The sequence below is a fragment of the Schistocerca serialis genome, chromosome 5, assembly GCF_023864345.2.
Source record: "Schistocerca serialis cubense isolate TAMUIC-IGC-003099 chromosome 5, iqSchSeri2.2, whole genome shotgun sequence".
NCBI lineage: Eukaryota > Metazoa > Arthropoda > Insecta > Orthoptera > Acrididae > Schistocerca > Schistocerca serialis.
The window spans coordinates 401,487,782-401,776,139 of record NC_064642.1 but is presented as its reverse complement, the minus strand read 5'-3'; the positions used below and the strand labels follow the sequence as shown (position 1 = coordinate 401,776,139).

At 40.9% G+C, this 288,358-nt stretch overlaps 2 protein-coding genes across 4 annotated transcripts; one reads left to right on the top strand and one right to left on the bottom strand.

Annotated features, from left to right (window-relative positions):
* The first annotated feature begins 107,723 nt into the window (after positions 1–107,723).
* On the top strand, positions 107,724–238,467 carry LOC126482398 (mucosa-associated lymphoid tissue lymphoma translocation protein 1 homolog). Of its 2 annotated transcripts, XM_050106513.1 has the most exons (13): positions 107,726–108,328; positions 119,337–119,488; positions 144,234–144,417; positions 147,268–147,520; positions 163,572–163,664; positions 163,748–163,808; positions 175,647–175,895; positions 189,599–189,788; positions 199,627–199,832; positions 206,878–206,976; positions 223,982–224,175; positions 238,047–238,124; positions 238,209–238,467. In XM_050106513.1, the coding sequence occupies exons 1-13, from the start codon at positions 108,204–108,206 to the stop codon at positions 238,359–238,361; spliced, it is 2,037 nt and encodes a 678-aa protein (XP_049962470.1). In that variant the 5' UTR covers positions 107,726–108,203; the 3' UTR covers positions 238,362–238,467. The 2 variants fall into 2 exon arrangements, with proteins under 2 accessions (XP_049962468.1, XP_049962470.1); XM_050106511.1 differs by having other exon boundaries at positions 107,724–108,328; positions 238,047–238,467.
* Positions 237,934–287,327, bottom strand: LOC126482399 (uncharacterized). Of its 2 annotated transcripts, XM_050106515.1 has the most exons (4): positions 287,040–287,327; positions 286,783–286,963; positions 238,765–238,966; positions 237,934–238,687 (listed from the first exon to the last, which is right to left on the bottom strand). In XM_050106515.1, the coding sequence occupies exons 2-4, from the start codon at positions 286,912–286,914 to the stop codon at positions 238,455–238,457; spliced, it is 567 nt and encodes a 188-aa protein (XP_049962472.1). In that variant the 5' UTR covers positions 286,915–286,963; positions 287,040–287,327; the 3' UTR covers positions 237,934–238,454. The 2 variants fall into 2 exon arrangements, with proteins under 2 accessions (XP_049962472.1, XP_049962471.1); XM_050106514.1 differs by having other exon boundaries at positions 286,783–287,325.
* Positions 287,328–288,358: the final 1,031 nt, after the last annotated feature.

The window sequence follows — 288,358 nt, the reverse complement described above, 5'->3', positions numbered from 1 at the left end:
ACATGTCCACATAACATATTTTCTTTCTTTGTGTGTGAGAAATGTTTCCTGAAAGTTTGGCCGTACCTTTTTGTAACACCCTGTATATAAAGGTGGTGTCTGTTCTTTCGGACATGTCCGAAAGAACAGATACCATCTTAGTATATATACTGACATAGAGTTCTTGTGTTTTAAAAGATTAGAAAAAGGAAGTAAACTTAGGGCTTTACGTCTCGTCGAAGACGAAGGTCGTTAGAGACTGTTTACAATTCCTTTGTTTGCCTTACTATCAGCAGCACTCGGCACGGTTGAATGGTCATCCATCCAAGTACGCGCCGAGCGCGACACTGCTTAAGTTCGGTGAGCCAATGGGAATCGGTCGAAGATTTGTGTTACACATTAGAATCGAACGTGGGAGTACTAAATGTTATATTTGAAAATATTTCCTTCGTAGGATTCCGGCCAGCTGTGTATTTTCGCAAAGAAACGGTTTCATAGGCCTTAAGCTGAGCATGGATTAAAAAATCACAATGTTAATCGTAGACGCCCTCTATAGCTAAATTACTGCTCTTCGCGCATTTTCTCGCTGCTGTCTAAAGGCAGTCCTATCAAACTACTCTGTTTCGTGAAAGGTATTATACGTGAATTTTACGGTTCGAAAAAGAATTTGCCAGTAGTGAGATGTTTTCATATGAAGCACCGGTATATTCCATTCGCTTGTTCAGAAGGGGCGGCCATCTGTCAGGTGCCATATGTCCAGCAACGAGTTTGGTACTTCCCCTACCGCTCCCATGCACCGCAGTAAAAGGAAAAAAAAAAACAGGTCATCGTTCACTTTTTTCCAGCGAAAACAAATCAGTACATTGTGTAGCGACCGACGTGTTAAGTGTTACTGACGTTCTAAGTGCAAAATAAATTCTAGTTTCTGTGTGAGAATACTACGCCATGCCGAAAAGAGCTAGTTCAAAGTCCACTTATATAAGGCAGTGGCTGCAAGATTTTCCGCATTTTACAACAGATGGAAAAATTATTTTCTGCCAAGCATGCAACAAGGAGGTTAGTTGATGTTTTTCTTAGACTTCTTATTTTCCTGTCACTTAGGATTCTTTTTTATCGCTGTCCCTTAGTAATACGAAATACTCTTTATATGCGATTCTAAACTGCATTTCCCTTTTCTCTCGTATTAGGTTTCGAGTGTTAATAAATCTCACTTAACTCAGCAAGCAGATGGAATCGCACATAAAGCTAATGTTGAACGAAAGTCAAAATTGAAGCAAACTCTTTTAACCAATAAGTCTGATGAATCCTCCGAAAAAAAACAAGTTCTGCAGTGATTTGTGTCATGTACTTGTGGCAGCAAACATCCACTTTCGGAAACTAGAAAACCCTATTTTCAGAGGTTTTCTTGAGAAGTAATGCCATCAGTCTGTTCCTGCAGAGTCTACTTTACGTAAGAATTATGTGGATTCAGTTTACAATGCTGCATTGCACAGAATCCGAGAATCTTGTATATGGATTTCCGTGGATGAAACTACCGACAGTCTTGGCCGTTACATTGCAAACCTGATTATTGGCAAGCTAGATCCAGATGCTCCATCCAGGGCTCATTTGATTTACTCAAAACATCTTGCAAAAACTAACCAACAAACAATAGCACAGTTTGTGATCAATGGGCTTAAGGTGCTATACCCAAACGGAGTGGATGGGAATAAGGTGCTTCTGGCCGTCACTGATGCTGCTGCATATATGATAGCAGCGTTTCAACTATTAAAAGTATTCTACCCATTGATGCTGCACGTCACTTGTGTAGTGCATGGGATCAACCGCATAGCAGAGCAAGTAAGGCTACAATTTCCTAAAGTAAATAAAGTAATATCTATGGTGAAGAAAATTTTTGTTAAGGCACCATCAAGAATACAGGCATTCAAAAAACATCTTCCAGATGTCCCATTGCCGCCAGAGCCTGTTGTCACCCGCTGGGGCACGTGGCTGATAGCAGCAGAATACTATAATACGCATCTCTCAGCTGTCCAGAAGGTGGTTGAAAATATACCGGAGGAAGCTGCGTCCGTAACTGCAGCAATGGAGTTACTCAAAGATTCTTCTTTAAAACGGGACTTATCTTACATTAGGGCCCACTACACATTTATGGAAAGAATAATTTCACAATTAGAAGGCTCAGGGAGACCTATCTACGACAATACTTCTTTGCTTGAAGAAGTCAAAATGAAAATTAATGAAGCGCCAGGTGAAGTACGAGAGGGAAAAAAGTACGGGCAAAAATGCAAACGGTTTTGCAGAAGAATACTGGCCTGAAGGAGTTGTGTGCAGCTGCCGACATACTTCGTGGAAAATCAAGGACTCCGGACTGCAGCATTCCTGTCCAACATGTGCCGAAAATGAAGTACGCCCCTGTCACATCTGTTGATGTAGAACGTTCTTTTTCAGCGTATAAATTGATTCTGACTGACAAGCGCCACAGTTTTTCACTAGAAAACCTAGAAAAGATTTTGGTTATTTATTGTGAAGCCAACTATGGTCAGAATATGTGAAACTACGAATGTATTAATTAAACCACTGCCACATCTTTTTTACGGAGATCTTTATCTTGCAGGAACTCAAAAATATTTGGAGTTATGTTCAACATTAATGTTGTAGATTGCTGTGCTCTGTAACTGTGTAAATATTCATTCTCCTTGTTTTAATGACTAATAAGATGTTCATACTGTCAACGCTGTGTATTTTAATTTATTTTTATTTTTTCTGCATCATTTTTATTAGAGCCTATTTTAGGTTTTATATAGCCTAAATGAACTACTGAAGGAGATTATTTTAGGTGCCTAAAACACACTTTTTTACGACCTAAAGATCCGTAGTCTACTTATAACCGTCATTGGCTCAGGAGGCCTTTCTGCGCAGTTTTGATACTGCAGGCAGTATCTGTGCCAAGTTTAGAGATGCTCATTCTAAGGTACAGCAAAGCCCCGCCGACGGGTATGTACTCGTACTCCCGTTGAACAGATTCAGCCATTTGAATCAGGTCTCATTGCGGGAAGCTAGATGGAACTATTGACGGAATGCTGCACACGTGGGCGCAATGTATCGGTGACGTGTCGTGGAACATTCCTACATCTGTAACCAGGTTCTGGACGTCCGGTTCCCAGCTCATCCTGATGATACAACAGATGCAACATATTACTGATCTGCTCCAAATTCTAGTCACCCTGTCAGTTCCAATAGCATCGACAGAAAGACATTTTCGAATTTAAATCGTTAAAAACCTATCTAAGAAATAAAACAACTCAGAGTAGACTTAGCGATCTTGCTCTGTTCTCTGTGCATCACAGTGTTCCAGTTGGTCTAGAAGAAGTAGTGAATCACTTTTACAAGCTGCCACGACGGAAAACGGCTTGCTAAAGCCAAATTCCAGCAGCTATTCCGGGTCTGACTGTTGCTTAATATAGACCAAATTTTTGGGTTAAATTAAATAGTGAAAATTGTGTCTTTATAAAACGCCTTTCATTAATAGCGATACTTTTTTAAAATATAGAAAAAAATAGACCACTCAACATATCAAATTATATCATGCTTTATTTCGAAGCTTAGAGATTGCAACTATGTTCGGAACGTAATATCGTCCAAACGTCCACCACGGCTTTGAACACACTAAGGCACACATTGGCTTCAGTTGTTAACATCTGCAGCGTTATGTCTGCGATAGCCTGACGAATATTCACCTCCAAATGTTCCAAAAGTTGTCGGTTCTCAGCATAGACCTGGGCTTTGATGCAGACCCGCAAAAAAAAAAAAAAAAAAAAAAAAAAAAAAAAAAAAAAAAAAAAAAAAACCATGAGCGCTAAACCACCGTGGCAGCCAATTCATAGATCCACATCAGGTAATCCGGTCGCCGAATTTCGAATTTCTCCTTCAGTAAATCGAACGTAGCATTAGCTGTGTGGCACGTAACACGCCGTCCTACTGGAACCTCATGTTTTCGATATCTATGGTCTCAAGGTCTGGCCACAGCAAGCAGAGTAACGTAGATATGTCGCGGTTGCCATTGACGGTAACGGTTCTCCTCTCATCATCTGGAAAAATATAATATCCAATGGCGACACTACACCATAAACCGTACCACACAGTGAGTTTTTCTGAATGCAGTGGCCCTAGTTGGTTCTTCTCGTTCCAACAAGAACAATTTTGCGTATTGACGAAGCCACTAAGACAAAAATGCCCCTCGTCTGAGAAGATGATTGTTTCCACCGTACTGTTGTACGGCCCAGTCAGAAAACTCAATATGCGATCTGTGATTTTAGGAGTCTACTTTTGAGTCAGTACAACTTTGGGTGGATTAAGGCTCAAATCCTTTCGCAAAATTCGCCAAGTTGAGGTTCCAGATAGTCGTCTTGAAACTGACGTTTTCGGCTCTTCCTCAATACCGGCCGCTGCTGCTGTGATATTGGCCTTACTTCACGCCTTACGTTGTCTTCTTGGTTGCTTCTGGTCGTATAGAGTGAAATCCCGCTCAGACTTGGCCATACTGCGGAGTATAGCCTGAATAGATAAACGGTGATGGTGACCCAATTCTCTGGTGAACGGACGATGAGCACCCATAACTGATCTGCCACTTTGGTGATGATTTCTAAACGTTCAGAAAACTTGAGTCGCTGCCTGGTGAAACTGCAAGTTGTATTGGATATTTTCACATCCTGAAGCACATCGTAAATTAAAATTTTAAAAAGCCTCATACTTAATGAAAAACCATCTAAAATTTAAACAGAATCCCCTGAAGAAAAATGTGAATACTTTCATGAGTAAGGATCCCGTATTTTTGTGGTCTTCAGTGCAAAGACAGGTTTGATGCAGCTCTCCATAACTACTCTATCCTGTGCAAACCTCTAATCCCATATCTTCATGGGACCGGTTAGTTAATCTTGATTTGGCAATGTTAGTGATAGGGTGTGGTCGGAAACCATTTCTCTCGCTACCCCTCCCTCCCAGCACGGAATTTTTGTGTAGCTCATCTGCCTGTGTCTAGTGTCATCAGAAGTGAAACCGTAAGAACGTTTTTAGAAACGTTTGCGAATCGTGTAGCTGATGCGAGACATGGGTACCAACCCGTTATTCGCCTTGTCGTGTGTGGGAAACCACCTAAAAACAACATCCATTCTGGCAGGAACAATAGCCCCCGTAAATCCGCCGGGAGGATACGATCTCGCCCTGGCCGGAGCGTCTCACCAAATCGGGGAAGCGACGTGTAAACGCGCGCGGCTATCTGGGCTCGTCTACATCCATTTGAACCTGCTCACTGTATTCATCCCCTGATATCTGTCTACAATTTTTATCCCTCACACTTCCCTCCAGTGCCAAACTGACAAGTCCTTGATGCCTGATCCCTCACATTACTCAAGTTGTCCCATAAATTTCTTTTCTCTCCTGTGAGATTCGGCACATTCCTCATTAGTTACACGATCCATTCATCCAATCTTTAACATTCTTCTGTAGGACCACATTTCAAAAGCTTCTGTTCTCTTGTTGTCTGTACTGTTTATTGTCCACGTTTCACTTCCGTACTTGGATGGCTACACTCCATACAAATACCTTCAGAAAAGACTTCATAACACTGTTATTTGTGGCCTGTGTTAACAAAATCGTCTTTTTCTAGAAACGCTTTCGTTCCTAAAGCCAGTCTTCATTTCCTGTACTCTCTACTTCGGCCATCATCTGTTATTTGCTTTCCAAATACCGAAATCGTCTACTATATTCAGTGTCTCATTTCCTAATCTAATATCCTCAAGACCGCCTGATTTATATCGACTACATGCCATTGTACGTGTTTTACTTTTGTTAATATTCATCTTGTAACCTCTTTTCGAGACGCTATCCATTCTATTCGACCGCTCTTCCAAGTCCTCTGCTGTGTATGATACTCGTAGTATTACAATGTCATCGGCAAACCTCAGAGTTTTTATTTCTTCTCCCTGAAGTTTAAATCTTTTCCGAATTTCCTAATTCCTTTACAGCTTGTCCAGTGTACAAATAATAGTGAATGGCTTTCGATACCGCACAGCAATACTCCAGAAGAGGGAGGCCAAGCGTGCTGTATCCAGTCTCCTTAGAGGAGTGTTGTGCCAATAAAAGGAAGTCATGTTTTGCTTTTCTCACATTCCTTCTATGAAATGGATCCAATTTACGTTCTTTATAATAGTAATTGTCCGGAATTTAGTTGAAGCTAAAACCTTTAAATCTGTGTTATTTGTCGTGTAATCGAAATACCGTCAAATTCCGATTAATGGATTTTTTTTATTTTCTCTCATGTGGAGGGTCTCACACTTTTTATTTCTCAAGGTCAATTGCTTCTTTCCGTACCTTGCAGATATCTTATCTACATCATTCTGCAATTAGTTGTGATCTTCTGGTGATTTCACTAGACTGTAAACGACACCATCATCTGCAATCTAAGTTGTATTAAAAACTTAAATCATATTTCCGGTGTTGCAAAATCATGTTTATTTTTTTGTTCGTTGCCAACCGATCTTTGTCTCTGTAGGTCATCCACAGACAGCGTAAGGCTAAATAGATGGTCCACACAACATCAGCAAAAGTTTACGGCTGTACAAAGATTGTTTTTCGAAAAATATATCACCTTTTACAACCACATATCTATACAAAATCACACCCTTAATGAAATTCATAATGAAGCTACGAACAAATAAATCTCATATTACTTTGTACTCGGAGGCTAAAAGTATAAGAATGTACAGGCCAAAAATGATACACAAGTGAGTATTCGCACAGACTACAATATTATACGGGCAAAATAACTGGTGAATGTGATGAACAGGCTAAAGAAGGGAGACAGAGGGGAGGAGGGAACCAATGGTATGTGGGCGGGGAACATGATACTACACTATAAGACAAAAAAAGACGACCCATCACGAAGGAATTATCCGAATGGGGAGTAAATCAGTAGATATGATATACATGTAGAGACAAACAAAAGACTACAATTTCAGAAAAATCTGATGATTTATTCAAGAGAAAGAGCTTCACGAACTGAACAGGTCAATAACGCGTTGTCCTTATGCAAGCAGTTATTCGGTTTGGCATTGATTGACAAAGTTGTTCGATGTCTTCCTAAGGAATATCATGCCAGATTCTGTCCCACTGGCGCTTTAGATCGTCAAAATCCCGAGCTGGTTGGAGGGCTGTGCCCGTAATGTGCCAAACGCCCCCAACTGGTTAGAGATCCGGCGACCTTGCTGGCCAAGGTAGGGTCTGGCAAGCACGAAGACAAGCAGTAGAAATTCCCGCCGTGTGCAGGCGGTCATTTCCTAGCTGAAATGTAAGCCCAGGATGGCTTGCCATGAAGGGCATCAAAACGGAGCGTAGAATATCGTCGACGTACCGCTGTTCCGTTATGGTGCTTTGGTTGACAACCAAAGAGGTCTTGCTATGAAACAAAATAGCACCCGAGAGCATCACTCCTGGCTGTCGGACGGTCTGGCGGCGTCAGTCAGTTTGGTATCCCGCCGTTGCCTGGAATATCTCGAAGCACGTCTTTGCTGGTCATCACAGCTCGTTCGAAGTGGGACTCATCAATAAAGACAATTCTACTCCGATCATCCCAGACCATCACTCCTGGCTGTTGGACGGTCTGGCGGGCGTCAGTCGGGTTGGTATCCCAACACTGCCTGGGGTATCTCAAGGCACGTCTTTGCTGGTCATCACGGCTCAGTTCGAAGTGAGACTCATCAATGAAGGCAGTTCTACTCTGATCACCCCAGACCATCACTCCTAGCTGTCAGACAGTCTGGCGGCGTCAGTCAGTTTGGTATCCCACCGTTGCCTGGGGTATCTCAAAGCACGTCTTTGCTGGTCATCACAGCTCTGTTCGAAGTGGGACTCATCAATAAAGACAATTCTACTCCGATCATCCCAGACCATCACTCCTGGCTGTTGGATGGTCTGGCGGGCGTCAGTTGGGTTGGTATCCCAACACTGCCTGGGGTATCTCAAGGCACGTCTTTGCTGGTCATCATGGCTCAGTTCGAAATGAGACTCATCAATGAAGACAATTCTACTCTGATCACCCAGACCATCACTCCCAGCTGTTGGATGGTCTGGCTGCGTCAGTCAGGTTGGTATCCCACTGTTGCCTGGGGTATCTCAAGGCACATCTTTGCTGTTCATCACGTCTCAGTTCGAAGTGGGGCTCATCAATGAAGACAATTCTACTCTGATCACCCCAGACCATCACTCCCGGCTGTTGGATGGTCTGGCGGCGTCAGTCAGGTTGGTATCCCAACACTGCCTGGGGCATCTCAAGCACCTCTTCATTGGTCATCATGGCTCAGTTCAAAGTGGGACTCATCACCAAAGACCATTCTAAACTAATCAGTGAGATACCAGGCCGAATGTTCCCAACATCATTACGAACGCGCTTGTTCATGTACAATGGTAGTCGTCACAAGGGGCACCATGAGCTAAGCTCAAAAATAGCTCTGAGCACTGTGGGACTTAACTTCTGCGGTCATCAGTCCCCTAGAACTTAGAACTACTTAAACCCAAATAACCTAAGGACATTGTAGCGCCTAGAACTGCTCGGCCACTCCGGCCGGCGTGACCTAAGCCTACTTTCACTAAGTCGCCAATTAACTGTCCTTGTGGTCACCGAAGCTCCAGTTGCACGCCGAATCGGTGATAACGATGAATCCGAGGCTCTGAGTGCCTCTCTGGTGACTGCTCAGTCCTCACGTTCTGCCGTCTGGCTAGGTCGACCGCTTCTTTCTTGATGCTGTGTTCGGCCACCGTTCACCCATTCCTATCAACATCGTCGAATAGTGGCTTCGCTCCTATTCGAATGTCAAGCGAGTCGCCGATTACTCCAACCGGTTTCTTTGAGCCCAGTTACACGTCCTCTCTCTCAAATGCTGACATCTGCATGTATTATTCACGCACAAGCCGGCGAGGCTTAGTTACTGTCCAACTCAGTACCCGGAGTGAAACTCGCAAAGACTTTATGCCCTGGTATCGACATGTCCCCTGTTTATTATTCTTGCCATCTGCGCGGTGAAATTGCGCTGCCGCATCACACATTCATCCATAGACCGCCAAAGTTTACAGTTTGGCACATTTCGTCGATACCTGTATGAATATCAGTTTGTGACCAAGTTGCATAGCTCCTTCGTGGTGAGTCATTTTTTTTCTTTTTTCGCTATAAGATAATATACTTATTGCAAATAGTATAATTGTTCCCCACCCACATTCCATTGACTTCTTCCTCCCTTCTGCCCTCCGCCCCTTTTTTGCCTGTTCATCGCATTCAGCAGTTACCTTATCCATGTAACTTAGTAGTTTGTACCAGTGCTCACTTGTGTACCATTTTTGGTCTGCACATTCTTATACTTTTAGTCTCAGAGTATAAAATGATACGTGATTTATTTTTTCACATCTCTGTGAATTTCATGGTGCTTCTGTTTATATATACATACTGCGGCTGGTACTAACACACGGTGCTGAAACATCCGATGAAAAAAATTTTGGCGTATTTGAAAGAAAGATCTTGAGACAAATTCTTCGGTGAGCAGAAGTAAATGGTGCCTGGAAAAGCGACTCACTATGAATTACATACTCTACATAATGAGCCTGACATTGTTAGATACAATAATATTGAAACGCTGGAATGGGAAAGATATGTATTGAGAGCTAATGGCAGAATGACTAAGCAGATATTAAGCGCAGTGCCTGAAGGAACCAGGTGAGTTGGAAGACTAAAGCTCAGGTGTGAGGAAAATGTCAGAAAGAATATAAGAAAATTAGTATTCAGAACTGGCGCTCAGCAGTAAATAGAAAAGAAGGACTGTCGTGTCAATGATGACGATGATGATGATGATGATGATGATAATGATGTGGATGCAGTTGTAAAAGCTCACATATCTTTCGAAAAATAATATCTGTAAAGCGATAAACTCTCGCTAATGTTGTGTAGACTAATTGAGTAGCCTTAAGTTGTCTGACGATGGAGTGGAGAGCCGAAAGCCAGTTCATAACGAACTATAAAACAAATGTTGTTGTGCACAGGATCAATACAGAGTATCTGAGTTTCTAATACGCCTACGTTCCTCCAAATAACAGCGGAATATTTCATAAGTGTTAATCTAAGAGGGCTGCTCACATTGTCTCCCAAAGTGTTTATTTACACTGCTCTAAAGAATTAGGGGAACTTGGCTTTAGGCATCTGCCATACTCCATTGAGCAATAATTTTCGACTGGACATGTCACCAAATTATTTTTTTATCCTCCACAAATTGAGTACACAACAAAACATCATTAGATCCTCCATCGTTTACATTTGTAGAACTGTAATCTCCGACAGGTGCCGGAAACAAAGCGGATTCATCTCGGCATTGGACTTTGAGAGCTTCAGTGACATGTATGCCCTCCGTGAGCGTCATCACCGCGTGACACCCATGTGGCATGCATGCTCTGTATAAATCTGCGGAGGTCGCCCTGTGGTATACGTTCCCCTTCTTCAGCGAGAGCCTCCGAGAGTTCTTGGAGAACCTGTTGTGGAACAGGACGCCCACGAACACGTCTGTCAAGCATGTCCCACACATGCGCGATGGGGTTTAGGTCGGAGCTCAGTACCGGCCAGTCCATTACTTCAACGTCCAGGCTTTGCAAGACATCCCTGCTGACGCCAGCCACATGGGCCCTGGCATTAGAAGAAATTCTGGGCCACCACAGTATGCAGCAGTCACCATGTGATCAAACAGGATCTCTTCGATGTACCATCTGGCGGTAAGCAGACCGCGGACAACGACAAGATCAGTATGGCTGTCAACTCCGATGCCTCCCCACAACATCAAAAAACCTTGGAAATCTGTCGAATTCCTGTACAACGTTTCGCAGGGACCGATTCCAAGATGCTACTCCAGACGGGTCTAAAATGAATGTGCGCAACGGAAAATACTGGACGCTAAAATGAAGATTTGGCCCTGTCTGACTACCCCCTGAAGCAAATCTTAGAAACTCTGCCGGACGAAGTGGCCGAGTGGTTCTAGGCGCTACAGTCTGGAACCGCGCGACCGCTACGGTCACAGGTTCGAATCCTGCCTCGGGCATGGATGTGTGTGATCTCCTTAGGTTAGTTAAGTTTAAGTAGTTCTAAGTTCTAGGGGACTGATGACCTCAGCAGTTAAGTCCCATAGTGCTTAGAGCCATTTAGAACCTCTTCTTTGTGATATCACCCCTCTTGCTCTTTAACAAATAAATTACAACCTAAACATAAATGAATGACTAAGGGAAGTAGTACTACTAAATGATAAACGTTGTTTCTACTTATACATTTATTGTAGCTTAAAAACACTTTATATTACAAATATTTATATTTCCTAACTAAAATTGCTGATCAATTGCCCAGCTATGCCCCTTTTTATGGCTACGCGATGTAATATAAATAACGCGAAATGACTGACATCATCTATGTACCAAACACTGGAAGACACTACTTTCAAAGATGATCTACAGTGGTGTGCAACATCAATGGTAATAAAACTTACGTGATCACAGCTGTTTAGCCTTATAGCCTTAATAAGCCGAATCAGTTAGCAATATCATCGTATGTACTGCGTCCAGTGCGTCGGAGTGATGGTTCTCATACACATCTGCGACGGTGGAACAACTGCAACCACAAAATAAACTCTTTCAAACACTAGGACGGTAGAAGGCGGTCCTCTAACAAGTATACTCTAATACTGTCTTCTCCTCTCTGTGTTCTACAGGCGAGAAACGCGAACTCCCAGCCACAAAGACGGAGTTCAGATAACGTCTCAACGTAAGTGTGGGCAGAAGAAGTGCTCTCAGTTACTGAATGCTGCCTACTACTCAACGACGACTTCCAACCCGAAGGCGAAGTCCAGAATCGTGTAAGTTCGCAACAGTACAGTGCCCAACCGTTCTAAATATAAAATCTCCTGAGAGCAAAGACAGCAAGTCCGCCTGTACCAAAAAAAGCTGATGCTGAGCGACCGTCAAACCCAGGCGCTCAAAACGGAACACCTCTTATCTCCACCGCTGGCTTCCCAGCAAAGCTCGGCTCCCCTCCCTCTTAACTCAGAAGGCGAATCATATTCTCGAAACCACAGAATATTTTCCCTCTCTACAGATTCTTCCGAATGCCGACCAACCATATTGTAGTCTTTTGTCGTCCAGTGCGGAAAGTTTGCGAGGAAATGCCAATACTCATACAGTGGTACGCTTCTCAGAGTAAAAGTCCTCGCAAATAACTCAACCTACGATTTCCGAGGTAACGCTTCCTCGTTCCTCTCTGCTGCGTCCAAGATTTTCAGAGTTTCCGAAGTATTATCCGGTTATCCTTCCGGCCCCATTACAAAACCGGCCAGTCGCCGCTGTATTATGCTTCAGTGCTCAGGTGCCCAGACCGTCCGCCTTGGCATTTCCTGTGTGAAGCAGGACCAACACAACTGCGCGGGCTTTTCCACCCAGCGCTTGAGTTACGCCTGCCGTTTCATTTCCACTGGCGTTCCAACCTCTATTAGTATAGGCAATCATTCATTACTCCGTTTTGATAATAAAGACACTCCGTCACCTCTCATGAAATAAGATTTAACAACTATTTACAAGGTGTGCGTGACAATGTCAGTCTTCTTTAAATATTCAAGTACAACCTACGAAATGATACCTAACGTCGGTTGTAAATCACGGCAAAGTATGTAGATGAGTGCTTGTAAGGTTCGAAATTATAGCCACCTTACACCATCACAAAGGGTCTCCGCACACGGACATGGCCATCACCTTGCGTCAGAGGATATGTGGACTCGTCTGTGAATAACACATTTCGCCAATGACAAAGTTGTCAGTTGACATGGGAACGGCAGAACTGAAGGTGACCTGCGAGATGTTGTCATGCCAAGCGGGATGCTCGAACAAGACGTCTGGGTCGTAAGGTTCTTCTTCGTAACGTGTTCACAGTGACCTTTCTGAGATCGTCTTGCAGTGCTCTGGCGGTATCCATACGACGCCGCAATCCGGAGATGGCCAGTAAATCATCGACCTTCACAGGGATTTGTGAGGAGATGGCGATCTCGTCCAACTTGCCTTGTGTACTGACCTGTCTCCCTGTAGCGTGGCCACAACTTATGGATGACGGATGAAGAGGCATTGTCATCTGCAGTAACAAGACTGAAAGTCGATCCTTTTTTTCATCAGCCAGACCATCCTTGCAACATGCACTTCATCAAGATGTCGTATTGTACACTCATGCTCATAAATTAAGGATAATTGCAGAATGTGGTGCCACACAACGTGGCATTACACAAAACTGACGCTAATAGCATAGGCACGTAGGGAACACATACGACACAGAAGTGTAAGTCCACAGTATTGGTGATAAGTTGAGAATACCGTCCCGAAACACATGTACTATAAAACGCCACTGTTTCCTGCGCAAGCACCCCGTCATCAATATGGGATATGATCGCCATGCACACGAACACAGGCCACACAAAGGGTTGGCATACTCTGGATCAGGTGGTCGAGCAGCTGCTGGGGCACAGCCTCCCATTATTGCACCAGTGCCTGTCGGAGCTCCTGAAGCGTCGTAGGGGTTTGAAGACGTGCAGCGGTACGTCGACCGAGAGCATCCCAGAAGTGCCCGATGGCGGTTAGGTCTGGAGAACAGGCAGGCCATTCGCCTGATATCTTCTGTTTCAGGGTACTCCTCCCCGATGGCAGCTCGGTGGGGCGGTGCGTTATCATCCATCAGGAGGAAGGTGAGACCCACTGCACATCTGAAAAGGTGTACATACTGGTGCAAAATGACGTCCTGATACACCTGACCTGTTAGTTCCTCTGTCAAAGACATGCAGAGGTGTACGTGCACCAATCATAATCCCATCCCACACCATCATACCACGACCTCCACATAGGTCCCTTTCAAGGACGGTAAGGGGTTCGTATCTGGTTCCTGGTTCACACCAGATGAAAACCCAGCGAGAATCACTCTTCAGACTATACCTGGACTCGTCCGTGAACATAACCTGGGATCACGGTTCCAACGACCATGTGCTGTGTTCTTGACACCAGACTTCACGGGCTCTTCTGTGACCAGGGGTCAGTGGAATGCACCTTGCAGGTCTCCGAGCGAATAAACCATGTCCGTTCAGTCGTCTGTCGACTGTGTGTCTGGAGACAACTGTTCCAGTGGCTGCGGTAGGGTCCCGAACAAGGCTATCTGCAGCACTCCGTGGCCATCTGCGGGCACTGATGGTGAGATATCTGTCTTCTTGTGGTGTTGTGCACTGTGAACGTCCCGTACTGTAGCGCCTGAACACGTTTCCTGTCGGCTGGAATCGTTGCCATAATCTTGAGCTCAAACTTTGTGGCACACGGAGGGCCCGTGCTTCGACCTGCTGTGTTTGACCAGCCTCCAGTCGCACTAGTATTCCACCCCTCATAATGTCACCAATATGTGTTCTCTGAGCCATTTGCAACACACAGTCACCATTAGGACGTCTGAAAACGTCTGCACACTTACTCTCTACACCGTACTCTGACATGCACCAACATATCTCTGCGTATGTGGACTGCTGCCTGTACCACCGTGCGACGACCGCAAGTCAAGTGCACCGCATGGTCATACCCCGAGGTGATTTAAACCCGCAAACCGCCCAACTGAGCGTTGTTTCACCATGTATCAACATTATCCTTAATTTATGAGCATGAGTGTATGTTCCTGGTTGAATAGAACTTCCATAAATGACAACTGCCATCTGTGTACCTCACTTAAAAAAAAAATAAAACAGCCGTTAAGTGATGATTTATTAACGACCGGTTTGGATGCGTTGTGGTAGCATCCTCAGGTTGTTCGACATAGGAAAGAAAGCATTCTTGTAATCTATATATTAAAAAACAGATTGAATACACTCAATAAAACTAGCCTAAATAAAACTATTTACTGTAGTGTTCAAAATGGATCAAATGGCTCTGAGCACTATGGGACTCTACTGCTGAGGTCATTAGTCCCCTAGAACTTAGAACTAGTTAAACCTAACTAACCTAAGGACATCACAAACATCCATGCCCGAGGCAGGATTCGAACCTGCGACCGTAGCGGTCTTGCGGTTCCAGACTGCAGCGCCTTTAACCGCACGGCCACTTCGGCCGGCTTACTGTGGTGTCACTTAGATAAGGACACGGTGCGCCCCCTACGTTCGTTGTCACATAATGCAATCCCTGAAGAGGGGAAGTCGCCAACGTATAGTAAGTGGCAGATCACTGGGGCGAAGAGTGCAGGGGATAAGGCACTGTGGTAAAATAACCGTAAGTAGCGTAATAAACATTCTTAAAATGTAATATAAGTAGTATAATTTAAAAAGATGATTGGAGTGTCAGTCTGAGATTAGTAACCTATTAACCAGCCTCGCTACTACAAAGATAAAAATAAAAAAAGAAGAAGAATAAAATTATGTAAGATTAAAAATCGGGAAACAAGACTTTAGTTTTCGCCTGTTGCTATATTTGAATGTGAAGTATGCTAGGCGGTTCATTAATCTGTTCTTCTGGTTTCTAGGTTTCCCTTTATAAATGTGGTCCCCTGTTATCTAATGTTATTCTGGGTTCTTACTGGATTTTGGTACGTGTCTTAAATAAAGTTTATAACCTTGTAAGGTTTTTAATACGGTTAGTCCTTCATCATACATTCAACGTGTAGACCTAACAGCTTAATTAACATCTTGCTTCCAGATTTTTAATCGTGCATAATTATCCTTATGGGGGCTTTTATTTTTATCTTTATAGTAATGGGGCTGGCTATTGGGCTACGGTTCTCAGACAGACCCTCTACGTATCTTATTTATGCTTCTTTTCTTACACTCTAACCATATTTATTACGTTAACTGCGGTTATTTTTGCCATAGTGCCTCATTCTCTGCATTATTCGTCCCAATGCTCTTCCGCTTGTTACTTTCTGACAACTTCCTCTCTTCATGTGGTTGTATTATGTGACAATGAACGTCAAAGAAGTGTCATTGTCCTCATCTATATGACATTACTGTAGGTAGTTTTATTTAGGTTTACTTCTATTGGCTGTCCTTAATTTGTTTTTCAATACAAAGATTAAAAGGACAACCTGAGGATGCTGCTTTACCGCAACGAAACCGGTCGTTGACAGCTGTTTGCAGTTTATTCAAGTTGAATTTACAATCAATGTCAACGGTTGTGGCTGCTCATATTATACACTGAAGCGGCAAAAGCCATGTGGTAGTGAGGCGCGCATTTGCAGATGGCGGTAGTATCGCTTACACAGTGTATGAAAGGGCAGCGCAAGGCGGCGCTGCCATTTGTGCTCAGGTGATTCATGTGAAAAGGTGTCTAATGTGATTATGGCCGCACGGTGGGAATTAACAGACTGAGCGCGGAGTGGTGATAGAAGCTAGAAGCATGGGAAATTCCATTTCGGGAATCATTAGGGAATTTAATAATCCAAGATCCATAGCATCAAGAGTGTGCCGAAAACACCATAGTTCAGCCATTGCCTCTCTTCACACACAATATAGTGGCCGACGGCCTTCACTTAACGACCGAGAGCAGTGACGTTCGCTTAGAGTTGTCAGTGCTAACAGACAAGCAACACTGCGTGTAATAACCGCAGAAATCAATGTGGGACTGACGACGAACGTATCGTTATGACAATGCGGCGGAATTTGGCGTTAATGGGCCGTGGCAGCACACGACCGATGCAAGTGCCTTTGCTAACAGCATGACATCGCCTGCAATGTCTCTCTGGGGCTCTCGATCATTTCGGTTGGACTCTTGACGACTGGGAAATCGTATACTGATCAGATGAATCCAGATTTCAATTGGTTAAGAGCTGATGGCAGGGTTCGAGTGTGATACACAACCCACGAAGCCATGGACTGTGGTTGTCAACAAGGCACTGTGCAAGCTGGTGTGGATCCACAAGTGTGTGGGCTGTTTTTAAATGGAATGGGATGGTTCCTCCAGTCCATCTGAACCGATCACTGGCTGCAAATGGTTATGTTCAGCTATTTGTAGACCATTTACAGCCATTCATAGACTTCATGTTCCCAAACAAAGGTGGAAATTTTATGAACGACAATGCGCCTCTTCACCATTCCACAGTTGTCCGCACCTGGTTTGAAGAAAATTCTGGACAGTTCGACCCGACATGAATACTATCGAATATTTATGGAACATAATCGAGAGGTCAGTTCTTGCACAAAATCGTGCACCAGCAACACTTTGACAACTATGGACGGCTATAGAGGCAGCATGGCTCAACATTTCTGCACGGGACTTCCAACGAGTTGTTGAGTCCATGCACGTCGAGTTTCTTTACTATGCTGGGCGAAAGGAGATCCAACACGAAATTGGTATGCATCCCATGACTTTTTTCATGTTGTTGTTGTTATTGTGGTCTTCAGTCCTGAGACTGGTTTGATGCAGCTCTCCATGCTACTCCATGCTGTGCAAGCTTCTTCATCTCCCAGTACCTACTGCAGCCTACATCCTGAATCTGCTTAGTGTATTGATCTCTTGGTCTCCCTCTACGATTTTTACCCTTCACGCTGCCCTCCAGTACTAAATTGGTGATCCCTTGATGCCTCAGAATATGTCCTACCAAGCGATCCCTTCTTCTGGTCAAGTTGTGTCACAAACTCCTATTCTCCCCAATTCTATTCAATACCTCCTCATTAGTTATGTGCTCTACACATCTAATCTTCCGCATTCTTCTGTAGCACCACATTTCGAAAGCTTCTATTCTCTTCTTGTCTAAACTATTTATCGTCCATGTTTCACTTCCATACACTCCATACAAATACATTCGGAAACGACTTCCTGACACTTAAATCTATACTCGACGTTAACAAATTTCTCTTCTTCAGAAACGCTTTCCTTTCCATTGCCAGTCTACATTTTATATCCTCTCTACTTCGACCATAATCAATTATTTTGCTCCTCAAATAGCAAAACTCCTTCACTTTCAGTACGTGTCTCATTTCCTAATTAATTCCCTCAGCATCACCCGACTTAATTCGACTACATTCCATTATCCTCGTTTTGCTTTTGTTGATGTTCATCTTATACCCTCCTTTCAAGACACTGTCCATTCCGTTCAACTGCTCTTCCAAGTCCTTTGTTGGCTCTGACAGAATTACAATGTCATCGGCGAACCTCAAAGTTTTTATTTCTTCTCCATGGATTTTAATACCTACTCCGAACTTTTCTTCTGTTTCCTTTACTGCTTGCTCAATATACAGATTTAATAGCATCGGGGAGAGGCTACAACCCTGTCTCACTCCCTTCCCAACCACTGCTTCCCTTTCATGCCCCTCGACTCTTATAACTGCCATCTAGTTTCTGTACAAATTGTAAATAGCCTTTCGCTCCCTGTATTTTACCACTGCCATCTTCAGAATTTGAAAGAGAGTATTCCAGTCAACATTGTCAAAAGCTTTCTCTAAGTCTACAAATGCTAGAAACGTAGGTTTGCCTTTCCTTAATCTTTCTTCTAAAATAAGTCGTTGGGTCAGTATTGCCTCAGGTGTTCCAATATTTCTACGGAATCCAAACTGATCTTCCCCGAGGTCGGCTTCTACCAGTTTTTCCATTCGTGTGTAAAGAATTCGCTTTAGTATTTTGCAGCTGTGACTTATTAAACTGACAGTTCGGTAATTTTCACATCTGTCAACACCTGACACTTTTGTCATCTCAGTGTAATTATTGCCTACGGTGAAAACCTAGATCTCAAGTCACACAATGAGATCACAGGTACAGCCTGTGTCAAAATAGATTTAACATATCCGTCGTTGATACACGTGTTCTCCGAACAAGGGAACCTCTTCATCGCACCCCCCTCTGATTTAGTTAAAAGTTGGTACAGTGGATAGGCCTTGAAAAACTGAACACAGATCAATCGAGAAAACAGGAAGAAGTTGTGTGGAACTATGAAAAAATTAGCAAAATATACAAACTTAGTAGTCCATGCTCAACATAAGCAGCATTAAGGAGAATACCAACTCAGTAGCGCCGTGGTCCTGTGGTTAGCGTGAGCAGCTGTGTAAGAAGAGGTCTTTAGTTCAAGTCTTCCCTCGAGTGAAAATTTTTTGAAAACGTTAAAAACATATGTTTTGACAGAGCACAGGGAAAACTGTGCGACTGTGAAATTATTGCATTCATTTGTTGCAGTTTATGTGACAAACTCTTATGTTTTCATCACTTTTTTGGGAGTGATTATCACATCCACAAGAAAACCTAAATCGGGCAAGGTAGAAGAATCTTTTTACCCATTCGCCAAGTGTACAAGTTAGGTGGGTCGACAACATATTCCTGTAATGTGACGCACATGCCGTCACCATTGTCGTATAGAATATATCAGACGTGTTTTCCTGTGGAGAAATCGGTTGACCTATGACCTTGCGATCAAATGTTTTCGGTTCCCATTGGAGAGGCACGTCCTTTCATCTACTATTCGCACGGTTTTGCGGTGCGGTCGCAAAACAGAGACACTAAACTTATTACAGTGAACAGAGACGTCAATAAACGAACGGACACATCATAACTTTGCGACAATAAAGAAAGTAAAATTTTCACTTGACGGAAGACTTGAACCTAGGACCTCTCGTACCGCAGCTGCTCACGCTAACCATGGAACCACGGCGCTACTGACCTCGAACGAACTTTGATGTTGCCTATATTGCCCATGGACTACTCAGTTTGTATATTTCGCTTATTTTTTTCATAGTTCCACACAACTTCTTCCTGTTTTCTCGATTGATCTGTATTCCGTTTTTCAAGGCCTATCCACTGTACCAACTTATAACAAAATCTGAGGGGGGATGGCGATGGGGAGGTTCCCTTGTAAGAGTGTAGATAATGATAGCAGAGGACCTGTAATACTTCCTTGCGAAATCCCAGGTACCACTGCCACGACGGAGAGCGCGAGTATAGGGATTTGTGTGTGGCTCTAGTGACGCCGGCCGAGGTCCGGAGAGGAGCGGCATGCTCGCAACTCTTTGGGCGGAGTGCGCGGGGCCGGCCGAGCGCGGGTGGAGGGGCAGTAATGGCGGCCGTGCAGGGCGCAAACGGCGGGGCGATTGATTCGGCTGGCGTTGGCTGGCTGGCTGGCTTTATAACGTTTCGCGGGATTACGGCGCGCCGGGCCGCAGCCGGGCAGGGCGGCAGCCGGGCGGAGCTGCGCTGCGCCGCCTGACGCGGCCGCTATCGATCGATCGCAGCAGAGCCGCTGAGCAGCAGCTGCGCCCCGGGCCTCTGCAGGCGCCGCCGCGCACCTCTGACGCGCGACACGTGACCACGGGAGGCGCTCGCCACTAGCGCCGCGCTGGAGCACATTACTCACAGCCCGAGATAAATTTATGTTCATAACTTGAAAACATAGCATTGACGTTCGACAATAATACTTATTTACACTACTGGCCATTAAAATTGCTACACCACGAAGATGACGTGCTACAGACGCGAAATTTAACCGACAGGAAGAAGATGCTGTGATATGCAAATGATTAGCTTTTCAGAGCATTCACACAAGGCTGGCGCCGGTGGCGCCACCTTCAACGTGCTGACATGAGGAAAGTTTCCAACCGATTTCTCATACACAAACAGCAGTTGGCCGACGTTGCCTGGTGAAGCGTTGTTGTGATGCCTCGTGTAAGGAGGAGAAATGAGTACCATCACGTTTCCGACTTTGATAAAGGTCGGATTGTAGCCTATCGCAATTGCGGTTTATCGTATCGCGACATTGCTGCTCGCATTGGTCGAGATCCAATGACTACAGAAGAATATGGAGTCGGTGGGTTCAGGAGGGTAATACGGAACGCCGTGCTGGATCCCAACGACATCGTATCACTAGCAGTCGAGATGATAGGCATCTTATCCGCATGGCTGTAACGGATCGTGCACCCACGTCTCGATCTCTGAGCCAACAGATGGGGACGTTTGCAATACAACAACCATCTGCACGAACAGTTCGACGACGTTTGCAGCAGCGTGGACTATCAGCTCGGAGACCATGGCTGCGGTTACCCATGACGCTGCATCACAGACAGGAGCGCCTGCGATGGTGTACTCAACGACGAACATGGGTGCGCGAATGGCAAAACGTCATTTTTTCGGATGAATACAGGTTCTGTTTACAGCATCATGATGGTCGCATCCGTGTTTGGCGACATCGCGGTGAACGCACATTGGAAGCGTGTATTCGTCATCGCCATACTGGCGTATCACCCGGCGTGATGGTATGGGGTGCCATTCGTTACACGTCTCGGTCACCTCTTGCTCGCATTGACGGCACTTTAAACAGTGGACGTTACATTTCAGATGTGTTACGACCTGTGGCTCTACCCTTCATTCGATCCCTGCTACATTTCAGCAGGATAATGCACGACCGCATGTTGCAGGTCCTGTACGGGCTTTTCTGGATACAGAAATTGTTCGACTGTTGCCCTGCCCAGCACATTCTCCAGATCTCTCACCAATTGAAACGTCTGGTCAATGGTGCCCGAGCAACTGGCTCGTCACAAGACGCCAGTCACTACTCTTGATGAACTGTGGTATTGTGTTGAAGCTGCGTGGGCAGCTGTACCTGTATACGCCATCGAAGCTCTGTTTGACTCAATGTCCAGGCGTATTACAGCCGTTATTACGGCCAGAGGTGGTTGTTCTGGGTACTGATTTCTCAAGATCTATGCACCCAAATTGCGTGAAAATGTAATAGCGTGTCAGTTCTAGTATAATATATTTGTAAAATGAATACCCGTTTATCACCTGCATTTCTTCTTGGTGTAGCAATTTTAATGGCCAGTAGTGTAATTGTTCGTAATGAACAGGCTTTCGGCTTCTTAGACCATCGTCAGATAACTAAATGCTGAACAGACAGTCCACACAACTTTAGGGAGCATTAATAGCTCTACAAAGATTTTGTACGAAGATATATGACATTTTATATATAGAAACAGAACACAAGCATAATGTAATACCTAAAGAAGCTATGAACAAATAAATCTTTTATTACAGTATACTGAAACATTAAAACTATGTGAATGTATGAGCAAAATAACTTGTACAAATGAGTAATGACACAGGAAAACTGGGAAGAATTCACGAAGGAAGTCCCACAAGATTCAATTTTAGATTCATTCTATTCTTTATACGAGGGGTGATCAGAAAGCAACGGAAATTTTTTTATTTCCCAGAATGTATACATCTGATGGATAAACTGGTGAATGTAATGAATGAGCCAAAAAAAAGTTGGTTTAAAAGATGTCTACAGAATGAGGGTATGAAACAGTTATAACAAGATTATCATCTAATTGTGAGATAACAACTGTCTGTGGTTACTTAAGTAAGGATGAGTTCCAGTAGTCAGTTATTATTTCTCTCGCCATTGGATAGAGAGCTTATTATAACTGTTCCACACCCACAACCCATAGACTTCTTTCTCCGCTCTGTTTTTTCAGTCTGTTCATCACATATACCAGTTTTTCCGTATGACACTGTAGCCTGTGCCATTACTCCCTTATACAACAATGTTGGCTTATATATTCATATAGTTTTAATATTTGAATATACTGCAATATAAGATTTATTTGCTCAGAGTCTCTTTAGATATTACATTATGCTTGTCTTCTCTATCAATATACTCATAAAATTTCATATACCTTTGTACAACAATCTTTGGGCAGCTAAGAATTCTCACTGAACTTGTGTGGAATATCGGTTTAGTATCATCTGTTGATGGCATAACAAACCAAAAGTCGGTTCATAACCAACTATTAAATAAATGTTGTTGTGGAACATTACTGCTGTGTGTTGAAGTTATCAATATGTCAACGTTCCTCCAAGAACCTACAGAATATTCCATAAAAACTTATGTTCTATGGACACATACACATAAATGATTAAAATTACATTCAATGAACAGAATAAAAAAAAGGTGTTGAATAATTTAACTTTGGAAAAGAGAAAATTTTAGTGACTGGGGAGAGTTCATGAAGGAAGTTCCACAAGGTTCAGTTTTGGATCCAATTCTATTTTTTATGTGAGGTGTGATCAAAAAGTAAAGGGAATTTTTTAAAATCTTGTAGGCCTTATACATTCGATTTCCAATTTCTTTTATCTTGTCAGTACACATGTTCCTCGTGTATGTTCGCATTTTCAGCTGTTTTGAATATTTATTGCATTGTTGACAGTCCAAAAGGTTATAAATGTTTTCGAGCAGTCTGTGAATTTTTACTTCCGAAAAAGGTGGATCAAAGAATTTGCATGGAGTTTTGCTTGAAAAATAGAATAAAGTGCAGCATCGCATTCGAAATGTTGACTATGGCTTTTGATGAATCTACTATGAGTAAGACAAGAATTTATGAGTGGCATAAACGTTTCAGAGAGGGTCGAGAAGACGTTGAAGACGGTGCCGGCCGTGGACGCCGTAGCACATCAATTTCTGAGGGCAGTGTGGAAGAAGTAAAGAAAATGAGCCTGGAAAATTGCTGAATCACCACCAGAGAGGTTGTTGATGTGCTTTGGCTCATGCCATGCAATTTTTTGAGATGTTTTGGGCATGAAACATGCAGCAGCAAAGTTCGTTCCGAAATTTTTGAATTTCATCCAAAAACGACGTCGCAGAAACATCGAAATGCTTCTGATTTTTTGGCGAAAGACACAACTTTTATGTTCTCTCGGTCATCATATTAGCCGGGTATGGCCCCCTCCGACTTATTTCTATTCCAGAGGCTGTAAACCATGGAAGAACGTCGTTTTGCCACTATCAATGAGATAAAATCAGAATCACTAGAGGAGCTGAACGTCATAACGCAAAGTGAGTTTCAGAAGCGCTTCCAAGATTGCAAAAGGGGCTAGCACAAGTGCACTGTGTCTGAGGGGGATTACTTTGAAGGGGACAAAGCTGATGTTGAATAAGCAAAGATTCCCTAAGTAAAACAAAAATTCCCGTTGTTTTTCGATATACCTCGTATATATGAATGATTTTCCACTCAACATTCATCAAACACAATTGGTAATTCTTGCAGACAATACTAGAATTATAGTTAATCCCATCAGAAAGAAAGCAACAGAACAGATTCTTAGGCTGTTAATGATGTTTTTCAAGCAAACGTTAAACGGTTGTCTGAAAACGAACTCTCCCTATATTTTGAGAACACACAATATATTCAGTGCTATACAATAAACAGAGTCACAACAACAACTGATGTATCCCGTGATCAGAAGTCAGTAAACAAGGTGGTATCTTCTAAATTTTCGACTGTACATAATGATGAAAACTTGAACTAGAAGAATCATATTACTGAGCTGGTCAACCAGGTAAGTTCAATTACTTTTACTCTTTGTATAATTGTCAGTCTTGGAAGCAAACGAACGAACCTTCTGACATATTCTTCACATTTCCACTTAGTAATATCTAACGGATTAATTTTCTGGGCTAGCTTGTCACTTTCTAAGAAACTACTGATGGCACAATAGTGAGCTGTGTGTTGTTCATCCGCAGCTGTCATGCAGGTATCTCTTCAAGGAGTTAGACATTTTAACTGCACCATCACAGTACATATATTCATTAATGAAAGTCATCATAAGTTATCAATTGAGAAAAATGATTATGTCCACACATACAACAATAAAGAAAAAATTATCTTTATTACCCATTATTGAAGCTGTCAGTGGCTCAGAATGGAGCTCAATATTAAGTAATAAAAATTTTTGATCTTGCGATAATACAAAATGCCTGACAGATAGCAAAGCAAACTAATGTTAAATGAAATTGCTTGTGTGAAAAATAATAAGTTAATTAACGTTAGTGTTAATAATGCATACATATCCTATAAACTAAATATTTCTCCATAATTTCGATAAAAAAGTCGTTCAAATGGTCTATGAAATAATGTCACTAACTAACTACTCGTGCTTTCTCTACCCAGCGATCTAACTACAAGGATTCCAAAAACGTCGATCATGTGAAACATAAATTGCACTTTTCTCACATATATCACATATATCCTGAAAGCCATGGATCAAGGAACTCAAGTAAATGAAGTATTTCTTGTTTCCCGCACACAGATTGATTCAGTGCCATGCATGCGCTTATTACTGAAAGTGCAGTCTTATGCAGTATTAAGCGAAATTCGTGAATGGATTGAAAATTTCTTGGTAGGGAGGAGGCAGCACGTTTTCTTCGGTGGGGAACCATCCACAAATGTAGATGTAACTTCAGATGTGCCGCACTGAAGTGTGTTGGGATCCTTGCTGTTCATGTTGTACTCATATACGAGGTGCGACAATAAAGTAATGAGACTGATTTTCTTCGCAAAATGTGGCAACCCTGCAAGCTTGCATAGGCACAATATCAATGACCTTGGTCTATAAGCTGCTTCTAGTCCAAGCGGCACATCGATGCAACTGCTCAGTCGTAAGTTGTGCTGTAATAAGTTAACACATGTTTGTGTATCTCGTCACGCAAATGGAACCGCTTAATATTGCGCAACGGTATGCCATTTCTTTTTGCGTTAAATTGAGTGAAAACGCGACGGCAACTTACAGTAAGCTTAATAAGGCTTTTGGAGAGGAGGTTATGTCAAGAGCTCAAGTTTTTCGTTGGCATAATATGTTTAGTGAAGGCAGAACGAATGTTGAAGATGAAGACCGCAGCGTACGACCATCAACCTCACGGACGGGTGTCAACTTGGCCAGGGTGCGTGAACTAGTACGATCTGATCGAAGATTATCCGTGAAAATGATTGCAGAAGAACTGAACATCAATCGAGAAACTGTTCGTCTAATAATAACTGAAGATCTTCGTATTAGAAAGATTTGTGCAAAAATGGTCCCCAAAAATATCACACCACGACAGCGAGAAACACGGAAAAATGTGGCTGCCGATCTGTTAGAGCAGACGGAAATCAATCCAGAATTGTTGAGCCGTGTTATCACTGGTGATGAAAGTTGGTTTTTTCAGAGACAAAATGCCAAAGTTCGCAATGATGCTCAAAAGGATCACGCAGACCAAAAAAAGCTCGCATGTCCAAGTCAAAAGTTAAATGCATGCTTGTGTGCTTCTTTGATTCCAAGGGAACTGTTCATAAAGAGTGGGTGCCTCCTGGACAAACAGTTAACCAATATTACTACAAAGAAATTTTAGAAAGACTTCGTAAAAGAATTCTTAGAGTCCGTGCACCACGATAATGCGCCATCCCATACTGCTGTCAGTACAGAAATTTTTAACCTCAAAACAAATTTCAGTACTACCACAGCCGCCTTATTCACCAGATATCGCTCCGTGCGACTTTTTTCTATTTCCAAGAGTCAAAACGGCGGTCAAGGGACACCATTTTCAAACAACACAAGATGTCCAAAAAACTGTGACGAGGGTCTCGGAGGATATTGCAGAAGATGAGTTCCAGAAATGTTACCATCAATGTCAGAAGCTCTGGAAAAAGTGTGTGCAATCAGAAGGGAACTACTTTGAAGGAGACAACACTAAACTTGACTAAAACGGTAAGCAACTTTTTTTTTCACATCAGTCTCATTACTTTACTGACGCACCTCGTATGCCCAGTTTTAGACAATTTGGGATGTCTATCGACTTTCATGGTCGTGTCGAGAAGACACCATATTGGATTTCGTCGTTTTAGATGAAGCCTGTATTTGATGGGTCTTATATTGCAACCTACGTCCTATGATTATAATTATGCTGATTCAAATATTGAGGATTTCTCTTAACTCCATATTGATATGCCTTGTTACAATTTAATGTAAGGTATTGACAGATCAGCGGTTAAGATCCCTCAGTACGTGTAAGCAAAAGCGGAGCGACGGACATTATCTGTTCACAGTAGCGTAGTGGATAGAAGTGTAGAGCTGCAAAATGATAAATAAGTGATGCCCTAAAGGGAAATCAACAGAACAATGAAAAAAAGCATGAAGGAAGCAAATTTGGTGAGCAAGTTTTATTTATTATTGGTCACGCTATTGTTTTTGTTTATAAACTAAAATTTTAGTTTATATAACATAATTTCTTGATGTGAACGATAATTTTACGGTCCTGGACACGTAATTCCACCTCTCCAAGCTGCCAACACTGATAACAAATAACAGTACAAAGGGATTGGTAAGTTTAAGATATTTGGGGAAAGGCTGCCGTAATAGCATAATTTTGTGGAATTTTATTGTCTGCTATGGGGGAATTTCGAAAATTCAGTCTGAAACAATGAGCAACACAGCCGTCCAGTAAATTGTGAGTAATGTACGCTTTTGGCAAGCTCCGCAGTGTGTCTTAGAGCAAAGCTTTAATACTTCGGAATCAGCTTTAATTTTGGCAAGTTAGGTGACAAAACTGATCCGCCATGAATTGTTGGTCGGTCGAATCAATTTATTTGATCATTGCTGGAGTAAATTTTGCGAGGGAGTGCTAGTTGTAAACTCGGCTTTAATGATGATGTGAAGTTTCCAGCATTTAACTTGACTCTCTTTGTTAGGAGATGGTAGTAATCAAATTATTCGCATATTTAATTCAGATTTTAAAGGAGATTTATTTGTTTGAGTTACTGTATGAGCGTTGGGTCCATTCACCACGTGTTCATGGAATCTGTGTTAGATCGTTTCAGTTGTAGTATATACAGGGTGGTCCACTGATCGTGACCGGGCCAAATATCTCACGAAATAAGCATCAAACGAAATAACTACAAAGAACGAAACTCGTCTAGCTTGAAGGGGGAAACCAGATGGCGCTATTGTTGGCCTGTTAGATGGCGCTACCATAGGTCAAACAGTTATCAACTGCGTTTTTTTTAAATAGGCATCCACATTTTTATTACATATTCGTGTAGTACCTAAAGAAATATGAATGTTGTAGTTGGACCACTTTTTTCGCTTTTGATAGCTGGCTCTGTAATAGTCACAAACGTATAAGTACGTAGTATCACGTAACATTCCGCCAGTGCGGACGGTATTTGCTTCGTGACACATTACCCGTGTTAAAATGGACCGTTTACCAATTGCGGAAAAGGTCGATATCGTGTTGATGTGTGGCTACTGTGATCAAAATGTCCAACGGGCGTGTGCTATATATGCTGCTCGGTATCCTGGACGACATCATCCAAGTGTCCGGACCGTTCGCCCGATAGTTACGTTCTTTAAGGAAACAGGAAGTGTTCAGCCACATGCGAAACGTCAACCACCACCTGCAATAAATGATGATGCACAAGTAGGTGTTTCAGCTGCTGTTGCGGCTAATCCGCACATGAGTAGCAGACAAATTGCGCGAGAATCGGGAATCTCAAAAACGTCGGTGTTGAGAATGCTACATCAACATCGATTGCACCCGTACCATATTTCTAAGCACCAGGAATTGCATGCCGACGACCCTGAACGTCGTGTACAGTTCTGCCACTGGGCACAAGAGAAATTACGGGACGATGACAGATTTTTTGCACGCGTTCTATTTAGCGATGAAGCGTCATTCACCAACAGCGGTAACGTAAACCGGCATAAAATGCACTATTGGGCAACGGAAAATCCACGATGGCTGCGACAAAGGGAACATCAGCGACCCTGGCGAGTTAATGTATGGTGCGGCATTGTGGGAGGAAGGATAATTGACCCCCATTTTATCGATGGCACTCTAAACGATGCAATGTAGGCTCATTTCCTACGTAATTTTCCACCGATGTTTCTACAAGATGCTTCACTGCATGACAGAATGGCGATGTACTTCCAACATGAAGGATGTCCGGCACATAGCTCGCGTGTGGTTGAAACGCTATTGAATAGCATATTTCCTGACAGGTGGACTGGTCGTCGAAGCACCATACCATGGCCCGCACGTTCACCGGATCTGACGTCCCCGGATTGCTTTCTGTGGGGAAAGTTGAAGGATATTTGCTATCTCGATCCACCGACAACCCCTGACAACATGCGTCAGTGCATTGTCAATGCAGGTGCGAACGAACATTACGGCAGGCGAACTACTCACTTTGAGAGGAATATCGTTACACGTATTGCCAAATGCATTGAGGTTGACGGACATCATTTTGAGCATTTATTGCATTGATGTGGTATTCACAGGTAACCACGCTGTAATAGCATGCGTTGTCAGAAGTGATAAGTTCACAAAGGTACATGTATCACATTGGAATAACCTAAATAAAATGTTCAAACGTACCTACGTTCTGTATTTGAATTTAAAAAACCGTTACCAACTGTTCGTCTAAAATCGTGAGTCATATGTTTGTGACTAATACAGCGCCATCTATTCCAAAGCGAAAAAAGGGGTCCAACTACAACATTCATATTTCTTTACGTACTACATGAATATGTAATAAAAATGGGGGTTCCTATTTAAACACCACAGTTGATATCCGTTTGATCTATGGCAGCGCCGTCTAGCGGGCCAACCGTAGCGCCATCTGGTTGCCCCCTTCAGGCTCGACAAGCTTCGTTCTTTGTAGTTTTTTCGTTTGACGCTTATTTCGTGAAATATTTGGCCAGTTCACGATCAATGGACCAACCTGCATATAATAAATTACTTGTTCGCTAAGCACTCTGACGCATAGAGAATGGATTGGTCACGTGAATTCTGATAAATTACGATCAGTAGGAAGCATCTTACCACCACATATTTATGAATTTAATGTGGATACATTTAACCAAGATAAGTACGGAGATCGTTCGAGACAGATTCCAATAATATCATGCGGGACTGTATAGGTCAAATACTTCTGATTTTGTAAGGTGTCGACTGACAGAATGTAACCCATTGTGTCCATGCGCCTGCATCAGCAGCGTGACCGAAGTTTACGTAAGCGAAGTTGGCAACTGGGGTCACAGTAGGTAACTGTATCCTCCAGAGTATTGGATTACTCAGCCGTAAATGTACACTCCTGGAAATGGAAAAAAGAACACATTGACACCGGTGTGTCAGACCCACCATACTTGCTCCGGACACTGTGAGAGGGCTGTACAAGCAATGATCACACGCACGGCACAGCGGACACACCAGGAACCGCGGTGTTGGCCGTCGAATGGCGCTAGCTGCGCAGCATTTGTGCACCGCCGCCGTCAGTGTCAGCCAGTTTGCCGTGGCATACGGAGCTCCATCGCAGTCTTTAACACTGGTAGCATGCCGCGACAGCGTGGACGTGAACCGTATGTGCAGTTGACGGACTTTGAGCGAGGGCGTATAGTGGGCATGCGGGAGGCCAGGTGGACGTACCGCCGAATTGCTCAACACGTGGGGCGTGAGGTCTCCACAGTACATCGATGTTGTCGCCAGTGGTCGGCGGAAGGTGCACGTGCCCGTCGACCTGGGACCGGACCGCAGCGACGCACGGATGCACGCCAAGACCGTAGGATCCTACGCAGTGCCGTAGGGGACCGCACCGCCACTTCCCAGCAAATTAGGGACACTGTTGCTCCTGGGGTATCGGCGAGGACCATTCGCAACTGTCTCCATGAAGCTGGGCTACGGTCCCGCACACCGTTAGGCCGTCATCCGCTCACGCCCCAACATCGTGCAGCCCGCCTCCAGTGGTGTCGCGACAGGCGTGAATGGAGGGACGAATGGAGACGTGTCGTCTTCAGCGATGATAGTCGCTTCTGCCTTGGTGCCAATGATGGTCGTATGCGTGTTTGGCGCCGTGCAGGTGAGCGCCACAATCAGGACTGCATACGACCGAGGCACACAGGGCCAACACCCGGCATCTTGGTGTGGGGAGCGATCTCCTACACTGGCCGTACACCACTGGTGATCGTCGAGGGGACACTGAATAGTGCACGGTACATCCAAACCGTCATCGAACCCATCGTTCTACCATTCCTAGACCGGCAAGGGAACTTGCTGTTCCAACAGGACAATGCACGTCCGCATGTATCCCGTGCCACCCAACGTGCTCTAGAAGGTGTAAGTCAACTACCCTGGCCAGCAAGATCTCCGGATCTGTCCCCCATTGAGCATGTTTGGGACTGGATGAAGCGTCGTCTCACGCGGTCTGCACGTCCAGCACGAACACTGGTCCAACTGAGGCGCCAGGTGGAAATGGCATGGCAAGCCGTTCCACAGGACTACATCCAGCATCTCTACGATCGTCTCCATGGGAGAATAGCAGCCTGCATTGCTGCGAAAGGTGGATATACACTGTACTAGTGCCGACATTGTGCATGCTCTGTTGCCTGTGTGTATGTGCCTGTGGTTCTGTCAGTGTGATCATGTGATGTATCTGACCCCAGGAATGTGTCAATAAAGTTTCCCCTTCCTGGGACAATGAATTCACGGTGTTCTTATTTCAATTTCCAGGAGTGTACAATGTGATCATAAAGTCTCGGTCCATTTCTAAGAAAAAATACATAAGTATAATCCATTTCTGTAATTACGACTTAGACGCGCCAAAATCGACGATTTTAATAGGTTTACACATTACTCAAAGGAAAAAGGGGTACCACATTCAAATGCTTTACATATTAGACCACAAAAATTACGCGTCTCGTCAAGCTGCGTGTTAACATTTGATAGAAGCTGCACGCAACGAACACCTCATGGGTCACATTTTGTTATTGTTGAGGCCACATTCTACATCTGCGGAAAAATTAACAAACACAGCTGCTACGTACGGGGTGACGAGCCATCTCACTTTAACGCGGAGTGGCTTCTCACGCTATCACTGAGTTTCAAAGAGGGACACCAGAAGTGTATGTGTGGCTTGGATCTGCAAAGATTACCTTTTGTGCAGAAGAGACCAGTGCAGGAAACATTTATCTCTATGCGATGGATCAATTCCTGAAACCACAGCTTCAGCAAGACGGCATTGGTGAGACTGTTGTGTTCTAACAGGCTGGAGCATTCTATAATTTTGCTCTCATAGGAAGGGAGTACCTAAATCGAAGATTCGCTAAAGGACGGACAGGCAGACGTTCAGCCAGGCTGTAGCTCTCACGTTCTCCTGATTTGGCACCATTGGATTTCGTCGCTTGGGTATACATGAAGTCAAGGGCGTTCAAAATAAAGACAACAGAGTATCAGGGTCTGAGATGTCGATGCTGGGATGCAGTGTCGTATACTGCGCAAGATATGTTTCAGAATATATCGAGGTCTACTCTTCAGCGATGGGATCAATACCGCCAAATGGTCGGAGGCCATGTTAAAGTGCGATGAAAGGTACACAGAGACTTCAATAAACATATATGTGTATTACGTAAAGGTCGCCATACTTTGTAGAAGTGGATCGAGACTTTATTAACAATCTGTATTTCAAACTTATATGTTACCCCCATCTTATGATAGTGACAATTTAGTACAGCCACATGGCCATCTGCATAGCGCAGTCTAATTCTCTCTCTGAACCTCCTCAAGGCGCAGTTGCGATAATATTCCTAGAATGGATTAAATTTGTGGAATGTTTATGAGTGGAACCGAGTATTATGTCCCTCAAACCCTCTTTTTCCAATGAGCTGACAAGGGAAATTCCCCATCGCACGCCCCTCAGATTTAGCGGTAAGAGGCTCCAGTAGATAACCCGTCAAAAACTGAACACAGATCAAGCATGAAAACAGCAAAAAGGTGTGCTGAATTGTGAAAAAATAAGCAAAATAGAAACCGTAAACGGTCCAGTTTTAACAAGTGGAATGTTGAGAATAGACGAACGGCCGCCGCGGTGTTGGACGAGCCGTTTTCAAAACTTCCTCGTGCCATTACGTTTTTCTTCACAACTTTTTGAACTGTCCGACCTGTCATTGAAATGTTTGTTCTCTTTCGGTAGTCTTCGCAGTTATCACACTATACATTGGTTATAGTCTATGAGTCATGTCGTAAGAATACGTTACCGTCGCAAACAAACGTGATGAATAGTGAGAGCAGGCGATATACTCTATAGGCGTCTCACACAAATGAAAACAACAAATGTACGGGTATGAACTATGTCACAACAAAGGAATTCAAGCGTCAAAACCTCCAAAACGGAACGCAACTTCAAAAATGTTAAGACCGTATCTTTTGACAGAGAGCAGAGAAACTGCCTGAGTGTGACTGCTGCGTTCATTTGTTGCAGCTTATGTGACGAATATTATGTTCTCATCATTTCCTTGGGAGTGATCAGATTCACATACATACGAACACTTAAATCATGCAAGGAGACATATCTCACTCACTCACCAGGCGTACAAATTAGGTGTGTTGGTAAGAGATTCCTGCCATATAGTACAAGTACTGTCACTAATGCCGTGTATGACACACCAGACGTGTTTTCCGTTGGACGATTCGGTTGTCTCATCACCTTGCCATCAAACGTTTGCGGTTCCCATTCGACAGCCATTTCCTTTCGCTTCCTAATAGAGTAGTTGTGCGGAATCAGCTGCCATTATAGGTCCCTTCCTTACACCTGCCAACGGCCTTGCCGCAGTGGTAACACCGGTTCCCGCAGATCACCGAAGTTTAGCGCCGTCGGGCTGGGCTAGCACTTGGATGAGTGACCATCCGGTCTGCCGAGCGCTGTTGGCAAGTGGGGTGCACTCAGCTCTTGTGAGGCAAACTGAGGAGCTACTTGACTGAGAAGTAGCGACTCCGGTCTCGTAAACTGACAGACAACCGGGAGAGTGGTGTGCTGACCACATGTCCCTCCGTATCCGCATCTAGTGACGCCTGTGGGCTGAGGATGACACGGCTGCTGGTCGGTACCGTTGGGCCTTCGTGGTCTTTTCGGACGGAGTTTAGTTTTTTAGTTCCTTACACTTGGCTGCGGCAAACGAACATTATGCCACGACACAGACACAAATTTAAATACAGAAGAAACAACTGGAGCGAGGTAGGTTTGAAGACGGCTCGCACGCTTTTCATTCCAACACCGTGACCACTTAACCACGAGGCCATTGCTTTGTCACGCTACTCAATATTGCACTTCTGGTCCTTACACCGCTCACTGTTTCTATTTTGCTTTTTTTTTTTCAGGACACCTTCTTCCTGTTTTCGTGCTTGATCTGTATTCAGTTTTTGACGGGCTGTCCACTGGGCCCTCTTACCATTAAATCTGAGGGGGATACGCTTGGGAGTTTCCCTTATTAGGAAAATTATCATCTGATTGTTTCTTGAAGGCGTAGGGTGTGAAGTTAATGGCTCTGAGCACTATGGGACTTAACATCTGAGGTCATCAGTCCCCTAGAACTTAGAACTACTTAAACCTAATTAACCTAACGACATCACATACATCCATGCCCGAGGCAGGATTCGAACCTGCGACCGTAGCGGTCGCGCGGTTCCGGACTGAAGCGCCTAGAATCGCTCGGCCACCGGGACCGGCGTGAAGTTAATCAAAAATCGGTTAATAACGAATTTGTTTCGTGTTAAGAAAGTTAAGAAGATCACTCAAAATTTTGTAATAAAACAGAATTTAGAAGTCAGATATTACAATAATTCACACCCATTAACCGTCTATTCCCAATCCTCGTCATGTATATGATTTCAGAAAATGTCTTAATTATGAGAGTATCAAGCTCACTTAATTATCGGATTAGTTTAGTCCCTTGCGCAAGTAATAATTTAATATTTTTGCACTGCTCACGACGTTAACTTGGGGATCCACTCACAAGCCGTTGATGTTAGATACTTGCAGCCGAAAGATGTTAGCCGTTGCGCTACATTTATTTTTCTTCGTTAATTCTCGGGTCATTGTCGACAAGCTTGTGTATGATGAAACGAACGGCATACTGTTATTTGACCCGCTGAAGCAACTGAACTGGCAGTCTTGAAGATAGACGTACACTACTCCGAGAAAGCCTACTTACAGAGTTTCCAGAACTAGCTTTAAGGGACGTATTTAAGAATTCCGCAGTGATCACGAAGACAATATTAGAGTAATCGCAATACGCACAACCGCGTTATAACAGTCATTTTTCCCACGCTGTTTACGTGAATGGAACAGTAAGAAGCACTAATAGCTGGTACAAATGGGAAGTGCCCTCTGCCATGCACTTGATAGTCGTTTGCAGAGTATGGGTGTAGATGCAGAGACATCTTCGCAACGTGCCTGAGGTTTATGGATGCACCATGGATCATAACAATAAAAACAAGTTCGAAACACGGATGCAATATCTTCTATATAGTAGGTCATATGTAAAAACGGCAACCATTGAATAAACATTATATCGCAGTCACGATTCAGTCCAACGCTTGAGATTTCGTTCAACACGCGACCCAGTGACGTCTGTTGGTACTATTTATGCGACAAGTCTTTTAGATAAAAGCGTGACGTCTATTCTTTCGGACATGTCCGAAAGAACAGACACCAACATTCTTATATGAGCGGTGCTGCGGCTCGCGTTGGTACTGTTGTAGGTTTCCGTCCTCCGTTGGAGGCCAGAAAAATGTTCAACTGTGTGTGAAATCTTATGGGACTTAACTACTAAGGTCATCAGTCCCTAAGCTTACACACTACTTAACCTAAATTATCCTAAGGACAAACACACACACCCATGCCCGAGGGAGGACTCGAACCTACGCCGGGACCAGCCGCACAGTCCATGACTGCAGCGGCCGAGACCGCTCGGCTAATCCCGCGCGGCTGGAGGCCAGACTGTATCGTTTAGTTGACATGGTTGCGGGTGTTTGTATTCTTCTTGTGTTGAATGGCGCCACTTGGTTTCGCAAGCTTTGCCTGTCCGCTAGTGGCAGCAGCGGCGTTATCGATATGTAGTAACTGTGGCCCTATCTTTGGGGTGACGTCGTTGTTCTCCCGGGACGTGGGAGTGAGCAGTTCGGTTGGGGAGTCCGGAGGAGCCAAGAGGGCAGTGCCAGAATACGCCGGGACACCTGGCGACACGCATGCACTGCCGGATGGAAGGGCTGTGATCGCGAGGGTGCACGACCTGGTCGTCAACCGGATCCAACAAGCTTCAAGTTGAGTGGATCTTAATCCTAGCCATGAAACCTCCACCATTGTGAGATTTCGCGATTCTCTAGTGACTTGGGTTCGTGTTGCTGCTTGCAGTGTTCAAAAATGGTTCAAATGTCCCTGAACACTATGGGACTTAACATCTGAGGTCATCAGTCACCTAGAACTTAGAACTACTTAAACCTAACTAACCTAAGGACACCACACACATCCATGCCCGAGGCAGGATTCGAACCTGCCACCGTAGCGGTCGCACGGTTCCAGACTGAAGCGCCTAGAACCTCTCGGCCACCTCGGGCGGCGCTTGCAGTGTCACCGAGACGAAGAGCAGCGAGTGGAGTGCTTGGAGAAGGCAGATCTAATTAGCTTTCCTCGATCTCTTGTTACTAACTGCTGCATTCTATGTGTTACTATTTGTCAAGTTCAACCAGCGGTATTTTTCCTGCCTGGTGGCCGCTAACGCCCCAGTGACCTGCCCTGGAGGTTAGTGTTGTAACGGCAGTATACGTTTCCTCACCTTGCCGCTGCTGTCCGGTATGGCGTGTAGTTTTGACAGTTTCCTTGATTTGTGGGTCGGTTGGTGTTTCTTCTACTCGGGTAGTAGTGGTTCCTTTCTCCTTTCGGACGCTCTAAGCACAGCATTCTGAGGAAGTAGTGCTGACCGCCGGTTCCAGCTTTGGCGTAGTGTTCCATAGTTGCATTGGTTATCGGACGTTAGGTAGCTTCAGCAGATTATCATTAGTCATTCATTAGTCTGAGTTACCATCTTGTGAAGTGAATGCAACTCTTGGCTATCTTTCTCATCACTCGCGAAGGTGTTTTTGGCCTGACCTACTCAGAGGTCGATTCCTGGAGCACTGTCTGTGACTTGCCCTTGTGTTTTACTGTTGTGTTGTTATTTTGTTGTTGTATTACCAAGTTACGATCATTTGTCTCACCTATTTGGTGATCAGTTGCTCATCCTTTAGAATTAACCTTGTTATTATATTTGCTGTTTTATTGTATGTTACTAAATTTTTTTCAAATATAATTGCCATTCTTGGCGCTACAGCAAGTTTAAACGGTTGTGCTACCAAGTTTACTATCATTTTGTCACACCTGTTTGGTGATCAGTTGCCTGTCTTTTAAATTAACTTTTGCTATTGCCTTGCTGTTTGACAGTATGCTTGTTAAATTTTTTTTAGTAACCGCCTTTCTTGGCGTTAAAAGCCTTCAGCCGTGACTGTCGCTACTTGTCTTAAAATTCTGATGTGGCAATTGTATTTTAGCAGTTAACCTTTAAAACTTTGGTGATTTGTTTTCAATATTTTAATAACTGTAGTTTGTAAGTTGGCCGGCCGGTGTGGCCGAGCGGAAGCCGCGCGGGATTAGCCGAGCGGTCTCGGCCGCTGCAGTCATGGACTGTGCTGCTGGTCCCGGCGGAGGTTCGAGTCCTCCCTCGGGCATGGGTGAGTGTGTTTGCCCTTAGGATAATTTAGGTTAAGTAGTGTGTAAGCTTAGGGACTGATGACCTTAACAGTTAAGTCCCATAAGATTTCACACACATTTGAACATTTTTAGGGGACTGGGTGTGGTGTTATTCCCCGTGAACGAGGTGGGATAGGTCTGTTTCACGTGCCGGATAGAGCTCGCGCCCTGTTTGTCAGCTCCCAGATGACGGTATGGACTCGCTGCCCAACGAGCCTCACTGGTCTCCTCCTGTCGGCATATACGCCGGTCTCACTGTCAGCCCCAGTGATGATCTCTGATGTTCCGGCCCAGTTCCATTATACACGATACTTCTTTCTTGAACTCAATTATCTACGCCTCACCTTACCAAGACAGCTTTTACTCAAGACAAAGGTAGTATACAATGTCCTCCAATTAGGTCGTCCACCTAACCCAATCGGACACAAGTTCCACCAGGTTGACTGGCGTCATGTATGGCGCGCGGTGTTCGCCTGTTACTTTGACACGAATGTTCAATCTGTCTGGTACATAACTGTCAATGGTAAGCAAATCAACGAATCTCGCCTTCATCGTATCCACCTCACCCAATCACCTCTATGTTCCACGTGTAGAGTGCCAGACAATGACGAACATCGGTTTGTTTGCGGACCGGCGGCGGAGGTTTGGCAATTGATTCGTCGTATTGTGGCTTTTCTAACGCGGATCCGGATCGGATTACTCCCCTTTCAGTATCACTTCCGGAACGTGACTATTTTCCTCAGACAAAGACCAATGCTGTGAATTGGATTGGCGGACATGCCATTCACTACCTATTTGGACAAACTGTAGACTCTGTACTCGATTTTTGGACATACCTCAATGACCGTCATTATGTCGTCGTCCGTCACCCAAAATACAGACAACTTTTCTCGAACTTTCTTGGGAGTGCTTTCCACGACCCGCCTCGCAGCTGGAATGTGTTAAGCCAAGAGAGAAGACTGTTTCCTGTTTGAACCAATGAACATTTCTGAACAATTGGACGGAACACATCAATTTCGAGAAGACGTGACTCAACTTATTACCAGTGGGGCGCAGAAGGCCTCTGATCAATTACACAACAAAAATAAACAAAAAAAAATAGAAATAAAAATAAACTTTAGAAAAAGGAAGACTCTGTTTTTTTGCTGGATAGCCCTAACCGTGAATTTCTATATTTCCCCTGGTATACAGGGTGAGTCACCGCTGGGTATATTTCGTAAACCACATCAAATACTGACGAATCGATTCCACAGGCCGAACGTGAGGAGAGGGGCTAGTGTAATTGGTTAATACAAACCATACAAAAATGCACGGAAGTATGTTTTTTAACACAAACCTACGTTTTTTTAAGTGGAACCCCGTTAGTTTTGTTAGCACATCCGAACATATAAACAAATACGTAATCAGTGCCGTTTGTTGCATTGTAAAATGTTAATTACATCCGGACATATTGTAACCTAAAGTTGACGCTTGAGTACCACTCCTCGCTGTTCGATCGTGTGTATCGGACAGCACCGAATTACGTAGGGATCCAAAGGGAACGGTGATGGACCTTAGGTACAGAAGAGACTGGAACAGCACATTACGTCCACATGCTAACACCTTTTTATTGGTCTTTTTCACTGACGGCACATGTACATTACCATGAGGGGTGAGGTACACGTACACACGTTGTTTCCGTTTTCAATTACGGAGTGGAATAGAGTGTGTCCCAACATGTCAGGCCAATAGATGTTCAATGTGGTGGCCATCATTTGCTGCACACAATTGCAATCTCTGGCGTAATGAATGTCGTACACGCCGCAGTACATCTGGTGTAATGTCGCTGCAGGCTGCCACAATACGTTGTTTCATATCGTCTAGGGTTGTAGGCACATCACGGTACACATTCTCCCTTAACGTACCCCACAGAAAGAAGTCCAGAGGTGTAAGATCAGGAGAACAGGCTGGCCAATTTATGCATCCTCCACGTCCTATGAAACGCCCGTCGAACATCCAGTCAAGGGTCAGCCTAGCGTTAATTGCGGAATGTGCAGGTGCACCATCATGCTGATACCACATACGTCGACGCGGTTCCAGTGGGACATTTTCGAACAACGTTGGCAGATCATTCTGTAGAAACGCGATGTATGTTGCAGCTGTTTGGGCTCCTGCAATGAAGTGAGGACCAATGAAGTGGTCGCCAATGATTCCGCACCATACATTTACAGTCCACGGTCGCTGTCGCTCTACCTGTCTGAGCCAGCGAGGATTGTCCGCGGACCAGTAATGCATGTTCCGTAGATTCACTGCTCCGTGGTTTGTGAAACCCGCTTCATCGGTAAACAGGTAGAACTGCAACGCATTCTCTGTTAATGCCCATTGACAGAATTGCACTCGATGATTAAAGTCATCACCATGTAATTGCTGATGTAGCGACACATGAAACGAGTGAAAGCGGTGACGATGCAGTATGTGCATGACACTACTTTGACTCAGTCCACCGGCTCTCGCAATGTCCCGTGAACTCATGTGTGGGTTCATGGGCAACGGCAGCTAACACAGCAACTGCACCCGCTTCTCCTGTGACGGGCCTGTTACGGACCCGTTTACGTGCTACGACCATACCTGTTGCATACAGTTGGCGGTAGATGTTTTGCAACGTGCGGCACGTTGGATGCTCTCTGTCCGAGTACCGTTCTGCATACACCCTGCAGGCTTCAGCTGCATTTCGTCGACACTCGCCATAGATGAGTATCATCTCCGCCTTTTCAGAGTTCAAATACACCATGGTCACAGCTCCTACAACACTATACTATCACAGACGTCTGGTAACACGGTATGCTACAGTTGGTCTGCGTGCGGAGACGAATGCAGAATAACAATAGCAGCAAGCGCTACATGCGGACACTGCGACAGCTAGACCAAACCACAACAGTGCACTACAGCCACACTCGTAAACACGGTCGTCATCATAAACATGTCCCTGCAGATGCTGCTCGCCGACCGTGGCCCGTGTTTGTTACAACACGCAACTGGTCCGCCCTGGTAGCTGAGTGGTCAGCGTGACAGACTGTCAATCCTCACGGCCCGGGTTCGATTCCCGACTGGGTCGGAGATTTTCTCTGCTCAGGGACTGGGTGTTGTGTTGTCCTAATCATCATCATTTCATCCCCATCGACACGGAGGTCACCGAAGTGGCGTCAAATCGAAAGACCTGCACCAGGCGAACGGTCTACCCGACGGGAGGCCCTAGCCACACGACATTTCCATTTCCACAACACGCAACTGAACGTCGCAGGTTTCAAGCGTCAACTTTAGGTTAAAATATCTGCGGATTTAATTAACATTTTACAATGCAACAAACGGCACTGATTACGTATTTGTTTATATGTTCAGATGTGCTAACAAAACTAACGGGGTTCCATTTAAAAAAAACGTAGGTTTGTGTTAAAAAACATACTTCCGTGCATTTTTGTATGGTTTGTATTAAACAATTACACTAGCCCCTTTCCTCACGTTCGGTCTGTGGAATCGGTTCGTCAGTATTTGATGTGGCTTACGAAATATATCCAGCAGTAACGTTAGGTGACTCACCCTATATAGGCAGCTCTCTGGGGTAGGTTTAGTCAGGAGCCAACGTCTGAAGTGGACCAGATTTTTTTGTTATAGGATGAAAAGTGGCGGTGGCACTTAGTTTCTTTTTTTTTAGTTCCATTTTCCTAAGGGGTTTTAAAATAAGAGAGGGAAAAAAGTGGTAATCGTCAAAAAAAAAAAAAAAAGCGGTTGTAGGCGCTCCAGTCTGGACCCACGCGACCGCTACGGTCGCAGGTTCGAATCCTGCCTCGGGCATGGATGTATGTGATGTCCTTAGGTTAGTTAGGTTTAAGTAGTTCTAAGTTCTAGGGGACTGATGACCTCAGATGTTAAGTCCCATAGCGCTCAGAGCCATTTGAACCATTTTTGTAAGTTGCAAAATGTTAAACAATTCGTAATTTATTGCCATTAAGGCCTTCGGCCGTGAAACAATTCTTAAATTATTGCCATTATTTTAATTTGTTGTTTGTGGTGTCACCGCCAGACACCACACTTGCTAGGTGGTAGCCTTTAAATCGGCCGCAGTCCGTTAGTATACGTCGGACCCGCGTGTCGCCACTATCAGTGATTGCAGACCGAGCGCCGCCACACGGCAGGTCTAGAGAGACTTCCTAGCACTCGCTCCAGTTGTACAGCCGACTTTGCTAGCGATGGTTCACTGACAAAATACGCTCTCATTTGCCGAGACGATAGTTAGCATAGCCTTCAGCTACGTCAATTGCTACGACCTAGCAAGGCGCCATTACCAGTTACTATTGATACTGAATCATGTACCGTCAAGAGCGATGTTCACCATTTATGGATTGAAGTTAAGTATTCCACAGCTACGTCCTTTTTTGCTAGTCTAATTTCGTTGACCTGTTCCAGACCTCACGCCAGCCTGCGTGAGATAAAACACGTGCCTTTCGGCTTCCTCTCAAAAACGGGTTGGCTCTCTTGCCAACCCACAACATTGTTGATTTTAAATAAATTGTGTGTGATTAAAAGAAAAGCCAACCAACAGTACCTGATTACGGCCCCGTCCACAATCGTAACCGAATCCTGCCTTCCTTGACCACCAGGTCTCAATATAATTGATTCGTCTAGATGGGCAACAAATCCACCTTTTTCTGTGCGGATACACAGTTACGTCCGACCTCCTGCGGGAATCTCTGAATAGCGAGCATGGAGGACACGGAAACTTGGCTGTGGGTGGGAGCGTGGGTCGCTCGAGAGGCGTGTCGAGGTAGCCCGTGCAGCTGCGATAAGCACGGTGTGCGGGTGGCGCAGTGGCTGACGCAACTGGCTCAGTAAGCAGGCGGTCCCTGTCCGGAGGACACATTTTCTCTCGTCCCTGCTGACTCCGTGTAAAGTCCCAGAGCAGCTGACTTCAACAGCCCATTTCTTTCCTCCCCCCTCCACCTTCAATTTACGTACAGCGACGAGTCTTGTTACTGTAATTTATTCTCGCGATCGCAATTTGGGTCTGTTCAATATGATTTGCTTCGTTTATTAGGAGGTTCCTTGTCTCATCTGAATGTTTGTTTTCGAGCTGCTTAAAAGCTGGTAACATTTTACCCATTATTCTAAGGAGTGGACACTGATCCGAACTCTCGTTTGCCATCAGTTTGATAAACCATTAGTGTGTGACAAAAAAATAAAGCAATTTACTAGGTTCAGATTCAAGTAAAATTTTACTGGCTTCCGTTTAGGTAACTTTTTTTTAGCTTTTCTCTTAGCGTCACGCTAATTGTGAAAAAAATGTTTATATAATCATCCATACTGTGCGAGAAGTCTTATTTCAAATTTGTCCAAATATAGCAGTAGTCTGTGCTGTGGTAGAATTTAATACTATTTCGTCCTTTTTGTCACGAAACTGTCAGATTTTAACCTGAGCTAGAAATTGTTGTTACATCTGGTTCGTAGTTTTTCATGTTATAGCTTGCACTCGAGTGTCGAATGTTCGAGCAGGCTCGATAACGTTTCGAACTTTGCGCGACTCGAGAAATCAGCTTTGCAGTGAATCGGGAAATCTCGAGTCCATTCGATCGTGAGTTTCGTTTCCTCAACCGTACCCACCAGCAGTTACACCATCGTCTGTAGAGACTGCAACACCGAAAGCACGAATCGCATAAAATACGAACCCCTCTTATTTCTTGCGCAATTCAAGATATAGTCACGAGATTTTGTTGCGTTTTTAATCCTCCTAATTCTTGTATTAGACGAGACAATTAAGCAAGTCTGGTATTTCTTAAATGGAAAGGTATGAGTTTTGATGCCATTAAAAGCTTTTGCCAATATAACGCTCTGTGATACTGGTATTCAAACTATCCGTTAAAGAACCGTTGAAACTTGATAAAGCTGAAAAGCTGGGCGGCGGGGATCTTTTTTCTAGTGTGAATTCTCTCAAGCGGACGTATCATGCCCAGCTCAGACGTTATATACAGCGAGAAGACAGGACTGTGCTACTAAGATAAAATGTACGAGTGTTTGCTCTTTACGCTGTTTCAAACGACATAGGTACAGGGTCAGTTACAATAGTTGTAAACGGAACTACAATGTGCCAAAGAATCCGAACACCCCTATGTAACGAGGAAGTGCCTACTAGACGTCAAGAAAGGCGAAACAGCCAATATACTCGTAAATGAGGCGGGAGGTGTCGTGCTGTCAGTAGAGACGCAGTAACAGCACAATGATTCGGTCAGGAGAACTCAAGGACGTCGAACGTGCAGTGGTCGTTGGATGTCACCTGAGTGACAGATCCACCAGGGACATTTCAGTCCTTCCAAAGCTGCGCAACCCGACTGTTGGTGATGTGATAGTGAAGTGGAAACGCGAACCTCATGTGCTGACGGACAGCGACCACCGAGCATTGCGCATGAAATCAGCCGAAGGAATCACTCTTGAGTTCCAAAGTGCTACTAGCAGCCCATCTAGCAAAATGACTGTGCGTAGGGAACTACAAAGAATGGGATACATTGGTCGAGCGACGCCACTGGTCAGTGGGTGGCTGGCAATGAGTGGTTTAGAGTGACGAGTCACGATATACCACGGGGAAATCCGAAGAAAGGCTTGGGTTTGGCGATTGCTTACCTGCAGTCATGTGTGGTGTCAACAGTGAAGTATAGAGGAGTGGCGTTGCGGTATGGGAGTATTTTTCAGTACAGCAGAGGAACAGTTTCGAGACGATGATTATATCAGCTTGACTATACAACCTGTCATAGAGCAGCATCTGTAAAAGAATGGTTTGTGGACAGTCACAAGCCTGAAATGGGCCGCCCTACCCACAGTCCCACTCTGAACCCAATGGAACATCTTTGGGATGAGTTAGAACGTCTCTTCGCTCTAAACCCCAGAGTCTAACATAACTCCTTTTCTGGTTTCAGCTCTTGAGGAAGAATGACTGCCATTCCTCTACAGACGTTCAGACACCTCAATGAAATATTTTCCAGCAGAGTTCAAGACGTCGCAAAGGCGAAGGGTGAACACATCCCATACAAATGTCGACTAATAGCTGCCCAGATACTTTTGATCAGATAGTGTATGTAATACCTTCTAGCGTATCAGAAGAGGCTTAGCAAATCTGTTTCAAATTAATGTATGTACTCTTGTATAAGTGAACAGCTTTTCTGGCAACAAGTGTATAATTGAAAGGCTTCGTATAACGACGGAGCCTGGCTCGAGAGGCCGAGCGAGGTGGTGCAGTGGTTAGCACACTGGACTCGCATTCGGAAGGACGACGGTTCAATCCCGCGTTCGGCCATCCTGATTTAGGTTTTCCGTGATTTCCCTAAATCGCTCCGGGCAACTGCCGGGATGGTTCCTTTGAAAGGGCACGGCCGACTTCCTTTCCCGTACTTCCCTAATCCGATGAGACCGATGACCTCGCTGTCTGGTTTCCTCTCCCCAAAAACAACCCAACCAACCCCAACCTGGCTCGAGAGACTTCTCTTGGAGGCATTTACATCGCAGTACCGATTATGGCTGGCTCGCCCTTTAGTTTTAGCACATTTCTCGATATTTTTAAACGTTTTAACGCCAGTGCTATCGAGAGTTATATCACTGTACTCGTCCTTACAAGAGCTTTCTAATGATATTAAAAAGAATACCATTTTAGAAAACTATAGGCCTACTTGCTCCAGTATTTTGGTTGATCTGAGAGCTGAGAGTATTAAACAAGTAACAAAATTAAGTCCCCCACTGCCTACTATCATCTACCAAAAATCTCTTTTCGATATCTTCAACGGTTGACGAAATTTCACCTCTGAGATGATCCCAGGCAGAAAAATCCAAAGTGGTAAACTCAGGTAACCTTGGAGGCCGAGGCACAGGTCTTGTTCTATCTATCCCTCTTTGGCCATATTGGTGTGCTGGATGTGTTACATCAAAAGCCAAATGCGCCCCTACCCAATTAAGCATGCACCATATTCCCAACATTCTGCGACGGAAACGCTCTCCAGTAATCTCGAAAGGTCCCACTGCAGGAAACGAGAGTGAACACATCCATCTGGTTTTCATAGGAGAATATACAGCCCAACGTGACGGTCATCTAGTACCACTAACCACACAGTCGTTGAGAAATGTTGCTGATGTGGTGGGTGAATCATGCGTAGTATGTGGATTTACGTCAGATGTGAACCCAATTAGTGGGGGCTTAATCGAAAACATAACGAAGATACTATTTCATATTGAAATTGGCAGTGGGTTTTTTGTTGGTTTTTGCTTTTATCAACTTACTAGCTAAGTATCAGTATGTCCTTATTCCAGTTCTATTAGTCCATCTTATCCTTCCTCCTCTAGCCCATCTCCTTTTCTCACCGCCCTGTCCACCTCCTCAACCCCTTTTTCTGTCCATCTCCTTCTCCACTTCTCCCTGCGAATCTTCTCCTTGCCTTTTTCACTATCCATTTCCTCCTCCCCCTCTCTCTGTCCCTCTCTCCTCTCTTCACTTTCTCTGTTCACTTCTCCCTCCCCCTCTCTCTCTCTCTCCTCCTCTCTCATGTGTCCATCTCCTCCTTCCTCCTCTCTGACTGTCCATCTCGTCCTCTCACTTCTCTCTCCAAGTTGTCACCCCCACCGCAATAGGAGACTCCTCGTTCTTACCTTCACAGTATTTCTCTCCAGACAGTAGATAATATGTGTGCCAACTTTGGTTGAAATCTATCCAGGGGTTTACAAGGAGCTTTTTACCTGTGACTTTTCCGCATAGGATCATTTCACATATATTTCACACGTATTTAACACATTTCACAAGTATTTGGTTCACCTGTATCACTAGCGAATTTGCTCCGGATGATGTTGTTATTTTTGCTTACAGAGCATGTGTGTTCCTAGAGTGCACTGCGACTTGTTAGTCAGTTAGTGTGTGACAGTCCAAGTAGAAGGTCGTAAGTGTACAACAGGATTTACTTACGCAGAAAAAACCGACATGCTCATGGTGTATGGAGAGTGTATGAAGAAGCAGTTCATTCTTGTACGGTGTATGCGCAAAGATATCTGAAGAGACATCAACCATCTCGGCAGTTATTTAGCAACCTCTTCAACCAGTTGCGTGAAAGTGGTAGTGTAACACACAGACAACGCAACAGACGGAAAAGAGTGACAACGGAATAGAGAGGAAATTACTGTCTTCGCCGGCGTTGCAGCTGGTCTGCACATTAGCTCCCATGCAATCGCAGAGGAAGTGCCATGAACAGGCAAGTGCCCTACGCATTCTCCATCGACATAGGTTCCATCCCTATCACATCTTTCTCCATCAAGAGATGCATGGAAACGATTATGAGAATCATGTTAACTTCTGTACATGTGTATCAATACATATTAATGGTTCAAATGGCTCTGAGCACTATGGGACTTAACTGCTGCGGTCATCAGTCCCCTAGAACTTAGAACTACTTAAACCTAACTAACCTAAGGACATCACATACACCCATTCCCGAGGCAGGATTCGAACCTGCGGCCGTTGCGGTCGCGCGGTTCCAGACTGTAGCGCCTAGAACCGCTCGGCCACCTCGGCCGGCTCAATACATATTACTCCAGATGTTTAATGTATCTTGTCTGGTGATGAAGCCACATATACCAGTCGTGGCTAGGTACATTACCGTAAGATGCACTATTGGTCTGTTGACAAGCCACATTGGCTTCATCTAGTGGAACATCAGTGTGCATGAACAGTAAACATGTGGTGTGGGATAGTGAAACTTATATGCCCTAGCTTCATAGACAGGACACTGAATGCGCACAAGTATTGCAGACTTCTAACAGACCATCTTCCATGGACGCTAGAGGACTTTCCTCTGCAGGCTACGAGGAACCTGTGGTACCATATGATGACTGTCCAGCCAACAGCACACGAAGTACTACAGCATGTCTTCATGAATTGTTTCCAAATTTTGGATTGGACACAGAGGCCTTGACTGGCCCATTCCCTAGATTAGACACCAGTAAACATTTTTCTGTGGGAAAGCTGAAAGGCGCTGTCTACAAGCACATACCAATTATACCCGATTATATGCAACGATACATTGCTACAGCCTGCTTGGACATCTCCGCTGAAATGCTAGCATGTGGGCAGCGGTGGTTCCATACCAGACTGAAAGCACGTATTGCCGATGCCAGTGGTCATTTGTACACAACCTGTGATGGTCAATTGTGTCGTTACTGGTTAGGCTCCACATAACTAGTGTATGCACCTGTTGTTCTTTACCGTGTGCTACCACACATATTGTACAAGTGCCGGTGCAGAAACTTTTCAAAATACCATATCTCGTAAACGACTCGCACTAGAATCTTGGAACAAACACCACTGACACTCTAATTTACCCTACGTTTATTCTGTTAATGTCAATAGGCCATGCTCCACTTAAATGTGTGTGTGTGTGTGTGTGTGTGTGTGTGTGTGTGTACAATAAAATACAATTTACAAATATTATTACTATCTGTTGATTGGCTAACAATACGAGCCCCTGACTACCAATCCATTCCATTCCTGAATGGAAATAAAGGAAAAAAGGTCCTATCTATGGACATGTATCTGGAAATGGACAGTGTGTGTTAAATGACAACAAATCGTCTTGGAATGCAGTACAGAGATGCATCGCATCCACGTCACCCTGTTGTTCGCAGTAACCTCAATGGGATGCAGTGAATGTGTTAATGAGTCGCATCATGCATTGCTGCACTCTTTTGGACATTCCAACATCTCTCTGAATAGAATCACAGGCGTCATGAACAAGCTGTTGAAGGGTCTGCACATCAGGAACTGGTTCAGCGTACATAGCGCTTTTCAGATGCCCCCAGAGCTAAGGATCCAGGGGGTTTACGTCTGTTGATCTACAAGGCCGCGCTACAGGGCCGCTACGTTCTATCCAACATCTGGGGAAAATGTTTTTGAAGTGTCGGTAAACTGTAATGAGGAAATGGGATGGTGCTTCATCATGCAGAAACCACATAACATGTCGTATTGCCAAAGCCACATTCGCAAGTAGCCCAGGCAGAGTATTCTGCAGGAAGTCCAGGTACATTCCTCTGTCGAGGCGTTGTGGTATGATAACGGGTCCAAGTATGTGGTTGCCAAGGATCCCTACCCACACTCTGATGCTGAACCGAGGACTGTCTGTGGCCCACAGACGACGATTATGCAGATTAATGATGCCAGTTTTTGTAAAGACTGCTTCGTCGGCAAAAAGGACAGCAATCCCATATTGTGATGGCGTGGTCCAAAAACTATCGACAAAATCCTTCCCATAGAGAAAATTCCGCTGCTAATAATCCTTGTACTTGTTGCAGGTTGTAAGGATAGTTGCGGTTGTCATGCAATATACACATAATCTTACTTTGGCTTACACCATGTTAGCAGGCCACTTGCCTGGAGTTTGTACTAGGATTCGTTTCCATTTTCTGTAGAACTCAGTTCTCCAAATCTGGTGCACGTACAATCCACTGCCTCAATGCGTGTTCATCTGTCTGAAAGGACCCTTGTTCACACAGACGCCCAAAAAGGGTTTGAAATATTGTGTGATGTGGCTGGTGTCTGTGAGGGTACTTGTAATGGTGTAGATGTGCTGCCTCCCGACTGTTTCATCCTGCTTGACTGTACACAAACACCATCTCGGCTTGTTCCCGAATGAATACCTGACCATTTTGCTGCTTACCGTAAGCTGCATTAGTCACACAGCCTACAGCACGAATGGAATACACAGAACGTCGTCAGAGAAACTTTCATTTGTCAGTGTCAACTACTGCGGCAATGATACATTTCTGAACACATATTCATCGGACTTTTCTCCACCATTTCCAGATAGGAATCCGACCCTGCACTTTTTCAGTATATATGTATATACAGGGAGTTTACGTAAGAGCGCGCAAAAATGTAAATGAACAATTTGAGGTAGGAAACCTGGACTTGCAGAAGCCAGCTTAAGGGGATATGGAAGTAAACTTGTCTACCGCTTTGTCTAGGAGTACTGTTTTCCAGCTTATTTACAACTAACATGCGTACAAGTTTACGCGTATTGTGCTGTTTATTTACAAGTACATTATTTTTCCTACAAGGCAGTGGCCGAGCGGTTCTAGACGCTACAATCTGGAACCGCGCGACCGCTACGGTCGCAGGTTCGAATCCTGCCTCGGGCGTGGATGTGTGTGATGTCCTTAGGTTAGTTAGGTTTAAGTAGTTCTAAGTTCTAGGGGACTGATGACCGCAGAAGTTAAGTCCCATAGTGCTCAGAGACATTTGAACCTACAAGGCAACAACGAGGGCGAGCCTGGTCACTAGGAAGTCATGGTGCAAGTTTTGTTTACCTTACTGTCCATAAGGTGGCTCTGTTGTATCGTATTTACGTTTTCCTGTGACAAAACGTGCTATGAATCAATGACAGACCCATTCATTACTCAGTACTAATCAGAGACGTATAGTACAGTACGATGGAGCAATACCAGTACAGTTTCACAGAACTCACTGACATGCACTTTGTGTATGGGAAAGTACGCTGCAGTGCTCTCAGTGCTGAAAGACTGTACAGGAACATTTCCTAACAGGCACCATCCGGCATGACGATTGTTTATTTCTCTCGATCGACGAATGGTTCATTGGAAAGAAGAAACGAGGGACCTGACAACATGAGGATCACTTGCGCAATTGATGTTCAAGAGATGTTGGAACGTGTTGCAGTGGACCCCAATACAAGTACTCGTCGTATTGCATGTGAAGCCGGCCGCTGTGACCGAGCGGTTCTAGGTGCTTCAGTCCGGAACCGCGGTGCTGCTACGGTCGCAGGTTCGAATCCTGGCTCGGGCATGGATGAGTGAGATGTCCTTAGGTTAGTTAGATTTACGTAGTTCTAAGTCTAGAGGACTTATGACCACAGATGTTAAGTCTCATAGTGCTCAGAGCCATTTGAACCATTTGCACGTGAAACGGGCGCTGCACATACTAGCGTGTGGCGAGTAGTCCATGAACAACAATTACACCTATATCACCCACAACGAGTTCATGCAATGCTTGTGACTGACATTGCACCAAGGGTCGCATTGTGTCAGTGGTTACTCCAACAACGGATTGATTAACCAGATTTCCTCCAAATCGTGTTGTTTACTGACGAGGCGTCATTTGACCATGATGGTATTTGAAACAGCAGAAATAGCCATGTGGAGAATGAGGAAAACGCTTATGCTGTAGTAGAGTCACACCATCAAGTATGTTTTGCTGTGAGTATCTGGCCTGACATTGTAGACGACAATCTCATTGGGCCATATCTCCTACCTAGCCGTCTGAATGGCCGCCTGTACTTGAGGTTCACGCAAAGAGTTCTACCTGAGTTGTTGGAGGATTTCCTCTTGGCTGTTCATGAGAGGATGTGGATACAACATGACAGTGCACCGCCCCACTTCAGTGTAGATGTCTGCAACCATCTCAATGCTGTATTTCCTGGTCGCTGGATTGAAAGGGAAGGTTCTATTCCATGACCTGTGAGGTCAACCGACCTGTATCCCCTTGATTATTCCCTATGGAGATATCTAAAATCACTTATGTATGAGATCACAGTGGAACAGAGATGGAATTAGTTGCCAGAATTGTAGCTGCCTGTAATGTGATTTGAAACACTGCAGAGATATTTTTCAGAGTGCATCAGAATCTTGTCTGCCAATGTCATGCTTGCATTGAGGTTGATGGCTGTCAGTTTCAGAACATTTCGCAAAATAGAGTACAAATGGTACGTTCATTATGTTAGTGTTGGTATGTGCAATTAACTGTAACTAATGTTAGTAAAAACATTTGACCATGATGGTATTTGAAACAGCAGAAATAGCTATGTGGGGAATGAGGAAAACGCTTATGCTGTAGTAGAGTCTCACCATCAAGTACGTTTTGCTGTGAGTATCTGGCCTGACATTGTAGACGACAATCTCATATACAGTACTGTGATTTTATTCCTATTATCTCCTTAAGCTGGATTCTCCAATCCTAGGTTCCCTACCTTAAATTGTCCAGTAGAGTATCCCCTATGTCCTCTTAAATTTTTGCACACTCTTACAGAAACAACCCATACATACCTGCAGTATCTTCGAATCGAGGCTGTTTGATAGTCTCTGCAGCATCACAGGCATTCCCATAATGGCGCTGCATATTTGCTATAGATGTTCAGACAGGCACTGCTGATGTTGTCAGAATTCAGACTGACTGAACTGATATCTCGCTTTAAAGCCTATTTTATTTGTAGTGAGATTAGTAGACACATATGTTATCTGTGCGGGATCTGGTCAATAGGAAATAAGGGTTATTTCCCACCACATAGGAGACAGCTGGCTGAAGCCTGTGAATCTGTTATTGGGGCACACTTCCGCTATGAGATTCTAATGACCTATTGAATCCTGTGAAACTGTTTTCAGAACATCATTTCCATCAGTGTGTCATAACACAGCAGTGCCAACAGTGGGCAGTGAGTGCTGGTCTTATTATACTCCACTAATGAGACCAGATGTAGGTGCCACACTGGCAGGTTAATATCAAAGCCAGTAATATATGGCTAATGTAATAAGCAGTAGTATATCCTTCTTCTTCTTATTCTTCTCCTCCTCCTCCTCCTTCTTCTTCTCCTCCTGATTCTTCTTCTCGTTCTTGTTGAGTATGTGAGAACAGTTTAATACTTTCTGTTACTGATTCAAACATTTCTGAATGAAACTCTTAGTTATAGCACGAAACAAGAACATGCTTACATAAGAATGTAGTTCTGTACCTATATCTGGCACAGTTGGTACATACATATTTACATGTACCGATGCATAATGTGAATCTTAAAGTTGAGCTACTTTTTCTTTCAATGGATATAGTATTTGGTACGCCAACTCCAACAAACTGCTCCATATTTTCTCATAGAATCTGTAAACATACCATTACCAGTGTAGACAATGTCTAAAATATGTTGGGTAACTAGCATACATTACGTTTTTAAACATATTACGCTCTTGCAGATGAGTGGACTCTGACTCATTAAACTATTTAACTGTTCATGAGAAGACCCATGTGGAAACTGTATGATCATCTAGTATCACCGAGGGAGAGTGAGAATTTCCAAGGAATATGACAGCAATTTGCACTGAGGTATCAAATCCACTTGCCCTGCCATAATATGATTTTGGTACCACTGTATAAAGGACTTTCGAAAGCAACCATTTGATAAAACTCATGATCCAAGATCACTTCTGTGCTAATGTGTTCGCTACTGCTGCTATATAAATTATAAGTTGTATTAAACAGCATTTTTTTCACATCAGCAGCTGCTGTGGTGACTTCCCCACACCTGTAAATAAGAATTTCTTACAAAAATATGAGTTACACGTTTTTCTCCATTTCATGACTGCATTATTATTTATCATCATCACTGATACTTACATGATAGCTGTCTTACGATGGGGAGTGGTGCTACTCATTTCGACATGTTTATCCTGTGAGTGTTCTTATATGACTGTGTGGACGATTTATTAACTTCTGCAAATAAATGTAACATTAGCAGCAGTGTATGCAACTTTTTTAAAAAAATACCATGTATCATATTTGCTTTTATCAGGTATTAAAGAGATGATATACTGGGCTATAAAGCTACCACTTATGCAGATACAGTTAAAGAAAAAAATGAACAAGGTTACGATACTTGGTGTTAAACCTGATAAATGCACAGTGATAGTATTGGTTGTTAACTTAAGTGTGGGCAGTGAATGCATACTGCTAGTTTTAAACACTGAAACATCTGCCTGTACTTTCAACAAATATATTAACTCACTTTTAAAGGAGAATGATTACTGCACTATATTGATGTATTCAAGAAATCTGCTTAGCCCATACACACTAAATATTGCAAATAATTATTCCCAAATGTCATCCCTCAATTACAGGACTATTGGTTCAATGGAAGTAAGAGGAAAGTATTAATGCTTATTACTTGTTCGAGTGACTTAAGTCTAAAAATAGATGTGACTGCTTTTAAACATTTATAATAAGCTTACAGAAAGTCATCATAGTTTGAACATAATTGATTACTATTTGTTTCCTACACAATTTATACCAATATTATGTGATATTTGACACAGATTTTGCAGGGTACCTTAAGTGTTTAAACATCGCTATAACCAGTATGATCATGATCTGAACATACATTGTCAAATAGATGCATCTCCGCATATTAAAATGCACTGTGAATGTTGTAAAAAGGAACAAACTAAAAATTATTTGTCAATCCATTATTTTTTCTTAAAATAATAATAATATGTATAATCATCGCAGCTTAGTGAGTTGGTTGGTTTATGTTAATGTAACAATTTCTGTTTAATAATCTAATACCATGCTCAGTGAGCCATGATGGCTATAGGTCTTTATTAACTTTTAATGCACATTTGAAAAACAGGATAACGTGGCTAAATGAATCGTAACTGTTACTGCTGTGTAAAAAAGCAATTTGACTATTATCTCTCTCAGGTATGTGTTTGTGCAGACATTGGAAATAGTCAGTGTCTCTGATATGTTGGGCAGCCAGAAGTGTTTGCTGGTGGGACTGATAATTTCTCAGCTACTTGCAGGAACTGACTCTCATCCATTAGGTACATGGGATGTTTCTTACTGCAGAGAAGCGCTAGCTGTGGCAGGTGAAGACTCCAAGTTGACACGGGCTGGAATCTTCCAGTCGAGACTGCCATGGCTAGCCAAAAATCTCTCCAGAGAGCTGTAATGGCATACACAAAGCAATAGCTGCAGCGACGTGGCTACACATCTTTACAAAACATCTGAGAGACAGGATGGAATGAGGGGAAAATTTTTAAAAAATGTAGGAAATATTATTTTTATTATGTATTCTTATGTGCATTGTCAATCATCACAAAATTACAGTCATGTTTTTTTGTAATATTTCGCAAAGAATTGTTTACTGTATCCCTTAAATTCATCATGTATTGCATTCAACCCTAACAAAAAAGCAACAAAATACGTAGATACCCCATCTGTAATTTCTGTTTCTATAGATTTTGTACTTATGGGGGCAACATTTCATACTTTGGTGCTGCATGAACAAAGGAATTTATACACTGTTCTAACTCACTCACACGTATGCTATACTCACGATACTCAGGTCCTTAGATTACAAACTCATGCAATACAGCTCTGACATACGAATGCCAACAACTAAGACTGTCTGTCGTTATCACTGATGCACTTTGTAGGCTGTACAACTTCACGACACTTGAATGTTCAAAGTAAATGCATGTATCTCCAGAAGCTAATTCCAGCATTGCTTCTCCATACATGTCGACTATGGAAACCTTCCTGTCAAACATACAGTCGTCAATAGGAGTATGAGATGAGTCATAATCGGTCATCATCCACTATCAGTGTACTCCGCCATGTAACATAGATGGCCCCATTCATGCTACATATACTGCACTTTAACAACTTGAACGTTTTCAGTTTCAATTACTACATCAAAGACACTACCATATCGCAAGTCGCCATTCACATGTTCTGGTCTGCTGGCAGTCACATTGTAAATATTGGCAAAGAATAGTATTCTGGAACTACTTATTTGCAGTTCAACAGGCTGAGGAAATTCTGAAGGCTACTGCTACTGCTGCGTATACACTGGCTGTATTGCCTGTCCCATAATTCATGTATCTGCTGCAGTTGCTGTGGCACAGGATACTCGAGTGGTGGGATGCTGCTGCTGTGGTGATGCAGACAACAGAAACTCGAACATCTGCATGTTCCAGTTTAACGTTCAACTAGTGCCACATCAGATGTCATTGTGATGTTGGAAAAAAATCGTAAATACAACCACAGATAATATATTAATAAATTAATGATAATTTGTGCAAAAAACACATAGAATATTAATAAACGATTAATAATGAGAGGGATGGATGGACTAATACTTACTTTCGAATGTGAAAGACTTCTTTTTCTTTTTTTTCTGGGTGAAGGCAGAGGCTGATCTCTGCAGACATTTTGTGATCCTTTCACTACAGCTTACAGATCTCGAATGATGAAACTCATATTTAGACCAGTAATAAAACGGAGGAGGGCAAGGGAGTTTAAGTCTTTCTATTCGTCTAGACTAAATTAGATTAGATTTAGTTTTTGTTTCATAGAACAAAAAATGAGATGATTCTGATGGGCATGGAACAAGTCAGGAAATCTAAAATAAAAAACATAAAACATTTGAATATAGTACTCACTACCCGAATCGTTTGTCAGGAGATTGTCAAAAATGTGAATAAATTACAGTGAAGTGGAACTGCAAATATTAACAGAATTGATACACAGTCAGAACGAAATAAGTTATGCATTTTTAATAAATTTACCATACACAAAATACCTAATCTTGACTGTTGTGACCAAGAGCTGTTAAAACTGAAATCTAACAGACATTTTTATTTAAGCTTGTCTAATAGTCCATGCTAAGATATTTATCTGCAGAGTAGAAGGAGTTGCCTATCAGAAAGTCTTTCAAACTCTGTTTAAACTATGCTTTATCTGAAAATAAGTTTTTAATGGTTTAAAATGTATGTTCCTGAATATTAGAGACATTTTGGACCAAGGTAAGTGATTTTTATGGCTTTATGAAGATTTTTCTTACTCCTGCTAGTGATACACTGTATTGAGCTATTGGCTTGAAATAGAGAAATATAACTTGCAACAAATTTCATTAAGTAAACCATATGAAGACTGACTGCTTACTCCACAGGTATTTCCTAGCCACACCCATTGTTTCCTGTTAGTTAGGTAAGACTCGAGCCATTTTGCAGCACTGCCAGTGACACCATAATATTCTTATTTGCTTAAGAGAATGCTGCGATTCACACAGTCAAAGGCCTTATTTGACAGGTCACAGAAAACACCAGGAGTCTCTGATTTGTTGTCTAATGAATTAATGGCATTCTCACTTTATGAATAAATAGCCCTTAATGCATCCAAACTGTGACTTGGGCAATATATTATTTGCAGTCAGATGCTTGAATACAACGTTTCCAAATATTTTTGAAAAACCGTCAAAAGCAAAACTGGTTGATAGTTTGACAATATCTCTTTATCCCCTTTCTTGTAGCCGGCCGCGGTGGTCTCGCGGTTCTAGGCGCTCAGTCCGGAAACGCGCGACTGCTACGGTCGCAGGTTCGAATCCTGCCTCGGGCATGGATGTGTGTGATGTCCTTAAGTTAGTTAGGTTTAAGTAGTTCTAAGTTCTAGGGGACTGATGACCACAGATGTTAAGTCCCATAGTGCTCAGAGCCATTTGAACCTTTTGAACCCTTTCTTGTAAACAGGCTTAACTTCAGCATATTTTAACCAGTCTAGAAATTTTCCACTGATAAGAGATTGAGTACACAAATAACTTAAGATGAAACTCAACTCACATGAGCACTGTTTGATTAACTTCATTGATGTGTTACCATAACCACTACAATGCTTCGGATTTTATGATGGATGCTACTTCTTTGGGAGATATGAGCATCAAGTTAATTTCACTGACGTTATTTGTAAAGACTGGCCTCATATACTTCATTGCACTGTTTACTGAACCTGATAACCCCAAGCAGTCAGTAACAGAAACAAATCACTCGTTGAAGAGGTTTGCAACACTACATGCACTTGTCGCCAATGTCTCATTTATTTTTAGAGCTATCTGGTCTTCTCCCTGTCTCTGTCTCTGTCTTCACTGTATCCCACACAGTTTTTGTTTTGTTTCAGGTGTAACTATGTTTGTCTCATAATAAGCAGCTTATTTCTGGGTTACTTGCTTCAATATATTGCAGTATTCTTTGTAATGCATTACAATGTTAACATCAGAGCTGTTCCTAGATAGTAGATGCACTCTCCTTTTGTCCCACATGATATCTTTATTTCTTGTGTAATCTGTGGTTTATTTATAGACTTCTGATTTGAGTTATCTTTAGTGGAAAACAATTTTCAAAAGTTTCATTAATGAATGATTTGTATTTTCCATTTGAGTCAGAAGTATTGTAAACATCTATTCAGTTCATGTATTTGAGTAGTCTCCTAAAATTCGCACTTTTTGACTGACTTAGTACCTACCTGTACACAGATTTAATTGAATTTTTAACCCGACGAGTTTCAACATTTAACACAAGATGCTGCATGTCGTGATCAGGTTGCCCATTTACTACTGGTTTTGTGATATGACTTTTTCTCTCGATTTGTCTACAAAGATGTTATCAATAGCAGTCTCAGAGTATTTACATACCCTAGCTGCAAAGTTCACAGTAGGAATGAAACTGAATGACAGTGTTACTGGTTGCAATAACAGTTCACTGACCGAATTTTCCAATAAATCCACGTTAAACGCCCCAGCGATCACTATTTCCTTGTTTTTTACTATGAGAGGGGGCAACAGAGCTTCTAGATTTTTTATGAAGAGGTTAAAGTTTCCTGTATATACTTACTGTTATTAAGGACTTATTATGAAATACTATTTCTGTTTCTCAAGCTTCTAAGTGTTGCTCTGAGCAAAATATATTAATATCAATATTAGTTTAAATAAACCAGTTGCTGACAAATGTGGCAACTCCTCCATTCTCCACATTTTCTCTACAGAAATGAAAAGCTAACTTTAAACCTGTAACATTTAACATATCTATACCAGTGGTCACATTGCCTCTATCAGTAGGTGGGACTATACTAGGCATGGACTTCACCTTGACAGGAAAGGGAAGTGGAAACTGTCTGGGCTAATAGCAAATAGCTTAAGGGGGAACACTATCACAAGTGGTAAAGTGCTAGTAGTTGCAAGTGACAGAATATGACTACACCAATATGAGACCCCATAACCGATCCAAGCAGCCATTCCATCTCTAAATTAACTCTACAAACAGAAGAGTTTAAATAAGGTCGGCCATGGCGCCTCAAAACAGATAAAAGCCCAACACCTAGGGTCCCATCTATGCTGTTCCCCACCCCACCCACTGTTACCATCGTGTCTTCCTTTGTAAAGTATTTGCAAAGATATGGTACATGCTCTATCACCTGACCGAGACTTCCACTTTTAGAGCAAGAAGAGGGGGAGGGGTTGGGTGGGAGGGGAAGAGTGACCTTGATTTAGGAGCTGGAGCCCATAGAGTGGATGAGTAAACTAGAATTTGGTACCTGAATCGGTTCTGTCGATATGTGATCTTCATTTTTATGCCACACAGTTGCCTGAGAAGTGTGGGTGAAAGGTAATCTTGACAGGTATCCTGACCTTGAATGTACCACACACAATTGCCCCAAAAGCGAGGGTGGGGTATCATGTTTACCATGACCTTGAATCTGACATTCGAGCCCTCACTGTTCTGCTACGGTACTGTTCACAATATATCGTTTAAAAGTAGTACAGTGCTATACTACAGGCACCCATCTGTACATAAGAAAACATTACTGCAATTACTGTTCTGCTAACTTGATCTTCATAGATGAGTAGCGTCTCCTTCTTCTCTTTGTTGGTGTACGTTGTGCACACATATGCCTTTCAAATGAAGACAGTTGAAATGCATATTGGTTCAAATGGCTCTGAGCGCTATGGGACTTAACATCTGAGGTCATCAGTCCCCTAGAACTTAGAACTACTTAAATCTAACTAACCTAAGGACATCACACACATCCATGCCCGAGGCAGGATTCGAACCTGCGACTGTAGCAGTCACGCGGTTCCGGACTGAAGTGCCTAGAACCGCACGGCCACCGCGGCCGGCGAAATGCATATTGGTCAGTATGTATTTTTCTCGTGTTCCTATTTATTTACTGTCAACTCCAGGAAGTGGACCGACTATTTTACGCTGGGCACCAGCTCTGTGTGCCAATTTCATGTTAAATTTTTAGTAACGTCATGTTTATGAGAATGACACACTGTAACATTTTTTGAACAGATCTTGACGAGAGGAAGGGAATTACTATATAACAAATATGGGGCGCTATTTAAAAAAGGTATAACGAATAAATATATAAGTCAGTCATGCTGGTTAATTTGAGATTACTCATTCCCATGGCCAGTTTAAGGGTCATATGGCACAAGTGGCCATTTGGGGTAATGAGCTGTAAGGGGTGCCTTGTGCAAAATTTGCACACAGTGTCCCTCATACCAGTACACAGTGTTCATCATATACATGCTCACGAGATTTAGATTTATCGGTAATAGGCTTACCAAGAGCCCAAAACAGCAACTGTTGTATGAGGAGGAAAGGGCCGGCCACCAAATGATCTACATCTACATCTACATTTATACTCCACAAGCCACCCAACGGTGTGTGGCGGAGGCCACTTCACGTGCCACTGTCATTACCTCCCTTTCCTGTTCCACTCGCGTATGGTTCGCGGCAAGAACGAATGCTGGAAATCCTCCGTGCGCGCTCGAATCTCTAATTTTACATTCGTGATCTCCTCGGGAGAAACACACCCTCTCGAAACCTGGTCAGCAAGCTACACCACGATGCAGAGCGCCTCTCTTGAAGAGTCTGGTAAACATCTCCGTAACTCTATCACGCTTACCAAATAACCCTGTGACGAAACGGACCGCTCTTCTTTGGATCTTCTCTATCTCCTCTGTCAACCCGACCTGATACGGATCCCACACTGATGAGCAATACTCAAGTATAGGCCGAACGAGTGTTTTGTAAGCCATCTCCTTTGTTGATGGACTACATTTTCTAAGGACTCTCCCAATGAATCTCAATCTGGCACCCGCCTTACCAACAATTAATTTTATATGACCATTCCAATTCAAATCGTTCCGTACGCATACTTCAGATATTTTACAGAAGTAACTGTTACCAGTGTTTGTTCCGCTGTCATATAATCGTACAATAAAGGATCCTTCTTTCTATGTATTCGCAATACATTACATTTGTCAATTTTAAGGGTCAGTTGCCACTCCCTGTACAAAGTGCCTATCCTCTGCAGATCTTCCTGCATTTCGCTGCAATTTTCTAATGCTGCAACTTCTCTGTATACTACAGCATCATCCGCAAAAAGCCGCATGGAACTTCCGACACTATCTACTAGGTCATTTATATATATTGTGAAAAGCAATGGTCCCATAACACTCCCCTGTGGTACGCCAGAGGTTACTTTAACGTCTGTAGACGTCTCTCCATTGAGAACGACATGCTGTGTTTTGTTTGCTAAAAACTTTTCAATCCAGTCACACAGCTGGTCTGATATTCCGTAGGCTCTTACTTTGTTTATCAGGCGACAGTGCGGAACTGTATCGAACGCCTTCCGGAAGTCAAGGAAAATAGCATCTACCTGGGAGCCTGTATCTAATATTTTGTGGGTCTCATGAACAAGTAAAGCGAGTTGGGTCTCACACGATCGCTGTTCCCGGAATCCATGTTGATTCCTACACGGTAGATACTGGGTTTGCAGAAATGACATGATACGCGTGCAAAAAACATGTTCTAAAATTCTACAACAGATCGATGTCAGAGATATAGGCCTATAGTTTTGCGCATCTGCTCGACGACCCTTCTTCAAAACTGGGACTACCTGTGCTCTTTTCCAATCATTTGGAACCTTCCGTTCATCTAGAGACTTGCGGTATATGGCTGTTAGAAGGGGGGCAAGTTCTTTCGCGTACTTTGTGTAGAATCGAATTGGTATCCCGTCAGGTCCAGTGGACTTTCCTCTGTTGAGTGATTTCAGTTGCTTTTCTATTCCTTGGATACTTATTTCGATGTCAGCCATTTTTCGTTCGTGCGAGGATTTAGAGAAGGAACTGCAGTGCGGTCTTCCTCTGTGAAACAGCTTTGGAAAAAGGTGTTTAGTATTTCAGCTTTACGCGTGTCATCCTCTGTTTCAATGCTGTTTCGATCCACTTACTGATTTAACGTAAGACCAGAACTTCCTAGGATTTTCTGTCAAGCCGGTACATAGAATTTTACTTTCGAGTTCACAGAACGCTTCACGCATAGCCCTCCCTACGCTAACTTTGACACCGTTTAGCTTCTGTTTGTCTGTGAGGTTTTGGCTGCGTTTAAACTTGCAGTGAAGCTATCTTTGCTTTCGCAGTAATTTCCTAAGTTAGTTGTTGAACCACGGTGGGTTTTTCCCGTCCCTCACAGCTTTACTCGGCACGTACCTGTCTAAAACACATTTTACGATTGCCTTGAACTTTTTCCATAAACACTCAACATTGTCAGTGTCAGAAAAGAAATTTTCGTTTTGATCTGTTAGGTAGTCTGAAATCTGCCTCCTATTACTCTTGCTAAACAGATAAACCTTCCTCCCGTTTTTTATATTCCTATTTACTTCCATATTCAGGGATGCTCCGCCCCGGTAGCTGAGTGGTCAGCGTGACAGACTGTCAATCCTAAGGGGCCGGGTTCGATTCCCGGCTGGGTCGGAAATTTTCTCCGCTCAGGGACTGGGTGTTGTGTTGTCCTAATCATCATCATTTCATCCCCATCGACGCGCAGGTCGCCGAAGTGGCGTCAAATCGAAAGACCTGCACCAGGCGAACGGTCTACCCGACGGGAGGCCCTAGCCACACGACATTTCCATTTACTGATTCCCTGTTCTGCGCTTACAGAGTCGAAAAGCTCGGGTCTGTTTGTTATCAGTAGGTCCGACTCCACGAGTCGGTTCTCTGTTTGATTGCTCGAGGTAATTTTCGGATAGCGCACTCAGTATAATGTCACTCGATGCTCTGTCCCTACCACCCATCCTAAACATCTGAGTGTCCCAGTCTATATCTTGTAAATTGAAATCTCCACCTAAGAATATAACATGCTGAGGAAATTTATGTGAAATGTATTCCAGATTTTCTCTCAGTTGTTCTGCCACTAATGGCGCTTTTGTCGAAAAAGGAGTGGTGGCGACGCCAAATGATATGTATTGTGTGTGGAAAAATGTTCTCCAATCAGCCCTACTGATTCCTAAGTTCTTTTTTTTTCAGAACCATGTACACCATCGTCTTTGGTTTTGGTTGAGATTGCGTATTTGCTATGTTCTCTTCTTTTCCAGAAACATATGGCCTGTCTTCTCTGATTGCTGAGAAGTGCGCTGGTAATATACTTCTCAGCTGGGGTTGCATCTGGAAGCTGTGCAGATATAGTGACTCAAATCGCAGTTGCGTACACGTTGCAGAAGGCAAACCCTTTTGATCAAGCTAAGGGTAAAACTTCTCTCATGCTTAGGATTATTTTTTGCTAGCATAAGATTGCTAATTACAAATGATTTCCTTTTTTCCACAACCACGCACAACGCCTTTTTTATTGCCAAGTTTTCTCCACCACACACAACTGATATGTTCCGCAAGAGCTTGCAATTTGGTTTTTGGGTGGTGCTCGAAGTAGTTTCATTCTAGAATGGACAACGCTCTACTGTGAGTTGGATATAACTTCAGCAAAGTGGATTAATGGAAAATCACGACCATCATAGTATTCTCTAAAAACACAGCTGTCAACGATGGGACAGATGTATGCAGACGTTCACACGTAGCAGATGAAAAACTAGTTTTGCACGAAACTTTGTTGGACGTGAGCAATGAGCTGGAAAAGATCAAGTGTCAGCTGTCGCATTTAAGGATCAGCACAGTATCTAGCACAGAATTACCTCCACCTTGATACCCCAACTTGAAGCACATTTGCAAGAGTTGGATAAACCACAGAGTATGCTGAGTAATTTTACTGGCTCTTCTGGGGAGGATAAATAATTTATTTACCTGAACAAGGGACTAAGAACTTGTTGGGGTTGTGTGCTTTGGACACAAGGGGCAAAGAGAATGTAAAACAGATACGCAGGCATACGGATCGAAACGTTCCCATAGGTACTGACCAGCTAGAATCGTCGCTAACCATCATGATCAAAATAAATCCTTGCGATCTTCCTTCTCGACCCAACAGCGGACTTCGAGAGGTAACTCAAGAGTAAACACAGGTCAGTGACAGTGACGTTAGTGAATCACCACTTTCTCCCATAGTTATCAGTGCTCTGTCTCGAGCTTCCCATCTTCCTTCAATACGTGGCGTTAGGAACAATACTGCCAACAGAGTCAATACTTCGTCAGGATCCCCTGTCTTTCGTAAAGCTCGATGTCTGTCGCCAGCTATCTCTAAAGAAGCTATCGAAGATTTGTTAATTCTGGTATTGTGTAACCACTGGACAATGGCCTTAAACACTGACAAATGTCAGCTAGGCAGACAGGAAGTTATATTTTTTGGGCTGCTCAGTGACACGGAACGACAATTGTCCAACTCAGGAATGTACAGCCCGCATCAAACAGGTGCTACGACCAACAACATTTCATGAACTACGGACATTCCTAAGAACGATAAATTTTTATTGGCATCATATTCTGCAAGCAACAAAGACGCTAGCACCACTGACTAAAGCCTTAGCTGGTAAGAATGCTAGCGGCAAACAGCCCCTGCAATGGATCTCAGAGATGCAACATGCATTTGACACAATCAGAGATTGCCCCAATAGCATTGTTTTTTGAGGCAACCGTTCGTTACCTTCAGCACACTTTTCAATAATGGTAGACTCTACTGAAACTGCAATCAGTGCATTCTTATAACAAAGGATAGACGTCCAACAACAGCCATTTCGAGTTTTTCCTCAGAAACTCATGGAGTCACAACAGATGTGATCAGCCTAAGATCGGAAGTTTTTGGGTCTGTATGAAGCTGTTTAACATTTACATGAGTACACTGAAGGATGCCCGCTAACAGTCTACACTGACCATTAGCTAGTGGTATTTGCAATATGAAACCTCAGTAATGACTGTACTCTTCGCCTTTAATCTCCTCTGGGCTACACTGGGTAATTCATGACGGATATTTGCCATATTAACAGTGCCAGCAACGTACTTGCCGACTTTCAGTCTCGACTTAACATACTAAGTCCCACGATAGATTTTGGTGTAACAACAGAGGCACAGAACAATGACCAACAGATAGCAGCACTCTTGAAGGGCAACACTACTTACGTGACTGTTGAGCGAGTACCAATTCCTGGTTGATTTGGCTGGTTTGGGATATAAAGGGACGAAACTAAAGGTCATCAGTCCTTTTTTCCTGACACAAACAAGGCTCAAGGTAAAATAACAACTAAATTTAACTTGGTCAGGTAAAAGGGGGTACGATACTTCTCAACGCAGGGTGCCTCCTGTGGTTCATCACAATTTCTGCAGAATAATTTTGTTAATTTACATAACCTGCCATACCCTGCCATCCGACCAACAATCAAGTTGGTCACGGAATGGTTCATGTGTCGCAACGTGAAATCTGACTGCTGGAATTGGACACATACATCTAAATTTGTATTCGACAAACCACCTTGAGGTGCATGGCAGAGGGCACATCCCATTGTATCGTTTATTAGGGTTTCTTGCTGTTCCTTTCACGTATGGAGCGCTGGAAGAATGATTGTTTTAACGCCTCTGTGCAAGCAGTAATTATTCTAATCTTATCCTCTCGAGCCCTATGTGAGCGATGCCTAGAAGGTTGCAGTATATTCCTAGAGTAATCATTTAAATCCGGTTATTATCGGGACAGTTTACATATATCTCCAAGAGTCATCCAATTCCGTTCCTTCAGTATCTATGTGACATTCCCCCACAGATTAAACAAACCTGTGACCATTCGTCCTGCCCTTCTCTGTATACGTTCAGTATCCCCTTTTAGCCCTATCTGATACAGCTCCCACACACTTGAGCAATATTCTAGAACCAGTCGCCCCAGCGATTTGTAAGTAATCTCCTTTGTAGATTTATTGCACTTCCCCAGTATGCTGCCAATAAACTTACGTCTACCATCTGCTTCACCTACAACTGAACCTATGTGATCATTCCATCTCATATCCCTATAATGTGTTACATTCAGGTATTTGTGTGAGTTGGCCGAATCCAACAGCGACTCATTGATATTATAGTCATAGTGTGCTACGTTTTTTCGTTTTGTGAAGCGAAAAATTTTACATTTCTGAACATTTAAAGCCAATTGCCAATCTCTGCATCACTTTGAAATCTAATCAACATCCGACTGAATATTTATGCAACCTCTTTCAAAAAGCAATTCATAATAAATAACTGCATCATCTGCAAAAAGCCTTATTTTACTATTAATATTGTCTGCAAGGTCATTAATATACAACATGAACAGCAAAGACCCCAACACATTTCCCTGGGGCACACCCGAAGTTACTTCTATATCTGATGATGTTTCTCCACCCAAGAAAACACGCTACGTCCTCCCTACCAAAAAGACCTCAATCCAGTCACAAATTTCGCTTAATACCCCATACAAGCGTAGGTACTGAGTCAAATGCTTTCCCGAAATTAAGAAGTACAGCATCTACCTGAGTGCCTTGATCCAAAGCTTTCAGTATGTCAAGCGAGAATGGTGGGAGATTTCACATTATCGGTGTTTTCGAAATGCATGCTTGTTGGCATTGGGGAAGTACAAAATCTGACAGAGATTCCACCAGACCTGGGAGATTTGTTCACTTTTAACTATTTCAGCTGTTTCTCGGCACCATTTAAACAAATTCTTATTTCATTCACTTTTTAGTGGTACAAGGATTAAATTCGGGCCATTCTCCTGGGTTTTCCTTCGTAAAGGAACATTTGAAAACGTGATTAAGCATTTCAGCTTTTGCTCTGCTACCCTCAGTTTCGATTCCTGTCTCATTCATTTAGATTTGACACTAACTTTAGTACTGCTAACAGTCTTTAATACTACCAGTATTTCTCTGAGTTCTGTGAAAGATCTTTTGCCAATACTCTGCTACGATAGTCATTGAAGGCGTCACGCATTTCTCTCTTAACAACTAAATGCGTTTCATTCAGCATCTCTCATTCTATTGCTCTACACTTTGTTTTACACCTATTTCTTTACAGTGACTGTACACCATGGAGGTTCCCTCCCATTATGAACTGTTCTGCTGTGTACATATCTACCCAGTGTATGGCCAACCACACATCAACTATGCATCAGCTGCCAGCACAGCAAAGTTGGTTGTCAAACACTCCCACAGCGTCGCAAATATTTAATACCTAGAGGAAGATTGCAACACATGCACCTACATCTAGTGTGACCATGGCCAGAATCAAATTGTTACCATTACATACGGCCAGAATCAAATGCTTTCCATTACATATTATCACCCACAGATCGAGAGACATACTGAGTAGAAGCTGTCCCACTTGCGGATATGACCATTGAAACAACTTCTCTAGTCATCCTTCAGATGTGCATTGTAGATTTTGGCTGCTATACTTCACAAACCGCGGACATAGGTGGACAATTTGATCGCATCTATCTGCTGAGCTATGCAAATTGTGTGGCGCCCCACGGTTTCAAGCTGCAGCATGCCATACTCAAAGTACTGTCCTTGTCGACCAATGGCACCACTCTTTAGGCTGCTTTCATTTGCCATTCCGCACAGCGGACGGAAGTGATGCCATGGGCGTTGCTTGGCATACAAACAGCTTACAAAGAGAATTTTCAGCCATCATTGGTAGAAATTTTGTATGTCAAATGTCTGTTTCTTCCTGCCTTGTCTCTTTCTCCCTCCCCAGGCCGCCAGCAAGTTACAGGCATTGGTAACAGATGCCAAACAACATACTGCACACAGCGAACAAACGTTAAAAATATCACTGAATCGCAAACCATCCATGGTTTCCATCACGTTGTTGAAACTGGCATGGTTATTTCAAGATCCAGAGACTGATGAAGGACTTCTTCTTCGATGAGATGATCTCCTAACAACAATCAGCACAGTACCCAGTGGGTTTCACCACAGTTCTTCTCCCATGGAGATATTGGAAAACACATCGCAATCATCACTTCAGACTTCAGAATGATGCAAACCATACTTTCTGCTCTCACTACAGCTGGGTTCTACAGGCCACGCGCTACCAGGCTGAATATTTATCGGCATAAGGATACCACTGCTGAAGGGCAATACAGCAATGTTCCGACCATATACCACAGCTTGCATCTGCACGGCTGTTCACAGTATGACGAACAAGTAGCATAACTTGCACGTTACCTATCTGTGGCACTCTGCCCTGGAGGGGGAGCTCTGTGAGGACAATGCTCCACAAAAGATAGATTGTAATTTTCGATCATATAGAAATGAAAAGTGTGTGTGTGTTTCTTATTGTTGCCCAGGTGTTTCTCTTGTTAGCATCTCTTTGAATATGGCTAGGGTTAACATGTTTCTCTTGCTGCCTCGTATTTATGTTAATAAAGCGGTATAATTTCATTCGACCATTGGTGAATGTTATTGTGCATACCCGTTCAACAAAGATTTCAAGGGGTTAACCCCAGTAGAGAAAGCAGTCAGATACATGGGAGCATTGGCAATGCCTCATACTGCAGTGAAGAGTACCTTCACAGAAACTTTTTAATGTAATGTTTTTGAACGTTTCGTATTTAGAATTAGTAAATGAAAGAAAGCACCGTATGGATCACTATTTCTTTTATTAATGATTACCTCTTTCATTATGGACATCAGCCATCTTCAGAACTTGCAATACCAGATCTGAAGATGATCTGCTTGCCAGATTGTAAGCGGTAACCATTAGCAAAATAAACAATGATCCACACAGCGTTTTTTCATTCAATATAACGACTGTGATCACAGTTTGTGAGACATAGTATCAATTATGAAATTAGAACTAGCACTGTAATACAGTGATGTAAAGTTATTTCGCTGTATTGCAATACATTGACTTCTTTCCACATCTTACATACCACTCTCCATGTGATCCATGGTATAGTGATATTAACACAAGCAAACTACTTCTATGCACTGCATAAAATAGTTAGCTGTATGGTACAGCAGTGCCTATAGTCCTTTCCGCCATGACAGAAAATTTCTTAAAAGTTTATCTGATAGATATCAGTTGCTATACTTTATGACCTCTAGAATTAGGTAAAAAAATTAAAATTCTCATGGTGATAGTTTGTTCAACAAGTCGCTAGTATGATCGTGCTATTGTCTTCATAGTGTGTTTGGACACCTTACGTAACTTAAATGAAACATTCTCAGTCTAAAATGATGCAGGAATTGCCGTAAACTAACGAAATATAGGAAAACATATTTTATTTATCTCGGCGACGCTTAGTTTCGCTTCTCGTTGAAGTTTGAAATGATTTGTTGCGCTCTGGTGGTCAGAATACTGATCAAAACAACTGTCAAATGGAAGCCGCAAACTCACAGAATCGTTGCACTCCAGAGTTACACAAGAAAGTGATGTTGCTGAAACACAACAACTGTGTAACCGAATCCGTTCGATCGTGCCAGCAGGGATCGAATGGGATAATCAAATTAATAAATGAAAGTATCATGACAGCACCTTTGAAACATACAAATACTATGGGGAAATTGTAATGCTGAAGATACAAAACTAATTCTTACACTGATATAAAATATACTTACTGCACTTGAATTTACTTATTGTCATAAAAGGTACATTGAAACTTATATATTTGCCTGTAAACAATTTTGTTGCCACACTTCATAATCCACTTTTCTTTTATTATACATTATACAATTTACAATCAGATTTACTGGTAAAAATAATTATTATATTGTTATTTATAGCCCATCTAAATGGTATAAAACTCAGAAGTTAACAATGTAAAGTTAAATTATATTCACATACTTCATCACAAGCATGGGTCCTTTGTGTTACATGTTTTCATGCAGCATGCACATTCAGATGTAGTATCTACAGCTTATTCATAACATCCTGAACTAGATCCCACGGTTAGTGAGGAGTGTAGGAATCGAGCCCTACCTACTGACTCCATAACACAGAATAAGAGGTAAACATAGATGTACATTCACATGACACAAGAAGTAGGGATTAATTGTAAATTGTGTTTCACGGACGTTCTCGAAAATCGGCAGAAGACAAAGCAAGATATAAAGTAGGGCCTACACAATCTAAGCCTGCACTTTGATTTTGAACATAACATACATGGCAAAGTAATACTATCTTGTTCAGGAACATTCTAGTGCTAAGGAATATGCTGAATCATATACATTCAGGCGACAATAGTCATGGAATATTTACTAATATCGTGTCAGACCTCCAGGCATACTGCAGCAGCTTGACATGGTTTCGACTCAACAAATCGCTGAATGTCCCCTGCAGAACTATTGAGCTGTCCATAAATCCAAAAGTATTGCCTGTTCAGGATTTTGTGCACAAACTGACCTCTTGTTCATGTCCCATACATGTTCGATGGAATGCATCTTGGGCGATGATGGGTGGCCAAATCATTCGCTCAAACTGTCCAGAATATTATTCAAACAATAGCGAACAATTGTGGCCTGGTGACAAGGCGCACTGTCATCCACCAAATCCCCAGCTTTGTTTGGGAACATGAAAACTATGAATGGCTGCAAATGGTCTCCAAACAGCTGAATATAATCATTTCCAGTCATTTATTGGCTCCTATGAACCAGAGTACCCAGTCCATTTCATGTAAACACAGTCCATACAATTATGGAGCTACCAACAGGTTGCACAGTGCCTTGTTCACAACTTTAGTCCATGGCTTTGTAGGGTCTGGACCACACTCAAACCCTACGATTAGCTCTTACCAACTGAAATCGGATTTCATGTCACCAGTATACGGTTTTCCAGTCCTGTAGGGTCCAAAGGCATGGCCACATGCCTAGGAAAGGCACTGCAGGCGATGCCGTGCTATTAGCACGCAGTGTTGCTTGTCTGTTAGCACTGACAAACGCCACTGATCTTGGTCGTTAAGTGATGTCCGTCAACCACTGCATTGTCCATTGTGAGAGGTAATGCCTGAAATTTGATGTTCTCGCCACACTCTTGACACTGTGGGTCTCGGAATATTGAGTTCCCTAACGATTTCCGAAATAGAACGTCCTATGTGCCTAGTTCCAGTTACCATTAAGCATTCAAAGTCTGTTAATTCGCGTCGAGCGGCCATAATCACGTTGGACACCTTTTGATATGAGTCACCCAAGTACAAATGACAGTGCCACCAATGCACTGACCTTTTTTAACTTATGTATGCAATAGTACCACACATGCTTATCACTGGACGCTAATGACCACTGTAGTTGTGCGCCCTAAAACCACAAAAAAATATGCTTATCACTGTCCCATGCTCGTCACTTCAGTATATAGTATATAATACTGTATGTTGCTGTTGTTTGCTGTGATGATTATCATTTGAAAAGTACACAATAGCTAAGTGACTTCTTGAAAGCATTTATGCTGAACTAAAGGTATATTTTTTCAATTGTCCTGTAAAGTGCTCACATATTTGCATTTTACATAAATCAACCGTAATGGTAAAGAAAAATAATAATTGTATTGTTGTTTACAGCTGATTTAACTCATTTAACACTGAGGAGTGAACAATTTAAAGTTAAATTACATTCACAATAAAGTTAAATTACATTCACAAACTCATCTACATATGTCATAAAACAACGTAAGCATGGGTACATTGTGATATACAAGTTTCATGTAGCATGCGCATTGAGATACAGTACCTACAGCTCGTTCACAACATCCTGAACTTAAAAATTTCGCTGTCATTGGAGTGCAGAGGAACCGAGTGCTGTGCACTGATCCTGTTTTGTTAGATCGCCAACGTCGGTAATGGCCAGGCACAAAACAGTTGTGGCCGAAAGTTGACCAACTTCTACCAGCTTCAGCCAATCCAGATATAGGGAGCTCTCATGTAGGCCATTGTGGACAAATAGACACAAATTCTCCTTTAGATCTTCGTTTTATAAGGTCGATAAATAGGATACTGAATTGTTTCTATAGGAGCTGGATTAATCAGATTAATGAAAGTGAGTGTATTAATATTTTGTCCTCTTTCTCTTTGGTTGAATATTCTGCTAAGCTTTCACTCCTTCTTTTGAATGACCATCAGTGATGTTAACGACAGTAGTAGGATAAGGGCCATTCTACACCAATTTTAATTTATTCAAGAGAGCACATTCTCGCCCACTCCTGCTCCCTGTGGCAACGTCACACTGTTGACGTCATGGGTTGTTTCCCCCTCTCCTCCCTCCCCTCCCCCTCCACTTCCTTCCACCCATGCCCCATTCCCCACCCCCAGATCTTCCAGAAAAGAATTAGTGGGAAAAATTGCACAGCCTGTGCTGGGGTATTGAAATCAATGTCAATTACATTGCAGAGGATGAATTATTTATTTATAAAATTCAATTTGCATGTTCTTTACTAAGTCAGCTAATAGGAGACTAGGCTATGGATCTCTCTTTTGGTGGGAAAAGCTTATCATTCTCTGTTGTTTATTAACTTTGTAAGGTGTAAATATTGAAAATACTTCGAAAAAAATTTATTGACCTATCAAAAAGTAATGAAATAAACAAATATATTGCTTTTTTTCGTTGTGCATGCAATACTGCAATGAAATTGGCGTCAGCATAAACATAAAACAATCGCCCCCTGTAATTACATTGCTACAGATGGGTGGGAAACGCTATGTGTGTGTTCACCTTTATGTATGGGGGATGACTGGCCTAATTCACATGGGGGCTGACTGGCCTAGTTCACAATTCCGCCAACAGAGGGTGCTCGAAATCGTGACTTCACAGACCCCCACTCTCCCTGGAAATTGGCAGGAACCAATGACAGCACTATGAAACGATGGTTGATAATAGGACAGCAGACTGTCACTCAAGTTCAGAGGAGTAGTCTCCTGCTAATCTCCAACTAAATAGCTGCTGGTGAGGATATTAGGATGTACAATAATAACAACAGGGCGGTAAAATATTACTGAAGTGCAGGCGAGTAGCCTCCTGCCGATCTACAAGTTAACAGCTGTAGGGATCGACATAAGGTTGGACGATAACAGGACACCAGCCTATCACTGAAGCACAGGGGACTAGCCTCCTGCCAATCTGCAAGTGAACAGCTGTTGAGAGAGACTTAAGTATGAGCGACCCTCTGTTCTATTACGGCTATAAATCACTGCTCCCTACCTACAAGACTTGTGTAGTAACAGCAATGGGGAATGAAACATACTTAAACCTACCGAGGGAAGTGGCACAGTGGTTAGCACACTGGATTCACATTCGGGAAAACGATGATTCAAACTCCCGTCCGGCCATCCTGATTTAGGTTTTCTGTGATTTCCCTAGATCGGTGGGCATGCCTGATCTGATGACCTTGCTGTTTGGTCCCCTCCCCCAATTTAACCAACCAACCACTTAAACTTATTTATGAGTCACAAGTCACATCCATCCAACAGAAATGTCGGAAATACTTCTGTGCTATGTGGTGATGTTTTGATATTGATAGTTCCCACCCATTATTAGCCTCTCTGCACTCAACAGCTTCTCGAGCAATTTGTCACCTTTAGAGGACAGGTCTGTGGGCCAACATTTAAGCACTGTTGTGACCAGGAGGTGCTCTCGCAGTGGTGGCTGAGCAATGTGTTTGACAGCACCTGGAGAGAACGCTGTATCATTGTGACAAATAGTATCCTTGGTCTACTGTTAAAAGTTGCGTTTTTGGTCAATGGGAGTCCGATGGGATTGAGTGTTGGCTGGGGCTGAGAGGACTGTTCATTGAAAAAGCTATCACTGCATTTGCCTGGAACCTAGCTTGTTCTCAGTATTTGAATTTGCAAGAAACCTGTGTCCAATGTGGTGTTGGGTTGGGTTCCTGTCTGCCAGTTTCAAGAACAAGGTGCAATGACATCTGGTAAACAGTATCTGTTGGTTCCTGATCCTTATCAAAGTCATCATAGCACATACTTGATGACAGCCATTGGTAGTGCAGTTCTCAACTTACACTTTGATCTGCAAGAAATTATGGTGAGTGTCCAATTACTGTGGGCATCATTATGTTGTGTTACACAGTGGCTGTTCTGACTCACCTTCCTGGTTAACCATCATCAGATATGAACATCTTCATTCATGAATACCTTAAATGATCTCTCTCAAATTACGTATCTGTGAATGTTTGTGACTAAAATAGTTGTACTCGAGCTTTTGACTACATCTGGCTGCACTATAATCAAAATTTGTTACTTATTTTGTAATCAGACGCTAAATGCTCAATGTTCACCTTTTGCAAGTGTATTTACAGTGTCTATTTGTGTTGTAAATGCTAACTGTTAAGTAGTGGTTAGCATTTTACAGGATAGCTTGATGTATCTGCTCTTTTTTGTAATGTGGATCCAGCTAAAGAGGCCTGGGTACGATAAATGCCTTTATTGTGTGTCTGTCTACCTGGCGGCGACCGCCATCCATACTTACATGAGGAAAGAGAAATTGTTTGGCTCTGCAACTCCCACTTGTATTATACTTTGAATTTAATGTTGTCAGGTTATTCCACTTGCTTGGAACCAGTGGTCTTCCTTCTAATTATCTGCAAATGATAGTGTGATAGTGTATGGCTGATGTTAATGACCGGTTAGCTATTTTCAATATGTTTCTGAAACTTGTAATTTGGAATATACAGGTTAACTTTATAGAGTTATGTAATTAGACCTCTGTGCTAAGAACCTGTCACATTTTTAACTTAACATTGTTCTCGAAAAATAAGTATTTTTGTAATTTCATGTAGTCATTTCTGAAAGATATCTACTAACAGTTATGATGTTGGAAATTAATTTAATTAATTCTGGGAGTAAATGCTCAGAATGTCTTGCATCATTTTCTGTGATTTAATAAACTGGTTTCAATTTTAAATAAACATGTTAATAAATTCTGTAAAGTTTGGAAGGTAGGAGACGAGATACTGGCAGAAGTAAAGCTGTGAGTACCGGGCGTGGGTCGTGCTTCGGTAGCTCAGATGGTAGAGCATTTGCCCGCGAAAGGCAAAGGTCCCAAGTTCGAGTCTCGGTCGGGCGCACAGTTTTAATCTGCCAGGAAGTTTCATGTTAATAAATTAGTCGTTCAGTATCCCTCCTCTCAACACCAGCTCCCTACAACACTGCAACATCATACAGTATTTTATATGAAAGCAGTGGGTAGTAACAGACTAGAAAACCCGATTTCAAGATGAAAAACTGCATACACTAGCTCGGAACGACCGCTAGTGCACCTAGCGATCATCGCGCAAACAACTGCGTCACATAAGCGCATCACACAACCGCATGTGCTCGTAATCTAGCGACGACTGGCGGAACTGTGGACAGTTGTGTGTTTCATAAATCTATGTCTTCTCACGTGAAGCCTCTCGTCTGTCGCGCCCTGCACTCTTTGGAGATGTCACAGCCACCGCATCGGACTCCGCAATGGTCAGACGTCCCCACAGGATTCAACACACTTGTGTGATTGGATTCATCACATCCAGTTCCAAGTCTCAGACAACATTTCTGAGATTAGTGGTCAGCAATTGTAGCATTTTCTACGATTTCTTACTACTCAAAGCTAGCACTGTATTTTAAGCAACTCTGCACATAGGATCACACATCCATAATAGAATTGCTCTTGCAACTGTGGGTAATGCTAAAAGTTTTCTCTCACACAAACAGCACCTACAGCTGAGAGAGAGGTTATACCTGTCCCAACTTGTCGAAACCAAACAGTTCATCTCCCCTGAAAGATATTTTCCTTCATAAACAAAATTTCTGCTCAGAATACTGTCCAGCACAAGCGTTCCTACTGGTTCCCGCCAAGGTGAGTCTCCATACATCCAAGTAGATAGAACTCCAACATGCTAACGAAATCGACACATGCGCCCTTAACATTCTCCTATCAAAAGCATCCTAGCACCTAGTAGAAGATATTAAAGTGAGTTATAACATACACATTTCTAACTTACGTCATCCTGGTTTTGAAATGTACATCTCCAAAACATCAATTTTTAATGAATCAACAGTAACCTTCAGTGAAACCGAATTTTCCAGTCACTGTTATATAGTTATTTGCGCAACTGTATCATATACACAACAGATGCTTATGTGTAAAAGTAATTTGTTCTGTATGCCGAAATCGTGTCGCCACAGATCGCCAGTTGTCTTTTTTCCATTCTTCTGTGTATTAATCTTGTCAGCAGTTTGGCTGTCTACCCTAGGTTTCTTCAGAATGGTTTGGTTGATATTATCCTGAAAGCCTAATGGTATGCCACCAGTCCCACAGATCCTACATACCAACTTGAATAGTTGTTTGGTCGCTTTTTCCTCCTAATGATTTTAGAAATTCCAATGGAATGTTATCTGTCCATTCTGCTTTATTTGTATCTCAAGTCTTCAAGAGATCCTTTGAATTCTAATACAGCATCCTCTTATCGACTCCAGTGTCTTCTTCTATCAGCTGCCGCCAGTCTAGAATAACAAACACAAAACTGCAGGAGACAAGTAAATTATATTTTCGAACAGCCACTACTAATCTCCTTTCGTAAATAAAGAACTCTGTTAATCATTTTCACAGACAAAGTTCGTCTTGCGATATTTTGCACACAGCTCTGTACCCTTCTTGATGTTAATAAACATGGAAGCAATTTCGACAGCAGCCTCCAATGATAATATGGCTATCTCCCCAGACATAGGAGTGTTCTGCTGTTAATGTTAAATCTCTGTCTCTCTCTTGCAAACAACACCTACATAGGACAAAGTACTACCTGCAAAGAATTCCTTCCGTCTGCTGCATCCAGCAATAATACAGCTATTGTTTGTTGTCGGTCTTTCCCCAGATATCAGAGCATTCATTTATTAATGATTCCAAACTCACAAAAGCCATCCTATCCTACTCAGAACTAGGCACTTAAATGCCACTTTGGCAAATACGAGTATGTTGAACAATATCCTTCCCATGCTCCCAAACGCAAACCAAAATGATGTGACATGTGCTTTCGCGGTATGTCATAAAAGCTGACTCACTGAACAATAGCACAATACCTGAAACTTCCTGGCAGATTAAAACTGTGTGCCAGACCGAGACTCGAACTCGGGACCTTTGCCTTATGCAGGCAAGTGCTCTACACAGTGCTACACACAGTTTTAATCTGCCAGGAAGTTTCATATCAGCGCACACTCCACTGCAGAGTGAAAATCTCATTCTGGAAACATCCCCCAGGCTGTGGCTAAGCCATGTCTCCGCGATATCCTTTCTTTCAGGAGTGCTAGTTCTGCAGGGTTTGCAGGAGAGCTTCTGTAAAGTTTGGAAGGTAGGAGACGAGATACTAGCAGAAGTAAAGCTGTGATGACGGGGCGTGAGTCGTGCTTGGTTAGCTGAGCTGGTAGAGCACTTGCCTACGAAAGGCAAAGGTCCCGAGTTCGAGTCTCGGTCCGGCACACAGTTTTAATCTGCCAGGAAGTTTCATATCAGCGCACACTCCACTGCAGAGTGAAAATCTCATTCTAGCACAATACCTGTCTGCTGACCACATCAACCCAAACGTGTATGAGACTGTAGACATGCAGTCCTGTAGAAGTGTTTCTATTGCTTCCCACCAAATTAGTGGGTGGAATGGTACATATTAGCAATTAGCAAAGTGAGCACTGAGCATACCAGCATTTTCAGTTTCATCTCTGTTCGGACGTGACAATGCGATACTGTAACACTTCCATTCCTCCGATTACGAGGCAAATGAAAGACGTATGAGCATTTCTTTTGCAAAATATTCTTGCTTAAACTTTACAGCACCCATGATAGAGACAGGTAGCTGAACGATTCATAACACACATAAGCCATCAAAGCCAAATAACGCAACTTCATGCTTAAATCGATGAAAATTATAATGAACATAGCGAAATTCACGTCATACCGCCACATTTTCTTATACATAAATGTTTTGTTCCTAGCAGGACATCTATGAGTTCATTCGATATCTCATTGTTCTGCACTATAGAATCAATCATATTAGCATCTTCTGTTACAATAACATTTTTTTACCCATGTATTTGTGCATCTATTTGTTGTAGGTTAGAAGAGGACTGGATCAGAATTCAGCTCAGATAAGTGCAATTATCAAGGGCTGGTAATACCACTGGTTTACAGTGTGTAAGAATCATCCAAGTACAGCGAAAAAAATGCATCCACAACAAGAATACCACACATTAGTGGTTACTTTACAGAACCAACAGTTGAGACAGATAAACGATTCACATCTCGTGTAAGGCATCCAATTCAAATCTCCCAACTTCGTTCTTAAAACTATGAAAATTTTACCGAAAGAAGAGAATTTCACTTCATACCGCCACAATTTTGTCTGATTTGTAAATAAATGTTCCATTTGAGATGAAACTATCCATTGAAAACCATTTAAAGTATATAAGTCCCCTAATTGGTAGGGAGATTTAGAATTAACATAATTAGGTGAAACCTGGAAAAAAAGATCGAGTACATTGGTCAAAGTCATTTCTTTGAAACTGAGATGGATTTGTGTTAAAACAGTAACTAAATTAAAGTCTGTTGTATTTAAACGAAAAACCAACTGAGAGAATCAGAATTGATTAGGAAATTAAAATGTAATTAGTGACAATCATCTAAGTGGCGTGTAAACATAGGTAGTTCTCAAGGAAAACTACGAGATGGTGATCAGCAGCACTACAATATGAAGAATGTAATGATAATTGTTAAAACAAGGTAAATTGAAGTAGCCAAAAAGGCACAGAAGAAGATAAGTACTGTAAGTACAAGAAAATTATTTGTTAATTGTTTGAAAAATTTTCCCTGGTTTTGTTGATATGGAAGACAACAACGTAGTTGATGTAAACAGTCAGAATGGTGCAAATGTTACTGGGACAGAAATAAATGATAATGACACAAATATTTGATCATCAATCCATGATGAAAGTAATGTAGTTAATCGAAACAACGGAATTCAAAAATAAAAAATAAAAATAGTTCAAATGGCTCTAAGCACTATGGGACTTAACATCTGAGGTCATCAGTCCCCTAGAACTTAGAACTACTTAAACCTAACTAACCTAAGGACTGCCCGAGGCAGGATTCGACCCTGCAACCATAGCAGTCATGTGGTTCCAAACTGAAGCGCCTAGAACTGCTTCGCCTCTCCAGCCAGTATGCTGGAAATGGAGAACAGTGACCATTATAATGTAAGGTTCACTTTTTCGTGGGTTCATATCAAGTATATCTGTTTTGGATAGATTAGTTCAAGAAATGGAGGAACAGAAAAAGTCGATTGATGAACATAAAACCTTTCTCAATCAAAAGCGTGACTCTATTGGAAAGAAATTAGATGGACATGGGAACCAAATAAGTAAAATAAAAGATAGCTTAGAAAAATGTTAGGTTCAAGTAGACAAAAATACCAGAAATGTGTCAGTTATAGAGGGGGAAATTTCTACTTGAAAACAAGAACAGTAGAATTTTGAAGAAAACTGAGATTCTGTAGAAAGAAAAGTTGATAGTTTCGAAAAATTTGCAACCTCAGGATTTCAGCATTAAAAAAAGTATAACAATGATGTATTGAAAAAATTTACTGAGACATATAAAAGTATGAAAAACTCCAGCAAGACTGCAAATGGCAATTTTACAGAACTAAAAGAAGACTTAGACACATGTTTAGGGAATTTCAAATTTCCATTCAAAAATTCTGGGAATTGAGGACACTGTTACTACAAATACTTCTAGCAACTGCAATCAATTTTTGAATAATATCAATATCAAAAACTTTTCAGGGGAAGGGAATATACATCCTGTCTACCTGATGTTTCAAATTAAAGATAATTTTGGAAGTAGCATGAGTGACAATTCAAACAATAAATTCATTAAGAATTTCTTGGATGGTGAGACTCTCTCGTGTGCTAACCAGATAATCAAACCTGACATGACGTTTTGTGAATAAATTTTGGTCGGAAACTAGACAAGCCAGAATCAAGTCCGAGTTCTTAAATGGTCCAAATTTAAAGCAAGTTAGTGGTAGAATGAAAACATATTGTGAACAGCAGTTCAAAACACTAGTGGACCTAGATAATCCCTTAGATGAGATGTTTCATATTCATGCTTTGAAAGGACGTTTGCCACAAAGAGTACAGTGGAGTTTGGTCAATGGGCCTGACGACACTATTGAGGAATTTTTGAGACATATTGACAAATTATACTTAGCCTGGGAAAGAAATGAAAGTTATAATGACAGACAAGATGACAGTAGGAATAGATATAACATAGCTTTCAATGATCATTTTGAACATAGGAATACGAGGGGAGATTTTAGAAATGGAAATTATATAGGAGATTTTAGAAATCAAAATTATAGGAGAGAGTACCAAGGGAACAGTAGATTCAGAAATTATGACAGAAGAAATAGGGAAAGAAATGATAGGCAGAGACCAGAGAACAGATTTTTGAACCAAGAAATAGACAGTGGGGACGAAGTCAAGGAAATAATGGTAACAATAGTGATAACTGAAGGAATGGTCCAAAAAACTAAAGCCTGCCTCTTTCAGATCCTGGTGGAGTCATGCAAATGGCGTGGTGATGTCAGAAAGGAAAGGGGTAGAAATAGGGCATACAAACACTATGTATCCAGAAGACAACGTGAAGTGAAAAGAATGAATTTTGATAGGGAGAATTTTTTATCTGAGAACAAAGATGAACAAAAAAGGAAAATAAAATCTGAATTTAAAATAGAAGAAAACATTTTTACAAATTTCTTTGATAGTAGTAATGTAATAGTAGTTACTGACAGTGATGAGAACATATCTGACGAGTATAGTTTAGTGAAAATATTCAATGATTGTGAAATGAGTGAAAGAACTGATGCTGGTGTTGTATATATGGAATCTGATCATGTACTTAGAAATGAAAGTGAAGATGACACTGTTATTCCAGATAAAATTTCAGTATGCAATAAATAGGAAAAAGATGATGATGTAGTAGAACAGAAGGACCTTAGTCTTGAAGTTGTTGGTGTATCTGAAGAAGTATATGAAGAGGGAAATGAATTTAGTGTTGAGGATAATATTAAGTTTGATGATAATGTTTCTGATGACGATGATGATGAGGTTGATGACACTATATTGCTCACAGAATTGGATTAATCGAATATGCAGAAGTTAAGGTTGATGACTGTACGGGGAATGACTCTGGAAACTTTGATGTAGGCTTGAGTGATGACTTTGAAACAAGTAGAAAAGTACATGATTGTTTAATTTTGCCAGCAGATGTTAGTGTTATTGTGTCTGAATTTGTTAATAAAACTGAGAGAGAAAATTTGATCAGTGATAAAACAATGAAAAGAGTTAGTGGCTATGATAACAAATGTAACCATAGTGACCCAAGGTTTAAAATCATAAATGAAATTTGTCAAAATGTGTATTTAAGGAAGGTAAGTTGTTCTGAAAATCTAAAACTGTCACATAATAGAAAAATTATCAGTGGATGAGTAGAAGCAGTAGAAGAAAGACGTGATTGTGACAAAGCGGTGAATTTCCTGGATATAGAGGTCTGTTATTTGAAAATGAAGTCAATGAAATTGGTAAAGAACTTGGAAGTTCATATATTGCAGTACAGATTTCTGATTTGGTAGTAAACTGTCTTCTGGACACAGGTAGCCCAATTACAGGATTATCAAAGAAGCTAAGAGATAGGATTAAAAATAATGAGAATTTCACAGAATTTCCAGTAACAGGAGTAAGAGCAAAAGGTGCAACAGGAAAAAGTAGTAAATTGATTACTAGACAAGTCTTACTAGAATTTAGATTAGTGATGTGAAATTGGTACAAGGATGTCTAGTGATTGATGATTTGAATGAAACCATGATATTGGATATGAACTGAATAGTTAAGGCAAAAGTAAATTTTATCTGGGCTGACATGAAAATAACATTTGTTGAACCAAAGGGTGGAATTCATGGGGAAGCTAGTATTGTAATGGAAGATCATGGGCAGAGTAATTTGATTAGGGGGTACAAGAGACTAATGGTGATGGTTATTGTGAGGAAGGAGAAAAATTGTGTATTAATGATAACATTGGTGACTCCTACAGTGAACTGGTAGCTAAAAAAGTTTCTGAAACTGAAAGCCTTAATGTAGAGAACAGAAGATAACCTACGGATTTTTTGTGGGATTGTAATGACATATTTGATGCGAAAACCTGCGAGAGTAAAAGGGTATCAATGCAAAGTGAAATTAAAAGTGCATGATCCATTCTTCATTAAACCATATGCTATTCCCATATGCAAAAGAAAAGAAGTGGAAAGAGAGCTTCAGAAAATGGAAAGGTGGAAAATAATAGAAAGTTGTTCTTCATACAAAAATCCAATAGTAGTGGTTTCAAAACGAAATGGGGGTATCCAATTAGTTCTTGATTCAAGACATCTAAATAGATACTTAGAGAGAGAAACTGACCATCCTAAAAGCATAGATGAACTGCTTAACAAGTTTGAAAATGTAATGTTGATGACTAGCCTTGACTTAACTTCTGGGTTTCATCAGATTGAACTGCAGAGAGATTCTAGAAAGTACAATGCATTTTTTTAATGAAAAGAGTTTTCAGTACTGTGCTGTATCATTTGGTTTAAATGTATCTGTAGCAGAATTCATTAGGGGAGTAGACTTTGTATTGGGTAAAGAACTCTTGGAAAAATTAATCATATATATGTGTATGACATTTTAGTATGAAGCAGAACCTGGGAAGAGCATATACAAATTTTAAAGGAAATTGGAGAGAAAATGAGACAGGGGGTATGACACTAAAATTAGAAAAATGTTAATCTGCAATGAGATGATTAAAATTTCTTGGCCATTGCGTAAATGAAAAAGGGATTTTGCCTGATGGAGAAAAGATTGAGGCCATCGCTAAATACCCAAAACCTAGGAATAAAAAGATTTGAAGTGATATTTTGGATTAGTGAACTTTTATCGAAAATATGTGAAAACAGATGCACTTAATGCACCATGTTTAAATAACTTGTTAAGAAAAAATGCAACGTGGGATTGGTCTGATGAATGTCAATTAGCTTTTGAGGAAATTAAGAAAGAGTTGATAGAAAGTGAAATCCTTTATAGGCCTGATTTATCATTACCATTTTGCTTGATGACTGACAGTTGTGGTTATGGTTTGGAGGTAAATTTGTTCCAAGAAAAGGAAATCAATGGGGAAATAGAACATCATTCTACAGTGTATGCCAGCAGATCCTTACAAAAATATGAGAGAAATTATATGATAACAGAAAAGGAACTTTTGGCAATAGTATGGGGATTCAGAAAATTTAAAAATTATTTATTTGGGCATGAAGTCAAAGTTTATACAGATCATAAAGGATTAACCTACATACAGGAATGTAAATTGTATCATGGGAGAATTACCAAGTGGTCAATGTTTGTACACCAGTTTACGTATATACAGTTCGTTTCATAAAAGGAAAGGAAAATGTAATTGCTGATGCCCTATCAAGAATGTCAGTGGGAAATGTAAATGATATTGAAACTGGTAGTCAAGGAAAGAATTTCAAAATTATGTACTTCAAAGATGTGAAAGAAGAAAATGAAATTAGAAAAATCTGTGATCAATTGAGAAGATACAAAATGGTGATGATCATTGGAAGCTTCTTAAAAGTTATATAGGGAAGAAAGGTCATGAGAAGGTACAAATATACTACCAAGTCTTGAAAGGTATTCTGTTTTATAGACACAACCCAGACAGTGATGTATAGGAAGTTTGCTGGCCAGACTCTCATGTCAATACTTTGATAAAATATATATATGAAAGTTTCAGACACTGTGGTGCATTGAAATGTATTCAAAAACTCTAAGAATGTATATATTTTCATAACATGGCTCGGAGGGTTAGAACTTTACTTACCAGTTGTGATTGATGTCAAAGAACAAAAGTTAGTAACAAAACCAACAAGGGTCTTTTACAAAATGTGATACCTCATAAACAGTTGGATTTAGTGGAAATAAATTTGTATGGCCAACTTCCGAGAGCTAAAGGAGGGTTTCAGTATATTTTTGTTATTGTAGATCTACTTTCAAAATATGTAAAATTTTATCCTTTAAAGAAAGCAACCATCAAGAAAATAGCAACCAAATTTGTGAAAGACTATTTTGTTAAAGTAGGTATACCAAAAGCAATTTTATCAGACAATGGGAGTCAGTATACTTTTAAGTTTTGGAAGGGATTTGTAGAAGAATATAATACCAGACATATCCTAATTTCATCTTATTCACCAAAATGTAACCTGACTGAGCGTTATATGAGAGAAATTGGAACATTATGTAGAACTTACTGTCAAAAGGATCACACTCGTTGCTTAAATTATATCAATGATTTTGAAAATCACAGGATACTCTCCTTATGAGATCATGTTTGATCAAAAGCCACCTTACGTAATTAAAGAACTTATAGAGTTTCCAGCATGTAAAAGCATAACAGCAGCTGAAAGAGAGGAAGTAGTTAGAATAACCATGAATGGCTATTAGGCAAAAAGAAAGAGATGGCATGACAAACACATAAAAACACAGAATTAAAAGTTGGAGATCTAGTTTTTACAAAAAGCTACACCAAGTCTAAAGCTCTAAATAATGAAATCAAAAAATTCTTTGATATTTATGTAGGACAATTTGAAATTGTTGAAAACCCACATCCAAATGCATACAGACTTGTATATCCAAAGTCCAAAAGGTTATTTGGACTTACGAATGCAACACAGCTAAAATTGTACAGGCAACTTTAATTACCCATTTAGGATCATGATATTTGTTCTTTGATATTTGACACACCATTGGAAATTTATTTGTTATACATCTTACATTACACAGTCAAGATAATACTGTATACTCTAAGAAACTCTATGGTAAGTACTTTAACCCAGTGAAAGTGAAGTAACTAATAAAAGGAAATTTGTTTTCATTTCTGTAATCACTGAATATTTGAACATTATTTTTTAATTCTTATATCCATCATGAATTACGAATTACACAGTGATTTGAGGAATTGAAATAGTTTGACTACATTTTGTGCACTATATAGTCAAGGCAAAATCTGGGGGTGAAAAATCCTCTCAGAAATACTTTTTTCAGTAATTTTGTGGTGAAATTTAACAGGTAGGTGATCTATGGTACTTTCATAGATACACCATGTCGCATATGGTGCCTTGCCCCAGCTAGTGACTTCGTATTTTTTTCTGGAATCAGTCCTCTTCTACTATCCTATCTAGTTAGTAAGAGCAGTTAGGTTTCTTCTACTATCCTAGGGTATACAGTGTGCAACATGAAAGACTATATTTGGGCCAGTTAAGTGATAGCCATTTTTCTTATTAAGATTCATCATGTTGTAGTTTACCACTGTGTACCAGTAAAATATAACAGAGTAATAAAGATTTTTGTGGCAATAGGTGGTATGATTTTATGCTGATTTTTTAAGCTATGAAATGTAAGACAGGAGAACATATGTGATCCAAGGACAAGAATTCTGTAACTTGATTTGTATCTCTCAGACCTGCCTCCTGAACGAAAATACTGGCCAGAAAAGATACATATCCATAAGTGAGCATTTTTTGCACTATTAATTGATCTGAAACTTATTGTGACTTGATATGATATTTGTGTACCTTATTTCTGTATTTTCATGTTTATGTATTTATTATGTTTGATCTGAACCAGATATCAGAGGAACTTCTTGCAAGTTAACTGGTTATATCTTGCATTTGATACGTGTATTGACCTATACAAAGTTAAATATTTCATTTACTCTGTCTAGCAGAATTCTGTTGTTTACCCTTCATCGATGAATCAATAGTGAGTGTTGGGGTTAATTTTTGGGGACTTGGAAGGTGAGGCTGTGGCAAGTCCATACTGTAGGGAATGCCAAACACACTTCTCCCTCCATCTCCGTAGTGAAGTAATGGAACAGTGGGGGTCCTCAGTAGGGGGTAGGGGGGTTTCCAGTCTTTGGGGTATGTCTTCTTCAGCTCCAACACTCAAAATCTTCAATTTCATTTCTTTCTTCTCACCTGAGTACCAAGCTATCCTTCCCTCTGTCCATATGCATATATCTCTATTGCTGAGACCATTTGCTGTGACAGTTTTTGTCTTTGTGACTGCATTTCTGCATTACTAAATAACCATACTTAAATATGTATTGTGTGTAGATGTATAACCATAGTTTCAAAGATATCACATGCATATGTCTCAGTTGCTGAGACCACTGTCATTTGCTGGGTCAGTTTTTGTTTTTGTGACTGCATTTCTGCATTACTAATAACTACATTTAAACATGTATTGTGTATAGATGTATAATGATAGTTTCAAAGATGTCACATGCATACGTCTCTATTGCTGAGACCATTCTCATTTGCTGTGTCAGTTTTTGTTTTTTGTGACTAAAGCCTAATGTATAGGAGGATCCGGGAAACAAGTCAGTATTTCTGCATTATTAAATAATCATAGTTTCATAAATGTCACATGCATAAATAATTTTTGATATAATTGATATATTACTCACTTATGTTTCATTTTGTTGTGTGTTGGAACCCAAAATGGTGAAGAACCAAATTTCAAGAAATTTCTTGTATCGTAATGTGTAATACCATAATATAAAAATGTTGAAACAGTCTGTGTACTGTGACTTAATAAATATTTGTACATGTAGTCCAAGTGGACTCTTTGGTGAATCGTCTTTTAGTCTGCCACAGAATTGCAATGTGTGGAAATGTGATTATTCAGTAATATATGTGAATATTAGTGTAAAACTATTTTACTTAATGTAGTTAATAAGAATATATTTTTTGTGAGATATTTTCAAAGAACAAGTTAAAATTGCAAAATGAGATTTAAGACTGAAATGTTTAAATATGATCTGTTGGAATTTTGCTGAATTGAGCAACTCTGTTCAAAACATTCAATTACTCAATATATGATGGGCATAAAGAGTGGAATATGAACCACATTCCAGGTTTTGCAATGAAGAACTTCCGATGAGCAGAGAACCACGTTGAACTACAGTTCAGTGCTCCTCATTACACCATTACACATGGAGGAGACTGAGCACTTTGGTATATTATGGCCTAATGCTGTGCATTACTAAGAATAACTTGGTACGTCTGCCTACAATAGGAGGTTGCCAAGTAGAATCTAATATGGGTTTTGAGTAATGTAGTGTCCAATACTATCACTTGTTCTACAATGCATCGACAGTATTGAGAAAGAGTTATATACACCAGTGTCTCCATTGCACTCAGGAGGACCTGGAGGCTCTAATGACTAACGTAATTATTCAGAAACAAGACCAATTCAGCTGACTTCCATTATATATTTTTTCTGATTGAAATAGATCTACCTTCTACTGATGCTGAAATACAAGCTACAGACAATCATGCGAATTAACTTGTTCTTTCTTTGTGCTATTAATCAATATTTCGTATGATCCAGCTGAAATTTATACAAAGTAATTTATGGTAATCTTACACATTTAATTGAAAACATAGTTTAAAGTTCATTGTGATGTATGTATACACTTCATTTTGGAGATTAAGCAGAAATCTTATCTCATATCATATGTAAATTGCCAATCCAACCAACTCATTGTAAAACGAGTACCGTTACATGGATCTACCAGAAAAGGTTTTGTACAGCTTTTAGTTGCACTAATTCTTCTGGTGGCTGTTGAGACGTAACAATCCATTGAAAACCATTTAAAGTATATAAGTCCTGTAACTGGTAGGAACATTTAGAATTAATGTAATTAGGTGAAATCTGGAAAAAATGATCAAGTACATTGATCAAAGTCATTTCTTTGAAACTGAGATGGATTTGTGTTAAAACAATAACTAAATTAAAGTCTGTTGCATTTAAACGAAAAACCAACTGAGAGAATCAGAATTGATTAGAAAATTAAAATGTAATTAGTGAAAATGTTATAAGTGGCGTGTAAACATAGGTAGTTCTTTAGGTATTTTGTCAATAATAAATAAAAGACCTGTATTGCCACACTCAATAGGTGACTTGGGAACATATACATTAGTAGGAACATTTTTCGATCCATGTATCTTTTGCATTTTATAAATATAGTAAAAGTTTTGTTGTAGTTTCACATTTATAAAATATTAAATGGTTAAAGTTCGATAAATGTTTTCGTTCTATAAGTGCCAGTGCAACTGTTGAAGTATGTCATTAACTTTATAACAACGGATTTAATTGTAATTTTATTAAAAAACCCTTTATAACAATACTGAGGATTGTTCGGATTCATATATAAAGGGGCAGCAATGTTGGCATTAGGGAAGAGTATTTTATTAGATTCCATGTAAGAAGCATGTAATGACTTAAGGAAAATGTAAGTCAGTGTTGTAAGCATGTCAGTACAATTATGAAATATCTTAGAATAAAAGTTCTGAAACTTAATGTTTGTATTTAGTAATCATAGCTTAAAACCCATGTTGTAGTAGACAACATGAGCCTGAGGCAGCAGCAGATAAATGGATGAGTACACCCTACAAAATCATAACCACTGTTAAACAATAAATTTCACGCATTTCTTGCAGGATGTCTACGAGTTCGTTTGATATCTGTTTGTCATTCACACTAAAATCGATCGTGCTAACGTCTTCCTTTACAGAACATGTCATTACTGATGTGTATTTGTATGTTTACATGTGTTTGTTGTAGGACAGTACAGAACAGCATCAAAATTTAGCACAAATAAGTGCAATTCCCAAGAGCAGATTTTGTTACTGGAGTAGTGTGAAAGAATCGCCAATTCAGACGTAATTACCTCATAAACATTCCATATTTTGCTGGTGTTCTAAGATCTCGGAACTCGACACTGAATTCTGCTGTATTGGTCGATCTCATTTCCGCATCGTGATTCTAATACAAGAGTTAAACAAGCTCTTGATAGGTTGCAAGTGAAAGAATACTGTCTGTATAAAGGGCAAGAGACGTTCCCCAAAACTGAAAAGCCGCCTAGCGCTAGCGGCGTGCACCTTTGGTTGTGTGAATCACAACGTTCCATACCCGTTTATGTCGAGCTGTGCAATTTCTGAATCAGAAGATGATTTCTTGAGCTTTCTTGTGATTCAGACGTATGCTCACGCCTAATTTGAAAATCCTGATGGTGATTTTATGGCATGCAACAGTCCTATGCATAAGGTATGTTCACGGCAACTGAGGATGTTTGTAGTCGAAAGATGAGGGCAGTGAGACTTCTATTACCATGCTCACACGCTTCCATATAACACCTAAACCAATTCTGACGAATCTCTGTAACAACATACCTCCACAGAACGTCTTTTACCAATCACTATAGTGGATGTAAGGAGAACGAAATTCTGTAACCCTATGCAGATACTACAGAATCGGTTCTTCGTAACATGAATTGATTTCTCGATTTTTTATCGAAGTTGTGAAATTTAAAAAGTTTCTCTATCTGTCTGCACCACAGCTAAGGCGACCACATTTCTAGCATCTTAGCGGAAGCTTTCCTTTCGATTTTATGAGGTACATGTGTTATATCAACAGTGATGAGCGCAGTAGAAGACCTTACACATCCACCAGGAGATATATGTATCTCGGAAAAAATGTACCTAGAGTACTGTTCTCTAGTTCTGTTACCCCTACGGAAGTGCAAGAAAGGATACACGCTCTGTATTTGAACAGTACATACAAGCTGTGGAAAAATTCTGTGGAACTGGGTGAGTGACGATAATACCGAAGCAACACCAGAGTTTCGCTTAATGGTGTGTGTACAGATCAGCCACATAATGTGTTGTGGGCTGACATGGTTGGTGGACAACGACAACATAGTGTTGAGGTGTTGAATCGATGTTACTATTCACCAGTACATATCATTTAACCCCAAATTGGTTAATGTCAGGATAACAGCCGACAAAGACCTTAGAGTTGTAGTGGAAGATGAGTAGGAGATGTGCTGCATGTGATGCCGATCAGCTAGTCATTCTTATAACATTTGAACAGTACATACAAGCTGTGGAAAAGCTGGGAGAAGCTCGAAGCACAGACTATTAGAAGAGTCACACCTCTTGTACTTAAGCGGGCATTGTGCCTTTCGTATTCAATCCCGATGCAATATCTGTGTTTGATGGTCAATGTGAAGGTCCAAGGGATACAGAAAACCTGCAGTGGTGCATCGGAATCTAATACTGGTCTCCCAGGAGAAGCTCAAAGCACAAACTAGTTCACTCCAACAGGGTTTGTGTGCAATAACTGTAGAGTTCAAAGCCTGCAGAAACAATTATTTGCGAAATACTGTCACATGTACTTAAATAACACTGACAGTCGTTTGGAACCTGATTCCACTGCATTGCATGATTACTGTTTTTTTTTTTCCTTCCTAAGCAAACAGTATTTCGAAATCTGGATGGAGTTTGTACACATATATATGGCCTAGAAGACTGTAGTTTTAACGGAAAATTTTGTAATGGTGTGATGGAGTACCACACACAGTATCACTGTACTTAAACAGCACTGTCTTACGTTTGGAGGCTATGTTACAGTATTTTGCAAATAATTGTTTCTGTATGCTTAGAATTCTACATTTATTGCATACAAAATCTGCTGGAGTGAACTTTTGTTGATTTTAGAATGATTGGCTGACCGAAATAAGAAAAAGGACATCTCCATCTCCACTTCCACTACAACTTTGAGGTCATTGTCGGCTGCTATGCCGACATTAGCATATATACACGGGATTGTGGTTAAATGATATGTACTGGTGAATAGTAACATCGATTCAAGAGCTCAGCACTACACAGTCGCTGTCCACCAATCATGTAAGCCAATATCATGTCACGTGGCTGACCCGTGCACCCACTGTTAAGCGAGACTGTGGTGTCGCCCCGATATTATCATCACTAGTGCAGAAGAATTTTTCCACAGCTTTTATGTTCTGCACAAATAAAGAGCTTTTGTCCTTTTGCATGCTTCTGTAGGGATAACAGAAGCAGGGAGAGCAGTATTCTAGGTGGCACAGAAAGGGGTGAATTATACTGCCACTAAAGTCTTTGGTCACTTACCAAATAGTATCAAAAGTCTGACAGATAACCAACAAGTATTTAAGAAGAAATTAAAAGAATTTCTGAATGACAATTCCTTCTACTCCATAGAGGAATTTTTAGATATAAATTGAGAAAAAAAAATTAAAAATAATAAAGAAAAAATAAAAAAATAAAAAAGTTGTTATGTTAACTTAATTATGTTGTTAAATTAACTTAATTATGTCATGTATTGGAAAATTTGACTCGTTCCACATCATTACGAAATATCGTATTCATGATCCACGGAACTAGTATTAATCTAATCTAATCTCTAATCTAATCTGTTGTGCAAGATACATATACCTCTTGCTGCATATGTAAAGTCTTCTACAATACTCACAACAGTTCATCTAAGACATGGATTTCACGAAATGGAATGTAAGTGCTCGTTCTCGCATGCTCACATCCGAGCAGAGAGATGAAACTGAAAATGCAGGTATGCTGAGTATTATGTGTGATGTATCACCCCGCCCACTAATTTGGTGGGAAGCAATAGAAACACTTTTAAAGGGCTATATTCTGAGGGAAACTCAGATCTGCAGGCTCTTACGCGTTTGGGATAATGTGATCAGCTGATATGTATTTTGGTATTGTACCCTGGTTCAAATGGCTCTGAGCACTATGGGACTTAACTACTGTGGTCATCAGTCCCCTAGAACTTAGAACTGCTTAAACCTAACTAACCTAAGGACATCACACACATCCATGCCCGAGGCAGGATTCGTACCTGCGACCGTAGCGGTCACGCGGTTCCAGACTGTAGCGCCTATAACCGCACGGCCACTCCGGCCGGCTATTGCACCCTGGGTCAGCCTTTCCGACATATCTCGAAAACACATCTCAGATCATCTCGGTTTGCGTGTGGGAGAATGGGAAAGATCTTGTTCAACATTCTGGTATTTATCCCAGTGACATTTAAGTACCCCATCCTTCTGAGAAGGACAGGATAGCTTTTGTGAGTCTAGAATAACTAACAGCTGAATGCTCTGTTTTCTGGGGAAAAACCGACAAGAAATAATAGCTGTGTTATTATTGGACGCTGCTGTTGAAAGGCTTCCCTGTTTGTTGACAACAGGAAGGATAGAGAGCTGTGTCCAAAATATAGCAGGAACAACATTGTTTGTGAAAATGAGTAATAAAGTTTTTTATTTATGAATGGAGAGGCGAGATGGTTGCATACCACATGCAAGTCTTCGAAAATATAAAGTTGCTTGCCCCCTGCCGGCCGAAGTGGCCGTGCGGTTAAAGGCGCTGCAGTCTGGAACCGCAAGACCGCTACGGTCGCAGGTTCGAATCCTGCCTCGGGCATGGATGTTTGTGATGTCCTTAGGTTAGTTAGGTTTAACTAGTTCTAAGTTCTAGGGGACTAATGACCTCAGCAGTTGAGTCCCATAGTGCTCAGAGCCATTTGAACCATTTTTTGCTTGCCCCCTGCAAGTTTGCATCTGAATTCCAGACAGGCAGTAGCTGAGAGAAGAAGAAACTGGAGTCCATAAGAGAATCCTGTATTAGTCAGAATTTAAACGATCTTTTGAAGACCTGTGATAGAAATAAAGCAGTAAGGATAGATAACATTTCATTGGAATTTCTAAAATCATTAGAGGAAAAGGCCACCAAACAGCTATTCATGTTGGAGTATAGAATCTTTGTGACTGGTGGTGTACCATCAGGCTTTCAAAGTAATATCAACCACACCATTCCGAAGACAGCTAGGGGAGACAGTTGTGAAAACTATCGCACAGTTAGGTTAACATCTCAGGCAAACACACTGCTGACAGGATTAATATACAGAAGAAAGGAGAAACAAAATTGACGATCTGTGGCGACATGATTTCGATATGTAGGACAAGTTACATTTAGACATAAGCATCTGTCAGGAACATGACACAGTTGTGCAAGTAACTATATAACAGTAATTGAAAAATTCGATTTCACTGAGGGTTGCTGATGATTCATTAAAAATTACAGCTTTGGATATAGATATTTCAAAACCAGGATGACATAAGTTAGGAACATATATATTGTGTCTCTTATTAATACCCACTAATAGGTTTCTGGATACTTTTGATAGGTGAGTGGTAAGAGTGCCTGTGTCTATTTCGTCAACATATTGGAGTTCTATCTACTCAGATGTGAATATGTACCCATGTTCAGTCCAGTAACTGGATGGGAACCAGTAGGTATGCTTCTACAGGTTGGTATTCTGAGCAGGAATTTTGTTTATGAAGGAAAATAACTTTCAGGGAAGATGAAATGTTTGATTTCGACAAATTAGGAAAGGTATTACCTCTGCCTCTGCTTCAGGTGCTGTTTGCGAGAAAGCTTTCAGCATAACCCACAGTTCTCAGAGAACTCACTTATGGTTGTGTGATTTTATGTGGGGAGTCGCTTAGAATACAGTGCTCGCTTCAAAGCGTAAGAAATAGTACAAAACTACAATTGACTGACCACTGGTCTCAGAGACCTTGTCTGCGACTTGGGATTGAATGTGATGAATTACATGACACAGTTGCGTTGGATCCTATGGGGACGTCTGACCAGCGTGGGGTCCGATGAGGCGGCTGTGACATGTCACTGGATGGCAGGCCGCGACAGACGAGAGGCCTCGCAACGAGGATACACAATCACGAAATAAATTACTATTAACAATTCCGCCTGTCGTCGCTATATCACGCATGCTTGCGGCCGCGTGATGCTTCCGCGTGATGCTTTCGCGCGATGCGATAGTTCACACGATCACCGCTAGGTGCATTACAGTCCTTTCCGAGGTAGCATTTGTCTAGAAATCCGGTTTTCGAGTCTGATACTGCCCACTACTTTCATAAAAAAATACCGTATATTATGTATTTCCCACGTTTCTGCTGGCTAGAATGCGACTTGTGACTCGTAAAGTATTTTCATTCCCCAGTGCTGTTTCTACATCACTCCTGTACACAGAGAACAGGAAAATACTTGATCCGTCTCATCCTTTGTTACACCAGTGTTGCCTGGATACCTGACTCACCTAAATTCTGTAAAGCCCTCCAAATCCTTGAACGCCATGAGCTCCATCTCGCTTTCCATATCCGTCTCCCGTCCCCCATGAGGATCTTCTATGACTTCATTCCTTCCCCAAATCTCCTCCTTTTCCTTGAACAGATCTGTATGCTCTACATCAACCTCCTCCTCAGTCACCATCACCTCCTGGTGTTTCCTCTCTTCTCCATTCTCCACCTGCTGTTGTGCCGCTACCAACGTGTCCCACCCTTTCTTCATCTCCAAATCCTCCACCTCCTCTCCCAAAGAAACTTCCAGCATTTCCCCATCCTGGATGATGTGCTTCACCCAGATATTTATTCCTCCTTCCAGGTCTATCCTCCTCTTCCTCTCCCCTCCTCCACAGGGCTCCCTCTCCTTCCCCTCCTCCTCAGCTGTGTCCATCCTCCTACCCCCTTATCCATCTCACTTCCCCTTTCCCAGTCCTGGCGCTCCATCCTGGACAGCTTCCTCACAACCTTACCCATCTCCTGCCCCCTGGTGTCCTACCACCTCCCCCCTCCGCCCCTTCCCACCCCTCCTCTTCTGCTGACTGCCATCACTATTTCCTCTCTCCCTCCTCTCTGATCTCCCCTCCCTTTTCAGGTCCTTCCAATTGTAATCCAGTTACTCTGTTTCGTGTATAGGTGCTCTCCGTGTATGTTACATAAGTGCAGTGTGTTTTTAGTGTCGTCACCTCGTGTAGTTTCCATAATTTGAACACAGTCTTTAAGTGTGCTCTGCATGTCACTAGTGTTTATGTGCTGGGTCATAGTCGAGTGCCATTTTGATAAATGTGCATTGTCAAACTACCCCTTCTCTGTACATTTTAACTCCAGTTGTTTCCCTTCTCATGTGTAAATGTCATCTTTTATACCAACATTTTATGTATGTTCTCTTGTGATATTTTATACAGTATCTAGGCTGAAGAGCTGCGAATTGTGCTGCTGCCAGTCCACCCCTGGGTAAAGGGTACGAAATAACAATGAAGAAAAAAAAGTAGCAACTCTGGGCCAATGGGTCGCTGTCCTAATATTATTACTTATCCTTATGTCTCTCCTAGCAGCTATTCACTTGTAGATCGGCAGGAGGCTACTCGCCTGCACTAATGAGATAGTCTACTGTCCCGTTATCGCCTGTCGTCATGTCCTTCCCAGCAGATATTCACTTGTAGACCAGCAGGAGGCTACTCCACTGCATTCAGTGACAGGAAACTGCCTTATTATCATGCGTCCTTTCACAGTGCTTCCATTGGTTCCTGTCAATTTCCAGGGTAGGTGCCTTCTGGTGGCAGAATTGTAAACTAAGCCAGTCAACCTCCACATGTCAAGGTGAACACACACGGAACATGTTCCACCAATGTTTAGCAGCGTAATTACAGTGGTGAGTGCTTTACGTTTACGTTGACGCCAATTTTGTGCCAGTATTGCATTCACAATCGAGAAAAAGCAATCTATTTCCATAGTTAATCATTTTTTTCCGAAGTATTTTGCAACACTTACACCTTCCAAAACTAATTAAACAGCAGAGAATGATTAGTTTTCCCAGCCAAATGAAGAGACCTGTCTCCCATAAACTAATTAAATGAAGAATTTGCAAACTGAGTTGTGTATATAAACAATATATTCTCTGCAATGTAATTAATGTCGATATCAATTTAATTTCATGAAATCCTTCCAGTCCAACACATCAGCACAGTTTGAGCGATTTTTCCCCTCCAATTTTTTTCCAGGAGGTGAAGAAAAAATGCAAGATATCGTGTGTGCAACATTGGTATGTATACACCACGGACATTGGTGCAGGGAGGGCCCACCACCTTGAATAACCTGGAAGTGGGTTAGGATACCCCTTATACCACTATCAATACCAGTTCTACAAGTACATTCCTCCATGTCTTCTTTACCCATTTTTCGTAACCAGTACACTCAGTTCACAAAACTTGATGCATATGTAATGTCATTTTGACCTCACATGCAATATCGAAGACAACAGGAACTACTACCGAATTTTGTTAGTGTTTGTGTGGATGCCTGTGAGTCGCAATTTGGAATTTGTAGTCAATAGTTTTTGTATAAGTTGTGCATCATGAAAGTATGCCATTTCAAGACAAATGCATATAGAAAATTTATAATAATTCTTGGTATAATTTGATACAATTAAACATCACATAATGATATATTGGCAGTTAAAGCTTTCATGAGATCAATACTACAACATGAAGTCTTTGCATTTATGAAAGACTATGGAACTTGTTTATTAATTAAACAAATGTGTGTTCTGTAATATTTCAGTTATATATATATATATATATATATATATATATATATATATATTCAGTAATTTAAAAATTGAGCATCAAACACAAAAGCGAGTAAATATTCAAACTCCATTGCTCATCTGGAGATACAAATTGCCACTAAGAATAAAAAGTAAGAAAAAGACTGACACATTTATGAAAGATTTTAGAGGTAACTTAGTCTCACCTATCTATAAAGTAAGATGTAAACGAAAATTTATGATCTATGTCAATTAGGACACTTCTTTGCCAAACGAGAATGTCTTCAATTAAAGTACATCTTGACCCACCAACATGACCTTCTTTGTTATTTTGTTACAACAAATTGTACCAATACCAACATGTTTTTGTGTGATCTTCAGTGTGCTGCTGTTTTGAAACAGCATTTATTCATCCCAGAAGAGCTACCTCTTTAATCTGTCTGCTAGAATGGCTGTTCACTCTTTTGGTTACAGAACAACTACTAAAACAAGTTTTCAAAGTTTCTAAAATTAATCTTACATTATTGAGACACCTCAATGAAATATAATAATATAGATAATAATAATTTTACTATCGTTAGGCCATTACAGCAATAGACAACATCACACACATAATGTAATGCAGTTGATAATTTAAAAGCATTAATGGGCTGATTGTTAACACTAGTGTTATGTTGCAGTTTATATACACAATGTGATCAAAATTATCCAGACACCCCCAAAAACATAGTTTTTGATATTAGGTGAATTGTACTGCCACCTACTGCCAGATACTCCATATCAGTGAACTCAGTAGTCATTAGACATCGTAGGAGAGCAAAATGGGGCGCTCCATGGAACTCACAGACTTCAAACATGGTCAGATGATTAGGTGTTACTTGAATCATATGTCTGCACACGAGATTTCCACACTCCTAAAAATCCCTAGGTCCACTGTTTCTTATGTGATAGTGGCGTGGAAAAGTGAAGGTAAACATACAGCACATAAGCATACAGGCCAACCTCATCTGTTGGGTAAAAGAGACCGCCAACAGTTGAAGAGGGTCGTAAAGTGTAAGAGGCAGACATCTATCCAGACCATCACACAGGATTTCCAAACTGTATCAGGATCTACTGCAAGTACTATGACAGTTAGGTTGGAGATGAGAAAACGGATTTCATGGTTGAGCAGCTGCTCATAAGCCACACATCACGCCAGTAAATGCCAAACGACGCCTTGCTTGGTGTAAGAAGCGAAAACATTGGACGATTGAAAAGTCTAAAAACGTTGTGAGGAGTGACAAATCATGGTACACAATGTGGCGATCCGATGGTAGGGTGTGGATATGGCGAATGCCTGGTCAATGTCATCTGCCAGCGTGTGTAGTGCTGATAATAAAATTTGGAGGCGGTGATGTTATGGTATGGTCATATTTTCCATGGAGGCGGTTTGCACCCCTTGTGTCACTATCACAGCACAGGCCTGCATTGATATTTTAAGCACCTTCTTGCTTCCCAGTGTTGAAGAGCAATTCAGCGATGGCGATTGCATATTTCAACAAGATCGAGCACCTATTCATAATGCACGGCCTGTGTCGGAGTGGTTACATGATAATAACATCCCTGTAATGGACTGGCCTGCACAAAGTCCTGCCCAGAATCCTATAGAGCACCTTTGGGATGTTTTGGAACGCCGACTTCGTGCCAGGCCTCTCCCACCGACTTCGATACCTCTCCTCAGTGCAGCACTCCGTGAAGAATGGGCTATCATTTACCAAGAAACCTTCCAGCGCCTGATTGAAGGTATGTCTGCGAGAGTGGAAGCTGTCATCAAGGCTAAGGGTGGGCCAACACCATATTGAATTCCAGCATTACTGATGGAGAGCATCACGAACTTGTAAGTAATTTTCAGCCAGGTGTCCAGATACTTTTGATCACATAGTATACATCTTTATTTCATACAATGGGTTGGCAATTAAACAGTCACACAGTGTTTGTTTGAATACTTGTTCTGGTAGATCTTGTACAATTTGTGGGAGCTTAGTAAATAATTTGTGCCCCATGCGTTCATAGCTGTCATAGCTGTCTCACAGTATACATTGAGCTATAGCTTTCTATGTTTGAATAGGGCACATTTTCTCTGCATTTTTGCTTCTGGTAACTTCTTTATACAAACTAAAACATAATATATATGTAAGTTTATTACTGTCAACATTTTTTGTTCACTGAAGAAAGGTTTACACTCTGCCTCATAAGAAGAATCAGTAGTTACCCCAACAGCCTTCTTCTGCTGTATTAAGACATCATGTACACAACAAGAGTTTCCCCACAAATAACACCATATTGGTATATGCATGATACCAATATGTTCCAAATTGCCGCATGCAAAAATGGGATTTTTCATGGAGTCATATTTTGAGTTCTATTGGTCACAGAGATAAGGGTGTAACACCACCAGCCGTTATCTAATTGGCAATCGCCAATAATGTTAACCTTCTGTGAAGGGTTTTAACCTGACCATGGCTGTACCTAATGACAAAAAATCGGACAATAATTTCGTAGCCATGAAGTAAGTGAAACAGTAACAACAGTTAAAGAAATGGGTTTTGAAGTTACATTCAACTAATAATAAAATAAACTATAATTATATTTCCAAGCGGTCGCCAGCCTAAATAGGCAATGCAGTATCAACATATATAGTGAAGCATAAATAACTTCACCTAAGAAAACGAACTTCACTTGATACTCTTAACTAATCTCTTCCAACACAGTTAACAACTTGCCCTAGCAAACAACACAACAGCTAACCCTTATGCAAAACATAGAATGGCCAACAAATGCAGTGGCACACACTGTCTCACAATAACAGTTGCTGTTGGCAAAAAAGTACTATACAATATAAGGAAAAAATGCAGAAGGACATATGAACCTGCTAACAAAGTCTGGATGGTAATAGAATGTACTACTATTATTTTAACTATCACAAAAAATATCATGATTTAAAACTGTACTGATTACTATGAGCTTCAGAAATTTGCACATGAAGTTACTCCAATATTTAAAAAAAGTTTTGGTATTGAATAAATGATTACTACACTTGGTCAAAAAGAGCCTTTACTTTCATTATCATATAATTTAAGTATCTTATGGGGTCCCTTAAACTGGTATGTTTTGAAGAACAATTATCAACTGTAAATAATAACACACAAAATTAAGAAAATAGCAATACCTTTAGTTACAACTTTAAGTATAATGAATAATGTAAAATTAGTTCAACAGGTAACAAGGGGCCCTAACGACTAGTCTCTCATTGCACTTCAAGTCAAACTGGCTTTGTAAATGAGTATCCAACTTGAAAATCTACTTTAAAACAACATATACAAAAAACAATTACAAGTTTACAAACTTGTTCAAAGTGAAGTAATACTGCTGTCTTTTTATAACTTTTACTTATAGACAGTACTTTATATTTTTTCTTATTGGCTATTTTAATGGTAGCTTTTTATTTAATATAAAGCTTTCTTTATGAACACACTTAGGGAAATTTTAAGATGAAAAATTATGTGAAGTAAATCATTTACTACTGTACAGAAAACAAACAAATTTCATACACCACAAAGTTCATAAAAACTACAAAATGTTTTACTCCCAAAATTGTTAGTTTAATAAAAACAGGACAATCGGAATTAATTCACTTGGAAAGGACCCAGTCTAGGAATGTGGCTGGGGATAATTAGATAATAATAATTAGAAACTCGACAAAAAGTTATACAATTCGTAGCACCTGGTCCATTGGGTGTTAGTGGCAAGAAACAATCAATGCCTTCTCTGCACGATAGCAATGGAGATACCATCGAAGACAGTGCTGCCAAAGCAGAGTTACGAGACACAGGCTTCCGAAATGCCTTCACAAAAGAAGACGAAGTAAATATTCCAGAATTCTAATCGAGAACAGCTGCCAACATGAGTAACGTGGAAGTAAATATCCTTGCAGTAGGGAAGCAACTTAAATCAACCAATTAGGTTCCTTTTGGAGTATGCTGATGCATTAGCTCCATACTTAACAATCATATACAACCATTCGCTCGACGAAAGACCCGTACCCAAAGACTGGAAAGTTGTACAGGTCACACAAACATTCAAGAAAGGTAGTAGGAGTAATCCACTAAATTACAGGTCCATATCGTTAACGTCGATATGCAGCAGGATCTTAGAACATATATTGTGTTTGAACATATTGAATTACCTCGAAGAAAACGGTCTATTCACACACAGTCAACATCGGTTTAGAAAACATCGTTCCTGTGAAACACAACTAGTTCTTTATCCACATGAAGTGCTAAGTGCTATTGACAAGGGATTTCAGATCGATTCCGTATTTCTGGATTTCCAGAAGGCTTTTGACACTGTACCACACAAGCGGCTCGTAGTGAAATTGCGTGCTTATGGATTATCATCTCAGTTATGTGACTGGATCTGTGATTTCCTGTCAGAGACGTCACAGTTCGTTATAACTGACAAAAAGTCATCAAGTAAAACAGAAGTGATTTCTGGCGTTACCCCATGGTACTGTTAGAGGCCCTTTACTGTTCCTTATCTTTATAAACGATTTGGGAGACAATCCGAGCAGCCTTCTTCGGTTGTTTGCAGATGACGTTGTCGTTTATCGGCTAGTAAAGTCATCAGAAGATCAGAGCAAACTGCAAAACGATTTAGAAGAAGTATCGGAGGGTGCGAAAAGTGGCAGTTGACCCTAAGTAACGAAAAGTGTGAGGTCATTCACATGAGTGCTAAAAGGAACGCATTAAACTTCGGTTACACGAAAAATCAGTCTGATATAAAAGCCATAAATTCAACTAAATACCTAGGTATTACAATTACGAACAATTTAAATTGGAAGGAACACACAGAAAATGTTGTGGGGAAGGCTAACCAAAGACTGCATTTTATTTTCAGGACACTAAGGAGACTGCCTACACTATGCTTGTCCGTCCACTTTTAGAATACTGTTGCGCAGTGTGGGATCCTTACCACATAGGACTGACTGAGTACATCGAAAAAGTTCAAAGAAAGGCAACACGTTTTCTATTATCTCGAAATATGGGAGAGAGTGTCACAGAAATGATACAGGATTTGGGATGGACATCATTAAAAGAAAGGCGTTTTTCGTTCCAACAGAATCTTCTCACGAAATTCCAATCACCAACTTTCTCCTCCAAATGCGAAAATATTTTGTTGACACCGACTTACATAGGGAGGAACGATCACCAAGATAAAATAAGGGAAATCAGAGCTCATACGGAAAGATATAGGTGTTCATTCTTCCCACGCGCTATACGAGATTGGAATAATAGAGAATTGTGAAGGTGGTTTGATGAACCCTCTGCCAGCCACTTAAATGTGATTTACAGAGTATCCATGTAAATGTAGATGTATATATTTAGATAATAATTCTGCTGAAGGTGATGGCACTTGTAGCAAATTACAGTGGCAATAAACTTGACAGTAAAGCAACCACGGTTCTTGATGTTAGCCACATCCTGATATAACTCTTCTTGGCATCATAAATTTAACCAAACTGGGCCAATGACAATTCCATGGTCGATGGGCCAATTTACGTTTTATCATAGGCTAATTTACATGCTCATGAGCGCTTCTCACCTTAATTTATACACCTAAATTAACCACTATATCTGACCAACGCTGTCACTGACCACTCACTATCACAGTCAGAACTCGAATATCACTTGTCACTGAGGAATCGAGCACCTTGCACGCCAAGTCCACCTCTTCCAGTCCCACCAAACTACTTCCACAGAGGTACGGTTTTACGACTGGTTTTACATTTGGCTCCCCTGCTTATGGGTCAATAAAATATACAGAGTTTTTACAAATTATTACATTCACAGAGTACCACATATAAAACCAATGGTATAGTTACAGTATAATTTCTTAAAACATAGTGGATTCCTTAACACGCCAAAATAATCAACATAATTATTACATATCTACACAACCAAAGATCTAGACTATGCAGATACACTAGTGTACAATGTCAGCAGAGAACTTATACTGAATATACAGGGTGTTTCAAAAATTACCGGTATATTTGAAACGGCAATAAAAACTAAACGAGCAGCGATAGAAATACACCGTTTGTTGCAATATGCTTGGGACAACAGTACATTTTCAGGCGGACAAACTTTCGAAATTACAGTAGTTACAATTTTCAACAACAGATGGCGCTGCAAGTGATGTGAAAGATATAGAAGACAACGCAGTCTGTGGGTGCGCCATTCTGTACGTCGTCTTTCTGCTGTAAGCGTGTGCTGTTCACAACGTGCAAGTGTGCTGTAGACAACATGGTTTATTCCTTAGAACAGAGGATTTTTCTGGTGTTGGAATTCCACCGCCTAGAACACAGTGTTGTTGCAACAAGACGAAGTTTTCAACGGAGGTTTAATGTAACCAAAGGACCGAAAAGCGATACAATAAAGGATCTGTTTGAAAAATTTCAACGGACTGGGAATGTGACGGATGAACGTGCTGGAAAGGTAGGGCGACCGCGTACGACAACCACAGAGGGCAACGCGCAGCTAGTGCAGCAGGTGATCCAACAGCGGCCTCGGGTTTCCGTTCGCCGTGTGGCAGCTGCGGTCCAAATGATGCCAACGTCCACGTATCGTCTCATGCGCCAGAGTTTACACCTCTATCCATACAAAATTCAAACGCGGCAACCCCTCAGCACCGCTACCATTGCTGCACGAGAGACATTCGCTAACGTATAGTGCACAGCATTGATGACGGCGATATGCATGTGGGCAGCATTTGGTTTACTGAGGAAGCTTATTTTTACCTGGACGGCTTCGTCAATAAACAGAACTGGCGCATATGGGGAACCGAAAAGCCCCATGTTGCAGTCCCATCGTCCATGCATCCTCAAAAAGTACTGGTCTGGGCCGCCATTTCTTCCAAAGGAATCATTGGCCCATTTTCAGATCCGAAACGATTACTGCATCACGCTATCTGGACATTCTTCGTGAATTTGTGGCGGTACAAACTGCCTTAGACGACACTGCGAACACCTCGTGGTTTATGCAAGATGGTGCCCGGCCACATCACACGGCCGACGTCTTTAATTTCCTGAATGAATATTTCGATGATCGTGTGATTGCTTTGGGCTATCCAAAACATACAGGAGGCGGCGTGGATTGGCCTCCCTATTCGCCAGACATGAACCCCTGTGACTTCTTTCTGTGGGGACACTTGAAAGACCAGGTGTACCGCCAGAATCCAGAAACAATTGAACAGCTGAAGCAGTACATCTCATCTGCATGTGAAGCCATTCCGCCAGACACGTTGTCAAAGGTTTCGGGTAATTTCATTCAGAGACTACGCCATATTATTGCTACGCATGGTGGATATGTGGAAAATATCGTACTATAGAGTTTCCCAGACCGCAGCGCCATCTGTTGTTGAAAATTGCAACTACTGTAATTTCGAAAGGTTGACTGCCTGAAAGTGTACTGTTGTCCCAAGCATATTGCAACAAACGGTGTATTTCTATCGCTGCTCGTTTAGTTTTTATTGCCGTTTCAAATATACCGGTAATTTTTGAAACACCCTGTACATACATGTATCTATTATTGGTGTTACAAGGGGTCAAGTGTTTTGGATAGCCCTTGGTGCAGAGACAATTTGTACACCTGTGGGAAGAACAGGCATATGTAGCTATCTTCAGTATGGGGTCAAAATTTAACAATACACACTTCCTCCAACCCAAGTAAACTGAGCAAATCGGTTGGTTGTTTTGCATTAGGTGGGTCTAGGGTCGGCCTAAGATGCCTTTAAAAAGGCACCATTTATTTATCGAGTTTCTGAGTAAACCCCAAAAAACTATAATTTTGTAGTGCCAAAGGACCAATTGTGGGGATGGCCACTTCTATAATTTTGATCCATGACAAATCGACAAAATTTTTACTGTATGTTCTTAAGATGATAATCTTAGAGAACTTATAATTTTTTTCGCTACAATTATCTGTTAATGAGATTTAGAAGTTCAAAGTTACTATACAAATGCAGAAAGTTGCAGAAACCGACTTTTAGACTTTCTGTGTGGGCCTCAATTATCTGAATAACTAGCTAAAGAAAATGGTTCAAATTTTAACTATGCTCTCTTCAGACATTTATCTAAGACTGCCATTTTCCCATTTTCGAAAATCTGTATCTGTTATCCAGATACACTTGAAAACCCACTATTTTTACCGAGCGAGGTGGCGCAGTGGTTAGACACTGGACTCGCATTCGGAAGGACGACGGTTCAATCCCGCGTCCGGCCATCCTGATTTAGGTTTTCCATGATTTCCCTAAATCACTCCAGGCAAATGCCGGGATGGTTCCTCTGAAAGGGCACGGCCGACTTCCTTCCCCATCCTTCCCTAATCCGATGAGACCGATGACCACGCTGTCTGGTCTCCTTCCCCAAAACCAACCAACCAACCACTATTTTTGGCTACCAGAGGTACAGATTGTGGGGGTGGCCACTTCTTTACTTTCCATTCATAGTAAATCGTCGAAATTTTTACCATATGTTTCTAAGATGATGTTCTCAATGAACCTTGAAACTTTTCTCAATGTCATTATCTGTTACCAAACATTCTGAGGTTCAGAGTTACTGTACGTATGCACATGAAGTATGTACATAATATCCAGTCTAAGGCTTGAATGCAGTTTTAAATAATGTAGTGAATACGTAGCAAGGGTTCTGTGGCCATCCCAATGGTTCTGACGTCAGCAAACTGTATTTTAGTTGTCATTTTTCATCAATAAAACTTGATGACACATGGTCTCTGTTCGAGAATAATAGACACTTCATGTCTATATAGCCTGCTGTCTTGGACTGGAAATTACTAGATGGCACCATCGGGCGGCAAAGGCACTTTACAAAAAGCTATTTTGTCACACAAATTCTATGTACTTGCAAATCAAACACATCATTTTTTGGTATATTGTTGGTGTAGCTTAAAAATGTGCTTTTATATGAAAAGTAGTGCACAGTGATCTTGCATTGGATGGGAGATAGTTTTGTGTTAACCAAATGTTACATATACTTGCTTGTTGTTTATATGTGTCAAATTATGTAAATATGTTTAAATATATAAATAAACTGCCATAACTTTGCTGGCCTACATAATTCCTTTTATATAAGCAGCACCCACTGCTGTAACAAGGAAAAGAACGGTATTAGCTGAAAATGCTCCTGTCAGGACACAAAATAGACGAATATGCTCGTCTTTAAAAGACTCTGACAGAAGAGTGGGGAACCAACAGCCTCAGTCCTCATACTACCTTCCTCACCAATAATTTTGTCGACTGAATATTTCTCACTTTTTGTGCCAAAATAGAGTAGTAAAGAAACTGTTGCAGTGGAAGATAGAGCAGACAGTGCCAATGAGAGAGAAAGAGAGAGGAGACTGTGATGGTGAGAGAGAGAAAGTGGCAGTGAAAGAGAAAGAAAGATGTATAAAGACAACAGTCAGAGAAAGTCAGTGATGATCAGTGAGAGAGAGCGGTAGTAAACGGGAAGAGAGTTGTTTGGAAATAGTAGCAGTGGGTGCAAAAGAGAAAGAGGAGACAGCGAAAATGAGAAGGTGAGATGAGTGGAGACCTTATATAGGCTTGAGGGGTCTGGACACCAGGTGCCCCCCTTCCCCCCAGGCGATCTGTAACACATAAGAAAATACCGACCTTGCTTCATTCCCTATACTCACATGTTAAAGTATCCTGGTCAGTGGGTCAAAACCACAAGTAAACCATATCCAAGGACATTAGTGGAAATGCGACATTGGTGGTTGAAGAGAAAGATAGGAAGCTGTAAGCAGAACAAAGGAGACAGTGACCATGGGAGAGAAAAAGAATGAGACAAGGACAACAGCAGTGAGACAGAGAGACAGTGAAAATATCAGGAAGGAGACAAATGGTAAATAAGGGTGAAAGAAAAGGATGAAGACAATGAGAGTGGGAGAGATAGACAGGAGAAAATGCCAATGGGAGAAAAAGAAGACAGAGACATGTATAGATAGTGGTAGTGAGAGAAAAATGTTAGGTGTGAGGGCTTCACTACACAGAGAGCCTGGAGAAAGAGTTTTAGAATTTTGTGTGTTAAAAGAGTGAGAGGACACGAGTGGAAAGGAGACTATAGTGGTTGAAGAGAAAGAGAAGAGGTTGTAAGCAGAACAAAAGAGACATGTTTGCATGTCAAAATTGTTGGTGAGGAAGACAGAATGAGAATTGAGGCAGCTGGTTCCCCACTTTCCTGTCAGTGTCTTTTAAAGAGAAACTTTATTCATCATTGTTTATGCTCTGGCTGGAGCATTTTCCAAATGGTGATATTATGCTTTGAAAAAACGAAAAATATGCTGTTCTAAAGTTTATTTCAAGCACACGACCCATAAGCCACCTAAACAGGTAAATTGCTTGTGACAACTTACCACTGATATATAGTACATGTTGACCCCGAGATAGTTTATCATTTAAATATACTATCAAAAACTTAACATACTTTCTGTCAGATGACAAAATCTTGTCTTTTAGTCTAAAAAAACAGTTGCTGTGTTTTGTTTTCATTCAACAAGAATCTATTTCTTTTTAAACCAGTAAAATACTTCAGCAATTGTCTTTGCAACACAAGTTTTGAGACTACTTAAGTCATTAGTACTGAGAAGAAAAGTAATATTATCTGCATAGTGCAGTGCACTGCTTTTAATAAATGATAACAGGTCACTAATCATTCCTATGAATAAGAAAGGGCCCAGTTCAGATTCCTGTGGAATACCTACCTTACTTTACTCTATACAGACCATTTCTTTACAGACATAAACAATTTGCATATGGTTCTGTGGATAAGATTTTAATAGTTTAAGGCTGCCATCTCTGAGCCACAGAAGTGCATTTTTTTCTACACAGCAAAAGACTTTTGCTTGCATCACAGAAAGTGACTTGAGCGAAGCCTTTGTTCTTCTCAAACACTTGAAGTAGGTATTTGACTACAGACTCTACCGTATCAATATTAGACAATTTTTCCATAAGGCCAAATTGTGCTCCTGTAATTATTCCATATTTTCAAAGTAAACATAAAACTGTTGGTAAATAAGACCTTCAAATTCTTTAGAAAAAGCTGGGACTATGTAATTTGGCCCATAACTTGAAGGCGACTCTATATCTCCCTTTTTATGTATTGTAACTATCCTTGACACCTTAAGCTCATCAAGAAAGTATTCCTCAGATACACACTTGTTTATACAATACATCACAGGGTACAAAATAAATCGATTGCTTTCTTCAGCATGTTGCAAGATGTGTCATATATATCAATATTATCTGATGATTTCAACTGTTTTATTATTCTTAGAACGAAACTAGGTGAGACTCTGGGGAATGTAAACGCACTTGTATTTGTTAATGATTTTTTTGAAAGTAACTACGGAATAGCGTTTTCTACTTCTTCGATTGATTCAATAAAATATCATTGAACTTTTGGGGACAGATATTAATTTTTTGTTACTCGCACTTTTGGCGGCACCATTTATCAGTTTCCAAGCAGCTTTGTCGGAATCCTAATACTGCTGCTATTGTCTGCCTTTTTGGATTCCACGATGACTTTTTATATTCATTCGTATATGCAACGTAGGCTAATCTGGCATGATCAGTCTTCAAACAGCAACGTAACTTGATGTTTCAGATTTGTCAGTTATTTAGTGTCCATGGGTTGGAAAAACAGTTAATAAAGCCTTTTCATTGAGTCTCGGAATTAGTTCTAGCACACACTTTAATCTCTCCCTCATCTGCAGCCCAGTCCACATGAATACAGAATTTTACGCGTTAATAAACTACATATGTTAAAGTATCCTGCAGTAAAGAAATAGCGTAACCTTCAGTTCTCTCTTATTGAGGCGAATGTTATTGTTTTGAAAGCCATTTTCGTCTCACGTGTGAACCAAACGGTCACGAAAGTCGATAGACAGCTCTTTGCGCCTTCGATACAGCAGGTGACGTTAAAATGATGTCACGTAAGCGTGCATCTGCAGATCAGAGCAATAAAGCAAGAAGTTGAGGATAAAGCTGTTTTGCAACAACCTGTTTCAGCGCCTCTCTTCATCTGTTTACCCCCACCACCTGAATTTTTATAGACAGACCGTAGGTGTGACGTTATACAAGGAACAAGGAAGGAGGAAAACAGAATTAAGAGTAAATGTGTGAAGATCGTTAGAGCGTCATATGTCTTATCGCCGACACGAAAAGCTGTGTCTGCTTGTCTTTATAATGCGTTTTGCGTGTTCGTCGCTGTTCGCAGCTATGTTTTTGTCATGCACGTGAGCCGGGCGAATTCATTGCTTTCGTAGTGTCAAACTGTCAGACATCTGATTGGCACAACACCGGATGTAAAATACAGAAAACTCAGAATTGATGGCGCCTGAAAATTGTTTCTGCTCTACTTGTTGAGAAAGAGATGTGAAGAGATTCATGTCAAATTGTTCATTCATTTTAAGATAATTAATTGCACTACACAGATATGGGAGTTCCAGATCCAGAAACAAAGTTACATAAACTAGATGCAACGATTCGTTTGAAACTCATTGAGAAATTGTTGATTGATGACAACTGGAAGAGACTAGCGGATCTGATGCGAGTTCTTGGGTAAAGTATTAGATATTTTGAATGAAACTTTTGCATGATACTGACGTGCTGTGTTTTTAGCGAATTGTGAAATAACACATTTCATTTCTTGGCCTGTAAAAATAATTTTGGTTTTCTTGTATCGCTTGAGAATACGTCTGTGGTAAATTCATTAACGATTTCGCATCAATTACTAACTGTAAGCAACGTGTACATTTAGCGGCGTAGAAACAATGTGCAACAGGACATGTCACATGCAGTGTTGTTCAGTTCATTCTTTGTTCGTGCATTGTAGCTGATAATTATCGTGTGAGAGTATTAGGTTCACTATCAAATTTTATATGCAGACAAAGGCAGATGTAACTCTTACGTTCGGACTGCATTTACCATATTACATTAGAGTACCTACATGAAGGGTGCAGGTGTATTAATTTATAACAGGATTAAACCTCACTACAACATTAATGATTGTTACACATTTTGGGTGTGCAGTGTAACACCTGACATTTAGTTTCATTTTAAGTACTCATTCTGTAGACTGTACTCTATAAGAGTTACAGTTTTATGCGATTTTTAAAATGCTGGATTGCTTTTATCCACTTAATTGAGTTACGTTGCTAGACCCCCCACCTCTAACTGAATGCTGTGAACACTTATACTGATCTTTTTAAAAGTAATATCATTTGCCTTTGGCTACTTGTGTGTTTTTTGTCTTCAGCTGCCACTCAGTTCATTTTTCAAAAATTATGTGCTGAAGGGCTTTGTTTTGGAAGGGGATGGGAGGTGGCACGAAATTGAGTATTTGGTGGGATAATACCTAAATTGAATTGAGAGGAATGATAATACTGAAATCTTTTTCCACACAGCACTTCATTTGTTTATAGACCTCTCATGAAACACTACCAAAAAAAAGTTATGGAGTAATAAGTGAGGCAGTTATGCCAAATTGACTTTAGTTGAAAATGTTGGTGAAAGGTTGTCTTTTTATAGCACTTGTGCAGGACTGTAGTATAGTCAGTATAAGAAGATTCCTGGCAGCTAACAGTACTGTTCCCAGCTTTCAGCAGTGTAGCATTAACGGCTGCAGATAAGAACAGTAGTTGTTCGTATAGCTGTGAGAACATGAGTTGCTTCCATAGAGATGTTTGCAAAACAACATGACTTGATCGGTTGATTTGGCCCGCCGAAGCTGCCATGCCCAGCCCACTACAAGTGTCGGGCATCTTCTTTCACCAACTAGAGTACAGCTGCTTGTGTCATGCATTGTCCTTTTGGAAATATTGTAGTTTTTCCTGCATGTAAGTAAATTGTAACTAGATTTTCACTTTGTAACAACTGTGCTAACTCGGGCACTTGTTATACTGTAAAAAAGGATCATCATCATACGTTGAAATGGAACTTTAATGACTTCTGGTCTGGCTTTGTGTGATCCGATTCAAACTTAATAAAGTCTCAAAAATTTTACAGAGATATGTTAACTAGAAAGGCTTAAAACTTATATATGTATTGTTGTTAAACCAGCAGTGAGCCTGTGGAAGTCATCACAGATATGCTTAAATCAACGAGATCGGAGATAATACTTCTACCTAACATCTTGATATAGTGCCAGGTGAGGAGAGACAGTGGTGAGACACTGGACTTGTATTAGGGTGGTTAGCAGCTCAAACCCCTGTAATTTAGGTTTTGCATTGATTTCCCTAAAACAGTTAAGATGAAGCTAGAATGGTTCCTTTCTAAAAAGCACAGCCGAATTCCATCCTAATCAGAACTTGTGTCCTCTTTAATGGATTCTTTTTTGATTGGACCTTAAAACTTTTTTTGAACCATGTTACAGCTTCAGTAGCAAGAAAGAAAAGTAAGTAATAAATTAATGTAAGAGAAAGGATGAAATAAAGTTTAATTTCTCCGTAAAAAAAAAAAAAGAACTTAAATTTTTGTAAAAAATGTTCTTCTATGATCTCAAAACTTCCATTCTCAATCCATGTTCTTCTATGATCTCAAAACTTCCATTCTCAATCCATTACACTTTAGTGTCTAAAGAGAAATACATAAACAAAAGGATTTTGTCTGATTGCAGCAGGTAGGTTTGATAGTGTTTTAAAATCTCTTTGAACTATTCCAGTTATTTTATAGAATTTATATTCATTTTTGGTACTATGGAATCAAATTAAAGAGAGAGAGGTAGGTAGTAGTATTAGTCACCTGACAATATCATCGGAAATCACCCTTCATCCTTGGAGTGAAAGGTAATCATTAGGACACCCATCATTTTGGCACATGTTTAATGTAATATTTAATTTAGAACTGGTAACATTTCTTATACCAGTTGTAATTGTTTTCTGAAGTTCTCCAAATCGGGTAGCCCTCATTGAGAAGTTACTACTCGTTCCACATTATAAAATTACATTCTGCTGCATTTTATTGTCAACATATGTACAATGGGGGAGGGTTGTAAATCATATATTTTACTAATTGAAATAATGTACATGAGTCTTCCACTGTCTGTGACTTTCGGTTCAAGTCAATATAGATTCACTAGTAAATCTATTTTGTAGGGTCATTATCAAATATTTACTTCAGAATTAGCCAACATAAATCCATATAGCATAGGCCTACTGTTAGCCATTATACTCATCATATCTGGTGAAGTGATGTTTTGGAAAGAAATTTTGTATGCATGTAGAATATGAATAATAGGCCTATTTTGTTAACACTTCTGAAAGACAGCTATTGCCGTAGAGGAATATCCTGTTTGTGATCTATAAGAACATAGTCTTCTTAAATGTAAGGAAAACAGAAGTTATGCATTGGATTATGTACCTGTAAATAGATGACATGTAACCAGTCATAGACTGTAAGGAGATGTAACTTTTGTATGAATAAACTTCCCATATCATTAATTTCATTAAAAGTATGATATATTGAACATGTAACTCAGCTTTGTATGTAACTAAGATTAGCATACTTTTGCTGTGTATATAATTCAATAAATTTTTAAGAAGTCCTTTTGCATTGTGCATAAGAAATCATCATATTTTTCTTTGTGAGAAGTCTTTTTGTTGTCTGTTCACAATAACTATCACATACTTTGTACCATTTTCTGCTCATTCATTACATTATTGCATATCCTTACCACAGATACTAGTTCAGTGTCATGAATATTCATGACATATATGTGCCATGAAAATGTAAAGAAATGGTAGTGATGCAACATTTGTTGTTTCTTACATCAATACAATATGTAGTACTACATGCTACTGTGAAATTAAACCAAAGACATCAGAGCCTGACCTTGAAAATAGGACAAGTTGTGAAAACTTACATCTGTAAGTGGAAATAAGACAAAAAGTGCTACCACTGACAATGTTTTAAATTGATAATTTGTTGTATCTAGTAAAATAAAGACACAATTTTTGCAAAAGATGAATTTGAAATTCCTGTAATACTTCGGAAAGTAAGTATGATACTGTGGCCACACAAATGAAGAATTTTGTGAATATTCAATTTTATACAAGGATGGAATGGGTAAAAACAATCACTACCTTTACAGGAGACACATTGAGCAGCTGTTAGTCACATAGTGAAGGTGAACATTGTATCTTAGGTTCTGGGAATTCTTTTCCCAAAGAAAATGTTTAATTATTGCGTTAAACATTGAGTTTTTAGTGGATATGCTCCTTTTTTGGCAGAAGCCAATTTAAATGTTAGGACTGTATCTCAGTTTGTCGTCATAGTAGAGTGCTATAGCAACAGCAAGCACATGAACTTTCATTTACGAATAAGAGCAAAAGCTGCTGTGCATCGTTTACTTGGAGGGAACATTGTAATGTCTTCAATAATGAAAGATAATGCAAGTTTTTAGTCTTGGTTTGGTGTATGTATCAGAAAGATAGGTATCTAAAATAGACTGAGGGGTATTTGAAATGACCACCTTACTTGTCTTAAATGAAAGTCATGATTGTAGTGGCCAAGATCAATGCACCTCAGTGTTCTGTGGTGCCATGAGTGCTGATTTACATCACACTGTCAAAATATTTTGGAGACAGCTGCCTGAGGTGCTGTGTTCTGCAACATCACACTCTTAGACTAAACCTTTTACCTTCCTTGATTGTAGATAATTCCTAGTAACAGGCTAATTGTCTTGTCAATTCTTTTTAGGGATAATTCTACTGTAAAGTAAAACTTCTCAAAGCTGTAGTCTCTGTTGATAAGCTTTTCCTTCCTGTTCCTGCACATGGATGAACGAAGTGTTGAGAACTCTTATTGTAAGAATGTGTGTCATATTTCATATGCAAGTTGGCTAGATTGCAATAAGCATGGGAAATTGATTGGAAAGTCTCGTATTTATGACCACTACAACCTGATGACCCAAATGTGATTTGAACACACATAATAGCACTGAAAGGACAAGCTTATAATGTGACAGAACCAATGACTGAGCCTGTCCTTGCAGTCTCTCAGCTCACTGTGCACTAATATACTTCTGACTGCAAATCCAACATTGTGATTCACACAAGTGGAAGCCACTCTTCTCGGTGCAGGTATTACAGCAGATTCCACCAAATTTGCAATTGTTGTAAGCCAGCTGGACCATAAACATGTCATGAAGATTGAAGATGTGATCACTGCTCCACCTACGACGAGAGCTTATGAGCAATTGAAGACGAAACTAATCTGTAGGGTGTCTGTGTCACAAGAACTAATCATAAGGCAGGTTTTGATGCAAGAAGACATTGGCGACAGGAGACTCGCAATACTTGAGTGTCTCAAAACAACATGGAGTTGGATGCATTGGCTGATATGATATTTAATGCAGTAATTCCCACTCAGGTAAATGCAGTGACAGCATCATGCAACAGCTTGTCGCCACCTCTGGTTACACATGCTGATTAGACATTCTGGCTGTCAGGGTTCTGTGGGTGCCACACAAGATCTGGAGACCAGGTGAGTAAATGTACTACACCTTGTGCCCACTGGTTGCCAGATTATGTTGCAAAGTCTATTCGTAAGTGACTGCAAGTCAGGACAAAAATGTTGTACCTATGTGTGTTTCCACACATGCGGTTACACAGTAAGTGACCAACAGCCCTTTTCTAGCTGACTGCAGCTAATAATTCCTCCATACTGACGTATGGTACACTATGGGTCAAGCTGGATCTCAGGCTGCAGCATGACAGCATGGAACTTTACTATTGCGGATGTGTGAGATGGAGCCCCATAATAGGGGCATATTCTCTAGCATATTACAAGCTGTTGCCAGACATGGCAAATGCATGGCTCATTGACAGAGCCACCAACTTAATGACTTCAGGCTTTCAACAAAATGCAGGAACACAAACGGTCAAGTTCATACAAACCACTACTGGCAAGTATGCAGGATTATTGGGGGGGGGGGGGGGGGGGGGGAGCAGGGTATGCCATGGCAAAGTGCATCACATTAAAACTACCAATAGTCCACTGGCATCCTGTTGACTCCAATGATTAGTCCCAGACCAGCTAGCTATAGCAAAAGTGGAATTTGACAGTATGCTGTGGGAACATGTTACATGCCCATTGAGTAGTTCTTGCTTATCCCCACCTGACTTAGTACCTAAGAACTGTGGCACATGGCATCTGTGCAGGGATTATCAATGGCAAAAGTGTACCAAAGTAATACCTCATACTCTTGTTATGAGACTATAATTACTTGTTAAGTCGTGCAACCTTATTTAGCATCCTACATTTTACCAATATCTACACTCAGACCCCAGTAGCAGAAGCAGACATACCAAAGATGGCCATAATCACCACATTTGGTCTATTCGAGAGTCATTTCCTGACTTTTGGCCTCCAAAATGCTGCACAAACTTGGCAAAAGTTTATAGGCTCCATATTACAAGGTCTTCCCTTTTGCTTTACATATCTGGGTGATATTCTGGTTCTCTCTCTCTCTCTCTCTCTCTCTCTCTCTCTCTCTCTCTCTCCAGCCTTGCCAGAAAAACATCAGCAGAATCTAGCTGAGATGTCTGAATGGTTATAATAGTACAGCATGGTTTTGAATACCGCCAATGCATTTTTGGTCAGAGACGATTAACTTCCTGGGGCATACGATCTAATCATCAGGTTCAGTACCTTTACCTGAGAAAGTTGAAACATCTTGCAAATCACGTAACCAAGAGCCTTTAAAGAATTGTGTCGTACCCCCAGTGTGTTTAATTTATGTTGCCAATACCTGCCACTTGTGGCCAGGTTGTAAGAACTTTTAACAGCAACACTGACAGGCCCAAAGAGCAAAAGTAACTCACCAGTTTTGTGGACGTATAATATGATCCCTGCTTTCAAAGCAGCATATCAGAGCATAGCAGGTGATGCATTACTCGGACACCCCGAGCTGAATGCACCCTTCGCATTATAGGTCGATGCAAGCCAGACAGCAATTGGCTCAGCATTACAATTTCTGTGCAATGGTGCATGGTAGCCACTAGGTTTCTTTTCCCATAAGCTGTCACAGTCCCAATGGAGAACAAGTGGAGCAATTATTACTGAGAGCTTGTGACAATCTATGAGCCTATTAAATACTTCTGACCACAAATGGAAGCTTCTCACATTCGGTTCATTTCATTCAACTTGCCAAAGCACTACAGAGTGACCAAGTACTATGTGATTTATTCAAAGATAAGGGCTGACATTAAGTTATATTGTAACATGTCAAATGGTAAACTTCATCCTTCTTGCCTCACATTCTGAATATGTGCATTCGACAGCCGACATAATCTTTGCCATTCTGGAGTCCGACCAACAACTATACAAACATGTATCAAATGTCAACTCAGCAAGGTTAACTGCCATGGGAAACTTTTCTGATGCAACTGCTCACTTTGTGCTCTTCCATAATGCCGTTGTTGGCTGTTTACCTCGATCAGAGGGCACTGTAACGTACTGACAATGATCAACAGCTTCATGCACTAGCTGGAAGCATTGCCAATAGGTAACATTTCAGCAGAAACTTTAGCTTACACTTTTGTTTCCACCTGGATATCGCATTTCGGCTGTCCTCTACAAGTCACAGTGGACTGCAGATGCCAATTTGAGTGGGACCTGTTTGCCCAGCTTACTAAAGTCTGTGGCGCAGTATACCATAACACAAGTTACCCCCTCAGCCAGTAGCTGGATGACAGAAAGCTGGCATCATTCTCTCAAGGCAGCCCTCATATGCCATGATACAGATTGGACTGCAGCTCTGCCAATACTTTTACTTAGCCTGAGGAATAGCTACAACTCAGATTTAGACTGTTACTGCTGGATTCGTATACGGCGAAGCGTTATACGTACCAGGAGAGTTTGTAGATGCACATTCCCTACAGTGTACATTAGGTCCTAGACAAGTGCACACACATCGTGATTTACAACAATGGCATTAAGCCTTCACTGCAACCAGCGTACAAGGGCCCACACAGTCATATAATGAGAAGTGCGCCCTATCGAGGTACTTGTTAACAAGCCCTCTACAATCTCTCTTGACTGGGTGAAGCCCGTATATGTTTTTCAAGAAGAGCTACCTACTGCTGTACCATGATGCCGACGTACTACAGCACCATCATCAACATCAACACCACTACCGGCATCTTCACCACAGACAGACAGACTGACCTCTAGGATGTACAACAATATCAGGTCGATGTGTCCACTTTCCGGCGCACTTCTTAGGCGACACTCTGCCTCCCCTGAAGGGGCTGATGTAGCAGCCAAGACTTTTCCACAGTCACATCGTGCTTACTCTTAGAATGAACCTTTCACCTTCCTTGATAACAAAAAGTTCTCAGTAGCAGGCTAATTGCCTTGTCAATTCTTTTTAGGGATAATTCTGCTGTAAAGTAAAACTTCTCAAAGCTGTATTATTTGTCGACAACATTTTTGTTCCTGTAAGTGGGTGAATAGAGTATTAAGAATTATTTTTGTGTGAGAGTGTCATATTATATATCCCACCCAGCCAGATTGCAGCACATATGGTATATTGATTGGATGGCCTTTCATTCATGGCCATTCCAAAATGATATTAAAAAGACTGTTAATATCCAAATGTAAAACAACTTCTTAGTTAAGGTTGTAGCCAAGGTTATATCCAGTGTAAGTTAAGCAATGCAATGGAGGCTAGAGGCTATGTGCTGACTAAAATCAGTAATACGGTACCCCCTAATTATGTTTATAGATGGTGCACAATATTCCTCTTTTCTGTTACACACACAAATAATCTCCTCCTCCCCCTCCCTCCCTCCCTCTCCTCTTGCCATGGACACACTACCTTTGCACTATCCTTGAATAAACACACAAATTTAACGCTTCACAGTAATAACATAAATTCCAGGATGAAAGCAATAAACAAAAACTAAGGAACGTAATCACTCACATGCAGCTGATTTGTGGATAGTGCATGAACATAGACTTTACTAGCTTTTGAGATACTGCTCTTTTTGTGTTTCAAGTACACATCCTCCCATACAGTCCCCAACCTACATTAAGTAATCACTCAGTTGCAGGAAAGAGTTTACCTGACCCCATTTTTGTTTAAAGATTATACCTTGGTGACTGCACAATGTAAGTAGTTACCTGAGATTAAAAGAAGGGTAAAAATTGTACTTGTTAGCTTAAAATTGTTAAAACCTGCAGATTATCAGTATGGTTGGTGGGCTGTACAACAAGTGTTTTATGTGTGTCTATTCTGGTTTTATCATAAGTATATTGTGGTACTTTTGCAGAGAATAACACTAACCCCATTTAAACTTCTTGTTACATACTCACGGCTTAGAACAGAAATGCTACAGGAAGAAGACTTATGGTGATATGCTGACAGTTTCTTTTTTAAGTAACATGGAGACAGGGAACTTTATTCAGGTCTCATAAGTCTGATAGTGACACAAACAAGTGATCATGTCAGTACATCAACATCACTTGCACAGAAGCAATTAATTTGTTAAGAAAGGTAGGTTCTTGGTATTGAGAGCCAAAATAAAAGCCATTCTCCTCATTAAGGAATTGAATTGATGTGATGTGTTGTATACTATTAACACACACACACACACGTATCTGAGTGTGCACAGTATGAAAAGAAAGTTAGGGAGTATAATAAGAAGATTACATAAGGCTGAGGTAAAGATGGTCCCAACCTGAAGGAGACAATCATCCTGTAAAGATAACTGAAGCGAGAGGCAGAGTAAACCATGAATCTTGGCATTGGGGGAGTCAGAAAATGGGATGGGGACAGAAACAGGGGACTAGGAAGGGATCAAACATAGCCCAAGGACAGAAATTAGTGCACACTGATAACTGTGGTTCACAGGGTATTGTGGATGAAGTTGATCACATTTGTATGTTCTTCAACTAGATTGTGAACTAGCTGTGATGAATGTGGTCTGGTACTGATACACAGCTGATTTGTAACCAAGTCTACATAAAAACTTGTGCTGTGATTGCAATAAATTTTATACTTACATCTTGACGTTCCTATCTCATTAGAGGTGGGGTGAAAAAAAAAGCTTTAAATTCAAATCTGACTTTTTCAATTAGAGCTTTGAAAATTGTGTAGGTGACCTTTTTCCCATCATATGTGCTATCTTAATTACACAGTTCCCACTTTGCTGTCATTATTTAACTCTCTAGCTATAGTAGTTGCCTTTTTTTCTTGTTGTATTTTTTTAAATACAGTACTACTTCTTTTTTAGATTTATCATAAAACCTTTATCTCTTGTGTTTCTGTATTTTTTAATTTTTATAGATGAGATGTGTGAAGCAAAAAATAGCAGAGGAGACTGTTAACTCATGAAAGATAAGGGAAGGAGAGTCTAGGAATATAAGTGTAGAGGATATAGAGAACGGACACACAAAAATGTAAAAAGCAGCTAACAACATAGGGAAAGACATAAGTAAAAGAAACAACATCAGAAATTGCATACTATATATGAAGTTTGATAAAAAAAATTGTTAGGGAAAAGTGGACAGAGGTGTTCCTCAAAGGAAGAACAAAAGAAAAGAAGAACAAGAAATAGAGAGAGGAAATGGAAAAAGACTTGCATATTAACAGGGCTGATTGGAATTCTGAGACATTGATTGGCATGGAAAATTGATATTACTCCCATAGTAAAGCATGCATTAAGTTTGAGTGTGGTGTTCAAAGTCATGTGATGTGTCTCCTATATAATCCAGTGGGTAGTTGCATATTCCTCCCATGTCATCATCCTCATGTTGTTAGCCATGTGTCATTTTTATTATCCTGTCTTTGTTTTCCTGTCCACTGACTATTTCATTCAGCATTCTTCTAGGTGTTTATTCTCTTTCACGTCAACATTCCCTTTCCACCCACTGTTTTCAGAATTTCTGACTTTTTACCTGTCCCCCCCCCCCCCCTCTCCTCTGTACCATAACAGACACTAATGGTCATGTTACCTTGCACACATCTCAAAGTCAACAATGATAGTTTTAAGCCCTCCAGTTTAAAAGTATCCTTTCTTCACAGATTTTATTTTTTTTTATTTCCATCTCATCAGGTGTTGTTGGGTCTCCTGTATTTCTGTATCCTGGATGACTTTCCCATTCAATTTTTGAACAGCAAAATTTCTACTAACCATTCCCTTTCCATTTTGTTATTTGAAAGAACCACTGACTTAAATTCCTTCTACATTCACCCGTGCATGTCATTTTATGGCAATCTTAACAACTAGATGCCTTTTCTATCTCAATTTCATTAAGATATATACCTATTCTTATTCTGCACTCGAGCTGATAAAAATAATATTGTTTTGATCCAGTTAACTCAATAAATGTTCTGAGAGTGGGAATTGAAAGTTAAAATCTCTTTCGCAAGTCACCAGAATGAAATGATGAAGTTGTGTATCATAGTACTTCATTTATTACTGAGTACTATTAGCTGGTTTTTATTTAATACCAGCTCACCATTAAAGCCATTTAATTATTATAGCAGTATCAAATTTTTGCAACAGTGTGCTGAGGTGAAATAAGAAACTACCGGATCATTAAATAAAATTTCCTTTTTCAGACACGACACAGTTGAAAGACTTCAGTGCTTTAAAAATCCAGCTGAACAATTGATTGAGGAACTTGCAGCTCGAATGTGTCCAGTAAATATACTTGCCTTTGCACTAAAGAGACAGGAACTGTTTGATGCACTTGCACTATTTGTAGAAAGAGGTATGTTCATACTGACATTCTTTATGTTAAATGAATGACAGTAGCGAATTAGTTATAATTATTTCTTAAATTTAAGTGTAGCAGTTAAGACTGAAATGACAAGTTATACAGTTGCCAAGACCCTATGTTCACCAAAACCAAAAGCTAAGAGAGATCTCATAAAAATACAAAAATGAATACAGTGTAGCGAATGCCAGAATGAAAGATTTGTTCTTCAGGAATAATACAGATGAAAAGAGAGAAGGAAATCCATTTAAGAGGACCATAGAATAAGTGCAGCAGAAATTGAGATGTGGGACATACACTGATCAGCCAGAACATTATGACCACCTGTAGTAGCTGGTATGTCTACCTTTGGCACAGGTAACAGTGGTGATGGTTCTTAGTACGGAAGCAATGAGGCTGTGGTAGGTCACTAAAGGGAGCTGACACCACACCTGCACACACAAGTCACCTAATTCCTATAAATTCTGGGGAGGAGGGCAATGAGCTCTGACACCGTGTTCAGTGATGTTTCATATGTGTTTGATCGGGTTCAGAACTGGCGAGTCGGGAGGAGGAGGAGGAAGGGGGGAGGGGGGGGGGGAGGCAGTACATCAGTTGGAACTCACCACTGTCTTCCTCAAACCATCTCAACACACTCCTGGCCTTGTGACATGCCACATTTTCTTGTTGCAAAATGCCAATGCCGTCAGGAAACATGATCATCGTGAAGGGGTGTACATGGCGTGCAACAAGTTTACAATACTCCTTGGCAATCATGGTGTCTTGCATGATTTCCACTGGCCCCATGGATGCCCACATGAATATTTCCCAGAGCATAATCAAGCAGCCGTCAGCTTTTCTGCATCCTGCAGTACAGGTGTCAAGGAGCTGTTTCCCTGGAAGACGAGGGACCCACATCCTTCCATCAGCATGATGATGAGAGTATCGGAATTCATCAGACATTGTAATGCTTTGCCACTGTACCAATGTCTGGTGCTGATGGTCATGTTGCTATTTCAGACGTAGTTGCTGATGTCATTGTGTTAACATTGACACATACATGGGTCGACGGCTGTGGATGCCTACCGTTAGGAGTGTTCAGTGCACTGCATATTCAGACACACTTGTTCTCTACCCAGCATTAAAGTCTGGTGTTAGTTCTGTTCTGGCGTTACATAAAGTGCTGGCCCGATGGTCAAGGACGGAAGGGCAGAGAGAGCTGTGAGATGACATCAACCAATAGAACGCTGACAGACCTCTCTCTAGGACGACACCGAAAAAGGGACGGCATCTAGACAAAGAGAATATAAGTGCCACCACCACCTGGCCGCGGCCCAGTTGCAGTCTAGGCAGTCTACAAGATTGACAGCAGCGACTTAGGAGATGTATTTCTCGTGTTGGATGTATTTCTCGTCTTGGATGTATTTCTCGTCTTGTGTTATGAATTGCATATACTGAAGAGATTGCTTATGTTTCGTGTCGCCTTTTGCCTGTGACATCTCATTGTACATTTCTCAAAGTTAAGTATTGTCAATTATCTTACTGTAATAAAATCTCATTAATTAGATTTGCATGAATTTTTGTCTAGCGATCCGAGAAAGCATGAGTGGGCAGAACACAAGAAGTTCAATGACAATTCGCTGCCTGTCCTGTTTCGCCAATCTGCCCAGCCTATGGTACCCGACATCTGTAGTGAGGGGTGGCTGCCCAACCCCACAATATCTGGATGCGGTTTCACCTTGGTTTCGCCACATGTTTAAGATACTCACAACAGCACTCCTCGAACACCCAACAAGTTGTGCAGTTTCCAAAGTGCTCATGCCTAGCCTCCGGGCCATCACAATCTGCTCAGATAGATCTCGCACCTTCCCCATCTTACACATGGACAGCACACTCACTGATACTACATGCACTGTGTGTGTGTGTGTGTGTGTGTGTGTGTGTGTGTGTGTGTGTGAGTAGCAGTCACATCTGGATGGGTTTATATCAATAGTAGGTTGGTGCTCATATTGTTCTGGTTGATCAGTGTATATCAGATGCATTGCGTAGAGCAAAATCAGAGCCTGGGAAGCACGTTAAAGTGTACGTAGATTTAAAACCAAATAAACTGGCCTTTTGTGTGAAATATTGGTATTTTTATGATTTTGGAGCCATTCATGGGCCAAGAACCACCAAAAATTTTGAATTCACAAAACCCCAAAAATAGATTATTAACATCCTGTATCTTATAGTGGCCAAAGGATTTGATTTTCTACTTCTAAAATACTTCTGTCTGAAGGGGTTTAAGATTGTTTACAAACAATGTATTTCCCTGTTCTTCTTAGTTTCTGGAGTATTTGGTTGGTCAGATTTTTCCTCGGAGTCCTCATTGATCTGGTTCAGGTTCAGATTCTAAGGGCCACTTAATGTCTTTGTATTCCTCTTTGAAGTAGGTCCTAGTGTTTTTAAAAAGATAATCTTTTTGTTGTCTTGTCATCCCTGCTAGAATTACTGCATCAGGAAACCCATTGTCTTTGGGGAAGAAGTGGTGCACAAATTCATTTCCATCAATGTACAGTTTGCAGCGTACATTACTTTTCTAGTCAATGTTGAGCTGGAAGCGCTTATATTTAGTTGTGTGTATTACTGTGTTAGCATTACTATGCTCCAAGAAATTTAGCCAGTCATATGTATTCACAGCAACTTCAATCTTTTTTATTCCAAAGCAACAGCGGAATTAAAATGTGCTTTAGGTGTAGATTTCTCAGTGAAGTTATCAAATTCTTGTATGGAAGAGACATAAGTGATCCTAAACCTTTTCTTTAAAAGTCTAAATGCCAAATGACATGTAAGTTTCTTGTGGCCTGCAGGCATGGATGACAAGAAATTCTCTTATTTTTGTTACTACAGATTCTGCAGGCAAGATACCCTAATAAGATTCATTCTGGTTCTGTCCTATACAATTGTCAGCATGAATGGAGATTGTGTCTTCTCCATGACTATAGATTTTGTAATAATTGTGGAAAAGACTAACAATAGTAGTGAATCCTATTGCTGTTCCTACACATTCTGGGAGTGATAGTTTACTTATTTGTTCACTCTCACATATAACCCAGAATATTCCAGTTCTGAGTGGGATCAGAAAATAAACAGGCCCCAGCCATGACATATTACTAAGTGTGTGGGTGTGCAGAGTATCAAAACTGTAATGTACACAAGGTTTTCTACTATCTTCAGAATTTACCTTAATTTCTTCCAGCTGTAAATCCATTGCAGTTCCAGATCTGAAATGCCTTATTATCACATAAAGGTAGAAGTTTTAAATTTGCATTATATCAGTTGTTACTTCTTCTTGGTAATAGTATGGCATGTAATTCTGCATAATTGTATAAAAATCTTAAACAAATTCTGAATCACAAAAGAAACCACATTTTTATGAAGTTTTCTTCTTGCATTACCGTGTGGTTTGTAAGATAATCCCGTATCACTGTATGTTTTTGTTCGGTGTTTTAATATTTTATTTTAATACTGTGGGCAAACATGTAAGTATTTTTATAAACACACTGACCTGTTACTAACTGTTTGGTTCATGGTTGTTTTTTCTTAGTCTGTACATTGAGTTTACAAGCTGTCAAAGAAGCATTTGAAGTCACACACTGCACTTATGAAACTAGCACTCCTAGAAGAAAGGATATTGCAGAGACATGCCCCTGAGAGGTGAAGGTCCTGAGTTAGAGTCTCGGCCCGGCACACAGTTTTTCTCTGTCAAAAAGGTTCATATTAATGCCCACTGTGCTGCAGAGTGAAAACTTCTCTCTGGAAACATCCCCTAGCCTGTGACTAAGTCATGTCTCTGCAGTTTCCTTTCTTCCAGGAGTGCTAGCCTTGCACATTTTGCAGCAGAACTTCTCAGTCTACTGACTGGTTTGATGCGGCCCGCCACGAATCCCTTTCCTGTGCTAACCTCTTCATCTCAGAGTAGCACCTGCAACCTACGTCCTCAATTATTTGCTTGACGTATTCCAACCTCTGTCTTCCTCTACAGTTTTTGTCCTCTACAGCTCCCTCTAGTACCATGGAAGTCATTCCCTCATGTCTTAGCAGATGTCCTATCATCCTGTCCCTTCTCCTTATCAGTGTTTTCCACATATTCCTTTCCTCTCCGATTCTCCGTAGAACCACCTCATTCCTTACCTTATCAGTCAACCTAATTTTCAACATTCGTCTATAGCACCACATCTCAAATGCTTCGATTCTCTTCTGTTCCGGTTTTCCCACAGTCCATGTTTCACTACCGTACAATGCTGTGCTCCAGACATACATCCTCAGAAATTTCTTCCTTAAATTAAGGCCGGTATTTGATATTAGTAGACTTCTCTTGGCCAGAAATGCCTTTTTTGCCATAGCGAGTCTGCTTTTGATGTCCTCCTTGCTCCGTCCGTCATTGGTTATTTTACTGCCTAGGTAGCAGAATTCCTTAACTTCATTGACTTCGTGACCATCAATCCCGATGTTAAGTTTCTCGCTGTTCTCATTTCTACTACTTCTCATTACCTTCATCTTTCTCCGATTTACTGTCAAACCATACTGTGTACTCATTAGACTGTTCATTCCGTTCAGCAGATCATTTAATTCTTCTTCACTTTCACTCAGGATAGCAATGTCATCAGCGAATCGTATCATTGATATCCTTTCACCTTGTGCACTCCTGGAAATGGAAAAAAGAACACATTGACACCGGTGTGTCAGACCCACCATACTTGCTCTGGACACTGCGAGAGGGCTGTACAAGCAATGATCACACGCACGGCACAGCGGACACACCAGGAACCGCGGTGTTGGCCGTCGAATGGTGCTAGCTGCGCAGCATTTGTGCACCGCCGCCGTCAGTGTCAGCCAGTTTGCCGTGGCATACGGAGCTCCATCGCAGTCTTTAACACTGGTAGCATGCCGCGACAGCGTGGACGTGAACCGTATGTGCAGTTGACGGACTTTGAGCGAGGGCGTATAGTGGGCATGCGGGAGGCCGGGTGGACGTACCGCCGAATTGCTCAACACGTGGGGCGTGAGGTCTCCACAGTACATCGATGTTGTCGCCAGTGGTCGGCGGAAGGTGCACGTGCCCGTCGACCTGGGACCGGACCGCAGCGACGCACGGATGCACGCCAAGACCGTAGGATCCTACACAGTGCCGTAGGGGACCGCACCGCCACTTCCCAGCAAATTAGGGACACTGTTGCTCCTGGGGTATCGGCGAGGACCATTCACAACCGTCTCCATGAAGCTGGGCTACGGTCCCGCACACCGTTAGGCCGTCTTCCGCTCACGCCCCAACATCGTGCAGCCCGCCTCCAGTGGTGTCGCGACAGGCGTGAATGGAGGGACGAATGGAGACGTGTCGTCTTCAGCGATGAGAGTCGCTTCTGCCTTGGTGCCAATGATGGTCGTATGCGTGTTTGGCGCCGTGCAGGTGAGCGCCAAAATCAGGACTGCATACGACCGAGGCACACAGGGCCAACACCCGACATCATGGTGTGGGGAGCGATCTCCTACACTGGCCATACACCACTGGTGATCGTCGAGGGGACACTGAATAGTGCACGGTACATCCAAACCGTCATCGAACCCATCGTTCTACCATTCCTAGACCGGCAAGGGAACTTGCTGTTCCAACAGGACAATGCACGTCCGCATGTATCCCGTGCCACCCAACGTGCTCTAGAAGGTGTAAGTCAACTACCCTGGCCAGCAAGATCTCCGGATCTGTCCCCCATTGAGCATGTTTGGGACTGGATGAAGCGTCGTCTCACGCGGTCTCCACGTCCAGCACGAACGCTGGTCCAACTGAGGCGCCAGGTGGAAATGGCATGGCAAGCCGTTCCACAGGACTACATCCAGCATCTCTACGATCGTCTCCATGGGAGAATAGCAGCCTGCATTGCTGCGAAAGGTGGATATACACTGTACTAGTGCCGACATTGTGCATGCTCTGTTGCCTGTGTCTATGTGCCTGTGGTTCTGTCAGTGTGATCATGTGATGTATCTGACCCCAGGAATGTGTCAATAAAGTTTCCCCTTCCTGCAACAATGAATTCACGGTGTTCTTATTTCAATTTCCAGGAGTGTATTTTAATTCCACTCCTGAACCTTTCTTTTATTTCCATCATTGCTTCCTCGATGTACAGATTGAAGAGTAGGGGTGAAAGGCTACAGCCTTGTCTGACACCCTTCTTAATACGAGCACTTCGTTCTTGATCGTCCACTCTTATTATTCCCTCTTGGTTGTTGTACATATTGTATATGAGCCGTCTCTCCCTATAGCTTACCCCTACTTTTTTCAGAATCTTGAACAGCTTGCACCATTTTATATTGTCGAACGCTTTTTCCAGGTCAACAAATCCTATGAAAGTGTCCTGATTATTCTTTAGCCTTGCTTCCATTATTAGCCGTAACATCAGAATTGCCTCTCTCATCCCTTTACTTTTCCTAAAGCCAAACTGATCGTCACCTAGCGCATTCTCAATTTTCTTTTCCATTCTTCTGTATATTATTTTTGTAAGCAGCTTCGATGCATGAGCTGTTAAGCTGATTGTGCAATGATTCTCGCACTTGTCAGCTCTTGCCGTCTTCGGAATTGTGTGGATGATGCTTTTCCGAAAGTCAGATGGTATATCGCCAGACTCATATATTCTACACACCAACGTGAATAGACGTTTTGTTGCCACTTCCCCCAATGATTTTAGAAATTCTGATGGAGGTACTGGCAGAAATAAAGCTGTGAGGACAGGTTATGAGTCATGCTTGGGTATCTCGGTTGATGAAGCACTTGCCTCCGAAAGGCAAGGGTCCTTTGTTTGGGTCTCAACTAACACAAAATTTTAATCTTTTAAGGAGCTTCATATCAAAAGAGTCAGTTAAATCTATGCAGTCATCAGTTATTACCAGTTCAAAGTTCTTTCATACTGAAGTGTTACATGCTGTTTAGGCAAAAGACATTTAACACTCCTTGTGTAGTACAAGGAAAGATGATTGTGACAGAATAATATTAAGTAGGGAGTAATAGTATTATGAAAAGGGAATTTGCTACTCACCATACAGTGGAGATGCTGAGTTGCAGTTAGGCACAACAAAAAGTCTGTCACAAGTTAGCTTTCAGCCAGTATGGCCTTGGTCAAAATAGATGACAAACACTCATGCACAGTCACGCAAACCCAACTCTCTCTCTCTCTCTCTCTCTCTCTCTCTCTCTCTCTCTCTCTCTCTCTCTCACGCACATGCACACGCACACAGTCTCTCGCAACCAAAGCCACACTCAGTCACTTGAGTGTGGCTTCAGTTGCCAGATACTGCAGTTTTGTGTGTGTGTGTGTGTGTGTGTGTGTGTGTGTGTGTGTGTGTGTGTGTGTGTGTTTTGTCTTTGACCAAGTTTTGACCAAGGCCATACTGGTCAAGCTAATTTTTAACAGTCTTTTTGTTAAGCCTATCTGCAACTCTGCGTCTCCGCTATATGATGAGTAGCAACTTTCATTTTCATAATATTGTCACAATCCATCCTGGATTTTCCATTGTTTAAGTAGAGTGTAAGTCGCAGAACATATACTGTGGGTGAGTTTTTGTTTTCGTATGTGCAGACATTAAATGGGAGGTGTGACGACAGGTAAATGGCTTCACCTTCTGTGGGCAGCACCTTTTACATTTTGGTGTCATAGCTTGGTGGTGGCTTGACCATCAAAGAGCAATCACACTCTCCAAGAGTGAAAATGAAAGACAAGATGGTTTTGTGACAAATAAAATATATTGTAATCTTGGATGTCAAGTTGAGTCTCTGAAGTGTATGTCATACAAAAAGTTGTGTTCTACTCTAATTCACGAGTCACTCCAATGATCTGTACACCCATTCAACGAAATATACATGTTTGTAAAAGGAAAGTAGTGGACATGCTTTTTTGTGATATGTGTAGAAGATATCTTCTTTTGCTCCAACAACAGCTGCATAACGTGAAGAAGCCAAGCCTGTCCTCCGCCACACACAAGATTTCAGAGGCACTTTTTAGCGGAATCTTTACTTCAAGAGAATCATCTACAGCAGCCGGATAATAAATATATAAATAAATGTAGTCAGCCAGATATTAACGTCGGTTGACAGATCTCGTGAAGTGCTCTGCCTCGGTTTCAACTACGAGGAGCAAGCTAGCAGCTACATAAAACTCTAAAACAACAAGAAAAATACTTCAACACCATCATTCTCAAATACTGCTTGCTCATTATTACCATGTCATTGTATTCCAGTAATAATGTTATCAATAATATTATCATTGTTGCCACAGGCTTCATCAAAATTTGGAATGTCTTGTGATAAAGAAATATTGGAGAGGTTAACTAACTCTTTAGCCAGAGGTTCCAGTTCATCACCTCTTGATTCATCACTACTTGGAGTTCTTTCAAAAAAATAATCTTGAAATACTTGATAGTCTTCATCACATAAACTGCAGCCAACACCAGTATTGTTTAGTGTCTTCACAACTCTATCTTCGCTCAGTTCACACTTTAAACTGATCAAATTGTAAATATGTCTTTGTTGCTACGGTAACGTCAGCTGTTGTTTCAGGGCTGTCAGGCAGCAGCTCACAGTTTTGTGGTTAGTGTTGCTGACATTTGGTCATGGGGCCCTGGGTTAAATTTCCAGACAGGTCAGGGATTTTGTCTGTTCGGGACTGGGTGTGTGTGTTGTCATCATCATCATCAACCTGCAAGTTGCCATAATGGCATCAAGTGACCATCCCATATGGGGTTTCCCAGCCAATAATGCCATATGCACATTCCATTGCAGCTGCTAAGTGCAAATGGCAACATCCATAGGCTTTTATGTCTCATATAAAAAGGGGTCATTTGTCATATTTGGAATTATTGTAATCACAGAACATTCTTCTTTTGTACAAAGCTAACCTGGTCTTCTTAAAACGCCTCAGAAATTTAGGAGATGCTGTTTTGTGAAGCACTGCATAACAGCTGTGAGCTTCAGAAAAGGAGCCTCTTATCAGGCCAATGTCATCTTACCATAATGGCAAGAGGTCTGTTTCCAGAAGACTGGCATGGATTGCTTTTAATGATATTATTGATTCGTGCTGGAGAGACAGACAACTTTCAAATTGATGTGAGCATGCACAGAATGCAATAAGTTCCAATAATATCTGAAAAGTGTTTTAGACACTATTGAACATTTTTTTCTTGCACTGAAAATTTTACTTCTTTGACAGGAGGTCCCTTAACACATTCCATTTCACAGATTCATTGTAATTAGAGTTGTGTATCGGCTGTACGAGCAAGTAAATGTTATAAAACAGTTCCTATCTATATTCTCCAAGCATACTGGTATTAAGGAGGGATGCACGACAAATATACTGAAGGAAGGACCAGGACATCTGCTGTTGCATTTTAGGGTAAATTTCACAAAAGCTGTTGCATTTTGTCCATGGATAAACCTTTTTTATGATCGTTCCTTTGTGCTAACGAGGAACCAGAGAGGTCATACAAATGTATATGTGCAACTTACTTTTTTCAACCCCGCATATGTTCAAGCTTTATAACCTTTGCATTAGATCTTCATAGTAGATAAGTATTTTCATACACAGTAATTTTTTCTGAATATGAAACCAGTTTATTTATTATTTTCATATATCAGAATTATTGTATTGCATGGCTCAGGGAACAAACTGAATGGAAGATGCTTAAATATGTCTGTAATAATAATAATAATAATAAATAGCAGTAGTGATTGTGACATGTAAGCAGGTGAATGGATAGTAGTGGAATGAGGAAATTCTTAATTATATTCTAAAATATGAGAAAAGACCAAGATGTAATGAAAGGTGGGTGATCACATTAGGATTACATTACATGGAATTTGATGTAATCTGCTTCAAAGTATTGTCATAGGCTAGCAGAGCTCTTACCCCAACGTTGAATCCGTGACTGGGAGCATTTCCGGAAGGCTTCTTCAAAAGGGTGTTCAGCTGCTCTGTCATGGCCCTCTCAATGTCAGGAATGATGTCAAAATGTTTTCCTTTAAGAAAGGTTTTAATTTCTGGGAAGAACTAGAAGTTGCACATTGCTGAGTCTGGTGACTAATATGGATCTGGGTTTCTTCTGTTTTTTGAAGTTAATTCACATCTCAAATGTTGTTCATCTTCTACCGACTCATTTCCGCTTTTAGTCTTTAAGAGTTACAGCATTATTGCCATATACCAAATTCAGTATTTTGTTAATTTCTTTGGAACTTTTTTACACATTGAAACAAAACTTAACGTTCATCTGTTGTTCAAAATCCGTAATGCACGACAGATATGGTAAACACAACCTCACTCTAGCATCTCTGAATGCTGACGGACAAGCCAGAACGTGTTCCAACTTGATGCTGCATTTTTAAATGTATCAGGCTATTGGGCATACCGAAGATGTCAGGTCTATTTGTTGCCATTAGATCCAATATATTTCCATCATGAGCAAGGTTCCTAACTATCTGTTCTAGGTATTTTTCTGAGAAAGCATTTAGTAAAGTTTCACAGAATGTCTTATCACTCCCACCATTAACAAAACTGTAATTTTCCCAATTAATTGTTTGATGATTAAAGTCTCCATCATGACTACAATATGATTGTGGAACTTATGTACAAGCGAACTGAAGTTTTCTCTAAAGTTTTCAGTTACATCAGGAGATGAGTCTGTTGGGCAATAGAAGGATTTAATTATCATTTTATGCCCACCCCTGATACTGAGTCTTGCCTAAATAATCTCACATGCGGCTTCAGTTTCTGTCTTAGTGGTTTTGACTTTCTTGTCTACTGCGACAAATATGCCACTTCCATTTCCCATTTGCCTATCCTTTCCATGTACTGTACATTTACATTTTCCCTAAAGATCTCACGGCTATCAGTTTTCGGCTTCAACCAGCTTTCTGTACCCAGTATTACGTGAGCTTCACTGCTTTTCATGAGCACTTCAAACTCTTGCACTTTGTTGTGAATACTTTGGCAGTTAAACATTGATTTTAATACTCTCACCTGTGGGAGGCATTGATTTTAATACTCTCACCTGTGGGAGGCATTTACTTCAAACTTGCACTGATACTTCTGGGTTTCCCACAGCTGTCGTTATCTGGATTGGATGTGCACCCTACACACAGTCACCTAGCTGAGTAGCAGCCTCTGATGTGTAATGCACACCTGACCTATTTAGGGGGACCCTACAGTTCTCAATCCTATGGCACAAGGCCAGGAAGTCACATCCTAGCTCTGTCACAGAACCATCGAAGTCTCTGGTTCAGTGCTTCCACTAGATTCAGAGCCAAAGGGCCACAATCAGTTGTGGTGGCAATGCTGCAAATTGTGAGCTTCATTGAAACACCACGCACAAAGTTGGTCTTTTCAACCCTCTCTGCCAGTTACTGGAATGACCTCAGAATGAACTCGGATCCCATACAATAGGCATCATTTGTTCCAATGTGCACGTCAATCTGTAGTTGGCTGCACCATGTTCCCTCAGTGACTGCTGGAACAACCTCTTCAACATGTTTAATGAGGCCCCCAGGCATACAGACTGAGTTTACCTGTTGTCCTTTCCTATCCCTTGCTGCCATTTGTATTGGTGCCATCTGCTGATGAATGCATGCTGAGCATTCTCATTTTACCAATGTTGGGAATCATTTCCTGGCCAATAGATGTGACAGTAGGCTAATACCTCTGTGTGGTCCATCCTCCAGTGGTTCTTCTGTATGGGACACAAGATACTAGACCTAAGGATCTCACAAATGACCTTACAGAAGTAATTATCACCCATTGTCAGGAGGAATGTACAGTGCACACTTCATTGACAGTCTCTCTTCACAAGAAATTTTGTATTGGAACACTGTCCTTGCCAGTAGCTATTTGGTATGTCTGCTGGGCAAATTTGACAATTTTAAATGTGATAATAAGCACACTAAACAAAAAATTTGTTATCTTTTGGATACATCCCACTAATACTATGTAATACTACCTGCAGCCTTTATAATCTGCATCCATACTCTGCAAACCACCACGAAGTGCATGGAAGAGGCTATGTTCCTTTGTACGAGTTATTAGGGGTTCTTTCTTTTCCATTCACATATGGAGCACGGGAAGACTGATTGTTTGAATGCCTCTGTGCGTACTGTAATTGTTCTATTCTTATCCTCACAATCCCTATGTGAGCAATGAGTAGGAGGTTGTAGTATATTCCGAGAATTATCATTTAAAGCCAGTTCTTGAAACTTTGTTAGTAGACTTTCTCGGGATAGTTTATAGAGTATGGCAGTTCAGTTTCTTCAGCATCACTGTCCCACGGGTTAGACAAACCTGTGACCATTCATGTTGCCCTTCTCTGTATACATTCAATATCCACTGTTATTCCTATTCGGTACAGGTCCTACACACTTGAGCAGTATTCTAGAATGGTCACAAAGTGATTTGTGAGCAATCCCTTTTGTAGACTGACTGGTCTTCCCCAGTATTGTACCAATAAACCAAAGACTACCACCTGCCTTACTCACAACTTAGCCTATGTGATCATTCCATTTCATATCCCTACAAAGTATTGCACCCAGGTATTTTTATGAGTTGGCCGATTCCAACTGTGACTCATTGATATTATAGTAATAGGATACTATGTTTTTTCATTCCATGAAGTTCACAATTTAATATTTCTAAACATTTAAAACAAGTTGCCAGTCTTTGCATCATTTTGAAATCTTATCAAGATCTGTTTGTATATTTATGGAGCTTGTTTCAGACTGTACTTTATTATGCATAACTGCATCTGCAAAAAGTCCGAAGTTGTTATTAATATTTTCTGCAAGGTTATTAATGTACAACATGACAGCAAGGGTCCCAACACACTTCCCACGGGGCACACCCGGAAGTTACTTATAGATCTGAAGATGGCTCTCCGTCCAAGATTGTTGTGTCATCAGCTACTGTGGGAGTCAGCATTGACACAAACAACAAAGGACAGAGACCAATGACCACACTGTTTGGTCTCTTCCCCCAAACAACCCCAACTTGTCACAGAATGTAGGCTAAGGATCATCTTCCTATAATGCAGTATTGATGCTCTCAAAGTCTGAGTCTGTGACCGAACTGACACTGGATATGTGGCACTGCCTGATCTTTCCATTGGTGCACAGGTCACCACCTTCTTAATGCTGTTTTGCTGCACTGTAGTGGTTGGTGTACAGTTGATCCTTTAGCACTGCATACTCCTCTTTCCCCAAAATGCCTCACTGTTGTCGTGTAGGGAACCATATGACAATTGGGAGGGTAGGGGGGGGGGGGGGGGTAGGTGAAAGGAGTCAGGAATCTGGGTATTGTGAGAACTGGGAGCCGCAACTAGGGATCTGTAGAAGAATCTTGCAATCAACAAGCACAGATCTGTTTCTGATGGCAGCACAGCAACCAAGCCGGACCTTGAATCAAATACATGCAAGAAAACAAATTTTGAAGAATCATTCCTCTTTCCCAGTGCCTGGTACGAACAGAAACTCTGGAAAGAATGAAATCATTAGTCACAATGATATACCTGCAGAGCATAGGACACACCATGCACTGCATTGGGTGCAGCAACTGGAGCAGTGTTCAGTGTCGGCGGCCATGTAGAAGCTCTGCTGGTGATGGACTGTCATGGGGCTGGGAGTGGTACCTGGTGAGGAGGAGCAGCAGCAATTGCTCCTGTGTGTGGGAGGCACGTAGTTTGTTCATCTGTTGCTTGAACATACACACAAATTCTTCAGGTTCTCCATTCAACTGAGGATGAAACAGAGCACTTGTAAGATTAGTGATACCATTGACTGTGCAAAACTGTTCAAAATCCTTAGCTGTAAACTGTGGTCCATTGTCTGCAACCAACACTTCAGGTAAACCTTTCTAGCAAATTATAGCTGGCAAAGCCTGAATGGTACTACCCAGTGTTTTAGAGTTCATTGGCACTGTACTTAAAAGAGTCCACAACAATAAGTGAATGAGTTTTCCAAAAGGGACCAGAAAGTCAGTATGCACTTATTGCCATGGCGATTGAGACTTCAGCGAAGCTGTAAACATTTGCTGCGGGCCTTATAGATTTTCAGCACGAGTGTGACATTGTGACATCAACAGCTCAATGTGGACATCTATGCCCAGCCAAGTACAGTGCTGGATTGCTAACTATTTTGTACATACAACTCCTAGTGTCCTTGGTGGAGCAATCGCAACACATCTTTTTGCGACACTTTAGGAATAAGCACATGTGATTGTCCAGAGTCATTTTGCAATAAAATCACACTGTGCTAGGTGGGAAGGCTATACCAATGAGCAAAATATTGAAGCACAAAGTAATTCTGAATATTTTTCACTGAACGAGACCGAGTGGTACGAATGTAGTGCAAGAAAAGGTTCAAGTCAGGGTCTTCTTTGTGGCCTGTGCAATTTTTCTATAGTGGAATGGAAAAGTCTGTGAAAGTTCAGTGTTCTGCACATCAATCTGACAAGAAGATGTGGGTGTGGCATCAAAGTCAGTATCAGGGCCAACAGGAAGGTGAGAAAGAGCGTCAGCATTTGTGTGCTTTGATGTGGGCCAATACCATATTTTGCACTGAAACAGTGACAATAACAAAGCCCAGTGTTTCAGCTTCTGAGCACTGTGTGGCGGAACAGATGAGGACGAATGAAACAAGGACTGAAGTGGCTCATGGTCCGTCACTAGGTAAAACTTCTGACCAAACAGATAATGGTGAAACTTTGTCTTGCCACAGGTAATAGCGAGCACTTCCTTCTCGATTTGTGAATGGTTGCATTGAGTCTTGGTCAGTAATTTGGAAGTGAAAGCAATTAACCTGTCCTGTGTACCAAATCTGTGCGAGAGCACAGTTCCGATCCCATGCGAAGAACTGTCCACTGCCATAACCACAGGCTTAGCGAGGCATTTTTAAGCAGTATTTCATCTTCCTGAGAACTGACTGACTGTGGTTCTGTCATGTTCTGTGGGGCAGTGAGGTCCCAGATGGCCAAGTATTTGGCTATATAGAACATGACCCAAGTACTCAATTTCAATTTGGAAAAAGGTGCATTTGTCCAGGAGACACTTTAAACCTACAGCTGAAAGTACTTGAGGAAGCATACGAAGATTACTGATATGTTCCTCCAGTATACGTCCTGATACCACAATATTATCCAAGTAATATGAGCAGAATGGAACTTTTGCAGTACGCTGTTCCAAGTAGCATTGGAATATGGATGACACAGAAGTGCTGCAAAAGGATAAATGCAAAAATTTGAACAACCCTAAATGTGTGTTGACTGCAAACACCTTCTGAGACTTCTCATCTAGTGGAATTTGCAAATAAGTATCGCGTAAGTCAGTTTTTGAAAAATAGCTGCCTGCATTAGTTCCTCAGGGGAGGCAATGGATAAGTATCAGTTATTGTTTTTGGAATTACAGTGGATTTAAAGTCAGCACAAAGAGGAAGTCTTCCAGATGGCTTTGATAAGATTACTAAGGGAGAAGCCCATTGACTAGCCTGGATAGGAGCAATAACACCATTGTCTTGGCATTCTTTTAAGTTCACATGCAACTTAGTCTCTGCATGCATGGAGGACAGAACGTGCTCAAAAAAACTTAGGTTGCACATTGCCTTTCATTATAACTTGTGCCGCAAAATTATTTGCTCTGCCAAATCATTCAGAAAATAAATCATGAAACTCCCCAATCGATTGAGTAACACTGTCATTTGGGTTGAAAGCAGAAACAGAAAGTACATGGTCCTGAATATTATGATCAAACAAATCAAATGAATCTAACCCAAAAATGTTTTCACAGTCTCACAAATGCAAAATTGTAAATGTCACCGTTCTGGTGTGAGACTGGAATGTAGCAGGTAGACTACATGTGCCAAGCAGCTGAATGTCCTGACCGTTATATGCAGTAAATTGCATGCAAAATTTTATCAACTGTGGTGAGCCCAACTGGTCATGATTAAGCAATTTAGCGGAAGTACCAGTGTGTAACTGAAGTCACACACAGCGTCCGCTAGTGCCTAAGTACACAAACAGTTTGACTTCCATTACATAGCACTTGGACAGGGTGAAGGCACATCCTGAATCTGGTCATTACTAGTGTTGGTAGCTGTTGTAGGAAAAACTACATTCACTGATTGAGAAGTTGCTCTGCACTTACAAGAGCGAATGTGAGTAGAGTTCCTTTCCTGTCACAAGCACGCTGACTGTACATGACCTTCCACAAGAATAACAGGTCACATTCTGCAAATGGCAGTTTTGTCTTTTATGCATGGCAAAGCTGCGAGGACATGATTTCACAGCAGACACACGTGTTGATGCCTGTTTACTCTGTCCATGGTGTGATAGCCTGTTTGCATGTGGTAGTGGGTCGCCAGGCCTTACCTGTTTGCCACTTTGTGTTGCACTACAAATGGGAGCTACGTGTCCATGGTACAAGGACACAAGTCTGACGTTCACTAATTTGTAACACTTGTTTCAAAGAAGGATCAGAATGTTTGAGAATTTGTTCATGAATCCTACTGTCTGGCACATTGCACATAATTGCAGCATAAATCATAGCGTCAGTATAGTATTGTCCACAGCTATATTGAAAAGGACACAGTCGTGTCAAACCATTAAGTTCAGTAATCCACTTATGGTATGTCTGTTCTGGCATTTTCTGCAATCGAAAGAACTATTAATGAGCTGCAGCAACCTGTACCTGATCTTCTAAATACTTAATACTTAATGAAGGCAGAAACTAAATCATCAAAAACCAGCAACTCTGACCTACTGGTCGGGAATAACTTCGGAGCAAGGCAGTAAACTCCTGTGCCAGCTATTGACAAGAAACAAGAAAGTTTCACTGTACTTTGCACTTGATTTGTAGCACAGTGAGCATTGAACTGAGCGACCACTCATTCCACTTCTCTTGGTGTTGATTGAAAGCTCGGAATGCATGGAGGTGGTGCCATCGATGTGGCTGGATGTTGTGGTGGAGATGATGCAGCAGCAACTTGTGCGTTAATGAGCTACTGGACTGCCATCATCAACTGCGACATTTAACGGTTCTGAAAGTGAATAAATTGCATTAGATCAAAGCCAGCAGCAGCTGGGGGCATAGGCATAGGTGGTGTAGGAGGCAGGTTAGAGGTCCTCTTAATAAGAGAAGTGCTGCAACGTATTGATGAAAAGCGATGCAGATACACAAGTAGCAGAAGTGCTGTGACTAGCAAGGAAAAAAAAAACAGTTAATAGCAATTTTCCTCTGAAAGGAAAGAGGGAAATATTAGTGATGTGCTGTGAAGAAGAGGCAAAGAGTGAAGGCAGCACAGGTTCTGTAATCCTCATCGCCAGATGTTGTGTTGGCTACTGTGGGAGTCAGCACTGACACAAACAAGGAGGGAGAGAAGATGCAATGGCTGGTGGCAGGAATCCAAAATGATTTATATGTAACACGTGCAGATTAATAGAACACTTTATTGCTAGAAAGGAAAGAAACATAATTTAACTTCTTGCTATGAGGTGGCTTGATGTGCTTCGAGTACCTCATACATGCAAATACTTTTACACATTATTACTACTCACAGAACACAGGCTAAATATAACCTTGTATTATGCAGCTCTGATGCTCTCGGAGTGTGCCAGAGAACGGGGCCCGACCAGCAATGGGTGGCTGGTTAAGTCAGTGTTGACAGGGTCGCTGAACTCTGTATTCCTGGTGTGACACTGCCTGTTCTTTCCACTGGTGTGTGGGTCAGCACTGTCTTGATGCCTTTTCATGGCCCTGCACTGGTCGATGTGCAGTCAACGCTTTAGGACTGTACAAAGGTAATATGCTGTGTCCTCCCTACCAAAAAGATCTGTCCAGTCATGACTTTAGCTTGATACCCCATGTGATTGAACTTTTGACAAGAAGTGTAGATGTGATTCTGCATCAAGTGCTTACTGAAACCAAGGAATACAGCCCCTACATGACTGCCTTGATCCAATGCTTTCAGTATGTCGTGTGAGAAAAGTGTGAGTTGGGTTCCACATGATTGATGTTTTTAGAATCCGTGCTGGTTGGCATGGGGGACATCATTATGACTGAGCTCAGAATATGTTCTAAGATTCTACTACAGATCAGTGTCAAAGATATTGGATGATAGTTTTGTGGATCACTTCTACTAACCTTCTTGTATACAGGTGTGACCTGTGCTTTCTTCCAACTACTGGACATGGTTTTTTTTTTTTTGTTTGAGGGATCTATGACACGTTGTAGTTAGAAGAGGGGCTAAGTCAGCTGCAAATTCAATATAGAATCAGATTGGGATTCCATTGGGTCCTGGAGCTTAGTTCAATTTTAATGATTTCAGCTCTTTCTCAACATCACTGCCAGTAATATTGATTTCATTCACATTTTCTGTGGTACTGATTTCATTCATATTTTCTGTGGTACAAGGATCAAATTTGGGCAATTCTCCTGGGTTTTTCTTGGTAAAGGAGCACTTCAGCTTTTGCTTCGCTACCCTCGGTTTCAGTCCCTGTCTCATTCACTAGGGACTGACCATCAACTTTGGCACCACTAACATCCTTTATATATGACCAGAATTTCTTTGGGTTTTGTGAAAGACCATTTGACAATACAGTATTCTGCTATGGTAGTTATTGAAGGCTTCACGCATTGCTCCCTTGACAGCCAAATGTGTTTCACTCAGCCTCCCTCTATCTATAGCCCTAGACTTTGTTTTACACCTATTATGCAGTAATCTCTGTTCATTTAGCTGTTTCTTTACAGTGACTGTACCATGGAGGGTCCCTACCATTATGAATGGCTCTATTGGGTACATATCTATTCAGCATGTGGTCAACTATTGTTTTAAACTTGAACCATAGTTCATCTACGCTCCCACCCTGCACTGAAAGTTTTGAGTTCCTCATTGAGATATGACACTACTGATTTTTTTATCTAGTTCACTGAACGTATTAATCTTTCTGCTAGTTTTAATTGTCCTTTGTACTTTGATAATCATTATTGCCACAAGACCACATCATAATCATTGATGTCAGTTTCGATGTGGACATCCTGAAAGACGTCAGGTCTATTTGTCGCCATTAGCTCCAATATATTTCCATCATGAGTGGGGTTCCAGTCTATCTATTCTAGGTAGTTTTCAATAATGTTTCACACAGTGTCTTATCACTCCCATCACTATCAAAACTGTAATTTCCCAATTGTTTGTTGGTTGATTAATGTCTCCACCGATAATTACAATATAGTTGGGGGACTTATGTACGAGCAAAGTGAGGTTCTCTTTGACATTTTTGGTTACATAAGGAGACGAGTCTAGTGGGCAATAAAAGGATTCAGCTACCATTTTTTACCCACTCCTGATAATTGCCTCAATTTGGCGAGCAAGGGAGTCCACAGGTATCTTCATTTGTGTCATATCCAGCTGCAGCCACTCGTTGATGTTTAGATTGAGAGTATACTTATTGTTAGATTTTATCTGCTGTTCCAAATGGTCCCAGACATTTTCTGTCATTTAAGGTTGGCTGATTTAGTAGACAGTCGAGGTGCAACAGGATATCCAAATACTTGGTATTTGTGTGTTGTCCTGTGGACACAGCTGTTGTGATCTTAGAACAAGGGAGTGTCCACAGCATACTCATCACGAAGTCATTGAAGAAAGGGTAACATTCAGTCACTGAAAAGATTGAAATAAACAGTCATTCAAGTTCATGGTAACTTGAATAATGGGTGCAATTTATTGTCCAAATGAAAATTCCTCCAGCCAAACTACGCCCTTCACACGCTGTAGATTAAATCCTTCATTGGGCATTTGGTGTCCTCAACACCAAATCATTTGGGTGGGGGAGGGGGGAGGGGGTCAGGAATGGCAAAACCACAATTTGTCAGACAATGTGGCATGCCTCCAGCAGCTGCTGTCCAGTTCATGTGTTATTTGACACATAGACGATGTACAGCTTTATGCTCCACTGTGAGAAATGGCCTTTTGCGAAGTATCTGACTCCAGATGTCCATTGCATGTAGTTCCCTTCTCAATGTTCTCTCAAAAACTGATTGACATGAACTTGCATTCGTTGACAGCAGCATTTTTTGTCAGGTCTGAAATTGTTTGTTATTGACAAGGTGTGGCCGATTTCTCGGATCCTGGTCAGTTAAGATATTTTTACAACCACTGCTGTTATGCCGTTTGTGCCATTCCTTGTGTACACATTGGATACACCAATAAATTGGGAAAAATCTTTCATGGTTTGGTCAAGTGTACGTCCCGGCACAATACAGTGGAACCTCGCATAGTGAGCATGATTTGTTCCATAATCTTAATCATAGTGTAAAACACTCATTAAGTGAAACAATTTATCCCATACAAATTAATGTAAAATACAATAAAGCATTCTATGCAGAAAAAGTAGTAAAAGTTTTATCTTATTCATGCCATTTATTCAAAGATAATTATACATAAAGTATTATGTGTACTTTATTATTCATGATACACAACTAATTCTTTTTTACTAGGAAGCTATCTAGTCATTTGTTTCTTCCGGCACTTCAACTTTGGTGAAAATGCGACGCAGCATTATTGTCAAATAAATTTGTAACACTCGTAGACACTGCTTTATTGGGGTTATGATTTTCAATGTACGATGCAATCAATTCCCATGTTTTCGGCATTTCTCTTATTGTGCTAGAAGATTGCTGCTTTGCTGTAACCGCCTCCTCCTCCTCCTCCCCTCCTCCTCATCTGAAGGACTCCTCTCCACAACTTCCTGCTGTGAAACACACTGCAACTCCGTAAGCTCTTCAGTAATCATTTTTTGGGTATGATCTTCCACAACCTCATTGACATCATTGTTATCCACTTCTAGTCCCGTGCTATTGGCCAAAGACAGAGGTTTCACAGGTACTGACTTGAATGCCTCTGAATCACATTTGACAATGCAATCTGACCAAAGCTTCTTCGAAGCATAAGTGAGAGTTCTCATGGTAACCCCTTCCCATGCCTTTTCGATCATCTTGACACAGATGACGATGTTGAAGTGTTATTTCCAAAACTCCCTCACAGCAAGATTTATATCTTTAGTCAACTCAAAGCAGTGCTTGTAGAGAGCTTTAGTGCAGAACTTCCTAAAGTTAGAAATAATCTGCTGCTCCATAGGCGTGAGTAACAGAGTGGTGTTGGGAGGCAGAAATTGGAACTTGTTAAATTGAAATTCTTCAAGAAGGTGGTCTCGTAGGCCACAAAAATGGGCAGGAGCATTGTCCATAACAAGCCAGACATGGAGCAACAGATTCATCTGAATGGTACACAAGCAGCGGTTTAATTTTCCAATCGCCACTAGCATTGGCCATAATAACAGTGTGAGACTGTCTTTCATTGACTTGTGACCAGACAGTGCATTCTCCTCTGCTGTTTGAAAGATACACTTCAGCATCTTTTTCCAGGATAGGGCGTCTTGTCACAATTAAAAAGCAGCTGTGGCAGATAACTCTCAGAATCTACGGCTTCTTGAAGTTGCTGATGAAATTCTCTGCTGCCTTTGTGTCAAAGCTGATTGCTCCACCATGCCTCACAATGCTGTGGTTCCCAGTTCTTCTGTTAAACTTCTCGAACCACTCACAGCTTCCCTTAAACACTTCTTTGGCTGCTGATAATCTTGGTGTCTTCTTATCAAGATCGGCGAAAATCATTCTCGCCTTCACACAAATTATGTTCTCATTAATAGTGTCGCCTTGCAATAGCTTTTCATGTATCCATATAAGGAGCAACATTTTGACATTGTCAAGAGTAGGAAACCATTGCTTAGATACTCTTGTCACTCACTTTGAAGCATCTATCAGAAAGAACGCTAAACCCAGACTGCAGTACCTACTAAAGGCATTGTTCATATGCCACTGCCGACAAATGAAAGGTTTTCGGATGGGGCGTGAGTCGTGCTTGGGTGGCTCAGTTGGTAGAGCACTTGACCACGAAAGGCAAAGGTCCCGAGTTCGAGTCTCGGTGCGGCACACAGTTTTAATCTGCCAGGAAGTTTCATATCAGCATACACTCCGCTGCAGAGTGAAAATCTCATTCTGGGTGTTCATATTGTTGAACATTTCCCTCGTTGCATGCAAATGGCTCATGATGTCACACTAAATCATTGTCACTCATTATACAAAACATTGCTCATTAAGCAAGTCATTTTTTTACAATTTGTTTTGCTTGTTATGTGAATTGTGCATTATTGGAGGTGCTCATTAAGCGAGGTTCCACTGTAGCCCCTTTCCACCATTCTGTCACATCTCCATGTCAACCTATCTTATTACGCTGATTCCATATAATTGACTGGCTCATACATGCTACTGCAGGGTGATGACTTATTTCAGTGGTAAATGGTCATGTGACCACCTGGTACCAGTTGTACACCATGTACAGTGCTCCAGAGTGATCAGTGTGCTCTTGTAAGGGGGTGAATAATATTTTTCCCAGTGAGTTCATCTACCCCAAGACCATTGCCATTAATATCTTAAAAAAAAAAAGTCTTCAAGAAGCTGATTAGTAGTTCTGCTGAGAAAACAGGGTGTGAAACCTGCTCAGCTGAATATGTGTATTTTAAATCCTGTTCACTGAAAAGTAACATTAATTTCTGTTTGTGAAAGATATACTTCGTAATTTACGGAATGATTCCTAGATTTGGTGCATCCTGTAGCTCATCCTGCTGTAACACTGCTCCATGAGGCCACAGCACCACTCAAGTCACCCTCAGGCAGCTGGTATAAGTGAACTGCCAGGCAAACCTTTTGCACATGTTCCGTGCGTGGGCAAGTCAGTTTGCCAGTGCTGCCCACATGCACTCAGCCAGTGCAGTATGAGCATGTATACTATGGCCCAGCTGCCTGTCTGCATCTGCTTCAGAGCTTGCCCAGCTGTGCCCCTGGGTACCAAACAAACTACTGGCAGGCAGTTGAGCTGGGAAAGCTTGCTATAGATAATGGCAATTGTAATGTTCTGTTACTGAGGGACATCTCCATAGAGAATTTGTGCAACAATAATTAATCATGTATTGCAAAAATACCTGAATTTGTATCTCTTTCTGGGAAGGGTAGAAGAAAACAGATAAACTGAAATATCCTGCTGTGATCAAATTCTTTGTTTCACACAGTTTATCCAGAACAAACATTTATCCATGTTTGGTGAAGGCTTATTAGGATACTGCTGTCTCGATTTCAACAGTTCCTTCTGATGGACAATCATTGAGTAAAGGTATATGAAATAGCAGACAGATTGTCGTATCAGAGAAAAGGGCATAACACATTTTGCAATGAGAAAGTGCTATGCTAAATTTGAGGTGCATCTGTTGAACACTGACTGAAATAAAATGGGGAAAAGAAATTTTACTGTTGGTTTGGACTACCAAAAAGTGTATTTATTCACCAATTTGTAACTATGGATGAAGTATAAGTGCATACTTCGCACCATGAATTAAACTGCAGTCACTGCAGTAGGCTTACACAGGTCTAGCAGCAGCAACAACCACTGTGGTATTTGTGTTAGTTATTTTCCAAAATACCCTCTGCTTACCAGAGTTAGCGTGCTGACTTCTACCTGCTCCCATATCCAAAGCAATCTGTGGCTGGACAACAGTTCGAATCCCAGATGATGCTCTGACAGCTATTGTGAATATTTTGCAGAACTTCCAGAGTTGCGCCATATAAATTGAATGTAATCACTGGCAAAATGTTGGAGAATGTTCATCAACTTAGTGGAGAACTACATTGCCACCGAGTGAAGTGGCGCAGTGGTTAGCACACTGGACTCACATTCGGGAGGACGACGGTTCAATCCTGTCTCCAGCCATCCTGATTTAGGTTTTCCGTGATTTCCCTAAATTGTTTCAGGCAAATGCCGGGATGGTTCCTTTGAAAGGGCACGGCCGATTTCCTTCCCAATCCTTCCCTAGCCCGAGCTTGCGCTCCGTCTCTAATGACCTTGTTGTCAACGGGACGTTAAACACTAACCACCACCACCAACTACATTGCCCTAGGAAACATAATATTTCATTGTCAGGCTGATAAATTTTGCCTTTATTCTCATAACTACTTCTGGTGTTTACTTGAAATTGTTTTCTAATCCTGTTTTCTAATCCTCATGGCATTTTCAGATTCCTCTTTTCTGTCATTTCCATTCCCTAAAACTCCACATCTGCTCTGTCTCAAGACATTGCTGTTTAATGCACCCCCACCTGCTAATCCTCTCACCAACAATTATGTTGCTGTCTTCTTGTCTATAGTTTTGTTCACCTCTTACTTTTTCTTCACTTACATCTTCAGAATTTTTCCATATCCTTACTGTTTATGTTTATGAACAACTGTGTGATCAGATGATTTCATTTGCTCATACTGTGCATTACCAACTCTACGGTATATGAATCTGCTTTGTTGTGCTTGTATTTTTTTTAGTAGATGGGTGTTATATTTTACTTAGGACTCTGTAATTTTGTTGTGTGTTTGTCCATAGCAAGTTTCTCAAAGTTTTTCATATTATTTTTCATAGATGGGCAGCTAGATGAATACAAAGCACATGCGTTCTGTTTCCCCTTTTCATGTGCTATTATCAAAGCTGCTGTGTGTAATGTGTCAGAACTAAGGATGGAACTAGAGTAGAGTTTTGTTTTAAAATCACACCTTTTACATACTAGTTTGGTGTATGTTAATGTTATACATTGAATGTTCTCTTTTAATGTTTCTTTAGAACCTCTGATTGTCACAAGACAACCGGGAAATGGATGTGATGTAGTAAGAGTCAGTTATGGAGATACACTTGAATTACAGTGTAATGCTGTCGGCTTTCCTCCTCCAAAATCATACCAGTGGTTTTTTAACAATGAGGCATTGAGTTTTGGAACAAGCAACATACTTACAGTGGAAAACTTTGAGTAAGTATTTTTTAATTTGTGTGTTTTCGTCTAGGCTAGACATAAAAATTAATTTTTTAATTGAGAGATCATTTCAGATGTACAAACAGCTATATTGAAATGAAAATGCCCTAAACTTGTCATCACTTCAGTGACTGTTGCACCAGTGAAACAGTCCTGTAAAAGTCAATGCACTGAGCAAATCATACGTAAATGTAAAGGTTTAGTGTAAAGGACACATTAAGAGATGCAAATACGAAAGAAGCTATTCAGCATTTCTAAACATCCTACAGAACAAAATCGCCTCTCTGATCATGAAAATAATCTGAATAACCAGCACAGCATAAGTTTTCTGACACTATTTCAAGATTATCCCATCTGAAAGTCAATAGCAGATAATACAAAATATACTAAATTAAGAGTTAAATAATGATAGCAAATAAGTGTGCGAAATGGCTAAGCAGGGTTAGCTAGAGGACAAATGTAAGGATGCAGAAGCATGTATCACTAGGGGTAAGATTGATCCTGCCTACAGGAAAATTAAAGAGACCATTGGAGAAAAAAGAACCACTTGCATGAATGTCAAGAGCTCAGATGGAAACCCAGTTCTCAGCAAAGAAGGGAAAGCAGAAAGGTGGAAGGAGTATATAGAGGGTCTATACAAGGGCAATGTTCTTGAGGACAATATCATGGAAATGGAAGAGGAGGTAGAAGAAGACGATATGGGAGATATGATATTGCGTGAAGAGTTTGACAGAGCACTGAAAGACCTAAGTCGAAACAAGGCCCCCGGAGTAGACAACATTCCATTAGAACTACTGATAGCCTTGGGAGAGCCAGCCATGACAAAACTCTACTATCTGGTGAGCAAGATGTATGAGACAGGTGAAATATCCTTAGACTTCAAGAAGAATATAATGATTCCAATCCCAAAGAAAGCAGGTGCTGACAGATGTGGAAATTACCGAACTGTCAGTTTAATAAGCCACGGCTGCAAAATACTAACACGAATTCTTTACAGACGAATGGAAAAACTGGTAAAGGCCGACCTCAGGGAAGATCAGTTTGGATTCCATAGAAATGTTGGAACATGTGAGGCAATACTGACCCTACGATTTATCTTAGAGAATAGATTAAGGAAAGGCAAACCTATGTTTCTAGCATTTGTAGACTTAGAGAAAGCTTTTGACAATGTAGATTGGAACAATCTCTTTCATATTCTTAAGGTGGCAGGGGTAAAATACAGGTAGCGAAAGTCTATTTACAATTTGTACAGAAACCAGGTGGCAGTTATAAGAGTTGAGGGGCATGAAAGGGAAGCAGTGGTCTGGAATGGAGTGAGACAGGGTTGTAGCCTATCCCCGATGTTATTCAATCTGTATATTGAGCAAGCAGTAAAGGAAACAAAAGAAAAATTGGGAGTAGGAATTAAAATCCATGGAGAAGAAATAAAAACTTTGAGGTTCGCCAAGGACATTGTAATTCCATCAGAGACAGCAAAGGACCTGGAAGAGCAGCTGAACAGAATGGACAGTGTCTTGAAAGGAGGATATAAGATGAACGTCAACAAAAGCAAAATGAGGGTAATGGAATGTAGTCGAATTAAATCAGGTGATGCTGGGGGAATAAGATTAGGAAATGAGGCGCTCAAAGTAGTAAAGGAGTTTTGCTATTTGGGGAGCAAAATAACTATCGATGGCCGAAGTAGAGAGGTTATAAAATGTAGACTGGCAATGGCAAGGAAAGCGTTTCTGAAGAAAAGAAATTTGTTAACACCGAGTATAGATTTAAGAGTCAGGAAGTCGTTTCTGAAAGTATTTTTATTGAGTATAGTCATGTATGGAAGTGAAACGTGGACGATAGATAGTTTAGACAAGAAGAGAATAGTAGCTTTCGAAATGTGGAGCTACAGAAGAATGCTGAAGATTAGTTGGGTAGATCACATAACTAATGAGGAGGTGTTGAACAGAATTGGGGAGAAGAGAAATTTGTGGCACAACTGGACTAGAAGAAGGGATTGGTTGGTAGGACATATTCTGAGGCATCAAGGGATCACCAATTTAGTACTGGAGGGCAGTGTGGAGGGTAAAAATTGTAAAGGGAGACCAAGAGATGAATACACTAAACAAGTTCAGAAGGATGTAGGTTGTAGTAGGTACTGAGATATGAAGAAGCTTGCACAGGATAGAGTAGCATGGAGAGCTGCATCAACCCAGTCTCTGGACTGAAGACCACAACAACAACATGTGTTAAGTTTTTAACATTGATAGTAATTGCCTTTAGCTATATATCAGATTGGTTTCCACTTACTTAATGATCCTGTCCTCTTGATATCTTTCAAAAATTCTGTTTGAGTTTATTTGAAAGGTATGTCTTCTGCTGCTCCAATTAAATGTTAGATTCTTGGATTTCCATATTTCTCTGTACCATGCAATCTTGCACCCTTGTTTAATTTTGTCCATAATTATTTAACTACTATGGCAGTAACAAATCTAAAGAATATACCTACATATTTCAGTTTTTAATGCCAAATATTTTAAGTTATACAAAGTGATATTTGGGTCTCCATCTTATGTACTGCAGTACTTAAAACTAAAACTCTTTATATATTCTAATTTTTGCAAAAACTTCAAGTACAACAAAACACAAAGAAAAAACCATTTTCGATTTCAGAATTTCTCTGTCATTTAGTTTGACAGTGCTGCTAACTGCAATGAGTTTCTAGTACAGTTGTAAACCTTTCTAAAATAATTATTTTATCCTATGTATTTTTATAATTATTATAGCCATTGCAAGTTAATTATACACTTATACTATAAAGCAATGTATTTCTAAGTTCTCCTGTAGTGTAAACATTTCTTTATTTTTCAGACTTCATCATGAAGGTGAATACAGGTGTGTAATAAAACAAGATGAGACACCAGACGGTTCCTGTTGGACAGATGATGTCACTGTTGAGTTGCTACCAGATGTTCCTATTATTGAAGATGAACCACGACCAGCAGTTTGTGTAGTTGGTGAAACATTCACACTCCAGTGTTCAGTTGCCTGCTACCCTCTTCCAAATTTCCAGTGGTTTCGTGGAAATGAGCCTCTTCTCGATGAAACAAGTGATACTTTAGTGGTCAGTAAATTTTCAGTGTCAGACGTGTCTTCCCTTTTTATTGCAATGCTTCAGTGAACTGTTCATTAGTTAATATTTTTTATTTGCTGTTACACAGTGGTGTCTAAAAGTTCAACATAATAAAGAAATGAGAACATATTTCTGAAATAGGTGTTTGAAGTATAATATTACAAGATAAAGTGATTCATCAAAATATTAAAACATTTAATTACAAAAGATATGAAACTGGAGATACAAAGTTCAGTTAAAACCAATGGGGTGGAGGACAAAATAGGAAAACATGGAGTGCAATATAGGAGGACCAGGCACACTTTCTCAGCAGTGATCAGAATCTACATACATACTCCACAAGTCACTGTACAGGGCATGACAGAGGGTACTTTGTACCACTACTGGTCATTCCTTTTCCTGTTCTACTTACAAGTGCACTTCTGTACTAGCCCTAATTTCTCTCATCCTTTCTTTGGGGTCCTTAGGCAAAATGCAAATTGGCAGCAGTAGAATCATTCTGCAGTCAGCTGCAAACAATGGTTCTTTAAATTTTCTCAGTAGTATTTTGTGAAAATAACATCATCTTCCCTTCAGGCATTCTCATTTTAATTCATGGAAAATTACTTACATGTTGACTAACCTACCAGTAACAATTCCAGCAGCATACCTCTGGATTGGTTCAACATTTCCCATTAATTCAACCTGGTGGGGATTCCAAAATCACTCAAGGAGACCTCAAGAATGGGTCATACTAGTGATCTAAATGCAGTCTCCTTTATAGACAAGCTGTAGTTTCCTAGAAGTTTCCCAATAATCCAAAGTTAACCATTCAGTTTCCCTACTACCGACCTTACATGCACATTCAATTTCAGATGATTTTGCAGTGTTATGCTTTGATATTTAATCACCATGACTGCATCAAGCAGCACACCACTAATACTGTAGTCAAATATTACACAATTGTTTTTCCTACTCATTTGCATTAACTTCCATTTTTCTATGTTTAGAGCGAGCTGCCTTCAATCACACATAGTAGAAATGCTGTCTAATTCATCCCATGTCATCCTAAAATTATTTAATGATACCACTTTCCTGTGAACTGCAGTGTCAGCATCAAACAGTCCCTGATTGCTGCTAACCCTACCTATCGTGTATGTATATAGAGAACAAGAGCAGTCCTGTCACACTTCCCTTAGGTACTCCTGACAGTAAGCTTGTGTGTTGTGAACACTCCCTATTCAGGACAGTGTTCTGTGTTCTATTACTTAAGAAGTCTTCGAGCCGTTCGGATATCTGTGAACCTATTCCATATCTCGGACTTTCGTTAACACTCTGCAGTTGGGCACTGTGTCGAAAGCCTTCCATAAATCTAAAAATATGCAGTCTGCTGCCCTTCATCCATGGTTTGCAGGACATCATGTGAGAAAACAGCAAGCTGAATTTCACATGAGCAGTGCTTGCTAAATATGCACTGCTTGGTGGACAGAAGCTTTTCTGTCTCAAGGAAATTTATTATAATTGAACTTACAGTTGTGCAGCAAACCGATTTTTAAAACATTTGTCTGTAATGCTATGGGTCCATTCTTTTACCCTTCTTATATTTAGGAGTCACCTGCACATTTTTTTGAGTCACTCTGAAATGGGCAAGGGATTCATGATAAATGTAAGCTAAGCAAAGGTCAGTGCTGAAAAGCAACCTCTCTAAATGTGAATTGGGATTCCATCCACCCTGTTTGCAACTCTTTTATTGCTTTGCAGCACCAGAGATGTCCTCCACACAGAAGTCTGTGTGACGGTCAAATACTTGTAAGTTTGTATGATCCTCCTGCATTAATGATTTTTTAAACGCAAAATTTAAAACTTTAGTTTTACTTTTTCTATCTTCTATTGGTACACTCGATTTGTCAACAAGTGACTGAACAGAAGCTTTCAACTTGCTTAGTGATTTTATGTAGAACCAGAATTATCTCATGTTCTCAGTGAGATCTTTCACCAACATATTGTGGTTTAAGTTGCTGTATGCTTCATGCATTAACCCTTTTATGGACTCATGAATTTCTACTAACTCTGCCTGTCAACATTTCTGTATTTATTATTTGAACCAATGTACAACAGTTTGTTTCCTTGGTATTTTCCAAATTTTGTTGTTAAACCGTGGTGGATCTTTTCCGTCACTAATCCATTTACTTGGTGTGTGTGCCTCTAGAGTGCGATTTACGTTTAGTTCAAGCTTTGTGTGTAATTCCTCTATGTCCATCATATTGGAACTAAATGATGTCCTTTCATAGTCTTAAGTAGGATGCTAACATCTGCTGATTGCTGACTTTTGCACAAGCAGTGCTTGCTGATTTGTGAACATTTATTATATTTGACCTGAGAACATGTTCAAGAATTCTTCGGCAAACCAATGTTAAGGATATCGGTTTGTTATTTTTTGGGTCCATTCTTTTATCCTTCTTACACATAGGAATCACATGCACTTTTTACCATTTTTTTGGGACCTCACATTGGGCAAGAGATTTGCAATAAATGCAAGCTAAGTAAGGGGCCAGTGTCATAGAGTACTGTAAAACTAAATTGGGATTCCATCCAGACCTGGTGACGTATTTGTTTTCAACTCTTTCCGTTGGTTCTCTTCGCCAGGGAGATTTACTACTGTGTCCTCTGTGTGGGAGTGTGCACAATGGTCAAATGATGGTGTGTTTGTACGATCCTCAAGTGAATGATTTCTTAAATGTGATATTTAAAGCTTCAGCTTTCCTTTTGCTGTCTTCTACTGCCACACCAGACTGGTGAACAAGTGACTGTGTAGAAGCCTTCGACCCAATTTGTGATTTTAAGTAGTACTAGTGATTTTTACATAGTACCAGAATTTTCTCAGGTCCTCAGCAAGATCTTTTGCTAAGGTATTACAGTGATAGTTGCTGTATTCTTCACACATTGAGCTTTTCACAGATGCATGACTATCTAATAACTTTTGCCTGTCATGATTTGCACATTCTCTTTTGAACCGAGAGTGCAACAATGTTTGCTTCCTCAGCATTTTCCAAATTTTGTTATTAAACCACAGTGGGTCTTTTCTGTCCTTAATCCACTTACTTGTCACATGCTTCTCCAGAGGGTGACTTACAGTCTGTTTAAACTTTGGCCATAGTTCATGTACCTCCATCATACTGGAACTAAATGATGGCCATTCATTTCCTAATTAGAATGCTTATCTGCTCTTCCTTCCAAAAATGTTCTCCTAGTCTTCTGAATTGATTTATTAATTGTAGTAACCATTGTCACTATGATGACATCATGTTCACTATACTGACACCATCAATAAGGTCAGGCATATTTGTAGCAACAGGGTCTAAAATATTTCCATTTTATGTGGGCTCGCAAATTAACTACTCAAGACAGTTTTCAGAAAACATGCTCAAAAGTACTTCACAACCCTGTCTGCTCATACTCACTGTGATTTATCCATAGATGCCCCAGTCTATACTTGATAGGTTGAAGTTGCTTCCGGCTAATGCTGCATGATCTGGGTATTTCTGTGCTACTGACTGCAGGCTTGCGTTCAGTGACATTAAAACTGTCATGGAGGAATCGAGTGGCTGATAAAAACATCCAACAACTAACTTGATTTTGCCCTTCGTGTCCAGATAACTTCACAGCCACACTCAAATTTGACCTCAATAGAGACATCCACTCTGTCTTTCCAATATATGTTCCATAACTTGCTAACCACTTCATAGCTCTCTACTTTGCGTATCAGCCAGCTCTCATGCCCGAGAATAACTTGAGTCCTACAAATTTCCTGCAGGTTAGTAAATTTGGGAACTTCGTTATAAACACTTTGACAAATAAGTGATAAAATTTTGACAGTCTAAGTATCTTTACTCTGAATGCAAGCTGATTTCACTATCTGAGTGTTGAATAGTTGGTGTTCATCAGAGTACACCGACTACTGCCTAGCCTAATATTCCCTGTGTACATTCCACAAGTATTCTGCTTACCTGAGTAGCTGCTGCCTTTGTGTAGTGCAACCCTGACGTATCAAAGTGGATCCTACAATTCTCCACCCGATAATGCAAATCCATAAATCTTGGTTGAGACTCTTCACTAGGCTCAAAACCAAAAGACTCGGATCAACTGCGGGAACAGTGCTGGAGATGGCAAGCTCAGCTTGCGCCCCATGCATGAGGCCAGCAGTCTTCACCAGTTCTGCTGGCTGCCCATATAAACTGAAGATGGTCTTGGACCCAAGTGAAAGATGTTATTGGTGTCAAAGTGAGCCAGAACTTGCAGACATCTGCACTGCAAGTCCAACAGCAGCAGGCAAAGCCACCTCCATATCTCAGGTGAGGCCACCCAGCAGACATACCACATGCGCATTAGCTTCCTTTCTGGCCCTGAATGCTATTTCCCTAAGGAGCTCTTTGGACAAAGGGCAACAGGTAGATTCCATATTCCTAGATTTCTGAAAAGCAAAAACTGTGAACAAAGGTACAAGCATACCAAATAACTTCCCAGGTATGTGAGTGGCTCAAAGACTTCTTAAGTAATAGAACCCATTATGTTGTCATCAGTGCTGAGTGTTCATCAGAGATAAGGGTAATATCAGGAGTGCCCCAGGGAAATGTGGTAGGACTGCTATTATTCTCTGTGTACATAAATGTAGCTGTTTGCTGGTGATTCTGTAATGTATGGGAAGGTATCACTGTTGAGTGACTGTAGGAGGATTCATGATGTCTTAGACAAGATTTCTACTTGGTGTGATGAATGGCAGCTAAATCTACAGGCAAGAAAATATAAGTTAATGCAGATGAGTAGGAAAACAATCCTGTAATGTTCAAACACAGCACTGGTATCATTCTGTTTGACACAGTCACATCGATTAAATATCTAGGTGTAACATTGCAAAGTGGTTTGAAATGGAACAAACATGAATGGATTGTAATAGTGAAGACAGATGGTCAACTTCAGTTTATTGCGAGAATTTTAGGAAAGTGTGGTTCATCTGTAAAGGAGATTGCATATCGAACACTTGTGTGACCGATTCTTGAAGACTGTTTGAATGTCTGGGATCCCCAACACGTCTGATTAAATGAAAACTCTTAAACACTTCAGAGGCACATTGCTAGATTGGTTACTGGTAGGTTTGATCAGCACCCAAGTATTGTTGAGATGCTTCAGGAACTCAAATGGTAACCCCTGGAGGGAAGACAACATTCCTTTTGAGGAACACTATTGAGAAAATTTAGAGAACCAGCATTTGAAGCTGACTGCGAAGTGATTCTACAGCCGCTAACATGCATTTCACCTGAGGACCACAAAGATAAGATAATTGAAATTAGGGCTCATATAGAGGCATATACACAGTTGTTTTTCCATGTCTCAGGAAAGAAATGGCATGACTAGTAGAACCAGGCAAGGTGGTGCAGTGGTTAGCACACTGGACTCGCATTTGGGAGTATGACGTTTCAAACCCGCGTCCAGCCATGCTGATTTATGATATTTAGATTTTCCATGATTTTCTGAAGTCGCTTATGGCAAGTGCCAGGATGGTTCCTTCGAAAGAGCATGGATGGTGATCCTTCACCATGCTTTCTAAGTCAAGCTCGTGCTGCATCTCTAATAACCTCATTGTTGATGGGACATTAAACACTGATCTCCTCCTCTTTCGTTACTAGTAGTGGTACAAGTACCCCATGCCATCCACCACACAGTGGCTTGCAGAGTACGTATGTAGATGTAGATCTGCCCACTCCAGTATACAAACTTGTCTAGACTTCTTGATGACTTTATTAACTTCAGTAACCATTGTTACTGTGATGATATCACAATCATTAGTACCTTTCTCCATAATGCCACTGTCAAGCTCAGGCTTGTTTGTAGCTACAAGATTAAAAATATTTCTGTTGCTTGTGGGTTGTTGAACTCACTGCTGAAGACAGTTTTCAGAAAATTTATTCAGAACTACTTCACAAGTCTGTCTGTCCTTACCACCTGCAGTGAATCCACAGATGTTCTAGTTGGTCTCACGGCCTCAATTCGCCTGCGGATCTCTGTGAGGAAATCTTGAGTAGAGTGCAGGGGTCCAGTTTGTTGTGTGAAAAACTCTCCTGGTAGATGCAGGGGTTCGCCATACACTAGTTCTGCTGAAGATGTCTGTAGGTCTTCTTTTAGTGCGCTGCGCATTCCGAATAGCACTACCGGGAGGGTGTCAATCCGCGAATTGTCATGTGGCACATTATGGCGGCCTTCAAGGAATGGTGCAGATGCTCCACAATGCCATTTGGGGCTGCGTGGTATGGTGAAGTTCTTGTCAGGTGTATCCCATACAACCAGGCTATTGCACCAAAGATGTCCGTTTCCCACTGCCGTCCGTGTTCGGGTGTTACTTGTTGGGGACAGCCAAAACGTGAAATTCAACCGCCAGTGAAGGTGCGCACCACATTCTCGGCTGTCTGTGTTTCCAGTGGGAATACTTCTGGCCACCTGCTATTCCTGTTGATTGCTGTGAGGCAGTACTGGTAGTTACGGGCGACTGGGAGTGGTCCTACCACTTCTAGGTGGACGTGTGAGAACCGAGCCTCTGGGATGTCAAATCTTCCTAGCGGAGCTTGCAGGTGACGTGTTACTTTGCACTTTTGACAGGGAACACAGGTCTGAGTCCATGTACGGCAGTCCCTCTGTATATCAGGCCACACAAAATTCTGCGTTACTAGTACCCTCGTAGTGCGGATTCCTGGGTGGCTGAGTTCATGTAGAGAATCGAAAGCCCTTTGTCGTAGAGGGGCAGGTACGTTTGGCCGCTGTCGGCCTGCTGACTTGTCACAATATAGCAGCTCCTCAGTACGTAGCAGTGGTACGCGACGCAAGTGCAAAGCCGTCTTGCCTTTGAGCAAGTCCTTTAACTCTTCATCGCCATTTTGTGCTGCAGCTAGTTCGGCAAAACTCACGGACGCCACTCTAGACAAGGTGTCAGCAGTGACGTTTTTCGAACTGCTTATATGCCGGATGTCTGTTGTGAACTGCGAAATAAAATTTAGTTGATTGATTTGCACTGGGGGATAGTTATTTCTTGGCTGTGAAAATGCAAAAGTCAATGGCCGATGATCTGTGTATATGGTGAAAGCATGAATCTGAAGTCTCTGACTGCCTCATAGGCTGCTAGCAGTTCAGTGTAAAATGGTGGCCAAAAGCGCTGTTTCTCCGTGGTCTTGGAGAAGAAACTTAATGATTGCCAGCACACATTTACCTTCTGTTGTAAGACAGCGCTGACAGCACGGGATGAGGCGTCTGAGAAAATGGCTAACGGGGCATCGGCGATTGGGTGCGCAAGGAGAGTGGCCTGCTTGAGGCTTGTCTGGCAGGCTTCAAATGCTGTCTGCAATTCATCAGTCCACATGACAGGTGTGGAGCCACGCACTTTGGGGCCAGTGAGGGTAGCATGGAGTGGTACCTGGACTTCAGCAGCTCGGGGTAAGAAACGATGGTAGAAGTTGATCATCCCCGGATGACAATGCAATTCACACATTGTTTTTGGAGCTGGGTAAGTTGTGAGTGCGGTGATGCGCTCAGCTGGTGGGTACATACTGGTCGCGGAAACCCGAAATCCGAGGAATGTCACTTCCTTAGCCCCAATAACGCATTTGGCTGGATTTATGAGGATTCCATAGTCATCAAATCTTTGGAAAACCATGCGTAGATGTCTTTCATGTTCTTCTGTGGATGATGATGTCACCAACATGTCGGCGACGTATGTGAAACAGAAGTCCAATCCACACAAAACTTCGTCAATAACTCGCGAAGTTGCAGCCTCAGTTACCGTGTCCGCGATCTCTGCCAGCTTGCGCAAGTTCTCCTCTTGTGTCACTGCGAGCAGAGTGCAATGCATTTTCGGCGAGCGTGACATCTATATGAATCGTAGCAGAGGGTCCGGGACATCTGTTCCAGCCAAGGTGCGGAGATGTCGCAGAAACTGTGACGGCTTCCTATCGCCGGTTTCCTCCCTATGCAACAAGTGTTTTAAGCGCTGCGTGTTAGAGAGGGAGAGACGCCGAATGAGCTCGCATTTCAGAATTTCGTACTTCCCAGAAACCGGTGGGTTGGTGATCATATCACCGGCGGAGTGGCTGTCCAGTAGTGCCACCACATGTGCATATTTTGTGGTGTCTTGCGTTATCCCATCAGTGACGAAATGGCTTTCGATGTGCGTGAACCAAAGTGACAGACACTCTGTCCAGAGGACTGGTGCTTTGAGAGCCATGCGGTTCACTTGAGCAGCTGGTACTGTCCCGGGGGGTGGCGGCGGGTAGAAGGACTCGACGACCTTGGGGCTGCAGGCAGGTAATGGGATGGTCCTGCCCGAGGTGCAGATAGAACTGCCATTCACCGTAGGCAGGGGGGCGGCGGGGGTGCCAGGGAGACCGGCCGTGCACTTTCCTGGCAGCGCGCCTCCGCCCACTCTTGTTGTTCCGCGGTAGACAGTCCCCTTTCTTCCAGCCGTGTTCGAAACTGCTCCTCGTGTCACTGTTGTAGAGCGGCCATCTCTTCCATGTGTTTGTGCTGCTGATTGCACAGTAGCTGCTGCTATTGTACAAGTTGTTCCTGGTGGTATAATTGTTGCTGCAAGTGCTTCATCTCTTCTTGTTGCTGTCCTAACTGTTGTTGTAACTGCTCCATGATCCTTCGTCAGGGTCACCATTTTGTAGGTATTCATTAACTGTATACTTCACTTTAAGACACTGATACTTTATTTCCTCGATCGTCTACAATAGAAGCTGATTGACAACACTATTAACACAGTTACTACAGGTAGCATGCTTCCGACAACCACACACAGATGCTCGTGCCGCGGTAGTTGGAAGCCGACTGGCCACTGGAGATAGTGGTCTTCTGGCGTTGGCTATTCGCGACATTGCCGACTGGTTAGTGTGGAGCAACCAGCGAACTGGGGTCACTGCATACTCAGTAGATTAGTCACCTTCAGCTACTTTGCATAATCAGAGTGCTTCCACACTACTAAGCATAAACTTCCTTTGAATGATTCCGCAACTGTTATGTTGGAATTGGGTGGTTGGTAAAAACATCCAATGATTAACTCGAGTTCACCTAGGTCAATTACTCACTTCCAGATAACTTCACAGTCAGATGTAACTTTGAATGCAGTAAACATAATATTTTTGTCGATTTGCAATTTACACTTCTCCCCAATACCTATGGCATTTAACCTGTATTTTTGACATATGTCATGCCTTGTTCAGTATTTTGTAGTTTCCACTTCAATTTCCATCCAGCACTCAGTTCCGAGTATAATTTGGGCATGATGCCTTTTCTGGAGGGTGGTAAATTCAGGGACTTTGGTACAAATACTTCAGCAATTTACTGTTAAAAGTCTGATATTCAAAGTGTCTTTACTTTGTATGCTATCCGATTTCGCTCTCTGTATGTCGACTGGTGAGTGTTCATGAGGGAACCTCACACTATATCCTAGCCTAAAAACCCCCATGTGCACTTCACTATCTACCTGAGTGGCATGGCTTCTTTGAGGTTGCCCAAGGGCTGTATTTACAGTGATATCATTTCCTATACAGAATTTTTAGGAGGTCTTGTAGATTTCTTCATAGTGTACACCATTCTGTTCTATCTCATAAGTAGGTATTGTATGCATATCTGGAGACTTGGCCAGATGATACTCTAGATATCTTTACCTGATGCGCCTCAGACTAATTAAATGTGGATTTTTGGATGGGCTCCAGCTATGAAAGGTGACTTACGTTATTGCAGTACCTCAATACAGAGAACATCTCTCTGTCTTAATAGCATTTCTCCAGCATAGCAATAAAGTAGTGTTTGCGTCCTCATCCAGCATGATGCCACTCCTCATCACTGTCCCACCACCACCACCACCACCACCACCACCACCACCGCCAACAACAACAACAACAATTACAACCACAACCAATAAACTGGGCTGTTTTGTGAAGTTATCAGTTTCGCTCCAGACAAATGAGCAATGGAAATCATTGTGCATAGTGAATTAGAATTCATCTGTTTTAGTACCTACCATTTATCATGTAATGGTATCTTGCTATCTACTTGTTCACACAGATATTTTTCAAAGGTAATAATTACCTCCACCTGTAACAACAGAGGCCTGTTTACAATACCTTAGTAGCTTTACAATTAACACTTACTTGTCATGTAACTAACAGTTATTTTCAAGCCTTTAATCTATGTGATCAGCCCATGAAGAATAGTACAGTGGTTAGGAACCAACATTCACATTCTGGAGATTGTTGGTTCAAATCCCCATATAGATTTAAGTTTTCCGTGGTTTTCCTAAATTGCACACTGTACTAAAGTTCAAGAAGACAGCGATTCACACCTCCATATCTCTTGTCAGATGTAGTATTTTTGTGGCTCCCATTATTGCTTAAAGAAAATATGAGGCAAGTTTCTTCAAATACCTTACCATTCTTCACTAGTCTCCATATGTGATCTTTCACTGTTGAGCTCATAGTCCATGGGATGTTAAATCCTGATGTTCCCTGATGTTCCTTCCTTCTGTTAGATAATCAGATAATTGGTAGAAGAAATGGCAGATGAGGTATGTTTTTAATTTCATTTGAAATGATAGGGATTTCCAGTTTCTTGCTTTATGTTTGATGGGGAATTGTTGAATACTTCTGCGTCAGAGTACGTAATTCCACTCTGAACCCTTGATAAGAAGGAAAAGTGTAAATGAAAATTATTGTTATGTCTTGTACACTGCTCAGAAGAATTAGGGGGACATCAGTATCGGTGTGCAGTATGTGAGGCTAAATCTGTTTTGATACAAGCAGTATCTGTGGTCTTATTATATAGCTTGAGAGCTTCACTTTCAGTGTATGTGACAGCTAAAGTCATTCACCATGTATCTGCTGTGTTGTACTTTGCAGTATCAGATGACTCCTTCATACGAAGTGATTACCATTGTCCTAGTGTATCTCCAACTGTCGTCCCTCGGTTGTGGACATACTACAGGGAGGCAGGTCAGTACACAAGGCGAGTTGGACAAGGTTGCTGATGCATTACAGCCATGCGTGAAGACTGATACCTGGCCATCTCTGCAATGCAGCATCATATGTCTACCGCCAGAGCACTGCAAGTCAATCTCAGAAAGGCTACTGGAGTTGCTTTGTCTGATCAGACTGTAAGGAACAGATTATGAGGAATGACCTTATGACCCAACCTCCTGCTTGACATGCCAACAAAGCACAGCTCGCCTTTATTTGCGTTGTTCCCAGTCACTGGTGAGACTTGTTATTTACAGATGACTCTAGATTTCCTCTTACATAAGTTGATGTCTGTGTTCGTATGTGGAAATTCCATAGTGGGTGGTACCTGTCAAATGTTGTCCAGTAAATTGACAGATTCGGCCAAGTTCCTATGATGATGTGAGGAGGCCTCAGTGTTGACAACCATGCAGATCTTGTCATTGCCCATAGTCACTTTACCACCAAGAAATAAATCAGCCAGATATCCTTTTGGACCATGTCATGGCTGCTGCGTATGGTGGTGGCCTTGAATTCCTTTTATACATGATAACCCCTGTGGCGGTCGTCAAGGGGGATGTCTTGGACAATGAAGCAATGGAATGGCCAGCAGAGATTTCTAACCTAAATCTCATCAACCACGTATGGGACACGCTCAACGGACATGGGCGTGTTTGTCCTGTTCCATCACAGATTGTCAAGGGCTCTCCTTGAAGAATGGGAATGGATACCACAAGGTGACCCCCCTAGGCATATGTGGAGCATGCCACGTATGTGTCAGCCAGTGAAAAACACTCACTGAAGCTCCTAATGTCCGATGAAAAGCACCCAGTGTGACATCATGAATGATTGTTTCCAGTTTGTTTTCTACATCTTTGTTTTATACATCTGTCAGACACTTCAGTTCCTGTCACATTAATGAACAAGGTTGTAATGATGTTTTGTTGTGTACTTAATTTGTGAAAGATAGAAGTATAATTTGGTAACATATCTAATCCTCATTTATTCCTCAATGAAGTGTGGTAGATGCCCGAAGTTATGTTCCCCTAATTCTTTTGTGCAGTGTATTTTTATTGTGGAAATCAAATGTCAGCTGAATATGATCTTTTGTTCTCACCAACAGAAACTATTAAGAATTAAATGTATTAGGAAATGAGTGCAGCAGTTGCAACATCCTTAAGAAGGTATCTGCAAGATGTGTGGCTATCTCAAACTACCTGGCAAAATAAAAATGTGTACCAGACTGCAATTCGGATGTGGGACTGTTGCCTTTCACAGTCAGGATCTCTACCAATTGAGCCATCCAAGCATGATTCATGACCTGCCCTTACATCTCCACTTCTGTCATGCTTGACAGCTCAGAAGAGCATTCCATAAGAAAACATGGAGTTACAAGAAGGCAATCCTCTTGCCCTTAGATAAATAAAATGAGAAGTACAGCTAAGAGCAAGACACAGTAGACTAATCAACTTGATCAGTTTATCACTGTCATTTTATCGTACTATCGAGGGCCTGACCAAATGTGATTTGTCTGAGGACTCTGCCCTTCAAAACATGATCTAAATTGCATCTTTGAAGTGTTTCATTGTAAAATTCACCCAGAGACCACACTGAGCTGAAAATGAAATTGCCAACAGAAATGAGATCTTACTGCCTAAGACATTGCTTGTCATTATCTTCGAATCATGTGTCTGCCACTAGAGGATAATTCCTCTATATACGAAAAGCAGATTCCCAGTTTGTGTCGAGATTTTGATGCTTATTTACTGTTATGGTCACCATTGCTCTTGCAGTTTTATTTTTTTCCCAATTATGTTCAACTTTCAGACATCAGTGTAATCCACAAAACGGAATTAAAAATGCTTTACCGTGTCATTAAAGGTTTGAAAAATGAACTTTAAATACACTGTGCTCCCATGGAGCTAAAGAGCATTGACAAAACAATGTATAGTAAAGATACTGGGCACAGCATAGAACTACGTTTACTATAATTTTATATACATAAAATCTTTGGTATGTATGAAAAAATAGTAATCCAACATTAAGATTTTTTGTATGTTCCATGAATTCATACATTGCTGAGATCACTCTTGATGTGAAGTGTGTTAAGATTGTGATTACATACATTTACATGAATATTCAAATACCATTTACTACTAAACAGAATTACAGACAGATACTGCAGTATTACGAATAAAGCAATAAATGATCATTATTTTACACTTACATGCTGACATGCTCAGAACAGTGTGACAAACACAATTGTTACCATATTACAGAGCAATATACAAGGTGACCCAAAAGTCGGTTAACATTGGAAAATTCAACACAAAAATTAACTTGTTCTTGAAATGACACAGTATTTTATTGAAACAAAAAAAGTGCACAAGATGACCAACAGACGGTCATCTATGGTTTTATATGATACAAAAGCAATAATTAGTATAAAAGTTGATTTTTAGCAAAGACAGTGATCTTTATAACAAATGCTCAGGATGCCAGCCATCAGTCATCAAAAATATCTGTAGTTGAAGGACCATGTTGTGAACAGGACTGCACAGCGTATCAGTAAGTCTGGTGAGAAACTGTCATAAAATTTTGCCTTTTAGCATCCCTAATGAGGTTGGACAGCCATGGTAGACGTGCGACTTCATGTAACCCCAGAACCAATAAGCACAAGGATTGAGGTCTAGAGACCTGGGAAGCAAAGCATGAAACACGTGATGGCTCAGCACGTGATCCTCACCAAATGATATGTGCAGGAGATCTTTCACACACATAGGAGTATGAGGTGGAGTGCCATCCTGCATAATAGTTGTGTACTTTTCAGCAAGTATTTATCAGCCAGACTAGGGATGACGTGATTCTGTAACATATCGGTATATTTTGCACCCATCATGTTGACAGTTTGAAAAAGAGCGCCCTGCATTTGTTTGAAGAAACAGGATCCGATCATAATGGATATGGTAAATCCACACCACACCCTGACTTTCTCGCCATGCAGTGGGGTTTTCACCAAGTTCTAGGATTTTTGGTAGCCTAAATTCTGCAGTAGTGTGTGTTGACAGACTCTTAGTGTTTGAAATGAAAGACCCTCAGAGTGTGAAAGGGACCTCGTCAGTCCACAACACGCTAGACAACCAATTGTCATCTTCCCCCATTTTTTGAGGTGTCCACACCATAAATGCTCTCCGCATCACAAAATTATTGGCTGACAGTTTGTTTTGTACACTATTCTCAAGCAGCATCAATGACGTGTTGCTGTCCAGCGGCTTCTGTTGGCTGGTTCTTGCACTAAAACCCCATGTAATGCCTGTTGTCAAGTTTTACCTCTCTACCTTCATTGTTCAATGAATTAGAGCATTTTCAAATGTTAACAGACTTTTTGGTCACTCTGTATGATAAAAATCCAAATTCACACTTTGCAGTTGTCATACTGCTGGACAATATACAGGGTGTCCCTCCTAACTTGCTACCTTATATATTTCCAAAATGAAACAAAATGTGAAAAATGCACTTGGTTTGGGTTGCATCTATGTCAGGGGCTGACTCATTGGGCAGGAACACACACTTTCAGCATAGAATTAGGCTTTTTGAATAGCACGTGTATGTTTCTTTCTTTTGAAATGAAGACTAGAGGTATTATTGGTGACAACAGACTTGGTTTCACTGTTCTAAACCTCATACCTTTAGAAATGCGCACCTTTTAAAGAATGGCTATAGTGCCACAACTTTTTGCGTAATGCGCTGAACAAAGATTGCCTACAGTAGGCTGTAGGACAGTACAGGCAGCCTGTCTTACAGCATTAAGGCGGAAACTGTGGCATTGTTTCCATTGTTTAAAGTCTTAAGTATTCCAGAAGGTATGAGATGTAGAGCAGTGAAACCAAGCCTGCCATCACTAATTGTACCTATAGTTTTCATTTGGTAGAAAAAGTATACATGTGTCATTTAAAAAAAAAAATGTAACTCTGCATTGAAAGTTACATTTGTTTATTCATAAGAATTGTGTATTCCTGTCCATTATATAAGCCCCTGACATTCATGCATCTGTGACAAATTGCATTTTTCACATTTTGTTTCAGCTCAAGAATATATGAGGTGACAGAGTTAGGTGGGACACCGCTTATATTAAAAATTCATAGACAAACTATACAGTGACTAAATGAAAATAACTTGATCGGTGTAAAGCATTTGTGTTAACATTTGACAGTTATTGAACTGTTTAGCTATATCTTTCCTTTAGATAGCTTCCCTTCATGAATTCCTCGACAAGCTAAAATGGGTGATGTAAGAGAAATTGGGAGAGTTTAGTTTTGAAAAGGGATTCTTTATTCCTTAATTTTTTTTAAGTTCTTTGAGAAGACAGTTGCTAACTAGAACGGTAAACTATGAAAACAGAAAGAGAACAAAGTTGAAATGAAAAGCTTTTGATTCCCGTACAGAAACCCTTCACTCTGCTTACAGTCATATATTAATAATGGAGAAAATTTCAATACACTAATACAAAGCTGATGTCAGTGAATGAGATGGAATGCAATCTCAGCCTTTCAGAGCTTGAGATGCATCTTCAAATTCAGGAGAAAATATTTTGGTGATCTGTAACACATTTAAATAACAAATTATGATTATGGAATGCTGGATTGTCTAGTTCATAACTGTCATTATTCTGGTTGTAGAATCAACTCCCACGCCATATTTTGATATTCTTAGCACATTGCTGAGAGCTTTAGAATTCAAATCAGGTATTTTTTGTTAAACTGAAGTAAGAAAGGGAGTTTTTGCCTTTGTTGCACATTAATAGATTTGTACAGACCGATAGCAGATGAGAAATAAGCTGCACAAATTCTTTTCTGTTGTCTTTATCTCTTGTTGGAATGTATGTTGATGTAAAGTGAAGAATTTGATAAATATGTTCAGAGTTTCATTTCAAGAATGTGAAACCATTCGGACAATGTTTCCTCCTTATTTTAAAAAATGTTTTATGTTAGCTTTAATTTTTACTGATAAATGTTTTCTGTCGCAAGGTGGAAAATGCATCACTTGAAGATGGAGGGCTCTATAGATGCCATATAAGCAATATTCAAGCTGAGGTGTGGTCAAAGGAAGTAAAAGTGACAGTAAGTCCGGCACATTCATAAACGTAGTCAAAACTGGATGTATAAATGATCCTTTTAATGAGTCCATCTTGATTGTTTTATAGGTATATCCTGAACCAAATGCTGAATACGAGATAGGGAGACAGCTGCTACCAAGAATAAGAGGTATGAATTTTTTATTTCCTCCCTATCAAGGGTATCTGATATTTTGCCATAAGCAGAGTTCTCCTTATAAAGTATACAGCAGTATGCCAAAAATAGGGAACAGAAGGAAAGTAATGCTCATATGAGTTTTCTTAGTTTTCTTAAACTATTTCTTGTGAATACAATTAAATAGAAGCTTAGGAATTACACAGAATCTTTTCAGCATTTAATGGTATAAGAATTATGTCAAAATATGAAGAATAAGGAAGTCCATATGTAATAATCACCAAAGAAAATATATTTTATTAAAAAAATTGGAGTTGTTGAACTAAAATTAAAAATATTTCATCTGTTGTGACTTTTGTATGATGGCAGCAAGAAAATTGAATGTTTTAGTCGTACGACAGGTGTGTTGTAAATATTCTTCAACTATTATGGGCACTAGGTTGAATCCAAAATAAAATTCTGTGAACATTAGTGTCGAAGAGGATTGATAAAATGCAGTCCTAAGATACTAACAAAAGGGAGACTATGCCATTGACTCATACCATTAAAAATTCACTCATGTATTTATGGTTAAATGACAGGCTTGTGGAATTCTGTTCACAATCTCAGATCTTGCAGGTTGAGGATTTTGCTCCTTTGGGCGTGCTTCACTTGGTTGTGGCATACTCGAGTGGGAATGCTCGAGTGGACAGGCTATGGTGGAATCAGGCATCATGGGGAGAGGGCGGCAGAGGCCACCAGGTCTGGCTCTGTGTGTACATAAACTGTTGTTGCTTCTGATATGCTCCCTTCAGCTGATGGAAATGTACTCTGAGCAATTTAGGTATGCTGCACTTAGAGCAATTTAGCTATGTTGCAGATGTACATCCTTGCATAGTAGTGTCTAATTGTGATATCATTATGATCTATAGGAAAAGAGCTTGCTTGAATCAACAATGAAAGTTTGGAAACAAAAGTTTTGCAGAAAAATTAAGTAATAACCAGCTTTTATAATGATGTACATGAAATGTATTCACCATTGCAAATATGGATAACCATCAGCTTTATAATGGTATGACAACGATGAAAATTTGAGCCAGACGAGAACTCTAATCCAGATTTCCCACTTGTTGCGAGCAGTTGCCCTACCGTGCAGCTGTCCGAGCGTGACTCATGGCCAGACCCAAACTTCCATATGTTGTCAACCATGTGTCTACAACCTGTACTCATACATCCATTATGTATATTTCCATACGGGGGAGACATATTACTTGAAAGTCACTCGCCTGGTGTCACCGGATAAATGGTATTTTGCAGTGCCTGTGTTATTTCGAATTACGATGCAATGTTTCATCAGACATGTAAGCATGTCCGAAAGAACAGGCACTGCAGTGACTACAGTTGTCATGTAATACATGAAATGTATTCGCAGTTGCAAATACGGACAACCATCAGCTGTGTAATGGAATGATAACAATGAAAATTTGTGCATATTTATAATGATGGTCAGTCTCGGAATGAAACATTACATTTCTGTTTTTATAACATCATATGTCGTATTGATTCAAATTTAAATGCATGAATGTTACCACTTAACAAATTAAAAATCTAACAAAAATGAAATCATCTCCAAATTATTCTCTGGTAGCATAATACTTTCAATAAATTGTCAGGTTACCAGTCACTCACTTTAGATCAAATTTGCTTCACCTAACCAAAATTAGGTCCCCTGCTGCACTAAAATTTCTTTTACTAGCTACATTTGAAGCTGGAACATAAAATACTCTTTTTTGCTAAGATAGTCAGCTTGGGAAAGAGAATACTGTTACACTTCAACCACCCAAACAGACCATTACCACCACCATTCATTCCATTTAAGTACAAGTTAACCTCACCGGCTGATTGATTATCTTATGACCCACAGTACTCGAAGTGTAGCCGCACAGAATTGCATCAGCGATCTAAAAACGACCATACCAGTGGAAGTGCTCAAACCACAAACAAATCAGTAGTGCAGTTATGCAGATGTATGTGCATTCAGTGACTAAATCCCCTCCAGCTGTGATTTTAGAAGTGGAGACATACAACCTGCCTGTTGCATCCAATGGACTCTGAAAAGTTTGTTTAGTTAAGGAATGTAGGTTGTTATGGGAACAGAGTGGTGGAAACTACAACAGCTTGAATGCCAAAGAACTGCATGAATATAGCTTTCCTCAGAAATGAACATAACCAGTTGTTGTTGTTGTTGTTGTTGTTGTTGTTGTTGTGGTCTTCAGTCCAGAGACTGGTTTGATGCAGCTCTCCATCCTACTCTATCCTGTGCAAGGTTCTTCATCTCCCAGTACCTACTGCAACCTACATCCTTCTGAATCTGTTTACTGTATTCATCTCTTGGTCTTTGTCTGCGATTTTTACCCTCCACGCTGCCCTCCAATACTAAATTGGTGATCCCTTGATGCCTCAGAATATGCCCTACCAACCGATCCCTTCTTCTAGTCAAGTTGTGCCACAAATTTCTCTTCTCTCCAATTCTGTTCAAGACCTCCTCATTAGTTATGTGATCTACCCATCTAATCTTCAGCATTCTTCTGTAGCTCCACATTTCGAAAGCTTCTATTCTCTTCTTGTCTAAACTATTTATCGTTCATGTTTCACTTCCATACATGGCTACACTCCATACAAATACTTTCAGAAACGATTTCCTGACACTTAAATCTATACTCGATGTTAACAAATTTCTTTTCTTCAGAAATGCTTTCCTTGCCATTGCCAGTCTACATTTTATATCCTCTCTACTTTGACCATCATCAGTTATTTTGCTCCCCAAATAGCAATACTCATTTACTACTCCCAAGGCTGTCAGTAGTTCTAATGGAATGTTGTCTACTCCAGGGGCCTTGTTTCGACTTAGGTCTTTTAGTGCTCTGTCAAACTCTTCACGCAGTATCATATCTCCCATTGCATCTACATTCTCTTCCATTTCTATAATATTGTCCTCAAGAACATTGCCCTTGTATAGACCCTATATATACTCCTTCCATCTTTCTGCTTTCCCTTCTTTGCTTAGAACTGGGTTTCCCCCTGAGCTCTTGATATTCATGCAAGTGGTTCTCTTTTCTCCAAAGGTCTCTTTAATTTTCCTGTAGGCAGTATCTATCTTACCCCTAGTGAGGTAAGCCTCTACATCCTTACATTTGTCCTCTAGCCATCCCTGCTTAGCCATTTTGCACTTCCTGTAGATCTCACTTTTTAGGTGTTTGTATTCCTTTTTGCCTGCTTCTTTTACTGCATTTTTATATTTTCTCCTTTCATCAATTAAATTCAATATCTCTTCTGTTACCCAAGCCTTGCTGTGCTGGTACTGCGAACGGCTGAAAGCAAGGGGAAACTACAGCCGTAATTTTTCCCGAGGGCATTCAGCTTTACTGTATGGTTAAATGATGATGGCGTCCTCTTGCGTAAAATATTCCAGAGGTAAAATTGTCCCCCATCTGGATCCCTCGGGTGGGGACTACTCAGGAGGACGTTGTTATCAGGGAAAAGAAAACTGGTGTTCTACGGATCGGAGCGTGGCATGTCAGATCCCTTAATCGGGTAGGTAGGTTAGAAAATTTAAAAAGGGAAATGGATAGGTTAGAGTTAGATATAGTGGGACTTAGTGAAGTTCGCCGGCAGGAGGAACAAGACTTCTGGTCAGGTGAATACATGGTTATAAATACAAAATCAAATAGGGGTAATGCAGGAGTAGGTTTAATAATGAATAGGAAAATAGGAATGCGGGTAAGCTACTACAACCAGCATAGTGAACGCATTATTGTGGCCAAGATAGATACGAAGCCCATGCCTACCACAGCAGTACAAGTTTATATGCCAACTAGCTCTGCAGATGACGAAGAGATTGATGAAATGTATGATGAGATAAAAGAAATTATTCAGATAGTGAAGGGAGACGAAAATTTACTAGTCATGGGTGACTGGAATTCGATAGTAGGAAAAGGGAGAGAAGGAAACGTAGTAGGTGAATATGGATTGGGGGGAAGGAATGAAAGAGGAAACCGACTGGTAGAATTTTGCACAGAGCATAACTTAATCATAGCTAACACTTGGTTCAAGAATCATAAAAGAAGGTTGTATACATGGAAGAAGCCTGGAGATACTGACAGGTTTCAGGTAGATTATATAATGGTAAGACAGAGATTTAGGAACCAGGTTTTAAACTGTAAAACTTTTCCAGGGGCAGATGTGGACTCTGACCACAATCTATTGGTCATGAACTGTAGATTAAAACTGATGAAACTGCAAAAAGGTGGGAATTTGAGGAGATAGGACCTGGATAAACTGAAAGAACCAGAGGTTGTAGAGAGCTTCAAGGAGAGCATTAGGGAATGTTTGACAAGAATGGGGGAAAAAATACAGTAGAAGAAGAATGGGTAGCTTTGAGAGACAAAATAGTGAAGGTAGCAGAGGATCAAGTAGGTAAAAAGGTGAGGGCTAATAGAAATCCTTGGGTAACAGAAGAGATATTGAATAACATAACCAGTAAGTGTTTTTAATTGTGGCAGTCTTTACAAAGTGAATCAGTAACAGGATTATTTTGAAAATGAATTTTATTAAACAGCAATACCTTCAGAATCCGTATACAGTGTAGTGCTATTATAAACTATTTGCAATGTCTTGACTATGTCAGCAACTCAAAGCATTTACTATAACACTTAAAAGGTATATCCATATTTTATATCATGTCACTTGCACAAAACTTCTCGATTTTCATTTTCAATTGTGTGTTGTGGCTTATAGTCTTCAAGTGGATATTGAATTCTTGAAATTCCCTCACTTTTCAGGTAGCTGCATAGAGATACAGTCTTCCAAAAGTTGTTGGACAAACAAATTGAAAGTTCGTGCTCCACATCCATGAGAATGGGCTCAGATGTTCCCAGAGTCATTCTGAAATAGCTGTAGAAGCTAAGTGGATGATTAATTAGTGCTTCTCTTCTTTTATACAGTACATTAATGTGTTCTTCCTCATTTTCTGCCATCTCAGCCTTTGCCTTAGCAAAAGAGAGTTTTCACAAAGATAGAGGTCAACTGTAGATTAGATCTAATTCTAAGGCAAATTCTAGAGAATATTATTAAATTTGGGTTTGGTACACATCACCTCTATATAGACTTCAAAGCAGCATACAGTAGTATAGATAGCAATAAGTTATATCAAGTCTTGGTGTAATTGGGAATCCCACAAAAAAATTGGTAAGGCTAATGAGAAAGGCAACGAGCAAGACATGAAGTGGCACAAGCACTGGAAGAGTGACGTCTGATACACTATACATAAAAAAACAGGGTACTGCTAGGAAATACACTGACCTGTCTTCTTTTTAATGCTGCCCTGGAGAAGGTGATGAAAGGTGTAAAAATTTTGAGCTGGGTACAATCTTCCATAAATCAGCACAGATATATATTTATATGGATGACATATAGTGGCAAGAACCTGAAAACCAATGGGAGAAACATTTGTCTTCCTTGAACAGGTTAGCAGGCACATTGTATTAAACATCAGCCAGCAGCAAGCAAAATACGTGGCTGCCAGAAAGGCAGTCAAGGAAAACATACCAGCCTCAATGACAGTGGGATGGAAAACTATACTTTTGAGGGAGTTGAGCAGTTCAGGTATCTGAGTTTTACAATCACCTACTCAAACAACATGTCTTAAGAAATCAAACAGAGACAAATAGCAGCCAGTAGAGCATATTTTGCTGTAACTTTATCACCAAAGCTCTAGATCTGCAACACCAACCTACTCATCTCCAAAACTCTTATTAGATGATTGCTCACATATGCCTTGCAAAACTGGTACCCCAGCATTCAAAATAAAAATTCTTGGAAGAATCTTTGGCCCAATTTGTTAAAAAGGAGTACGAAGAAAAAGACACAGAGGTGTACATAATTCATGAAGACCCACCTATCAGACGGATAGTGAAATCATCCAGACTGAGATGGACTGAGCATGTAGCATGGATGAGTAATGTGGAAGTATCCAAAAAGCTATTACAAGGAAATCCAGGAGAACAGAGAGGGTGTGGTCAGCCAAGGATCAGACGGGAGGATGGAGACAGTGAGGATCACTGGAAAATGGTTTATAGAAATTGGAGAGCCCTAGCAATGGACTGAGATAACTGGTGGAAAATTATTAAAGAGGCCACAGCTTATAATGAGCTGTGGAGTCACAAAAGTATGAAACTAAGTAGGTTACAAATACATGACATTCTGAGTGCGAACATCTGTGAAATCGTCTGCTTCTGTCCGTATGTTGCTAGTTCGTGCCAGATAAAAAGTAAATCACATCTGTAACATACCAAAAATAGTTAAACGATACCAAAATTTGTTTTGTTTGTGACGTATGTTGTTGAGAAATATGAAACATAAAACCAAGTCATATGCAGTGTGACTGCATTGAGATTTAAATGTGACTCATTTGCAGTTTCCACTCTTCCTCCTCCCCCAGCTCAGGCAGCGTGATGTGACAACGGTGATAGTGTAAAGCCAGGATAGAGAGCTGTGGCCTTTATGCCAAAATCTTGGTCATCCTTGATATAGACTATGCATTCCTGTTCAGGTGTTTTTTTAGTATCGAACAGTTATTCAGTCTCCATGCCCAACCAGCATATCAATACACTGAACACATCAGAGATATCTAGGCTACATACTCTGTCCGCAGCTTGCTCCCATGTGAGTGTTGCTGTAGCTGTAGCTGCAAGCGTGTAACATGCAGCCAGGCTCTGACATGAGCATGCCAGTAAATACTGCAGCCCAGCTCTTGCTAGCCAGTCTGCCACTAATCTTTGAAGCCTTTAGTTATCCACCATTGAACAGTAGGTTTACGACCTTGCCTGTCCTACGTTTGTGGCTTGGACTGGTCCCTGGACTGTTGTATACACTTAAGACGACTTGGTTACAGTCTTGACTTGTTTTTGGTTAGCCATTCACTCTGTGCACTCTGCCATCATCAACCTCAGGAACCACTTCCTTGTTGTGCTGGACTTGGTGTTACTGCCAGTGCAAGTGATCATAAACTGTGTTTTACCTATGTAGAGTAGGATAGAAAAGTATTGACGAGTACTTTCTCATCATGCCACTGTCTTGAGTGAGGCAGAAATTGCTGTTATGACCGCTACAAAACCAGCAACATCCAACACCTGAAGTTCCCTCAACTCCCTCTCCGCCATTCACTTGCTATAACAAGGCAGATGAGTTTTGGGAGATGTATTTATATAGTTTTGTTCTTCATTGCAAGGCAGGTCAAGTCCTAGACCCAGAATGTCAGAGTGCACTCTTAGTGCCTTCTACTAATAAACTGTACAAAGTGATGCAAAAACTATGCTCACTCTCAGACCTCAGTGGTGTAAGCTTTTAGGGTGTCTGTGGTTTGCTGATGGGCTATTATGGTCACCACCACATAGTTGTAATTAGGCTCAAATTTAACCAGTGTGCTAAGCAACATAAGCAGGTATATACGGCATGGGCTGTCGTCTTGCAAGGTGTAGCATGCAAGCGTGATTTTTCTGTAAACAGTGTACTGCACCATACGCCAAATTATTAAGCTTTATTAAGCTGTTTATAGATGAGTTGTGTGAAAGCTTTAGAGCGATGTGCTAAAACACTCATGAAGTAAATGTGTCAACACAACCTGTGTTTCATGATTCTTCTGATGTCAGTGTTGTTAGTATTTGCTGTTGTGCTCTACAATCGACTGATGACTTCTAGACAGTGTCATTACGTGATTTACTTAGTACCCATTTTCCCAGTAGACCAGCAACATGGGATTCAGTAGTTAGCAATCCTCCACCCTCTTCATCAGTAGAAACGCACAGTTTCCTCCCTATCATGTTAAAGGGTCACTGAAAAGTTCAATCCATCAAATTGTGTCCCAATTACAGCCCCTGGGAGCAACAGCATCACTGCTCTTTCTGTGACATCACCTTTTTCGCATGCCACAAACCAGGGCATCTGCTGAGTGTCGGCCTCAGCCAACAACAACATCAGCCATCAGCACACTGCATGCTATCTTGCCATTGCCCATAGCAGCAGCAGAGAGGATGCAGAGGCTCATGTTGGAACTGGGCATTAGTGGAGCAACAGTGGATTTCCACTTGGACACAGGCGTGGTTATGTCTCTGATTAATGAGGACATGTACCAGGGCATTGGCTCGTCACAGCTATAGTACCCTTACCTCAGAGTGGTGACATAGAATGGCCAGTCAGTCTCATGGCAGGGTGTAGTGCCTGCACAGCCTATAGCTTTTGTCTGAGCTGGTGCAAGCTCATGGTGTGTGTAGTTGCCTCAATAAATGTAGTTCCTTTGAGGTGAGTGTCAAGTACTTGGGACATATGTTAAGTAAAGAAGAGCTAACTTCCTCACAGGATCATGTGGTCGCAGTCACAAATTTACCAGTTCCTAAGAAACTGAGAACTCCAGTTGTTCCTCTAGATAGTAAAGTTTATTCCTAATGTGGCCCAGATTTCCCACTCACTTAATAACTTGCAGAAAAAGGTGTTAAACTTCTGTGGTCAGAGGTGAGCCATAAAGCTTTCTTGCAATTTAAAAAATTCTTTGTCTGCCCCTTGCTTAGCAACATTCCATCTGTGCAAACGCTTGGCTCTTGCCACTGATGCATTTGGTTGTGGTTTTGGTGCAGTTCTGTCCCACAAATATGCCAGTGGCACAGAACAGCCTATTACATTTCCTTCTAAAACATTAAATGCCTCATAAAGGAATTTTTCACACATTTAGAAAGAGAGGGATACAGTGTCAAGAAGTTTCACATCCATCTGTATGGTACTGAGTTTCACCAATCATGAGCCTCTCATTTTGCTATCTGGCCCCTGTTAAGAGCTTCCCGGTAAGACCACGTAGTGGCTGCAACAGTGTGCAATGTTCCTGAGTAATTATAATTATGAGATCTATTATTGATCCACCACATAGCACTCCAACACAGACACACTTTCCCACTTGCAGTGTGGCCCAGGTGCAGAGTTTGATAGGCACAAAGTGCTGTGTTTTGTCTTACACACAAATCAGTGACTCACTCAACAAATTTCCCAATGCAGCATGTGAAGTAGCCATGGAAAAAAGATGTGATCCAGTCCTCCATAGTGTTTTTTTCTGTTGTATGGTGAGGTTGGCTGGAGTACCAGCCTACGGATACAGATCGGTCTTGATGCACCTATTTTTCCATATGGCTCCGATAAAGTCATATTGTTGGCTATAGACAATTCTGACTGCTGGGTGGTAGATCCTCCCACACTCCACCCACGCATATTGAAGCTCCTCCACACTGCACCTTGGGGAATGCACAGAATGAAGGCAATAAAGTAGTGTCATGCATATTGGCCTTGTGTAGATGACACCACTGAACACACCATCCAGAACTGCCAGACCTGTGCCCACAACTAATCCACCCTAACACAGCATTTCAACCCCTGGCCATGCCATGACCATCCCTGTCAAAGAGTGAATGTTGAATTCACTAGATGATTCTGGGGAGCAGTGAGGTTGCTAGTTGTTGATGTCTCTAACTTTCCATATGTGGCAGTGATGGCTACCACTAATGCAGCAGCTATTACGCATGCATGTCCCTCATATTGGCAACAGGGGGCACCTTTCGCTCTTGTTTGTTACAACAGCACTCAGCCCATAGCATTTTCCTTTCACATTTCTGTCAGCACAATGGCATTGAGCGCCTGACCACCGACACTTTCCATCCTGCAGCCAACTTGGAAGCCAAACAGATAGTCAGGATCTTCAAAATGCAGATACATAAAATAATGATGGCAGCCAACTGGGGAAACATTCACCAGCTCCTTTGCCACTGTTGGTCCTCCCCAGTAAATGGATGTAGCCTCATCAAAATTTTACATGGGTGCAAACCTCTCATGCTTTTTCATTTACTGAGCTTGACTCAGTGGGACCACCACTCACGCATACAGGCTTACCACTGTATGGGCTCGCACGTCTGGCTTATCTTTTGGCTGAAAATCTGGGGTCCCGAAGTGGCATTATCAGCAATAAGGGAGACAATTGTTTGAGTTTTTGGCCAGCCAAAAACAGTAGGTCCGGCATTGGAATCAGCTCCATCCACATTGTGACTTACTGTCCCCCCATTCCCCTCAGCTGCTGACTGGGCACGCCCTTCGCAACCGTGCCAGCGACAAGCCTCCCCACCAGCCTGGCTGTGACCACTATTACCTACACCCTGTGTTAGGTGTCAACAGTGAGTCAACGATGACCAGCAATGGCAGCTGGTAGAGGTAGAAGCATTTCTTCCTGTGGACCTCTTTTGGCTCCCACTGCCACTACCGTTGGATCCCTTACCATTTGAGCATTTTCAGAATGAGTTACCTGTGGAGGCCCAACCATTCATCCAATCCCCACCACGGGCAGCCTCCAAGGCCCAAGGTGCGATCCTGAATCTATTGATCAGCCAGGATTCCCGTAGACAGCACTGTCATCCAGCCCAGCCGATAACATACAGCAACTACCACAGGAGCCTTTGGCAATTTCTGTCTCCCCCGTCCATGGCGAAGTCAGCACAGGATGGACCATTTAAGATCCTACATGCCAGTTAAAGGGCATAAGAGTTTATACTGACAGTGATTCCAATTCCCTACCCAGCCTGAGTACTGATCAGCAGAACATGTCAGAGATACTCAGGCCACAGCTTGATTCCTTATGAAGGCTGACACAGTCACAACAGGTCGCATGTTACTGTCTACTGACTCAAGTAAGCTAACCGGTCTCTTATTAGTCTTGGTTATGCACCATTGAACAGTAGAATTTTGAGTTTGCATTTACTACATTTGTAATTTTGATTGCTCTTTGTGCTGTTATAAATGCTTAAAATTACTTTCAAGTTGCGATATAGTTGCAGTAATGTCCTCCAGTGATCCAGAAATTATGTACTTTATTTTATTATGAAATGAATCATGGGCCACAAATTTTTATCAATTAGGTTATTAAGTTTGGTTGGTGATGACCACCTTCAGAAGATGGTCATCATTGGCCAAAATTAATAACCTAATTGACGAACATTTGTGGTCACTGACTGTACTTATAATGAAATAAGTATGACAACTGTGTTACACTCTTGACCTACTTTTGGATAGTCATTCACTTTGTGCACTCTGCTGTTATCAAACTCAGGTTCCGTCGGTCTTTGTTACCACCAGTGACAACAATCATAAACTGTGTTCTACGTAAGCAGAAAAGGATAGAAAAGTTTTAGAATTTAATTTTTAAATTCTGATGAATGAGTCTTTAACTGGTTGCTGGCAAGTATCAGGCAGGAAACTGTAACCCCAAAATATTCACAACGTAACTAAAAGAGCGCCTTATTGGCCACCAATAAAATTTATGAGAATATTTAGATTGTGGGATGTAGAATTCAGTTAATGGTAATTGTTCATATTAAACAAGATACAAATCATGTTCTGTGTAAAGTTACATACACATTTAGTGTGAAGTATTTGATAAAGTGAGCAGAAAAGCAGCTGCTTTATATTTAAAATTCTCACAGAAATCAACGTGAGCGGCTTAGTAGGTCTCAGCACGAAATAAACAACTCACAAAGTTTGTATTGTTGTGCTTTTTAAAAGATAATTTCATTATCTCCTTCCATAACATGAGATCAGATTGTTTATTCTATATATAGAGTCAGAACTAAATAATAATAAATTTTGGTTGTATAAAATTATACATATTGTGCTGACAGAGTAATAGTTGGAGAGTATCTGAATATGGTACATGTGTAGGTGTTGCATGTTTCATTTTAATTTCATGTTTATTTTCTTTATCAATTACTTATTTGTTCTGTTTGTTGATAGAACCAGTTCCAGCGAAAGTTGCTCTACTTATTGGAAACAATTCATATGAGAGAGTCAATGCCTCACTGCCTACAGCTACAGAAAATTCAAGACTTACAGATCTGATAATGCCTTGTAATGATGTTGAGACTTTATCTTCAATACTTTCAAAAATGGGATTCAGAGTTCTGGCATTCCATAATCTTACAAAAACTGAGATGAGAAATGCTGTAAAACTTTTTTGCAACATGTTGCAAGAAGGGTCTTACGGTAAGTTAAGATCTATGTTATCATAATCGTGTCCCAGCTGTGCTTATAAATAGCAATATCTTTAAAATATTTTTTTATATATATTCTGTACACCACTGGGTTGATAAAACATTTTAAATACATTAAATATTAAAGTCCAAAGATATTATAAATGCCTCTTTTAGCGAAGACTAAGATTGTGGGTGTACAGTTGTTGAGGTACTGGACTTGCATTTGAGAGAAAAGGATTCAAATCTTCACTCAGCCATCCAGATTTAAGTTTTCCTAGTTTCCCTAAATTAATTAAGATTTATGCCGAGATGGTTCTGTAACGTACTCACCCCAAGATGCTACATCGTCAAGGCATAGTAGCCTTGTGAAGAAAAGCACCTGACAGCACTCTGAGGAAGGGCTGCTGCCACCACATGTGAAAGAAATGTGCCCATGAGTGAGTGACCTCCACTGTGACTGCCACACATCCCCCACTGTATGCCAGGAGTGTAAAAATCCTTGACACTCAGGCAGCAGTGTCCCTGCTGTTGAGAAGTGTTGAAGGAGTGCAGACTCACATTGTCGAACTGGAGAAATGGAGACGTTATCATATACAGCAGTGGAGATGACAATTGGGTGGATTCACAGGATACAGGATGTCAGTGTTTAATAGACAGCATATATTTTGCCAGGGCAAGGGAAGTCTTTTTAACAGGTGTAGCCTCCTGCTGAGAGAATTGTGGGAGCAATAGCAGTACAAACACATTGTTAAAATGGAGTGAAATGGGGTGTTTGAAGGTGGAAAGGGGAGGGGGAGAGGAGATGACAGATGAATTACAGGACATCTGTTCTTAACTGGCAACATGCAGTGTGCCCAGACATTTCAGCTACAATAAAGTCTGTTTGTGTTCTTCCTCTTATAGCATGAGAATAATGGATGGTACAAAATATTGAACAAGTATGGTGAACAATAATTTGATTGGCCAGAAGAAGAACACAAGCTAGCCAATCAGCCGTGCTGTCATGCCCACAAAGATAGATCTGGAAAATGCAAAGAGCATGCTGTGGAAGGACAATTGTTGCCGAAGCTGGAGAGGACTCTTGTTGTCGAGACACAAAAGGGACACTTCCTGGCAAGAGTCAAGAGAGGACACTTGGCTGCAGAGTGTCTTCTAGTGCATTGCCAGTGCAGGAAATCCAGCTCTGGCCATTGCCGAGAGACATGCGTTCTGCTGCACCGACTACGCAGCAGCTGCTGGGAGATAATGAAATCCACCCCCAGAGAACAGTCAGCTTTGCCTACAATAGCCTGACCATCACCCAGTAATTGCAATACAGCTCTCTTGACAAAGTCTGTCTGCCAGTTTCATTTGTCTCATAGCAACCATGATCTAAAACCCTAGTATGGCTCCGTGTAATCGTGTTATTGATAATGGGCAAATTTCACTCATAATAGTCATTTGTAAACTGTATTTGTAGAGTCCTGGCTGATAGCAAAAACAAATAAATGTTTGTGGCTAATTTCCATTCACGCAGTTGGTGGGTTGATACTCCTATTCCTGTTACATGGGTTGTAAATGCTGCACTGATTTGCAATTTAAGATATTGTGATTGCTTTTATTTAATATGCAAATGCTACACTCAAGTGCAGTTTAATATATGATAATACTCAAATGCAATAAATAAGTAAATAAATATAGAAATTGATCACTACATCAAATGGTGCCCAGTGTAGGGTATGTTTTGTCATTAATTGCCCATTGCCGATTATTCTGTCTTTAAGTACCCGTACCTTGTGGCTTTGATACATTGTTTTTCTGAATTCATGACAATTTTGTTTAATATTAACACAAATTAGTGGAATGGCTGGCAAGTAGTTAGCAGTGAACGTACAGACTGAATACATGAGCGTATGATGTATGTTGTTGTGGTGCTTCTCATTTGATGTATTTTTTGAGCTGTGGTTTTGTGTGCCTGATAGTCTGTGTCATCTCGGCATAGATATCATCATTGTGTTGATCTTGTTGTTGTCTGGTGTGGGAAAAATGGGATAAGTATGTTGTGTGGCCCGACAGTGACAATATTGAGAGTAATGAATGAACTTGGGTGATGTTTGTGATGTCTGTAATAAATGAACATCAGTTGAGATGAAGCAGTGGTTATAATTCATTGTACTGTGAGAAGTTCAGAAGGAGATCTGACTAAGACTGAGACAAAGTAACCAAAATTAGAGAGGTAAATCACAATGATGCAAGTCAATCCAGAACTCTGATCGGACATGAAATGTTAATGAAGTTGTATGCTATGTTAAAGTATGATGCAGATCATAGAGAGGCACAACTTATAGAGCACAAGAATAAGAAACTTTTAGAGATGCAAAAAGCTTCATCTAATGATTTCACACAGACCCAGGAAGAGTCTATTAAAAATTTGTGGAAGGAAGTACTGTGACAGAAAATACAATAAACGATGTGTGCTGCAACTCCTCACATAAAATGACCAATCTGAAGGATGAGCAGCAATTAGAAATTGAGCAGATGGCAGGGATGGCAGACTCAGGAGAACAAGTACTTTGCAACATCTGTGAAGTAATCACTGATAGTACTGGTCTCTAATCATGTTGATGTTACCAGCAGTTGTACAGCGAAGCAAAGTTATAGACAGAGGTAGCAGCAGTCCTGTTAGAGTATGCAACATTCCAGGCTTACCAAGTAATTGATAGTACTGAGATGCCTTATCTGGGATTATGTGGCATCACATTGTTGCATGTTTCTACACAATTACAGAATGCATTAGTTGTCACAGTTTCGGAGAATTCATTCCTCACAAATTGTAGATAATTGAAAGGCACAGAGGAAGTGAGAAACATGAGATAATGGGAAAGACGTAAAAGGTAAGAATGTATCCACCCCAGAAAGTACAGCATAAAATTTAATTTGGCACATGTCAGAGGACAAGAAATGTTTGATAAAAAAAGGAGTGGTGTGACACCAAGTGCAAAGAGAGATATAGAGGCCAACAATAAGGCAATGAACTGACTCCAATCCTGACCACTGGCTAACGAAATTGGTTAGCGATCAGATGGAAAGTGGAATTAGATACATTTTCGATGTCAGAGGGTTTGAGTTAAGTTTTTACTAACTGAAACTATTTAAAAGTGTGGCAAAATGGCTGGTAAATAGTAATAAGATGAAAATATGTGTATAAGATTTGAAATGGAGAATCAATTTAAGTAAGAAGATGGAAATAACTTTAAGAACAGCTGTTTATTCAGACAGGTTAGTAGCCAATACGTATGAATTGAATTATGTATTATGATTGGCAGTGTCAGTGCTTGCTAAGAAAAGGCAGTGACAGTTTAGAAAGATACCAAACCTACAGTCTAAATGTTCCTGGCAGATCAAACCTGTATGCCGGACCAAGACTTACTCGGGACCTTCACCTTTCGCGGGCAAGTGCTCTACCATCTGAGCTACACAAGCACAACTCACGACCCATCATCACAGCTTTAATTCCGACAGTACCTTGTCTCCTACCTTCCACACTTCAGAGAAGCTCTTCTGCAGACCTTGCAGAACTAGCACTCCTGGAAGAAAAGATATTGCGGAGACATGGCTTAGCCCCAAGCTGGGAAATGTTTCCAGAATGAAATTTCCACTGTGCAATGGAGTGTGCGCCGGTATGAAACTTCCTGGCAGATTAAAACTGTATGCCAGACTGAGACTCGAATTTGGGACCTTTGCCTTTCATGGGCAAGTGCTCTACCACCTGAGCTACCCAAGCACGACTCACTACCCGTCCTCCCAGCTTCTTCATATCAGGGCACCCTCTGGTGCAGAGTGGAAATTTCATTCTGTAAACATCCCCCATGCTGTGGAGAAGCCATGTCCTTTCTTCCAGGAGTGCTAGTTCTGCAAAGCCTGCAGGAGAGTTTCTGTGAAGTTTGGAAGCTGGAGACGAGGTACTGTCAGAATTAAAGCTGTGAGAACTGATTATGCGTCGAGATTGAGTAGCTCAGATGGTAGAGCACTTGCCTGTGAAAGTTCGAGTCTCTGCCCGTCACATAGTTTTAATTTGCCAGGAAGTTTCATATCAGCACACACTCCGCTACATGGTGGAAATTTCATTCTGGAATTCTATAGTCTGTTTTCAAATGTGGTAAAACTGCAATATGATGGTAGCATTAGATTACATGCGATTAAAGTCAGGAATGAGAAACGAAAATACAGATGAGATTTCACAGTAATAACCCATCCAGACCAAGGGAGCGGCATGTTGTTATGAGTTGTTATTTTGTTGTTGAAGTATTTAGATGTGGTGGAGTAAGAAATGAATGAGGAACATAACTTTGTAAGAGAAGTATTGTTGTCAGTCTGTAATGAAGGTCATGATGCATGGAAGTGAGTTGTTGAGGTGAATGATGGTTCACGAAAAAGAGGTTTGAGTTTGTTGATGAAAGTTAATTAGATGCTAGCAAGTATTGGAATCGTGCACCAGAGAAGAATTGAAGGGCAGACGATAATGCTAACCCTCAGTTTAGTGAGGATTAATCCGATCACACTGTCTTCGAATGCACCACATGCTGGTAGCAACTTTTTCCATATGTTTTGCTAGAAAGAGTTGTCTGCTATATAATTTATTTTGTCTTATTGTATTTATTTTTTGTCATTGAATTTAAACAAACAAATAACATGTCACAAGCTCATGTAGATTAGCACTTCAGTTCAGTAGTGAGAATGCACTGGGGAAACTGAGCATTGAAAGACGTGTAAAGGAAAAATTCAGAGGAGGGAGCTGTGTAAATCCATGCTAGCAATGGAAGAGAGCTGAATCTGAAAGAATCCACCATTCCTGAAAAATGTTTAAAAGGAAAACACTTCCTAGTTTCTGCAAAATTACCCTTATTTAGTCATGAACTGGCTTTCAGCTTCTTAGGTCACGTCCAGGTGACAACTGAATGTTGCAAACCCAGATAAACATAATGTGAGACTTACAGAGATTTTATTTGTACAGAAGATACAAAAATGGAATACATTACATAGGAAAACTTCACATTTTTTTGTCACATAGAAATACTTACATTTACCAAAAAAAGGGGTGGAGAACAAAGCTTTTTTATAGAGGTGCATTAAACAACTGTTGAAAAATAAGATGGATTTATAATTTGAATGTAGTGTGTGTAACAAAAACTTAATTTACCAAGGGGGGGGGGAAAAGAAACTAAGTCCGATCATGAAATACTAAGCTATCATTTTGTGCCATGTCTGTTGATTTCCATTAGGATCATCTATTTCCTTTTATTAACAGGATCTAAAAGTTCACATTTTACATAATATGGATGGTTAAATGTTAAAAGATGGTAATCAAAGGTTGAATCTTTCTTTCTTAATCTCCAGCTTCTATCATGTTGAGATAACCTAACTGCTCAGCTTGACTGACCAGTATATAATTTTTCACATTGTTTTCATGTGATTTCACACATACAACTCTGTGTCAAGGATTGCAATTTGTCTTTACTATTGAATAAAAATTTTGATATGCTATTGATATTATAAAATGCTGGTCTGTAGTTGCAAGTCTTCAGTTTTTTTTGCAAGATTATCTGAAATGTTGCCACTATATGAGATTTTGTACCAGACTTCATAACTACTGATTGAGCACTGTTGACCAGCATAGAGAAGTGGTGTAATTTTATGCATTTTCATTTTTTGTTGTATGTTAGCAATCAGAGCAGAACTATAGCCATTGCTGGAAGCCATGCTGTTATAACCTTTAATCACCAATAATTGCGTGGATATTCAAACACACTCACTTAGAAACAACAGCTGGTTACATGATAACAATTCACTATCTCTCATTCGACTGCCGTGCCGTGACACGTGGCCGGCGCCGTTCATAGCTAGGTGGCGCTCCCGCGCTCAGCCGAGTTGCGGAGCGCCTCTATCGCCGTTTGCGCATACTGTCGTGGCGGCACTGTTAAATGTCGTGGCACTGTCACAACACTTTTCCCCCCTTGAAAAAAAAAAAACACTCACTTCCTTGGAGACATGGACAGTGCGGAGACATCCATGGCCTCCTGTGAGGCCCCGAGAAGATCCCGCGGAGAGACACGAGAGTATGGTCGAAAATGTCCAGGACGGAAGCTCGTGCGTGGAACGTGCCTCCTGGACAAGATGATGGGTGAAAACTCCGGAGCAGCATCCATAGGTGTTGTGGACCTGGGGGTGTGCTCCAGTGAGATGGGTCCCAGAGAAGGTGGCGTCGCGACTGGGGCCGGTTCTGGCGTACTCGGAAGCAGTAGTGACGTCGGCTGCATCAACACGTACGGTAGATCAGCAGCAGCGACAGGACTGGCTTCTCGGGCTGGTGGAAGCGAAGGAGGGGGCGGTGGCACCGGCGTGGCCACCACGTAGTGGTGAACAACCATGCTGTCGTCCGTACGTATTTCACAAAGCCGGCGGCCGCGAAGAGCCTTGACCACCCCTGGAATCCATTTAGGGCGAGATCCATACCCTCGTGCCCACACGTCGGTGCCCACCGAGTATTTTCCCGCACTAGGGGACACAGCACAAGGCCTGACAGAGTGAAGCAGGTGCAGTAGAGTGCGCGGTTGGTGGCCATGCAAGAGTTCAGCAGGGCTGCTGCGATCACCCAGAGGCGTGAAGCGATAAGAACTCAGAAATTGCAGCAGAGCGTCGTCTGTGGAAAAATCACTAAGGAATTTTTTCATCTGGCTTTTGAAAGTGTGGACAAGGCGCTCGACCTCCCCATTCGATTGCGGATGGAAGGGCGGTGCTGTAACATGATGAATCCCTTGTCCAGTACAAAAATCACGGAAGGCCTGCGAAGAGAACTGAGGGCCATTGTCCGTGACGATCGTGGATGGAAGACCTTCTAGCGCAAAGATTTTGGACAAAGCCAGCGTCGTCCCCGCAGTGGTGGGTGACGGACTTTGAACAACAAACGGAAACTTCGAGAAGGCGTCAATCAACAGTAGCCAATAAGTACCGAGGAAGGGGCCGGCAAAGTCAGCGTGCCCCCGTTCCCATGGCTGCGCCGGATCAGGCCACGGAGAGGGCATTGTACGAGGTGCAGCCAGTTGTTGAGCACACTGACCACACGCAGCAACCATGTGGGCGATGTCTGAATCAATACTGGGCCAATAAACGTGCCTGCGGGCCAGGGACTTAGTCCGAGAAATTCCCCAATGGCCTTCATGCAACAGTTTGAGAACATCTTTGCGAAGAGAGGCTGGCACCACGACCCGTGGAGATGCGTCATCTGTGGCCAGAAGAACAACACCATCACGAACGACAGACAAAGGCGCAAGGCATGGTAGTTGCAAAGGGGATCCAATGCCCGGCCCTTGGTCCTGTCCGGCCAACCCCGTTGAACAAAACCGATCACCTGATGCAGGACCGGGTTCCGCGCAGTAGCCGACGCGACCTGCGAACCTGTAAGTGGAAAACCCTCGACCGCACGACATTCTTCCTCATCAGTGTGGAAACAGAGTAGTTCATCACGATCGAAAACCGGGTCGGGGCCCATCGGCAATCGCGGCAATGCGTCAGCATTGGCGTGCTGGGCCGTGGGGCGATAGTGAATCTCATAGTGAAAACAAGACAAGTATAAGGCCCAACATTGCAGGCGGTGAGCTGCCTTATCCGGAAGCGACACCGATGGGCTGAACAGAGAGACCAGCGGCTTGTGGTCGGTGATGAGGTGAAACTTAGAACCATACAAAAAAACGCTGAACTTTTTTAGAGCATAAATGATAGCGAGCGCCTCCTTTTCGATTTGAGAGTAACGCCGTTGTGCATTGTTGAGGGTCTTGGAAGCATAGGCGATAGGTTGTTCCGATCCATCCTCATACCGATGGGCGAGAACAGCCCCTAGGCCATACTGTGACGCGTCAGTCGCCAGAACCAAGTGCTGACCTGGACGGAATGTGGCAAGACAAGGCGCCGACTGCAAATGAGCCTCCAGGCGGACAAAAGCCTGCTCACACTCGTCGGACCAACAGAAAGGGACGTTTTTGCGTAACAGCTGATGCAGAGGATGAGCTACCGCCGCCGCGGATGGAATGAATTTGTGATAATAAGCAATCTTGCCTAGAAACACCTGAAGTTCTTTGACCGTAGACGGCCGGGGTAGAGCGTTAATAGCCACAACGTGCTGACGTAGAGGACGTATACCCTCACGGGACAAGTGGAAACCAAGATACACAATGGAGGGTTGGAAGAACAGTGACTTATCCAGATTGCACTTCAACCCAGCCGAATGCAAAACCCGAAACAGTGAACGCAAATTGCGAAGGTGCTCCTCAGTGGAGGCCCCCGTGACAACAATGTCATCCAGATAGTTGATGCAGCCGGGAACAGAAGCCGTGAGCTGTTCCAAAAACCGCTGAAAAATGGCCGGCGCGCTAGCGACGCCAAATGGTAACCGCTGGTACTGATACAACCCACAAGGAGTGTTGATGACGAGAAATTCCTTGGAAGAAGCATCCAACGGCAACTGATGGTACGCCTCCGATAAGTCAAGTTTGGAAAAGAACTGGCCCCCAGCGAGCTTGGCAAATAACTCCTCAGGACGGGGAAGAGGATAAGTGTCAATGAGGCTCTGAGTGTTGATAGTAGCTTTAAAATCACCACACAATCGCAGACTCCCATTTAGTTTAGAAACCACCATGATTGGCGATGCTCATTCGCTGGAGGTAACAGGAAGGAGAATCCCTGAAGCTGTTAACCTGTCTATCTCAGCCTTGACAGGTGCACGCAATGCCACCGGGATAGGGCGTGCCCGGAAAAACTTAGGGCGAGCTGTAGGTTTAGGAGTAATGTGGGCTTCAAAATCCTTGGCACGACCCAGACCAGCAGAGAACACGGACGAAAATTCAGAACACAATCCATCCAGTTGTTGATACGGAATATCCTCAGATATGAGGTGCACATCATCTTCAATGGAGAACCCGAACAACTGGAAAGCATCATAACCGAACAGGTTTTCAGTGCCCGCATGATCCACCACATAAAACGTGAGGGGCCTAACAACAGACTTATAGGCAATGGAAGCATCAAACTGGCCAATGATAGGAATTTTCTGTTTATTATAAGTTCTCAGATTTCGTGTAACTGGAGACAAGGGAGGGGAGCCCAACTCCAAATACGTGCGAGAATTAATGAGAGTTACTGCAGAGCCAGTGTCCACTTGCATGCAAATGTCTTTATCCAGAACACTAACAGTAACAAACAACTTATTTGTTTGAGACAGCACACAGTTAACATCCATGTCCGATGCCTCGCCCTCGTCGACAGGAACTTTAGGGGACTGACACACAGATGCAATGTGGCCTTTTTTACTACATGAATTACACGTGGCCCAACATTTTGGACACGTGGCCCTGTCATGCTGTACGAAACAACGTGGACAAGAAGGAAGTGCGGAACGAACCTGCTTCTGTGGTTGCTGTTTTCGCTGCGAGTGTTGCGGCCCAACGTGACGTCGTTTACGTGAGTGAACCGCCGCCACATCTTCGTTCTCCTGTGAAACAGGCAAATTGTCCGTGTCGAAAGTTGACTGTACAGCGCCTACATCACACCACGCGTGAGACACTTCAAAGGATTGAGCGATGCTTAGAACTTTCGACAACGACGGGTTTGGCAGTTGTAGGGCACGTTGCTGAACTTCTTTATCAGGAGCAAGCCGTAGAATGGCATCTCTAACCATTGAAACAGCATAAGACTCATGATGAGTGTCCGTGACAAACTGACATTTCCTACTCAGACCGTGTAGTTCCACAGCCCAAGCCCGGTAAGATTGATGGGGCTGTTTACGACACCGGTAGAACGCCACACAGGCGGCAACGACGTGGGTGTTTTTGCGGTAATTGTTAGACAATAAGTCACACATTTCTTGGAAGGACAGGGAGGCAGGTTCCCGCAGAGGGGCTAACTGAGATAGTAGCTGATAGATCCGTGGGGAAATCCAAGATAGAAATAACGACTTACACATAGGAGCGTCGACAACGCCGAAAGCCAAGAAGTGTTGCTGCAAACGCTTCTCATAATCCTCCCAGTCTTCAGCGGCCTCGTCGTAAGGAGGGAATGGAGGCGGAGAAGAGGAAGACAGACGATGAGTAAGCGACGTAGACAACGCCTGAATAGCAGCCGTCAGCTGTGTTTGTTGTTCAATGAGCGCTTGCATAAGCTGTTCCATGTCTGCCCCGTCATGAACACACAAATCCACAACGCAGTGAAAATATCCAACCTCGTCGCCAAAAAGTGTTATAACCTTTAATCACCAATAATTGCGTGGATATTCAAACACACTCACTTAGAAACAATAGCTGGTTACATGATAACAACTCAGTATCTCTCATTCGACTGCCGTGCCGTGACATGCGGCCGGCGCCGTTCGTAGCTGGGTGGCACTCCCGCGCTCAGCCGAGTTGCGGAGCGCCTCTATCGCCGTTTGCGCGTACTGTCGTGGCAGCACTGTTAAATGTCGTGGCACTGTCACAACACATGCATATGACGATCTGGAGTTCTGTTTGAAGGGCTGATTCAGATAATAGAACAGATATGATGTGATGCACAATTGAATGGAAAGCTGCATCTCTGTGACATTGTGGATGATATGTTGTGTTTGTGACCAGTACCACTAGATAATTAGATACATTATTACAACATTTAAATTCAGAACATAAGAAAATTTACAATGGAGCTGTGAGGCTCTTCTATAAATTTCATGGGCCTTAATATAGATTTTAGCACAAGAAGCCACTTGTTTAGCATTTACAGAAAAAAAAACTTAGCTACAAATATAGTAACCCCCTGCAAGCTCCCAGCATCCACAAAGCCACAAAAATGTGACTTTCCATCACTTCATATCTGTTCCATTATCTGGATCAGCCTTTCAAACAGAACTACTGCCCATCAAACATATTGCTGCCACCAATGACTGTAGCTCTACCCTGATTGAAAATATTATGTGAAAAAGAAAATGACTAAAAGTACGCTGACCAAGAGCAATCAGTCAGTAGTTACAAAGCCTGGTGCAAAATCATGTTTATTGGCAATGTTTCAGACAATCTAGCAAAAAATTTAAAGTCTTGCAACTACAGATCCACATTTTATAATAGCAACAATATATCAAAATTTTTATTCAGTAGCAAAGACAGATTGCAACCTTTTGCACAGAGTGGTGTGTATAAAATCACATGGAAGCAGTGTGAAAAAGTATGTATTGGTCAGTGAGGCAGAGCTATGGTAATTAGGTTATCTGAACATGACAGAAAATGGAGATTATGGAAGAAACATTCAACCTTTTCTGATCATCTTTTAGAAGGAAGCCATTAATAGGATGTAAAATGTGAACTTTTACATTCTGTTAATTGAAGCAGACAGATGACCCTAATGGAAATCAACAAACACATGACACAAAATTGAATTATCAGACTCAGTTCCCTTTTTTCCCTTTGTTAAATTAATTAGATTTGAACTGTAAGTTCATCTTATTTCGCATTAGTTGTTAAATTATCTTCCATCCTTTCCCTTTTATTTAATGTAATTGTTTCTATGTGACAAAAAAGTAACATTTTCCTTTGTAAACACTGTCCTTTTGTATCTTCTGTACAAATAATACCTTTGTAAATCATACACTTCATCTGTGTTTGCGACATTCAGCTCAAAGCTGGTTTGTGATCAAATAAATATAATTTTGCAGAGTATTAAGAAGTGTTTTCCTGTTTAATATTTTTATCATGTTGTGCAAGTCACCGACAGAAAATTCAGTTAACATTCCTGAAAAGTTGTGGAAACCTCACAGAGTGAACTGAAGAGGCTCCTGAGCAGATTCTTGGAAAAGCCAGGAGATACGTGGAGAGCAAGGTTTGGTCTAATTTAAATGTACAGATACACAGAGAATGATGATGATAATAAAAGCCACAAACTACCTGAGGCATAGAAAAATTTCAGAGGCGTATTTGCTTAAAAGCTTTGTATCTGTGATCAGAGGGTGCAAGAGAGTTGGAATCTTCAGTGCAAGAAAATGAGGGAGCATTTCATAGTGTAAGGATATATTTATGAAAAGGAGGTTAATTCAATGGAGAAATTAGGCAGTGTTGAAGCTAATGATATGTTGGAAGTTAATGGCATGAATGTCGTGTGTTTGCAGTATGAAAGTGATAGACAAATAAGGTTTGCAAGTCAAAATTGCAGTGTAATAAGAGAGCAAAGAACATCTACAGATTATGTGGAAAGTGCAAGTCTTTGTATCAGGCAGTAAACCTTGATTAGATTAGGTTTTCATTCCATAGATCCGTACTGAGGAGATCCTCATGGATGTGGAACATGTCACTTTTTTTTTTAAGCTGAAATAATAATACTAATAGTATGAGCATATACAATACATCATTTGTTTCTATTAAAAAATTCGTCAATGGAGTAGAAGGAGTTGGCCACTAGTAAGTCTTTCAGACCCCTTTTAAACTGATCTTTATTTGTAACTATACATTTTTTATGTTTGCTGGCAAATTATTGAAGATGAATGTTCCTGAGTAGTGGACCCCTTTTTGAACTAAAGTAAGTGCTTTTAAGTCCTTGTGCAGATCATTTTTGTTCCTGGTATTGTATGTATGAACTGAGCTGTTTGTTGGAAAAAGAGATATATTATTTAGGACAAATTTCATTAAGGAGTAAATATACTGAGAGGCAGTAGTTAGTATACCCAGTTCTTTGAAGAGGTTTCTACAGGACGTCCATGAATTTATTCTACAAATAATACGTATTACATGCTTTTGGACTCTGAAAACTTTTGTTTGACTTGAAGAGTTACCCCAAAATATTATACCATATGACATTATGGAATGAAAGTAGGCAAAGTATGCAGGCTTTTTCATTTTTATGTCGCCTATGTCTGCTAACACTCAAATTGCAAATACAGATTTGTTAAGGCATTTCTGCAGTTCTGTGGTGTGCGCTCCTCCCAACTGAATTTATTATCAAGTTGTAATCCCAGGAATTTGAGACTGTCAACCTCTTCTATATGCTCTTGTTCATACTTTATGCATATGCTAGGTGGAAACCTCTTACAGGTTCTGAATTACATATAGTGAGTCTTTTCGAAGTTTAATGTCAGTGAGTTCGTTTTAAACCATTTATTAATATCCATGAAAATATCATTAGCAGATCTTTCTAGAACTACACTCAACATACTATTTATTGCAATACTTGTGTCATCTGCAAACAAAACGAACTCTGCTTCTGGCAATGTAACTGATGAGAGATCATTAATGTACACAAGAAGAAAGTGAGAGAACAGTGCTAAAGACTCAAGTGCAATTTTAAATACTGTAATGTTCAAATGTGAAAAAAAAGAAGTTCATCCATTAAATTTTCTTTGAAAGCAACATGGTAAACTAGCTATCCACTTTTTGTCCTGGTCAAGTTTGTGCTTTGCATTTAACGATGTGGCCATCAATGGTATATTAAACTCTAATCTTGATTCAGGATTATAATTCCATCTGCAACAGCTACAGAAGAAAGTTGTTTTCTTCCAACAACTCAATATTTACTTACCTTTTTGCATACCCCTGTTGGCATCCTATGATTTGTACTTACGGTAAAACCTCATGCTTTCACTGTCTTTAGATTCTTCCCTAAGAACTAAATTATTGCAGTTGTTCTCAAACTTCATTTTTTAACAAGTTTCTTTATTGTTTATTGTAACAGGAATCTTTTATTTTGCTGGCCATGGATTTGAATTGGATGATAAGTTCATGCTGCCTGTGAACGCACCTGAAAGTGGTGAATACCTTCGTTGTGACTGCATGTCTGAGAGAGAGTTGCTTAGTCATGCATTGGAGAGAAAGCCAAAGCTGCTTTTTGAAATCTTGGATATGTGTCTGATAGTGCCAGAAAGGTAAGATTTAGTATCTGCCATTTACAAATGCCTATCATATACGAGGGGCATTCAGTAAGTAATGCAGCATTTTTGTTTTCTAAAAGTGGGTTTGTTTTATTCAGGATTCCAATACACCATATTATTTGCCACTCTTTTGGCTACAAAATCCTATTTTTCAACATAATCTGCATTCAATGCGATGACCTTACACCACCCTACTGGAAGGACTTGTATGCCCACACGGTACCATTCTGCTCGTCGACATCGGAGCCTATGTCTAGCTCCCTCAATGACCTCCCTGTCACCCATTTATTGCTTTCCATGGAGTGCTTTCTTCATTGGGCCAAACAGATGGAAGTCAGAAGATATGAGATCCAGGCTGTAGTGTGGATGAGCAAGAGTAGTCCAGTGAAGTTTTGTGAGTTCCTCTTTGGTGTGGTGACTTGTGTCAAACCCTGCATTGTCATGGAGAAGGAGAAGTTCATTTGCATTTTTGTGGCAATGAACACATTGAAGTCATTTCTTAAATTTCCTAAGGGTAGCACAGTAAACTTCAGAATTGATCATTGCACCATAAGGGAGAAAATCAAACAGAATAACCCCTTCAGACTCCCAGAAGATCATCACCATTGCTTTACCAGCTGAGGATGCAGATTTGAACTTTTTCTTTGGAGGAGAGGTGGTGTGGCGCCACTCCATGTATTGCCATTTTGTTTCCAGTTGAAAGTGATGAACCCATGTTTCATTGCTTTCGACAGTGATCAACAATAAATTGTCAGTTCCACACATGTGGTCCTTCATTGCTCTTTATGGTCTTTGCTAGGCGGCAAGGAAACCAGTGGTCACAACCATTTGAGTACCCCAACTGAGGTACAAGTTTGACAGTACAGAGATATACAGTTGAGCAGTGAGGTATTTGATTGTGAACCGTCTGTTACCTTGAATGAGAATGTCCGCATCTTCCAAAAGGGCCAGAGTCACAACTGTGTGGGGCCAGCAGGCCCATGGGAGATCGGACGGGTTTACGCGACCTTGTCGCGATGATGACAGATGCCTTGCCCAATGACTCAACTTGCTTTTCTTCACTGCCAGGTCTCCATAAACATTTTGCAAACATCTATGAATATCTGTGCTGCTCTGGTTTTCTGCCAAAAGAAACTCAATGACAGTTCTCTGCATGGAATGCACCACTGGTACAGATGCCGTTTTGAAGGCTTTGTATAGCGCCACTGCCTATCAGAACTTCATGAAACAATAAGTGTTCTGTCCTCTTCTAGAGGAGTGAGACTCGCTGAAGTGAGACAAGCACTTTGCAATAAACAGCTGTTTATTACAAGAACTAAGCTAAATACACCCTCCCAGGGGACACCACCTTATTGTAGGCACCTTCAGTGCTGGGCAGGAGTGTTTGTGTGCTCTGATGAGGTCGAGAGTTGTACCGGCGATAGTGTAGCTACTGGCAGGGTCACCAAAGCCGGAGTGGTCTTGACTGAGGAGCCAGATGAAGTATGCCCCACACCATAGGGTGGGGGTGGCGGAGGGGGGGGGGGGGAGCTATAGGCTAGGTTGTCAACCCCTCTATGGGAGCTAACCCAAAAATGAAAGCCTGGTCCTCCAGGTTGGGGGTTGAGCACCAGGTTGATACCCCTGCCTTGTAAAATATCTATTATTGCTAATAATTCAGCAAGGAGTGTCGGACTGCCCCTATGTAGTCAAAATTCTCTAGGAAACAGGAATATGGATTTATAGGTGCTTAAATTTGGAACATGGAACATGTGTATGCTGTTGCAAACAGAGATGATATATAGTGTTGCAGAAGAGGTGCTCAGGTATGGAATGGGAGTTGTTCCACTGCAGGAAATAAGGTGGAAGGGAAGAGGAGAGATTTATAAGCAGAAATTCTCCATGTGCTATTCAGGGAAAGACCAAAGACAATGGGAGTATGGAGTTGGGCTTATAGTCTCCAAGGATATGCATGGATCAGTTACTGCTTTCACCCTATATAATGAAAGAATGTGTACTTTGCGTATGAAAGGCAAATTTCGCAATGTGGCCTTTGTGAATGTATATGCACCAATGGAAGAATCAGATGAAAATACTGTGGACATCTTCTATGATCAACTACAGGAGATGTGTGAAAGAATACCCAGGTATGATTCCAAGTAGTTCTTGGCAACTATAGTGCAAAACTGGGAAAGGAAATGGCGTTCAGAAGCGTGTTTGGTAAGGAGAGTCTGCACGATGAAACTAATAATAATGGTTGAAGGCGGTACCTGTTTTCCAAGGAAAAATATCTACAAAGGGACATGGAAAATACCAGGAACAAATAAAGCAAACCAAACAGACCATATATTGATATCAAAGAGGTGGGCATCCGTTATGGAAAATGTGCGCACTTTCCAAGGAGCTAATTCTGATTCTGACAGTTACCTAGTAGGAGCCAAAATGAGACAGAAACTTGCCATGGCTGCCAGGGGAAGTAGTACCAGAGTAAATAAATGGAATGTAGAACAACTGAAATATAGGTCTGCTGTCTAGGAGTACCAGAACAGTTTGAGACAGAGTTACAAATAAAAGATGGTGGAGATGATATAGACAAAGAATGGAACTCTATTAAAGATGCCATTAGGACAACAGCACATGAAATACTGGGGAAGCAAGGAGACTTAGGAATGAAGACTGGTATGATGATGAGTGTAGACAGGCAGTGGAACAGAAAAAGGAAGCAAGGCTGAAATGCTTGCAGCGGAATACTAGATCAAATCAGGCATTATATAATGAAAAGAGAATAGAGGCAGCAACGGTATGCAGGAGGGGGGAAAAAGGGAAACCATGAAGAGAAGGATAGAGGAGATGGAAGAGCCCTACCAAATGAATGAAAGCAGAAAATTCTACAAGAAAATTAAAGAAGGAACCCAAGAATATAGACCAAAAATAACAGCTTGTAGGCACAAAGAGGGAAATCTGCTGACAGATAAACAAGATGTTCTGTATAGATGGAGAGAATATTTCAAGGGAATTTTGGAAGGCAATCCTACCAGGAATGAGCAGCCACTCTATTATACCGTAGATCCAGAATATAGGAACCAACATTAGAGGAAGTACAGAAGGTAGTGCATTGTTTAAAAAATTATAAAGCATCAGGAACTGATGAAATAACTGCAGAACTGCTAAAAAATGGGGGAACAATCTTCATAAGCAGAGGAGAGAATCCCAGAAGAATGAACATTAGGTGTAATCCAACCAGTACACAGAAAGGAGTCAAGACCTGCTGTTCAAATTACGGAGGAATTACCCTGCTGAATGTAAGCTGTAAGATCTTCTCTAGTATTATCTACAACAGGTTAGCACCAAATGCAGAAGAGATTCTGGGGGAGTATCAGTGTGGATTTCAGCCTAGTAGATCAACAACAGACCAGATATTTGTGTTAAGGCAAATACATGATAAGGTATAACATTGAGCTGCATAACCTGTACGTAGACTTCATGCAGGCCTTTGATAGTCTTGATAGAGCACAAATGCTAAATGATTTGCTGCTGCTTGGTATACCATCGAAGTGTGTCTCACTTATTCAAGCAACATTGACTGGTTCCAAGGCTGTCGTGTGAGTGAATGGAGAACTGAGCAATTGGTTTAACATTAGCAAAGGAGTCAGACAAAGGAAGGCACTCTCTACAGTGCTTTTCAATCTGACTTTTGAAGGCATGCAGAAGGTTCAGATATCTGGTTACATAGACACAAGGTTGACTCAGATATGCACATATGCTGACGATGTAGCAATTATTAGTAGATGAAGGGTATCACTAGAGAGGACAATGTGTGAGCTGAAAGAAGCCATAGGGCATAGAGGCCTTTCTATAAATGAAACAAAGACTAAGTGCATAAATTTCACCAGAGAGGAAAATAATAACTTGGATAGACTATCAGCAGACGGTTTCAATTTTGAGCATGTGCTGAACTTTGACTATATGGGCTCTAATATTAACTGCACAAATTCCATGTCAACTGAAATAAAACTGCACATCCTAAGTGGTAATAGATGCTTCCACACTTTTAAGAAATTGTTGGTCTCTAGGTTATTAAATAGGCAGCTGAAGTTGCAACTATATAAGGTCATGATCAGGCCACTTGTAACCTATGGACGCGAAACATGGATGCTAGCAAGTGTTGAGGAGCAACAGCTCAGGATATTTGAACGTAGGGTGCTGCATAAGATCTATGGGGCAGTTCAGGATGATAATGGTTTCTGGACATGTAGGACGAATACTGAGCTGGACCGCTTCATACAAGAAGCTGGCATCGTAAGAATTATAAAAAATACGAGGGTGAGTCAAATGAAAACCATAAATATTATTTGTTGTGCTGAAGTGGTACAAAGCTGTATCACTTTTCAACATAATCTCCCCCACGCTCAATGCAAGTCCTCCAGCACTTACAAAGTGCATAAATTCCTTTAGAAAAAAATTCTTTTGGTAGTCCGTGCAACCACTCGTGCACCGCTTGGTGTACCTCTTCATCAGAACGGAACTTCTTTCCTCCCATTGCGTCTTTGAGTGGTCCAAACATATGGAAATCACTTGGGGGAAGGTCTGGTGAGTATGGTGGATGAGGAAGACACTCAAAATGCAGGTCTGTGATTGTTGCAACTGTTGTACGGGCAGTGTGGGCCCTTGCAATGTCATGTTGCAAAAGGACACCTGCTGACAACAATCCACGTAGTTTTGATTTGATTGCAGGGCGCAGATGATTTTTTAGGAGATCTGTGTATGATGCACTGGTGACAGTGGTCCCTCTAGGCATGTAATGCTCCAAAGTGATGCCTTTTTCATCCCAAAAGAGAGTCAGCATAACCTTTCCTGCTGATGGTTCCATTCGTACTTCTTTGGTTTTGGTGAAGAGGAGTGGCGCCATTCCTTGCTCGCTCTCTTCATTTCCGGTTGGTGGAACCCAGGTTTCGTTCCCAGTTATGATTCTTGCAAGAAAGCCATCACCTTCTCGTTCAAAGCACCAAAGAAGTTCTTCACAAGCATCAACATGTCGTTCTCTCATTTCAGGCGTCAGCTGCCGTGGCACCCATCTTGCAGACACTTTGTGAAACTGGAGCACATCATGCACAATGTAGTGGCCTGACCCATGACTAATCTGTAAACATGCTGCAATGTCATTCAGTGTCACTCTGCGGTTTTCCTTCACTATGGCTTCAACTGCTGCAATGTTCTGTGGAGTCACAACTTGTTGTGCCTGACCTGGACGAGGAGCATCTTCCACTGAAGTCACACCATTTGTGAACTTCCTACTCCATTTGTAGACTTGCTGCTGTGACAAACATGGCTCACCGTACTGAACCTTCATTCCTCAATGAATTTCAATAGGTTTCACACCTTCACTATGCAAAAACCGTATAACAGAACGCTGTTCTTCCCTGGTGCAAGTCGCAAGTGGGGCGGCCATCTTTACACTGATACTGCGATTGTATGTGTGTATCTACACTATGCTCCCACCTACAGGCCATTCTGCACGCTGTTTGTAGCACACTTACCAACTTACAGGATAACGACGCAAAATTTCGATTTGTTATTACAAATTTAAGGTTTTCATTTGACTCACCTTTGTAGAAGAATAGCCTGGCTTGAGCATGTCCTCAGGATGGATACTGGAAGAACTACTAAAAAGATTTTTGAATGGAGGCCAACCGGAAGAAGACAGAAAGGAAGCCCATGAAAACGGTGGGTAGATGACATGGAAGAAGATATAAAATCTCCCAGAGTCCGAGGATGGCGGAGAACCGTGCTGGAGAGAGCAGAATGGAGGAAACTTGTTGATGAGGCTAAAACCCACACATGGTTGTAATGCCGTGAGAAGAAGAAGAAGCTAAATAAAATCTCTGAAAATAATGTCTATGAAACTTGAGAACAGCAATGTACTGCGGAGCAGAGAATATTAATGACGATTCAGTCCCACAAGGCTGATAACTTGTAGGCATTGTCCTGATGAGCAGCAGGTGCTATGACGATATAGTCCTATGAGACTGAGAGCTCATAGTCTGTCTACTTGCAATGACATGGTCCCACAAGGTAATGAGCACATAGGCAGTCATAAAAATACTGTGGAGCGGTGCCCTCAGAACAGCAGATGGAAGCATAGCGTCGAACGTGGCTCAGGATGAGGACGGCACAGCACCTTGGCGGGCAGTGACAGGCGGTGTCTGTAGGGGAGGGGGGGGGGGGGGGGACTTGAAGTGGCTGTTGGTTGGGCTTGAGACATAACTGGCTCTCCATGGGCAGAGCGCCAATTAAGTACACGCCTGTGGAAGGATACTTGCATGGTATTACATAAGCATGTGACTGTGCAGACCTAAATTAGTTCCCCAACTGCAGCACTGTATGCTGTAACTTGCATGCCATGTAGTGGCAAGACTGGCACCCCTAAACACGGCAGTGACTGCTGGTGGCTTGACTGTACACAATACCTTCTCTCCTCTGTTTACAAATAACCTCCTAGTTGAGGCAGGGGCCACACCTGGTCTGCAAAACATTCATGCAAATGTGGTGGCTGAAATATGCAGGGGGCAGCTCTACATACTCAACAGTAGGGACTGAAGCAGGAATATTCCATCCGTACTGCCCCCCCCCCCCCCCCCCCTCCCTCCAGCAGAAATTGGCCAAGGAAAAGGAGTGTGTTTCATTACTTATTGAATGTCCCTCGTACATTATTGTGTCTCAATGTCACCTACCACTTACCTGTGATGTCTATAGTACATAGCTTTTGATATGTGTCATGTGAAAAACACTAGCAAAAGGTACTAACTGCTGCTGTTGATAAAATAAGTGATTTATCCTGTTTGCTAAAAGGAAAGGTTCAAATGGCTCTGAGCACTATGGGACTTAGCTTCTGAGAACATCAGTCCCCTAGAACTTAGAACTACTTAAACCTAACTAACCTAAGGACATCACACACATCCATGCCCGAGGCAGGATTCGAACCTGCAACCATAGCAGTCGCGCGGTTCCAGACTGTAGCACCTAGAACCGCTCAGCCACTCTGACCGGCAAAAGGAAAGAACATCTGTTCATAGGCAAACGGAGTTATATTTCTGAGACAGTGAAGTATTTCTGAACTTTGTGTCTTCTTGTATAATGAAACTGTGTTAATGGCAATGTAGCAATTAACTTTTGTGGAAATTGTGAAACTCAGTGTAACATTAATGCCCAAGACTATCGTTGGCACATTGATTATGAAGATGTGTGAAGGCACAACAGCATGACACTGTGGGACAGATCACCATTCCCATAAACAGTAATGTTTAATGATGGACTTGTTGGTGAATAGTCTGGGAGAGCTTCTCACTGACTAAAAGTTGTTTTATATCATCTCTTGAGTTATACAATGCTCTAATTCTTCCCAGAGTAGCCACAATTGTCATTTGAATGCCCATCAGCATATCAACAAGTTTATATCCAGACTCATATTTTTAAGGTGTTCCATATGATCATACATTTGTTTTCTAAAACTGCTGAAGGAGCATATGGCATGTCTTTCAGTAATCCAGAAAGTATATACGTAACAACAACATAATATGTTAAGTCAGTCTTCTTAATAACTTCAAAATATGTAATCCTTTCATTCAAAACGCATGTGTTTTCCTTTCTCCCCATTCTAATATTTAGCTGCAATTCATTATGAGCTTGTTCCTTATTCACATCTGAAACATTCAGCTGGAATTGCTTGCACAAAGTTTGTAGAATCATGTACTGCCTAATTAAAGATTACTAGTATGCTCATGCAAGTTTATATAAATGTTTGTGAAAACAGCAACAGCAAGAAGAATAAATATGGAATAATGAACCTAATGAACCGAGTGGGTACATTACATTGATTTTTAGAATTCTGTGTCATCTGAAACCCCTATGTATTTTAGTTAGAACCTCTAAATCTCGGCCTGGAATCAAAGAGGGGTTTGATGTATTTGTTGGAAATCACAGTCTGCATGCTTTGTATGTGAATTCACAAAGCACTGAGACTGGTTTCTGGAGTGCTGTGACAAACCAATTACCAACTAGCTATATCGTACATATGTTTGGTGGATGATGTTAAACAAACATACTTGGAGGTAAAGCAGTGATACTTGTCATTCATAGAAGAAGACTTGCAAGTTTGTTGCTGTGCATTATCAGACATTATCCAGTTGAAATGTCTCATGTGGAGTTGTCTGAAGAAGATGCTCTAATTCACTGATGTAATGATTGCAGTTCGGATTGCCTTCAGTACAGAGGAGTTGAGGTCACAATCATATCCAGCAGTGCACCAAATCCCCACACTTGACATTAGTATGCAGTGCCGCTACTGCAGCAGAGTCTGGCACATTGGCAATCATCTAATGTATTATTGTAAATATTAATAACAGAATGTAACAATGTGATTAACAACAAAATGAGTTAACAATAACAGCTCACCACATACCAGAAGTAGAGGATCGATATGATGCAACTCTCCACACTGCACTGCTGTGCAAGCCTCATTGTCTGCAGATAACTACTGCCGCCCACATCCATTTGGACCTGGTTGCTGTACTTATCCCTTGAGCAGGTATGTCATGCTATTTTGGTGATGACAAAATCAAGAACCGAGCGAGGTGGCGCGATGGCTAGCACACTGGACTCGCATTCAGAAAGACGATGGTTGAAATCCATGTCTGGCCATCTTGATTTAGCTTTTCTGTGATTTCCCTAAATTGCTTCTGGCAAATGTCAGGATGATTCCTTACCTAATCTGATGGGACCGATGACCTCGCTGTTCAGACCCTCCCCCAAATCAGCCAACCAATCAAAATCAAGTCACATTTACAGGGAACCTGGTAGTATGTGCCCACATATCAGTATGATGCTGTATTTTGTATCGTCATTGACAATGTAGTCTTGTACCATAGGAAGCAAGGAGAGGATGATGTTCGGTGGCGCCCGTATCCTCTTTCTATAACACAACTGCGCACATGTAATAGCAAATGTTCTGTATTCATAAGAACAAGAAGCTACTTATCTTTAAGGAAGTTGTTGTGGTACAAGCTCTTCCTTAATAGTCCATGTTAGCCTTACTGCTGGTGAAGTACAAGTCCCACTATAAACGCAAGTAATGGGACTAGTAACTGTGACTGACTTGTCTGCAACTGGGCTGACTGTCTGGCTGGGCTGCGACTGATGACTCCGATTTTGTGACTGACTGGACCCTCCAGTCCGTGGCAGCAATCTAAATACTGGCGGTCGAGAGGACGTTAGCGGCACGTTGTTTGTGAGTCTGTCTTTAGCCTCTCTCCTGAGAGGCGTGCTTGCTCCAGCGCCTGTTATCAATCTTCTTGCAACATCTTTGCCGACCTGTGTGCTGGTGACAGCTTACACCAGTGCACTGTAGTCCTTCTGGGCTGAATGCATCCACTTATTCAGTTGGGAAGGGTTCATAAAGACATTATATCTTCTCCTGAGGCAGTCTGATCCACAACTGTTCTAACTGGTCTTTATAGCTTGCATACTGCCACTGGTATGGAGTTAACATCTGAACTAGTCCCACACATTCTGTTGGGGACACATCTGGGAGTCTTGTTGGACTTCAGAGTGTTCAACATCATGCAGACTGTTCTGGGAGACACGTACCATGTGCAATCATTAATATTCCCACTGATGGTGTGCATGTGTAAGAAGTTGTATTGATACTTGCCGATGTACAGTTGTATTTGTGTGTCTGTTAACCACTGTACTATCCATTGAGTTGTTACGTATACTCCTTCCATTATTTATATTGCACCAAGGAATTTCCATTACCATATTTATTGTGAATAGTTTTGTTTTTGTACCTTAATTTCAGGGATCAAAATCCAGCACTGTTCTGGGAGAAGTATGACTTTCCTGAATACAAACAAGACAGAAATATCATTCGAGCTTATGCTACATCAAGTAATCTAAAGTCCTTTGAAAGAAAACATGAAACGAATGGTCTTTATGTTAAATATTTGAAAAAATTTCTCGGTAACGACCTGTCCGTACTGACAATAGTGAATAAAGTTTCTGAAGGTAAGTAATTGTAAAGTTTAGATTCATTCCATTGTATACAGTTTAAGGATTCTTGATATTAGGTGTAATATTTTTTTTAGATGATTGTTCATTCACGTAAGAGTACTAGTTTTTTTCAACCTAAAGATTTAAAAACAAGTTCTACAGGCCAGTTTTTAGCTTTTTACTCAATGTTGTGAATTTCAATGAAGAGAAATTTTGATAATGACACACTTTGACAAAAAACAAGGCCATCGGCCGCAGTCTAAGCCCACTACACTTATGATGTGGAACAATAAACTTGGCCTCTTGATAATTTTCTCTAAGTCCAACTGTATGCACAAACTGGCAGCACTGTAGGCTGTGGCAGTTCCTGGAGGAAGTCAAGTCTTTCATTTGAGCCATCGTGTGACATCTTGAATAGTGGTCTAGCAGAAAACTTAGTGTCATATGACTGCATCTGCCAGTCCAGACCAGTAGTTGCCTACATTTTTATAGTGCCTTTCACATGAATGTTGTCCGCCCCCAGTAGCTGAGTGGTCAGTGCAACAGCATGTCAATCCTACGGGCCTGGGTTCGATTCCCGGCTGGGTCAGAGATTTTCTCCACTCAGGGACTGGGTGTTGTGTTGTCCTAATCATCATCATTCCATCCCCATCGACACGCAAGTCACCGAAGTGGCATCAAATCGAAAGACTTGCATCCGGCGAATTGTCTACCTGACAGGGGGCCCTAGTCACACGACATTTACATGTAACCTGAAAAATGAAGAATGGAAAAAGCTTATCACTTACTTCATTTCTGCTGTTGATGCAGAAAGCTTTAGCATCAGACATGAAGTTTAGTTTATTACTTCTTTACTGCTGACTATATTCTCAACACAGTTTGCAGACACTATCTAGATAACCACTGAATGTACCTCCAAAATTATACCGTCATACAACACACAGTTCAGGAGACATAACATCATAAACATTTGAGATGCATGAAGAACTTGCTTGTTCTCAATATAGGGTGCAAATTACCCAGATAACCACCTAGATCACCACTGAATGTACCTCCAAAATTATACCATCATACAACACACAGTTCAGGAGACATAACATCATAAACATTTGAGATGCATGAAGAACTTGCTTGTTCTCAATATAGGGTGCAAATTACCCAGACTATATTCATTCAGTGTTTCATAATGAGAGCACTCAGCGACACCCAACATACTTCAGGAATCATTTCAAAATTTTTTCTTGGGTACAAGCTTAATGTAAAATATTTAACCCATTAACTCATTTGTAGAGTAATGAGACATTTCAACCTCTTTTAAACTCCAGAGTTCTCTTCTTTAAAGAAAGAGGGCTTTTACTGGTTTTGTTATACCAGTATATGAGTGTGGCTCCAAATTATTTTATATTTTGTGATCTATTAAAAGTATCTCAATATGTTGTTTATTGTTATTATTAATGTGTTAAATGTCATTCTTTTACCATTTAAGGGGACACAGTCACGAACAGGCTCAAAAAAATCAAATTTTTATTTTTTATTTTTTTTTAGCCTTAATCTATGCTCCAATTATTTGGCTACAAAATGCCGTTTGTTTCATACAAATCTGATTATTATATTCGGAGTTATTAATTTGTTCGTGAAGCATGGTAACTAGCGCCACATCCATTTTTGCTGTGTCTTGCGCAGTAGTCAGCATTGACTATAGTACAACAATCATTTATGTTCCACAGATATAAATACTCTTTATTTGGGTTGAAAGAGAGAATTGTTATTCTGATGTTTGCCAGCCTTTCTGCATTGTCGACTATCGTTTGTCAGTTTCTTCATCCTAGTTGTTTACGTTTTGGTGATACAAATGTAATGATTTTGTGAAACGTTATAACACAATGGGTAGAATAAGGAAGTTTGGATGTAAGCTTAAGTTTCGTGGAAATAAATATGTAAAAATAAACTGTGAAACTGCTAGTTTTGAACAGAGGGCAGAAAATAATATTGAAAGTGAAGTCAGTGCGAGTGTCAGTGCTTCAAGCAAGAAGTTTCTAGGTGCTGCCGATTTTCCAAGTGCCTCTCAAATGCGTGACAATGCAATATGTGGTGTGAACAGTGTCTCTGTTGTTATTGACACAAACATTCTGATTTCCATGAGGTTATTACGTGAACTTATCGAAAAACACACAAATTGTAAAAACTGTGGTGGAAACGTTACTTTGCACGAAGATGTGGTGAAAACCAAGGGAATTGTTTGTAATTTAGTTTTGACATGTTTGGAATGTAGCTGTACTGACAATACAATGTCATCCCATGTAACAAGAAGCAGATTGTATGAAAACAATTTAAGATTAGTGTATGCACTTAGATCTATTGGAAAAGGGCGAAGTGCAGGTGCTGTTCTTTGTGCAGTGATGAACATTCCTCCACCTCCAAGAAAGTTTGATGTTTACAACAAGACTATTGGTGCAGTTGTAGCTGAGGTAAGTGAATCTACAATGTTGAAAGCAGCCAAAGAAGCAGTTCAGTTGAATGATTCGAAATCTGACCCAAGGCAAATTTCTGCTGGCTTTGATGGCAGTTGGCAGAAACGTGGGCATACATCCCTAAATGGCATTGTGTCAGCAACTTCTTTTGATACTGGGAAGGTTCTGGATATTGAAATTATTACTAAGTTCTGTGACATCTGCAGCAAAAATCCCACTATACAACATCTGTGCAAAAAGGACTATGATGGTTCTATTGAAGGCATGGAAGTGGCTGGTGTTGCTAACATTTTCAAAAGGTCTGTGCAGTCAGGAGGTATCCTCTATACAGACTATCTTGGGGACGAGGTCAGTAAGGCTTATCAGAAAGTGGTAGAAGATAAACCTTATGGGCCTAGAGTCAAAATTAATAAACTGGAATGTATAGGACATGTACAGAAAAGAATGGGATCACGACTTCTAAAGATATGTAAGGAAAAAAAGTTAGGTGGTAAAGGGGACCTGACAAAGGCTGAAATAGACAGGATCCAGACTTATTATGGTATGGCCATTAGAAATAACTGCAACAATGTAGAAGCAATGAGGAGAGCCATCTGGGCTATATTCTTTCATAAAATTTCAGCAGATGGGGAACCACAACATAACCTTTGCCCACAGGGACCTGACAGCTGGTGCAAATTCAACAACCCAGCTACATCTTCCAGCTATAAGCACAAACATTCAATTCCAGAAAAAATCCTGCTAGCTGTGAAACCCATTTTCAGGGACCTTAGCCAACAAGAGCTCTTGAAAAAGTGGTCACTATGGAAAAACTCAAAACCCAAATGAAAGTTTGAATTCTGTCATTTGGACAAGGCTACCAAAAACTGTTTTCGTTAGAAAAGAAACAGTAAAATTTGGTGTTCATGATGCAGTGATGTGCTTCAATGCTGGTGTGTCAAAGAAGACTGATGTATTAAGACTCTAGGGAACAAAGGATGGTATCAATACTGAAAGGGGACTGAAAAAGATTGACATGGACCGTATCCATTATGCTGATATTTCTGCAGGAAATGCTACCAAGGAGGCCAGGATAGCCAGAAGATCAAAGAAAAGAAGATAAAGATCAAGAAGCTGAGCCACAGTACAGCCCTGGAATGTTTTAAAAGTGTGTCTGTATGACATTGTACATTACTTTCTTGCATGTAAAACTTTAATACCATTTTTCTCAAAACTACATTTTTTGACCTTCTGGTACACTTTTCTCAAAAACTATGACTGCTACAGACATCAGACTTACAGTATCTCTTGTTAATACGACGACGATTAATTAGATAAAAAAATAGACCAGTAGTGATAAAAAGAACAGATTTACAAGCTCCAAGGTGTTTAGAAAAGTTTTAATTTTTTGTCTTATATAACAAAAAACTGATTACTCATGAAATATATAAAATACATTAACCATTTTTTATGTGATTTGAGAATGATTTTTCAGCTGTACACTGTAAAAGTTTCAGGTCTTTATCTCCATTAGTTACTTCAGAAAGTGTACCTGATGTTTGCTTGTTGTAGCATTGATTCCTTATGGGAGTTCCCTCGCGACTGTGTCCCCTTAAAGGTGATTCTAGATGAAAATTATTTTTTTTTTAGGGGAATTCGTATGTTTCTGTAAATCTACAGTGAGCAGTGAGTGCAGAGTCGTGTTTCACTGTTGTTTGGTTCCTTATGGTAAATGTATGTGATAAGCTATGTGAATACCTTCCAGTGGATTCTCTATTGCAGTGCACACACATTGAACGTTTGGAGATCCCTGTCTGGATTCATGGAGAACTTAACACTGATCAAAAGTTATATTTAAGGTAGTCAGTCTGACTGTATCACCTGTTCAGAGACATTTGTATGGTGAAGCAGCTTGGTATTCACAAAGCAGACATCTATGACCACTAACACAGCTTATTAAGTCAAGCTTGCAAGAAGCCTTAATGTGCAAAGATTTTCTTCAGATTTCATTAAAGAATTCCTTCTAGCAATTTGCAGCTTCATTAAATAAAATGAAAAATAAGAACTTTCAGTGCACTGATCTCCAATGGGGTTAGTTTATACCCCCCTTACATCACCAGACACCTGGGGAGCCAATGAGCTAATGAGACACGGCCAGCGGCAGGTATCTCTAATAGCAATAGTGGTCACTGAGCCTCATAACACAACATTAAAGGTAAGAACAGTTTTTACTTGTGTGAAGAATGGCATTCCTGGACTTCAAAAATTAAATTTTGTATTCCAGTGACTCATTTTTCATGAAGATTGTCTAGTATGAGTCACAGAAGTGGGAAGGGAATACCTAGTGCATTTATCGGTACAATTGAGTACCTTATATGTAAGTAAATGCACCATCACAGAGTTGCTAAATATTTGCAATGGCATTGCCAAATCTTAGCTGCTTTTCATGCTCCTCTCTTGTGGGCTTTCGGAGGGAGGACGTGCAAATGTAGAATTTTTATGCAGCATTATCTCCCAGTAGTTTTTAACATCACCTTTTAGGATATCTACCTTTTGAGCCATTCAATTAGATTTAATCCTGAATTCTCCATTTTTGAAACTTTCCAGTGTGGGTGGCAGCTATTGACACTGCTGTTATGTAATTCCAGTGTAGGAATAGCAAAGCTACAGATATTGCTATCGCTCATGCAGCACGTGAAATATTGAGGTGTATAATCTTCCATTACAAATACAATTTCCCCCAAAATACTAACGTATAAAACACTTAGATTGTTAGTTTGCAACAAAATATTTAATTGCATATCAACCTTGCCCCAAGTGTCATGAAGCTGTAAGGTATCAAACACTCTGGAGCTTGAAATCAACTGTCTCTACAGGCAGTCTTGTGACACATACAAGTAAAATTTCATCGCCACCGCGAGAATGCAGAAATACATGTTGTTTCAAATTGAATATGTATATTACAAAGTATTATGTTGTCATAAGTAACGAATGCTGTGCCACAGCTCAGCTATTGGAGGAATGGATAAATTGTCTAGTTTATATTCATTGCCACTAGATGTCGGATGTCCTTTGTTCACATGGTTGCCATCACATGTTGCAAAATGGCTACTCCATAGCAGAAATAATTTGTGTTCTCAAATTTGATTACAGTGCATTCTCCGGATGAAACATTCGGAGATTGGTGTCAACAGTCTGTAGACACAGGACGTGTGTGTAAAGAAATGGGTCTTGGCCACCCATGTGTTTCTGGGAAAATGTTTTCAAATTCAAACTGCTTTCCATTGTAGTCTCATAAAACTGTTACAATTGCCTACAACAACAATTTTGCATGTTTGTAGACGTTGGTTGGTTATGAAGCCAAACAAGTTGCCGCTGTTATAGGCTCTACCTCATGAAAACAAATGCAAAAGTGTGGCATTTTCCGATGAGCTTTAGAATGCTATTGATAGTGATAACACACACAGTGTTTGAATTTGAGGCTTACAGAACTCACACAGAGAACATGTACGAGATTCACCCAAAGTCAATATGTGTTTTGTGGTATACAGAGTGACAATTATTGAACTAAATAAAAAAAAAAGTAAATTAGTTTCAAACTGCGACATGCACACACTTTAGTCAACATATAAACATCACTATAAATATTCGCATTTAGGTTATGTCAAGTTCGATATGCCTGCCATCATTGGCGATGATGTGGCACGGACAAATAGTGAAATTCTGCATGGCCCGCTGAAGTGCTTGAGCATCGATGCTATCAGTGACCTCTTCAGTGGCTGTTTGCAGCTCAGCAATGGTTTTGGAAGTATTACTGTACACCTTGTCTTTAATATAGCCCCACAAAAAGGAGTTACATGTGTTCAGAACCGGAGAATAAGGTGGCCAATCGAGGGCCATGCCAGTGGCCTCTTCGTATCCCAGAGATAGAATGCAGTCCCTGCCAGGACATCAAACCTACTCCTGCTTTGATGGGGTCAAGCTCCATCTTGCATGAACCATATCTTGTGGAAATCAGGGTCACGTTGGATAATGGGGATGAAATTGTCTTCCAAAACCTTCAGGTACCGTTTGGTAGTCACCATCCATGCCATCAAGGAATATCACACCAATTATTCTGTGACTGGACATTGCACACCACACAGTCACCTATTGAGGATGAAGAGACTTCTCAATAATGAAATGCAGATTCTCAGCCGCCAAATGTGACAGTTTTGCTTATTGACGAACCCATCCAAATGAAAGCGGACTTCGTTGCTGTACAAAACCATACTGTGCATACTAATTCCCATCATGCCCCATGACCAACTGTGCAGTTTGAATGTCCCAATGTAAACCATTCAGAAATTAAGACAATTTTATTTCATATAGTTCAATAATTGTCATCCTGTATTATTATTCTTATCTGCATTTCCTTTGGCTTTCAGTTTCTGAAATCTCAGAACTATTGAGCCATCGGCACTGCCCTGTTTTCTCTGGCTGAAGCTGGTAACCACAGAGTGTGTACTCTACAAAGTATAATACTATTCACTAGTTCAGATTTTGTCTAAATTTTAATTCATTGTATCCCAGACCTACAAAAAAAATTGTGTCTCTTTTTGTTTTTCTAGAATTTGAGAACAATGAGCCTTCTGATGCTGCTGACAGAATGATGCCATCTGTGTACTACAACACTTCAAAACCATACTTTTTAACAGATCCAGTTATTGGTATGTGAAAACAAAAAATCATACAATAATACATTACAGAAAAATGTAGATCTGACTGCTAACTAATGTGTTTAATGTGTGCTATGTTATGGCTGCATTAATCATAAAAGTTATAACAAGTAAAAAAGTAAAGAATGATGAGGTGCTTACAAAAGCTGCATAGCCCTATGATGGTGCTTTATCTGCAGCTACCAGTCTCACATCAGTGTAGACGCATTTTCAGGTTTATAATGGTTATATTCTTAGTATGTATATAGACGATTATGGACTCCGATTTTTCGGGATGTTATCCACATTAAAAGTCAAATCATATTGGTGGGTTGTCATACTAAAACTGAGTACACCCAAAAGATGTTTGTCGAAAGTATACAAAGCATGACTGCTGAATGAGCCAGGCCAGATAACACCCTGTAGGATATGTTACACTTTTGACAAATGGTTTTTGGGTATACTCAGTTTTAGTATGACAATCCACCAATGTGGTTTGACTCTTAACGTTGATAGCTTCCTGAATGCTGGGACTCTGTAACTGTATATCTATGCAGGTTTTCGAAACGCCTTATCATTCTCGACTTTTTTAGTTGTTATCATTTTTATGGTAATTTAAATTGTTATTGAGTGCTGAGTGTTCTTTATTTTGTTGAACTCTGTGATAAAATAAATATGATTTCCCCTCCCATCTTTCTTTGCTATGTTTCATCTAGTAAAGATTAAAATACATGTACTTCTTTATGTATCTTCTTTTTTACAAAATGTTTGATTTTATTTAGGGTTTTCTTTGAGGTGTGCAGAGTTTAATACTTAAACATTGGAACTGTACGTGGTACAAGTTTATTGTTATGCTTCGATTTTTGCTCAGACTGTATGTGTTGGGCAAAATAGGGCATTGGTTAAGACACTATCTGTTGTTCTACAGGAGTAAGATTGCAATCCCTGCCCAACAACTCTAATTCTAGTATTTTGTGGTTTCCCTCAATCACTTTAGGCAACTGTTAGCATTGGTCATCCAAAAATGCCTCAGCCATTTTCCGTTCCCATCCATGTTCATGAGAGTGTAATTTCTTCAAAATCCACATCTACATTTATGTGAAATTTACTTCAAGTATTATTTGCAACAATTCTGATGAACTATATGTGATTTTCCTTCTCACTGTACATTTGTGTGTTTGTTTGCAACATGTTGTTTGAAACACTCTGTTCCCAGATTTAGATGGAAGTTTGTCATGGACATTTTTTCAGTCTGTGGAGTGCATGAATGAATGTATGTTTAACCCTCCCTCTCCCTCTCCCTCTCTCTCTCTCTCTCTCTTAGAAAAAGACGATTGCATCATCTGCAGTCTTTAATACTGATTTTATTTAACTCCAATAAAATACTGAGTGATTATACCCTCAATATTTGAGTTGCAAAACACAGCGCACTGATTTATTTTTTTCCACCAACCTCTCAACATGTCTTTCTTCTTTTTTTTATTTTTTTTTATTATAATTCCCTTGTGAATTCAGCAACCCTTTGTTCTGTAGAGAGCAGAATTATTTTTACTGAAGAAGAAAATACAGCAACATAAATCACCAGTAATTCGAAGCATAATTGAAACCACATTTCAGCAGCTACTCCTGCTAGAAGCTATTTGAATATTTACATTCTGTGAACCTAGATCCCCTTTAGCAGAATGTGAAACAATGTTCCTTGCAATTAAGGCTCAATCCCATCAAACCTAATAATTTTTGTCCTTCAAAGATGGACATATTTTTATAGTTTTCTCGCAGATTAAGAGAAACTGTATTATGGTCAAACTTTCTTGCTCACCAGCATATAAGAGTCAGTCAAATTAAAACTGAACACCTGCCACAGTGGGACCATGGACTGGTTCCATTCAAAAGTATTCACCACACATTTATTCACTGGGAAAAGAGCCAATCAATTCCTGCTTCATGGAATGCAGCCAGCCACTGACAGATCTACAACTGCACTCGCTCTTGCACTTCCTTGTCCGACTGAAGCTGGTGTCCACAAGTCTTTCTCCAGGTCACTAAAGATGTGAAAATCACATTGTGAAAGATCTAAGCTGTATAGAGAACTTTCGTTTCCCAACCAAATTGCTGAATCATAGACTTCGTCCAGTTGGCAATGTGGGAACGGGCATTACCGTGCAACAGGATGACTCTGCCCAACAGCAGAGCCAACAGTGGGAACATCCCACATTTCCCCCTGCAAAGAAATCAAAGGCTGTTCACACAATTTCTCCTCCTCCAACACAGCGGGCACACACTGCTCATGGGTTCCTATAGTATGGAACCACAATCAGTGTGCAGCGCTGTGAAAATTCTTTCCACAAACAGTGATGTGCTGTAGAGCCAAAACGTCCAGTAATGCTGTCAGACAGACTCTCCTTGATGCACGATAAACCTGCCCCCACCCTGCCAATCGGACACAGGCTACACTTAAGTGATTTGGTTAGGAAACATTGCAACATCATCCGTACATTCTGGATCTCTCCCGTGTGGAAGAAAAAGCTGCATGGACATCGGTTTCTGTCAGACAAGGAACTGAAATAGTGGGTGCTGTTGTGAATCCATCAGCTGCAAACCGCTTTCTATGAAACTGGAATTGACCATCTCATCTCCCAGTGGGATAAATCTCTTAAAGCATGTGGTGATCATTTTTCTTGGTTCCATTGTGGTGGGTGTTCAGTTTACCTTTGACTACCTCTCATAACTGTGTGAAAGGAGCCATGGAAATAAGATATACCAAGCACACTCAAGCTGCCATGGTAAGATGAGTAGTGTACAGTAACAAACATTTAGGGAAGTATATGTGACACAGACACTTCAACATTTCATGAACATAATAAGTAAAAAGTATCACTTTTTGCTGGTGTCACAATTTCACCATCACTCATTTAAAAACAAACAGCATAACATGATGTTCATGTATAGTTACTACATTGTAACACTCACTACTTTTATTGTTTGATCTTTTAGACTGGTAGTGGCTGGATGTGTCAACTTGAATTCTCTCGAATTCTGCCAAATCAGAACTAAGAAAGCCAGCATTAATAAAAGTTTGGCAAATAGTAATAAACTGACTGACAGCCCTTTTTAAGCCCAAGTAGAGAATGACAAATGCTCTAAATAAATAATGTAAGCCACATATCATTAATCATGGTTCATTGTTAATCTAGTCTACAGAACTTGCTCATGATAGCACTTTATCTTTGTGGTAATGTATACTTTGGGGTCTCAAATGTAATGTACCACATAATTCTGCACAGACTCAATTAACAATTTCTGATGATTTAAATGAAAAGAAAACAAAATTTAGCAAACAATTAAGGAATGTTACATGATGAGACCATTTTGAATTATTTTAAGAATGCTACAAATCAATAACAATTCTGTCAGTAACAGCATTTAAAAGATTTCCCAAAATTCTCCCTGCATTACAGTCTGTCAGCCATAAGCATCCATCTTCCATGAGAGTATTGTCTTGGACTTCTCTCTTCTCTTAAAAGATCACAAAATAACTTCCATGATTTGCCTGCGTATATGTCCTGTTCTCTAATCCAGTTGTTTTGTGTGTCTCCTCACGATTCCTAGACGGCATCTTTCTCCTGCCCACTGAGGACCCCTCAGTTTTGAATTGTCTCTGCATTAAAAGTACATTTCTCACTCTCATATGTCAAACCTGGTAATACACATTGATTGTAAAGTTTCAGTATCAGAGAGACCTGAACCTTAATTCTGAAACCCTCATTTAGATTACAAAAAGCATAGCAAGCCATATTTTTATTCTTCTGTTTTTATATTTTGCCATTTATCAAGCCATTGCCTTTGGCTACCATAATATAGTTTCTCTTAATCTGCGAGAAAAGTATAAAAATTAGGTTTGATGTGATTGAGCCTTAATTGCAAGAAACATTGTTTGATGTTCTGCCAAAGGGGATCTAGGCTCACAGAATGAAAATATTCAAATAGCTTCTAGCAGGAGTAGCCACTGAAATGTGGTTTCAATTATGTTTTGAATTACAGATTTATGTTGCTGTATTTTCTTCCTCAGTAAAAATAATTCCCTTGTGACTTTCAGCAACCCTTTGTACTGTAGAGAGCAGAAAGCCAGTATCCTGGAATCTGCATGAATTGTCTGCTAATACATCGTGCAGTTATAGATGCTTGGGAAGTGTCAGACTAATGATAAAATATGAAATCCAACATAATGAATTCATTTTCTCAACAACAACAACAACATGGCCCAAATAATGTACAATCACTGTGTTGAAAAGAAAATTGTAGAAATTAATAATGAAGTTGTGGAACCAATTCGTGAGTTATAGTAATTAGTGTACTTAAGAGTAATGATTCCGATACAAGTGAGGTAATACAGTGGATGCTTCTATAGGTCGCTGGCCTTGAAGCTTATGTTCTCTTCACCTAGAGGACACTGCTGTCGTGTTGTCATCCTAGAGAGGGGTCGGTCAGTGTGCTCTTGGCTGATGTCTTCTTCACAGCCCTCTCTGCTCTATCATTTCCGACTGGCATGCCAGCGCTTGACTTTAGACTCGAACAGATTTGACTTGTCATGCGGCCATTAATGAAGAGCATTCAGGGGGTGTTTTCCAACAGAAAAACACTTGCCAACATGCTGCTGTTGTAACCCAACATGCTCTACTGTGTATAGATATGTTGTCTTGGCCTGTTCAATCACCAGATCTGTCTCCAATCGAGTTCATATCGGACATCATCGGATAACAATTCTACTACCAATCACAACCAGCATTAACCATCCCTGTGTTGACCAACCAAGTGCAACAGACATGGAACTTCATCCCACAAACTGACATGCAGCACCTATACAATGCAAAGCATGCACGTTTGCATGCTTGCATTTTGGCACCTACACTGGTTGTTAATGTACCAGCATTTCACATTTGCACTTACATTAACCTGTGATCTTGCAATATTAATCACATAATATATATCCTAGACAAATGTATCCCTAAAATTTCATTACTCTGTATTAATTATTTTTTGTTGTTGCGATTTTTTCCCCATCAGTATTCCTTTGTCTTTATCTTTTCCATTAATGGCGTACTGTTCGTTCAGAGGGCAAGTCTGCATTTGCCAACATTTGAAGGAATGTTGATAATTTGACTGGTGATTCCACATCCGAGTTCTCACTATCTTCTAATCTGCATTGTGGTAGTCGCAAGGAAATCAACTTGTCAGTGGAACTAGCTTGGGAGACAGCGGTTTGGCCATGCGAGGATATGTAAATCCGTCGCTTTGACACTGCATTGAAATCTTTTCCGTACTGCACAGCATCCTGTAGCAGGAACACATGGGAGTCATTAATTCCACTCGAAAGAATGCAGTGATTTTATCGTTGACAAGATTCAAGTCTTTTTTTAAAACAAATATGCTTCTCTCTCTCTCAGGTGCTTGTAAGGGTGGGAAAATGAGCGCATGTATTTTGAGATAGAAGACAACTTCTGATTGCAGTTCTTATAAAGCATGCTTCATGAGACCCTCAGGAATGTAAACCTGCCACAATTCCGTGGCACTCTGAAAGACTGAAGGGAAATAACAGGCTCAGACTCTTGTGGATAGGGCCAGCAGCTGAGATACAAATTTAGGTGCTGCCCTTGCTTCGCAGCAAGTAACATACATGCCATCAAGTGCAATGCCAAGAATACATGAGGAAAATTTGGACATTTCATTTTAGCCATAACACTCATTTTCTAGGAATAGAAGAGAGCAATTCTAAACTCAATGCTTTTAGTGCATATTGATGGCAGTGAATAAGAAATCAAAGGCTTGAGAACATATCACATATATCCTAGAAAATAAGTTTCAATATTATATTTGTGACCAGTATATTAGTTCCTTACGTCAGAGTGCAGTGGGCATGACTCACCAGCAGTCATGCATCAACTGAGATTTGGAACTTGTTTCGAAGATGAATCATTGTGTTAACAAGAATGTGTGTCTCAGACTGTACATCCTGTAATATTTAATTCACATATAAAAATGAAATATTCCATCACATAAAATAAAACTTTCAGTGGTAATCTATTTTAGAAGTGAAAAATGTATTCAGATTCTTAGAGTTTTATTTTAACAGTTCTTATGATCAAATTCCCTGCTAATAATTATTGATTGTATCTAGAAACATTTCAAAAAGTGCTCTGGCCTGAAGGCAAATTGATTATAGTCACTGGGCATTAATTGCTGTGACATCAACCAACAAAGAAGTCTGAAAATCTAGAATTGTGACTAAATACTGCCGATATTTTGCCCCAGTCTTCTGGAATCATTTTTTGTGATACTATTGTTTTTAGTGTGGGGCTGTAAGATGGGCTACAGATATTCAGTGAAGTGTCTTCAGTTGCCTGTTAGAAGGTAAAATTGTTTTCATCTACATCTGTACTCAGCAAGCCATCATAAGTTGTGTGGCACAGTATTTCATGAAATTTTCTCTCACTCCCCTGCAGTCACACATGTTTTCCTTCTGTATGTCAGTACTTCAAGTTGGCCATTATTCCCTAAGTGAAACTCGAGTCTCTGATTCCAGCCCAAATTATTATGCACCTCCAAAACAAGGACTGACCCACATCCATAATCTAACTTATGACAGCTGTTCGGATAGATCAGCTAGAAATGCAACCAGCTAGAGCCATGTCACAAGTGTCTGATCTTTTTTTTCTTTTTTTTTTTCTTTTTTTTTCTGTAGTTAACATGTCAGAGACTGCGACAGATGGTGCTGACTGACACGTAGGTTAACTAAAGTTGTATGTAACTGATTCAAGCCTTATCTGAGAGCCCCACTCATAGAGGATAATTCTTACATTAACAGTACATTGATTTGTATGTCCTAGTCAAGAGATGGTACTGCCGTTCAACATTTCTCAAGATGTTCAAGAATTGAGCTATAATTCTCAAGAGAAACAAATTTCCAGGCCTAGGTACTAGCATATAATCTGTTACAATGTATTCAACAGTATTCAGCTCATGCGTGTCCTATTTTGATACAGACAAAATTTTCACAGACGTATGTATATGCATCAAACATACAGTAATTAATTGTTAGAAACATAATGAGTAGGAAGAAAATGTACCAACAGTTCACATCAGAAAAGTATTTCCTCTTCATTCGTAGATTGTAGCATATCAGCTACTCTTGTTTCAATCACACAGTTGTTGATAGTTTCACTATATTTATGGCACAGCTGCAATACTCCAACTAACCCAAGCGAGAATAAAAAGTTGACTAATTTGCTGTTTTTATAATGTGGGTATGAAGACAGGACTTTTAAGGGGACACTAATATTTTGTCTGTTGCCCTGGATTTTTTATGTAACTCAGCAAGAGTCAACTGGAGTATATACCTGAGAATTTTAAAATATGTGGGTATTGACTGGAAAGACAGATTTATGAAGGAAATGTATACAAAGCAAAAAGTGACAGAGTAGGGAATGAGTGAACTGAAGAAATGAGCATCGGGACAAATGTAAAGCAAAAATCCTCGGTGTCACTGAAGCTATTCAACATAAACTATGTGATCGAAAGTATCTGGAAACCCCAGAGACATATGTTTTTCATATTGGTGCATTGTGCTGCCACCTACTGCCAAGCACTCCATATCAGCTACCTCAGTAGTCATTAGACATCGTGAGAGAGCAGAATGGGGCATTCGGCAGAACTAGCAGACTTTGAACGTGGTCAGGTGATTGGGTGTCACTTGTGTCTTATGTCTGTACGAGAGATTTTCACACTCCTAAACAGCCCTAGGTCCATTGTTTCTGACATGATAGTGAAGTGGAAACGTGAAGGGACATGTACAGCTCAAAAGTGTACCGGCCGACCTCGTCTGTTGACTGACAAAGACTGCTGACAGTTGAAGAGGGTCATAATGTGTAATAGGCAGACATGTATCCAGACCATCACACAGGAATTCCAAACTGCATCAGGATCCACTGCAAGTACTATGACAGTTAGGTGGGAGGTGAGATAACTTGGATTTCATGGTCGAGCGGATGCTCATAAGCCACACATCATGCCGGTAAAAGCCAAACGACACCTCACTTGGTGTAAGGAGCGTAAACATTGGACGATCGAACAGTGGAAAAACGTTGTGTGGAGTGATGAATCACAGTACACACAGGCGATCCAATGGCAGGGTGTGGTTATGGTGAATGCCTGGTGAACGTCATCTGCCAACAGTAAAATTCGGAGGCAGTGGTGTTATGGTGTGGTTGTGTTTTTCATGGAAGGGGCTTGCACCCCTTCTTGTTTTGTGTGACACTATCACAGCACAGGCCTACATTGATGTTTTAAGCACCTTCTTGCTTCCCACTGTTGAAAAGCAATATGGGGATGGCGACTGCATCCGTCAACACAATCGAGCACTTGTTCATAACGCACGGCCTCTGGTTACATGACAATAACATTTCTGTAATGGACTGGCCTGCACAGTGTCCTGACTTGAATCCCATAGAACACCTTTGGGATGTTTTGGAACGCCAACTTTGTGCCAGGTCACACCAACCAACATTGATACCTCTCTTCAGTGCAGCACTCTGTGAAGAATGGGCTACCATTCCCCAAGAAACCTTCCAGCACCTGATTGAACGTATGCCTGCAAGAGTGGAAGCTGTCATCGAGGCTAAGGGTGGGCCAACATCATATTGAATTCCATCATTACCGATGGAGGGCACCACGAACTTTTAAGTCATTTTCAGCCATGTGACCGGATACTTAGTATAGTGTATATGGAGAATAACTGATAGGAAAGGCCATAGAGAATGCAAGAGGCATTGTAATTGGAGGCAGAAGGATAAAGACTATAAAATACATAGGTGATCGCAATGCTAGCATTCAGAAGAGGAGCTATAGAAGATGCTGAAGAGTATTGCAAGAAGGGATAAGGAGTATGGAAGGAAGATAAACATATAAAAGAAAAATGTGATGAGAATAAGCAACAAGGAAGCTCTAGTTGACATATTCCTGGATGGAAAAAAAATTATAAAACAAGTAAAAGCCTTTGTTGTCGACTTTATAAAAGCATATGACAGTATAGACCGAGAATCCCTTTTTGGCAGAATTTGGACTAGATCAAAAGACAACAATCATCATAAAAGAAACACTCACGGAGACCAAATCCAAAGTACAATTTATGGGAGAATTGAGCACAGAATTTGAAATAGGCACAGGAGTACAACAAGGGGATGTACTGTCCCCAGTGCTCTTCAATTGTGCTCTTGAAAAAGTTGTTAGAGAATGGAGAAAAGCAGGTGCACCAGCACACGGACTGGCACCAAGATGTAAGGGCATAGAATTAGGCTGTTTAGCATTTGCTGATGACATGGCACTGATCGCACAAGACATTACTGATGCACAGAAGCAGCTAGAATTATTATAATAGCAGGCAGCAAAAATAGGATTACAAATTTCATTTGAAAAAACAAAATTTATGACTGACATCAAAGATGCACCTTCTGATCTCAAAATTGGTAATAACTACATCTCTCGAGTAAAAGAATTTAAATATTTAGGTGAATGGATTGCAGAAAATTGTAATGAAAAGAAATCTGTCAGATCAAGAGTCCAGAAAATGGAGACGGCGTTCCAGTTAACAAAAAACATTTACAACAAAAAGAGTCTCTCGTGGAACTGCAAAATATGACACTACACAACAGTAATTAAACCCGAAGCTCTCTACGCATCTGAGACACTAAACCTTCAACACAGAACACTAAAAGAGGAATTAGAAGTGAAAGAACGTAAAATAATGAGGAAAATCCTAGGACCAAGAACTAAAGATGGTGTGCATAATCCAAAGCCCAATGGCGAAATATATAAAAATATCTCCAAAATAACAGACACAATGCACATGAGAAGAATCCAATTCATGGGGCATTTAGAAAGAATGGCCTCAAACAGGTTAACGCACAAAATCCATACATTTTTAAAGAACAAAACTACAAGACCAAACTGGTACAAACAGACAGAAAAAGATCTGAGAGAATTAGGGTCTCCAAATCTACACGATAGAAATGAAATCAGAAAAATCACAAACACACGGGGTTTTGAGGAAGAAGAGAGAAAAACTAACCGACATCTGTGGTCTACGCATCGAAAGCTAGGCCATTCGTTGTTTATGAAGGAATATTGGGCGAAAAGGAAGGCCAACAAATGTTGATTACGCGTGGTCCTAAGTGATCCATCCGCGAAGAAGAAGAAGAAGAAGAAGAAGAAGCCTTTCTTTACCTGGGAAGGCTAACAACAAGGAATCAAAGCTGCACAGAAGAAATAAGGAGTAGGAAGCAGGTGAAGCAGTTACTAACCTATGAAAGAATTGCTACTAATGTACAAAAGAATTCCAGGGCAACTGGAGAAAGAGTTGTTAAAATATTATGTCAGGAGTGTAGTGTTATGTAGCAATGAATCATGAACCACTGAAAAGAAAGAATAAAGGTATTTCGAAAGTTTTGAAATGTGGCTGTGGACAAGAATGCATAAGGTGAAGTGGCCTAACAGACTTAAGAAAGAAGAAAATGGGGGAAGAAAGAACATTATTGAAGTGATTAGAATTAGAAAAAATATTGGCCAGGACAAATACTACAACAAAGAATTATTGAAGGCAAAGAGCAAGGAATGAGAGGAAGAGAACTGGAATGATGACGGCATTAAAAGAGGACAGACAGATAAGGGAAGATGCTCAGAACAGGACATGGAGAGCCTCCAGTTGAAACCTTTGATCAGAAAGAACAGCAAGCGCTAATAAAACATTTATAACTTTGTGTGGTGCAGTAAGAACATTGTATAAAGCTTGTAACTGAATGCCTTGCAGAGACCTCTTCATTGTTCTTGCTGTCCTTAGATTTTTTTATTAATATATTTATCCTTTAATGAAATTTATTGCTTCAAATTTATCATGTTCAAACAAAGTTCCACATAAATAACCACCAAATAAGATATAAAGTGAAGTTCATGCCATGTAAACTTTACATCATCTGCTGTTTAGAATGGAGTCCTGTACCTGGTGCTAGAGATTTTTTTACAATTTGTGCACATAAAAGGAGGAGGAGGATATTAGTGTTTAATGTATCGTTGACATCATTAGAGATGGAGCACAATATTGAATTAGGAAAGGATGGAGAGTGAGAGCAGCCGTGCCCTTTTGAAGGAACCATCCTGGCATTTGCCTTAAGTGATTTAGGGAAATGACAGGAAGCCTAAATCAGGATGGCAAGGTGCAAGTTTGAACCAGTGTCCTCACAAATGCAAGTCCACTGAATTACCCTGCTCGATCAGGTTGCACATATATGTAGAGTAGAAACTATGAATAACTAGATTTTCCAAAATAGTTAAGTGTCCTCCAGTAATACAAATGATCTGAACTCTTGGTGGAAGTAAGAGAATTGTCTGTAATAAAATAAATCTACATTCTTACTGTATGTAGACAGTTATTTCTCCCAGTAAACATGAGTATTTCTAAGTACTCTGAAAAAAAAAAAAAAAAAAAAAAAAATCCTTTCCTGTTTCACTCTCAAAAAGGGCAAGAAAAAACGACTGTCTATATGCCTCTGTACAAGCCCTAATTTCTCTTATCTTACCTTTGTGATCCTTATGTGAAACATATGTTGGTAACAGTAGAATCACTCAGCAGCCGACTTCACATGCTAGTTCTCTAAACTTTCTCAATAATGTTGTGCAAAAAGACCATCAACTTCCCACCAGGGATTCCCACTTGAGTTCATGAAGGATCTCCGTATTACTGTCATGTTGATTGCACCTACCAATAACAAATCTAACAACCTGCCTCTAAGTTGCTTTGATATTTTCCTTTTAATCCGACCTTGTGGAGATTCCATACACACGAGGAGTACTCAAGAATGGGTCACACTAGTGTACTGTACGTAATCTCCTTAAATATCGCTTTGCAGCGTTATGCCTGGATATTTAATCAATGTGACTGTATTCTGAACATTACAGAATTGTTTTTCCTACTCATCTGCATTAACTTACATTTTTCTACAGGTAGAGCAATTTGGCATTCATCATACCAATGAGAAACTATGTCCAGGTATCTTGTATCCTCCTTACAGTCACTCAACAATGCCACTTTACCATAAACCACAGCATCAAAAGCAGACTGCTGCTCACTCTGTCCATCAGATCATTTATGTGTATGGAGAGTAAGAGCAGCCGTATCACACTTCCGTGAGGCACTCCCAACAAAACCCTTGTCTCTTATGAACACTCACCATCGAGGATACATCAGTTTTGTAGTGTAGTACATCTAATGTACTATACTAATGAAAATAGTACACTAATTAGTTATCAGCATAGCACACAAGTACACTTAATAATAGCTTTGTGTTTCTGATTTTATTGTTTTCACCTGTGAACAGATTTGGACTGTAATGAATTAGTGATTTATTGTATGTTTCACTGTTACATCCCTACAGTCAACACAATGTTATGAATGACACACATTCCCTGGACTGCCTTTTATAGCCATGAACATTTGTCATTTATATTCTCCACAAATTCTTTTGTACTGATATATGATCTCTTGTGTTTCAATCTCAGCCACCAGAGTTAACCTGTGGACCTTGTAGCGTATATACTCTTTTGTTGAGTTTCATTGGTATGTCACAAAAATTACTGAATGCAAGCTGTAGCTGCCGAACTATTCGTAATAAAGTTCCCGAATTTATTGCCCTCCAGAAAGGTTCTCATACTCAAATTATTCTTGAGACAAAGAGCTAGCTGAAACCTGAAGTTGAAAGCTCTGAGATATTTAGTGAGTCATGGGATATGTATCGGAAAGACAGATTAGAGGCCATGGCAAGGGGAGTTTTCATTGCAGTTGACAAAAATATTGTGTCTATTGAGGTCAAAGATGAGTGTGACAGTGAAGTCGTCTTGTAGAATGTAGGTGAAACTAAGTTAATTGTTGGATATTTATACTGATCAGCCAATTCCGCTGTTGCAGTTCTAGAAACATTCAAAGAAAGTCTATGGTCAATAGCACGTAAATACTCAAATAATGCAAAATTAGTTGTAGGCAACTTCAGCATGTCGAGTATAGACAGGGATGTCTATGGGTTCATTGCAGGGGGTACACACAGACAGTCACGCAAAATGCTTTTGAACAAGTTTTCTGAAAATTGTCTTGAGCAGCTAGCTTGGTAGCCTACATACAATTGAAATATTTTGGACCTAGTAGCTAGAAATAGGCCAGACCTTATCGACAATGTCCGTATAGAAACGGGGATTAGCGATCATGATGTCATTATAGCAACTGTGATTACGAAAGTTAATAAATCAGTCAAGAAGGCTAGGAGAGTGTTTCTGCTAGATGGAGCAGATAAGCAGTTATTAACATCTTACTTAGATGGTGAATTGGCATCCCTTAGTATTACTAAGATCGATATAGAGGAATTATAGGCAAAGTTTAAGCAGTTTGTTAATTGTGGTCTGGAGAGTTAACATGCCTAGCAAGTGGATAAAGGATGGAAAACATCCACCATGGTTTAATAATGAAATTCTGCAGATGCTGAGGAAGCAGAGGCTGTTGCACTCTCAATTCAAAAGGGAACGCACCAATGACAACAAGCGAAGGTTAGTAGAGATTCGTGGATCTGTGGAAAGATGTATGCATGATACATACACTCCTGGAAATGGAAAAAAGAACACATTGACACCGGTGTGTCAGACCCACCATACTTGCTCCGGACACTGCGAGAGGGCTGTACAAGCAATGATCACACGCACGGCACAGCGGACACACCAGGAACCGCGGTGTTGGCCGTCGAATGGCGCTAGCTGCGCAGCATTTGTGCACCGCCGCCGTCAGTGTCAGCCAGTTTGCCGTGGCATACGGAGCTCCATCGCAGTCTTTAACACTGGTAGCATGCCACGACAGCGTGGACGTGAACCGTATGTGCAGTTAACGGACTTTGAGCGAGGGCGTATAGTGGGCATGCGGGAGGCCGGGTGGACGTACCGCCGAATTGCTCAACACGTGGGGCGTGAGGTCTCCACAGTACATCGATGTTGTCGCCAGTGGTCGGCGGAAGGTGCACGTGCCCGTCGACCTGGGACCGGACCGCAGCGAAGCACGGATGCACGCCAAGACCATAGGATCCTACGCAGTGCCATAGGGGACCGCACCGCCACTTCCCAGCAAATTAGGGACACTGTTGCTCCTGGGGTATCGGCGAGGACCATTCGCAACCGTCTCCATGAAGCTGGGCTACGGTCCCGCACACCGTTAGGCCGTCTTCCGCTCACGCCCCAACATCGTGCAGCCCGCCTCCAGTGGTGTCGCGACAGGCGTGAATGGAGGGACGAATGGAGACGTGTCGTCTTCAGCGATGAGAGTCGCTTCTGCCTTGGTGCCAATGATGGTCATATGCGTGTTTGGCGCCGTGCAGGTGAGCGCCACAATCAGGACTGCATACGACCGAGGCACTCAGGGGCAACACCCGGCATCATGGTGTGGGGAGCGATCTCCTACACTGGCCGTACACCACTGGTGATCGTCGAGGGGACACTGAATAGTGCACGGTACATCCAAACCGTCATCGAACCCATCGTTCTACCATTCCTAGACCGGCAAGGGAACTTGCTGTTCCAACAGGACAATGCACGTCCGCATGTATCCCGTGCCACCCAACGTGCTCTAGAAGGTGTAAGTCAACTACCCTGGCCAGCAAGATCTCAGGATCTGTCCCCCATTGAGCATGTTTGGGACTGGATGAAGCGTCGTCTCACGCGGTCTGCACGTCCAGCACGAACGCTGGTCCAACTGAGGCGCCAGGTAGAAATGGCATGGCAAGCCGTTCCACAGGACTACATCCAGCATCTCTACGATCGTCTCCATGGGAGAATAGCAGCCTGCATTGCTGCGAAAGGTGGATATACACTGTACTAGTGCCGACATTGTGCATGCTCTGTTGCCTGTGTCTATGTGCCTGTGGTTCTGTCAGTGTGATCATGTGATGTATCTGACCCCAGGAATGTGTCAATAAAGTTTCCCCTTCCTGGGACAATGAATTCACAGTGTTCTTATTTCAATTTCCAGGAGTGTACAAGAACTACCGCTATCGCACCTTTGCAAAAGATCTGGCAGAGAACTCGAGAAAATTGTGGTCGTTTGTAAAATCACTAAGTGGGTCTAAGGCTTCCATTCAGTCCCTTGTTGACCAGTGTGGTGTGGCAGTTAAAGATAGCAGATTCAAAGCCAAAGTTTTAAATTTCACATTCAAGAAATCGTTCACACAAGAGACATACCGTCATTTGACCATCAGACACTCTCTCTTATGGATGACAAAGAAATAAGCGTATCTGACATAAAGAAGCAACTTAAAGGTTAAAAAAACAATCATCAGGTTCGGATGGAATCCCAGTTCGATTTTACAGTGAGTACTCTACAGCATTGGCCCCTTACTTCGCTTGCATTTATCATGAATCTCTCACCCAGCACAAAGTCCCAAACAGCGCAGGTGACTCCAGTATATAAGAAAGGTAAAAGAACGGACCCGCAAAGTTACAGACAATATCCCTAACTTCTGTTTGCTGCAGAATCCTTGAAAACATTCTCAGTTCAAATATAATAAACTTTCTTGGGATTAAGAAGCTTATTTCCACGAATCAGCATTGCTTTAGAAAGCGTTGCTGATGCAAAACTCAGCTTTCCCTTTTTTCACATGATATACTGAGAACTATGGAAGAAGGGCAACAGGCAGATTCTGTGTTTCTAGATTTCCAGAAAGCATTTGACACGGTGCCCCATTGCAGGCTGTTAACGAAAGTACAAGCATATGCAATAAGTTCACAGATATGTGAATGGCTCAAAAACTTCTTAAATATTAGAACCCAGTATGTTGTCCTAGACAGCGAGTGCTCATCAGAGACATGGTATCATCATGAGTGCCCCAGGGAAGTGTGATAGAACTACTGTAGTTCTCTATATACGTAAATGATTTGGCGGACGGGGTGGCCGGGAGTCTGTGGTTGTTTGCTGATGATGCCAAGATGACTTAGACAAAATTTCCAGTTAATGTGATGAAAGGCAGCTAGCCCTAAAATGGAAACATGTATGTTAATGCAGATGAGTAGGAAGAACCAACCTGTTAATGTTCGGATACAGTATTACTAGTGTCCAGTTGACACAGTCAAGTCATTTAAACATTTGAGTGTAATGTTGCAAAGCAATATGAAGTGGAACAAGCATGTGAAAACTGTGGTAGTGAACTTCACTTTATTGAGAGAATTTTAAGAAAGAGTGGTTCACCTGTAAAGAAGACTGCATATAGGATGCTGGTGCGACCTATCCTTGAGTACTGCTCGAGTGCTTGGGATCAGTACCACATTGGATTGAAGGAAGACATTGAAGCAATTCAGAGGAGGACTGCTAGATTTGTTACTTGTAGGCTCAAACAAAACTTAAGTGTTACAGAGATGCTTTGGGAACTCACATGAGAATCCCTGGAGGGAAAGCGGCGTGTTTTTCCGTGGCTACCCCCCCCCCCCCCCCCCCCACACACACACACACCTCCACACCCCCCCACACCCCCCAGGAAACACTATTGAGAAATTTTAGAGAACTGGCTTTTGAAGCTGACTGCTGAATGACTCTGCTGCCACCAATATACATCACGCATGAGGACCACAAAGATAATATATGAGAAATTAGGGCTCATATAGAGGTGTATGGACAGTTGTTTTTCCCTCGCTCTATTTGCAAGTGTAACAGGAGGGGAAATGACAAGTAGCGATACAGGGTACCCTCGACCACACCCTTTATGGTGGCTTTGGAGCGTTGATGTAGATGTAAATGTAGATCTGTCATATGTCTTTGTATTGACAATTCCACATGAGTTTGCAGTTTTTTGTGATTTTTTATGCAATATAAAACTGTATCCATAAAAACATTTTCTTGGTATATTCCAGTGAAATATCAACAAATGTGATTATACATTTCTCCTCATTGCAGAACATGAGGATACAACGGCACTGTATGACAAAATAACATCACTGCCAACTGCCGAATTGAAGTTTGAATCTGCACCCATGTCAGTGCCCGTGGCAGTAGAGTTCAAACCCCACCGGAACTGTTTCCTTAATTCTATTGATATAATAATATCCAGCCCACGAAACTGGATACCACAGTTTACAACAATGGATCTTGTAAGTGCGTATTATTATTATTATTTATTATCACATCAAAATAGTTCAAATCTCAATTTGTGGAGCAGTTTCCTCAAATATCAGACACAAGAAAAGCATAAAATTACTAGTTGAGTGAAGATGACTACATAGACCGACATTAGTGAAACTAGAAACATGTGCATTTCTCTCAAGACAGTACATGATGTAAGTTACATTGATGGGAAATCCAGGCTGGAATGCAGTATGTACATATGTCCATTTTTGGCTTGTTTTGTCACAAAATTCAAACTTTTATTGTAATTTTTCTTAATGTTGTAAAAAGCTGACTTAGGAATTCCAAAGTCTGTCATAACAGTCTGGCCAGAAGTACTGGCATGGATTTTATCAAGCCCTCATTTTATTTTCTAAATCTAATAATTTCTATTTATTCCTGATACTTACATCGAGTACTTATTGCAGTATATATACAATACTTACACGTTTATGCAATCGCATTTAAAGACTTTAGCACAGCTTATCGTATGGGCTTCAGCAAATGAACTGAGCAGCCTTTGATTGTGTTGTGTGCTTTGGACCAACAATGATACATACATCGTCATTTATCAACCACAGACCTCAGATGTTAAGTCCCACAGTGCTTAGACCCATTTGAGCCATCAACCACAGACAAAGCGAATGGCAAGGGAGGGAATGTGTTCAGCAGTTTAAATGAGCTTGGTGCAATCAATGTCCAGTACGGTATACTTGCATTTCAAGTGGCAATAAAGAAACCAGTTCAAATGATCATACACAAGCTGCATTGGAGGTAGGTGCTCTTTTGAAATGTGCTGAGAATACAGGTTTACTTCTACCTCGATTAGACAGGTGGCTGTATGTACCAATTTTCTGTGGTTGAAAGAGTATTGAGAGAGCTGACTGAGAAAAAATGGGCAAACAATGTTTTCAGTAAGAAAAACAGTCTAGGTTGCAACTGACAGCAGAAGGTTTATTAACGCATTTTACCTTTTTGAGGCCCCTTCAGAATTTTTACATGGGAAAAAATAAAAGAAATAAATTAGGGGCATGGTCCCATCTAGCATGAGATGGCGCTAAAAATTTTTTAAATGCCGTTTAAAAAGCCAGGAAGAGGGGAACTTGTGTTTGGGAACTGTGGGTAATGTATTAGTCATAAATAGAAAAAATTTTGTATGCACCTAGAATGTGAAAGTAAAAATTTTTTTTAAAATTTTGATAATGAGAAGCTAAATTTGTAGTGGAGCCATACAAATTATGACAATTCTGACCTTTGGCAAAGGAATGGCAATGCTAAGATAGAACCACACTTGTAATCTTGAAACATACATATTGCAACACAAACTGTAGCAATTGTGAACACACAACAATGTATATGGACACTACATATGATTGACAGGCAGAAAGCTACCAACATGGTGGACAGAAGCTCCAGGAGGTGGCATTTACATGTTTGGAAGCACTATAAATGAGAATAAGGTAAAACATATAGTGATAAGTAAAGGCAATGAAAATGAAAAAAAGATTTAAAATAGGCGATAGAAGTAAAATTGATGTAAAAGCAGAAGAAGGAATAAAATGTCTAATGCGCGCGCGCGCACACACACACACACGCACGCGCACGCACACACACGCACATACACATACACACACACTCTCTCTCTCTCTCTCTCAACCTGCCCAACTGTGAATGGCATAGGCACCCACTGCGAAGTTCTTGCTGTAAACAATATGCAAAGCATTTGTATACAGCACAAACTTTTCTATTTCAAATAACAAAGAAATAATTAAAAAACTGCAAGGAAAGGTCTTTACAGCCACCTTTTGTATAGCTTCTCTTGAAGTAAGAATTTTTACACTAACATTCTTATTGACAATATGATCAGTATTATTGTGTCATCTAGTATTGTCCAAGAAAACCTGTCTTCTAAAAGTCAGTTTAGTGCCAACAAGAGAAGAGAATTAACTTCACTTCTTAAATTGGTCACTCTTAAGTAATGGGTTCAGACAAAATGAAGGGTTATAACATTAAAGTAGCTCACACCACTCATGACAAGATCCAGTATCACTTTATATGAAATTAGAAGCCATGTAAGGACAAAGTCTCTTATTATGGTGTGTATAAACTTAAATGCAGTCAATACTGCATGTCTTACATTGCACAGACTGATCAGATGTTCAGAATGAGATTCCAAGAGCATATGCTCACTGAAAACGGCACATTTAAAAATAATTCCTCATTCATTGAGCATTTAAAATTTAGACTCCTAGAGCCTGTATTAGAATTGCTCCAAATTTTGCATCATTCATGCAAGAGCAAAAAATCGACTTTGCTTGAGGAACTGGAGATGGTGAAACACTCATGTAGCTACAGATGTAGGTCTTAATGATTAACTAATTACTGAGAATTAGACATTTAATGATCCAGTGATGGCAGTTCTTCAGAGTATAGCTGAGTACCACCGTAACTCCCCTTTTCAAGACATTAACTCATTTCTGTTTCTTAAATTTTACATCTGACTTATAAAAATGTACATAATTTATGTCTGTTTTCTACAGGAGTTGTAATCTCTATACAATTCTAATGTATATTTCGTCTTTACTCTTGATGAGAACAGATGGTGCCACGTGTTAGATATTTTATTCCTATTTTAACTAGGCCTACTTTTGTATCTATTTTACCTCTGTAACCTGTTTTCTGAAGAAGAGAAATTTGTTAACATTGAGTATAGATTTAAGTGTTAGGAAGTCTTTTATAGAAGTACTTGTATGGACTTTAGCCATGTATGGAAGTGAAATATGGACGATACACAGTTTAGGCAAGAAAAGTGAATAGGAGCTTTTGAAGTGTGTTATTACAGAAGAATGCTGAAGATTAGATGGGATGGATCACATAGCTAATGAGGAGGTAGTGAATAGAATTGACAAGCAAAGACATTTGTGGCACAACCCTGACTAGAAGAGGGGATTGGTTGGTAGGACACATTCTGAGGCATCAAGGAATCACCAATTTAGTACTAAGGAGAAATGTGGGGTGTAGAAATTGTAGCAGGAGAACAAGATATGAATTCAGTACACAGATTCTGAAGGATGTAGCTTGTAATAGTTACTTGGAGATGAACAGGCTTGCTCAGGACCGAATAGCATGAAGTGCTGCATCAATTCAGTCTTCGGACTTAAGACCACAACAACAACCTGTTTTAAATCCATTTTTCATTTTTATTGCCTTTTCTTACCACTATATGTTTTACCAAATTCCCATTTATTGTACTTCCGAACAGGTAAATGCCAGCTAGCGAAGCTTCTGCCTGCTGTGTCAACAGCTTGCTGCCTGTCAGTCTTACGTATCGTGCGCATATGTTGTTACATATTCACATATTTAGCTTTTCGTTGCCAGTTTTGGGTAACATTTTTAAAAATCTCTTACTTTGGCATTCTAGATACATACCAAAAGCTTGACTATTTGTGACTAATGCATTACCCATAGTTCCAAAATATAAGTCCCCTTCTTTCTTTCACCATCTTCTGATGCTAGATACGCCCATACCCCTAATCTATTTCTATTTATTTTTTCCCATTTAAGAATACTGAAGATGCCTTGAGAAGGCAAAACATGTAAATAAAGATGCTGTGGTCATTTGCAACCTGGACTGTCTTTCTTGCTAAAAATACACAGGGTGTATACGACCAACGGAAAAACCCGGGAATTTTTGTAACTGGTAAGAATCAATACTCCAACAAAGGATATTACAGCAGAATAATACTGCAGCAATAAAACATGAACGAGAGAGAAAAAAATTAAAATAAAACATAAGTTGTAAAGGAAATGTGCCATATACGACGACAAGACACAGTGCGCATACAAGCATCTGCCAACAGCAAAATGTGTCAAAGTCTTTAGGAAGACTATGCAATGCTTCATACCACATTGCCTCTGATGAACGTGACGTCACAACTGCTTACAATAGATTTGTTTGATCAGTTGCGAACAAACTCATGTGCATGCACTATTCAGTCACATAAGAGTAGTACCTTCTCCCACTTCTGGCTACAGAAGTGTAGCATTTAGCTGTATAAGCAGTAGCAGCAAGCAGCCAGATGCTACCCGGAAAATCTTTACTGGTGCGACTAAGGTGCCACTAGATTCACGCATGCACAGCAGGCCCAGATCTAGGGGGTGGGGGGCAATCCGGGGTATCTGCCCCAGGGCAATTTCGGGGAGTTGGGGGGGTAATTCACCTTCTTGCGGAAAAAGACCTTGTTTCACAAAGCAACTAGCATCCAGTGCAAGTTGGTCTATCAATTATTCGAATGATTTTGAAAAACATCCCTGTTAGTTTTTGAACATTTTTCAATAAATTCTAAGTTGACTCTGAATGAATCATAAGTTGATTTTTGAATGTGTGCATAGTGTACACGATGTGTCTGCCAGGGGAATCCCCGTCACATCTAGAAATAAATTTTCCTGCAGACAAAAGGGGACAGGGCTATATGAACTGAGTGGAATAAAGCTGAACAGGTGAATGCCAGTCGCTGTTTATGTGGTTGACTTGGTTTGCAAATAATCAGCATTGTTATAATTACTAGCAAAATCCATAGAGTCAGACTACCAGAGTGGAAATAAATGACTAACAGGTAACAACAATTACACAATATCTTCTCGTACTACTTTTCGATCTCGCGCTTCAGAAGCTAGAGAGTATGAATGAAATGTGAATTTATTTCCTAATATAAAACTTTTTGCATGTAGTGGGTGTAATAGGCATTTGATAGTGGTAATTCGTGAATTATATCCTGTCATGTTATAAAAATAACCATTTGTGCCAAAACAGTCCTGTTTATTTGGTGTGTGTTACAATTGCTGCAATATTAGGCAGGCCTATTTTGTTTTATATAGCAGACAGTAACAAAATAAACGTAATCAGATCGAGAAACCACACCAGTCTTGAATACTATTTTAAAGGGGGTAGAATGTCAAACCAGCCAACTGGGAGCAGGACAGGCATCACAGGATATTTTAATGTCTACTGTTCTGAATATAGTTTGATGACATCCATTACAAAATATTGCACATTTGGATTCAACAGATCGAAATACAGTGACGTGCGATTGAAGAGTGCTGTGTGAAGAGGCATGGTACTTTGGCATACTTAAGGCGAAGTAACATGTCTTACATTTCCTCAAACACACGTTTTATGTATCAGAACATATTTTTGAAAAGTATTTTTATTTTTTTTATTTTTGGCATCCTACCTCAAATGCTCGAGTGAGGAGGGGTGCCACTACCTAGTATTACCCTGGATCGGAAATATTGTAGATCCGAGACTGATGCACAGAGCAGTCGTAGTAGTAGTGAGGTGGTAGTCTCCACGTGACCTGTGTTCATGTTTAGTGATTTTTGCTGTTTCCTCTTCGTTTATTGCTCTCATGTCAGACGGATGGAGCTATCAAGTGAATTGAAATACACTCACATAATTACGGAAGGCTAAAAAAATGGCTCTGAGCACTATGGGACTTAACGAAGGCTAAAATATGTTATTAGTTTCAGATTTGATTTTATTTCATTTCCACCTTTCTGACAGTCAACCATTAATCGCCTTGCTAAAGAAATTTGGCTTTTATTAATCTTTTCTGCTGAGACAGTCAATTTATTTGAAACAAAGTGTTTTAACTCCACACTATTGGCTAATTTCAACTGTTCACTGCATTTCAAGTGCATGTTTTCATCTTGTAACAAATATGGCATTATGCCATTATAAAGAATCAAACATAAGGTAATACAGTATTGATACTCCAAGAAAATTTACATCCGAATCTGGACATACGAATGTGCACTTCAAGCCAAATTATGCATTTTTATATGGTTCACAAAATTCCTAAGCTTTTGGAGCATCCTCTAAGGTCTTGTTTCTTTTATGACGTAATGCTAGATCTTTTAATGTTTTACACATACGAGCCTACGGGCTTCCAGCGTCACCGTAGCTGCGTGAGTGTGGCGATGCCTGTTATCTAGCGCTCTCTGGTAACTGCTGAAATGACCCTATTTCTAACAGGTCGCAGGAAAATATTGCGAATAGTTGTTTGAAAAGCGTTTATTTTGAAAGTAAATATCCTTTTACGCAAGATGAACTATGTGGGGGAATGTACGAAGAATTTCTTAAATCACAGAGCATTTTACTCTCATTTAAAAATCAACTCTTTGAGGATGACCATTTAGAATAATTTCTAGCCCAGATCAGACATTTATGTTGTATATTAATCTTCAAGACCAGTATTATATGTGTAAGCTTTTCTTTTCTTGTAGCAACACTCTGTATGCTAATTTAAATCATTACCTTTTACTATTTGTGTGTTCGTGCCACTTAACAGTGTCCTATGCTCTGAATATCCGCCGTCATCGGCTGGCAAGATGACGTGACATGTGCTATGACTGGCTTAGATAAGTGCATCGCAATCTTGATTTCAGTGCTTCGGAAAGTAATATGCGGTGTTTGGTGGAATTGGAATTTATACTTTCGCAATACGAAAATATGCAGTGTACACATTGCTGCACATCAGACATCTTTCCAAAATGTGTTTTTGCCCGGAGTTTTGTTTTCTAAAGTGTTTGGAAATTCTACGCTGGTGTCAAAACTATAACCATTGAAAAGGATTGATAAGTTTTACAGTTCTGAGGAAAAGTATAGTGTCACCTACCGGAAAAAATTTATTTTCATCTGGGAGAAAGTGTATTATTAACAAGGAAATTAGGGTCCCCCTCCCCTCACCGTTTATACACACAGATACATCATTAAGGTTGCTGCATCATAACCTTAGAGTAGGATGATTCATATGGCACAAATAATGCGTGAGGGGGGGGGGGGGGGGGGAGCACCTGTTATAACTGAGATATTGCTGAAATGAGGGAGTTCCGTCAGTTATGCTTCATGTGTATGTCAGTGCAAGACATATTCGAGAACACTGGGCCCAGCATTGTGTCGTATCACACAGTTTCTGTTCAAACATTATGAGATGTGACAGGTTTCAGCCTCTCCTTCAAATGACAATTCACTAGAAAACAACTAGAGAGTAAATTAGCTATGTCCCATTAAACAAAATGACACAATATTATGAGAACAATAGTTGCTACTCGCCATATAGTGGAGTTGCCGAGTCGCAGATAGGCAACCAAAAACCTGTCACAAAATAGTATTTGGTCAACAAGGCTTTTGACACACACACACACACACACACACACACACACACACACACACACACAGGCAAATCACATGCACATGACCACATACTACCAGCAGTGCATAATGGGGGTGGCAACTGGGGGGAGTAAGGAGTCTGAAGGTTACACTGAGGATGGACTAGAGAGGGTAGCAGAAAAGAAGGGAAGTAAAAACACTGGGTGTGTTTGTGGAATAGAGAGATGTGTAATGCTGGAATGGGAACAAGGTAGGGGCTAGATAGGTGAGGACACTGACTAAGGAAGGTTGAAGCCAGGTGAGTTATGGAAACACGGGATATATTGCAGGGAGAGTTCCCACCTGTGCAGTTCAAAAAAGCTAATGTTGGTGGGAAGGATACACATGACACAGGCTGTGAAGCAGTCATTGAAATGAAGAATAGTGTGTTGGGCACCGTTCAGCAACAGGGTAGTCCAGTTGTTTCTTAGCCACAGTTCATGTGGACAGACATCTTGATGGTTTTCATGCCCACATAGAATGCAGCACAGTGGTTTCATAGCCCTGCCATTGATGGGATAGGTGATGTTTGTGCCCAGACTGGAGTATGTGGTGGTAGGAGGATTTGTGGGAAAGGTTTTGCATCTAGGTCTATTAAAGGGGTATGAGCCATGAGTTAAGATTGTTGGGAGCAGCAGTTGTGTAGATTCGATGGACAGCAGAATACCCCTGTGGGAGGGGTGGGCAGGACTTTTCTCGGCACGATGAGAGGTAGTCGAAACCCTGGTGGAGAATGTAATTCAGTTGCTCCAATTATGAGGGTAATGCTTGTCTGTGGCCGGATGGAAAGACTTTGGGAGAGGTGGTGGGTGACTGAAAAGATAAGACACAGGAGATTTACTTTTGTACAAGGTTGGAAGGACAATTGTGGTCTGTAAAGGCCTCAATGAGACCCACAACACATTTTGAGAGGAACTGCTCATCACTGCACCTTCGGTGGCCACAGGTGGTAGTAATGCTGGTGGTTAGTAGGTCTGATATGGACAGAGGTACTGAAGAAGCCATCTTGGAGGTGGAGGTCAACATCTAGGAAGGTGGCTTGTTGGCTGGTGAAGTGAATGGGGGAGAAGGTGTTGAGGTTCTGGGAGAATGTGGATAGTGTGTCTTCACCCTCGATCCAGATTGTGAAGATGTCATCAGTGAATCTGAAATAGGTGAGAGGTTTAGGATCCTGGGTATTTAAGGAGGATTCCTCTAGATGGCCCATGATTAGGTTGGCATAGGACGCCCATAGCCGTGTCCCAGATTTATTTGTATGTAATGCCTTCAAAGGAGAAGTAATTGTGGGTAAGGGTATAGTTGGTCGTGGTGACTAGGAAGGAGGGTGTTGGTTTGGAATCCATCGGACATTGGGAAAGGCAGTGTTCAATAGCAGTAAGGCCATGGGTATTAGGGATGTTAGTGCGAAGGGAAGTGGCATTAATAGTGATGAGCAAGGCACCATGGGGAACAGGAACTGTGGCGAGTCTATGGACGAAATGTTTGGTATCTTTTTAGAGGAGGTAGGTTGTGGGTAATAGGCTGAAGGTGTTAGTCTATAAGAGCAGAGATTCTCTCAATGGGGACACAGTAACCAGCCATAATCGGGTGTCCTGCTTGGTTTGGTTTATGGACTTTAGGAAGCATGCGGAGGATAGGAGTGTGGGGGGTGGTAGGGATGAGGAGGGAGATGAACTCCGGGGGAGAGACTGCAGATCCTGCTAGACTTCTAGAATGGGGTCACTGTTCAAGGTTTATGGGTGGATGTATATGACAGCTGGGGGGAGTCATTCTGCCAGGTAATCCCCGCGGTTCAAAACTACGGTGGTGGAGCCTTTTCCCGTAGGTAGGATTATAAGGTCAGGATCAGTTTTTAGATGGTGGACTGCAGTTCTTTCTGTGGGTGTAAGGTTACTTTGCATGTTGAGGGAAGGTTGAAGGTTAAGAAATTCTGTAAAGTTAAGAGGGATGATTTGGGGTCAGTGGGGGTGGATCATGGATGGATGGAGGAGTGAAGTAAGGCAGGCGGGGTTCAACATTGGTCTTTGGTTGTGTCTGATAGGTAGTGTTGGTGGCGAAAAAATGTTTCCACTGTAGGGATCGGGAGAAGGAAAGATGGTCTTAACAAGTCCTGCCTGATTGAATTAGGGAGTGGGGCAAAAGATGAGGCCTTTGGAAAGGACTGATATTTTTGCCAGGGCTAAGGCTTTTGGAGGAAGGGTTCATGACTGTGTTTCAGGTCTATTTAGGTTCTGTGTTGTGGTGGGAACGCGTTTTGGAGTGTGGGGTAAATGTACTAGGTCTGAGAGACAGAGTTTATCAGCTATGATGGGGCATGGGGGAGGCGTGGACAGTGGTACTCCAAGGCATGAGTGGGAAGTGAGCAGAGTGGAGAGTTTTTTGAGGTAGCATTGTGCATGTTGCTCTAGTTCCTGGTGGGCAAATGTTTCAATGTTTGTTGTGGGTTCCAGGAATTTGCCATTGCATAGCAGGAGAATTTTACGGGTGGAAAGAAGGTATTGCAAGGGGGTTTGGGTTTTATTGATGTGGTTTTGTAGGACTATGTTACTGAGGGCTAAGGATTGGCGGAATCTGAACAGATGGAAGTCATTGTGGAAGGAAGGGTGGCAGCCAGAGATGGGTAACGTGATGGTAAGGTCATTAGGGGAGGTTCCATGAGCCAAGCAACAATGCAGGAACAGTATATGGGACTCTGTTCTGGCTAGGAATAAGGAAACTTTGCTGTATTGACACAAATGGAAGGAGCAAGGATCCATGGTGGTGGAAAAAGTGAAAAAATACATAAATAACATAGAATTACATCCAAAAAAATTTCGCAAAAATACACCCAAATAGTGGAAGAAAATCACAGAAAGGATGAAACAGATGAAATAAGGGGAAACAAGATGAAATCTGAGAGAGTACGATGATAGTGAAAGGCAAAACTCACTAAAACTGGTGGGAAGTCTCAGTGAGATTAAAGAAAAAATGTAAGTAACAAAAATGTTTTACTGTGAGTTGCATGTCTGAGGGTGGATAGGTGTGAAGAAGGGGACTGCAGATGTGAGTGGATGAGGTGAAATTATTAGGTGTGAACTGGGATAGAATGAAGGAGTAGGGTGTGGGGAGGGGTTGGTAGGATGAGATAACAAGATCGTGTGCGACCGGAGAGGTGCAGGAAATAACGCGTGAAAATACAATGCCTGACAGATTCCAAACCAACAACCTCCTTCCTAGTCACCATGACCAACTATATCCTCACCCACAATTACTTCTCCTTCGAAGACATTACCTACAAACAAATCTGGCGTATGGCTATGGGCATCCAATGCCAACCTATTCATGGACCATCTAGAGGAATCCGTCCTAAACACCCAGAGTCCCCACCCTCTCACCTGGTTCACATTCATTGATGACATCCTTGCAGTCCGGGTCACGAGTGAAAACATCCTATCCACATTCCTCCAGAACCTCAACATCTTCTCCCCCATTCATTTCACCTGGTCCTACTCAGCGCAACAAGCCACCTTCCTAGATGGTTGACCACCACCTCAAAGATGGCTACATCAGTACCTCTGTCCATATCAGACCTACTAACCACCAGCAATACCTTCACTTCGACAACTGCCACGTGTTTCACACCAAGAAGTCCCTTCCATACAGCGTACCCACCCATGGCTGTCGCATCTACATTGACAAGCAGCCCGTCCCAAAATATACAGAGGGTCTCACTGAGGCCTTTACAGGCCATAATTGCCCTCCCAAACTTGTACAAAAACAAATCTCCTGTGCCTTATCTTTCCAGTCACCCACCACCTCCAAAAGTCTCACCGTTCTGGCCACAGAGGGGCATCCCCTTGTAACTCAGTACCATCTAGGACTGGAGCAACTGAATGACATTCTCTGCTAGGGTTTCGACTACCTCTCGTTGTGCCCTGAAATGAGAAGTGTCCTGCCCAGTATCCTTCCCACCCCTCACACAGTGGTATTCCACCGTCCACTGAACCTACACAATATCCTCGTCCATCCCTACTCAACCCGTGTTCCCAACCCCTTACCTCATGGCTCGTATCACTGTAATAGACCTAGATGCAAGACCTCTCCCATACATCCACCCACCACCACCTTCTCCAGTCCGGTCACAGCCATCACTTATCCCATCAAAGGCAAGGCTATGTGTGAAACCAGTCATGTGAAGTCCAAGCTAAGCTGCAAACACTGTGCTGCATTCTATGTGGGAATGACAACCACTAAGCTGTCTGACCACATGAATGGCCACCAACAAACTGTGGCCAAGAAACAACTGCACCACCCTGCCAACCATGACGTCCTTCATTGAAATGTCTGCTTCACAGTCTGTGTCATATGCACCCTTCCCACCAACACTAGCTTTTCTGAATTGCATAGGTGGGAACTCTCCCTGCAATATATCCTATGTTCCCGTAACACTCCTGTCCTCAACTTTCATTAGTCATTGTCCTCACCCATCCAGCCCCTACCTTGTTCCCATTCCTGCACTACACAGCCCTCTATTCCACCAACACATCCAGTCTTTTTACTTCTTCTTCACTACCCCCTCCCTCTCCTCCGACCTCTGTCTAGTCTCCCGACTGCACCTAGCTACCCTATCCTGCCATCCCTTTCCCTCCCTGCCCCAGCTTCCTCCGTACTCCCACCCAGTTGCCTCTTCCATGATGCACTGCTGCTGCTGGTTATAGCCTGGCTTCAGCTGCTAGAGACTGTGGTCAAGTGTGTGGTGAATTGCCTTTGTGTGTGTGTGTGTGTGTGTGTGGGGGGGGGGGGGGGCTGAAAGCTTATTTTGTGACAGTCCTTTAGTTGTGCCTATTTGCAACTCAGCATCTCTACTATATGGTGAATAGCAACTATCCTTTTCATAATATTGTTACATTCCATCCTTGATTTTCCATTGTTTAAACAAAATGAGACCATTCTTGTGAAATGTGTGTGTTAATTTTCAACATACATATATGACATCTAACTCGTTGATCATGTTTAAGAAAATTTATGCCATGAAGAACCAAATAAACTGTATACATAAAACTGTAAACATTATTACAGTCAAACAAAGGTTATGTTTGGAATTCTTGGTTTCTTGAAGACATTGCTCGCAGTTATTTCTGGGGAAGAGTTACACTATGTTTACAGGTATATTTTAAACCAATCTCAGTCTTGCTTCAGAAGCTGCCAAGACTACTCATATAACCAAAACTGCAAGAAAATCCAACTGGGATGACCTTTCACAATAAAAAATCCTTAATTTCAACTAGGTTAACAAAATTTTAGGCATAAAGGAAATGGCTTGCCAATGTGTTGGAGAGACAAAAGGAATATCCATACAATAATGACAAGGCATACTGCTGAGATGATCACCTTTACCTTTAGAGGAGACAGTAACAAGTGAAAAATCACCCTTTGTTGTATACAATATCGTAAGTTGGGGTTTGAATCGTGTGACTGGCAGCTGAGCATCAGCCTGAAGTGGTGAAGGAAGTTTACCGTCAATGTTAGATTCACATGAAAGAGAACCCTTGCGTGACTTATGGTAATCATCTGAAGAAATCTTGCTGAGAATACAGATCTTTAAGTACTACATGGCACATGAAGATTCTCCACATTATGAACAGGAAAGCATTTTCTTAAGAAAATAATTGAGACAAGTAGTTAGGAAAGAAAAACAGTGTGCAGTGTGTTCTCTGATAGGCACAGCACTGACTGGAAAAATCTTAGAGTAAAGACAAAACTGAAAAACTGAGTAGTGAATTCAAGATAGCACTGTACAGATTACACTATTTCAAAATTTATCATACAAAGCAGAAAACTGCTCCCTGACAGTCTTAAAAGAAGATTATTGTACATACAACAAGCTATATTTTTGTGTGGGAAGATAGATGGTTTTTGGAAAATTCTGTGCACGTACTTTTCATCACTTTCTTGCCAAACAAACACAGTGTTATAAATAAATTAATTTATGAAAGTACATATTTTATGATTAAAGGAACAACTCGCCAAATAGCAGAGACACTGGGTCACTCAACAGCCTCAGAGACAAGACTGAAAACTTGGTTAGCTTTTGCGATTTTTTACAGCCGAATGTAGCTGGAGGGGAGGGGGGCAGCAGAGGCTGAGTCGTACCAAAGTTTTCAGTCTTGTTTGTGTGCCTGTTAACAACTCATTGCTTCTACTATTTGATGAGTTGCTACCTATACTGCTAAATTATTTACATTCTGCCAGAACTTTTCATAACATATTTGCTTTATAGGAGTAAATTTTTATTCAAGAGCACATAATTACACACAACTTTAAAGTAGAAAGTCTTGACTTTTCAATAATATAAATGTTACTACTATACCAAATATTTTGAGAGGTGCAGTAGTTTGAAAACAATGAAATTCTTCGCCACGACGTTGCATAAAACATTTAATATTTTATTCACCTCTGCATACTGCTAAGGTCTTTCATAAATAAAGAGAAATCTTGTTATATTTTCCAGTGTCAGACAAGGTAAAAGGTTCAGATAAGAATAACAGAGTCCTGACCTTTTGATAAAAAGTTTATTTATTCAAAACAGATTTTAGGAAATTATTGTTAAGTGGCACATACAAAACATATTTAAAACCAGAACCATTACTGCTGTTTTATGTGCAGTTTGAGGGAGTTCAGCGATTCGTGAAAGAAGAAAATGGATCCTACGTACTTACAATTGCAGGACTTCAGAAAGTGAAGGTACATTATTGTCTTCAAGTACATCGCCATTTGTATACAAAGGTCCTCATGAGTATTTTCAGTCTTTCCCTTTTCCTGTTACAGGGGCCTATCTCATTTGGTATAACATTCTACGATCGTACTACAAGAAAATTACTCAACTCTGCAGTGTTAGACTTGGGCACTCCTTTAATTGTTCCAGCTGGGCTTTGGTATGATCCACATGAAGCTGAACTGGAGCAACTGTACAGGCTTTAAGGTGAAAAAGAAAAAAATATTTGTGTATATATGTTTCATAAAAAAGTTCTCAAAATGATTTCTGTCATTTATACTTATCAAATACAATTTTCTTTACGAAGTATAATCTGCTAGTTTAAAATGATTCAATACATTTATAACCCACTGACACTCTACACCTTTAGTAAACTCTCTAATAAAACGGTAATTGCAAATAAACATTTTCTCTCTGTATTCAGGTAACAGTCCCATGTTCATTGGAGGTACTATGCCTTGTTCTTTCAATTCTTGAAGGCCACGGAGAACATGATACACCATTGTTATTTCCACAAATCTCTTTTGGTTTTCTGTAACAAACAAAAGACTTTGCCTAGCAAGATATCACTAGTGGGTAGCCCTGCAAGTTAACAGAACATATACTTACCATCATCATCACTGAACATTACACCAATCTGATATGGGAATGAAAAGTATATATCCTCCTTGTTGACTGCCAACTCTTGTCGATGTTTCAGTGAAAATGAGGTAATATTTTTTTTCAGTTCTTTTATAGTGTCCTCGTGCACCAAGCCCTCCAGATTTTCAAAATCGCCTTTTGGTAAATAAGCTGACACTGTTTCAACTGCCTGAGATTGAAAAAAAAAGAAAGTTTTGTCATTGTTTATTATAGTTATGTAATAAAGAAATACAGTTAGGAAATAAATAGTTAGATCTATTCCATGTAATTAAAGGGAAATAACATTTTCCAAACAACTCATTTGCTTATAACAACTGTCCTGACATTATACAATGTAAAAAAAAGTTTAAGGTGTGGCTTTCATAAATATAAATTCTCTCAGGACCACAGAATTGTCTGGGGAAGCCTGATTATGAATTACAATTATCGACCCCTTTACAAATATATGAGAACACTTTCCCAAATGTATTAATATTCAGTGCAAAGTAAATATACTGATTTTATGTGCTTTCTGCCATTCACAGAATTTAAACCTGCTTCATTGCACTTTCCATGGAGAAACCAAGTTTAGTGATACCACACAGACTAAAGGAGATAATTTAGGAGAGAACATGTGTCATTTCATTTTAACTCACAATAATTAACATACCCTGCTGTATCGTCATTTGCTGATCTACAGGCAGCTTCTGAGGTCACAACTGCTGCTACTGAGCAGCAAACATACAGAACTGCATCTGCTTTATCGCAGATGGCAAGAATAAAATTCTACTATGCACTATGTCATTGTTTCATATTACAGTGTGCAACCATTTGTAAATATTCTGAGGAATACCTATACAATTACTTCAGTCATTTGTCTTATAAAATCTACACAGATATTTTAGCATACGTACTTAAAAAACAAATTTTTGTTAAACCACAGGTAATGTCACTATTGTAGGACTATGTTATCTTGGAAACATATTTATACCCTGAACAAGTAAGCGTGCCTGGTGATGATTGCAGCACTGTACCATATAGCACACAAAAATAATTTGAGGGGGCATTCAATAAGTAATGCAACACTTTTTTTCTAAAAGCAGGTGGGTTTTGTTCAGAATTCCAACATGCAGGGATGCCCACTTTGTACCACTCTACTGGTTGACGTTGAAGTCAATGTCTTGCTTCACCAATAACCTTCCCATCATCCACATACTGCTTCTTACAGGGTGAATTGTTCATTGAACTGAACATATGAAAGTCGTAAGGTGCTAGATCCAGGTTGTAGGGAAGATGAGGAAGAACAGTCAAATGAAGTTTCATGAGCTGCTCTCAGGTGCACAGATTTGTGAGACACCTTGTATTATCATGGAGAAGGAGAATTTCGTTTGCATTTTTGTGGTGATGACAAACACACTGATGTCGTTTCTTCAATTTCCTGAGGGTAGCACAATACACTTCAGGAGATGATCATTGCACAATGATGGAGGACATCAAACAGAATAACCCCTTCATAGTCCCAGAAGACCACCACCATGACTTTACCATATGAGGGTGCGGCATTGAACTTTTTTTTGGCACCACTCCATGGATTGCAGTTTTGTTTCTGGTTCGAAGTGATGGACCCATGTATCATCATCTGTGATTCTCAACAAAAAATTGTCACAATTAGTCTCTTAACCGGCAAGAAATTCTGCAGAGATGGTCCATTGTTGCTCTTGTATTAGGTGGTGAGGAACCCAGTGGACATACACCTTCGAGTATCCCAACTGGTGGACAACTGTGTCAGCACTGCCAATAGAGATGTCCAGTTGTGCAGTAAGATGTTTGTTTGTGATCCGTCAATCACCTTGAATGAGAGTGCCACACATTCCAACAATGTAGAATTATCAGCTACGTACAGCTGGCCAGCATGCCACAGGTCAGACAGGTTTGCACGACCTCCTTGTGATTATGACAGATGCCTCACCCAACAACTCACCATGCTTTTCTTCACTGGCAGGTGTCCACAGACATTCTGCAAGCACCTATTAATATCTGTGATGCGAAAGGTTATGTATAGCACCACCACCTATCAGAACCTCATAAGTACGTAGGGGTTAAAGAAGGAATATTCCATGATGGCCCACAACAAATTCCGCATTTTTTTTTTTTTTTTTTTTTTTTTTTTTTTCCTTTCAGCTAAAATTGGGTCCAAAAAACAACGTGTTGCATTGCTTATTGAATACCCCTTGTGGAGCACTTAACTATATTGTTATACAGAGGAAAGACTAAAAAAATTAGTGAACATTTCCTGGGCAGGAAGTACATAATTTTATTCTTTAACAGAATGTTCACCCCAATGAACAGTTTCAGCAAACTAATTTTTTAAGATTGTGTACCATAACTTTTATAAATTACAGAAATGACATCATGTAATATACTGGCAGCCAATTATCACGTGCCACAGTAAACTGTAAATATCACACTAGGATTATGCCATTTCTCTTCGAATGTTAGCGGGCATGCAAATAAAATGGATGGGAACATGTTTTGTAGTGCTTCCTCCGTGATAACTACAAACCAGTGTTAAGTACTGAAATGATGGTCAGTGTCCTTAAGATCAACTCCGAGAAGGGATGCAGTTGTGTTTTCGACTGTGCATGCTCTGATGTGATGCCATCCTTTCCACCACAAGTGCTATGTTGTTCACAGCACCGGGTCACTGTTTTTGTTTGAAACTGAGTGTATCACATTGTGCAAGCGTAAAGTATTAGGAATTTTCAGGAGCAGTTGTCGTAACAGCATCATGGTCGAGTGGTCAAGTGCACTGACTGGCAATTGATTGGCTCAGGTCAGATTCCTGCTGCCACCAACCTTTCTTTTTATATATATATATTTAAACAGTTCAACTTCTATACGCAAAATAAGTATATTCGATTTAGTTAAAATTACTACCCTTTTATGTCAAAAGGCTTAGATCATCACATTGTAGCACATTGGTAGAGCTTTGCACGAGCCAGCAATGATGTAATACCTTAAGCTGCTACTGAATTTGGCTAAAGGTCATTACCCAGCACAAAGTTTTGTTAACAGCAACCCCATGCATCTACCTCCACATGAGTAAACATTATTACAAATATTATTTTTTGACACTGTGCTTGTAACTTTTGCTGTTAACAGAATTGTATGCTGGATAATGGTCTTTGACTGCAGCTAGTCACACTATAAAGAGTAAATTGAACAGTAGCTTAAATTGTTACATGATATCATTTCTACTATTGTACAGGAAATTGAATTGTCATATAGTGAGAAGATCGGAAATGTAACACTGTTTTTTCAGGTAATCGCTTTCCTTGGTCAGATCAGTAGTTGAACAGCACTTCCTTAATTGCGGTAGCTACTTTTAACAGAACATCCTCTACTGCCACTGTCCTCTTTCCTGACTAGTAAGAGTCTACACAGGTCTGACCAAGTTGTATTGTATGTACTTGGGTTTTAATCTTACTATGGTATACCAATAGCCATCAAGGAACAATTTACTTCCTTTAATCCTGCCCGTCCCCACCCATCCTCAATAACATAGCTCTTAAGACCTGCCTTGCAGACATACTACCCCCAGTATTGCCATTTTCCTTCACTTCAATAAAACGCAATGCTCCTAAACATCCTCATGACATTTGTCTTCAGCTTACCTTCCAATAATCTAGCTCAAACAGAAATCTCAGCCCGTAAGTTGATTCACTGGCTGAAGCTAGGTTTAAGTATGATTACTTGCAAAGGATTTCTTTACTTCCTTCAGTGAAAGCCTTCCCTTGTTGCCCACTTCATTGGCTTCAGCTAACTCAAAGCATACAGTTGATTATGTCTCGCGTAGTTCCAATCTCCCTCCTACTGTGATGCACTCTCTACTTTCTCTCAGACACACTGTGGTAAATTCTATGTATTCCTGATCTTCATGCTTTCATCACATCCTATCCTTAAATCCCTTTCCAGTGAGTCAAACATCACAGCTAGTTATGAACTTTAAACCAATACTGACCTTCAGAAAACATTAAGTCCAACTAAAAAAAATATATTCTTTTTACACTTACAACTCCTAACCGTTTGCCTTTTCGCCAAGCTCCCAAAACCAAACTTCACTAGCACCTTTCTAATGGTCTTTCCCCATGTAGCTATTTACAGTGCTGGTGAAAAAATAACCCCTGGCTTCATTTAGCAGCAGCTTCAACTAACTGTCTGTAGCCTCTTCCTACTTCTACGATACTAATCATTTCGACCACCAAATTTTTAAAATTCTTGTCCTATTACCATCAGATTTCTTGTTTACCACTGTGGGTGCTAAATCTCTGTACATTAACATCCACTAGACCCAAAAACTCATGGAACTCTTTCACAGTACCATTTTCACACTAACAACTCACCATCATTCATCCTTTGAAAGTCTAATCTGGAATCAAATCTAAATAATTGGCATAAGTATTTGCACAGCGCCATTCTGTGCCAATCTATTTATGGGAACTTCCTTTTCATTCAACATCTTAAACCAGTTGTTTGCTTCAGACTCATTAATGACATCTTCATGATCAAAACTGCTTGTGCTCTTTCCTACAGAATCTCATCCCCTACTCTGAAATCCTTTTCACTCAGTCCTTCTCATCTTAACCAGCTTTCATGCTTGATATTGCTCCCAAATCGCACCATAATAACTTCTATCCATACAAAATATAGCAACTACCAACAACTGTCATCCACTCCACATGAAAACCATCCTCCACCTTTATAATATTAGCATCCATGAATAATACAAAAGCTTGCCAGGCACATAGCAAACAGCCCATGTAGCTGAAATTTGAATTTCCCGCACCATTTCTCTATATAACACCTACAAGCATGTTGTGCTCTGAAGCAATACACCCAATATCTAGGTTTTTTTAAAAAAAATTGGCCGCAGCTTCAATTATGTTTTTTCTTGCTGTGTGATGAGGGATATTCTACCCATAATCCTTCCCTCATCACACAAAGTAATATTCTGTTACCCAACATCCTAGCCCATATCTATGTTACTTCTGCTCCCAGTTCTGTATCATGCAGAAAATTCCTTGTACAGAAAATTTAAGAGCAAAAACTTTTCCAAACATTTCCATCACGGCAGTGAAGTCACAGTCATTTACTATGGTGTTAATGGTAGGGTCATATCATCCACCAGCTACAATGTAATTACCCCTTCCCTCCCCCCCCCCCCCTCTCTCTCTCTCTCTCTCTCTCTCTCTCTCTCTCCTGTCCTATTCTAGCTATTATTTTATTCAACCCTCATTTTGCTACTTCTGCTGCTAGCCATTCTGCCTCTACCCATAGGCAACCAGTCACTATCGTCACGCCTACAACATGTGAGAAAGAAGAAAGAGAACCTAACTGAAAGAAATCCATTAGCTCTAAAACAAATAAAATTGCCTGTATTATTTTGTGTGTGTGTGTGTGTGTGTGTGTGTGTGTGTGTGTGTGTGTGCGCGCGCGCCCGCGCGCGCGCGCGCGCGCACCACACATCAATCAGTTGCACTGAGTAGCTGCCTATCATTTTGTTTTTGGTTTTCCATCCTGACATTACCATTACCACAATATTCAATCAATGCATTCCGTTTAAGATCGCTACAAATGTATGTTCTGCTTTAAATAAGTGAAGTATTGTCGAAATTTCCTGTTATTTCAATTTTGTTGAATTGGAGATAATATGATGTCAGTCATCTATGTGACTGGATCTGTTTGTATAATATCATCTAAGTACTCCTATTATCAGTTCATCGACTGAAATATGAGTGATGTCCAGGAGAAGCACAGATACATTAACCAATGTTCACAGCCTCCTTAATTGAATATATGGCAAAAACTCATAATAAAACTACTTTCTCACGCAAGAATGTTGGAGAGTCAGCGTAACTCTTTCTTAATGAAGCAACGAAACCTCTAAACCAGAGGTTCCCAAACTGGTGGGCGCGCCCCCCTGGGGGGGGAGGCGGCCTGATGATGTTGCAAGGGGGGCGCGGGTGTAGTTAGCAGTATAAACCTAATATTTCTTTTTAATATCAACATTTTAATAAAAATGAATGTGCAGGTATTAATGATGGATTATGGTGCTAAATGCAATCATTCGATGTCCCACTTCCCGCAATCCTATCTCAATAACCTATCCTAGAATATACAGCTTTTGGAGATCACGTTTAGAATGTCACACACAGAAACTCTCAAAATTACGAAGGCGATGTGTGTTAATTCTAATATATCAGATTTGTAAATAACTTACTTCTGACAATTGGAAAACAGAAAAGTCAGGTATTAACTATTTCGTACATTTGTACACATGAACTGAACGTAATCATATTATAACTTTTAGCCGTAGTAGGCTATGTTCATCAGAGTAATAATCACTTATACTGCGTAACTGCAAAAATGCCGTTTTATTACCCTGTCAACCCGCGGATCCCCATGTGATCCGATTACATTCACTTTAACAGACTGTATACACTTCAAATGAACTGGCGGGCTCGTGATTTGGATGCCAGGGTTATGCCCTTTGTCACCAGAAAAATGTCCACGACGTGAATGCGAAACTAGTACACGTGTTCGTTCTGAGCAGAGTACTTCACGCCGTTCTGGAAACATTGTAGTGAGTGCTAACAATGAAACATAACCCATCTAGGTAGACAATGAAGTCAATTCATTCGGATTTCTTATCTGACAAAACAGTTATTTTTCTTCTGCCTTTTTGAAATACGGCATAATTTCGTTTGAAATTAGTGTACGTTCTTTGCTGCGACAATGGCTTCTTTTGGTACGAGTACAGAGATAACTGCTTGGCACTGTGCACAGTTTCCAGTGATGTGTGAGGTATATCCATGACCTTACTTAATTACTGTGAAACTTATAACGTTTCGTTTATAAGTAACGAAAGATACGGGCACAAAAACGATTTTCGCATAAAACCCCAGGCTGCACTGCTCAGAACAGCACCACAGAACAGGTAGCAAATTCTTAGGGTGCCTGTGGGCTGTTTCCGCCCTAATCCGGGAAAAGCCCGGTTCTCCCAGCAAGAGCCCTGCTCGGCCACCGGGTCGCAGACAGACAGTGCACTGACTACCTGCGCTGCGGCTGGACTTCCCCGTTCTTCACCCCACTCCTCACAAGCAGTCATCTGAGGTGCCGACAGATGACAGTAGCTTTCCTTTATTTCAGTTGGTTGCTTGCAGTTGTTGACACATCTGATGTATTGGATTTTGCTGAAATCACATTGAATCTTTCACAGTTGTGCCTCAGTAAAATCAATGTTAGTGCGAAATTATACTGTTAACTTCTTGTTTTCTTTTTACTTCACCATGAGTGTCGTGAAAAAACGTAAAAAAAACGTAAATATAATGATGATTATGTCAAATACGGTTTTGCTTCTATACAAAAAAAATGGTGTTGACCAGCCGCAATGTGTTATTTGCTATGAGGTATTGAGCAATGATTCCATGAGACCTTCTCGTTTGGAACGCCATTTGTGGACAAAGCATGGTGCATTGAAAGAGAAGCCGAAGGAATTTTTTGCTGCAGAATGTGATAATTTGAAGCGGATGAAGTTGGACACTGCTGGATCCTTCGCTCAGACATCAGAAAAGGTACCGGAAGCCTCGTATGAGTTATCGCTACTTATTTCAAGGACCAAGAAAAGTCATATTATCGTAGAGACACTAGTCAAACCCTGTTTGTTGAAAGCTGCTGATATTGTTCTTGGGTCAGAAAGTAAACAAAAACTTTCACAAATACCACTTTCTGACAATACTGTGAAACGTCGGATTGATGATATGGCCGAAGACGTACAAAATCAATTAGTTACGCCGTCAAACAATCGCAGTTTTTCGCAATACAGTTAGACGAGGGTACCGACGTTGCGAATTGTTGCCAACTGCTAGCTTTCGTTCGCTATATAGAAAATGAAGCAATTAAAGAAGAGTTGCTGTTTTCTACAGAGTTAAAGACAACTTCAAAAGCAATTCATATAATGGCAGCCGTCTCTGAATTCTTTTGTAAAAATGAGTTATCATGGCAGAAACCGATAGGCGTATGCACAGACAGCGCTCCATCAAAGCTTGGATGTCGCTCAGGATTCGTGCAGATGGTCAGAGAAAAAACCCTAGTGTTACTGCTATCCACTGTGTAATACACCGTCAAGCATTGGCAGCTAAGACACTTCCAAAGGAACTCAATGATGTCTTGAAATTGTGCACAAAATCGTGAATCATATTAAAAAAGAGTGCGTTAAATTCCAGATTATTTACGGCTCTTTCTGAAGACTTGGGAGCAGAGTATAAAACACTTTTATTTCATACAGAAGTATGCTGGCTCTCAAAAGGAAATATGCTAGGAAGATTCTTTGAACTTAGAGACGAAGTGATGCAGTTTTTGTAAAATAACAAACAAACTGAATTGTATGTGGAATTTAGAAAGCCCGGTGTTCATGTTGCATTGGCTTATGTGTCAGATATTTTCGAATCTTTAAACACATTGAATTTGAAATTACAAGGTGGAGAGTCAAACATAATTTTTCATCGGGATGCCATCAATGCGTTTACTGATAAGTTGCAACTATGGAAACATAAAATTTTAGCCTGCAATTATTCCTGCTTTCCCAGATTGCTTGGAACCCTGGAAGAAGCCCGATTTCACAATGATTTTAAGGATATTGATACTAACAAGGGAAGCTCCCCAACGCACTCCCCTCAGATTTAGTTATAAGTTGGCACAGTGGATAGGCCTTGAAAAACTGAACACAGATCAATCAAGAAAACAGGAAGAAGTGGTGTAGAACTATGAAAAAAATAAGCAAAATATACTAAACGAGTAGTCCATGCGCAAGATATGCAACATCCAGGATTCTCAGAGCTCAAGAGCGTCGTGGTCCCGTGGTTAGCGTGAGCAGCTGCAGAACGAGAGGTCCTTGGTTCAAGTCTTACATCGAGTGAAAAGTTTAATTTTTTATTTTCAGACAATTATCAAAGTTCAGGCACTCACACATAATTAACTTTGCTCTCCAAAATTCCAGGACATTTTCAGATTTGCTTGGACATATGCAGGATTTGACGGTCTACACACGGAAAATTTGAAAACGTTAAAAACATATGTTTTGACAGAGCACAGGGAGAACTGAGTGACTGTGAAACTGTTTCATTCATTTTTTGCAGTTTATGTGACAAACTCTTATGTTTTCATCACTTTTTTGGGAGTGATTATCACATCCACAAGAAAACCTAAATCGGGCAAGGTAGATTCTTTTTACCCATTCCCCAAGTGTACAAGTTAGGTGGGTCGACAACGTATTCCTGTACTGTGACGTATAGAATATATCAGACGTGTTTTCCTGTGGAGGAATCGGTCGACCCATGACCTTGCGATCAAATGTTTTCGGTTCCCATTGGAGAGGCACGTCCTTTCGTCTACTAATCGCACGGTTTTGCGGTGCGGTCGCAAAACACAGACACTAAACTTATTACAGTGAACAGAGACGTCAATGAACGAACGAACAGATCATAACTTTGCGAAAATAAAGAAGGTAAACTTTTCACTCGAGGGAAGACTTGAACCAAGGACCTCTCACTCCGTAGCTGCTCATGCTAACCACGGGACCATGGCGCTCCTGGGCTCAGAGATGTCCTTGATGTTGCATATCTTGCGCATGGACTACTCAGTTTGTATATAATTTGCTTATTTTTTTCATAGTTCCACAACACTTCTTCCTGTTTTCTCGATTGATCTGTGTTCAGTTTTTCAAGGCCTATCCACTGTGCCAACTTATAAGTAAATCTGAGGGGGGTGCGATGGGGAGGTTCCCTTGTCAGAGTAAAATATCAAACCATTTGCAGCACCTCATTGATGAATTCGAACGATACTTCCCTAACAGTTGTGATGATAAAATTTATTATAGGTTAGCGACGGATCCATTTCACGTTGACGTGGATTGTGTTGCCAGACAGACTACTCAGTATTGCCAGTGATTTACGTTGTGCAGTTTCTACTAGTCAGCCAAGAATTCAAAATCGTGTAAAAAATATGCGCTCATCCTTCACATTGATTTATTAGTTTGTTTCTTGCCATATGTGTTTGGAAATAATATTTTTATAATTAATACGTCACATTATAAGAGAACATGTTATTTTTCTCCAAACTATCCTTACATGTAGGTAATACTGTAAAATTATGAAAAAAACTATTTCGAAGAAACAATATAAAATAAACATAGTGAATCTGATTTAAATATAAGTACTGTGTGTGATCCTTATGGATTCTGATGTTACGCGTGGTATGTTATTTCAACTAATAATAGTATTTCTTCTGGATGAAGACACAGCGAAAGTTTATCCTAGATATGGCAAGCGAAGAGTAGTCCTAAAATCGTAAACTGGTGAAGAAATGGTGTGCAGCAAGGGAATGTAATCATGGTAAGGAAGTTGTTTTATTCATATTTTTTAAAGTTCTGTGTAGTCTGCAAAATTATTTCGTAAAACTTATTTTTTATTTTTTGTTTGGTTCTGAGGACTGGGCGTTTGTCGCCGTTCGGTAACTGTCGTCGTTGACATAAATGCCAACCTATGGGCAGTGACAATGGGGAGCGCTATAGGCGTACAAATCACTGGTGTTCGTTAACAACGTGATTGAGTGACTATTTTTTATAATGAGCGAAAGTAATAAGCTACACTCAACTTAAAATAATGGCCCGCATCTGGTAATCTGCAAAGATCGCAAATATTTTTCATTGTTTACCAAGGACTTTCTTTACTTTAGGAGTTGCTTATAATCACTAGAGTAGACTGCTGACGTAATAACTGCGACTCGATACATTAACAGCCCACCATGTTACATGACATCACCATCACAAATTTTTCAATAGTTTCTTGATAATTAATAAAAATCTCTATCTTTTTTTAGGGGGGGCACGGAAGTTTTCTTTTTTGGCAGAAGGGAGGCGTGACAAACAAAAGTTTGGGAACCTCTGCTCTAAACCCACATACAATAGCAGTATCAATTGTCTCAACCTCTTCAAGTAGGCTATTCAGCACATTTAATCAATTGAAATACCTACTTCTTTGGAGTCCATTCATTCAATTTCACAATGAACAACTACTAAAGAAAAAAAATGCTAGTACCTTCTTTCTTCTTTTGGGTAGATGAAACATTTCATGTGGTTTGGCTGGCTCCTGTAGTGATATTCCAGAATGATACTTGTTCTTGTTTCTAAGCTAGTCATATCACATTCATTGGAAACTTTGAAATTGCTTTCATTCATTAGCAATCTGTGAAATGCTACACAGTTTTCTCATGCCAAGATCTTCCTTTAATAGCTTCCTAAATGTTTTTCTGCTAGTGTTTATTTAATTCTCTGCATCAAACAGTGATTCATAGCAACATAAAACAAAATGCCTAATAAACATTCTGACAAATTCATGAGTAAGATGGAAAGAGAAGTGTTCTGTTCTAAATACAGAGCGTTGTTGTGGGAAAGCTTATATGGTAAGAAAAGTAAACTAGATATTAACAATCTTCCCTCTATTTTGTACAATAGTGCTTTTTTATCTAACAGTTATTACATGCAATTTGTTCCCATCATGCTGTGCTTCACAATGTACAAGGTAACCAAAAAGACTAGCCCAAAATGTTTTCTGCATTTCATGGCAACATGACCTAAATAACAAACTATTTAGAAAACTATTCAAAATTAGTCCAAATACCACAAAACATTGCACAAATTAAGTTACCTATGTATGTGGAAATGAAATGACTGATGTGCCAGAAAATTATCAAATAAATATGCATCTTTAACCTTAAAAAAAATCTTGTATTATAAATGAGTAAAAGCTTCCATACTAACTCTCAGAACACCTGCCATTAAACCGGTACACAGTTAAAATGTGTTTCTTCAATTACTGAACAACTGTTGCATATCGCCTAACCAAAACTTTTTTTATATTACAAAAGTGTCACATATGAACCATTTCCCTGCAAGGGGTCCATAAAGGTTCTGATACAAGTGATGTTCAGAGACAGTGTTAAAACTGCTGTGTAATGAATATTGTTTTAGAGATGTTACTAACCACTACAGATTTCTTTTTTGTCAAGGTAAACAAAGTGTTTGATGTGCCAGACACCGAAAGGCACTCCAGAAGAGCTAGTTGCCTATTTGGTTGAAGCTGCAACCATTACTCGTGAAACACCTAGTTGTTTTCAGCACTGTAGACAATCATTAACGCGCAGATGCTAGTTGTACACGAATGTAAGCAGACAGCATTTTCAGCTACATCTGTACCTTGGTCGTCCCCTAGCAATGGAAAAAATGTGTCCCTTTTTATCTCTTCTAAATACTCTAAAATTGTATATACATATGTTTTTTATGGTTGGTTGGTTGTTTCGGGGAAGGAGACCAGACAGCGAGGTCATCGGTCTCATCGGATTAGGGAAGGACGGGGAAGGAAGTCGGCCGTGCCCTTTGAAAGGAATCATCCCGGCATTTGCCTGGAGCGATTTAGGGAAATCACGGAAAACCTAAATCAGGATGGCCGGACGCGGGATTGAACCGTCGTCCTCCCGAATGCGAGTCCAGTGTCTAACCACTGCGCCACCTCGCTCGGTGTTTTTTATGCCTGCATACAAGGCATATAAATCATTTTTTGGGCACATGTGTGGCATCATGCAGGGGAGTGCCAAAATCTGGAGTGCGTACGACAGAGGCACACAGGACTAACACCCGGAATCATTGTGTGGGGAACCATATCCTACACTGGCCATTCTCCACTGGTGATAGTAGAGGGAACACTAAACAGTGAATGGTACATTGAAACCATTATTCAACCGGTCTTGCTACCATTCATGCACCAACGAGACATCATGCTTTTCCAACAGGACAATGCATGTCCAATTATCTCCCACACCACCCTTCTTCAAGGTGTAAGACAACAGCCTGGCCAGCACAATCGCCAGATCTGTCCCCCACTGAGCATGTTTGAGACCAGATGAAATGTCATATTTTTGGTCTGCAAGACCAGCAGGGAATCTGTCCCAGCTGAGGCACCAGGTGGATACTGCATGGCAGGCCATTCCTCATGACTACATTTGGCACCTCTACGATCGTCTTATGGGAGAATTGCAGCCTACATTGCTGCAAAAGGAAGGTGTACACAGTACTAGCACCGACATTGTGCACGCTCTGTTGACTTTACTCACGTGGGTATGGCACTGCCTTTGTGATCGTGTGTTGTATACGTCCCCAAGAGTGTGTCAATAAAATTTCCCTCTGCTGGGTCGACGAATTGATGGTGTTGGTCTTTCATTTTCCAGGAGTGTATGTCAACAATTTTCTTGCTATTGTTTTATCATAGCCTAAAATTGAAGGCGAGTATCTCAGTAGACCAAAGGCTTTCCTTCTATCAGTATACAAAACAGGACATTAAAACATGGTGTACTGTGACACTGAAAACACTGAAATTATATGCAGATAATACAATGAGGGGGAGCCAGGTGTACATGTTAGAATGAACTACACATTACTGTGTGAGAATTTAAATACTAACAATAACATTTTTTATGATTGCACTACGATACTGCGTGAAGAGTTTGACGGAGCACTGAAAGATCTGAGTTGTAACAAGGCCCCGGGAGTAGACAACATTCCATTAGAACTACGAGACATGCGAAATACCCTCAGACTTAAAGAATAATATAATAATTCCAATCCCAAGGAAGGCAGGTGTTGACAGATGTGAAAATTACTGAACAATCAAGTTTAATCAGCCACAGCTGCAAAATACTAACACGAATTCTTTGCAGACAAATGGAAAAACTAGTAGAAGCTGACCTCAGGGAAGATCAGTTTGGATTCCGTAGAAATATTGGAACACGTGAGGCAATACTGACCCTACGACTTATCTTAGAAGCTGGATTAAGGAAAAGCAAACCTACGTTTCTAGCATTTGTAGACTTAGAGAAAGCTTTTGACAATGTTGACTGGAATACTCTCTTTCAAATTCTGAAGGTGGCAGGGGTAAAATACAGGGAGCGAAAGGCTATTTACAATTTGTACAGAAAGCAGATGGCAGTTATAAGAGTCGAGGGACATGAAAGGGAAGCAGTGGTTGGGAAGGGAGTGAGACAGGGTTGTAGCCTCTCCCTGATGTTATTCAATCTGTATATTGAGCAAGCAGTAAAGAAAACAAAAGAAAAATTCGGAGTAGGTATTAAAATCCATGGAGGAGAAATAAAAACTTTGAGGTTCGCCGATGACATTGTAATTCTGTCAGAGACAGCAAAGGACTTGGAAGAGCAGTTGAATGGAATGGACAGTGTCTTGAAAGGAGGATATAAGATGAACATCAACAAAAGCAAAACGAGGATAATGGAATGTAGTCGAATTAAGTCCGGTGATGCTGAGGGAATTAGATTAGGAAATGAGACACTTAAAGTTTTGCTATTTGGGGAGCAAAATAACTGATGATGGTCGAAGTAGAGGGGATATAAAATGTAAACTGGCAATGGCAAGGAAAGCGTTTCTGAAGAAGAGAAATTTGTTAACAATGAATATAGATTTAAGTGTCGGGAAGTCATTTCTGAAAGTATTTGTATGGAGTGTAGCCATGTATGGAAGTGAAACATGGACGATAAATAGTTTGGACAAGAAGAGAATAGAAGCTTTCGAAATGTGGTGCTACAGAAGAATGCTGAAGATTAGATGGGTAGATCACGTACTAATGAGGAGGTATTGAATAGAATTGGGGATAAGAGGAGCTTGTGGCGCAACTTGACTAGAAGAAGGGTTCGGTTGGTAGGACATGTTCTGAGGCATCAAGGGATCACCAATTTAGTATTTGAGGGCAGCGTGGAGGGTAAAAATTGTAGAGGGAGATCAAGAGATGAATACACTAAGCAGATTCAAAATGATGTAGGTTGCAGTAGGTACTGGGAGATGAAGAAGCTTGCACAGGATAGAGTAGCATGGAGAGCTGCATCAAACCAGTCTCAGGACTGAAGACCACGATGACATGATTGCACTAAATCTCAATATATATGGACGTGTAAAGAAATCATGTTACTGAATCACTTCAGTTCCACAGTAATCTGAGTCACATGATTTCTTTGCTCATAGATGGTTTACAAAATACATTCAAAAGCTGAGACAGCACATTGTATCTAGTGACATAATTGATGTTTTCATATGCTCAAGAGTATTGATCTCATGGTGACCATTATCAGTGCTTTTGGTACACTGATTCATTAAATTATATTCTATGTACTCATAATCAAATTCACATTTCACTATCTGCTCACGTAACTAGGAACTACTGGAAGGCCTGGTGCAAACCGTTTTCCACAAGAAGGAAGAATGTTTAGGGAAGGAAGCTTAGAATTTAATGTCTTGTCAACAACAAGGTCATTAAAGATGACTCACTAGCTCAGGTGGGGGATATAAATTGGCTTTGCCCTCTTCAAAGAAGTCATCACAGCATTGGCCTTTAGTAATTTAGGAAATCAGAAAACTTTAATCTGGATGGCCTGGTGGTTATTCGAATCTTGGTCTTCCCAAATTTAAGTCCAGTGTGCTAACCACTGTACTACATTCCTCAATAATGAACAGTGGATATGAAATCAAATCTAATCTGCCCTCTCCATAGCAGCTCAACAGTTGACGAAACCTAGAGCACATGCAAGTACAGAACTTCAAAGATAGTCTCCCCCAAAGGTAAATATCCGATGGCTTGGTTGCCAGCTCAGTTAAATAAAAAAAAGTAATGACTCACAGATGGTTGCAAGCTGAAGACAATTCAACTTGTTGCAAGACTTAAGTTGTGACCTACACCTGATTGAATATCCCCCTCCTCTGCTAGTTTCTGTAGACCTAGCAATTTGTGTCATAAAAATATCATTCTTTAAAAAAAATCCACTGAATTGAACCTGTGACTTATGCAGCAACAGTCATCCACAGTGCTAAACATTAAAGCTTAGAAGCTGTCCCTCAATTCTTCATTCTCCTACTTGCGCAGGAACTGTTCTCCACAGTTACCAGCATTTAGTGAAGGAAACACACACTTAAGATATGGAGATTTGAAAGTATAACCATACCTGTAAATACTGTACCATTTATTTCTCTGCAAATAAATGATGCTGTCAAACCACTGACAAGAGGCTTATGCCTTGTTGAAGATAAAAAAAAATTACTAAAAATTACTTATGTATATTTCGCATACAGCTGCTTGAAATAGAGACATACTATAACAGTAGCTTCCAAATCATTGGAAGCGACTTCCAAGGTGTATGAATTTTAGAAACCAGAGTGTAGGGATATTTATCTTCCACTCTAGGATATTTCCTGTACAGCTGGTAAGGACTACGCTTATGAGGGGACTGTGCCTCCATATCATCATCATCGATTTATGGTGTCTCCAGAACTTTGCCAGAAATGACAGTGGTAGAAATGGGAGCTGCAGAGGACCAAACATTTGGAAAAAATAGCATTTCTGGCACAGGTTGGGTGAGACATGAGCCATTTATGCTAGCATATATTCAAGGAAGTGGTTGGTGCAATAGAAAGACTACAGAACGGTAAACAAAGCATCATGGGATCAAGTCCCCATATAGAATTTTTTTTATTTTCAAATTTTACATTACGGCAAATAAAATGAAGTAATGCTCATATATTGTATTTATTAATATTTTCAAAAAGCAGGAGAAGGAAAGACAAAGAAAAATTTTGGACCAGGGGTTCAAAAAATGTAGCATAAGTGCATGGCAAAATATAGGAAGTCTTCATTAATTCATCAAAATCTGGGAAAAATACAAGTCTTGTAGAAAACATTTTTGACTTGTCTGTTAATGTCCTACATGCAAGAAAACAAATTTATTCTCTTAACTGAGTCACAGAGAGTGCAAACAAATCCACAGTTATATGATGAGATTTTTCAAGGTGAAGGACAGTCATCATGCAGTATTAAAGTGATTCCTCCAACTGCACTCTGCTAGTGCAACACCTCAATGTCCATTTCTATTGTCATGTGAAGACTTATCAAAAAGTTTCAAAACGGCTTTTATCTCAGAGAAAAAAAAATCTTTTCCCAAGAAGATGACATCAAAAAACATTCCACTCTACATCACTAGCTATCCTTGCCAATATTTGGTAAAATGATGTGTTATGCATTGTTTGCTGCCAAACCATTAGATGAGAGAGAATCTTTTATGAATGTAAACCTAGTCTGTTTTCCTACAGAAACTGAAGACCACAATGTAATTGTAAAAATAAGGCATTTATAAAGTGTGCAAAATGTCGAGAAATTATTGCTTCTCCTGTTTTCATGATGAATATCACCCCACCAAGTGTAAATCACTCATTTTAAAATAATACAAATATCTAATTTTGCCTATGATGTTCTCGTCTATGCCTTACAATCCATTCCTGGAAACTTATGCACAACCCCAAAGTTTCCTTTACCTTTCCATGTCATATCTTTTATGAACATATTAATAAATACAATACACTGAGCATTATATCAGTTTGCATTCAATGTAAGAGTTGAAAACAACCCTTGCATTACAGTTTTATACTCTTTCCACTAAGCCAACTGCTGCCTGGAAACTTTTGCAACATAAATGGCTCATGTCTCTCAAAAAATGCTGCCAAAAATGCTATTTTGTCAAAATGCCTAATGATCTGGTGCTCCAGTTTCCGACACTCATCCATATGCCGTAAATCTTGACAAAATCTGTGATGGGCACGTGCAGATCCCTGTGAAAGAGATTCCTCTACAATTTGAGGGCTAATTGCCACCCATAAAAAATCTGGAGAATGGACTACAATTCTAAATTTTGGTGAAATTCAGGATTACTTCTTGAGGCTTTCAGCTGAGTTGTTGCAGCCTGCTAGAGTGAGCCACTTCTAGCACACAACCTGCAGGTAAAGTAGTGGGAATGTACCAAATGTGTGGTGATAACATTCTAGCCCTCTTCATAGGGTGAATCTGGATTTAATTATTTTTCCCTCCATGGACACTCAGTATGATTTAAATCTTAAAGCCAACTTTAGTAATGATGCTGTGATAATAGTATACATTTTTGGCTACTTTAGAATGTAATAAAGCCTTTTGCTTTTTATTTTGCCTAAATGTCCTCCTCACTTGAGTTTCATATTTAAGTGGCTGAAGTGGAAGGGTTAATAGAGTTAAGGCAGTCCTGCAGAAATTTTTATTTATTTACTTGCATTAGCCTTCCCTTCATAAAATGCTGCAGCGATCTCTGCAGATGGATGACCCTCCAATCTTTACTATGTCAACTGTCAGTCCACTATTACTCAGTGGCATTGCTTGTTCAGCTACATCTGGACACCACTGAAATGCAAGACAGAAGTTACTATGCATTGTACCACACATTAGGGTTTCTTTTCATTCTATTCACATATGGAGCGTGGAAATAATAACTGCTTAAATGCCTCTATGTATGCTGTAATTAGCCTAACTTTGTCCCTACAGAAGCAATACACAGAGGACTGTATATATCCCTCGATTCTTCACGTAATACTGTTTCTTGAAACTCAGTACACAAGCTTTCGCAGAATAGCTGGTATCACCTTCAAATATCCATCAAGACAGGTGTTTCGGCATTTCTGCAACACTCTTTTTGTAAATCAAACAAACCTGTTACCACTGCTGCCCTTCTTTGTATACATTCAATATCTTGGTATTTGGCTTATTTGGTAATGACCACTTTGCTTGAGCAATACTGTAAAATGTCCCAATGTTTTGTAAGCAGTCTTCTCTGTAGACTGACTACATTTCTCCAGTATGCTACTAATGAAACACGTTTTGTGAGCTGCTTTACCTACTACTAATCCTGTTTGATTATTCCATTTCATAACCCCCACAAATCTTTACACCCAAGTATTTAAGTTACCCGATTCCAATTGTGACTCTTAGACATTGCACACCATTCCTTTATAACCATTTAAAGCATGTTGCCAATCTTTGTACCACTTTGAAATTATATCAAGATATGACTAGAGACTTCCGTGTCCTTATCTTGGACAGTGCTTCATTACAGATAACTTTATCATTTAAGAAAAGTCTAAGGTTCCTGTTAATACTGTCTGCCAGGTTGTAGCAGAGCAAGGTGTAACCATCCTACTTGTTCTTGGACCATTCCTGGCATCAATATATTTTTTCCCTTTATTTTGTCTCATTTTACGAATGACACATACGCGACGGTTACATAAACTACCTGCTTTCTTATTAGAGTAGGAAACTGCAAAATTTTATTATTTGGAATGTAATTTCCTGACTCCTGATGCCAATACTGCACTTAGTTTAATTTTCATGAGGAAATATCCGCAATTTAAGACTGACAAAGAAGATTGTTTTAAAGCCCTCATCCTTCTCTTCTCCATAAACATCTTACTTTATCCAAAAACATTCTATTTGAAAAACTATCGTGTTCCAGAATATTCACACCTTAAGTAATATTTATTTCCAAAATTCAGCTCCATTGTTTATTTGCCTTCATTTTCCACTTTCAAAAATTCCCACTTTCGCTAGGCGGACTTGTTAAGAAGTTTTCCTTTTTCTTAAACATATAGGCCATGCCATGGTGGATACACCATTTCTCATAATACCACTGAAGTTAAGCCCTGTCGGGTGTGATCAGAGGCCGGTCCAAGTACGCCACACATTGACAATTTTCCCTTTGCCTTTATGGCAGATGGGCAGGAAAGGCGGTGGTATAAAGTACCTGATCACCATTGTTTGCACCAGTTTCGTGGATTCAATTCCAAATCTCTCTGCACTGTCCCATAAAGTGAGGGCATGTAACATTTGATTATGATCCACCCACTGGATGGGGATGTTAAGTTCAGTGGCCCCCATGGTGCTCTTCAAAAGGACTGAGCTATGAGCTGACACCATTTTTCACCCTTGCCCTTCTCTCATTATCTCCACCATGAGATCTCACCTACACTTAACAGATACACTTCCCTACATAGCTCTCGTACTTCATGAAGGAAAGGTTCCTGCAAGTACGAATGATATGAAAAACCTTTGCAATTAGGCAGTTAAACCTGTCCTTCAGTGTCTTCCAGCCATTCATGGGCATGACACTACTTAACACGTCACAGTTAAAGAGACTTCTTGTGTTGCTTTAAGACAACAGGTTATGAGAGCCCCAAAGGCAAATAACCACATAATGTAAAAGATCATTAATGTACAACATGAATAGCAAGGAATTCAACATACTAACCTGGACATGCCTGAAATTATTGTTGATTGGCATTAGCTGTTTCACCAAAGAGCACGATATCTGCTATTTTGACCTGTCTACCACCATATCTATGCATGAATGTTAAAGTGAGCAGCACTTGTTTATGTAGTCTACCAATTCTAAACATAGTACACAGCAAACTGTCCAGTGTTCTGTTAGCCACACTGAGCAACCACATTGAAAGTTTTGATTACAGCTCAGTGCTGCACTAAAACTTGAAGGCAAATGGAAAAACAATCATTGCAGTGCAAATTAACACCTCTCACTCTACATCTGAGGGATGGAGAAAAAAAATAGCCAGATCTGTGGTGCAAAAAATTTTTACTGTACAGAAATAAGTTTGTTGTTTGTCGTATATTGAGGAAGAATATATTATTTGAGCATAAAAGATAATCACTCAACCACTGGGTCAGGTACAGTCCTATAGCACTATATAAGTTGAAATCTATATGAAGTGGTGGTTGGGAGGCTTGGTCAAGTTGTTCTGTGACTGCCCCTTTTTCTATAACGTCCTCTTTTTCATAGAGGTAAGAGGGTTGTAGCACTGAAGCATCAGATGGCACAAATCTCTCTCTTGAACACACACACACACACACACACACACACACACACAGGGCACATTTAAGAAAATTTTTCCACACAAATAACATCATTTGGCCCCCTCTTCTGCATCCTTTCCCCTAATACACTTGTCACCCGCATCAGTTTTCACTACTATTTGTGAGGTACACTGAATATAAATCTTGTACTTGGGTGCCCCTCTCAGCCTCGTACCTCAAGCAGCTGCTACTAATTGTGATACACGTTGCATGGAAGACCGGTCCTGCATACACATAATTACTTGAGGCTAGGATTTTTTTTTTCTCTATAAAAGGTTTCAGTCATTTATATTTCAATTTAGTACTAAGATCATTAAACAGTAAGATATCTTTTGTATCAAATTTCACAGGGATCCCAAGGCGGTCACGGAAAGAATGGAATGAATTCATGATTTGGTTAAATTTTGAATTTCCATGATAGAGTTATCAACATATGAATAGGCTAGTGGTGTTCTTTTTAGACTGTTTATTCTTTCTTTACTTTTGCCTTTTTCTGCAACCCTTGTTTTTTTATTGGGGGAGGGACGTTGGGAAAGGTGTAGACTGTAGGGGATGGTGATCTAGATGATGCTCTCTGTGGGACAGCAGAAGAGTTCAGGTCTCCCTTATTGCTTGAATGAGCAAGTTTAACAACAGATGTAGATAAATAAAAAGTGCAGCGTGATATGGGTGCAATCCTGTCAATTAATATAGACCACCATTTTCTGAAAGATACAATGGCTTGCCTTCATCTCCAATGATGATAACTGAAGCATGACCACATATTCTGATAAAGGACTGGTAAGCTTACCAATCCCTGTCGGGGAATGCAGTTTTCACCTTACCCGTTGTTCCTGTAACTCTGTTACATATCTGCCTTTCAGCACTCCACCAACTTCACTGGAAATCTCCCCTGCTGACACACACACACACACACACACACACACACACACACACACACACACACACACACACACACACCTCATTGGGAAGACAATTGCCACTTGCCAGCAATCAAGGTAAACTTCCTGAGAATCCTGTTCAGAAATGGGGAGTAGGAGCTATTTACACTTTTGTGCTGGAACAATACTGTCCATAACAAAAATATAAAGTGCCAGTTTTGTGTGTGTGTGTGTGTGTGTGTGTGTGTGTGTGTGTGTGTGTATTACTTGCACGACATGCAATGAAATGTACCTGTAATTTGCAATTCTCTCACAGTTTGTTTTCTGTTCTTCCAACTTTACAGTTGCACCTCCCTATTACATTTCCCAATTAATAAATGGGATGAATTGAGAAAAAATTGAATGTAAACATTTTACTCATCTGGTATGCTTTTAGATAACCACAAATTTCCATGTTTGATGAGATTACCGAACTTCGTTGGCAAAGTGGGGCAGCCACCTTCTCCTCCTCGTCCTCGTCCTGCAAAAACCTCTGTCTCATTTGGATAAAAACTGCACTCTACATGCCCTCATCTTGATCTCTGTATTCAACACTTGAAAATACTATTTATCATGACAGTAGCACTTTAACCAAAGGACCTTACTAGACAGAACCCCGACTGATTAACTGCCTTAAGCTTTGGCCAGACCCAGAGTCTTTTTAACACATTTCTTTCATCGGCTGTCTCACGTGATTCTTCCAAGTACAGTGTTTCCTCATTCATTCATGTCACAGTGTATTTATGAAGGCCTCTTCAACCCTAACAGCTGACCATGTAGTAGCCCTAAAGGCACTATCACATTTCAAATGTTTTCTATTACTGAAAAACAGTATGATGCTGTGTGAATGTTCTGTCATTAATAAGGAAATTTTCACGGGATATTTTGTTCTGTCATCAGTTTCTCTCTCACTTGTCCCAATTTCTTCTGGATATTCATTTTTCTAAGCAAACTAGGATTGCATTTTAATTCTTAAAATAATATGCAGATATTTGTATCAGCCCCATCGGACTGATTCTTGGGATGTTACCATAGAACACTGATCATGTTTTTCAACATGTTTGTACACCCCTGTTCACATCTTAACTTAGATGTTTCTAATGTTTTTTCTCTTTTCCCTAATGTCTTCTTCACACTTTCTCTTCCATTCTCCCAAAATTTCTTCATTTTCTTATCATGATAGTAATCATGATCATCCCATCCCATGTTATTCCATCTTACTCGATGGGTCAGCAAATACAGCTTCTCCCCCAATTGCAGTTTGTAAACTTCTCTTCCTCTCCGATACTGTGCCAGTTATGTCCCCTCTGCTCCGTGTAAGATGTATCCTTGTACCTGCATCTTTGTCTCTTTGGTCTTTTATCTCTGAATTTCAAATCATACATTACTCTTGGTAGTGTGTTAGCATCCATGTGTCGCATATGTCCATACAATTTCAGCTGCAATTTTGTTTTGTCTTTTACAACTGGAGCCTCTTTTCAGATTTCCACAATTCAGATTGTATCCCTCCAGGTCTTTCTAAACATATGTCACATTGGGAATGTAATAGGTTTCATATATGACTTTTCTCATAGGTTTCCATACTTTATGTTTAATTTTGATGATGTAGTCTTGTTTGCCACTACCTCTGCTTTTCAAAGGAGGTGTGTACCTACCAAAACTGCTAAATCATCTGCAAGTGCTAGACAGTCAATTTTAATATTATCCTTTTTCATTCAATTTGAAGTTTTGTATTCAACTTTTGATCTTAGCTTCTGCCAGTTTCTTCTTCCACTTTTTCAGGCAGAAGTTTTGAGATAGTACATCAACAGTGCTTGATATTTCTGTAATAAGTTTTACTATAGCTTTCATATTTGTGTTTCTTGTAGAAGCTCACATTTTATCTACTCCAAATTCTTTACAAGTTTTGAATAAATTAAGTCTGTGTGTAGAGTTATATGTCTTAAAATCTACAAACATACACCAGTATTCTGTAGCTCTTAGTTCAATCTTACAGTAAGAGCTACAAGTATTGATTTGTTCTGCACCTGCCCTTCCTCTTTTATACCCTGCATGATTAAATTATTCTCTGAAGTGCCACAGAAAACAAATGAGCATGCTGTTCTACAAAGTGGAAAGTTAATTTTTGCAGTTCTCATCAACTAGCAGGTAGGTGCTTGCCGTGTTCACGGGAGGAGCACTGCAATGTTATTCAGTACAGTCTAGTTGCTAGGATGCTTGGCTCTCACCCAGAAAGCCAGGGTTCAATTCCCAGTACCAGAAATGCACAATTTTTTGGTCCACTGAGAGTAAGAATATACATCTGTAGTTGACATGTGTTACTGTTTTGTGTGGTGGATGGATTAGTGCTATTTTCCAGTCATTTTCTAATATCCCTTTGTGCCAGATTTTTTCAACCACTTAATTTTGTGTCAGTTGTGTTTCTCTTTCACTCTATTTTAAAATTTTCTGTTCTTATATTAGCTTGTGGTGCTTTAAAATTCGTTGAGGAGTTAGAGTTTGTATTTATTTTTTGTTTGGCGTTCTTTATGATATTTGCTAAATTCTAACCTTTCCTTTGAATCTCCACCACTTAGTAATTTATTAAAATATTTGACTTGCATATTTAGATTGTCCATAACAAAGTTACCATTACACTCTTCATTCCTAAAACATAAATCTTGCCACTGAACTTTACTTAATTTCATCTTAAAACAATAGATAAAGTTTCCATTGTGAAAAGTTCTGATAAATCAAATCTAATTTTTCTTACTGATATTTTCTCTTACTACTTCCTTTGTGATGTTCCTGTAGTTATCAAATTATCTTTGTTTTTATGAGAGTACCATTTCTCTAAGTTTCCAGTCTTTCTTGTACTGCTCTGTCACACTCCATTTGTCCACTAAGCGTGTTTTCTTATTGTTTTTACTGGGATCAATTTTTCTGCTGCACATATATTTTCGATCTTAGTTTTATGATTGGGCTTTGATCCCCCTCAGTGACTCCATGTCTCTGCTGCTGTTCAGTGTGTGTGTGTGTGTGTGTGTGTGTGTGTGTGTGTGTGTAAAGGCACTACAGCAAATTTATCATTTGGATTAGTAAATTGCTCATTTTCCATGTTCTTATAAACTGCTACAGACTTTTTGAACAATGGGAGCCAAAATGTTACTTCTGGACATGTACAAACCTCAGAGATATGGTGCCACCCCTTGACGTCAGGTGGGGAACCAGAAAAACAAGCTAGCTGATTTGGTAGGAGAAATGACACTTGTTCAGGGTGTATTACGGCACAGTTAACTACCTTACCTACTTAAAACTTGTTCACTGTCAAAAGCAGGTCCTGTGTTCTTGGGAAAATAAGTTGCCACATGTAAAAGTCCCAGATTTAATTCTCCATTAAGCATTTATGGTTCAGAATTTTTCAGTGGAAATATTTGGAATATTTCCTAGGTGTATTGACACCAGTAGAGGAGATGTACACACAGATGAGATGATTCAACAGAATATTCATTATAAGGTTCACAAATAATATTTTTTTTGCAATTACCATTTCTAGTTTATTTAATGAACCCTTTTCACATGAACATTACTGTGGCAGTAATAGGCTAAGCTATCAGCAGGCTGCATCAAACTCAAGTTAACTAATACAAAAAATCTGCAAATTTGCACTTTTGACTCTCACAGATAACAAATATTCTGCTCAAACAAGAAGTGATTGTAAAGTCTTTTTGCTTTAAATAAATCCTGTCTTCTTGACATACAAGTCACAAGAGTGGCACTGAATTATCATCTTGAAACATGTCACATGAACTGCTTTTAAATGGTAATTACCAATAACATAAAATAATCTTCTACTGCAATTAAGCCAGCAATCCAGCCATTGCCCACTTCACTCAAAGGTGCAATGCTCAAAACTTCTATGGCATTTCTCCCTGGATAGCACCAAGGTACAAGGAAGCTTAAATGGTCATTTAAACCCTCACATCACTTCTCACTCCAACAAAGAAGCAAAAAGAAAAGAAGTGCTATAACTTCCTGTCAACAACAAGGCCACTACACATGAAGTATAAGTTGAGGACAAACAAGAACAAGGAACAAATTTCCATCACATTCTTTCTGAAGAAACTTTCCCAACATTTGCCTTAAACAATTCAGGGAAACCATGGCTGGCCAGATGACGATTTGAACCCTGTTCCTCCTAACTAGGAATAACATCTGCTCTCCACTACACCTCCTTTCCAAATAAAAATTACTTGAGGAAAAGTAGAAAACTGTACATGGATGGCCATGTACGGGTTTTTGTCTCAAGTGAGGATTCACTGCCTTAATGTACCACTCCACCCAATCATGTGATGATAAAGTACCACTGAAAGGGGAAAAATAAAAATCTGTCTTTTACCACAAGCATTAACTGTTTAATATGCAAGATGACACCACATAAGTGACACAGTATGATGGGAAATATCCATAGACTCATTTTCAGTTGCTATTGTAGATGTGCTTGGTAGAAGAGGAGCAAGAGAACTGCAGCTTCCCATGCACAATTGACATTAATAATGTCTGTAACCAAATTACCAACATTCTTTGATAAAAAATGATCTCTGATGAGGTTTGTGTCAAAAGAATATATTGTTTATTTTCTGTATTCATGTTATTCCTTGGTAAATTCTCCTCCAAATGTACAACAATTACCCCAAAATTATTTGTAATCACTGCTTGTTAATTTACTGATACCAGTATTTCATGACCTGACAAGACGGAAGGTGGAGAAAATGTGTAGTGAACGTGAAGTGCAGAAGAATGCAAGCAAAATGAAAGGCAACTTTCAAGCAGAAAGATGAACTTCTGGATTTTGTGCAGGGAAATACTGAAATATACGAACATGAGACTAATAATTAAGTGCAGCATGTACTGAAAGAGCACTATTGCTAAAGAATCTGCATAGAGCACTGTTGCAAAAGAATCTGCATAATTGGATCAGAGGGTTTGCCAGCAGTGGAGAAACCATCCACCAGAATGAGTGTAATGACTGAGCAAAGTCTATGCTACGTCTGAAATATTTATGGATGAGAAATCAATAATCTGTGCAGAATTTTGTTCCAAACTCATCTTTGATACACATAATTTTCTTTTTTCTTTTGTTTTGGTTTTAGGGCGCAAAACTGCTATAGTCATTAGCGCTCAGTCCGTGACTTAGGAAACAGTAAAAAACCTAAATTGAAAACCAGCAGCAATGGGAACGAAAGTCATAAAATTGGAGAAACTAAAAGCAGAAGGAAGGCTTAAAAATTCACTACAGAAAGGGGTTGGTTGTCCCCAAAAAAAGCTTCAAATGACTGACGTCATTTCACTGGCACTAATAAACTTGAGAACGCGGTCGGCTGAGCGCGTGTCATCTGCTAAAATCGACGATATATCAGGCGATAGCTGTAGACGGGAGCGTAACGGATTAAAATAGGGGCACTCAATTAAAAGGTGTCTTACCGTCCACAGCTGAGAGCAGTGGGGACAGAGTGGGGGAGGATCGCCGCTTAAAAGATGTCGATGGCTAAAAAGACAGTGCCCTATCCGGAGTCTAGTTAAAATTACCTCCTCCCGACGACGCGTTCGGGAGGAAGAGGTCCAAGCACAAGGAAGAGCTTTCACGTCCCGCAATTTATTATGGGGAAGTGTCGACCAATGCACGTGCCATAAATGAACAACACGACGACATAAAACGCTCCGTAGATCGGCGAAGGGAATCGATTGAATAGCTGGCCGAAGAAGAGAGACTGCAGCCTTGGCTGCAATATCGGCCGCCTCATTTCCACAGATACCAACGTGTCCCGGGAGCCAGAGGAACGCCACCGAGACGCCCCCCAGGTGGAGCAAGCGCAGACAGTCCTGAATCCGGTGGACCAGAGGGTGCACAGGATAAAGAGCTTGGAGACTGAGGAGAGAGCTGAGAGAATCTGAGCAGATAACGTACTGTATCCGCTGATGGCGGCGGATGTAGTGAACAGCCTGGAGAACAGCGTAAAGCTCCACAGTATAAACCGAACACTGGTCGGGAAGCCGAAAGTGATTTGGGGTGTCGCCAACAATATAGGCACTCCCTACACCTAACGATGTTTTCGAGCCGTCGGTGTAAATAAATGTGGCGTCCATCATTTGTGCACATAGAGCAGCAAATGCCCGACGATAAACAAGTGAAGGGGTACCATCCTTGGGAAATCGACAAAGGTCACGGAGCAGGCAGATCCGGGGACGGGTCCAAGGCGGTGCTGTACCCCAAGTTGTCAAGAAGGTTTTAGGAAAGCGGAAGGAAAGAGAATGGAGCAGTTGGCGGAAGCGGACTCCCGGTGGTAGTAGGGAGGAGGGGCGGCCTGCATACCCTACATCAAAGGAGGCGTCAAAAAAAAATGTCATGGGCTGGATTAGCAGGCATGGAAGACAGATGGCTAGCATAACGACTCAGAAGGACTGCTCGCCGATTGGACAGCGGAGGTTCAGCAGTCTCAGCATAAAGGCTTTCCACAGGGCTGGTGTAAAAAGCTCCAGACACTAAACGTAATCCACGGTGGTGGATAATCAAGACGCTGAAGAATAGACGGCCGAGCAGAGGAGTAGACTATGCTTCCATAGTCCAATTTCAAGCGCACTAAGGCGCGATAGAGGCGGAGAAGGACCACTCGGTCCACTCCCCAGGAGGGTACCATTCAGGACACGGAGGGTGTTGAGGGATCGCAGACATCAAGCCGAAAGGTAGGAAACGTGGGAGGACCAGCACAGTTTTCTGTCAAACATAAGACCCAAGAATTTAGCAACGTCTGAAAACGGAAGGTTGACAGGACCTAGATGTAAGGATGGCGGAAGAAACTCCTTACGTCGCCAAAAATTAACACAAACGGTCTTACTGGGAGAAAAACGGAAGCCGGTTTCGATGCTCCAAGAGTGGATGCGATCGAGACATCCTTGAAGACGTCGTACGAGAAGGCTGGTCCGTTGAGAGCTGTAGTAGATCGCAAAATCATCCACAAAGAGGGAGCCCGAGACATCAGGAAGGAGACAATCCATAATTGGATTTATGGCAATGGCAAACAGTACAACACTCAGCACGGAGCCCTGGGGTACCCCATTTTCTTGGGAGAAAGTACGGGAGAGAGTAGTGTTCACCCGCACCCTAAATGTGCGCTCTGCCATAAATTCACGAAGAAGAAGGGGCAGCCGACCTCGAAAGCCCCAAGAGAACAGTGTGCGGAGGATGCCTGTCCTCCAACAGGTATCGTATGCTCTCTCCAGATCAAAAAATATTGCTACTGTTTGGCGTTTCTGGAGAAAATTGTTCATGATATAAGTGGAGAGAGCAACAAGATGGTCAACTGCAGAACAATGCTTTCGGAATCCGCATTCGGCAGGTGTTAAAAGACTGCGGTATTCCAGCCACCACGCTAAACAGTAATTCACCATATGCTCCAAAACCTTACAGACATTACTCGTGAGAGAAATGGGGCGATAGCTAGAGGGGAGATGTTTGTCCTTTCCAGGTTTCAGAACAGGAACGACGATAGCTTCCCGCCATCGTCTGGGAAAAGTACTGTCGGTCCAAATTCGATTATAAAGGCGAAGGAGGTAACGCAGACTATGGGTTGATAAATGCAGCAAGAATTTGGACGTGGATACCATCCAGTCCTTGGGCGGAGGAGCAAGAAGAAGAGAGTGCATGTTGGAGTTCCCGCATGGAGAAAACAGTATTGTAGCTTTCGCGATTTTGAGAGGAGAAAGCAAGATGTCGCACTTCCGCTGCACGTTTCTTCGGGAGAAACGCTGGCGGGTAATTTGAAGAGCTCGAAATCTCAGCAAAGTGTTGACCCAACGAGTTAGAAATTGCGGCGGGGTCCACTAATGTATCATGCGCAGAGACCGGGGAGAAACTAGGCGCGCCTGAGAACCGTCGAAGCCGACTCCAAACTTCCGAGGAGGGAGTGAAGGTGTTAAATGAGCTAATAAAGAATTTCCAGCTTGCCTTCTTGCTATCGCGGATGACACAACGGCATCGCACACGGAACTGCTTATAGCGGATACAGTTGGCCAAAGTAGGATGGTGGCGGAAAAGGCGGAGAGCACGTCGCCGCTCACGTATTGCATCATGGCATGCCTCGTTCCACCAAGGAACTGGGGGGCGCCGGGGCAATTCGGAGGTGCGTGGTATTGAATGTTCCGCAGCTTTAAGAATAACGTCGGTAATATGTGTGACCTCATCGTCGACGCTGGGAAAGTGACGGTCATCGAATGTCGCTAGAGACGAAAAAAGTGTCCAGTCAGCTTGGGCAAACTTCCAGCGTCGCGGGCGCATATATGGCAGTTGAGGCTGCAGTCGAAGGACACATGGAAATTGGTCACTCGAGTGTGTATCATCAAGGGTGAACCATTCGAAGCACCGAGCTAGCGGAACAGTACCGACCACAAGGTCCAAATGAGATAAATTTGTCGTGGAGGCAGACAAAAATGTAGGGACCCCAGTGTTGAGGCAAACTAGATCCGCTTGGTGGAAGACGTCGAGCAATAGTGAGCCACGGGGACAAGGATGTGGAGATCCCCAAAGCGGGTGGTGGGCATTGAAGTCCCCAACCAGCAAATAGGGGGGTGGAAGCTGACCAAGAAGATGAAGGAGATCAGCTCGTGCCATTGGTGTGGACGATGGAATGTATACAGTACAAAGAGAGAACGTGTATCCGGAAAGGGAAAGACGGACGGCGACAGCTTGGAAGGAAGTGTTTAAGTGAATTGGGTGATAATGGAGAGTATCATGGAGAAGAATCATGAGTCCTCCATGTGCTGGAGTGCCTTCAACAGAGGTGAGATCATATCGGATGGACTGAAAATGAGGGAGAACAAAGCGGTCATGGGGACGCAGCTTTGTTTCCTGAAGACAGAAGATGACCGGCGAGTAGGATCGTAAGAGGATCGACAATTCATCCCGATTGGCTCGAATACCGCGGATATTCCAGTGGATAATGGACATAGGGTGAACAGAAAATGGAGGAATGTGACCAAGGTTGCTGTCAACTCAACGACTGCTCAGAGCTTGCGACTGACAGCATGGAATGGCATTCAGCCGAAGGCAGAAGATTCTGATCCATAGGTTGTTCAGGAGCAGCTCCTGCCACCAGCGATTGGCCGGTTGATCGGCCGCCAGCAGTGCGCCTCAGCGACACAGAAGACGGCCGAGGGCGATTTCCGCCAGGTGGTGCTGTAGATGGGACACGCCTTGGCGGAGAAGGAGAGGAACTGGGTTTCTTTGTAGCCTTCTTGGAAGTATGATGTTTAGATGAAGGAGGAACCGATGGTTGTGAAGTTGCGGTACGTAAAAACTCTTCACGAGTATGCTCTTTTTTCGAAGTCTTGGTGTCTGACTTTTGGGCTCGAGATTGAGCAGAACCCGACGAAGGGTGAGCCAGAGAGTGGGCAGGCGAAAGTGGTGAGGTTGAACGGGTGATCTTTGCGCTGGCTGATCTGACGACCGTGGCACTAAAGGTGAGGTCACAAGTCTGCGTGGCCACCTCCTTTGTTGGCCGAGGAGAAGCAAGGACAGTGCTGTATTTTCCTGTCTGAGGCACGGTGGGCTGTCGACTGGCGAATAATTTTCGAGCACCAAAGGTCGACACCTTTTCCTTCACTCTGATTTCCTGGATGAGCTTTTCGTCCTTAAAAACGGGGCAATCTCGAGAGGAAGCAGCGTGGTCACCCATACAGTTGATGCAGCGAGGGGATGGAGGTGGACAAGCACCCTCATGGGCATCCTTGCCACACATAACACATTTGGCCGGATTGGAACAGGACTGGCTGGTGTGATTGAACCGCTGACACCGATAGCAACGCGTAGGGTTTGGGACGTAAGGGCGAACGGAAATTATCTCATAGCCTGCTTTGATTTTCGGTGGGAGTTGAACTTTGTCAAATGTCAAGAAGACAGTGCGGGTTGGAATGATGTTCGTGTCAACCCTTTTCATAACTCTATGAACAGCCGTTACGCCCTGGTCAGACAGGTAGTGCTGAATTTCTTCATCAGACAATCCATCGAGGGAGTGTGTATAAACGACTCCACGTGAGGAATTTAAAGTGGGGTGCGCTTCAACCCGGACAGGGAAAGTGTGGAGCAGAGAAGTACGCAGCAATTTTTGTGCCTGGAGGGCACTGACTGTTTCTAACAACAGGGCGCCATTCCGTAATCTGGAACAAGACTTTACAGGACCTGCAATTGCGTCGACACCTTTCTGAATAATGAAAGGGTTGACCGTGGAGAAGTCTTGACCTTCTTCTGACCGAGAAACAACAAGGAACTGTGGCAACAATGGAAGAACTGTCTGTGGCTGAGACTCAGTGAACTTATGCTTGTGAGCAGACATAGTGGAAGGTGAGGAAACCATTGCGGAAGAATCCCCCATGATTACCGGCGTCTCCGATGGCATGCTCCTCCCTTGTGGGGGCCCTCTCTGAGGGCACTCCCGCCTTAGGTGATTGTTCACACCTCAGGTCACACCTCCCGACAAACGGACGGAGGGACCAATCGGTACTTTCGGAAGGTATCAGCTCGGGTAATCACCCCTCCCTGGGCCTGGCCATTACCAGGGGGTACGTACGTGTCCTACCTGTCTACCCGGGGCGGGGAATTACACGTTACCCCGTCACCAGCTACGCACAAAAATGCGTGGGTCGGCCTTCAGACACACACAGGGAGGAAGAAAGAGAAAGGGAAAGGAAAGAAGAGAGGTCTCAAACGCCGCAGCGGAGAAAAGGGTAAAGAGAAGAGGTAAGGAAAAGAGAAGGACAAAGGAAGGATGAAGACAGACAAGCAGAGAAGGCGAAGAAAGCATTAAATTTACGAGCGTCCGTCTCCGGACGTAGGCACAAACCATACTCCCAGAGGGGGAGAAAGGGAAGGAAAGAGCCAGAGGGGAGGGGAGGGGGGCGAAGATGGGGGATACGGAAGGATACGGAAAAGGAAGGTATGCAGCCCGGAAAGGAAGGAGGGCCACATTAGCTCGGGGTCCCGTGCTCCCTACGCACGTATCCACAAGAGAGTTGTGGACCCCCTGGGGGGTACACATAATTTGTTCAAGATGCTCAGTCTGAACAAGTTATTGTCACATGGATGCCAGGTCACTATATTCTGACAAAGAAGAAACAATGTATTTTAGATTGTTGACAGTAACTGCAGATAAATGCTCATGGATCATTATGTCCCAACCACACACGGGAGTAAATTTTCAAAACTTACACTGGATACTTCCAGAATGTCCACAGATGAATTCTTTGCTGCTCTTGTAAGTAATCAAGTGATCATCACCATTTTTGGCATATTAGTTCTCTGACAAATAACTTCTGTACAGAAAACTATCAAGTGGGTTCACTGTGTACTCGTCAGTCCAACGTGAACACGCTGCACCCAATGTCTGATTGTTTTATCTGGTGACATGAAGGATGGGCAAAGACATACTGATGTTCATCCTTCAATGGTTCACACTTGGCTGATGAACAAACTAATGAATTTAACCACATATAAAGCATGCAACCAGTTTGGCTGCAACTGATTGGCCTGCATCCATGAACAAGATTTTCAAGTGCCTATATGAACATGTTTGTATATGTATTGATGTGAAGAGAACTTTTAACACATTAAGAGTCCATCAGATGGTAGTGGGAGAGAGAAGTAAAGAGGTACAAGAGTAGAATGAAATTTTCATTCTCCAGCAGATTCTGCACTGATGTGAAACTTCCTGGCAGCTTAAAACCGTGTGCCAGACAGACTCGAACAAAGGACCCTTGCCTTTCGCAGACAAGTGCTCTACCAACTGAGCTACCAAGTGGACTCACGACCTGTCCATCCATGCCTGGGTAGCTCCGTTGGTAGAGCAACTGCTTGCGAAAGGCAGAAGTCCGAAGTTTGAATCTCGGTCCGGCACACAGTTTTAATATGCATATCAGTGCACACTCTGCTGCAGAGTGAAAATTTCATTTTGGAAACATCCGCCAGGCTGTGGCAAAGCCATGTCTCCACAATATCCTTTCTTCCAGGATTGCTAGTTCTGCAAGTTTCACACGAGAGCTTCTGTGAATTTGGAAGGTAGGAAACAAGGTACTGGCAGAAGTAAAACTTTGAGGATGGGTCGTGAGTCTTACTTGGGTAGCTCAGCTGGAAGAGCACTTGCCCAAGGCAAAGGTTCCAAGTTCCAATCTCGGTCTGGCACACAGTTTTGATCTGCCAGGAAGTTTCATTTACAAGAGTGCTTAAAACAGGTGACAGTGCCCATATCCCCTTCCATTAGTATACAGTGTATAAGAAAAATGACTGATAAGAAGCCTCTGTATGAGCTCAAATTTCTCTAATTGGAACACATGGTAGTTTGTTAGGTGTGTGGAAGGAAGAATCAGTAATACGTTACTTGGCACTTCTTCGAATGTAAAGTCAAGGAATTTTAACAGTAAACTTTTTCATGATGCACAATGTGTCTGCTACAGAGATTGAATGAGCACCTCCATGACACTACTGAGCTTACTAAATGAATATGATATGCCTACTGAATAAATCTGAGATTTAATACTACATGATATTGTGTTCTGCTCTGTATCTTCTCTTTCCTCTATTAACCCTATCTGAAACGGTCCTAAGCCGTAGAACAATACTCCAGGATAACTTTAACAAGGATTTTCTGAGCTACCTACTTTGTGGCTGAATTTTCTTCCCTCTGACTCTTCAAATGAATCTCTCAACTTCCCTATAGCTTTCCCCCAAGTTTTATGTGGCCATTATTCTATAAACTGTGGTAAGCACATCTTCCTGAACATTTAACAGTTGTTATTTTCAATGTGATTCTCATTCATGTAATCAAACAGTAATAGTCATTCTGCCTATTTATGTGCAATTCAATACTTGGCTAAAAGTGCACTCAGTTTGAGCAGCTGTTGTGTTGTGTGTATGTTGGTAACTACCACCATGATCAATAATGGGAACTGAATCTGACAACTCTTGAGTCCATCGACAGCAGTGAATCAGAATGCCTGTTCATAATTTTATATGACTCGAAAATAAAGTTAGCTGGTGTTTTGCAGTAAAATTTAATCACATTGTCACCATTTTCAGCAAAATCTGAAGTAAGACATGGAAGCAGATTATTGCAATGACAAAGGTATATCTCAGGCTACACTACACACAAATCTATTACAGCAAACATTTTTTCGTATTCAGATTCACTGGCTTCGCCAACTCACAAGCAGATTGTCACCGTTCCACCTAGTCTTGGCCTTGGGCTACCCTACAGATCAGTCCGTCAACACATCTAGTGCCCCTTACCCCCTCCATTCATCTATATGTAAATCAGTAATCAACCTGAAAATTCATAATAACCAGATCAGTAAAAGTTATTCTGGTGCTCGCCAGATAAAAATAATAATAATAATAATAATAATAATCAGTTCATATCAACTGCCAAAAGAAATCAGATTCAGCGATTCTCATGGGCTACTGTATATTATAACCTGACTGGCTACAGCCAATGTCATCAATTGTCAACATCAGTACGTGAGACGAGCCACTGACACTGCAAGTGCACTTTAGCCCACTACATGTGTTTGTGCTGGGGGTCAACCATCAGTCCCCGCACCAAGTGCATCCTCGAAGTATTTCTAAATGCACTATAATTTTCTCACTTTGTGAAATATATCAAAGACTACTGACCACGAACAGCCTTATGGAGTCCACATTATTCTCCGGGACATTTACATTGATCATGAACAATTCACAGTTTTACATGACTGTTGGGGTATTACCTCTATGTTAACAATATCTTCCCGCTAAGTGCAATATACTGTGTTCCATTTGTGGGACGTCTTCAGTACATCACGTAAGTGCATATTTTGTAAACTAAATGACTGTTTTAAGTGTATCTAATGCCTTCCATAAGCCAAAGAACACAGCAGCAGCTTAATTCATTAGACAGTAAATTACAGGCTACTGGTATATTTTGTGATCTGTCAGAGGCCCTTGACTATGTAAATCACAATATTCTTTTAAGTAAATTAGGATATTATGGTAGAAATTCTGCAAAATGGTTCAAATCCTGTATATCTGACAGAAACAAAGTGTGTCATTAGGAAAGAGGCATGTATTAAGCTATTGGGCATCATCCAGTTACATGCGGTGTCCCACAAGGTTCCACCTTAGAGTCCTTACTTTTTCTTCTGTATATCAATGACCTTTCATCAGTAACATTACCAAATGTCAAGTTTGTTTCGTTATGATAAAAACATTGCAATAAACAGCAAATCAAGTCCAGTCTTAGAGAGATCAGTTAATGAAATTTTCATGAACCTTATTAAATGTTTCCTAGCTAAGTCTGTCACTAAACTTTGGAAAAACACACTACATGCAGTTCAGAACTTTTAAGATGTTTCTGACCGGTACATGACTAAAATACAATGAGAAACAGACAAAAGAAGTAGGCTGTGTTGAATTCTTTGGATTACAGCTAGATAGCAAATTCAGCCAGGAGCAGCATGTTGCAGCGTTGCTGAATGTTATCAATACTAAAAATAAGAATTGCCTTACAAAGATTTAAAGTCACTTACTTTAATCCAAAATGGTGTCCATTGTTCAGAAATGCACATTTTCAATAATATGCCACAGTATAAAGCATTTAACTACCTATGGAGTTTTTAAGAGTAGCCTAAAGGATTTACTGCTTAATTCATGGCTGAATTTCTTAGTAGAATATATATGTAAATGAAGTCCCATACTTCTTGACAGAGTGTAGGGGAACAATGCGGGAGACCCGCACCGCCGTACTAGGCAAGGTCCTGATGGGGATGGTTTGCTGTTGCCTTCCGGGACCCTGTGCTCGGGAAGCGAGACCACAAGCTGTGTGTGTGTGTGTGTGTGTGTGTGTGTGTGTGTGTGTGTGAGAGAGAGAGAGAGAGAGAGAGAGAGAGAGAGAGAGAGAGAGAGAGAGAGAAAAAGAGAGAGAGAGAGAAAAACTAATAATATCAAATAATCTGGTTATTAGAACAATCTGAATACTGTACAAATTTTGTACTTCAATGTGATCATTGTAAATAAGTGTTGTAAAATGATTTTCTATTTAGTATTTATTATTACCTTTCAAATGAAAAAAAATTAAAATTTTTTTGTCTCATTCCACATCCATGACAATCCATTCACTAGGGATCGGATCTATGGAAAGTACATTAGCACATTTGTTTTTCACTGTGAATATTTATTGTGTATTTTTGTTTTTATGACATGTTCTACATCCTGTATGATTTCCTCACTATGGACCAACTGCAACAAAAAGTACATCCCATCACACCACATCAGACACTTATCCACTGCCCTTTGGCTCAAATGGAAAAAAAAGAGACTAAGCCGAGTTTTGCAAGAGCATCATTTGCCGAATTTATATTCATCCATACAGGAGATTTTTGGTTCCCATGAAAGTCATACATAATACAGCAGCTTAAAGCATGTGTCATTATTCCACAAAAGATTGATGTCAGCAGCGTAAACTCATAACCTAATAAGTCTAAACATTTTGACTACCCACTTAATAGTGCATTGGTCCACCTTTGGAAATTCCAAGTCCTTGTACGGTTTCCAAAAGAATGTGGTAGCCTACCAGATGTGTCAGCACAGATCACGCAGTTCCAATACATTACAGGCTGGTTATTTGTGGACAAGGAACTGGCACCCAATTAAAGAGTCCCAGGACTCTAACACAGCTTTCAGATCACGTGAATTTGGTGGCCATGACATGATTGTGAGTTCGCTATCATGCTACTCAAACCACTTTAGCACAGTTCTAGCCTTCTGACAAGGAAAGGTATCCTGCTGGAAGATGCGATCGCTGTCAGGGAAGACATCAAATATGAAGGGACGCAAGTGGTCCACAATAACGTTTACATATGCAACAGCTGTCTTAATGCCTTTGATTATTACAAGAAGCCCTAGCAGCCAGCATGCACGGCATGGTACTTGTTTCAAGCAAGTGTTTGCCTGGATGATGGCGTGTGCGGATGGAGCCATCAACTGCAATTTAAAAAAAAATTATGAGATTCACCCAACCAGGTCCACTGTTCTATTTTGATGATCCCATGCCCACTACGGTCTTAACTAGCAAAGTGTGTCAACATGGTCTTAACTGGCAAAGTGTGTCAACATGGTCTTAACTGGCAAAGTGTGTCAACATGGGAACACTCAGGGGCCATCTGCTGCAGAGCCCCATGCTCAACAACGCTGAACAGTGTGCTCCAGAACACTTGTGCCTGCACCAGCATGTACTCTGTTGTCATATCTGCCACAGATCATTGCCTAACATGTTTTCCAGCTAGGGTGTGCAACAAGATGAGTATTTCTGGACCACACATAATATACTTAACATGAACAACAACCACTGAAAAAAGGGGGGGAAAAAGGATGGTCAGAAGCACACATTTAAGTAATTTAGAATTTATTAATGTATGATTATTTACTCTAAAAAAGCACGATGGAATTAATTTGATATTTTATATATGAGATTTCATTAATAATTTTATGTGTACTTAATTACAGAATATAGAATTAATGTAATCTTTAAGTAGTGTTAGGTGGTAAACTCAGCAGTAAATGCAATCCACATGAAGATATCTAATTTCTACCAACTTTATCACAATTGCCAAGACTAACACAAAATTTCTTTTTATTTCCACAAATTCATTTCATTACACATCTCTAAAGCTCGTAGTTTCATCAGCATGACTGAAGAAGCTGTAAAATAACAGACGAATGTAGCACAAGTGAGAATGCCATGAATGGAATGGACCAACGAAAGAAGAGCATTGTGAGTTTCAAATTGAAAATATTCAATTTATTATAGTTTTACATGAACAGTATTTTCATTTTTTACTGATTGTGAGATAGGTGCTCACTTCTTGGGCTGCACTGATACTTGCTTTAGGCTGCATGCAGACCGTGGGTTGGACACCCCTGCTTCACAGCATGAGCAAGCCTCCGATATCTTTATTCTGTGATGACAATGAATGTCCCAACACAATCACCTATTCATGGTTTTACCAGCCTTCAGCCATGATTCATAGATGCTCACAGCAGTAGCATGTAAAAAGCCAACCAGCTTCTCTATTTCTGGGATGCTCATTTCCATGGGGGGCCAAAGCAACATTCCCTTTTCAAAGCCACATGTCAGTGGATTTCAATATTTAGGGATTGTATCAGCACTAGAATAATTCCCCATTGTTCTCTGGTTTGCTTATAAACTTCCCTTACCACATCACGTGCCACGCCACTACCAATGGGGCATTTAAACTTGGGGTGGAAAATTATTTTAGTGTTTTAGCTCATCAGTGCAGTTACTTGTATGTCTTCGATAACCCTTCTTGAAAACTGGAATGATTTTTGCCTTTTTGCAATCACATAGAATGCTTTATTGCTCCAATGACCTAAAGTGAAGTTTGTTGGATCCCTTGCTATTCACGTTGTATATTAATGACCTTGTGGGCAACATTAATAGTAACCTTAGACTTTTCACAGATGATGCAGTTATTTATAATGAAGTATTGTCTGAACAAGATGCACAGATATACAGACAGATCTTGATAAGATTTCAAAGTAGGGCAAAGATTGGCAACTTGCTTTAAATATTGAGAAATGTTCAAAAATGGTTCAAATGGCTCTGAGCACTATGGGACTCAACATCTTAGGTCATAAGTCCCCTAGAACTTAGAACTACTTAAACCTAACTAACCTAAGGACGTCACACACACCCATGCCCGAGGCAGGATTCGAACCTGCGACCGTAGCAGTCCCGCGGTTCCGGACTGCAGCGCCAGAACCGCTAGACCACCGCGGCCGGCATTGAGAAATGTAAAATCTTGCACTTTACAAAATGAAAAGTAGTACCCTATGGCTGTAACGCCAATGAGTCAGATGGAATCACTTACAAACAAAACACCGTGCAAACAGGCCTTGAAGGCCTAACAGTATCGGCTGGCCGCCATGTCATCCTCAGTCCTTAGGTGTCACCAGATGCAGATACGGAGTGCATGTGGTCTGCACAGCGCTATACCAGCCGTTGTCAGTTTTCATGATTGGTATCACTACTCAAGTAGCTCCTCAATTGGCCTCAAGGGCTGAGTGCACCCAGCTTGCCAACAGCACTTGGCAGACTCAGACAGTAACCCAACAACCTGCTAACCAAGCCCAACAATGCTTAATTTCAGTGATGTGATGGGAACCAGTGTTGCCACTGCAGGAAGGCCTTTGGCTCATGGAATCAAGTTAACTCATACGAATACTCAGTGGAACACTTCGCAGAGACGTGAAATAGAATGATCACATAGGTTCAGCTATGGGTAAAGCAGGTGGCAGACATCAGTTTATTGGTGGAATACTGAAGAAATGCAATCAGGCTACAAAGTAGATTGCTTGAAAATCACTCGTCACCAACCTATCCTAGAATACAGCTCAAGTGTGCGAGACCCATGCCAAACAGGACTAACAGGGAATATTAAACACATACAGAGAAGGGCAGCACAAAAGGTCATAGTTCTGTTGGACCCATGGGAGAGTCTTATAGAGACTCTGAAGAAACTGAACTGGCAGTCTAAAAAGATGCACTTTCTATGTAAAACATTCCAGGTTTTCTTGTCGCATCAGTTTGGGATAAAATCTTGAGCTTTCGATGAGAGCCTCCATTGTCATCGTCAGGAGCAACTGACTGTCTTCACTGCTGTTGTGGTGGCCTTATATAGCCCATGGATGGCTTCTGATTGGTCAGCAATGAGTACTGCTGTCACAGATGGTGTCAATTTTATGAAATGATGGACAGTATGGCGGTGGGCTCTCCGTAGTCTCCATCATTGGCTAACTTTTTTATGGAGAATTTTGAAGAATGTGCATTAAATTTGGCTCCCCTCTGTACATCCTTATTTTATCGTTACGTTGACGGTACATTTATGGTCTGGCAACACAGCGCAGAAGCTGTCATGGAACACGTGAACAGCATACATCCAAACATCTGGTTCAATGTCAAGATGGCAAGGGATGTTGCCATTCTTAGAAGTTTCAGTATGATGACAGGCAAACGGGTGTATTAGCCACTCTGTGTACCGCAAGCAGGCACATACCAATTTATATCTTAATGCACAGAGTTTCCGTCATCCTGTTCAGAAGAGAGCCATTTTGGACACGTAGAGCAACAACTGTTTCTGATGAGCAGCACTTGAAGTCCTAAATTAACCAACTGAAGTACATATTCCGAAAAAATGGCTACAGTGCATGCGATATAAAGGCAGCATTATCCAAGAAAAGGAAATGTGAAAATGCTGCACACTCACAGGATGAACCACTGATTGCAGTTCTTCCTTTTTGTGGCACTATATCCAGTACAATAGGAAGAGTCCTGGGTAGACAGGGTATAAGAATGATTTTTCGTCGTCCTAAGAAAATTAAGGAAATGATGCACCCTGTTAAGGACAGTCTCGGCTTCAGGGTTCCTGAAATTTATAATATCCCCTGTGAGCATAGAAGCAATTACATAGGTCAGACTATTCATACTGTTTCTGACCACTGTGCAAAATACCAACGGCATATTAAAAATAGAGAACTAGAGAAATCGGCAACTGCAGAGCACAGCCTCACTAACAAACATAAAATACTGTTTGATGAAATAAAAATTTTGTCCCATGCCTCCACATACTGGGATTCTGTCATTAAGGAGGCTGTTGAAATAAGAACGAGCGAGAAGAACTTTAACCATGTTAGTAGATATTATCTGAGCACTACATGGGTACAAGCACTCAATGCAGAGAAGCAGCAGAGACATTCTTTGCAGTGTTTACTTTGCCACAGAAGTGGTGGCACCACCAGCATGGACACTGACACTGTCTGCGACAGCAGTATGTAAATAGTCAACGAATCAGAAGCTGTCCTTGGGCTATAAAAGGCCACCACAGCAGCAGCAAAGACAGCCAGTTGCTCCTGATGTTGATGAAAGAGGCTATCTTCGAAAGCTCAAGATTTTATCCCGAATTGATGACCAAGAAAGCCTACTTACAAAATCTTAAGTACCAGCTTTAAATTACAAGAGTCGTTCCATAAGTTGTGGCAACTATGGTGTATCATACAAGGATGTGGCACCACCATAATCACAGTAAACATGTTTGAAAGTCATAGCAACTATGGTATATCTTGCAACAATTTGACAATGTGGGAATTCTATGGTGTTCACTGAACTGGTACGGGAATCTGTATCTGAATGCCAACATAAAATGGGGTTCCACTACAGGAGCTCACAGGAAAGGTTGAAATGAAATGCACACTTCAATAGACAGATTCCGACCACATGGGAGGGTGGCAACGACAGACTCACCGCAAAGTGGGCGGTCCGCCTCACCCCATACTGACCCGTACATGGCTGTTATGCAACAGTTGTTAACAGAGGACTGACACTGAACAATGCAGAAATTAATGGCAGGGGCGGGTATGTCAAGGGCAACTATGTTCCCCACTCTATGGCAGGACTTCAAGGTGTGCAAGAAGTGTTCAAAATGGATTCAGTTTCAGTTAACAGAGCTGCAGAAGTGGACGTAATATGAGACCAGCCAAATCAACATGGAGCAATTTGAGTGGGAAGGGATTGAGCAGCTAAATCACACTGTTGTGATTGATAAAACCTGGGCATGAGCATATAAACCAGAATTGAAGACTCCATCTGTAGAATGACAATGCCACAGGTTCACCATGGTGATACAAAGTGTTTCAGAATCCATCCCAATGAAGGCGTTCTCATTCTGGTGTATGATGACCATGGTGTTCTGGAGCGTCACCCTGTTAGGGAAGGTCACACCCAATGCCCAGTACTACATCTGCAATGTACACATCCAATACTGCTGGATAATGCAGTCATACTCCACAATAACGCTACAGCCCACATTGCAGACCTCATAAAAATTGTGTACAGTGGTGGGAATGGGAAATCCTCCTCCACCCATCCTACTTACCAGATCTCCGTGCGTGCGACTTTGACCTCATTCCAAAACTGAAGAAACCATTGCATGGGAGACACTTTGGAAACACGGTGGATATCCTCATGGTTTTTTGGCGGTGGATCACACTGATGGCAATGCCGATGACATTCAGCACCATCTCAGTCATTGTCAACACTGTGTGGATGCACTAGGGGATTAGTTTGATGAACAGCAGTTGATTTTGATTCATCTTTGTTCAATTTGTACTCTTACACAATTAAGTTATAAAGAGTTCCAGTGTTTGTGTTTCATTTCAACCTTTCCCCAGACCTCCAGCACTGGAACCCCATTTTATGTTGGCATTAAGATACAGACTCCATTACCAATTCAATGCATACCATAGAATTCCCACACCACGAGATATACAAGGGCTGTTCAATAAAGAATGATCATAAATTTTTTTATGGTCATACTTTCTTGTGCTAAATTTTAATCTTATGATATTCTGTTAGCTTAATGTGCAACAAACACACATAGTAGTTTCATTGTTGGGACTCCTGGTTCCTGCCTGTGAGAGGCAGGCGAGGTCAGACATGTTTAGTATCGCCAAACAATGCAATGGAGGTAACACGCGAGGAACAATATGCGGCCTTGAAATTCTGTTTTCGTCTCAACAAATCTTCAGCTGAGGCCTATACAATGTTGCAGGAGGCCTATGAAGATTCTGTTCTTCCCTACAATGGAGCTCGAAGGTGGTTTAAAGGGGAGACAATCAATTTCTCCAGTTACTGCTCTTACAGAAGAAAACATCAACAATGCTGCTGTCATTGTGAGAGAGAATCAATGAATCACCTTAAGATCACTTTCTGAAATACCGAACATTTCATTGGGTGCAACCCACACCTTGGTGACAGAAAAATTAGACAAGGAAGATGTTTGTGCGCGAACGGTTCCAAGACTGTTGATTCCCGAACAAAAGAACATGCGCGTGCAGGTCTGCATGTAGCTAAAGTTGATGTTAGAGGAAGATCAGGAGTTTCTTTCAAATGTAATCACTGCTGATTGGCTACATCATTTTGATCCTGAGAGCAAACAGCAAAGCTCAGTGTGGAAATCTCCTTCATCACCAACCACCAAAAAAGCAAACATGGTTGCTCCTGCTGAGAAAGTTATGGCCATCTTATTCTTTGATATTCATGGGATGGTTTATCAGCATGTTGTACCCGCACTCACATCAGTAACTGGACAATACTACAGGGATGTCCTGAAAACACTGCAAGTCCATATCAGGCGTAAAAGACCACATTTCTGTGAAGCAGGCTGGATGCTGTACCACGACAATGCGCGGCCGCATATTACCAATGTTGTTGCTGAGTATCTTGCAAAAATCGACATGAAATGCATCCCTCACCCACCCTATAGTCCAGATTTAACCCCATATGACTTTTTTCTATTCCCTCACATGAAGAAATGCCTTCATGGGAGACATTATCAATCGTCAGAAGCAGTGGTGAAGGCTGCGGAGGCGATTTTGAAGGACCTCTCAAAAAATGGTTTCCAACATGTATTTGAAGACTGGCAGTGTAGCCGGGACAAGTGCATCTCAATCATGGGAGATTACTTTGAGAGGGGTCATCAAAATATGATAATTCTTCATTGAACAGCCCTCGTACAACAGTTGCTATGACTTAAGAAATGACCCTCATATGACTCCAGGAAGGTACTACAACCCCCTACATATCGCTCTGTGGGGATTGCGAGGACAAGATTAAATTCATTACAGCATGCATTGAGGCATTTAAACTAGCATTGTTTCTGTGCTCTCCACATGAATGGAACGGGAAGAAACCCTAATGCAATCATACTCCATGGTAACACTACAGTCCACATTGCAGACCTCATCAGGAATTGTTCAGCAGTGGGGGTGCAAAGCACATATCATCTGCTATGCACTTCACAGTACAGAGTATAGTTTTAGATATAGAATGAACTGCTGTAGGAAGGGCAGCAAGCTATTTCACATGATCTATGTAGAATTGTACAAACATTCTATCAGTTTTCAGCAATTTTGGTTCATTTTCTATTCTTCAGTCACATTGGTATGTATCATTACAATTTTCATGTGAAGTTTGAAAGGAGGAAGCTGAGTACCATTTCCCCTGATTTTGGTGAACATTTGAAACTGAAACAATAAATGGATTACTTTTAGTCATTTAGTAACGCTAGGAAAGAGCAAGACTTAGGTTTTTTGTCAGATTGGTCAGAAATATTTTATTTTCAAGTTTACTGGACACTTCTCACACTGCTCTCAGTACTTTAATTTTGAATTTATTCAGCTTATTGTTTGTCAACAAACTTATCTCTGATGTCACAGTAACTTACTAATACAGCTACTGAACCACAATATTTCCAACTCCTTGCAACCTTGCTCAGCACAAATTTCTCTAAATAATGCTGTACAATTAATTTCAATTTTATTGTTACACACCTCTATTTTAATCTCAGACTTTTATGATGACTGCTCAAAAAAATCTGCATTCTGTTTATGGTTCACTTGCTAGAAAGTGAATTTTCTACAAGTGCCTTGACATTCCTTTTTGAATCTGTAGTCATGCTGTAGTAGCCTCATTCTCAATGACTCCCTTCTAGGACTAATTTAATGTAAACATTCAGATCTGTTTGTAAATAGGAGATCTAAGATGTTCTAACCACATTAGGTTCCCATTCTAAAGCCCATAAGTTAAAATCTCAGCCGCAGTATGATCAGTGCACATTTATGTATAACATCCTCCATAATCCACTAATTAATACCACAATATTTTCTTTTTCTGGTGTGCAAAGTCAAGTTTTCCCCTTTATAATCAATGCTGTTAAACTCCTCTCTGTATACTACATGTAATTTTATTACTCTAAAAAACTGACGTATGCATAACACACACACACACACACACACACACACACACACACACACTGCTTCTCAAGTAGCTACCTGTCTGTATTGGTTTTCTGCATGCCTTACTATTAAGAGGACCTCATGAGTCTCCACTCAGTATTAGTGATCAAAAAGTCTGCTTCTGGTATATCTGAGCCTTCCACCTGGGTACCATATACCACTATCAAACCTTAAAATGACTGAGCCAACTGCAAGCATTGCTTCCACCCCTAGTGACAGGCAAGCTGTATTTTGCATTAGACCAACACTGTCCTGGGATACAGGAATGACATGGATTTCCCAGTTAAATGTTTGCACAAGAATAACTAAAAAAAAAAAAATGTCTGCCACTAAAGGGCAAATAGTTAACAAACAAAATACATTACTTAAAGGAGGAGAGCATTTGCAGAAAAAAAATTACCTGCTTGGTTCCCAGAGCACAGGATTAGATTAGATTAATTATTCATTCCATAGACCCACAAAAGAGGGATCCTCCTGGGTATGGAACATGTCAGGTGATTCTATTAATTAATCCTTTGCTCACACGTCTGAGTTTGTAATGAAATGATATGAGTTGCCATGTGATTTCTCAAAATAATAGTTAGATTCTTATACATACATCAACATCCTATTGTCAAATATCCCTTAAAGCCAAAATAAAATGTATAACACCTGTTTCACATCAAAGGACTACAGCACAGCTAATGTAGGCCTACATGTTAAAGAATACAATATCAGTGACACTATCAACTATGAAGACTGTCATCATATAATCAAATATACTTTATCAAAATATTACGATGCCAATGGGAATAACGGGCCTTGAGTACGTATGTTCTTATTATGCGTGCACGTGCAGGTATGTGTCTACTACAAGGTGGCGTTGATTCTAAGATAATATTATGTTGTATGTTATCTATACTAGATTGGTTTAGAAATATGCAGAGCCTAATAAACTGTTGATTCTTTAATACTGGTTAACCCCTCTGAGTCCTTAAAAAACTGAACTCTGATGTATAAAATACCTGAAACTTCTGATTACTTTTCAAATTAGTCAGTATGTTAAATACTTGACACTCTGGTAAGTGGGAAGAAATTTTTCTAATATTATGTTTAAATTTTGTTGGCTATCCTGAAGTACTCTCATTACCAAACACATCAGTATTGTGTGGGTATTATTCACTCAGTTTACAGTAAAATCTTGTTATCACACATCTCTATGTTGTTGTCATGTCACATTTCTTAAGGTATATGCCATACAATGATATAATTCTCCATGTTCATTCAGTGGCATGCATGGATAATGTCTGTTCCTAACTAGGCCTATTTCTCTTGCTGCGTTAAAATGTAAACGTAAGATTTTCTCTATTAATGAGTAGATCATAGCATTTTAAATTTATAAAATCAGTCAATAATTGTGTGAAATATTGAAAATCAAGTATTTGTTGACCCTGGAAGCCGTCAGGTAGGCATCCCACAACTAGGCTCGTGAATGATGAACTGGGATAGCCGTTTAGTAATATAGACTAAAGACTACAATGACAGGCTTGACTGTCGATAATAAAAACAGTCAGCAGAACTTAGAATCAACATAATATTTCTCTCTCCCTATCTAAAACACTATGGCTACCTTAAGGCAACTGCCAAAAAATTAAAACTAATTGCGAATGAGTGAGCAACCTGCAGATCCCTCCAGTATATATAAAACACACACACACACACACACACACACACACACACACACACACACACACACACACAGAGAGAGAGAGAGAGAGAGAGAGAGAGAGAGAGAGAGAGAGAGAGAGTCTTACAACTGTCCGTAAGTTTACGAACACTATTAATGCAAATACCTTTTATAAACAAATGAGTACATTGAGTGCTGCATTAATACTCTGTGTTTCCGATAACACACCAAACAACAAATTAGATTGCCACAGTGTGATTTTGTATATTATTTTGACACATTTTCAACATGAGTTAACCAACGCATATCCTCATTTTAAAACCCAATTAGCCCCTACTGCATGTATAGCCCTTATCCTAAAGCTTGAAACTAAGGCAGTATGCATATATTCAATACATCCTGGGGGCAGTTTATGCAAAGTTCAGGGTGTGAAAACTGTTCAATGATTTTACTGTCCATTCTCTAGTCGTTCATGAGCCTATGATCACACGAAAATTGGTGACCAAGTTTACAGTTCAGCATCCGATACAAATCTCTCTGTGATTTCGCAACTCCACACATGAAAGCTGTAAAAATGTTTTGCATATTTACATATCAAATGCCTACCTGCTTTGACCCCAGTACGAAGTCCTGAATATTGAATTCCTGATCAAAGTAAGGCCTGATTATCAAATTTGCAAGTATCCAATTTTTCAAACTCTTCGTGAGACTTGGCCACACCAATTCCGGAAAATTCATAATATGAGGAAATTTCTCGGGGCCTGAACTTGTACCGCTACAGAAGTTCCTGCTACAACATGTAAATAAGTTTACGCACTTAGTTTTATTTATGGCCTGACAACTCTGCAAAGAATGACATTCACCTTTTGCTGATAAAAATGCAGCGTGATGTACAGTGTACACTGGGGTTAGGTGTCGGTGAACACAGTAATGTGACAATCTGTCATTCCTTTTGCAGGTTATGATATTCAGTGATTTCGAGGAACCGCCATTTAGCACAAATGCACGAGTTGAAGACATCTGCAAACGTTCTTGACCTCCACGTTTCGAAGAAAAACAAATTCGTTTCAAAAAATCAAGCACCCTGCCACTCCTCCAAACACTACCGGCCATATCCGCGCACTGTCAACATCTGAAAGTCGCTGTAGACACGGCAACCAACTTGGGATACAGTGAAGTTGACATAACCCCACAGTCCGTGATAACCCTATGGATATGGAGCCCATTTTTGTCCTTTCTAAAATACATGAAATGTTCATAAAAATGGCTACCTGACCTTTATATTAGATGGTATATCGATGAAAACGCCATTTAATTCTTGAAAACCCGTTTGCTAAAACCATGTCATCCTACAAGTTTCTAATTCTAGACTCATTAGATTACACAGGTGAAATGATCGTCATTGATGTGGAATCAATAAAAAAATTTAGTCATAAACACTAAATATAAAAATCATTTATAACACCTATTTACAATGATCGCATTACTGCATTGAATTTGTACAGAAATCAGGTTGTACTAATACTCGCATTATTTGACATTATTATGGCTCTGAGCACTATGGGACTTAACATCTATGGTCATCAGTCCCCTGAACTCAGAATTACTTAAACCTAACTAACCTAAGGGCAGCACACACCCAGTCATCACGAGGCTGAGAAAATCTCTGACCCCGCCGGGAATCTTTTTTTTTTTTTTGTAACCATATATATTTATTTAAATTATATTAACAACGATACATTTAAAAAAAAAGATATTTTATTCTATTAATCTATTATATTCCTAGTGATGCTTAATATTACTGTCATTTTATATGTTTTCGTTTTTATATTTTCCTTCTTCGTTTTTCTCTTATTGTTTGTTCCTTAAACCCTTTTACATGGCCATTTGCCGTCTTTTTTTTTTTTTTTTTTTTTTGGGGGGGGGGGGGGTAGACGTTGCAGGACAGGCATAACAGTTTATATTTGGCATTGATGCATTGATTTTGAGTTTATGTTTCTGTATGTGATGCACTTGTTATGCCACAGGCACATTGTGTATTCTGGTTTGATCTCTTCCTCTAGTTACACTGTTAAGTGGGACAGTATGAAGGAAACGTCACCATGATAGGTGGAGCAGAAGTGGAAGAAACTTTTTTTTTTTTACATATACTACAGAATATACCTAAATTTAAGAAGAGAGA

Bases quoted from the DNA above. Each gene is read 5' to 3' on its own strand.
- LOC126482399 (XM_050106514.1), bottom strand. From the start codon at position 287,289: ATGGCCGGTAGTGTTTGGAGGAGTGGCAGGGTGCTTGATTTTTTGAAA. The intron at 238,967-286,782 runs GTAGGCATTTGA...TTTCAATCTCAG, and splicing joins TCGTACTGGGGTCAAAGCAG to GCAGTTGAAACAGTGTCAGC. The intron at 238,688-238,764 runs GTAAGTATATGT...TGTTTGTTACAG, and splicing joins AATGTTCAGTGATGATGATG to AAAACCAAAAGAGATTTGTG.
- LOC126482398 (XM_050106511.1), top strand. From the start codon at position 108,204: ATGGGAGTTCCAGATCCAGAAACAAAGTTACATAAACTAGATGCAACG. The intron at 163,809-175,646 runs GTATGAATTTTT...GTTTGTTGATAG, and splicing joins GCTGCTACCAAGAATAAGAG to AACCAGTTCCAGCGAAAGTT. The intron at 199,833-206,877 runs GTAAGTAATTGT...TTGTTTTTCTAG, and splicing joins AGTGAATAAAGTTTCTGAAG to AATTTGAGAACAATGAGCCT.